At 42.5% G+C, this 217,500-nt stretch overlaps 3 protein-coding genes, 2 long non-coding RNA genes and 2 pseudogenes across 7 annotated transcripts; all 7 read right to left on the bottom strand.

Moving 5' to 3' along the window:
- Positions 1-23,056: 23,056 nt before the first annotated feature.
- LOC306938697 (protein NLRC3-like) lies at positions 23,057-113,118 on the bottom strand (the record flags this gene model as incomplete). Its single annotated transcript, XM_079522963.1, has 7 exons — positions 23,057-23,189; positions 24,782-24,958; positions 26,112-27,918; positions 28,136-28,407; positions 30,787-30,900; positions 112,676-112,789; positions 113,054-113,118. 7 exons carry the CDS (start codon positions 113,116-113,118, stop codon positions 23,057-23,059), a joined length of 2,682 nt encoding a protein of 893 aa, XP_079379089.1.
- LOC306938623 (NACHT, LRR and PYD domains-containing protein 3-like) lies at positions 45,104-58,420 on the bottom strand (annotated as a pseudogene). Its single transcript, XR_013792564.1, has 10 exons — positions 58,416-58,420; positions 56,794-56,990; positions 53,671-55,546; positions 51,265-51,433; positions 50,972-51,006; positions 50,333-50,431; positions 48,861-49,037; positions 47,506-47,625; positions 46,923-46,972; positions 45,104-45,666 (listed from the first exon to the last, which is right to left on the bottom strand). The product of XR_013792564.1 is annotated as an NACHT, LRR and PYD domains-containing protein 3-like (transcript).
- LOC306938158 lies at positions 95,113-96,125 on the bottom strand. Its single transcript, XR_013791677.1, has 2 exons — positions 96,039-96,125; positions 95,113-95,637 (listed from the first exon to the last, which is right to left on the bottom strand). It is a non-coding gene; the product is annotated as an uncharacterized lncRNA (long non-coding RNA).
- On the bottom strand, positions 99,806-103,032 carry LOC306938159. Its single transcript, XR_013791678.1, has 3 exons — positions 102,905-103,032; positions 102,254-102,303; positions 99,806-100,054 (listed from the first exon to the last, which is right to left on the bottom strand). It is a non-coding gene; the product is annotated as an uncharacterized lncRNA (long non-coding RNA).
- On the bottom strand, positions 107,655-111,875 carry LOC306938622 (protein NLRC3-like; annotated as a pseudogene). Its single transcript has 3 exons — positions 111,847-111,875; positions 110,823-111,088; positions 107,655-109,591 (listed from the first exon to the last, which is right to left on the bottom strand). The product of its transcript is annotated as a protein NLRC3-like (transcript).
- A 3,807-nt stretch (positions 113,119-116,925) lies between the features above and the next one.
- Positions 116,926-122,675, bottom strand: LOC306938696 (uncharacterized protein; the record flags this gene model as incomplete). The annotated part of the gene is made up of 7 exons (XM_079522962.1): positions 116,926-116,939; positions 118,108-118,193; positions 118,591-118,704; positions 120,023-120,136; positions 120,548-120,661; positions 122,031-122,144; positions 122,542-122,675. 7 exons carry the CDS (start codon positions 122,673-122,675, stop codon positions 116,926-116,928), a joined length of 690 nt encoding a protein of 229 aa, XP_079379088.1.
- Positions 122,676-129,893: 7,218 nt separating this feature from the next.
- On the bottom strand, positions 129,894-152,650 carry LOC306938695 (uncharacterized protein). Its single transcript, XM_079522961.1, has 8 exons — positions 152,586-152,650; positions 151,763-151,935; positions 150,546-150,662; positions 135,737-135,835; positions 133,667-133,843; positions 133,083-133,211; positions 131,033-131,082; positions 129,894-130,536 (listed from the first exon to the last, which is right to left on the bottom strand). The coding sequence occupies exons 2-8, from the start codon at positions 151,915-151,917 to the stop codon at positions 129,974-129,976; spliced, it is 1,290 nt and encodes a 429-aa protein (XP_079379087.1). The 5' UTR covers positions 151,918-151,935; positions 152,586-152,650; the 3' UTR covers positions 129,894-129,973.
- Between the last annotated feature and the right edge of the window lie 64,850 nt (positions 152,651-217,500).

The following is a 217,500-nucleotide window of genomic DNA, read 5'->3' as shown; positions in this document are numbered from 1 at the left end:
CCCATTTTTTACTATATCTTTAATTTGTCCCTCTCCTTGCAGAAGGTGCCTTCTCTCTGGAAACAGTCCATAGTGGTACCTGTTGCCAAAATAAAGAAACCAATGGAACTAAACGATTTCCGACCTGTTGCCCTGACCTCTCTGGTTATGAAACAGTTTGAAAAGTTGGTGAAAACTGAGCTCCTGGTTAAAACTGAGTCTATGTTAGACCCCTTTCAGTTTGCCTACAGAACCAGGAGAGGTGTGCAAGACGCCTCATCGACCTTATTGAACCTTCTATATAAGCATTTAGAAGGCAGTAAGAAGCACGCCAGGCTGCTCTTTGTAGATTTCTCTTCAGCCTTTAACACAATACAGCCTCATGTGTTGGCGGAAAAACTTATACATCTATTTTGTCTAGATGCAGGTCTTGTAGGCTGGATCCTAGACTTTCTCACAAATAGATCTCAACAGGTAAAAGTCAATGGAATCTTATCCAGCCTACTAACATCCTCGACCGGCTCACCACAGGGTTGTGTACTGTCTGCCTTCTTGTACATCTTATACACAAATGATTGTGTGAGTCGCCACGCCAACAGATTTATTATCAAGTACGCTGACGACTCAATTATAGTCAGCTTGCTTGATGATGATGAAGTTGGCCACGGCCAAATACTTGATGACTTCCTCTCTTGGTGTGGGGATGCTTTTCTCCAACTAAATGTCTCAAAAACCAAAGAGATGTGTGTTGATTTCAGAAGATCCCCCCCAGTACCACAGAGCAGTGTTGTCCATGGTGAGCAGGTTGACCTGGTGACCACCTACAAATACTTGGGCACCACATTTGACAGCAAGCTGAAATTCAATGTCAACTGTGATCTGCTGTGTAAGAAAGGCCAACAACGCCTCTTTTGTTTGAGGAGGCTCGCCAAATTTCAGGTGGATAAATCTCTAATGAAACTGTTCTACAGTGCTTTTATTGAGTCAATTATATCCTTCTCCATTATTTGCTGGTACGGAAACCTGAACTTAAAGGACAAAAACCAGCTTGGTAGGATTGTGAGAACGGCCTCAAAAATAGCAGGAGTAAATTTCAGTAGCCTGGATCATATCTTTAAAAACCAGGTGCTTAAGAAAGCCAAGTCCATCTCTTCGGACAACTCCCATCCCCTCAGCTCTGAGTACAGGCTGCTTCCTTCCGGCCTTCGCCTAAAGGTTCCAGGGGCAAAAAGTAACAGGTATAAATTATCCTTCGTGCCTGTGTCTATCCAGGCCTTAAATGACGATAGGAGGAGGAGGTAACTTTGTCGCCGTTATGAATTTCCTTTGCTACACTGAAACCTTGAACTGTTTATTTTATTTCTATGTGTACCATGCTCTTTTTACTGTGTTTTATGTGATTCATGTGTCTGCCTGTTATGCCTTGTTGTAAACCAAATCGCCCTTCGGGGACAAACAAATAAATGAACCTGAACCTGAACCTGTGTGTGTGTGTGTGTGTGTGTGTGTGTGTGTGTGTGTGTGTGTGTGTGTGTGTGTGTGTGTGTGTGTGTGTGTGTGTGTGTGTGTGTGTGTGTGTGTGTGTGTGTGTGTGTGTGTGTGTGTGTGTGTGTGTGTGTGTGTGTGTGTGTGTGTGTGTGTGTGTGTGTGTGTGTGTGTGTGTCGCGGTATCTAGCGAGATTGTTGCCTTGCTGACTCCTATTCTCTGTATCTAGCGAGATTGTTGCCTTGCTGACTCCTATTCTCTGTCTGTGTGTGTGTGTGTGTGTGTGTGTGTGTGTGTCGCGGTATCTAGCGAGATTGTTGCCTTGCTGACTCCTATTCTCGGTATCTAGCGAGATTGTTGCCTTGCTGACTCCTATTCTCTGTCTGTGTGTGTGTGTGTGTGTGTGTGTGTGTGTCGCGGTATCTAGCGAGATTGTTGCCTTGCTGACTCCTATTCTCTGTATCTAGCGAGATTGTTGCCTTGCTGACTCCTAGTGTGTGTGTGTGTGTGTGTGTGTGTGTGTGTGTGTGTGTGTGTGTGTGTGTGTGTGTGTGTGTGTGTGTGTGTGTGTGTGTGTGTGTGTGTGTGTGTGTGTGTGTGTGTGTCGCGGTATCTAGCGAGATTGTTGCCTTGCTGACTCCTATTCTCGGTATCTAGCGAGATTGTTGCCTTGCTGACTCCTATTCTCGGTATCTAGCGAGATTGTTGCCTTGCTGACTCCTATTCTCTGTCTGTGTGTGTGTGTGTGTGTGTGTGTGTGTGTGTGTGTCGCGGTATCTAGCGAGATTGTTGCCTTGCTGACTCCTATTCTCTGTGTGTGTGTGTGTGTGTGTGTGTGTGTGTGTGTGTGTGTGTGTGTGTGTGTGTGTGTGTGTGTGTGTGTGTGTGTGTGTGTGTGTGTGTGTGTGTGTGTGTGTGTGTGTGTGTGTGTGTGTGTGTGTGTGTGTGTGTGTGTGTGTGTGTGTGTGTCGCGGTATCTAGCATCTAAAGGAAGTCAGATATTGTATTAGGACACAATGGAAACAGCTCCTAGTCCAGCATTCCACTCTGTCTACCCATTCTTCTCCATTGAAGTTATATATTGCTTGCCTCGTCACCGTAAGTCACTCACTGCACCTTTTCTATCACTCAGGGTGTAACAACAACAAGATGCCATGCCTCTGTCCACCACTCCATGGACAAATCACCAAGTACAGCGGTGGAAAGTAATGGATACTGTAGGCCTACTACAGTGGTTCTCAAACCCTTTCATGGTAAGGACTTATAGGAGCCCAACATTGGCAGAATGTCTTTGTTCCAGGGACCCCCAGAAGAAAAGATTAGTGTTAAAAATGTTCACTTACGAGTGGACTTTAATCGTCGTGACAGTGTGATTGGAGATATCCTAAAAATTGTAAACAGCTCTCTACAATCAGGCGTCTTTCCAGACTCACTGAAGACGGCTGTAGTTGGCCCTTACTCAAGAAACACAATCTTGATCCCTCTGTGTTGGTCTGAGTCAAACTCAGCTAGATTGACAAAATAACTTCTGTTTGATAGGTAGGAGGAAAACCAGGACAGGGCCGTACCAGACAAGCCTATCCAGTGCTCCAGACGCTGTATTAAAATTGAATGATCAATCGTGTCGAATGCAGCCGGTAGATCTAGAAGTAAGAGAACGGATACATTTTTCAAAAAAGTCACAAAGTGATGAAAGTGACAGTCATAAAGTGATGAAAGTGACAAAGTGACAAAAAGTGATAAAGTGACAAAAAGTGACAAAGTGATGAAGGTGACGAAAAGTGACGAACCTTTGTGACTTTTTGTGACTTTGTGACTGACTTTTTTGACTTTGTGACTTAGTGACTTTTTTGTGACTATGTGGCTTTTTGTGACCTTGTCACTTTGTGACGTGTCAAAAAGTGACACATCACAAAAGCTTTCATAGTGGTATGCCGCTTTTCAAAGTGGTATGCCGCTTTTCAAAGTGGTATGCCGCTTTTCAAAGTGGTATGCCACTTTTCAAAGTGGTATGCCGCTTTTCAAAGTGGTATGCCGCTTTTCAAAGTGGTATGCCGCTTTCAAAGTGGTATATGCCGCTTTTCAAAGTGGTATGCCACTTTTCAAAGTGGTATGCCACTTTCCAAAGTGGTATGCCACTTTTCAAAGTGGTATGCCGCTTTCCAAAGTGGTATATGCCGCTTTTCAAAGTGGTATGCCGCTTTCAAAGTGGTATGCCGCTTTCAAAGTGGTATGCCGCTTTTCAAAGTGGTATATGCCACTTTTCAAAGAGGTATGCCGCTTTTCAAAGTGGTATATGCCACTTTTCAAAGAGGTATGCCGCTTTTCAAAGTGGTATGCCACTTTTAAAAGTGGAATGCCACTTTCAAAGTGGTATGCCGCTTTCAAAGTGGTATGCCGCTTTCAAAGTGGTATGCCACTTTTAAAAGTGGAATGCCGCTTTCAAAGTGGTATGCCGCTTTTCAAAGAGGTATGCAACTTTCAAAGTGGTATGCCGCTTTTCAAAGTGGTATGCCGCTTTGAAAAGTGGTATATGCCGCTTTTCAAAGTGGTATATGCCACTTTTCAAAGAGGTATGCCGCTTTTCAAAGTGGTATATGCCACTTTTCAAAGAGGTATGCCGCTTTTCAAAGTGGTATATGCCACTTTTCAAAGTGGTATGCCGCTTTTCAAAGTGGTATATGCCACTTTTCAAAGTGGTATGCCGCTTTTCAAAGTGGTATGCCGCTTTCAAAGTGGTATGCCGCTTTCAAAGTGGTATGCCACTTTTCAAAGTGGTATGCCGCTTTCAAAGTGGTATGCCGCTTTCAAAGTGGTATGCCGCTTTCAAAGTGGTATGCCGCTTTCAAAGTGGTATGCCGCTTTCAAAGTGGTATGCCGCTTTTCAAAGAGGTATGCCGCTTTCAAAGTGGTATGCCGCTTTCAAAGTGGTATGCCGCTTTCAAAGTGGTATGCCGCTTTCAAAGTGGTATGCCGCTTTTCAAAGAGGTATGCAACTTTCAAAGTGGTATATGCCACTTTTCAAAGTGGTATGCCGCTTTAAAAGTGGTATGCCGCTTTCAAAGTGCTATATGCCACTTTTCATAGTGGTATGCCGCTTTTCAAAGAGGTATGCAACTTTCAAAGTGGTATATGCCACTTTTCAAAGTGGTATGCCGCTTTCAAAGTGGTATGCCGCTTTTCAAAGTGGTATGCCGCTTTTCAAAGTGGTATATGCCACTTTTCAAAGAGGTATGCTGCTTTCAAAGAGGTATGCCGCTTTTCAAAGTGGTATATGCCACTTTTCAAAGAGGTATGCCGCTTTTCAAAGAGGTATGCTGCTTTCAAAGTGGTATGCCGCTTTTCAAAGTGGTATGCCGCTTTTCAAAGTGGTATATACCACTTTTTGTAGAGTAGCATGCCAAAGACCACTTTTTGTAGAGTAGCATGCCAAAGACCACTTTTGGAGCTCGCCCTCCCTCCAAAAGAGTCTAGCAACAGAATATATTGTTGAGCTCTTGTCTCCCTATGAGCCTCCCTGCAGCCTGAGGTCCTCTCCTAAAGGTCCCAAGATCACGGCAAGCAACTCAAAGGGTGATCGATTGAGCTTTCGTTGTAAAGCCCCTAGACTCTGGAATGCCCTACACACCTGAGGCTATTATAGACCAGCTGATTCTGTGTCGTCTTGAAATGCACTTCTAAAAACACACTGTCTGTTCAAGAAAGCCTTCCTGTAAATCACTGTATAGATGCTGCATTATCTCTTGAATTTCTCTCGTTTAACATTCTACAAATGCTTCACACTTGTGACACCCTGCAGGCATGTTGGGGATAAACACAAAGTTGCAGGGCACACCTGATAATGATTTGTCATTAACTTTACAATTTAATGTGCTACTCGGGGGGGCTTTCACGTAGGGCCAAACCCCCAACGTTTTCCTTTTCTTCTTCTTCTTATTATAGATTTTAAAAGTAAAGTTTTGTAAAGTGTCAGTGTGAGAGATTGAGAGACGGAGGGAGGGTGCCAGGCCAGGGTGAAGAGTGAAAGAGTGTGAGCAGACTTCTAATTCCTGTCAGCGTGCCCTCTCTCATCCTCCCTCACACCCCGTACCAGAATGAGTGTGTGTGTGTGTGTGTGTGTGTGTGTGTGTGTGTGTGTGTGTGTGTGTGTGTGTGTGTGTGTGTGTGTGTGTGTGTGTGTGTGTGTGTGTGTGTGTGTGTGTGTGTGTGTGTGTGTGTGTGTGTGTGTGTGTGTGTGTGTGTGTGTGTGTGTGTGTGTGTGTGTGTGTGTGTGTGTGTGTGTGAGTCTGTCTTCTGCATGTCTATGCATGTGTCACACCTCTGTTATCGTCATGCATTAAACTCATGAGAAGGACGATAACATACCTTTCCTTAAATGAACACACACACACACACACACACACACTGCTGGAAAGCAAGCACTATTTATAGGATGTGCTCCTTTGGTGTTACAGCACACACCAGGAGGGTGGGATTATCTGACCTCAGCACTTCTTCTGACATAAGCTTTTCAATCACACCAACACAGCTGAGAGAGAGGAAGACAATGAGGAAGAGGAAAGGCGGGTGGGACGAGAGAGAGAGAGAGAGAGAGAGACAGAGAGAGAGATGAACAGGGAAAGGGTGGAGAAAATTAGAGAAGTGAGCGGATGGAGGAATTGGAGACAGAGGAAAGGGAGAATAAGAATGTATAGGAGAGGAAGAAACTGAAAGACGTGGTGGAGAAATGCTGGACAGAGAGAGAGGGAGTAAGGCAGGGTTCCCCAATTAATTTTCCTCAAGGGCCATATTTTGACTAGGGAACCAGGCTGGGGGCAGAGTCCGCACGCGCGAAAAATTGGGTTTTTTATTTTTTCATTAATTAATTAAAAATAGTTCTCAACCAGTGGTCCAGGGACCACCAGTGGTCCTTGAGGGGGTGCCCAGTTTGACATGCATAGGCTACTGACCCCCATTTAATGCCATTTATATCTGGGACACCCCCCAAAACAAAACATTTTTTTTGGGGGGGGAAATTCTTCCAGGGGCCACAAGGGGGCGCTCCGCGGGCCGCAAATGGGCCCATGTGAAAAGGGTGGGATATATTCCTCAGCCTAGTAAGAAAATGTGTGAAAGATTTCACGTAAATTGCATGCTGCGTTCATGAACGGGACAATCTTGCAAACTGTGAAAGCCAATTATAGCCAATTAGGATGGAATATCAAATATCGGACAGATCCGACTTGAGCACATGACCATAGAGATACTGTGTAACGATTTGTGAGATTTTTGGACAGAATCTGGAGGAGTAATATCAAAAAATACGTTTTACAAAAGTCGGCCTCCTGGTGGCGCTATAAAAGGCAGCTGCGGAAAATGCAGGTCAAATGTTTGTCCTTGGCCTCTAGGGAGTGTGCATGCAACGTTTCACGCAGATCGGTGCAGTTTTAGGTAAAGAATGTGAAAAGCTGCCTCATGGTGGCGCTATAACAGGCCGTTCTGGAAAATGTGGGGCAGAGGTTCATCGTTGGCATCCTGGGAGTGTGTGTGCAAAGTTTGGCATCGACCGGGTTAACGGTGCCGGAGATTAGCTGGTAACGGACCGACGGAAGGACGGACACACACACACACGGACGGAGTGCAAAACATACTATATCCACATGCCTTCGGCCTGGTGGAGACAACTACAAAGACTGTGAGTGGACGACCCAATTAAGCATTACACTTGCCCCTGTTCCCATACATTCTGACACGCTAGTAGTTGTCATTTTTGACCATGCACCATAGGGACAAGCATATGTGAACATTGTGGAATGTGTGTGTGTATAGCGTTTTGTATTTCTGGTGACAGACATTTTTTGTCATGCTGATTGACAGTTTGAGGTCCGATCGCTATATAATGAGTGTGTATAGGCTACGTCATAGTGATCAGACCCTTATGAAGGCCGCTTGTGCCAAAACACATTGGTCACCTACGTTTTTAATCTTTGCCAAGCCATAGACCAATTAAGGCTTTTGAACTTCACTGAACGGAGTGCCTTGGATTCTTTTTAAGTTCACCGCCGGATTCTCTCACTCTAGATGCCATACTAGAAAGAACTTAAAAGCCTTGACCTACAATTGTTTGGTTTTGGTTGCTTTGGTTTGTTTCTGAGTTCCTTTTTGCTCTTGCACATAGCTACATTTTCACACACTAGCTTGGGTAAACCCACTCCCCCTGCTGGACAACATTTCATTCTGCCAGAAATCTGGCGAGGGGGGAGGGATTTACCCAGGCTAGATATGTGCACCATACTGATATCACTGACTATTCACATCACATCACCTTGGCTTGTATATTATGTAGACTGCAGAGTTTCTGTCTATTTTAGTTGAAATTCTATAACTTCAGTTACTCCTGTGTGTCCACTGTTCTCTGCCTCTTTTGTCATGATTAAGCAAAGTGACAGCAGGCACCCAGACCAATGGTTTGGGAGTGGTCAGAGAATGGCCTTTCCTATAATCCCTACTGGTTTCCCATTCGTCAACACTGTTGGGTTCTTTGACCCTATAGTCTCCAACTGGTAAGCAGGTAGGCAGTGGTGGAAAAAAACGAAGTACAAATACTTCGTTACTTTACTTAAGTACAAGTTTGGAGAATTTGTACTTTTATTGACTACTTTTCTTTTGCTGTATTTTTACTTTTACTTCGTTACATTTACAAGGAAAAAATCGTACTTTTAATCCGCTATATTTAAAATCTGACACCTCGTTACTCGCTACAAATTAAATAATGCGCAGTTGAGAACAGAACAACAGGGCTGCGCTCCACTCTCAGATAATAGGGGGGCGGAGTTGTGTTCTGCTGCCTGGCCTGCTTGAAGACGGCAAGACGCACACACACGTTGTCACACGCATTCAACATGGATGAACGCAGGGCTGCCAAGTCTCACGCTTTGAGAGTGATTGTCACGCAATTTGACCTTTTACCACGCACCACGCCACACCTCATTTCTCACGCACGCACAATACGCACGCCGAGGGGGGCATAAAATGTGCCAAAAAAGCCAAGCCGGCTATCATAATAACAATTTTATAACAACGCGCGCCCATGTGTGCGTCCTCACAAACGGCAAAATAGCCGATCTGCAGGAGATCATGCAGCGCTGTTATATGCAGTAGAAAGGGTAACCAGGCAGTGGACCACCAAATCGTCAGCCGGGTCCCTGACTGTGACGCATGGAAATGAGCCATGCAGAGTTTAACATCGCATCGAAATATTTTTCATGGAAGACAATATAGCCTCCACAAGTTACAACATTAAGTGAGTAAGTCACAAGTGACTATCTCTCTTCTATACTGGTGTGTGGCGTGACTGGCGTCTCTTGCGTGATATGAGGAACGGTGCCAGTAGCCTACGCACATTATAGGGTGTGTGTGTGTATGTGTGTGTGTGTGTGTGTGTGTGTGTGTGTGAAGGGGGAGGGGCCGCATCGCAACTTGTCGTTATAGTTCTGTTCAGAGAGGGGGGGGGGGGGGGAGAGAGGCATTTTCCCAAATTCCAGTTTTCTGACTTTTTATTTCACAACATATTCCCCAATTTCCACTGAGATTATGGGGTGAATGAATGTGGCCAGACCCATCTTCTCTTTCTGTCATAGTGACATTGTCCTGCATCAGATCATGTCCAAATCAGGTTCTCCAATCTCCAGTAGCCTCTTCAGTTTTTTGAAGATTTTTTGAGTGGTGCAACCACTCCCTTACGGAGCTATGTGTGTGGCTGGCTGGGTCTGAGCACTATGTGTGTGGATTGCTGGCTGGCTGGGTCTGAGCACTATGTGTGTGGCTTGCTGGCTGGCTGGCTGGGTCTGAGCACTATGTGTGTGTGGATTGCTGGCTGGCTGGCTGGGTCTGAGCACTATTAGTCCATGAGCCAGACCCCCCTAATTTGCGCGTTAATTACGAAATGGGTGGGCAAATTCTTGTTTGAATTTTTGATTCACGGATTCACGGCTCGTGATTATAGTACAGCAGTGTTTCTCAAAGTGATGTCTGGAGACATCACTTTGTCCAGAGACATGTTCCATTCAAACCCAAATGCATTAAAGTTGCACATTTCATAAACAAGAATGCAGAGGTTCAACTAGCACTGGGGAACTGGGCATCGTCTGTTTTGCAACGCAACATGGAGCTCTTGTGTTAATTAATTATGCATGTTGGTCCTGTATGTTATTGATGTATGCTGTTGGGGGTTCTGTATTTTAATTATTTGTATGCCATTTCATTTTTTGGAATAAAGCCACTTTTGACAGGACAATTTTAGGACTTCATTTATTTGTATTCATTTTGAAAATAATTTTGTATTTTGTACTTTGTAATTTTTACTTTTATACTTAAGTACATTTTTACACCGGGTACTTTTTATTTTGTACTTTGTAATTTTTACTTTTATACTTAAGTACATTGTTACACCGGGTACTTTGTATTTTGTACTTTGTACTTTTACTTTGTAATTTTACTTTTATACTTAAGTACATTTTTACACCGGGTACTTTGTATTTTGTACTTTGTACTTGTACTTTGTAATTTTTACTTTTATACTTAAGTACATTTTTACACCGGGTACTTTTTGTACTTAAGTACATTTAATTTGAGGTACTTTTTTACTTTTACTTAAGTAACTTTCTTAATGGGTACTTTGTACTTTTACTTAAGTAATTGTCAAGTAGAGAATCAGTACTTCTACTTAAGTAAAATATTTTTGTACTTTTTCCACCACTGCAGGTAGGTAGGTTAGTTCAACACCACCTGAGGTGATGATACTACTAGTGTTAACTTAGCTCTGGTCCATAGCCTTCTACTGCTTCTACGATTTTGCCGCAGGGCAGAATCGTAGAAGCAGTAGAAGGCTATGGACCAGAGCTAGTGTTAACTTATGTTATTGCTATAGTACTGTTTTTCTTATTGGTGTAATGTCAGTGAGCTGAACAACAATATTACTCTCTTACTTGCATAGGAAAAACATGAATGTATTGTTGAACATGTGTGTCCGTCCAGCATTATCGAAATGGCTACTCTGCCATCTGCTGGTATAAGCAGCCCACTGCAGGGCAGCAGCCTTTGGAGCTTCTGGTTTGTTCCTCTGCCTGTAGGCTAGACTGGCTGACTGGGTGTAGCTGGGAAGGAATTAATTGTCTCCACCAGGCCGAAGGCATGGGGAGAGAGTATGTTTTGTTGTCTCCACCAGGCCGAAGGCATGGGGAGAGAGTATGTTTTGTTGTCTCCACCAGGCCGAAGGCATGGGGAGAGAGTATGTTTTGCACTCCGTCCGTGTGTGCGTCCGTCCGTCCTTCCTTCCTTCCGTCCGTCTGTTACCAGCTAATCTCCGGCACCGTTGGCCCGATCCATGCCAAACTTTGCACACACACTCTCTGGATGCCAACGACGAACCTCTGCCCCAAATATTCCTCAACGGCCTGTTATAGCGCCACCATGAGGCCCATTTAGGCAAAACACATTTCTGTAGATTACTCGTACACATTTTATCCATACATCACACAATTCGGTATACACTATCTCCATAGTCATGTGATCAACACGGATCTGCAGCATTTCCCATCTTCCTTCCTGATTGGCTAAGATTCGCTTCCAAAGCTGGTCCGTTTCGAACAAAATGCCACAAATCACAAACACGGTGTGCAATTTCCGTGAAATTATACACTCACTTTTCCACTAGGCTGAGGACGACATGACACAATTTATTTTCCAAACCAGCCTCATGGTGGCGCTATAACAGGGCAATTCCTGTTTTTACCTATAACTGCATCGATCTGTGTACAACTTTGTATGCGCACTCCCTAGAGGCCATGGAAAAACATTTTCCCTGCATCCCTCCACATCTGCCGGTTATAGCGCCACCATGAGGCCGATTTCTGCAAAACACATTGTTTATATTAGTCGCAAAGATTTCATCCAAATCTCATGCAAATCGGTATACATGATCTCTGTAGTCATGTGATCAAGACGAGTCTGTTTGATTTCTCAGATTCTACACTGATTGGCTAAGATTGCCTTCCAAAGTCTTCAGGAGTGGCCCGTTTTGTACAAAATGCTGCACATGTCCTGCTCATCCAGAATTCTATCCTCAGAGATGCTATGAGTGATCTGGCTCTGCATTTCCTCAACAAAATGAAGAAAATTGTTGCAAAAAACAAACAAACATGTTTATATCACTCCTAAACATTTTGCCAAACATCACACACACTCCTATCCTCCTGGTGGAGACCTGTGCCCAGAAGGGCACTTTTTCTAGTTTGACCTGAGATCAGATTCTAAAAATGTCTTCTACATCCTGACAGTTTTCTGAAAAAGCTGTTTCTATGTCAGTGGTTCTTCGATTTTTCTAAAATAGCAGACCTACAAGCGAGTGGCGCGCTATGAGCTTGTAGATCTGCTATTTTTCAATAGCTTAAAACATAACATAATGCTAACACCAAAAGGGGTTCCCGCCCAAAATGGGTTAATCCAAAATCATTAAGATTGTGCACTTGGTGACAATTATGTTTTTTGATATGATTTTTGGTATGGTGATCACAAATGACACACAAATTCTAGCACTAAAAATACATCTTTTTATTTAATAATAATTGTCCATTTTCATTTTCAGCCATACTAGGGAGAAAGTAGGGCCGTAATGATGTGTTTTTTGTTTTCCTTTTACTACCACTTTCTTTATTCCACCTTTTCTTATTTCTTTCTTCCTTTGTGATTTGTTTGTTAAATGGTGCAGGATGAATTAAGCAAAGACAACTTTATAAAGTAAAGAAAACTTTATTTGTGTATGGATGAAATGGATCATCACGTGTAATAGAGTCTAATACATGTGATGATCCATTTCATCCATATATTTAAAAAAAAATCACACCCGTGTGAACTGAGTGGTGTAAGGTTTTATATAGCATGATCAGCTGTGGTCTGACGTAATGTCTAACGTAATGAAATAAGGTAAGGTATTATGTAGCCTGATCAGCTCTGATCTGACGTAATGAAATCACACCCGGATGTGATTTCACAACTGGCTTTTTCTGTGCAGAGAAAATGACCATGGTTGCTACGGTCATCCAGTTCACCCGGGTGTGATTTAATTACGTCAGAAATTATTTTGAACATAGCAACCATGCTCATTTTTTTCTGCACACAAAAGCCAGTTGTAGGAGTGGTTTACACCACTCAAAAAAAAGGTTTGTCTAATAATTTGACAAACCTTAAATACATTTTATATATATATAATATATATATATATATATATATATATATATATAGACACTTCTATATGGACAATATCGTGCTGCACTGCTGCATGCGTTTTTCTATTTTGGATACTTCTGTGTGACTGTAGACAGTATATTATCTCAAGTATGGCGTTAACTCACAAACAAAACTAAATATGGAGATAAGAGGTTTTCTGCCCGACTAAAGCAACGACATGTGTTGTGTGCAAACCTTTGTGTTTCCGTCTGTGAGTGAAGTGCATAATATTATGTATGTTATTGGTGTGTTGGGCAGGTGGGGAGGGGGGGCTGCTTCTCTCTGAACAGCTGCTCTTCTCTCATCCCTCCTCCTTTCATCCCACTCTAACCCCCTCCCCTCTCTCTCTCTCTCTCTCTCTCTCTCCCTCCCTCTCTCTCTCTCTCTCTCTCTCTCTCTCTCATCATGTCCAGCAGTAGATCAGATTCAGAGCAGACTGCGCTGCTGGAGGACCGACTGACTGAGACAGGATTTATGCTTTTCTCATTAAAAACGTCTGACTTCCCACACTCACTGTGGTGGAAGTGACTGGTCGGATGTATACTTCTATGTCTGCTCCCCTCTAGACGGATGTGCTGAGCCCACTGACTGACCAACTGGTCCCAGAGACAGTCTGTTTTCAAGCCTGGGTGTGTTGTTGAGACTGGTATGGCTTTACTTTGCCTTTTCTTCTTATATAACTGTTAGTGATGTTGTTTGTTTTCGAGCTGTGTTATTCTTGCAGTGGATTGTGGAAAATGGTAAACATAAGTTTGGTAATTTGTAATTTCTCTTCGCCTCTCTTCTCTTCTCTTCTCTTCTCTTCTCTTCTCTTCTCTTCTCTTCTCTTCTCTTCTCTTCTCTTCTCTTCCCTTCCCTTCTCTTCTCCAGGAGGATGACTGCTAACATGCTGTGGTTACTACTACTCCTCTCCCCTCTTGTCTCCTCCTCTCCTCTCAACAAGGTAAGCCCAGAACCTACATTTTACTCAATTAATATTAATGAACAATAGAATGCAGTAGGCCTATACTACATAGTAGTACTGTACATACACCATTTACTGGTGGTCAGTCATACTTCTAGACGGACAGACAGACAGAAATCTGCTCCATCACTATACCTGAAAACTTTGGGACCTCGATGGTTGTCAATTTCATTTATGCTTTTTTTTGTGACTCTGCGGTAGAAGAAATTGTGTTGTTATAAAACTGATCATTATATTATATTATTATAATATTATTATTTTATGTTTTGATACAAATCCTGCTGCATTTACATACATTCCTCACTCTAGACCAATTACCCGTTTGGCCTTATAGTGAACCACTGTAAAAGGGCTAACTGTTTGTGACAGGTAAAAAAAACAAAAATGATGAAACTCATTTCATTGCTTAAACGTGTCGAGTCATTCTGTCCGGGGCATAAATCTGTCAAAGGGAGTGACAGAGTCGAGACAAATGTCGACTTCTGACACGAGGAAGACCTGCAGCGCATGCTCAATATCGCTGAGGTGAGAGGGGTCTGCACGAGGCATGTGTGTACGCGCGCACATGCCTGCAAGCAGTCTTGTGTGTGCGTGTGTTAAGATGTAGCCTATTTCGCTCAAGGAGCTGACAGTCTGACTTTTAGTTATTATCCATGGAGGAAGATCATTATTGAAATCTACAGGCACACAGACGCGCACACACACACACACACACACACACATACACATACACATACACATACACATACACACGCGCACGCACAGTAGCCCACATGCCTTGAGGTGTGTAGTGTACTGCAGTGTACAGTATGTGATTAAGGTTTGTTTGATTAATGGCTACAGAGGCGCCTCCGCTCTGTAATAACACAGCCTGCCCTCCCCTCCAGCTGTCGACCTGCAGCATGTTGAGTGTCTTCATCATACTGTACCACACTGTAAAATCCTCAGTGTTATAGAACACTAGTGTACAAGTGGAACCACATGGACCCGTGGTGGGACCATTTGGTTTTACACGCCGCTTAAATTTAAGGATATTTCTGTGCACAATTCTCTTTAACCACTGCGCGCGCATGACAAATTATTCATCACTGTAGGGCAGAAACTAGCTATCTCTATTTTTCAACGGAGAAAAATATATAATATATAATATATATATATATATATATATATATATATATATATATATATAATGAGTAGTTAAGAAGTATTAAGAAGTGATTTCTGACTAAATCTCTTAACTCCATTTGATCCTCAAACTGTCGGTCAAACCATCTAACAACTCCAACTTCGGCGATAGTTGTTTTTTCCATCATTGATAGATTGAAACATCTACATATTAATGGTCAAAAACCTTTGATGAGGAAGTATTGTGTTGTTAAAACATGTTTTTTTCCCCCCCATTTCCTGAAAAGTATATATTTTGGACAAGATGTTATGTTAACTTGGCATCCTTCAAAAATACTTAAGATGCTAAACCCCTTATCCCTAAACTACTTTGCCTTTTTTACCCTTTTGGAGAAAAAAAATAATTTTAAAAATAGCCAATCTACAAGTTCATAACACGTCGATCAGCTAGTTGAGCTATTCAAAAATGTTTTTCAAAATAGTAAAAAGTTAGTTTACGGATAGGGTTTTTTAGCACGGATGAAAATAGAGCCCCTAGAGTCATCAGGATAAAGTCTTTAAATACTGCATAACAACTTTAGGATACGCTGAGTTAGTAGTTTGACACTAGTAAAACTAGTAGTAAAAACATCAAACCTAATATTAGTACAGGAAACACTGGCTTCCACAGTGTTTTGTGTGTGTGTGTGTGTGTGTGTGTGTGTGTGTGTGTGTGTGTGTGGAGCGCAGTTTCAGCAAGTTAAAACTAATAAAGAACTATTTGCGCACCACAATGTCCCAGGAGCGCCTGTGTGGACTTTCCATCATAGCAATAGAGCAGGACGTTGTCGCTACATTAGAATTTAAAGATATTATTTCAGAATTCGCGGCAAGGAAAGCGAGGAGGAAAATCCTCACATAATTCTCTTCTCCTTTTTTTGTGTGGAATGGCAATGGCTGATTATTGCGTGTGAACGATGTTGTATAATAAACAAGGATACAAACTCATCATGTCATGTTAAGGCTTCATTATTGATCAAACATGATGTATAAACTAACAGTGTAAAACGTGCAGTATATATTTTTTTCTTCACATTAAGCCTTTTTTATTTTTTATAACTATAGCTTCCTTACAACAAATAAAATAACATAATGTGGACCGCAATCTCTGCTAAATTGGGCAGTGCATGTCAATTTCTTACTCATTGGAGATGAGAACCTGGCTATATGTGTAGGAAAGTGAAGGCAAAAGTAAGTATTAATTAATTAATTAAGTCAAAAAAATCGCGCGCGCGCTAATGCGCGCGCGCATTGTTCCCCCCTACATATCGCACAGGGCCTCGCATTTCTCCCAGACGCCTCTGCCTGGATGCCAACGATGAACCTCTGCCCCACATTTTCCAGAACGGCCTGTTATAGCGCCACCATGAGGCAGCTTTTCACATTTCTTACCTAAAACTGCACCGATCTGCGTGAAACGTTGCATGCACACTCCCTAGAGGCCAAGGACAAACCTTTGACCTGCATTTTCCGCATCTGCCTTTTATAGCGCCACCAGGAGGCCGACTTTTGTAAAACACATTTTTTGATATTACTCCTCCAGATTCTGTCCAAAAATCTCACAAATCGTTACACAGTATCTCTATGGTCATGTGCTCAAGTTGGATCTGTCCGATATTTCATATTCCATCCTGATTGGCTATAATTGGCTTTCACAGTTTGCAAGATTGCCCCATTTTGAACAAAAGCCTCAAATCATGAACGCAGCATGCAATTTACGTGAAATCTTTCACACATTTTCTTACTAGGCTGAGGAATATATCCCACCCTTTTCACATTGGCCTGTTATAGCGCCACCAACAGGTTGATTTTTGCACATTTTTGGAACAAAATGCCTCAAATCATCCAATTGCCATCAAAGGCAAGAAATGGCAATCGGTACACATGATCTCTGTAGTCATGTGATCAAGACGAGTCTGTTGGATTTCTCAGATTGTACACTGATTGGCTAAGTTTTCAGGAGTGGCCCGTTTTGTACAAAATGCTGCACATGTCGTGCTCATCCAGAATTCTATCCTCAGAGATGCTATGAGTGATCTGGCTCTGCATTTCCTCAACAAAATGAAGAGAATTGTTGCAAAAACAAATTAAAAAAAACATCCTCCTAAACATTTTGCCAAACATCACACACACTCCTATCCTCCTGGTGGAGACCTGTGCCCGGAAGGGCACTTTTTCTAGTTTGTATTTATTTTTGACAAGGAAGGCAGGCCAATAGGTGGCAGGCCACTGTATCTGTATCAGTGAGTGACAAATAAAACATCTTCTATCTTGAATCCTTTTGCCAGCATCATTCTTGTGAGAGCAACAAAGGGTTGTGTAGTTGTCTGTTTGTTTGTGTGTGCCTCGACGGAGCGGGCGGTATAGTTTCTGCTATCTGCTCACTTGTTTGTTTTGGGCTGGTCTGGGCCAAATCCACGTGAAAATGACCAGGCCGAATTTTTGTCCCAGTCCAGCCCTGAGTTGGCCCTAGTGTGTTTTGATATTTTATAATATGCCCCACTTTGAGAAAAGTTTGGAGGGCCATACCCTAGAGCTGACAATGAGGTTATATCTTCCCTTCTTCTCTGGAGTCCTGCCTCAAAGCAGACCAGAGGTAGAAAACTGTCGTTCCCTGATGTCATCGCTAGGGACACATGCATCAGTAAGCAGGAACTGGGGATGGCAATGAAGGACCGGGAAGTCTGGCGTGGCATTGTGAAATCCATGATCACGACCGCGGTCGAAAAATGAAGATGATGATAGCTGCTATATTGCATTTCGGGGGCCTCGTGTTCTGTAACGAGTCTGGTTCTGGTATGTCACGTTTCCATACGGGTTGGGTACTATTGGATTTCTAATAGTTTGGCTGCGGGTAATTGTACCCGCATAGTCGGGTCGGGTCGACACTGTACACCAGCAAGCGCAGAAAGGTGGGGGGGGGGAGGGGTGTGTCACAGCAGACTGCTGGACGAGCGCTGGCGCTTTGGCATGCTGGGGGGTCAGATCAACATATGGAATGAATTCTGTACTGGCCATATATGGAGCGTTTCTTGAGTGTACAGGGTTTGATGAGGTCAGATCCACATATGGAATGTCAGAACAGGTCAGCTCCATATATGGAGATCTAAGGGTTTGAGGTCAGATGTAGAGTTGCTGGCCGGTTCCATATATGCAGATCTAGGTGATGATCCAGTCTTCTCCATGTATGGTTATCCAGGGTTAGATGTGGTCAGTGTCGTGATCTTCATATATGGAGATGGCCATATATGGTGGCATGACGTGTCACGAGGCGTGATGTCACAAGGCGTGACCATATATGGTTCTGTGATGTCACGAGGCGTGACCATAATGGAGGCGTGACTAACACACAGAGATTCAGGTTTTCATAGTATTTGAGCCCCAGCATTAGATTAGAGCATATATGTGGTCTATGGCTTAAACGCTATAGGCCAGCAGCAGTACACGCCCCCTTTATAGAGCGTCGCAGTCCCGCCTCCTACCCTGGACCAGGAAATGAAACCCAATGCATTTTTCCCATAGACATTTCTTAAAGTATTTATTTAAAGACGGTTACGCCGCGGACAAAGCCAACTCGAGTCGTGACAACTCATGACAACACAAACAATATTTTGGACCAAACAAATAATTACAAAGAAGAAAAACAACAAAAAAAGTGTTGTAACCTGCCGTTTTTTTCTTCTTTCTAATTATTCTTTCTATAGAGCTCTTGAAGGAAAGTCACACTTTTTGATGGAATCTATCTACCAATTCAGTATTTAAGTCCGACGTCATTTTGTAGTGCTACGTTACGTCCGGGTCCAAGTGGCACCAGCTCCCGTCCGCAGCTCATTGTAAATAGAATATCTATTAAACGCGTGAATCTTTTTACAATGACGTTATTTTTCAGAAAGGAAGCCATTGAGGGTTAAAATGGGTCTTAATGCTTCCAACTCCAGTAGAATTATTCATGTTTTGTACTATTATCCATGACAAAACAAATATATGATGTGGAGACAATAAAGACTATTATTATCATTATTATTGAAGGTGGTAACAGTCCATTTGCTCAGTAAAATATTTCGGGGGCATATTTAGAATGTTTGCAGGCTTGAGTATGTTGAATCTAGTTTGCATTAATGAGGATTTAGTTGACAGAATGAAATAAAATGGCGATAGTATTCCGTGTGGGGCAGACAGCCTGTCACAGCCAGATTTGGGAGAGCAGCAGTTTTGTTGTTGCGAGGAAAGTGTTAAAATTAGACTTTCGTGGTTGTTTTCGTCTCAGATTTAGTCCGACGGAGCGTCACAGTATAACTCTATGGGGACACAAAAGCGACACAAAAGTAGGACCCGGAAGTATCTCAGGAGGGGGCGCTCACGTCACAGCTAAAATACTGAATAGAGACTGGCATCTGTCTGATTATCCATGCTTTTGGCTCCTCAAGGCTGGATTATTGCAACTCACTCTTCACTTGCCTAAACAAAACCACCATGGAACGCCTCCTATTTCAGAATGCTGCCAGATTATTAACCAGGCCCAGCAGATGGCGCCACATCACTCCAGTCCTGGCCTCCTTACACTTGCTTCCTGAAAAATGTCAGGGTCCAGTTTAAAGTTTTAGTGCTCACTTTTAGAGCTCTGCACGGTCAGGCCCCAGGTTTACCTGACTGACTTGGTCCCTTGGCATGGGGGCAGAAGGGCCCTTAGGTCTGCCGAACAAGGTCTGTTAGACCCACCCTCTACTAAATTAAATTAAAAACCAAAGTGTGATAGATCATTTCAGGCGGTTGCTGCTAATCTCTGGAATGCACTTCCACTTGCTCTGAGATTTGCACCCTCAGCTGACATTTTTAAGAAAAGTCTTAAAACTGTTCTATTTGAACAAGCTTTTGTTGATGGTTCATGCTTTTATTTTTCGATGTGTGTATTGTTGTTTTGTTGAGTCGAATTGTACAGTATTCTTTCTGTTTTATCCCGTTTTGCTCTTTCTCACTGTATGTAAAGCACTTTGTGAGATCTCTCTGTGAGGGGTGCTATATAAATAAAATGTACTTACTTATAGAGACTTATATCCGTGTTTGTCCAAATCCAAAACAGTTACTTTTCATGAAATTATAACCTGTGTTGCGATGGACCCAACATAGTTATTATACGACCAATGGGCTGTGGCCATGTTGTCATGACAACACTATGAATATTAATATACAGGAACAACGACAGACTGTTAAGAATCAATTTATTAAACAATTCTGACTTCTACACATGATCATACAATAACGTGAAGAATGAGAATGATATCAAATGAATATTCAATGAAAGCAACATAATGAGATGAGTGAGGAAATAGTGATCTAATAATGAATCAATGAATAAACATATTTTAGTTAATTAACACATTTAGTAGATGTGTGAATCCAGAGTGATTGACAAAGTCTAAGATGAGAGTCAGTGACATGAAGTCTAGTCAACCAACATGTTCACAGCAGTAGGAGAGCAGAGAGAGTGAATGACATGAAGTCTAGTCAACATGTTCACAGCAGTAGGAGAGCAGAGAGAGTGAATGACATGAAGTCTAGTCAACATGTTCACAGCAGTAGGAGAGCAGAGAGAGTCTACAATCCGATCTACAAGCTCACAGCGCATCACACATACATGTTAGCTTGTAGATCTGCTATTTTAGTCACACAGCTGAGTATAAATCGGGCACAACGACGCCTTCAAGGCCCTCCAAAATACATTTTAGTCGACTAAATCAACTGTAGATTTGGTACACTAAAGTCTAGACTAAAACACCAATCACAGAACCCGAGGGACTCCAGTACATATATAGTATATGGTGTTCAAGTGGTTCAGTATAATGGTTTATATACAAGAAACAATATCGATACTGTGAGAATTTACATGATCAAATATATTGTGAAAAATAAAAATGAATAAAATATACATAACATGAGTTTGTATCTACATGAGAGATACAAGTATGACACTGATATTTACATCATCATCATCATCATCAGTGTTGATGGACAGTATTTATGATACATTCATAAATGTATGGAGTGGATGTTTGTGCCGTTTTATCGAATCTAATCTAAGATCTAAAACAACCTGTGGTGATGACTCATTTATTTTATACCATAGTTGACATTAATATGAATTTGACCAGGGACCCCTATTTTAACATATTTGTGCCAGGGACCCCTATTTTAACATAATGATTTGTACCAGGGACCCCCATTTGAACATATTTGTGCCAGGGACCCCCCTCACATGATTTGTGTTACAATTTTCAAAGCTATATTTACAAAATAAATTAACTTTATTTTTTTAATATGCATCGTGATGTTGTGAGCTTGTAGATCTGCTGTCGTCTATATAGGGGTTAAAGTGTTTAGACTGATTTTGAGACCACTGATTGAGGGGGTTCCAGGGGGTCCTATAAGGTAAATGATCAAATATTAACCATGTATTACTTTGTTATTCAAAAATAGCTAACAATGCATCACATACAAAAAATAATATTGTATATAGTTTGTAACATTTTTAACAACACAAATCTTATCTTATGGGGGTCAAAGGTCAAATGCATGGGGGGTCTTGACATGACAATGTTCAGGAGCTGTAATGTGTGACTGTCACTGTGCTGCTTATTATATCATCGTGATGTCACTGTGATGTCATGATGAGTCACTCATGCCCAGATATGGAGTTCATGATGTCAGACTCGGCTAGTGTCAAAGTACCCCGTGGCAATGGTGGTTACCATGACCATAGATATATATAAACTCTAGATAGCTCACCCGCGCTGTTGGCCAATGGAGAGCGACGTCGTTACGTGGCGGCCATCTTACCTCGGGACACATAACATTGTGTCTATGGGGCATGTACTCTTAAATGACCATAACTTGCTCAATTTTCAACCGATTTTCAAACGGTTTGGTTTGTTATAAACGTCAGAGATGTCCGCATACTTATATGCTTTTATACGACGTTCATATATTTAAAAAAAAATTAAGCAGATAAGCGTCCTGAATCATAGCCACGTTGGGACGAGACGAGACGTTTTTTTAAGGTAAACCACACCAATCCTGACCCGACCCTTTGGTGTGGTTTGGGCTTCACACAAGGCCTCCACTAGCTGACAGTGTTTCACTCAGGAAGTAGAACATGAATGTCTTAACTGTCTAACACAGTGATTCTCAAGCTGTGGTACGCGTACCTTCTCCGGTATGAGACAACCCCTCTAGTGGTACGAGAAACATTCCCGGAAATGAAAAAGGTGTGCGGTGGGGTGTGGGGGTGGGGACAAGTTTTGTTGTTGGCTTTGTGCCGAGCACTGCCACGGATGCGTTCACGGACACCCGATCCCCAAGAGTCGTTCAATGTTAAGATATGTGCTGTGCTGCGTCACGTGACCTAAAATGGCCGACATTATTTTGTATTTATGATGATAAATGATAAATGATAGATGATAAATATATGATAGCCTAGATACATCTTAACATTGAATCACCCAAAGAAAAGGCTGATTTCCCCCAACCCACCCAACTGGTTGGGGCGATTGGATCCAACTATCACCATTCGTATGGAATGGATGCTTGCTGATTGGAGCCCATACTATGGCTTGATTTCTTGGGGATCGGGTGTCACGGATCACAACAAACTAAACGGTGGCAACGCAAGGTACTAATAAACAGCATAGATACAATGGTGCAATCGTGGCTTAAAATGTAACTATAAAAGTGTGGGAGACGAGGAGCATATTTTGACCAGCAGCAACTGCATGTAGAAACTGAAGTTGGACTCTAGTCTAGCACAACGTCTCCACTAGCTGACACTACAGTGTTTCTCCTATCATTGTCTTGGCCCTGCAGCTCATCCAGGCATACTCACTGCTGCCCAGTTTGGATCTCATCACCTCTTCAGACTCCACCTTAACCCCTATAGCACTCCATTATCCTTGTATAACTTCTTATGCAACTTTACTATGCACATATATCTTGGATATGTCTCATTTCTCAACTGCAAATACAGAATGTTATTTAGATAAAATGTTGTTTAGACAGATGACGGGTTCTTTGTTTACGTCTGATATCCTAGAGTTTCTTCGAGGCACTGCATTGTTCTCTCTGCATGCTTTGTGACGTCGTGTCAGAGTGAATTCACTGTTAAGGGAAACACTGCACTGTCCAACATGGACACAGCCCAAGTCTACTCACTTGCAGTTCTCCAGGACTGAATCATTCACCACGTTGAGGCTCAGGTCCAACTCTCTTAGGGAGGGATTTGAGCGTACAGCTGAGGCCAGAGCTTCACAGCATCTCTCCGACAAGAAGGAGTCAGCCAGTCTGAAACATCAAATGAATAATAATAATAACTAGAAAAAAATCGCTGCAGGCAGCGATAACGCAGTTCCAAGCAGGAAGGCAATAAGAAATCAGAATAATATACACAATAAGCCATAGAAACATGACCGTGTAATTGTGACAGGGTCAGTTTTGTGTGAGTGTGAGTGAGATTCGAACTCAGACCTCCCACGTGAAAGTCCAACATCTTAACCACTAGACCAAAGGGATATCCCTCTGGACTGGGGGAGATATTACTTTTGAGGCCATCAGACAGAGGCTCTGAGCCACTCTGCTACAATATAGCACCACCATCAGGCTCTGAGCCACTCTGCTACACTATAGCGCCACCATCAGGCTGAGGCTCTGAGCCACTCTGCTACACTATAGCGCCACCATCAGGCAGAGGCTCTAAGCCACTCTGCTACACTATAGCGCCACCATCAGGCAGAGGCTCTGAGCCACTCTGCTACACTATAGCGCCACCATCAGGCTGAGGCTCTGAGCCACTCTGCTACACTATAGCGCCACCATCAGGCAGAGGCTCTGAGCCACTCTGCTACACTATAGCGCCACCATCAGACAGAGGCTCTGAGCCACTCTGCTACACTATAGCGCCACCATCAGACAGAGGCTCTGAGCCACTCTGCTACACTATAGCGCCACCATCAGGCAGAGGCTCTGAGCCACTCTGCTACACTATAGCGCCACCATCAGGCAGAGGCTCTGAGCCACTCTGCTACACTATAGCGCCACCATCAGGCAGAGGCTCTGAGCCACTCTGCTACACTATAGTGCCACCATCAGGCAGAGGCTCTGAGCCACTCTGCTACACTATAGCGCCACCATCAGGCAGAGGCTCTGAGCCACTCTGCTACACTATAGCGCCACCATCAGGCAGAGGCTCTGAGCCACTGCTACACATGCTCATAACACGTCACATCACCGATCAGCTTTGTCAAACGGTTCATGAGCTGTGCACGTTCAAAGTTTGCATTTTCAATTGAGTGCTATATGGCCACCCTTTGGCCAATGGTTGTGGGCTTCGCATCCTCACCGTTTGGCATGGCCCTCTACCATGTTGCCAAGTTTCGCGAAAACCCACTGCACGGTTCAGCCAGAACTGCTATTCTCGGAAGGAGAAGAAGAAAAAAACGAACTAACAATAAAGGACCTAGTTCTTTCAGGACTGCTTGGTCCTTTTAATAATAATAATACAATTATTGAATGAAAATTGCCATACAACAACCTCTCTACAACGCCTCGCAGTGAGCTTGTAGATTGGCTATAGTTTCCTTTTTTTGCCTCTTCTGTAATATGACAATTTGGCCAATTCCGATTTGAAAAGGTCTTAATAGTCATTACATTGTAACTTCAGAAATGTGCAGATACTTATACTGTATGTATAAGTCTGTGTTTGTTGAGTGAAAAAATGGGGCCCCCCGAAATAATTTGGGAATCCCTGTTAGGGTTCCGACCCTCATTATGGGAACCACAGGCCTACGTTACCGTACATTCTCACCACAGTATTCACATAATACAGTACATAATAAAACATAAATGATAAAAAAATACATGTGGTAAATGTATCTTACTTTATAACTTCCAGTCTACAGTGTGGGCTCTTCAGTGAAGCACAGAGCAGCTCCTCTAGTCCCGGGTCCTGCAGGTCATTTTTACTGAGGTCCAGTTCTCTCAAATGGGAAGGATTGGAGCTGAGAGCTGAAGACACAACTTCAACGTCTGTCTCTCTGAGATTACAGCCAACAAGTCTGTAAATGCAGATCAAATAAGACATTATAAAAACAAATGATACATAGTTAACTAAAATATCTCCTATCTAGTTATCCAGACATAAACAGTATTATAGACAACACCACTTGACAGAACAGAATGACTGTATGGAGGAAGATATACATTTTGATATCAAAGATTTCAACCAGCAGTTGAAGGTGTGAAATGAAGACTGAACATTAATTTGAATCTCTCACACTATTTATATACAATAAGGAGGTTATGTGAAGAGAAGAGAGGAAGAATCAGGAAATGCTAGTGATTTTAGTGACTAGTGAGTTATAAGAATGATGAAACCACTCCTCATCGATAAATTGCAGCAAACATATGCACAGATATAAGAGGTGTCTTATGTTATTGTATTGTTTCACAAGCAACAACTATATTGTTACTGCATCGGTATCGGTTAACATAAAAATATGGTTTAGGGTGTTATGCTCCTTTAACGGAGTAAGGAAGCTGAACTGGTGAACTGCGCAGTTAAAATAACATTATTTTATCTGGGGCTTGGACAAATATATACTGTTAATAACTTATATTGTCCATGGCTAAGTATTCACCCATTCTACAGCATTGGTAATGGTTTTATTCAACTGCCAACACTTTGGACCCAAACAACATTTTCTTTAAATGCAGCCCTGGTTAATAAGCCAAGTATGCCTCATAAATAATTGCCCACTATAACTAAAATGCAAACTTCAAAACACCTTAAATATTGTATTTATTTTAGAAATAGTTCATCTTTTACTCAAGAGGGACAATGCAATGTAATTTGTCCATGTCCAACTTAATGCTTAATGCTTAATGCGTAGGCCTACAGTTAATATGAAAAAACAATGTTTTAAATTATGCATTATGTGTTTGCATTCCACACACACAAAGACAACTGTCATCAACAGGCATTCTCCCTCTTAAGTAAAAGATGCACTATTTATAAAATTAATACAATATTTAAGGTGTTTTAATTGGGGATAATATTAAAACTGTATCCAGGCAACGTGTTGTGCACCTTCATGCTACCATGCTGCCCTATCACACACATGATCCCTGGAGAATGAACCCTACAGATCATTTCTAATTATAGTGTTAACAGATTGACTCTAGGATGTTTATTCACTTGTGACTACTAACCGAGCCTTTCTGCAGTTCCTCATAGCTGGGATCAGTCTCCTTTGCCCCTCCTCTGATGCATTGTATTCGTCCAGGTCAAACTCTTCCAAAACCTCTTCTGACATCTGCAGCATGACGGCCAGAGCTGAACACTGGGTGTCAGACAGTTTCTCTGTTCTGTTCTCTGACTTCAAGTACTGTTGGATCTCCTGATGTAATGAGTGGTCATTCATCTCCATCAAGCAGTGGAAGATGTTGATACATCTGTCAGGAGAGGCATAAGATAACAAGTCCTTCAGGTTCTGGATGGATTTCTGGATCTCCTCTGGACTGTCCTTTGTCTGACCCAGCAGACCTCCTAACAGACTCTGGTTGGACTCCAGTGAGAGGCCATGAAGGAACCGAACAAGTAGGTCCAGGTGGCCATTTTTACTCTTCAGGGATTTTTCCATGGCAGCTTCCAGGAAGTTGGAGAGGGAGCTGTTATTGTTGTAATTATCATTTTGCAGGAATGTCTTCAGTACCTCCATGTTCTTCTCTGTGAAACAGTGGAACAGGTAGACTGCAGCCAGAAACTCCTGGATGATCAGATGAACAAAGCTGTAGGCCGTTCTCTGGAAGAGCACACTCTTTCTTGTGAAGATCTGAGTGCACACTCCTGAGTACAGTGAGGCGTCTTTCACATCAAGACCACACTCTTCCAGGTCTTCTTCGTAGAACATGATGCTACCTTTCTTCAGGTGTTCAAATGCCAGCCTTCCCAGCTTCAGAAGAACATCCCTGTCAGTCTTCATGAGCTGCTGTTGAGTCCCCTTTCCTTTCTTTTTCACATCATGAGTTTCATCATACTTCTGCTTCTTCATCTTTGTCTGAACCAACAGGAAGTGGCAGCACATCTCAGTCAGGGTCTTGGGCAGCTGTCCTATCGTGGTGTGTGTCCTCAACATGTCCAGCAGAACGGTAGCAATGATCCAACAGAAGAGTGGGATGTAACACATGATGTGGAGGCTCCTCCATGTCTTCAAGTGTGAGAGGACTCTGTCGGCCAGCTTCTCTTCACTGAATCTCTTCCTGAAGTACTTCTCCTTCTGGGGGTCTGTGAACCCTCGCACTTCTGTCACCATGTCAACACATGCAGGAGGGATCTGATTGGCTGCTGCAGGTCTGGTGGTTATCCAGAGGAGGGCCGAGGGGAGCAGATTCCCCTTGATGAGGTTTGTCAACAGAGCATCCACCGATGATGTCACTGTGACATCAGAGATGATTTCATTTTTGTCGAAGACGTCAGAATCAATGTCAATGTTCTGGAATTTCAGCGGAAACCTGCTTTCATCGAGACCATCAAAGATGAAGCAAACTTTCCAGGCAGCGAGCTGCTCTGCTGTGACCTTCTTTAACGTTGGGTGGAAATCATGGATCAGGTTGAGAAGACTGTACTGCTTATCTCTGACCAAGTTCAGCTCCTGGAATGAAAAGGGAACCAGGAGATCTATATCTTGATTCTCCAAACCTCTTGCCCAGTCCAGAGCAAACTTGCGCGCGGAGAATGTTTTTCCGATCCCAGCGATGCCATTGGTCAGAACTGTTCTGCCAGGGAGGAGGATCTTAAGGATTTTACAGCAGTGGATTGGTTCGTCGTGGAAGGTCTTCATGTTGGAAGTTCTCTCAAGCTGTATCATCTCATATTGGCTATTAACCCCTTCACTCTGTCCCGCTGAGATGTAGAGCTCTGAGTAGGTGCTGGTGAGGGAGGTTCCAGACTCTTCCGTCATGTCGTCTTTCACTTCATCAAGACTGTCCAAACTGACCTTATAATCGTTCAAATCATCTGAAATGAGAAGAAAAGTTATGTTTTAACTTAAGCATTCTGGTTGATTTATAACTTTACACCTTTACGGCACAATTTGTTAAGAAATACAGCCAAAAATAACAACACAATATCAGTTGATTTTGTCCAGAGTTTAGTTGTTTAGCTTCATTATTTGCACTTGGATATAATTGATACAGACAATAGTTAGAACATCCAATTTATTAGCACATTTTACCTTGTCCAGGTGTGGTTTGACTGGGTGTCTTCAGTCCAGGTGTGGTTTGACTGGGTGTCTTCAGTCCAGGTGTGGTTTGACTGGGTGTCTTCAGTCCAGGTGTGGTTTGACTGGGTGTCTTCAGTCCAGGTGTGGTTTGACTGGGTGTCTTCAGTCCAGGTGTGGTTTGACTGGGTGTCTTCAGTCCAGGTGTGGTTTGACTGGGTGTCTTCAGTCCAGGTGTGGTTTGACTGGGTGTCTTCAGTCCAGGGTTCTGCTCTTCAGTCAGGGTTCTGTGGACATGAATACAATAGTTATTCTAGTAATATGTACCTACATGTAGCCCAGTGGCAAATATGCCTGCAGTTCTATATCAATCCACCAGGTGGCACCAGTACCATTTTCTGGGGGTCAAGGGTTGCACTGTGTTTGTGGGGATTCTTTGAAGAGATCCTGATGGTAAAAATGCTATACTTTCATTGTAGATTTTCAAATACACATGTAAGCACATTGTTGATGCAGTATATATTCTTTCATGAGTTTATGTCAAGATGATAAAGAATACATGTTGATGGTTGCAGATTGTAAACAAGAGGTGGAAGCTGTGAATAGTCGTGCTTAGAACTTGACTGTGTTTCTTAAATCCTGCTTCTTTTTGGTATTGTGTCAACATCTCATGCATCGTTTATTTTATTATGATGTAAGGAAATTGCAAGTTTGTTGCTAATGTTGCTAATGTGTTTCTCAGTGGAAAGGGGTGAAGCTTTGGAGAGCAGTGTTTGCTCAGTGTGTGGGTTGGCCATTCCTCATACACTGTTTGTGGTGAGTTTTGGTTTGAACTCACAATTAATGTAATTGACTTTTGATTTATCATAAGGGGTTCTCTTTGTTGTTTTCCCTAGAAAGAGTATGTTGTGGGTATTGATTGATTGATATAAACGCATTCATAAAGTGTACTGCATAGTGTATGCAGATTATACTGCCAATGATGTCTAGACGGACCCAGAACGAGATAACAAATCTCACCTCTCCAGTTAGTTCTGTCATAGTGCAATGACTCCTCTCTTTCCAATACGGAAACAAACAAGGAAGAGGTGGAGGTGTGGCAGGGCATTTATACGGTGGCATAAGGAGGAGACTTTAAGGAGCTGTGACCACCAATGCACTCTGTATTCTTATACACATGAACCATGGAGAATTAAGTCAGGTAGAAGCACTTATTTGTATCATATTCTGTGTAATTATATAACACTGTTACATATATATAAACCCCACTATTTTATGATGTTTTGGCCATTATCCCTGGAACGGATCGTCCAATCTTCTCAGTTCCAAGCTTGTTGGATGCGTGACTTTGAGGAGTATATACTCTGCAGCCTGCGGACCACATTATTGAATTATTAGGTCCCTCAGCGTGTTTGCAAGTGTCGGCCGACTCAGTCAAAGTTTCACGTAATGATGCAAATATCTATCATGCCTTAATGTCGCTGGGCACAGATGCGCCTCCATGGTGTCATGGTATTAATTTATTATAATGTAGGCTACTGTATATTGATCAGAAGAATAGCCGAATAAGTCTTACCATTTGATGAGGAAACAGCACGAAATCTACCTTTTACGACATAGAACAATGATTAATCCAAAAGACGGATTACCTCTCAGTAACCAATAAAGGCAAACTGGTCTGGTATGGATGAACATTTGTCATGTCACTTACTCCATTTACAATCCGATGGGTAGTGGGACAGTAGAGGGAATCACCCCAGTAATCAATAAAGCGTTTTAACTCTGCAAAGATGAGTATAATATCCTTGCCAAGTTTTATTAGCCTTTGGTCGTGAACTTGAACTGTAGAAATTAACTTATTTCTCACTATGAGATTTGCTTTATTAACGTTCAGTGGATCCATAGCAACGAGCGAGGGACTCGCGTGTCCAAATAAGCTGATCTGAAAGTTGTCGCAACCTGGTGCTGACGCGTTGTTAGCTTGTTAGATCTGTCATGTTAGTAACGGGAGACCATAAACGTTCATCACGCTAGAGTTCACGGTTACCTCTTGTGGTGTTAAAATGGCCGTGGATAATCTAATCTACACGAGGCGAAACGCCTGGGAAAGAGGGAGTCCCTGTGACTGTCAGGCAAAAAATGATCTAAAGCTGCAATACACACAAATGAAGGCAGTATGCAGCATTGGTGAATGGCACGTGAGATTGGGCGTACCGAGAATACACCCTCCTTTAGTCCCTTGCTTTACACCTGGGTATAAATGTCCTGAATCGGCCCATAGTAACTTTATATTTAAGAAAACATATTTAGCCTGGGCCATGGCTCAGCGGTCCAGGCACCTTGGCTGGCAATCCAGTCTGGCAGTGTGCCGCGGGTTCGTCTCCCGGTCCCGACGGCCTTTACTGCATGTCTTCCCCCCCCATCTCTCTCCCCACTTCCTGTCAGCCTACTGTCTGTCCCTCCATAAAAAAATAAAAATAAAGGCGAAAGCCACAAAAAAATAAAACAAAAAAAACATATTTAAGATTGGGCAGGGAGGCAATCCTGTTACGCTCAAAATATGTGCATAAATTGCTTAATGAATCAGGCCCATAGTGTGTGTATATTGTATAGTGTGTATATTGTATAGAGTACATATATTGTAGGCTACAGGAGGATTGACATACAGTGTGTGTGAAGGTCCAGGTTCATTGCTGAAGTTAAGGGGATCTCCTTTAGACCAGTCACTCTTCATAGACACACAGCTGGGTGTTGGAGACTCTGGTCTGTGGTACAGACTTCTGGAATCATAGAAATTATTCTACAATTATCATGTGAATGAAAACATCAGTCTGTTCAAGATTCCTTATTGTTACATCCAGTTATACAAGAGATAATATATATATATAAGAGAGTCTAATATTTGGGTTTCACGGTTTCACCTCATAACACATGCACAAAAAAAACACTGGTGTGAAGTGAGGGTGATCTGTGGCTGATCATTGCCGATCATTTCCACTATCATACGGTCTAAAAAGTCAATATCCTTCTCACATGACGTAACTAAAATGTCCTAAAAATATAACTAAAAAAACATAGCATGGATGCACCTGGGACGTATCCTCAGTGATGTATCCTGAGGTCAAAGGGGTTTCGGGTCTCTCAACATCATACCCCTCACTCAGGCGACCCAGCCGGGAGTGATCAAGTCCCGACTTACGTCCCAGTAGCTACCCTCAATCAGTCCCACTAGGGAAAAACCAGGGGCACACAATCCGTTGGAACTACTCCAGAACTACTCTGCCAGGGCTGGGAGGTACACTTCTGGCGCATGGAGGGACTAGGCTCTGTGGGTTGACTCCTGTCCGGGCCCCTCCTACGTCTCACCAGGTCCACTCCTGCTCTCACCAGGAGTAGAGCGAGGACCTGTGGGTTGCACCAGAGTCCCAGCACCAGACAGTTCAAATACAGTAGGCTACAACAGTTGCATAGATTTACAGAACCCTTTTCTACAGCAGCCTTCTTAGGGCTCGCAATTATACTTTTTTTACTTGGTTTACTTTCAAATGTAGAAGCGGAACAATATCAGGAGCATGCACCCACCAACGTTTCAGGAGCATCGATTTGTATATTTTCTTTGTTAGTAAAAAATCACACCCGTGTGAACTGAGTGGTGCAAGGTCTTATATACCCTGATCAGCTGTGGTCTGACGTAATGTCAGTGACCATAGTAACCATGCTCATTTTTTTGGGTCCCACGTACAGGTACACACACGTACAGGTACACACATACATAGACACATACAGACAAAGCTGGTTCTTGGAGTGGTTTGCACCACTCAAAAATAATAATAGTGTAACAGTGCAGTTTATAAGTAAAATAAAATGTATAGGAGCCGGAGTAACATACGTTGTATCTGGAGACTCTGGTCTGTGGATGTGATGTTTGTCAGCTCCCCCCTCCTCTCTCTCCTCACGCCGACTCATCTTTGTGAAACCTGTCGATTAGTCAAAATGGACCAGAAAACAGTGTTTACTACAGTATACAGTGTGCATGCACACACACACACACACACGCGCGCGCGTGCGCACACCAATGTTATTATAGTTAACGAAAACTAACAAAATCACGAAGAAAAATCATTTAACTGAACTAAAAAAAAACTATAAATCCCCCTCTTCTTTTTTTTACACTGTACATGTAGTGTTTTATATTTTGTGATTATATTGAAATTTGTAGGACCCGAATGGAAACAAGACCAAGGACATTCTTTTGGTGCTATCCTTAGTTTATAGTATGTGGACTAAGTGTGTGGACTGTACTCTGTTCAATCAATCCATCAATCAATCAAAATCAGGGACAGAGGGAGAGAGACAGACAGACAGAGGGATTGATAGACTAGAGAGACAGACAGACAGACAGAGGGATTGATAGACTAGAGAGAGACAGACAGAGAGACAGACAGAGACAGACAGACAGAGGGATTGATAGACTAGAGAGACAGAGAGACAGACAGAGGGATTGATAGACTAGAGAGAGACAGAGAGACAGACAGAGACAGACAGACAGAGGGATTGATAGACTAGAGAGAGACAGAGAGACAGACAGAGACAGACAGACAGAGGGATTGATAGACTCACTAGAGAGACAGAGAGACAGCCCAAGGAGAGAGAGGGAAGGAATACTCAAAGCAGAAAATAACAATCTTCCTCTACTATGGTTTACAGATTTTTTTCTTCCTGGAAATAAGAAAACGTCTGGGTTTCCGAGGCTAGGTTTACAGTAAACTGATGTGGTCACATGCAGGTTTACATCAGGGGTGCTATAGTAAAATACGCACATCACTTACAGGTTTACAGGTATACAGGTTTACATCAGGGGTGCTATAGTAAAATACGCACATCACTTACAGGTTTACAGGTATACAGGTTTACATCAGGGGTGCTATAGTAAAATACGCACATCACTTACAGGTTTACAGGTATACAGGTTTACATCAGGGGTGCTATAGTAAAATACGCACATCACTTCGTGGAGGTGCTGGGTTCAAAAAGTGACATAGGAAAAGAGAAGGGAACCCGCACACTCATATGCTCTCAAGGCTCTTCATCTGGTCAAAGAGAAGGGAACCCACACACTCATATGCTCTCAAGGCTCTTCATCTGGTCAAAGAGAAGGGAACCCACACACTCATATGCTCTCAAGGCTCTTCATCTGGTCAAACCAGACGAAGAGCCACTCATATGCTCTCAAGGCTCTTCATCTGGTCAAACCAGACGAAGAGCCTTGGCTCCAAACGTCGTCAATAAATGTATCTTTTGGAGCATATGAGTGTGCGGGTTCCCTTCTCTTTTCTTACATCAGGGGTGCCCACACTTTTTTTTTGCTCATTTCAAAATGACCAGCTCAACAAGATATTATCCCATTGCTGAAAGTAGTTTAAAATGTGCCTGATGGGGCTTTGGAATAGCGGTGATGGTGTTACATATACATAAGACAAACAGACGTATACTTGGAGTGGGAAACAGAGGGGGACATTTTGAATTGGTAGGGTTTTCTTGTAGCCTATATAACTTTGTAATGCTACTGATGTTTGTGCGCAACACTGTTGAAAACAAAGACTTACATTGTGGGTTTGAGCTGACGGGCCCTTTTTGATGTCAATTAAGTCACCTTCATTTGTATTTAAATTGTACATTTTAGGGGCATGTCATGTGGTCTACCTGCATAGCCTCTGTGTTGTACTTGTAGATCACAATCTACCTTTTGGGCACCCATGTTGCAGTAAACTGCATGCTGTCGAGACTCTGAGTGACTCACTGTAATCTTAATAAATCTCATCGTTTTTACAAGGCCCTATTATGTTCACACGCACACACGCACGTTAACCATTTATTTATGTCACACAAAGGAGAGCATACAAGGACACAAGTATTATAGGAGCAGTAAAGGCCTATTGTACTCCAGTTTTAGGTGATAAGGTCACCACCGTTCTATACAACTGGAGTATGAATAGCCTTTTGTGGCCTGTTGTGGCTGTTTACCTTGAGGGGAGGAGGGGTGCCGTAGCAATCGGCAGGTTGATAAGGGCAGGTGCAACAAGCCACATTTTAATAAATGGGAAACCCACCCAACAGCAGTTTGAAGTCTGGACAGTTGATTATTTGAAACGTGTCAAAACGGTTTCCATTTGCCCAGCCAAGTGGCGAAAAGTTGGTGTGAGACTGCCACTACAGTTATACATTCACAAATTATAGCAGAGACAGCACAAGACTTTGCCAGCCTTTTTGCCTGGTTTTGGGGCATCCCACATTGTTGAAACCCTCTAACTGTTAGACCAGTCTGTGGGTATAATGTCCTAGGCTGCCAAATTTAAAAACAAATAGTCTGCACACTATTACCCCAGGTGGTATGTAGGAGTGGTTGGTATTTAATGACCATATTATCATAAAAGCTTCCTCTAGGCTGGGGTCAAAGGTGCAGGCTATATCTAATACAGACACTTCTCTGGACTCTTCATCAACGGCAACAACATCTGGTGTATTAGCTGTCAGACTCTTCATCAACCACAACAACAGCTGGTGTATTAGCTGTCAAAGATGTGCACGCACACGGTATTGTTGGTATTGGACATTTATTAGCATCCAGTCAGTCACTCTGACCTCAGTAAAATAGCAGAGACATGACCCGCCCTATTCCACCTCTGATTGGTTCAGGTTAATAGATGAGAGGAGTGATGATTGGTTAATGTATAGGGTCAGATATCGGTAAGCCAATCTGAGGAAGAGCTGGGCGGGTCTTGCCACTGTCTCCCTGGTGCAAACACATGCAGGTGTGTACACACACACACACACACACACACTGAGGAGTTCAAGCATGATATCTCCCGTCTATACAGGTATATTCCAAGCAGAACTAATAAACAGATAGTGATTAATTCATTATTGAAGATATGCTTCCTAGTCCTACATCAACAGTACAGCTTGTATTTAATACTTTTCATCATTCAGATTCAGCCAAACGTTTAGATATTAAATATTCTAGTATATGGTATAACACTTTATTCACATCTCTGTTCTTAGTAAAACACACCTGGTTCTGTACTTAGGCCACCGCTTGTTTCCCTCTACACCAAGTCTCTTTGAAGAAATAGCAGATCTACAAGCTCACAATGGCCCCATTTACATGCAGAAATTCATTCGGAATGAATGGATTCATTCCAGTCATCACCCGTGTGAACTGAGTGGTGCAAATCCCCCCCCCCCCCCCCCTCTCTGTCTCTCTCTCTCTCTCTCTCTCTCTCATTAGCAGGCAACATGCAGCACTATCTCTCTCTCTCTCCGTTTCTGGCACAACAGCGCCACTTTTGGTACTCATTGGTACTGGTCACACACATAGTCACACACAAACGGACATTGCTGTTCGTTGGAGTGGTTGCACCACTCAAAAATGCTCATGTAAACACCTCAATTGGAATAGAATATCCGGATTTTGGGGTGGTGGTGGTATGTACCGTTTGAATCGGTATAGATCACCATATAAACACTTTATTCCGAATGCTACTGGGAGTTTGGAATACATGTATTATTTATTTTACACATGTCTGCCCTTAGTAGACTATAGTGCTTTATGCCCATGTCCAAGCAGGGATGGCCATTTGGAGACATTTTATGTGCGCAGAGATGCGCTATTTTACCCATTCGAAAAATACAAATACACCAGTTTTTTTTACCCCATAATAAAATGCGCTATTTACAAACCCATCGAACAATTACAGTGTATGGATGGTGTGTTTTGTAGTTCTGGGTTGTTTTGGGTGGAGGTCGCGTGCAGGGACTGCGTTTCAAAATGTATTATTTATTATTTATTTTATCAGATAATAGCTGTTAGTGTTTGTCGGTTATTCATTTCTTAAAGGACCACTTCACCACTTTTCAACATCTCTTCATATAATTGGTCCTCACTAATGTTCATGATAAAACACCACAATTTTTTCCTACTCATAGTAAGAGAAATCTATGAAAAAACACTCCTTGGGAGGAAAACGGCCACACAAACGTGATGAGGTCAGCACATTTGGTCAACTGGATATGGCCTAATTTAGCCCAAGGAGTGTTTTTTGTGCAAAACTAATGCTTGGAATGGATTCAGAATCATGAAATCACCCTAGTTTCATATGTCACATGCTACTTAAAGAATGATGAAATTTGGACTTTTTTGCCTTAAATAGGATGTTATGGGTATGGTCACATATTATGCTAATAACTCAATTTTCCCACGGGAGTTGAATTTCAAACTTTTAGTACATGTTATTAGACACCTTTAGAAACACATTGGTTAAGAAATTTCTTGGTAACGATTTAGTTCCCAGATTGGTCAAATACCTGATAAAATGCCCTTACTATCAGTCTGTCTCATAGGAGGGCTTTGGGCAGTTCGGACACCCGTCCACCAGTGACATCATAATTAGGCAGATTTTTTTTAAAACAAGATTTGTTTTAAAATATATTTAGATTATTATTATCGTGATAACGATGGCTTCAACTTTTGCATTGCAACTTTTCAGGAAAAGAAAGCCTGCCGTTTCTATTAGCTTGGATTCACCATCGATGATGTCACTGGTGGACGGGTTTCTGAACTGCCAACAGCCCTCCTATGAGACACAGACTGAGTAGGAAAAAATGGCGGTATTTTATCATGAACATTAGTTAGGACCAATTATAGGAAGAGAAGTTGAAAAGTGGTGAAGTGGTCCTTTAAGGGATAACGGTTATGGGTTGGCCATCTCTATAGTCATCTCTAGCACCCGATCCCCAAGAAATCAAGCCATAGTATGGGCTCCAATCAGCAAGCATCCATTCCATACGAATGGTGATAGTTGGATCCAATCGTCCCAACCAGTTGGGTGGGTTGGGGGAAATCAGCCTTTTCTTTGGGTGATTCAATGTTAAGATGTATCTAGGCTATCATATATTTATCATCATAAATACAAAATAATGTCGTTCAATGTTAAGACATGTGCTGTGTCTTAACATTGAACGACATTATTTTGTATTTATGATGATAAATGATAAATGATAGATGATAAATATATGATAGCCTAGATACATCTTAACATTGAATCACCCAAAGAAAAGGCTGATTTCCCCCAACCCACCCAACTGGTTGGGGCGATTGGATCCAACTATCACCATTCGTATGGAATGGATGCTTGCTGATTGGAGCCCATACTATGGCTTGATTTCTTGGGGATCGGGTGTCTCTATAGTCCAAAAAAAGAAAATAAAAAGATTGTTTTTTTTGTACACTTTTGCAATATTGAAGCAATGATTTGTATGGTGTGTCCTATAAGTCCATGTGGGCGGGGCACCTTGGGTGCATGACACATAAATAAAGAATCTATCCATCTAGTCCAAAGTTATATCTCGAATCAATGGTCATGTAAACAATTGTGACTAAAAAAAAGAAAAAAACTTTTTCTCCTCTGGTGAAAAGCTGGAATGTGCGCGATGGCAGTCTCTCAGTCAAATCTGGTCACATTATTGAGGGAATAGGAATACTTAATAATAATAATAATAATATCTGGGATTTATATAGCGCTTTTCTTGACACTCAAAGATGCTTTACATGTGTTGGGGCCATGTAAACAGTTGGGTATGAATCTCTGTGCGGAATGAATTCATTCATTCATTCATTCACGATTTTGTAACCCATTTTTCACCCCTGTGTCTGAATGAATTAGTACATTCTGAATACATTCTGTGCATGTAACTGCAAGGCCATTGTGTCACAACAACGCCACACGTTCCCCCCCCCCCCCCCCCCCCCCCCCAGAGCTCTCTGAGGTTCAAGTGGTTATAACATTCTTAAAGGGATAGTTCAACCCCCAAAATGACTTTTTGATGCATGGCTTACTGAAATTACGTCATGTGGCAGCCGCCACGTCTATTGACTTTTCATGTTTGTTTAGAGCACTTTTAACACACACAAAAAATCGTTTGCCAGCCAGTCTATGGACTATAAAGTTTGTTTAGTGCACTAAATAACGTGAGTCGTCATATGGTCGATAAAAATTCAACTCGTAAGTAATTTAGTTTCACACATTTTGGGCGGGAACCCATTTTGGTGTTTTAACTAAGCATTATGTTATGCTTTAGCTATTGAAAAATAGCAGATCTACAAGCTCGTAGCGCGCCACCGAGTGGCGTGCTACGAGCTTGTAGGTCTGCTATTTTTGAAAAATCGTAAAAATGCGGCACAAATCTTTGAATATATATTCTTTCAGAGCGAACGTTTTTTTTATTTTCGACATCAGGCCTAAATGGGTTAACACTAGAGTTCTCATCGGGCCTGAAAATTAAGGCCCGGCCCTACCCTACCCTAACTGGGTCGGCCCGAGGCCCGGCCCGACCCTAACAATTACCATAATGTCAGGCCCGAAAACCCGAAAAAGCCCGAGTGAAAAAAAAGAGAAAAAAAGGAAAAAGAAAAATGCCACTATATGGCCGCGGCGCCGTGGATTATTGAGACGACCGTGTCAGAGAACGCACTAATAGTCTAGTCGCCGAAATAAAGGATTTATGTAACTCACGTTAATTGGCTGATAATGTTCCATTTCCAACATTCTAATGGTTTCCAGCAATTTCTAGGGGTGAGTAAACATCTTCTGAATCAAAGTAGCAGCGATCCTCTGAAGTGGCGGTTAATTATGTCCAATAGGCTACTGTCCCGTTAACAAAGTGCAACTTTTTCATCATTCACCGTTGTGCAACAGTCCCGAACAGAGCTATACAATATTATGACAATTGTCAACTTGGCCATAATCTACTAGGTTACTGTATAGTTTACATTAATCATTGCCTCTCAAACCCACATACCACGCGTAATGTGCGTTGCCTAACCAAAAGAACAGACATACCGACATCAACATGCCGCTCGATGTCGTGTCGAGTCTGTCGACAGCTTGCAGATCTTTTATTTTGGGCAGTGGGCACACAACGAGGCGCGCTGCGCTACGATAGGGAAATTAAATAGCTGTACAGCGTGCTGCGATACGATTTGTAAACCAAATAGCTGTAGCCTACAGTGTGACTGTAACATTGCTTGGTCATCATGTAACTACATTACGCAGGCGCTTTCATATATGGAGCATTTACCGTGGTGACGTTGATTAGGTAGCCTAATTTAGCTTATTCACCCAGCTGGGTTCAACGAGACAGCAGTGTCTCGTTAAGCCCCGACGTTTCCAAAACGAGCTATTGCGGATGAATCGATGGTCTTATAAAACATTTAAGCATATGGCAAGTTAACTTAAGTTATATAGTTGATGCTGAGCAGTAAGCAGCTCATTTGGTTGGCAAACCAGAGGCCAGCCAGCGGTAGCAAGTTCAACAACCACCGTTCTATTCTGTCACTTTGGTGCGCTGCTGCCTGCTGCTGATCATGCCTCCTCCTCCTTCAGTCACATATAGTATAATAGCCTAAACTGTAAAAGTTAATCGCCAACATTCACCAGCTCAGCCCTCTTCATATTAAATAATTACATTACACAAACAGAATTGTTATTTTATTTATAATAAAATTATTTAAAAAAAAAAAAAATCACGGAAAATCACAGAGCCCGAGGCTCGGCCCGGCCCGACTAATTATCGTGCATTTTGGGCCCTACCCTACCCGAAAATGTCGGGCCGGGCCGGGTTCGGGCAGAGATTGAGAACTCTAGTTAACACATGTCTGGTGTCAGACTGTCAGCAACACCTTATGACAGTGGAAATGATCGGCGACGATCAGCCACAGTGGCCGCCCCTCACTTCACACCAGTGTGACCTTTTTCTATCGACTATCTCACCCCATGGAGACTTCATGTTTCTTTTCTTTTCTCAAGCCAGTCATTTGATGAGAAGCAGTAGTTCCGGTAGGAGACACAAAGAGTCTCCTTTGTGTCTCCATAAGTTATTTTATGGGTGAACTTCCCCTTTAACAACAGACTAGAGAGAATATTGCTATAGTGTGTGGTTTAAAATCACTTACCCTGCAATATTCTTTATGCTTTGATCCGACGTGGCAAAAACAAAATGTCCAGTCCAGATGCTTCAGTTGACTGTGAATCAACACACTTACAGTTCTGTAGTGTAGGCTACTGGAGGTGTGTTGTTGAAACAAGAACTATATGAATTATCACACCATGTGGTACATTGACCTGCAATCAGCACGCACGCACGCACGCACGCACCCTTTAGCGCCACTGTGCAGGTCAATGTTTAACTAAGTTGTAAATTCAGATATGACACCATGCTAACTTGTTCCTCTCCCCTCACCTCACCTGACCGACCTTATATTTCTGGGGTGTCCAAAGTGTGGCCTGGGGACCTATTTTATACGGCCCGTGACTTCATACCTGAACTCAGGCGGCCCAGCCGTGGTGATCAAGTCCCGACTTACGTTCCAGTATAGCTACCCTCAATCAGTCCCACTATAGGGCAAAACCAGGGCCACACAATCCGTTGGAACTACTCCAGAACTACTCTGCCAGGGCTGGGAGGTACGCTTCTGGCGCATGGAAGGACTAGGCTCTGTGGGTTGACTCCTGTCCGGGCCCCTCCTAGCTCATAGTGCGCCACCTGAGTGGGGCGCTACGAGCTTGTAGGTCTGCTATTTTTGACAAATCGTAGAACGACTGACATAGAAACATAGCTTTTTCAGAAAACTTTCATTTTCAAACAGACATTTTTTGAATCTGATCTCAGGTCAAAATGGGATGAATAGAAGAACATTGACGTTTTATTATTAACCTGGGCCGTAGTGAACCGTATCTACGTCTTTAAATGTTCTGTATGAATTGAAAATGGAGGACCCTGATGTAAACAAGTCTTAGTGCTTTTCCTGGTTTCATCCTTTTTTTAATGTTTTTTTTTTTTTGTGGCTTTCGCATTTATTTTATACTTTTTATGGAGGGACAGACCGTAGGCTGACAAGAAATGGGGAGAGAGATGGGGGGGGAAGACATGCAGTAAGGGCCGTCGGGATCTGGAGTCGAACCCGCAGCACACCGCCAGACTGGATTACCAGCCAAGGTGCCTGGACCGCTGAGCCACGGCCCAGGCCCCTGGTTTCTAGCCTGGCTAATAAGCCAGACCGAATCAGCCGTTGGCAAAAAAAAATTACCTGCCGGCGGATTACGGTCTGGAAAGGCTCAATTGTACGCCCATTTCCTACACCAGAGAACTGGTGTGGCCAATCGGGACACGGTATGCAATATGGGCGGGCTTTGGTACAGTGACGTTCAATGCTCGAGACCTTTGACTGACAGTAGCTCTGACCAATTGCGTCAAAGAGAAAATGTTTGAACCCGCCCCCCGGGAAACAAGATCCATACACAGCATCTCCAGACTCAAATACCACACGACAGTGTGATTTGAGTCTGGCTTATTAGCCAGGCTACCTGGTTTCATCCTTGTAGCAGTTTTTGTATTGACTTTTGTGCTTTCATTTGAAATGTACTTTTGTACTGTGAATACAAAAATGTTCAATCAATCAATCAATTTCCCAGGGTATAATTTGTCAGGACTCCTTGTTCCTTGTTGTCTCATTCTGAATGGGTCAAAGATATTTGGTTATGTGAAATAAATAAATGAGTTGTTTGTTTTGTTTACAGCACACACTTGACAAAATAGCATTGATATTAAATATTGATTATGATAGTTTAAATAAAGTGGTTTAAATGCGTTCCATATGTATGTGACTTTGTTAAGGCCCGAAGGTACATTATGTCATGAGATGCACTTGGCCCTAGTGTGTTTTAATATTTTATAATATGCCCCCCTTTGCAAAAGGGAGGGCCCTAGAGCTGCTATATTGCATTTTGGAGGCCTCTTGTTTTGTAACAGGTCTGGTTCTGGTATTGTACGGTTCTGTACGGGTTGGGTACTCGGATTTCTAATAGTTCGGCTGCGGTTACAATAGGTCGGGTTCAGATACAATTTCCACGGGTCCATTTGGGTTCAGATCTGTCAAATTGGACCCGTGAAGACCTCTAGTTGATACTGTACCTCTAGGGTTGATACAGCCCTGTGTGTGTGTGTGTGTGTGTGTGTGTGTGTGTGTGTGTGTGTGTGTGTGTGTGTGTGTGTGTGTGTGTGTGTGTGTGTGTGTGTGTGTGTGTGTGTGTGTGTGTGTGTGTGTGTGTGAACATAATAGGGCACTGTAAAAACAATGTGATAAGAATGAAGGATAAGATATGACTGACATTTATTAGGAAACCATGTGACCACAGCGGTTTACTGTAAACCATGTGACCACAGTGGTTTACTGTAAACCATGTGACCACAGTGGTTTACTGTAAACCATGTGACCACAGCGGTTTACTGTAAACCATGTGACCACAGTGGTTTACTGTAAACCATGTGACCACAGCGGTTTACTGTAAACCATGTGACCACAGCGGTTTACTGTAAACCATGTGACCACAGTGGTAAACCATGTGACCACAGCGGTAAACCATGTGACCACCACAGAGGGTGTTCCTTCCTTCCTTTCCTTGGGCTGTCTCTCTCTCTAGTTCATCAACAAGCTCACAGCGACACCTTGTGAAGTATTACATCTGTTATTAAAAAAAAAGCATATGAATTGAAATATTTTTAATATTATTTAAATATTTCTTGTATGGGGGTCCCTGGCACTCGTACAAGTGCCAGGGACCCCCTGTGCCAGTAAAATGGTTCCACATTTTACTGGCAAAAATGGTTCCACATTTTACTGGCATAGGAGCGAAATTAATATAATCCCTTGTTTGAGCCGAATCTGGGTTGCACATATGGTTTGTTGAACTCCCTCTGGTGTTGTGAGTGTGGACTTCTTTGACCCACTTGAACCCCAGCATTAGAGCATGTGTGTGATGTATGACTTAACCGCTAGGCCAGCAGTTCCCCCCTTTATGACGCTTTTGAAGGAAAGTTACACTTTTTGATGTTATCTGAGACTTGTATATCCTGGTATCTATCTACCTATAGAGACTGGTATCTATCTACCTATAGAGACTGGTATCTATCTACCTATAGAGACTGGTATCTGTCTGTCTATAGAGAATGGCATCTGTATACCTAGAGAGACTGGTGTCTGTCTATACTATAGAGACTTATATCAAAACTGTTACTTTTCATGAAATTATAACCTGTGTTGCGATGGACCCAACATAGTTATTATACGACCAATGGGCTGTGGCCATGTTGTCATGACAACACTATGAATATTAATATACAGGAACAACGACAGACTGTTAAGAATCAATTTATTAAACAATTCTGACTTTCATACATGATCATACAATAACATGTGAAGAATGATAATGATATCAAATGAATATTCAATGGAAGCAAAATAATGAGATGAGTGAGGAAACGGTGATCTAATGAATCAACGAATAAACTGAGTTCAGTTAATTTAGTGAATCCAGAGTGATTGACAAAGTCCAAGATGAGTCAGTGACATGAAGTCTAGTCAACAACATGTTCACAGCAGCAGGAGAGCAGAGAGAGTGAATGACATGAAGTCTAGTCCAGGGGTTCTCAACGTTTTTGGCCGGGGACCCCCGGAAATGCTTTGGCAACGTCTCGGGACCCCCGCCCCGCCCCCTCCCGACCCCCAATATAAATTGACTGCTACAATAACCTTAATAATAGAGACAATACACCATAAATAAACCAGATATAATAATTAGGGAAGGTGTATGCATGTACTATGTGTACTATATGTAAACTCTTCATTTTCATTCAGTTGGGAAAAAAAAGAAAAGAAAAAAAAAACTTTTTCTTTTTTTGAAAATTATTTGGGGACCCCCCCAACATAATTTGGCGACCCCCTGAGGGGTCGCGACCCACGGGTTGAGAACCCCTGGTTCTAGTCAAGAAACAACATGTTCACAGCAGTAGGAGAGCAGAGAGAGTGAACACATCAACCCTACAGTCACTATTCTGGACATGATGTCATCATAGATGAGAATACACCCAAAATAGCAGATGTACAAGCTCACAATCAGTATTAATTATGTCGACTAAAACGGACAAAAAAATGTCCGTCAACTATTTTTTTCACTGACGAAAACTAAATAAAAAAAACTAAATAAAAACTATGATTATATGACTATAATTGTCAATATAATTATGATTAAATATATTGACAATTTTGTCAACAAATAAAAACTGGAGTAAAACATTTGGGTGGAGAAGAGATCCAGTAGAACTAAAAGACGAGTCATTTTATGTTTGTGCACGGGTGTTGTTGCGGTCCGACAATAGCCGATCTACAAGCTCACCACATCACACAGACACGTTGTGAGCTTGTAGATCGGCTATTTTAGGCACACAGCTGAGTATAGATTAAGTATACCAATGCCTTCACAGCTTTTCAAACAACATTTTTGTTGACAAAATCAACTGTAGACTGTAGAGTCCACTAAAATCTAGACGGAAACTAAGACTAGACTAAAAACATTTTCAGATGATTAAAATATGACAACAATTTGCTGTCAAAAGTAGCACTGCTCACATGTTTTCACAGAAGAGATTCTTGGTGGACCAATCACAGAGCCCTGGGGGACCAATCACAGAGCCCTGGGGGACCCCAGTCAACAAAGTATGTTGTTCAAGTGGTTAAAGAGGTTTATATACAAGATAATATTGATACTGTGAGAATTACATGATCAAATATATTTTCATATATAATATGAAAAATCAAATATACATAAAATTAGTTTGTATCTACATGAGAGACACAAGTATGACACTGATATTTACATCATCATCATCATCAGTGTTGATGGACAGTATTTATGATACGGTACATACATTTATAAATGTATACATGTATAAGTGAGTAATACCCACCACAACCACAATACTAGAGGGAGCGTGGACAACTATCTGGTACCACCCACTTATTTTTTTAAATATTTTTTATCCCAAGATTTTGTAACCATGTCGACCTGATGTCACTTTCACATAGAGACTCTATCTCTGCTCACACAGACATACTGAGGAGGGGAAGCAGGACCAGAACGTGAACCCAGCATACAGCGGTTCAGTGAACGTGGTCTGGAAGGTGTACAGGTGTGTCAGAGAGTCAGAGCACACTGTATAGAAGGACAGAGTCCCAGCGGGACAGTCCACATACACTGCTACCCTGTTGGAGCCTCTAGAGGCTCTGACAGGGAGGACAGTCCTCTTACTATTGTGTGTGACATGGTAACTTGAACTTCTTGAACCATCACAGTCCAGTCTCCAGGACGTGGCGTTCCATCCAAGCCCATGGTCACCACCACGTCCTTTCCTTCTTCTCTGTTCTCTGTACGTCACTCCTGTATGAACCCCTCCACTCCACTCTACCTCCCAGGAAGAACGGCGTCCAGTCAGACTCTGTGTACACAGAACCTGTGTCAGGTTATCAAACCTGTCGGGGTGATCAGGAGGATGCTGATCCTTCTTCTCTCTTCTATTTGTGACCTTCCTGTCGTTCTCAGACAGAGAGAGGGATCTGTGTGCTGTGTTTGTGTCCAGTGTGAGACGATGGAAATCTGATGAGAAAACAATACATCAAACATCAGCCTAAATACATCATTCATTGACTGACTGACTGACTGACTGACTGACACACACGCACGCACGCACACACACACACACACACATACACACATGTACACGCACTAGGGCTTTAAGCAACTAGTCGACTATTCAACTAGTCGACTAGTAAATCCACTAGTTGACCCTGTTGGGACTAGTTGATAAGAAAAGAAGAAAAAAAAGCACGGCTCTGCTCCACCTTTCATGCATCACATGTCAGAATTGAACTTATGCCAATATAGACGAAATGCATGTTATTTACGGCCAGGTTAGTGAATGAGGCCCATTGTTTCTGTCAAACCGCATGACCTCATCTTCATGGTATTAAGGACCAGGCCAAAAGCAGAGGGCAGAGAGCAGTAGAGAACAGATCTCAGGACAGCATCAACCCGAGTATACAACGGTGTATAAAATGTTAAAGATGGAGTGCCATGATCTTTGTAACATTACTCTAATAGACCCCCAGGTGCATGTTGTTAGAATATTGAAATACGTCTTCCCTCCCTGTGTATTTTTGGTTTCTTCCTGAAAGCTGAAAGCCTTTGAGTCAAAAGGCCCAATCAAAATGACAGTGATATAGTGGCATCACAATATATCATCGCCTCCCCTAACCCCTCCCCCTTTATCACACAGCTGTGGGTGCGGCTTCAGTTCAGGTGGATCACCACCCACCAGGCATACTTAATGAACTGGTCGGTGTGGCCACATAAAAACATAATTTTAACACTTTTTGTACACTTAAAGGTATATTCAGTGATTTCACTTAATTCAAATATCACTTCTTTTTTTGTTTTGTTGTGATAATCCTCCCTACTATAGAGTGTGCTGACCATATAAGGAGTTCCTCCCTGTCCCCAGTGAGCCCCTGAAGTCAAAAAACCCTAGTTTCGGTTTGGGCTTTGGGTGGCAAAGCTTTCATCCAATCAGGATGAGAGGGGCCTTCCTCCAATCATGATCGAGTGGGGCGGGCCTTGGTGCATGTGCTGTTGGTCTGTTGTACTTCCCCCACTGTAGAGCGTGCATGTGCACATCTTGTTACCAGGGCGGACCAGGGTTTTTTCCAAATCACCCAAATCACTGAATGCTCCTTTAAAAAAAAAATCGTTCTCCTAGTATAATCACATTACCCGATGATCAAGATTTAGGGGGTGGGGCATCACGGCATTCTATCTTTAATGTGTGATATTGACACCAACAGACAGATACTCACATTTTCTAACAAGTGTAGAATTAAGCCTATCTTCTCCTCCATGTTTCACACTGTAGGAAGTAGAACAACAAGCATCAATAGGTGCGTTTCCATCAAGCCTTTTCGAAAATAGGAAGCAAATTTCCAGAAATTCGATAAAAGAAAACTGCATTTTGCCCCGTTTTCATCCACTGTTTAGCTCATGAAATAAGCAATATTTTGCCAGTCAAGCGAGACGCATTTGGGAATGCACTTCCCATTGCAATCAGAACTGCAGACTCACTCCTTATCTTCCACTGTAGTCTGAAAACCCACCTCTTCAGACTCCATCTTATTACCCTAGCCTTGACGACCTTGCAGGCATGTGCAAAGGCTCAACTTATGTAACTTAGATAGCATTTTATGTAGACATAGCACTCTATAGTGTATATTCATTTTTCATTATATTGCTATTCCACTGTTAGGTTGTTAGGTTAGCTTACGTATGAGTCTTGATGACTATTTGTATGTATTTGATGTATTACCATGTTTTTGTTCTTGCTTACTGTAAATCGCTCTGGATTAAGAGCGTCTGCTAAATGGCTAAATTGTAAATTGTACCCACTTGCAGTTCTCCAGGACTGAATCGTTCACCATGTTGAGGCTCACGTCCAACACTAGATTAGAGTCTACAGCTGAGGCCAGAGCTTCACAGCATCTCTCTGACAAGCAGCTGTCGGCCAGTCTGAAGGATGAATGAAACACCAGATGAAAACATGAATGAATGAATGAATGAATGAATGAATGAATGAATGAAATATGCATTATTCCTGGATTTAGAACCTGCTTACAGCCACCTATTATAGGCTCTTGTCCCACCTGGATGCTTTAGTTCGATTAAAAGTTAACAAATCCTGATCCCCAAAATAATTTAACTGGGGAACCCTCAAAATAATATTTTAACTGGGGAACCCGCAAAATAATATTTGAACTTGGGAACCCCCAAAATAATCATATTTGAACTGGGCACCCCCCAAAATAATTATATTTGAACTTGGGACGCCCAAAATGATCATATTTTAACTGGGGACCCCCCACCCTGACAAGAACTTCATAATAACAATATTACCAAACACCTCACAGTGAGCTTGCATCGGCTATTTTCACGATGTTTGCCTCTTTCTTCCGTAATATTATGAATTATTATAATATTCGCACGGGTCGCACGGAATTAGCTGATCTACAAGCTCCTCAACGCGTCGAGAGGAACTCTGTTGCATGAGGATCTAAGTAGCCTAAAGATTCGCCATGAAGAGATGTTATTACACTTTCAAACGCGTGCGTTAGTCTGACATCCCAATAATCCGATATCCTACTCCAAACCCTAACCGCACATGGTCTTAACCGGCAACATATGTCGGACTAACGTCCCCTCTTTCAAACATGTTTGGGCGTAATTTTAACGTCTACTCAGGCACACAGGCTTGAGTTACCATAACATCAAGCAGTGTGGTTTTTGGCAGCAAATTTAGATTTGTGTTTTAGTCATAGTCTAGTGTTAGTTTAAGTTGACTAAATATCATAAGATTTTAGTCGACTAAATCTACAGTTGATTCAGTCGACTAAAATGTATTTTGGTGGGCCTTGATGCCGTCGTAATGGCTGTTTTTACACTTGCTGAAAATAGCCAATCTAGATCAGCTATTTTCAGCATTCAACCAAGTGTAAAATTACTTATACTGGATCTCTTGTCTACTAGTCATTTTAGTCTAGTTTTTATTTGTTGATGAAATTAGTCATCATAGCTTAGTTTTCATTTAGTTTTCCTCAGTGAAAAAAGGTAGTTGACGAACATTTTTTAATCAACACTGATATCAAGCTTATTAATACATTCTCACCACAGCATTCTTATACATATTCACATAATACAGTATAATAAAACAGAAGTGATCAAAAATAAATGTGGTAAATGTATCTTACTTTAGAACCTCCAGTCTACAGTGTGGGCTCTTCAGTGAAGCACAGAGCAGCTCCACTAGTCCTGAGTCCTGCAGGTCGTTTTCACTGAGGTCCAGTTCTCTCAAATGGGAAGGATCAGAGCTGAGAGCTGAAGCCACAACTTCAACGCCTGTCTTTCTGAGTTTACAGCCAACAAGTCTGTAAATAAAATGATACGTAGCTTGCGGAGTTAGTTCAGTCATGGTCGTGCTCAAGGGTGCATACATATACTCAAGGGGTTAATATGCTGCATTACTATGTAGGCGTATTCAGTGACCCACATGTCATTCGCTGATTCGCAGTCAGCTGACCATTGGGCAGGCTACTTATAGGCCCAGGCTACACGTACATGGATCTTTTGCAAAACGGATATGTTTGTGTACGTTTGGGCCTTTCAGCCACACACAAACGACGGTTTTTGAACATATCCGGATCAGTGGATCTGTGTACTGTAGTCATGTGATCAGTGGATCTGTGTACTGTAGTCATGTGATCAGTGGATCTGTGTACTGTAGTCATGTGACACGGAGCTTTTGAGAAACGATGTCACCGCTCATTCAGCAGAGCCGAACGCCAAGATAATATATTATATGCACACTTACATTCTATAATAAATATTGGTTAAATCTATTCGTGGGTTGTCTGATTTAAATGCAGATTAAATAAGAGATTATACAAACAAATTATTCCCAAGTAATCATTTGAACTAGGACTACTACTGAATTGTAGGCATGTATTTAGTTTGGCTGCACAGATAAATATTAGCCAAACTACAAGCTCCTAAAATGCCTCGCAGTGAGTTTGTAGATCGGATATTTTCACAATGTTTGCCTCTTTCTTCCGTAATATTTGCCAATTTGGTTTTTAAAATGTTTTAAAAGTGATTAAATTGTACCTTTTAGAAATGTGCAGATAATCTGTATACACTTTTTGTTTACTGTAGAATGAGAAAACACACTTGTTGCACATTAAGCTAAATCATATGCGGACCGCCTTGGGGGTCCAGACCCTCAGTTTGGGAACCACAGGCTTAGGCTAATTGAACGATAATTGATTGGTACAGTAGGTAGATGCAGGCTATTGATTAGGTGTTGATCTGTTGCGTACGCTGGTAAAGCTTGATAACTGTGGCGTATAGCTACAACGTGTCGCATGTTGAAAATAGCCGATCTACAAGCTCACAAGTGTTGCCGTCCTCGACGCATTGTGAGCTTGTAGATTGGCTATTTCCGGTGCGCTGTATGGCATTGTGTATATATGTAAGTAGCCTTAAAAGGGATATTACACTTTCAAACATGTTTGGGGTCATTTTAACGTCTACTCACGCACATAATAGGCTTGGCTTACGATGATATCAAGCTTACATTCTCACCACAGCATTCATATTATATTCACATAATACAGTGCATATTAAAACTGAGCTGATCAAAATAAACCAGGTAAATGTATCTTACTTTAGAACTTCCAGTCTACAGTGTGGGCTCTTCAGTGAAGCACAGAGCAGCTCCACTAGTCCTGGGTCCTGCAGGTCATTTTTACTGAGGTCCAGTTCTCTCAAATGGGAAGGATTAGAGCTGAGAGCTGAAGCCACAACTTCAACCTCTGTTTTACTGAGTTTACAGCCAACAAGTCTGTAAATGCAGATTAAATAAGAGATTATGAAAACAAATTATTATTCAAAAGTAATCATTTGAACTGAGGACCTCCTACCCTGACACGCACTTGGAATTGTAGGAATTAGCCTACATTTAAATGTTGTGAAAATATCCAAACTACAAGCTCACAAAGCCTCACAGTGAGCTTGTAGATTGGCTATTTTCACAATGTTTGCCTCTTTCTTCCGTAACATTTGCCAATTTAGTTAAAAATTGTCTTAAAAGTCATTAAATTGTACCTTTAGAAACGTGCAGATACTCTGTATACACGTACAGGTATACTGTATGTTGGTGTGTTTAGTGTGAGAAAACACACTTGTTGCACATTAGCTAATCACCTTGGGGGTCCCGACCCTCAGTTTGGGAACCACAGGCCTAGGCTACAGTAGGTAGCTAGGTATGTAATCCATTCTCTCAGAATAAGATAATATAACGCACATCCTCCGGTCTTGGTGCTGAGCCAAACTGTTCAACTGACAGATAACATAGACAAAAGCAGGGGCTCGCAACTCAATTTGTAATGCTCCAGATAACACTTATTCACGAACACAGCAGGCGGGACATACAACGTTTCCACCAGTAGCCTATAGGCCTTTATACTTGAGTTGCGAGCCCCTGCTTGTAATTCATTCTCACCACAGCATTCATATCATAATTCACTTAAATTCATATAATACAGTACATAATAAAATAGAAGTGATAAATGTGGTAAATGTATCTTACTTTAGAACTTCCAGTCTACAGTGTGGGCTCTTCAGTGAAGCACAGAGCAGCTCCACTAGTCCTGAGTCCTGCAGGTCGTTTTCACTGAGGTCCAGTTCTCTCAAATGGGAAGGATTGGAGCTGAGAGCTGAAGCCACAACTTCAACGTCTTTCTTACTGAGTTTACAGCCAACAAGTCTGTAAATGCAGATTAAATAAGAGATTATGAAAACAAATTATACCTAAGTAATAATTTGAACCGAGGACCTCCTACCCTGACACGCACTTCAGAACTTCCCCGCCCCCTTTCCACGCCCCATTTTGGAGCTAGTGGTGTTATTTCTTTTGCGGTCCATAGGCTTCCATGTTAAAAGAGGTATTTTCACAAGCCACAAACTACCGTTTTGTAAAGGTAAGGTTTATTCTACTTATTTGAGTTGTTATACCATTGTGTTTTCTTCATATTATTATCGGTCTTTGACATTTTAACATTAGGAAATGTACTTATGCCTAATGTTAAATGACACCACTATCTACCGGAAGTGGGCGTGGAAAGGGGGCTGTGAGATAGGCCTATTGTAGGAATTAGCCTACATTTAGTTTGACTCGGCTGCACAGATAAATGTTGTGAAAATATCCAAACTACAAGCTCACAAAGCCTCACAGTGAGCTCTCAAATGGGAAGGATTAGAGCTGAGAGCTGAAGTCACAACTTCTACGTCTGTCTTTCTGAGTTTACAGCCAACAAGTCTATGAATGCAGATGAAATAAGAAGTCTTTCTGAGCGTACAGCCAACAAGTCTATGAATGCAGATGAAATAAGAAGTCTTTCTGAGCGTACAGCCAACAAGTCTATGAATGCAGATGAAATAAGAAGTCTTTCTGAGCGTACAGCCAACAAGTCTATGAATGCAGATGAAATAAGAAGTCTTTCTGAGCGTACAGCCAACAAGTCTATGAATGCAGATGAAATAAGAAGTCTTTCTGAGTTTACAGCCAACAAGTCTATGAATGCAGATGAAATAAGAAGTCTTTCTGAGCTTACAGCCAACAAGTCTATGAATGCAGATGAAATAAGAAGTCTTTCTGAGCGTACAGCCAACAAGTCTATGAATGCAGATGAAATAAGAAGTCTTTCTGAGCTTACAGCCAACAAGTCTATGAATGCAGATGAAATAAGAGGTCATGGAAGTTAACTAAAATATATCCTATCTAGTTCATCCATACATAAACAGTATTGTGGAATAGACAACACCACTTTTCATAACCTACAGTATTATAACATTTCTAATGTACAATATAACATTTCATACATTTCAACATCTACAGCATGCAATGGTAATTTTATTCAGCTGCCAGCTACAAAACTTTGGACACAAACAGACAATCTTTAAAATATTGCCAGGACATGTGTTGTGCACCTTCACACTACCCATATGATGACACTTAAGACTTTGATGACCAAATTAAATAGCCTTTCCTCTGCCTTATCACACACATGGTCCCTGGGGAATGAAACCTACAGATTGAGTGGCCCCGGCCATTTTCCTCTTGCTCAATCTTTGTACCACTTAGCCCCTCCTATGCCCAGCTTTGTGTTTGTGTGAATCATAGCGATCACCCCATATCGATGATTTGATTGGCTGAGCAAAGTACATATTGAGGATATAAAGTGAGGACGGAAAAGTGAGGATGGAAAAGTGAGGACGCAAATTGTGATTGGCCTATTTTCTAAAATGTTGCTAAATATCGTCACATCACAAAGCTTTGGCTGTTGTTTACATTACATCACATGAGGGACTCACTTTCCAATTAAACCAGACCTACAAAGCTGTCTGTCAAGGTGTTGCTTATAGATATTTTAGTTTTGACGAGTGATGCCTTTGAACTTGAAGGCCTACTACAGAGTGCAGAGTGTTTTCACCACAGTGAAGTGGGTGTAACGTTGGGTATTTTGGTTGTCTTTTATACCGGTGTTAAAAGGGGCGTGGAACAATACAGCTGATTAACGCACATTTGATTTGTTGGAATTCAGCCTTCAGCCTTTCATGAATCAGACGTTGCTCTTCATTTTGAAGCAAACCTACACTAAAGAATATAGGGGACATTTGATTTGAAGAGCCTAGTGGATCGCCCATTGAAAATAATACGTTATAATACTGAGAGGAGCTCAAACCACCGGTCGGGTGGGGGTAACCAGCAGGGATTTTAGACTTAATTTTGTTTTTACCCTGGTTTATTGTTATTATGTTATGTTATTTATTGTTATGATATTATGGACTGGTCTTTATCTGGACATATACACACAATACCACTAGGCACTATTTGAGACACGTCCAGTATTATTGGAACTTTTTTGTCAACCTTCATTTCTAATTATGTTAACTGTAATGACAGATTGACTCCAGGATGTTTCTATTCCCTTGACCACTAACCGAGCCTTTCTGCAGTTCCTCACAGCTGGGATCAGTCTCCTTAGTCCCCCCTCGGATGTGTTGTATTTGTCCAGGTCAAACTCTTCCATAACCTCCTCTGACATCTGGAGCATGACAGCCAGAGCTGAACACTGGGTCTCAGACAGTCTCTCTGCTCTGTTCTCTGACTTCAGGTACTGTTGGATCTCCTGATGTAACGAGTGGTCATTCATCTCCATCAAACAGTGGAAGATGTTGATACATCTGTCAGGAGACGGATCAAGAGTGTACATTCTTTTCAGGTTCCGGATGGCTTTCTGGATCTGCTCTGGACTGTTCTCTGGGCTGCTCTCTTTCTGGCCCAGTAGGCGTCCTACCAGACTCCATTGACTGTTCTTTATCTGGCCCAGCAGGCCTCCTAACAGACTCTGGTTGGACTCCAGTGAGAGGCCATGAAGGAATCGAACAAGTAGGTCGAGGTGGCCATTTTTACTCTTCAGGGATTTTTCCATGGCAGCTTCCAGGAAGTCGGAGAGGGAGTTGTTACTGTTGTATTGATCATTCAGGAATGTCTTCAGTACCTCCATGTTCTTCTCTGTGAAACAGTGTAACAGGTAGACTGCAGCCATAAACTCCTGGATGCTCAGATGAACAAAGCTGTAGACCGTTTTCTGAAACAGCACACTCTCTCTTTTGAAGATCTGAGTGCACACTCCCGAGTACATTGAGGCGTCTTTCACATCAAGGCCACACTCTTCCAGGTCTTCTTGGTAGAACATGATGCTACCTTTCTCCAGGTGTTTAAACGCCAGCATGCCCAGCTTCAGAAGAAAATCCCTGTCAGTCTTCATGAGCTGCTGTTGAGTCCCCTTTCCTTTCTTTTTCACATCATGAGTTTCATCATACTTCTGCTTCTTCATCTTTGTCTGAACCAACAGGAAATGGCAGCACATCTCAGTCAGGGTCTTGGGCAGCTGTCCTATCGTGGTGTGTGTCCTCAACATGTCCAGCAGAACGGTAGCAATGATCCAACAGAAGAGTGGGATGTAACACATGATGTGGAGGGTCCTTGATGTCTTCAAGTGTGAGAGGACTCTGTCGGCCAGCTTCTCTTCACTGAATCTCTTCCTGAAGTACTTCTCCTTCTGGGGGTCTGTGAACCCTCGCACTTCTGTCACCATGTCAACACATTCAGGAGGGATCTGATTGGCTGCTGCAGGTCTGGTGGTTATCCAGAGGAGGGCTGAGGGGAGCAGATTCCCCTTAATGAGGTTTGTCAACAGAGCATCCACCGATGATGTCACTGTGACATCAGAGATGATTTAATTTTTGTCGAAGTGCAACGGAGACCTGCTTTCATCGAGGCCATCGAAGATGAAGCAAACTTTCCAGGCAGCGAGCTGCTCTGCTGTGACCTTCTTTAACGTTGGGTGGAACTCATGGATCAGGTTGAGAAGACTGTACTGCTCATCTCTGACCAAGTTCAGCTCCCGGAATGAAAAGAGAACCAGGAGATCTATATCTTGATTCTCCAAACCTCTTGCCCAGTCCAGAGCAAACTTGCGCGCAGAGAATGTTTTTCCGATGCCAGCGATGCCATTGGTCAGAACTGTTCTGCCAGGAAACAGGATCTTAAGGATTTTACAGCAGTTGATTGGTTCGTCATGGAAGGTCTTCATGTTGGAAGTTCTCTCAAGCTGTATCACCTCATGTTGGCTATTAACCCCTTCACTCTGTCCCGCTGAGATGTAGAGCTCTGAGTAGGTGCTGGTGAGGGAGGTTCCAGACTCTTCCGTGAGGGAGGTTCCAGACTCTTCCGTCATGTGGTTTTTCACTTCATCAAGACTGTCCTTTAAACTGACCTTATAATCGTTCAAATCATCCTGCAGACTGACGTCTGAAATGAGAAGAACATTTATGTTTAAAATATTCAGGTTAATTTGTTTACAGCACACATTACTAATTTAATGCCCTACAGAAAATATGCACTTTGTCAACACCATGAATGCGCCAGAATGTTTAAAAAATAATGGTGCTTTAGTGCCAAGCAGATCGGGCAGATTTTACTCTGAAACATCTTCCATTACCCCCCAACACCAGGAGGCATAATCTTCCGTTACTTCCTTGCGCTGAGAAGTGCGAGGAAGAGAAGCGTCTCTCTCCATAAGCGTTTATATTCCAAACGAGATGATTGGTTAAGTCAGAAATGATGACGGAACATTGCCGTTGTGATCAAACCCATGGAGAGTGCCATAGATGTAGTTATTTGTGTTTTATATCATTAAAAAGGACCTACAGACGTGTATACACGTCCAATGCACCCCGCACGCAGATTTAATAACAATACATCTAAAAACTGCCAAAAGTAACACAAGATCAGTTGTTTTTGTCTAGTTGTTGAGTGATAGTTGTTTAGCTTCATTATTTGCAGATATAATTGATACAGACCAAAAAAACACATTTAGTCTGACTATGATTTCTGCAATTTTCAATGAGTGCACATTCTTACTGCTGCCCCGTGGGAGGTTAGGGTGAGGGTTTGAGATATCGGACCAATGGTATGTCTAACCAAAAGCATGTACCCACTAGGCTTGGGCAATATACCGATATTACCGTTTACCGCGATATTTTAAACCAATACCGGTAATATCGCGGAGTATATAAATAATACCGAATACCGGTAATATCGCGGAGTATATAAATAATACCGAATACCGTCATAATACTAATATCGTCATTTTACCGCACAGTACAGTACAGTACAGCGGAGTACAGTACAGTGGAGTACAGTACAGTGGAGTACAGTACCGTACAGTGGAATACAGCACAGTACAGTACAGTACAGCGGAGTACAGTACAGTACAGTACAGTGGAATACAGCACAGTACAGTACAGTACAGCGGAGTACAGTACAGTACAGCGGAGTACAGTACAGTACAGTGGCATACAGTACAGTACAGTACAGTACAGTACAGTACAGTACAGTGGCCAAAACAAGAAATAGCACTCTATGGGGAAATTCAGCCCGTCAGTGTGATATATTAATGTTTTATTAATAAAACCGATAATACCGATTATCGCGGTATTATTCACGTCATCAATACCGATATCAAAAAATCAATATCGCCCAAGCCTAGTACCCACTTTGTCCAGGTGTGGTTTGACTGGGTGTCTTCAGTCCAGGTGTGGTTCTGGATGTATTTCCACACTGGGGACAGCCACGGTGTCCTGTGGGAGCGGACTGGTGTCCACAGCGGATAGAGACTGGATCTGTCAGAACCTCCTCACACACTGAACACCTGGACGCCTGCTCTGCCACAACACGACTCCTCTTCCTCTCCCTGTGGAGATGAAGACAATGTATTAATAATAGTCTTTAATACGGACATATAATAATATAGTATGACATATTACATCATTGATATGTCCACGCTGAATTGTGTTACAATAATAATCTCCATGTCATGAAACTATATGGTATATTCATGAATCTTTCAATCAAACATTATTATTTAAGATATAAATTAATCAATTTGTTTGACTGATTAAGACACGTCCACGTGCAAAGTTTTTGCTTTGATAAACAACTACATTTGTACTATTGGCAGTGCTGCGTTCTATTATCTTCTTGACTTCACCAGTTCAAATCCTAGCTGCTGTTTTGTCAACAAGATGGAGATCATGAGAGTGATTTGTGACAGGCAGGATAAACTGTTACCACAACAAGATGACATAAAAGCAGGGATATTATTATAAGATCCTTGATCATCTTTCAAACATCTATTGACACAAAGTCTATCTATCAAATTACCAGATTATTTTAGTCTTCTATTTTCTACAACCAACGTAAAACTACTTTATAGTTAATGATGTCTTTGTGGATTCATTATGTTAAAATCCAAGATAAGAAGCCATATTTGTTTTGGATGTTTTTGTTTTTAGGAAAGTTCATAGAGAAGGCGTGGCAGTTACGTTGGAGAACAATGTATCCATAACTGTTTATGTATTGTGTTTGTGGTGTGTTGGTGTTTGTACATTTAGTGATTGTCTTGTAAGCGTTGTGCGGGCTGGGCATCTTATGATGCAGGACACATAAAAAACTGTTTCTTAGAAGTGGTCAAACTATAGAATACATGTTCAGAAGCATCTTCCATAAAACCATGATTGTTTATCTAGATATTCGATAAAAGTAAAGGTTAAAGCCACCGTCTGTGATTTCTTCAACTGGTTGTCTGTGTTGGTTTAGAATAATAATGTCTAACAATCATGCTTCTGTATATTATGTGCTAATTGTTTAGGAACAGCTAGTGAACTGTGGGCTCTCCTTTCATGGTGTTATAATTGTTTAGGAACAGTGCTAGTGAACTGTGGGCTCTCCTTTCATGATGTTATAATTGTTTAGGAACAGCTAGTGAACTGTGGGCTCTCCTTTCATGATGTTATAATTGTTTAGGAACAGCTAGTGAACTGTGGGCTCTCCTTTCATGATGTTATAATTGTTTAGGAACAGCTAGTGAACTGTGGGCTCTCCTTTCATGATGTTATAATTGTTTAGGAACAGCTAGTGAACTGTGGGCTCTCCTTTCATGATGTTATAATTGTTTAGGAACAGCTAGTGAACTGTGGAGTCTCCTTTCATGATGTTTAATTGTTTAGTTTTCATATTGCATGTGCATTATATGGCATGCATGCATTGCACAAGTGTGCAAATGCACGTGCATTACTGTAGGTGCACCCCCCACTTCAGAAAATATCAATGGTCATACGTCATCGATATGTCATCGATATGTCATCGATGACTGAAGTCACAAGCTGGTCACCTGAAAGAAAGAGTGCTTTTTCACACACAACAGGGTCAATGTTCTTCCAGTCACAGTCAGACTACTGTTGTTATGATATTCTGTATTTGTCATTCATGTAATTCACATTGTAATGCTATCCAGAATGTGTGTAGCAGGCTAATGTAATGTTTTCATATTCGGAAAGGTGTGCTGTCACAATAATCAACCAGATGATCACACCAGCAAAACGATATGTTATTCCCATCCCTAGTTGTATAGTGTAAAAGGGTAACATCTTTTAGTTTCCTCTCACAACATTGCAGCAAAAAGAAAACTGAATAAAATAGCAACAAAACATAATATAAATTGTTAAGTTGTGGTTGTACTAGGCATGTAAAAAAGTGTAGTAGTTACAGGGCCTGGCCAAGAGGGGGCACCAGTACACCAGACTAGGACTAGGCTGTCAGTAGGAGGAAGTGACTTTATTATGTGGCGATAGAGCTTCCAGTCTGTTTCTCACTTGGGAAATAAACAACAAGCATAATATTGTACTGTAACCTTGTGTGGCGTCTTTAAGTTACCACAGAAATATAACATCTTGCTAAATATACAATAGGCCTACACTAACAGGTGATAGTTTAAATGTATATGTGGCATACTGTACACTACTGTACTCATACTGTACACTACTGTACTCATACTGTACTCATAATGTACACATACTGTACTCACACTGTACACATACTGTACACTACTGTACTCATACTGTACACTAGTGTACTCATACTGTACTCATACTGTACTCACACTGTACTCCTACTGTACACTACTGTACTCATACTGTACTCATACTGTACTCATACTGTACACATACTGTACTCACACTGTACTCCTACTGTACACTACTGTACTCATACTGTACACATACTGTACTCATACTGTACTCACACTGTACACATACTGTACACTACTGTACTCATACTGTACACTACTGTACTCATACTGTACACATACTGTACTCACACTGTACTCATACTGTACACTACTGTACTCATACTGTACTCATACTGTACTCATACTGTAATCATACTGTACTCATACTGTACACTAGTGTACTCATACTGTACACATACTGTACTCATACTGTACTCATACTGTACACATACTGTACTCACACTGTACTCATACTGTACACATACTGTACTCATACTGTACTCATACTGTACACATACTGTACACATACTGTACACTACTGTACTCATACTGTACACATACTGTACTACTACTGTACACTACTGTACTCATACTGTACACATACTGTACACATACTGTACTCATACTGTACTCATACTGTACACATACTGTACACATACTGTACTCATACTGTACACATACTGTACACATACTGTACTCATACTGTACACATACTGTACACATACTGTACTCATACTGTACACATACTGTACACATACTGTACTCATACTGTACACATACTGTACACATACTGTACACATACTGTACTCATACTGTACACATACTGTACACATACTGTACACATACTGTACACATACTGTACACTACTGTACTCATACTGTACTCATACTGTACACATACTGCACACAAGCAGCCAGCCTGTCTACTGAACACCACACTGTGATTTGTACCACTTCATTCACAAACTGCTCACACAGTAACTTACAATCTGTAGATGAACTTTGAACAGGGTTGACACAACATTATTAGATGTTATGTCTTGTTTTTGTCATTCATGTAACTTAGCATGAGATCACATTGTTGTGTTATAGTGTTGTGTATATAATGCTGCTGCATTGTCTGAAGGAAGCCAAGCCAAAATAAGTTTTACGCTTAGTATGTACCTGTAATGTACACAAGATGGAACAATAAAGTTTTATTCTTATGTACCTGTAGTGTACACAAGATGGAACAATAAAGTTTTATTCTTATGTACCTGTAGTGTACACAAGCTGGAACAATAAAGTTGTATTCTTATGTACCTGTAGTGTACACAAGCTGGAACAATAAAGTTGTATTCTTATGAACCTGTAGTGTACACAAGCTGGAACAATAAAGTTGTATTCTTATGTACCTGTAGTGTACACAAGCTGGAACAATAAAGTTGTATTCTTATGAACCTGTAGTGTACACAAGCTGGAACAATAAAGTTGTATTCTTATGAACCTGTAGTGTACACAAGCTGGAACAATAAAGTTGTATTCTTATGAACCTGTAATGTACACAAGATGGAACAATAAAGTACAACATTGAACCTTGAACTGTAGGCTATTGGAGGATTGACATACTGTGTATCTGGAGGTCCAGGTTCATTACTGAAGTTAAGAGGTTTTCCCATAGACGTGTCGCTCTTCACAGACAGAAGGCTGGGTGTTAGAGACTCTGCTCTGTGGTACAGACTTCTGGAATCATAGAAATGTTTCTATAATTATAATGTAGATTCCAATTAATTCATTGTTTATTGTTATTAGTCCCATTTTACATCTTAAAGCTCTCAGTCGACAAAACTGATTTCAGTTATTTGGAAGCACGTCACACACCAAAAGTAGCTGATCTACAAGCTCAACAACACGTCACTGTGCAATGTATTGTGAGCCTATAGATCAGCTATTTTCAGTTATTTAAACAGTATTAGATTAGAATGTGTTTCATTTCAGTTGTTTTCCACTGTCCACTGTAACCATGATGTAAGAAATGCAGTTGTTCAGAAACATCTTCCATAAAACCATAATTGTTTCAGACATTCTGTTTCCCAGCACAGATCCAGAGCAAATGTTGGCCATAATTATCCTCTAGTGTGAGCGGTTAGTTAGGTAAAGTTAGCTTAAGTTGTCAAAGGTGCTTCCTGGACACTCAATATACGACAGTGTGCTGTCACAATAATTAACCAGATGATCACACCAGCAAAACGATATGTTATTCATCCCTAGTTGTATAGTGTAAAAGGGTAACATCTTTTAGTTTCCTCTCACAACATTAAGGAAAACTGAATAAAATAGCAACAAAACATAATATAAATTGTTATGTTGTGGTTGTACTAGGCATGTAAAAAAGTGTAGTAGTTACAGGGCCTGGCCAAGAGGGGGCACCAGTACACCAGACTAGGACTAGGCTGTCAGTAGGAGGAAGTGACTTTATTATGTGGCGATAGAGCTTCCAGTCTGTTTCTCACTTGGGAAATAAACAACAAGCATAATATTGTACTGTAACCTTGTGTGGCGTCTTTAAGTTACCACAGAAATATAACATCTTACTAAATATACAATAGGCCTACACTAACAGGTGATAGTTGAAATGTATATGTGGCATACTATACACTACTGTACTCATACTGTACTCACACTACTCATACTGTACACATACTGTACACTACTGTACTCATACTGTACTCATACTGTACTCATACTGTACACATACTGTACTCATACTGTACACATACTGTACTCATACTGTACACATACTGTACTCATACTGTACTCATACTGTACACATACTGTACTCATACTGTACTCATACTGTACACATACTGTACTCATACTGTACACATACTGTACTCATACTGTACACATACTGTACTCATACTGTACACATACTGTACTCATACTGTACACATACTGTACTCATACTGTACACATACTGCACACTACTGTACTCATACTGTACACATACTGTACTCACACTACTCATACTGTACACTACTGTACTCATACTGTACACTACTGTACTCATACTGTACTCATACTGTACACATACTGTACTCACACTGTACTCATACTGTACACTACTGTACTCATACTGTACTCATACTGTACTCATACTGTACACATACTGTACTCACACTGTACTCATACTGTACACTACTGTACTCATACTGTACTCATACTGTACACTACTGTACTCATACTGTACTCATACTGTACATGCACCCACAACACCACACTGTGATTTGTACCACTTCATTCACAAACTGCTCACACAGTAACTTACAATCTGTAGATGAACTTTGAACAGGGTTGACACAACATTATTAGATGTTATTGTACCTGTAGTATACCTGTAGTGCATTTCTGTAGACAGACTTATACCATGTTATGTAGACAGCACTATAATTGCATTGTATGTAGTCATAGCACATCATAGTACATATGTATATAGTATAGTATAGTATAGTATAGTATAGTATAGTATATGTATAGTTTATATGTATAGTTTCATTATATAGATATTCCACTGTTACGTTCTTAGCTTACGGTACGCATGTTTCATGATAAATGCTTTTTTATGTGATGTATTCCCAATGCTTTTTTGTTATTGCTTAATGTAAATCGCTCTGGATTAAGAGCGTCTGCTAAATGCCTAAATTGTAAATTGTAATGTACACAAGCTGGAACAATAAAGTTGTATTCTTATGAACCTGTAGTGTACACAAGATGGAACAATAAAGTTGTATTCTTATGAACCTGTAGTGTACACAAGATGGAACAATAAAGTTCTATTCTTATGAACCTGCAGTGTACACAAGATGGAACAATAAAGTACAACATTGAACCTTGAATTGTAGGCTATTGGAGGATTGACATACTGTGTATCTGGAGGTCCTGGTTCATCACTGAAGTCAGGAGGTTTTCCCATAGACGTGTCACTCTTCACAGACAGAAGGCTGGCTGTTGGAGACTCTGCTCTGTGGATGAGATGTTTGTCAGCTCCCTCCTCCTCTCTCTGCTCACACTGACTCCTCTCTGCTCTGTGGATGAGATGTTTGTCAGCTCCCTCCTCCTCTCTCTGCTCACACTGACTCCTCTCTGCTCTGTGGATGAGATGTTTGTCAGCTCCCTCCTCCTCTCTCTGCTCACACTGACTCCTCTCTGCTCTGTGGATGAGATGTTTGTCAGCTCCCTCCTCCTCTCTCTGCTCACACTGACTCCTCTCTGCTCTGTGGATGAGATGTTTGTCAGCTCCCTCCTCCTCTCTCTGCTCACACTGACTCCTCTCTGCTCTGTGGATGAGATGTTCGTCAGCTCCCTCCTCCTCTCTCTGCTCACACTGACTCCTCTCTGCTCTGTGGATGAGATGTTTGTATATTTGTATATGGGAACTTTTGGTGCAATTAGCCGATCTACAAACTCACGACGCATGGCAGTGTGTTGTGACGTAAGCTAAAGACCAAAGACGATTGGCTATTTTTGTGGCTATTTTCACAGCAGATGATTGGTCCTGAACTAGGGACGAAACGGAGGAGTTTCACAGCGACTTTTTCCTCCTAAACGGCTCGGAATGTAAACACATTTATTTTGGGTCGGCAGCGATTCACGCCTTGTTAACAGCAAACCCGAATCGCAAGAACAAACCCCCGACTGGCAAAATGGATCAGAACTGTGATTATTCTTTGCCTGCTGTTAACTTTAGAGAGAGAGAGAGAGAGAGAGAGAGAGAGAGAGAGAGAGAGAGAGAGACTAAGCAGGAAACAGCCTCCTCCCTCCTCTGATCACATGGTTTACAGTAAACTGCTGTGGAGACATGGCCTGGTTCCAGCAGAAGCTCTGTCTGTCTGTCTGTCTGTCTGTCTGTCCCTCCCTCTCCATATCCCTCTCTCTCTCTCTCTCTCTCTCTCTCTCAGCTCCAAACCATAGACCAAAGTTCAGATGTTCAGATGTACTTTTTTCCCCCAGTAAATGGTGATTAATTAAAAACACTTACCCGATATATTAACCTTTAGACTTTAATCCAACGCGTCATAAAGGGGTCCAGAGTGATCAGTTCTCTGTGGTGTTGTTGTCAAAATGGTGGACTGTGTTTTAACATAGAGTTGAATGTAGGAAGGGAGAGTCTGGTGGGAGGAGTCAGTTATCATACAGCAGGTACAGTGTGGGAGGAGTCAGTGCTGAGCATTCTACTGTGATGACTCAACACTGTAAGTGGCCACACTTTTTTTTACTTGAGAGCAGTTTTGTTTTCGTTGACTAAAACTAAGACGAAAAATGTTCGTCGACTACCTTTTTTCACTGACGAAAACTAAATGGGCAGGCGGTGGCTCAGGGGTAGAGTGCCTGGATGGAAACCGTAAGGTTGCCAGTTGGAACCCGGGCTCCCCCAGTGTCACTGTCGAAGTGTCCTTGAGCAAGACACTGAACCCCTAATTATAATTGTAATTGTAATTCGTCTTACAAATTATTTGATCAGCGAAAAACATTGTGTTTATTGTCATGATGTGTCACGACTCCAGTTGGCTTTTGGCGTAATCGTCTTTAAATAAATACTTTTTGAAAAGTCTCAGAGGAAAATGACAGAGGAATTCACTTCTGGTTCTAGCGTCGTCAAGAAAGGGGGCGGGACTGGGCCTGGCGTCGTCATGAAAGGGGGCGGGACTGGGCCTGGCGTCGTCATGAAAGGGGGCAGGACTGGGCCTGGCGTCGTCATGAAAGGGGGCGGGACTGGGCCTGGCGTCGTCATGAAAGGGGGCGGGACTGGGCCTGGCGTCGTCATGAAAGGGGGCGGGACTGGGCCTGGCGTCGTCATGAAAGGGGGCGGGACTGGGCCTGGCGTCGTCATGAAAGGGGGCAGGACTGGGCCTGGCGTCGTCATGAAAGGGGGCGGGCCTGGGCCTGGCGTCGTCATGAAAGGGGGCGGGACTGGGCCTGGCGTCGTCATGAAAGGGGGCGGGACTGGGCCTGGCGTCGTCATGAAAGGGGGCGGGACTGGGCCTGGCGTCGTCATGAAAGGGGGCGGGACTGGGCCTGGCGTCGTCATGAAAGGGGGCGGGACTGGGCCTGGCGTCGTCATGAAAGGGGGCGGGACTGGGCCTGGCGTCGTCATGAAAGGGGGCGGTACTGCGACGCTCTATAGCCTATAACCAGAAAACATCACACCTGTGTGAAGTGAGCGGCGCTCTTATCATCGTACATTATCATCTCATTCTGGCCAATCACAATTTGCGTCCTCACTTTTCTGCCCTCACTTTTTAGTTAGTGTAAAAACCAGAAATGATCCACTGACTGCATTGAGTCTTCTGTTGTAAAAACCAGAAATGATCCACTGACTGCATTGAGTCTTCTGTTGTAAAAACCAGAAATGATCCACTGACTGCATTGAGTCTTCTGTTGTAAAAACCAGAAATGATCCACTGACTGCATTGAGTCTTCTGTTGTAAAAACCAGAAATGATCCACTGACTGCATTGAGTCTTCTGTTGTAAAAACCAGAAATGATCCACTGACTGCATTGAGTCTTCTGTTGTAAAAACCAGAAATGATCCACTGACTGCATTGAGTCTTCTGTTGTAAAAACCAGAAATGATCCACTGACTGCATTGAGTCTTCTGTTGTAAAAACCAGAAATGATCCACTGACTGCATTGAGTCTTCTGTTGTAAAAACCAGAAATGATCCACTGACTGCATTGAGTCTTCTGTTGTAAAAACCAGAAATGATCCACTGACTGCATTGAGTCTTCTGTTGTAAAAACCAGAAATGATCCACTGACTGCATTGAGTCTTCTGTTGTAAAAACCAGAAATGATCCACTGACTGCATTGAGTCTTCTGTTGTAAAAACCAGAAATGATCCACTGACTGCATTGAGTCTTCTGTTGTAAAAACCAGAAATGATCCACTGACTGCATTGAGTCTTCTGTTGTAAAAACCAGAAATGATCCACTGACTGCATTGAGTCTTCTGTTGTAAAAACCAGAAATGATCCACTGACTGCATTGAGTCTTCTGTTGTAAAAACCAGAAATGATCCACTGACTGCATTGAGTCTTCTGTTGTAAAAACCAGAAATGATCCACTGACTGCATTGAGTCTTCTGTTGTAAAAACCAGAAATGATCCACTGACTGCATTGAGTCTTCTGTTGTAAAAACCAGAAATGATCAACTGACTGCATTGAGTCTTCTGTTGTAAAAACCAGAAATGATCCACTGACTGCATTGAGTCTTCTGTTGTAAAAACCAGAAATGATCCACTGACTGCATTGAGTCTTCTGTTGTAAAAACCAGAAATGATCCACTGACTGCATTGAGTCTTCTGTTGTAAAAACCAGAAATGATCCACTGACTGCATTGAGTCTTCTGTTGTAAAAACCAGAAATGATCCACTGACTGCATTGAGTCTTCTGTTGTAAAAACCAGAAATGATCCACTGACTGCATTGAGTCTTCTGTTGTAAAAACCAGAAATGATCCACTGACTGCATTGAGTCTTCTGTTGTAAAAACCAGAAATGATCCACTGACTGCATTGAGTCTTCTGTTGTAAAAACCAGAAATGATCCACTGACTGCATTGAGTCTTCTGTTGTAAAAACCAGAAATGATCCACTGACTGCATTGAGTCTTCTGTTGTAAAAACCAGAAATGATCCACTGACTGCATTGAGTCTTCTGTTGTAAAAACCAGAAATGATCCACTGACTGCATTGAGTCTTCTGTTGTAAAAACCAGAAATGATCCACTGACTGCATTGAGTCTTCTGTTGTAAAAACCAGAAATGATCCACTGACTGCATTGAGTCTTCTGTTGTAAAAACCAGAAATGATCCACTGACTGCATTGAGTCTTCTGTTGTAAAAACCAGAAATGATCCACTGACTGCATTGAGTCTTCTGTTGTAAAAACCAGAAATGATCCACTGACTGCATTGAGTCTTCTGTTGTAAAAACCAGAAATGATCCACTGACTGCATTGAGTCTTCTGTTGTAAAAACCAGAAATGATCCACTGACTGCATTGAGTCTTCTGTTGTAAAAAACAGAAATGATCCACTGACTGCATTGAGTCTTCTGTTGTAAAAACCAGAAATGATCCACTGACTGCATTGAGTCTTCTGTTGTAAAAACCAGAAATGATCCACTGACTGCATTGAGTCTTCTGTTGTAAAAACCAGAAATGATCCACTGACTGCATTGAGTCTTCTGTTGTAAAAACCAGAAATGATCCACTGACTGCATTGAGTCTTCTGTTGTAAAAACCAGAAATGATCCACTGACTGCATTGAGTCTTCTGCTCACTTTGAATGAACTGTTGCTTCTTGTCTAGTCTCTCGAGACAGACTGTTGACTAACGTCACATTCACAGGAAAAGAGGGCGCTGTTTCTCCTTTATTCTTTGACGATTGGTTCTCAGATTGCTACAGAATTGAACATGGTGGACCCTCTTGTAAATGAGTGTAATGCTTAATTGGGTTGTCCACTCACAGTTAACAGTCTTTGTATTGAGTTTGTGCTCGAAATGTACTGTAATTCCGCAAACTGTTAATAAATATTTCAATCAATCAATCAATCAATCAATGCTCCTTGTCTGAATGGGGTCGAGAATATGTGACACCAAATGTGTGAGTCTGTCGCCCTCTGCTGGACAAACATCGGACATAACATTACAATAATAAACATCCACTTCTGCCGGTTGAGAGAGACAGACACAACATTTGTCACACCATAAACACAGTTTGCCGCCACCTCCAATCCCAGATATATCATTTTAGGTATATAATTTTACCCAATATAATAAATTTCATACCACACGACAGTGTGATTTGAGTCTGGCTTATTAGCCAGGCTAGTGCAGCAGCAGAGCTGGGAGAGAACTCCAACTCCCAGAGGGCCGTGCAGCAGCAGAGCTGGGAGAGAACTCCACCTCCCAGAGGGCCGTGCAGCAGCAGAGCTGGGAGAGAACTCCAACTCCCAGAGGGCCGTGCAGCAGCAGAGCTGGGAGAGAACTCCAACTCCCAGAGGGCCGTGCAGCAGCAGAGCTGGGAGAGAACCCCAACTGCCAGTACTCTCGAACTGTGGAGGGCAGTAATACGCCTCGCGGCGTCCACACTGCCGGAAATCAACAAGAAGAAGAAGAAGAAGCAGCAGAGCTGGGAGAGAACTCCAACTCCCAGAGGGCCATGCAGCAGCAGAGCTGGGAGAGCACATGGCAGAGCAAACAAACAGTCCAAGGAAGGACAGAGAGCTGAGGGCTGGACGGAGCTGGACCCCAAGGACTGACCGGAGACAAGTTAGTCACTGTTTGGACATTATTCTCCCTTTGGGACGTTTGGTGTTGTCTTTGCAAACTGCCTCATGTTGGCCTAAATACACCTGAGTTCATGAAATACACCTGAGTTAATTAAATACACCTGAGTTAATTAAATACACCTGAGTTCATTACATACACCTGAGTTCATTACATACACCTGAGTTCATTACATACACCTGAGTTCATTAAATACACCTGAGTTCATTACATACACCTGAGTTCATTAAATACACCTGAGTTCATTACATACACCTGAGTTCATTACATACACCTGAGTTCATTAAATACACCTGAGTTCATTAAATACACCTGAGTTCATTAAATACACCTGAGTTCATTACATACACCTGAGTTCATTACATACACCTGAGTTCATTACATACACCTGAGTTCATTAAATACACCTGAGTTCATTACATACACCTGCGTTCATTAAATACACCTGAGTTCATTAAATACACCTGAGTTCATTAAATACACCTGAGTTCATTAAATACACCTGAGTTCATTACATACACCTGAGTTCATTACATACACCTGAGTTCATTACATACACCTGAGTTCATTAAATACACCTGAGTTCATTAAATACACCTGAGTTCATTAAATACACCTGAGTTCATTACATACACCTGAGTTCATTAAATACACCTGAGTTCATTACATACACCTGAGTTCATTACATACACCTGAGTTCATTAAATACACCTGAGTTCATTAAATACACCTGAGTTCATTACATACACCTGAGTTCATTAAATACACCTGAGTTCATTAAATACACCTGAGTTCATTAAATACACCTGAGTTCATTACATACACCTGAGTTCATTACATACACCTGAGTTCATTACATACACCTGAGTTCATTAGATACACCTGAGTTCATTAAATACACCTGAGTTCATTACATACACCTGAGTTCATTACATACACCTGAGTTCATTACATACACCTGAGTTCATTACATACACCTGAGTTCATTAAATACACCTGAGTTCATTAAATACACCTGAGTTCATTAAATACACCTGAGTTCATTAAATACACCTGAGTTCATTACATACACCTGAGTTCATTAAATACACCTGAGTTCATTAAATACACCTGAGTTCATTAAATACACCTGAGTTCATTACATACACCTGAGTTCATTAAATACACCTGAGTTCATTAAATACACCTGAGTTAATTAAATACACCTGAGTTCATTAAATACACCTGAGTTCATTAAATACACCTGAGTTCATTACATACACCTGAGTTCATTACATACACCTGAGTTCATTAAATACACCTGAGTTCATTAAATACACCTGAGTTCATTAAATACACCTGAGTTCATTAAATACACCTGAGTTCATTACATACACCTGAGTTCATTAAATACACCTGAGTTCATTAAATACACCTGAGTTCATTAAATACACCTGAGTTCATTACATACACCTGAGTTCATTAAATACACCTGAGTTCATTACATACACCTGAGTTCATTAAATACACCTGAGTTCATTACATACACCTGAGTTCATTAAATACACCTGAGTTCATTAAATACACCTGAGTTCATTACATACACCTGAGTTCATTAAATACACCTGAGTTCATTACATACACCTGAGTTCATTACATACACCTGAGTTCATTACATACACCTGAGTTCATTACATACACCTGAGTTCATTAAATACACCTGAGTTCATTAAATACACCTGAGTTCATTACATACACCTGAGTTCATTACATACACCTGAGTTCATTACATACACCTGAGTTCATTAAATACACCTGAGTTCATTAAATACACCTGAGTTCATTACATACACCTGAGTTCATTAAATACACCTGAGTTCATTACATACACCTGAGTTCATTAAATACACCTGAGTTCATTACATACACCTGAGTTCATTAAATACACATGAGTTCATTAAATACACCTGAGTTCATTACATACACCTGAGTTCATTAAATACACCTGAGTTCATTAAATACACCTGAGTTCATTAAATACACCTGAGTTCATTAAATACACCTGAGTTCATTACATACACCTGAGTTCATTAAATACACCTGAGTTCATTAAATACACCTGAGTTCATTAAATACACCTGAGTTCATTAAATACACCTGAGTTCATTACATACACCTGAGTTCATTACATACACCTGAGTTCATTAAATACACCTGAGTTCATTAAATACACCTGAGTTCATTAAATACACCTGAGTTCATTAAATACACCTGAGTTCATTACATACACCTGAGTTCATTAAATACACCTGAGTTCATTAAATACACCTGAGTTCATTAAATACACCTGAGTTCATTACATACACCTGAGTTCATTAAATACACCTGAGTTCATTACATACACCTGAGTTCATTAAATACACCTGAGTTCATTACATACACCTGAGTTCATTACATACACCTGAGTTCATTACATACACCTGAGTTCATTAAATACACCTGAGTTCATTACATACACCTGAGTTCATTAAATACACCTGAGTTCATTAAATACACCTGAGTTCATTACATACACCTGAGTTCATTAAATACACCTGAGTTCATTAAATACACCTGCGTTCATTAAATACACCTGAGTTCATTAAATACACCTGAGTTAATTAAATACACCTGAGTTCATTACATACACCTGAGTTCATTAAATACACCTGAGTTCATTAAATACACCTGAGTTCATTAAATACACCTGAGTTCATTAAATACACCTGAGTTCATTACATACACCTGAGTTCATTGAATACACCTGAGTTCATTAAATACACCTGAGTTCATTACATACACCTGAGTTCATTAAATACTCCTGAGTTCATTACATACACCTGAGTTCATTAAATACACCTGAGTTCATTATCTGTGTGAAAGTTGAACCTCATTTCATTTGTAACCCTGGATTTATCCTGTTTGTTCTGCCCTGCCTCGCACTAGCCTGCTGTAGCTCTCATGATGACATCACAATATGTTGTTCCACTAGCCTGCTGTAGCTCTCATGATGACATCACAATATGTTGTTCCACTAGCCTGCTCTGTAGCTCTCATGATGACATCACAATATGTTGTTTCACTAGCCTGCTCTGTAGCTCTCATGATGACATCACAATGTGTTGTTTCACTAGCCTGCTCTGTAGCTCTCATGATGACATCACAATATGTTGTTTCACTAGCCTGCTCTGTAGCTCTCATGATGACATCACAATGTGTTGTTTCTGTGTATTATATTAACCATCTGAACCCCAGCAGTTGTTTAACGTTGTTTAATGCAATCAGATAGGACTTTAATGTTTGGATGCATGGGCTGTCAATCAGACAGGACTTTTCTGATTGGATGTATGGGCTGTCAATCAGATAGGACTTTTCTGATTGGATGTATGGGCTGTCAATCAGATAGGACTTTTCTGATTGGATGTATGGGCTGTCAATCAGGCCAGAAAGTAGTTTTTTGCCACTCAGTAGGCGTTCCCACATAACTTCTGGGTATGATGATGATGTCATACGCATACCCTCTATTCTGGGGGGAACCTTCAGCCAGAAATAGCAGATCTACAAGCTGTAGGACGAGGATTTCTGCCAACATTTGGTGTAGACAGAAAAAAAGTACAGAGACGACTCAGGTCCAGTTTAGAGGCTTTAAGAGGTTAAATAACAAGCTGTATTATAGTTTTTATGAATGTATTTTAACAAGCTGTATTCTACTATATGTTTATATGAATGTATTTTAACAAGCTGTATTCTACTATATGTTTATATGAAGTATTTTAACAAGCTGTATTCTACTATATGTTTATATGAATGTATTTTAACAAGCTGTATTCTACTATATGTTTATATGTATATTAGCTGTTTGAACTGTGTTTGAAAGATGTGGCATTGATTGATTCCATCAATTCCATCCATTGGTTCAATAATGGACATGTCTTTAGTTTACAAATAAGGAACACAGTGTCTCTTATCAGTTCAATAAGGGACATGTCTTTAGTTTACAAATAAGGAACACAGTGTCTCTTATCAGTTCAATAAGGGACATGTGTAGCACCTACAAGGATTGTGCTTGGCTATACCTGTGTATAATGTCATCATACCCGTTTAATTCTACCTGAAAAGTTAATGTCATGTCTGTAAAAGAAAGTAATATTAAGTCTTGTGTTCACTATTAAGTCTTGTGTTCACAGTATACCTGGCTGTGCTATACTAGTCACATAGGTGTTTACATTCATGGTTTCCACCACCTGCCAATAGGTGGCAGTGCTAGTTCACAGTGCAATGCCTGGTGTGGGGTCATGACTCAGCCGGAAAGAGAGAGTTTAGAGGGAACCACGTTGTGATTTGTTTGTTGCCGTGTACCTGTATGTCTCTCCTGCTGTGGAATAATAAAACGTGAACCATCATTTTATACACAAAGATCGTGTGCAAGACTGCAATTGGATCCGAGTGTAATATCTGGAGGTCCCACCGAGATGAAACGTTTTATCACGGAGGAGGACGACTTTTAATGCACGGAACTAACACTAAAACTGCGGTGATCAAGACGGTTTATGGAAGAGCAGTGAAGCGAGGAAGCCACTGGCTTGTCAGAGCCTGAGACACGTTGTTTGCCAAGTGTTGAGTGAGTGTAAAGAGACAAAATGTCGGAGCAGAGAGAAGAATTATTGTTTGAAATAGAACAAAAACTTTTTGGATTCACTTTGGAAGATTTGCATAATATTTGTAAGTACTGCAGTATCACAGGCGAAAATAATGCGGCCATACAACACAAGAGCCGTCGAGCCTTAGTGAAGCATGTAATGCAGTTTTGTGAACGTGACGAATGGCTTGCATTAGAGGATGAAGGCATGTCTATGCTGTTGGCTCTGAATGACGCTGTGGTTGCCGTGCGGGACGGAGACACACGCGACGAACTGTCTAGCGACCCACCCGCGATGGATTTGTCCGTCGGGGGACCACCACAGAGCGGGGGGGATCCCACAGTCATCGACGCCGCACAGCACCGCCGTGAGAGACAGAAACGTCGCATCTCAGCATCACCAGACAGCCAGACAGACAGCCAACGCAGGAGATGACGGCGCACCCCAGCAGCCAGACAGACAGACAGCCAACGCAGGAGATGACGGCGCACCCCAGCAGCCAGACAGACAGACAGCCAACGCAGGAGATGACGGCGCACCCCAGCAGCCAGACAGACAGACAGCCAACGCAGGAGATGACGGCGCACCCCAGCAGCCAGACAGACAGACAGCCAACGCAGGAGATGACGGCGCACCCCAGCAGCCAGACAGACAGACAGCCAACGCAGGAGATGACGTCGCACCCCAGCATCACCAGCCAGGAGCAGCGCGGGAACGCAACTGTAGGAGGAGTGACGATTTTGGAGCGCAGCATGGAGGGAGAGAATCGATGGGGAGCAACAGCTGCTGCCTTTCTACTAATGCTGCGTACCGTCGTGAATTCAGGATTAACGGCCACATTGGTGAGTTAAATCAAAGGGATAACCTGAGTTTCAGTAGCCTTGAACACCAAGTTGAAAGTGGGCTTAGGAAAGGATATCCAGAGATGGAAATTGTGGAGGCAGTGATTCGTGCAGTGAGCCCTAGTGCAAAGCTGAGGAGCTATTTAGAGGGGAAAATGGACCTCACCCTGAACACCCTTCGACACATTCTGAGAGCTCACTATGCAGAAAAAGATGCTACTGACTTGTACCAGCAGCTAACTAAAGCTGTACAGGCACCAGGAGAAACATCACTTGACTTCCTTATCAGAGTACTTGATTTGCGACAGAAAGTTATTTTTGCATCGGAACGCACCCAGTCTGGCCTGAAATACAACAGAGAGTTAGTGCAGAGCCAATGTTTTCAGTCCATCCTCACAGGTCTGTCAAATGACAACATTAGGGCAGAAATTAGGTTTTTCTTGCAAAATGTGGACAGTAGTGATGAACTCTTGCTGGAGAAAATGCAAATTGCACAATACAATGAGAATGAGCGGAACCAAAAGATTAAAGTGATGAACAGAACCTCTCATAGAACCAACATTAATGTGATAGAGAGAGATGATGATGACACTCCCCAGGCAGATCCAGTTTCTGTTAAACCCACTAAACAAACCAAAGATAATTCACTGTATGCGAAGATGGAGGAGAGCAGTGTCGCTATCAAAGAACTCACATGTCAAATTGCATCTTTAGTGCAAACTGTTCAACGCGAGAGAGCCACCGTGACTAACCCCCAAACAACGCCAGCCAATTCTGAATACAGGAGACCAAACAGACGCTGTCAAACGTGTCAGCAGCAGGACGTGCCCAATTGCAATCATTGTTTCAAATGTGGCAGTGACACCCATTTTGCCTTGGGATGTAGAGTAGGGAATGCACAGAGAGGGTCGGGAAACGGGCGGAGGTTGTGACTGGGGGGCAGGCCATAACCTTAACAAAACCAAAGTCCCAGATAAATACAGTAGTGCAGCAAATTTCATCAACAGGAAAACCTGAGAGAAATCCAAACAATACAGCTCCCATGTCGTTCAATCCCTTCACCAAGCGAAGGAATGTTGCACAACTCATTGGTAGGAAGTGCCTTGTGTGGTGTTCAATGAATAGAATGAAAACTCAAGCGCTGTGGGATACAGGGGCACAAGTGTCCATAATGAGTGATGAATGGAAACAAACAAACTTACCTGATGTCAGGGTAAATCCAATCAGTGACCTGCTAAGTGCAGATGAACTACTTGATTTGAGAGCCGCAAATGGCTCAGAAATACCATTCGAAGGGTGGGTTGAGGTTAAACTCAGCTTGTTTGATCCAAAGGCCAAAACAGCAGGGTCAACTGAACTACTGGTACCCATGCTAGTGAGCAAAGACTTGGTGGAGAGGCCCATCATTGGTTTTAATGCGATTGAGGAAATATTCAACAATGATAATGGCACCCATGGAGACAATGTGGCCATGCTGAGGAATGCATTGAGGATGGGGGCAGGCAAGGCAGAGACATTACTAAACCTAATCCAAAATACAGCCGATGAAAGTGATACTTTCCTTGTGAAGACTGGATGGAATACCACGGTTGTCCCGAGTGGACAGTTAAAGCGGATCAGCTGCGCTGTCACAACAGACCTCACAGTGCCTACTGAAATGTTATTTGAGCCAGATGAAAGTCTGTCATGGGACGAAGGGTTGAAAGTAAACTGTCAGTTTGTGCATGTCCCACGTTCAGCACGCAGAGTAAATATTTATGTGAGAAACAGTACTAAACATGATATCTTCCTACCCAGTAAAACTGTCATAGGCAGTGTACAAAGAGTGACAGACCATTATCCAGTCCACCCAGAGGAAAATCCCCTACTGATTCCTGAACCTGAACTGCCCACTGATGAAAATCAAGCCCAATGCACAGGTACTATAGACCCACCAGTGAAACTGGACCACCTGACAACAGAACAACAGACAATTGTAAAGAGAATGATCAGAGAGGAATCCGGTGTGTTTGGAAAAAAAGATGAGGTGGGCTATATTGATAATCTGAAAATGGACATTAAACTAACAGACAATGTCCCTGTTGCCAAAACGTACAATGCAATACCACGCCCCTTATATGAAGAAGTAAAGAAACACATTTCTGACCTGTTAAACAGAGGCTTCATTCGCAAATCCATTTCTCCATACGCATCACCAGTGGTGTGCGTGAGAAAAAAAGACGGAAGTCTCAGACTATGCATTGATTTTAGGGAGCTCAACAAGAAGACCATCGCAGACAGACATCCTATACCGCGCATGCAGGAAATCCTGGATGGGCTTGGGGGACATGCCTGGTTCACAGTGCTGGACCAAGGCAAAGCGTACCATCAAGGTACTATCAGTGAGGACTCCAGACAGTTCACAGCCTTTACAACTCCGTGGGGGCTATACGAATGGAACAGGATTCCTTTCGGCTTGACCAATGCGCCAGCTGCCTTCCAGCGCAGCATGGAGGAAAGTCTAGAGTAGCCTGGTTAATAAACCAGACCGAATCAGCCGTTGGCAAAAAAAAGTTGCCTACCAGCGGATTACGGTCTGGCGAGGCTCAGTAGCACGCCTCTTTCCTACAGCAGAGAACAGGTCGGACCAATCGGGACACGGTATGCAATATAGGCGGGCTTGAGACTTTTGACTGACAGTAGCTCTGACCAATTGCGTCAAAGAGAAAATGTTCCCCGGGAAATGAAATCCAAGTGGAGCCAGCCCAGACTGATATACCGCGACAGTGTTGTGTGATATTAGTCTGGCTTATTAGCCAGGCTAAGTCTAGAGGGCCTCAGAGACAAAATATGTGTACCATATCTAGATGATGTTTTGATTTACAGCAAGACGTTTGAACAACATGTGGAGGATGTAAGACGTGTCCTCAAACGCCAACAACAGCACGGTATCAAACTGAGACCTGACAAGTGTGACATGTTTAAAAATGAGGTTCGATATATTGGAAAAGTAATCTCAGCTGAAGGTTATAGAATGGATGAGAAGGAAACTGAAGTGGTGAAATCCCTGAAGACAAATACACCCACTAATGTCAAAGAATTGAGAAAGCTGTTAGGTTTTTTGGGGTATTATAGAGGGTATGTCCGTGACTTTTCTCGCCATGCAAAGTGCCTGTATGACTTACTAGCCGGGGATGCCTCATCTGAGCGTAACAACAAGGACAGAAAGGGCAAAACAAAAAGAGCAGGACAGTTACCACCACACACCAAAGTTATATGGACTGACAATCACCAGAAGGCACTAGACTACCTCGTGGATGTGTTAACAAACCCTCCTGTCATAGCCTACCCCAAATTCGAAGACCCATTCATTCTGCACATTGATGCCTCGGAAGAAGGGCTTGGAGCCGTGCTATATCAAAGACAGGAAGGCAAACTCAGGGTTATAGGTTATGGCTCACGTACGCTCACACCTGCTGAAAAGAACTACAGGTTACATTCAGGAAAGCTTGAGTTCTTAGCTTTGAAATGGGCAGTTACAGACAGATTTAGAGACTACCTATTTTATGCCCCAACAGTGACAATCTATAGTGACAACAATCCCCTTACTTATGTCCTGACATCAGCTAAGTTAAATGCAAGTGGACACCGGTGGGTATCTGAACTGGCAGATTATAACATAACCCTGAAATACCGCCCTGGAAGGGTGAACATTGATGCAGACTTCCTGTCTCGCACACCCCGAAACATGGAGGACTACATGGGTGAGTGTGTGGAACAGTGCTCACCTGAAGTGGTAGCTGCAGTCGTTACCGCAGTCACGACACAAGAGCAACAGGATGTGAACTGGATCTCAGCCATCACTTGTAATCCAGCTATTCAAGAGATCATAACTACACAGGAACAGTCAGGGATACGAGTGACACGGCAGGAACTGTTACAAGCTCAGCTTCAGGACCCAGTCATATCTACAGTACTGCATATGAAAAGTAAATTGGAAAAACCAGACCGACAAGCACTGAGTAAAGAATCAACCAAAGTGAAATGCCTGTTACGTGAATGGAATAAGCTACTTGTCTCAAAAGAAGGCCTACTGATCCGTAAAACTGTGTCCCGTACTCAAGTGGTGCTTCCAGAAAAGTACAAAGATTTAGTTTACCAACAGTTACATGCTGAGATGGGCCATTTGGGTTCAGAGCGGGTTGTGAACTTGGCCAGAGATTTATTGGCCCGGAATGCAAGGTGACATTGAGTATTTTGTAACCAAAGTATGTAAGTGCATTAAACAAAAAAAACCTACTGTTCAAAGCAGAGCTCCCATGTGTCACATACCTGCTACCGCACCATTTGAATTGGTATCTATAGATTATCTTCACCTTGAAAAAAGCAGGGGAGGGTATGAGTATATTTTAGTGATCATTGACAATTTCACCAAATTTGCACAGGCATATGCAACCAGAAACAAGTCAGGCAAGACGGCTGCAGACAAAATCTTTAATGACTTTTCCCTGAAATTCAATTTTCCCACGAAAATCCACCACGATCAGGGTCGAGAATTTGAGAACCAGCTGTTCAAAAGACTACAGAAATATACAGGAATGACTAATTCAAAAACGACCCCCTACCACCCACAAGGAAATCCTACGGAGAGAATGAATCGCACCTTGTTGTCCATGCTGAGGACCTTGGATGAAGACAAAAAGCCCAACTGGAGTGAGTATCTGAATAAAGTAATCCATGCTTATAACTGCACAACGAGTGAGGCCACAGGTTATTCACCTTTTTACTTACTGTTTGGGAGAAAGCCCCGTTTGCCAATTGACCTAATCTTTGGGCTAAGTGAGGAAGAGGAAGGGAAGTCATATCAAGAATATGCACAGAAATGGCAGCAGCAAATGAAGGAAGCATATGATATTGCATCTAGAACAATCACAAACACTACAGCCAGAGGGAAAAGGTACTATGATCAAAAGAGACAGAGCTCAGTCCTTACAGCAGGGGACAGGGTTCTTGTAAGAAACATGTCTGAGCGGGGAGGACCTGGAAAACTACGCTCCCATTGGGAAGAGCAGATACATGTTGTAGTCTCCAGGAAAGGAGAGGACAGTCCGGTGTATGAAGTGAAACCAGAGCGTGGGCCAGGTAGAAGCAGAATACTCCACCGCAATATGTTGATGTCTTGCAATGCTCTGCCACTGGAAGAATCAGTCCCTGTTTCTGTAAGAAAAGAATCTCATGTTCAACAGAGAAGCCGTCACAAACAGTTGGAAACGAGAGAGATATCAGAGGACTCTGAGAGCTCTGAGGAGGAGGAAAACCATTGGGCAAACAGGCTCAGACACTCTCAGCACCGACAACCACAGAAAGAACCTGACACTGTTGTCACTCCTGAAACTAGAACACAATTCTCACTCAATCCTGGGGTGGAGGAGTTCACATTCACAATGGAGAATCCGGTGCAGGAGCCTGTGGAAGAGGAAAGTGTAACGGAGACTGTGCAGCTGACAGGGACAGCGGAACTGGAGATGACAGCTGTAATCAGGGACCAGCTCAGCCTGAAATGCAACGGCTGACAGGGACAGTAGAACTGGAAGGTGATAACTGTAACCAGGAACCGGCTCAGCCTGAAACACAACAACGGAGATCTCAAAGAGAGCGGCGGCCCAAAGAGACACTGACCTATGATACGTTAGGTCAACCTACTCACCGTGTTGTAGAACTGCACAATAGTCCAGTGTATGTAGATGCACCAAGACTAGCCAGTGGACAATATGGAGTACCCTGGGCAGTCCCATACTGGTGGGGTCCTCAGATGATACACCCCATATCGGTGCCTGTTGGATATTATTGAAATCCACTTACGGTGTGTGACCGGCAAAGGACTGTCTTACACACCCATGGCTTACACAGCATATTCTATGTTACACATGCACACACAGCCTACATGGCTGCGGAGACTGTTACATACACAGTACAATCAGACATGCAGACTAATATGAGGCTTGCATGGCCTTTCGAACTGCTCTGCATACAGTTGTATATGGAATAATGAGAACAGTAAAGTGTGGCACTGTGATGTGAATAGAAAAAGGAAAAAAAAGAATTTGTTACTCACCTGTTATTGCAATGGTATGATACTATTTTGGAGCAATGGGAAGGGCTGTGGTGCTTGCTTAGTGACGCAAATATTTGACGGTTGAAACTGTAATTGAGTATTGTTGATTGTGATTGACAAATTGACATGGACATGGCAATTGAAAGAAAGAAACGACAACAGAATGTATATTGCTTTATTGCTTTAGAATACACATTGTCACTGATCTAAGGTCATTTGGCAGCTCTTATGCAGAGAATGCGTTCATGTTGTGGACAACATTTATTTTGCAGGGGAGGAATGTAGCACCTACAAGGATTGTGCTTGGCTATACCTGTGTATAATGTCATCATACCCGTTTAATTCTACCTGAAAAGTTAATGTCATGTCTGTAAAAGAAAGTAATATTAAGTCTTGTGTTCACTATTAAGTCTTGTGTTCACAGTATACCTGGCTGTGCTATACTAGTCACATAGGTGTTTACATTCATGGTTTCCACCACCTGCCAATAGGTGGCAGTGCTAGTTCACAGTGCAATGCCTGGTGTGGGGTCATGACTCAGCCGGAAAGAGAGAGTTTAGAGGGAACCACGTTGTGATTTGTTTGTTGCCGTGTACCTGTATGTCTCTCCTGCTGTGGAATAATAAAACGTGAACCATCATTTTATACACAAAGATCGTGTGCAAGACTGCAATTGGATCCGAGTGTAATACATGTCTTTAGTTTACAAATAAGGAACACAGTGTCTCTTATCAGTTCAATAAGGGACATGTCTTTAGTTTACAAATAAGGAACACAGTGTCTCTTATCAGTTCAATAAGGGACATGTCTTTAGTTTACAAATAAGGGACACAGTGTCTCTTATCAGTTCAATAAGGGACATGTCTTAGTTTACAAATAAGGAACACAGTGTCTCTTATCAGTTCAATAAGGGACATGTCTTAGTTTACAAATAAGGAACACAGTGTCTCTTATCAGTTCAATAAGGGACATGTCTTTAGTTTACAAATAAGGGATGATTCCTTATTTCAACAGTTGTCAACCCAATATACCACCGTTTGGCTTTATCCACCATTACACAGATAAATGGTAAATGGTGCATTTATATAGCGCCTTTATCCAAGGCGCTTTACATAGATTGTGCATTACATTCACCCATTCATACACCGATTGCGGCGGAAGCCATGCAAGGTACCAACCAGCACATCGGGAGCAATTTGGGGTTCAGTGTCTTGCCCAAGGACACTTCGACATGAAGACAGGAGGAGCCGGGATTCGAACCGCCGACCCATGGATCATTGGACGACCTGCTCTACCTCTTGAGCCACAGTCGCCCCGGATACTTATGTATAAATAAAGTGCAGTTTTACGCAAAGTTCACAGATAAAGAGTATAAGGCGTAAAGACACAATAGACTGTTTAATACATATTTGTGGTCCAACGTGTTTGGGTGTGGATTTGCAGGCATCCAGAGGCTGTCCAGTACAACCACAGTCCATACAGCAGACCAGCACAGCTCCACAGCAGGCGGACGGACACCTGTGTGAGTCAAATGCTAAAACATAAACAGGCAAATCTGGCTCTCTTTCCTTGCCATATAGACCTCTATACCCACATAAAAATGGTAAATGGTGCATTTATATAGCGCCTTTATCCAAGGTGCTTTACATAGATTGTGCATTACATTCACCCATTCACACACACATTCACACACCTTTACATAGATTGTGCATTACATTCACCCATTCACACACCTTTACATAGAGTGTGCATTACATTCACCCATTCATACACACATTCACACACCTTTACATAGATTGTGCATTACATTCACCCATTCACACACCTTTACATATATTGTGCATTACATTCACCCATTCATACACACATTCACACACCTTTACATAGATTGTGCATTACATTCACCCATTCACACACCTTTACATAGATTGTGCATTACATTCACCCATTCACACACACATTCGCACACCGATGGCGGAATAAACCATGCAAGGCACCAACCTGCACATCAGGAGCAATTAGGGGTTCAGTGTCTTGCTCAAGGACACTTCGGTACTAACTCTGGGGGAGCCCACAGGGTTCGAACTGGCAACCTTGCGGTTACCATCCAGCCACTCTACCCCTGAGCCACCGCCGCTAAACATATATTACAAATAATTAACACATAAAATCAATATATTACTCTCTCAATAATACACAAACAGTTATTAAGGTGTTTGCATGTCACCTTCAAGTGCTTAAAGTCTTTCAATGAAAGAATATGCCAGTTTCTCTGTGGGGGAAAAAACGGTTATGTTGTCTTTTTGACCGGACCACTGGTTGAAAACCACTGCTCTACACACTAACGAAAATAGAAGCTCTACAAGCTCTCGGCGTGTTGCATTTGCATTGTGACAGACACGTTGTGAGCTTGTAGATCTGCTTCCTTGCTTCAATGTGGATTCATGTGGTTAAAATGCACAGTTACACATCGACTTTGCATTGCGATGGTTTACTAACTGTGAGAATGTGAATATTTTAGGTAATGATTTATGTTACACTGTTGAATTGATCAAAATAATAAATATGGTCTGATCATTTATGGCTCGTTGTACACACAATGGAAGAAATCTTTGAAAACATTATCTGTAATCTGTAAATGAAAACAAAACAACACAAAAGTAGAGACTCCAGCCTCTTGTGATTGGCCAAATATAATTAAAAGAAAATAAATCCTTGCAGTGCAACTCTGTTTAACAACGTTCAGTCAGTCAGTCAGCAGGCCTTCCCCCGCCCTCGCTGCTGCTTGGAAGTTCTGGGTTCTGTTTAACAGTTTCAGGGCCTTAAATTGATTGATCAAACGATAAGCCCTGCTTATTACGCGTTTCCCGCTATTTGTTGTCTAAATCGCATCGCATCAATAATAATAAAAAAAGTCCGCCTCTGCCGCGGAGCAGGGAGAGAGAGGATCATGTTATGACGAAGAAACCGGAAATCGATACTTATGCTGGGCTGCTAGGGCTTCTGGGAAATTGAGTCCAATGCAAGCGGACGGAGGTTTTGTATGACTACAACAGCCTCCCAGCCCCCTCCTTTCTGCTTTGCAAGATGGCGGGTGGTGCGATCGTCCAAAAACAAACTAAGGTACGGATATGGACCGGATTTTCACAGATCAAACGCCCAAATACTTCAGCGTATGATCTAAAGGTAATAAAACAATCCAGGCAGCGTAGGAATTTTGATTATAATGCGGGAAACACGGAATAAGCAGTAGAACTGTTAACAACGTCCAGTCAGTCAGTCAGCAGGCCTTCCCCCGCCCTCACCGCTGCTTGGGAGTTCTGGGTACCAGTTTGCCATTTGTCTGATTTTAATTCATCCATATACAGTATCCCAACCAGAGCCCTGAGATCGGCTAACCAGTCACTCCTCATTATGCCTGATACTCAGTACAGAACCAGAGGAGACCGGGCCTCATTATGCCTGATACTCAGACAGTACAGAACCAGAGGAGACCGAGCCTCATTATGCCTGATACTCAGACAGTACAGAACCAGAGGAGACCGAGCCGGTCTCTGGAACGTCCTGCCACTCGCTCCATATTCACTCTGCTCGGTCATTTGGTGGTTTTCTAAATGTTCTGGCTCCCTTTCGACGTGTAATTAGTTTATCCCAGGCCCCTCACAGCCTACCTTTGATGTACTGCTCATTGATATGTTGCTTTGACATGTTTTATTTCCTCTCTGTCTTCTTATATCTTTTTCTTCGTAAGTTATGCTCTGTGATGTGAAGCACTTTGGTTCCACCTTGGTCGTTGGAAATGTGCCGTACATCAACAAATAAAGTTTGATTTGATTTGATATCCAGCCTGGCCCCTTCCCTTTGGCACAGTAGTTCAGGACGGGTACCACCAGGACTGCCCTTGCTGATTGGCTGAGACGCTTGTCAATCGACTCGCGCTCTGAAGCCAATCAGAAGACGGCGTAGTTGTAGGCCTCCCCGTAGCCCGCCTCCCTCAGGTACTTCTCCATGTCCAGCGGTTCGGGCACCCGGAGAACTGTCCTGTCATTGGCCGACCGCTCTCCCGATCGGAGCTTCCCGATGAGCTCGGGCCTGGCGAGTCGTTGGCGTGGGTTCCACTGGCAGCACGACTTGATGATGGAGAACCTGGACCAAGTACAACGGATTTATTAGTATATTATATTGTATAGTGATTCATTACAAGTAGGGATGCATCGATGTATCACATATCTGTATCGGACGATATTCGCTTAGCGGTCAATATCGGTAATCGGTCAATTGTCAGTACGGGAACCCCTTTTGGTGTTTTAAGCATTACGTTATACTTTAGCTGTTGAAAAATAGCAGATCTACAAGCTCATAGCGCGGCACCGAGTGCTGCGCTACGAGCTTGTAGATCTGCTATTTTTGAAAAATCGTGAAAATGTGGTGGGTATCTTTGAATATATATTCTTTCAGAGCGAACATTTTTAACTCAAATCTTTGCTTCTGGGAGGGTTCCTGGAACAAGATACTTTGAGATTGCAGGTCCACGGCCAAATACAGATAATTCTGGGGCTCCTTGACATGAAATAGTTTGAGAACGACTGTCATAGAAACATACGGTTTTTCAGAAAACTGTTAGGATTTAGAAGACATTTGTAGAATCGTCCTCAGGTCTAAATGGGTTAACCAATCAGATGGCAGTATTGATCTGTTGTTGATAAGCATACATTTTGCGTCGGCCATGTTTGGTGTTTTGGTTATCTGTACCAAGCTGTAGATTCTGAACAGTTATTTATTGCAGGGGTCTGCGACCTTTTTTAAATGAAGTGCCATTTCTAGATTGTCAGTGTGCCATATCAACATTAATTCATTTTAATGACACCACGTGAAAAATTCCAACATATTTTGATTGTCCACAAATATAAACTTTTTCCTTCTTTTTAAATATTTTCTTTCATGTTGTTATAATGATCATTAGACTCAGGGCAAAACAGAGTTCAGTTTTAAAGAATGTAGAATGCAGGATGTAATTTACACACAAATGTGAGGGACTTCATTTATTTGACTGCATTTTTTTAATAGTTTATTTAAATCTGACTCCGCCAGATGGGGCAGCAGAGAGTACACTGGGTTCCCCCCTCCTGCTCCCATCTGGGAACTCTCAGGCAGACTTGATGCCTGGCCACAAAACGGCCAATCAGCAGCAGCTAGAGGCGGGATAGCTGCTGCTGATTGGCCAGGCCGTTTTGTGTTTTTAGGTATTGTATCATGTTTTTTTAAGATCATGTCTTTTTTATGATCATCATCATTATTATCATTTATTTTATTGGAGCTTCTGAGCATATACGTTTCTTCAGTACGTACCTCTAAGTCAGGGGTTCTCAATGTTTTTGTCCGGGGACCCCCGGAAATGCTTTGGCCATGTGTCGCAACCCCCGCCCCGCCCCCCCTCCCCACCACCACCAATACAAACTGACTGCAAAAATAACCTTAATAATAGAGAAAATATATCATCAATGAATACTGAAACCAGATATAATCATTAAGGAAGGTTTATGCATGTACTATGTGTACTATGTAAACTCTTCATTTCCATTTGCCAGCCATTCAGTTGCAAAAAAATAAATAAATTGGGGACCCCCCAAAATAACGTGGTGACCCACTGAGGGGTCGTGACCCATGGGTTGAGAACCCCTGCTCTAGGTGACGATGAAGTGAATCTGAATCTGAAATCCTACAAATCAACAGATCTGCAGATCTGGGTATTTCCAAAGTGAACATGCATCTTTCAGATTAGGATTTGGTGACCCTTTAGAAGTTCACACCCTTAAAATGTGCCTCAGCATCACAGCACATGATTTAAAACGGAGATTTTGATGCAGGGGAGAACATAAATCTGTATTTAATCTGTATTTCCTACTTGTATTAGACCTTGTTTCTATTATAGTAACCGTGTTTGGACATTGTAATGTTAGCACAGTCCGACAAAGTCTGTAGGCTACTTGTATCATGAGCATCAGGTGACAAATAAAACCTTCATTCTTTAAACTATCAAAGTCTGTAGGCTACTTGTATCATGAGCATCAGGTGACAAATAAAACCTGAATTCTTTAAACTATCAAAGTCTGTAGGCTACTTGTATCATGAGCATCAGGTGACAAATCAAACCTTAATTCTTTAAACTATCAAAGTCTGTAGGCTACTTGTATCATGAGCATCAGGTGACAAATAAAACCTTCATTCTATCAAAGCAAAAACGAAATTACTTTGTCCAAAAGTCACTCCTTTTCTTCAACAATATTGTTGTCTCCACCAGGCCGAAGGCATGGGGAGAGAGTATGTTTTGCGTCCGTGTGTGTGTGTGTGTGTGTGTCCTTCCTTCCTTCCGTCCGTCCTTCCGTCCGTCCGTTATCAGCTAATCTCCGGTACCGTTGGCCCGATCCATGCCAAACTGTGCACACACACTCCATGGATGCCAACGATGAACCTCTGCCCCAAATATTCCTCAACGGCCTGTTATAGCGCCACCATGAGGCCGATTTAGGCAAAACACATTTCTGTAGATTACCCGTACACATTTTATCCATACATCACACAATTCGGTATACACTATCTACATCATGTGATCAACACGGATTTGCACCATTTCCCATCTTCCATCCTGATTGGCTAATATTGGCTTCCAAAGCTCACATGAATGGTCCGTTTCGAACAAAATGCCACAAATCACAAAAACAGTGTGCAATTTCCGTGAAATTATACACGCACATTTCCACTAGGCCGAGGACGACATGCCACTCATTATTTTCCAAATCAGCCTCATGGTGGCGCTATAACAGGCCAATTCCTGTTTTTAGCTATAACTGCATCAATCTGTATACAACTTATGTATGCGCACTCCCTAGAGGCCATGGGAAAACATTTTCCCTTCATCCCTCCACATCTGCCGGTTATAGCGCCACCATGAGGCCGATTTCTGCTAAACACATTGCTTATGTTAGTTGCACAGATTTCATCCAAATCTCACGCAAATCGGTACACACGATCTCTGTAGTCATGTGATCAAGACGAGTCTGTTGGATTTCTCAGATTCTACACTGATTGGCTAACATTGTCTTCCAAAGTTTTCAGGAGTGGCCTGTTTCGTTCAAAATGCTGCACATGTCCTGCTCATCCAGAAATCTATCCTCAGAGATGCTATGAGTGATCTGGCTCTGCATTTCCTCAACAAAATGAAGAAAATTGTTGCAAAAAACAAACAAAAACATGTTTATATTACTCCTAAACATTTTGCCAAACATCACACACAGTCCTATCCTCCTGGTGGAGACCTGTGCCCAGAAGGGCACTTTTTCTAGTTTCATGTCTGTTCCTCTTGGGCTAGGCAACAACATAACGGGTGGGAACCCCTTTTGGTGTTTTAAACATTAGCCTATGTTATAATTTAGCAGATCTACAAGGCAGCGCTACGAGCTTGTAGGTCTGCTATTTTTGAAAAATCGGGAAAATGTGGTGAAAATGTGGCTGCAGAATATATATTCTTTAAGAGTGAACATTTTTAACTCAAATCTTTGCTACTGGGGGGGGGGGGGGGGGGGGGGGTCCCTGGAACAACATATTTCCAGATGGGGGGGCGGAGGCCAATGAAATATTGAGAACCACTGATAGACACATGAGGTTTTTCAGAAAAAAATACATTTTAAAAAGGCATTTTTTTAAATGTCGACGTCAGGCCTAAATGGGTTAAGAAACATTGTATGACCAAATCTTAACAACCATCTGTAGGTCTACAGAATGTCCACTGGGTGTCGCTCTTAACCCTCTTTCAGTGATGCTTTAGCGTTTAGCCAATAGAGAGTTGACTGCATTGAGAACATGACTTCTGAAGGAACTATTCAATGAAACAGCAGCGAGTTGTGAGTAATATTATGTTCTTGTTCTCATATGCTTTCTTCTTTAGCATTGTGACATTATGAAGCATTCATTATGTATTCTTAGATGACATGTAAGGGCTATAGCCTATAGGTCCTACTGTTCTACTGAAACTATAACTCAATACACTCTTTATTTTTATTGTTTTGGTAGCAGACATGGATTTCCTATAAATGTTCCGTGCGAAGATATATAGTGCACTGTAGTGTGACGTCATGGTGACAACAAGCCATAGAAAACAAAACAGAGTTGGTTACAATTAATGTATTATTGACAGCTGGCGCATTAGAAGCTGCAACAACAACAACAAAGACACCTTATGGCTTATGTACTGTTCTCGTTCATTTCCAACAGTTTTCTTCTTATCTCTGACGTTTCACTTTATAGTGTAGCTTATTTTCATTTCAGGTTATTGTAATTATAATAAGGTCCATATATTATGTTCTTGTTGAATAGACACGTGTTGTTGGCGGAAAGAAGTTATTTGATTTATTTTGGATAAATAAGTCACCATGCGGTCTGTCTGCCAGGCCAAACATTACGTCTGTCAGACTGTCACCATAACCATACCGTGAGTACAGGCTAGGCTTTCAGAATAAGAACATATAGGCTATAAAAGTATCTCTGGTCCATAGCCTAATGCACTTTGCTGACTGGTCCCCGTAAAACCTTTCCCTTTTTACCTCCTTTTATGAGGAATTCCTGTTCTGTTCTTTGTCTATAGGCTATAGAAGTGTCTAGGCTATTTGTACGTCTCTAAATGTTTTGATGAATTGAACAAGGTGGACCCTCTTGTAAACAAGTGTAATGCTTTATGGGGTCGTCCACTCACAGTTAACAGTCTGTGTATTGAGTTGTGCTTGAAATGTACTGAAATTCTGGAAACTGTTAATAAATACTTTCAATCAATCAATCAAACCAGAGCTAGGCTAGAAGTAAGCTGAGATTGTTTTAGTATCATATTCTGCTTTCTTATTCAGTTCCGAATCAGAATGTAAACACACTGACACTGGGTTATATATCCTGGTGGTTATCATGATGCTACAGAGGCTACTTGTATTTTTTTGTTGTGAAATAATTATCCCCTTTCAGGACCCCTGTTTGTTTGTCCCAAATATAAAACAAGGGTCCAGAAAGGGGCTATCCTATAGGCCTACCGGTGGTTCAAGGGTCCAGAAAGGGGCTATCCTATAGGCCTACCGGTGGTTCAAGGGTCCAGAAAGGGGCTATCCTATAGGCCTACCGGTGGTTCAAGGGTCCTGAAAGGGGCTATCCTATAGGCCTACCGGTGGTTCAAGGGTCCAGAAAGGGGCTATCCTATAGGCCTACCGGTGGTTCAAGGGTCCTGAAAGGGGCTATCCTATAGGCCTACCGGTGGTTCTATCCTATAGGCCTACCGGTGGTTCAAGGGTCCAGAAAGGGGCTATCCTATAGGCCTACCGGTGGTTCAAGGGTCCAGAAAGGGGCTATCCTATAGGCCTACCGGTGGTTCAAGGGTCCAGAAAGGGGCTATCCTATAGGCCTACCGGTGGTTCAAGGGTCCAGAAAGGGGCTATCCTATAGGCCTACCGGTGGTTCAAGGGTCCAGAAAGGGGCTATCCTATAGGCCTACCGGTGGTTCAAGGGTCCAGAAAGGGGCTATCCTATAGGCCTACCGGTGGTTCCCCAAACTGTTTCACACCAAGGACCCCCAAATAGACACTAATTAGCCCCGCGGACCCCCATTTGAAAAGACATACCAGGGACCCCCATAAGAGAAGATTCGTACGGCTCTAACAGTGATTCTCAACCATTTTAATTTCAAGGACCCCCAGTTTGACATGCATTAGTCTACGGACCCCCCATTTAATGGCATTTCTATCTCTGGGACCCCCAATTTATTTAGTAAAATCAATGTTAATTTAACTCTGACGGGTCCATTTGGTTCCATTTGTACACTCTCTGAGTTACAGACCCCATACGGTGGTTCCAAACTATCATTTAGCTGGGGACCCCCTGGAACTCCCTCAGGTACCCCTGGGGGTCCCCGGACCCCACTTTGGGAACCACTGGCCTATACCATGTGATGATAGATCTAGCCATCTTGATATTATAAATACAATCAAAGTATTTGCCCAAGGCAGGCGCAGTACCCTACACCAGTGGTTCCCAAAGTGGGGTGTTTTTTAACCTTTATTTAACCAGTAAAAACCACATTGAGACTGAAGTCTCTTTTAAAAGTGTGAACTGGCCAAGACAAGAGGCAAAATAAGTGACACAGCTCTGCCAATAACAAAAAAAATACACAACAAAAAACAGGACAGACATACAACGCTCATAAATACAGAACCCACTACCGAAGCTCAAAGGGAGAACAGGAACGCCTATTAACGCGGCCAGGACTAATAAAATAAAAACTAAGCAACGGAAAATTGCTAGTAGACTAAAAAGCAAGCAGACATTTGCTATACGTCAAAGCAGGAGCAGTGTATGGGAAGTGTGCCCATGATGGCAATCCTTTTAAAGCTCACTAGGGGAATCACAGCAGCCAGTTTGAGTCTGGTCTGTAGGTCATTCCAAGACCAGGGTCCAGTTTGAGTCTGGTCTGTAGGTCATTAAGACCAGGGTCCAGTTTGAGTCTGGTCTGTAGGTCATTAAGACCAGGGTCCAGTTTGAGTCTGGTCTGCAGGTCATTAAGACCAGGGTCCAGTTTGAGTCTGGTCTGTAGGTCATTAAGACCAGGGTCCAGTTTGAGTCTGGTCTGTAGGTCATTAAGACCAGGGTCCAGTTTGAGTCTGGTCTGTAGCTCATTAAGACCAGGGTCCAGTTTGAGTCTGGTCTGCAGGTCATTAAGACCAGGGTCCAGTTTGAGTCTGGTCTGTAGGTCATTAAGACCAGGGTCCAGTTTGAGTCTGGTCTGTAGGTCATTAAGACCAGGGTCCAGTTTGAGTCTGGTCTGTAGGTCATTAAGACCAGGGTCCAGTTTGAGTCTGGTCTGTAGGTCATTAAGACCAGGGTCCAGTTTGAGTCTGGTCTGTAGGTCATTAAGACCAGGGTCCAGTTTGAGTCTGGTCTGTAGGTCATTCCAAGACCTCTATAGTATTCTACTATATGTTTATATGTATATGAATGTATTTTAACAAGCTGAATCATATGTTTGATTTGTCCTTTTCAATGTCACATAGGCTACCTGCCATCTCAATATACAACCCACAATGTACTATAATATACTCCATCAGTTTGTGAAAAGTGCTAGCATTAAATTTGTAAATCTCAAAGTCAAAGTGGGCGCACGGTATATACGTCACGGTCGCATCCCTTGAGGTTTTCAATACCCAGATATATTTGTTGTGTTTCGTTTTATATATGTATTTGAAAGTTGAAAATGATCTAAACGGCATCGTGCAAGACTAATTATTAATAGAATTCACTAGTTGTAAATGTCAGGATGTCACTCCTCCATTTAGCTGGGTTATTTTCCCAACTATTCAGCCAAGTTAATTAAACAAGTTGACAGCGGTAAAACACACCGTCGGAGCTCCGTGGTAGGTAGAACATATTAGTAAGCCTGTGACATGTTCCAAATATAGACATGAATGAACAAAGTCAGTCAGGATCGGGATTCATTATTGAGAATTCCACTCTTCAAAGTCGGCGCTCGTAGCCTCGTAAAGGCAGTGACGTCCCTTAAAAGCGACAGGTTCTCTGTCTGCCGTCTCCCCTCTGCTCCGTTAACATTATGGGTAACTCATTCAAGTGGTAAATTAAATGTGAAATACATCCTGTATTGAGAAAACAACAATATATGTTGACAAAGACACTTCATACATTTGGAAACATATTTTTATTTAAATCAATATAGTCTTCAGTTCATTTTGTTACATTTTAAAAGTAGGCTAACTACTGTTGAATTTCAATGGACTCCTATGGGCTGGCCTGCAGTACACCGTTCTAACGGACCAGAAGTGGGGACGCTGTCTCATTTGGGGGCGTGAAATGTGTAGTCCCCGTGTGGCTCTATGGGCTGTCAATCAGACAGGACTTTTCTGATTGGATGTATGGGCTGTCAATCAGGACTTTTCTGTTTGGATGTATGGGCTGTCAATCAGATAGGACTTTTTTGTGTGGATGTATGGGCTGTCAATCAGATAGGACTTTTCTGATTGGATGTATGGGCTGTCAATCAGGCCAGAAAGTAGTTTTTGCCACTCAGTAGGCGTTCCCACATAACTTCTGGGTATGATGATGATGTCATACGCATACCCTCTATTCTGGGGGGAACCTTCAGCCAGAAATAGCAGATCTACAAGCTGTAGGACGAGGATTTCTGCCAACATTTGGTGTAGACAGAAAAAAAAGTACAGAGACAACTCAGGTCCAGTTTAGACGCTTTAAGAGGTTAAATAACAAGCTGTATTATAGTTTTTATGAATGTATTTTAACAAGCTGTATTCTACTATATGTTTATATGTATATGAATGTATTTTAACAAGCTGAATTCTACTATATGTTTATAGTATATGAATGTATTTTAACAAGCTGAATTCTACTATATGTTTATAGTATATGAATGTATTTTAACAAGCTGAATTCTACTATATGTTTATAGTATATGAATGTATTTTAACAAGCTGAATTCTACTATATGTTTATATGTATATGAATGTATTTTAACAAGCTGAATTCTACTATATGTTTATAGTATATGAATGTATTTTAACAAGCTGAATTCTACTATATGTTTATATGTATATGAATGTATATTTTAACAAGCTGAATTCTACTATATGTTTATATGTATATGAATGTATTTTAACAAGCTGTATTCTACTATATGTTTATATGTATATGAATGTATTTTAACAAGCTGTATTCTACTATATGTTTATATGTATATGAATGTATTTTAACAAGCTGTATTCTACTATATGTTTATATGTATATGAATGTATTTTAGGTATTATTTTCTGTCATTGATAAGAACTATCAATGACAGAGAAAACCACCTAACTCCACCTGTATTCGGGTAAAGTGGTGATAATATAATGACACATGCAAGTTTCTGATAATATACAAAGTCACAATACCAACTTTGATGGACCCTCTTCTCGGAAACGAGATATTGTATCTCACGGGGTTCCAAATAAAGAATTCCAATCATGAGGCAGTATTGCTTTGTTTCAAAAATATAAGGTTTTCTTCAATTTCTGAAAAAAACGTAACATTTGTTTTTCCATTTCCTGAAAAATGAAGGTTTTGGAGTTGAGAGGTTTTGGAGTTGAGAGGTTTCCTCCTGACAGCAGAGATATGGAGTTGAGAGGTTTCCTCCTGACAGCAGAGATATGGAGTTGAGAGGTTTCCTCCTGACAGCAGAGATATGGAGTTGAGAGGTTTCCTCCTGACAGCAGAGATATGGAGTTGAGAGGTTTCCTCCTGACAGCAGAGATATGGAGTTAAGAGGTTTCCTCCTGACAGCAGAGATATGGAGTTGAGAGGTTTCCTCCTGACAGCAGATATATGGAGTTGAGAGGTTTCCTCCTGACAGCAGAGATATGGAGTTAAGAGGTTTCCTCCTGACAGCAGAGATATGGAGTTGAGAGGTTTCCTCCTGACAGCAGAGATATGGAGTTAAGAGGTTTCCTCCTGACAGCAGAGATATGGAGTTGAGAGGTTTCCTCCTGACAGCAGAGATATGGAGTTAAGAGGTTTCCTCCTGACAGCAGAGATATGGAGTTGAGAGGTTTCCTCCTGACAGCAGAGATATGGAGTTGAGAGGTTTCCTCCTGACAGCAGAGATATGGAGTTGAGAGGTTTCCTCCTGACAGCAGAGATATTGTATCCAATGTTTATTCCAGACTCGGGGTCCAGATCACATACAAGATGACAATACACAATAAATAGATATTATATTTATATTTATACATTAAGTTTCTTAGAAGGCCTTGACAGGTAGGAAGCCCCAAGTTCACCATCAGCTGGCTGGCACTGTGCCATCTTGGTACCCTCAGCAGCAACCTCAATGCATCATTATATGCTGCAACTTTTACTTTGTGCTGCTAGCCTTGTAGTTGTAATGTAAAGACACTGTGGGTTTATATATCAAATAATAGACCCAACACAGTTATTATACATGACCAATGAGCTGTGGCCATGTTGTTGTCATGACAACACTATGAATATTAATACACAGGAACAACGACAGACTGTCAACAATCACTTTATTAAACAATTATGACTTCTACACATGATCATACAATAACATTATGACTTCTACACATGATCATACAATAACATTATGACTTCTACACATGATCATACAATAACATTATGACTTCTACACATGATCATACAATAACATTATGACTTCTACACATGATCATACAATAACATTATGACTTCTACACATGATCATACAATAACATTATGACTTCTACACATGATCATACAATAACATTATGACTTCTACACCGATATCAAATGGATATTCAATGAAAACACAATAATGGAACGAGTTAGGAAATAATTATCTAATAATGAATCGATATATAAACAATGATTGATTTGAGTTAATTAACAACACATTTAGTAGATGTGTGAATCCAGAGTGATTGACATGAAGTCTAGTCAACAACATGTTCACAGCAGTAGGAGAGCAGACATGAAGTCTAGTCAACAACATGTTCACAGCAGTAGGAGAGCAGACATGAAGTCTAGTCAACAACATGTTCACAGCAGTAGGAGAGCAGACATGAAGTCTAGTCAACAACATGTTCACAGCAGTAGGAGAGCAGACATGAAGTCTAGTCAACAACATGTTCACAGCAGTAGGAGAGCAGACATGAAGTCTAGTCAACAACATGTTCACAGCAGTAGGAGAGCAGACATGAAGTCTAGTCAACAACATGTTCACAGCAGTAGGAGAGCAGACATGAAGTCTAGTCAACAACATGTTCACAGCAGTAGGAGAGCAGACATGAAGTCTAGTCAACAACATGTTCACAGCAGTAGGAGAGCAGACATGAAGTCTAGTCAACAACATGTTCACAGCAGTAGGAGAGCAGACATGAAGTCTAGTCAACAACATGTTCACAGCAGTAGGAGAGCAGACATGAAGTCTAGTCAACCTTTTCTCATGATTCTGAAATCATTGCAATAATTTGTTTTACACGTTAGTTTGTTACTAGACACCTTTACAAACACATTGAAATCATTGCAAGAATTTGTTTTAGAAAACGTTCTTGTGATCACCGTGCTCTGACTTATGGTGCGTTGCCAGCTTAAATCAACATCATAAAAAGTAGAGAGGTCTCACACACCAAGAAACACATTCAAGCAGGTTTATTTCTCTATTTCATGGGGACAAACGTTTGGGCGAACAGCCTTCTTCAGTGTGAGGAGTTGTGGGAGTCAAGTCTCTTTTGAAGGAGTGGTGACGTTGTGCAGGTGCACACCATCACTAATCATCACCTCACAGTCACACCCAAGGTGTGATTACAGACTGGATAGATAAAAGATATCAGTATCTATTAACAATGTCAATACATTTGGCCAATATATAAAAATATCAAATATACAAATATACAAATATTATACAAAGATTGAACACTAATGAAAGTGTCTGAGGACATCGGGCATTACTGCCGTTCATAAATCAGTTACAGTCATTAGAGGAAAACCATTACTTTTCTACAGTCAATATTAACCCAAATGACGAAGCTTTTGTTTTACACGTTTGTTTGTTACTAGACACCTTTACAAACACATTGGTGAAATGTATTGTAAGGAATGGATTCCAGATTGTACATTGTTGTGATAAAATGATATACATTTAATATAGGAGAGCAGAGAGAGTGAACAGGGACATGTTGCATGGATCTATGAATCTATTGAGGGTGTTGCCAGGGACCTGTTGCATGGATCTATGAATCTATTGAGGGTGGTGCCAGGGACCTGTTGGTTGGATCTATGTATATATTGAGGGTGGTGCCAGGGTCCTGTTGGTTGGATCTATGAATCTATTGAGGGTGGTGCCAGGGACCTGTTGCATGGATCTATGAATCTATTGGGGGTGGTGCCAGGGACCTGTTGGTTGGATCTATGAATCTATTGAGGGTGGAGCCAGGGTCCTGTTGGTTGGATCTATGAATCTATTGAGGGTGGTGCCAGGGTCCTGTTGGTTGGGGTCTGACACCAGCCCCCTTTCTGAAACCAGCTCCTCGCCACTCGCTCTACACACTTGCCCTCGCGAGGCTGCGCCATATTAAGTGTCGTCCGAAACCAAGCAGCCTTGAGTGGAAGTGGCTTATAAAGCCCTCAAGAACGAGTCTGTGCCGATCTAGACTCCATTGCCTTGTGCAGCCCTGCTCTGTGTCCGCATGGAAACCAAGACCTACAAATGTAAGAACCACCACAAATAAATGATAAATAAACTCCTCCTAAACAATCGTCATCTGATGCAGAATAGACAATGCTCCAACTGATGTTCACAAGGGCTCTTTATTTACCCCACCGTGAAAAAACTATAAATGAAAGTTATGAAACCACACAACAATTTTTAACACAATGATTTATAAACACCATGGATGTATATGACATGTCATTTTTGACAGTCACGCTGTATTTCCTTTTTCCATATTAATGAAATCCACATGTCACAAACATACACGATGCAATGCAATATAACTGTACAAACAAAATAACAGGTAACACAATTGCGTGATGATTGGTAACCATGGCAACGAATGGTGTCTGTTTCCTGTTTCTGCACAAGGAGGGCGAGTGTATTTCCAAACAGTTTTGTATACCCAGCACCCTAATCAAGGGAACTTGTTTCAGCTGGAGGGGCACTTTCTGACGAGGGAACCTCCTGAGAGCACTTCAAGTCAAGGGACTGGTTTCAGAAAGGGCCCAGGTGTTTGTTTGGGACCTCCTTGGACTCCCATTCCTTTCTCCAGGCTGGTTGGACGGTGAAGTCAGCTGGAGGGAGTTGGTCTAGATGGCAGTGGAGCTGTGTGTGTGTGTGTGTGTGTGTGTGTGTGTGTGTGTGGGGGGGGGGGGGGGGGGGGTGTCATATCTGTCTATGATACCGTCTGGTACAAAGACCTCATAGTGAAACTCACAAAGACCTCATAGTGAAACAAAGGACGCTCCCTGCTGGACAATGGCAGTAATTCAAGCTCTGCTGACCAACCGGAGGTTCAGAGTTCACCTCGGACAGAACACGAGCGCACGGAGAACACAGATAAATGGAGTCCCGCAGGGCTCAGTTCTAGAGCTCCAACCCTGTTCAACCTCTACACAAAACGACCCACCATCCACCAAATCCTGCAACATTCCTCTATGCAGACGACATCTGTCTGGCATTCCAAACCACCAGACCTTGACCAACCGGAACAGGTGCTCACCAAAGACCTTTACAAGACTGGACCAGTTCTGCAAAACCTGGCGCCTAAAACCAAGCCCAACAAAACCAGTTTCCAACGTATTCCATCTCCACAACGCTAAAGCTGCCAGAGAACTGAACATCATCTGAGTGGACTCAAGATAAAGCTGCCTCTAATCCAACCCACCTCGGTGTGACCCTCGACAGAACCCTGTCCTTCAAGGAACACCTAAGAGGGAACGGCAGCGAAGGTGAAGTCCAGAAACAACCTGCTCTGCTGCAGCCTCCACACTGAGCTCTGCTGCAGCCTCCACACTGAGCTCTGCTGCAGCCTCCACACTGAGCTCTGCTGCAGCCTCCACACTGAGCTCTGCTGCAGCCTCCACACTGAGCTCTGCTGCAGCCTCCACACTGCTGCAGCCTCCACACTGAGCTCTGCTGCAGCCTCCACACTGAGCTCTGCTGCAGCCTCCACACTGAGCTCTGCTGCAGCCTCCACACTGAGCTTTGCTGCAGCCTCCACACTGAGCTCTGCTGCAGCCTCCACACTGAGCTCTGCTGCAGCCTCCACACTGAGCTCTGCTGCAGCCTCCACACTGAGCTCTGCTGCAGCCTCCACACTGAGCTCTGCTGCAGCCTCCACACTGAGACCCAGCAGTTACAGTCAAAGACTCTCCCCGTCTACCAGGTCAAAGGTCAAAGACTCTCCCCGTCTACCAGGTCAAAGGTCAAAGACTCCCCGTCTACCAGGTCAAAGGTCAAAGACTCTCCCCGTCTACCAGGTCAAAGGTCAAAGACTCTCCCCGTCTACCAGGTCAAAGGTCAAAGACTCTCCCCGTCTACCAGGTCAAAGGTCAAAGACTCTCCCCGTCTACCAGGTCAAAGGTCAAAGACTCTCCCCGTCTACCAGGTCAAAGGTCAAAGACTCTCCCCGTCTACCAGGTCAATGGTCAAAGACTCTCCCCGTCTACCAGGTCAATGGTCAAATACTCTCCCCGTCTACCAGGTCAAAGGTCAAAGAATATCCCCGTCTACCAGGTCAAAGGTCATTTGAACATAGTTGTGCCAGTGACCCCCACAGGTACCCCCACACAAGATTTGTGTTACCATTTTCTGAAATATATATAAAAAAAATATATATGCATGGCAACGCATTGTGAACTTGTAGATCTGCTGTTTTCAAATAGCCAGTGTGTATATAAAGGGTTAACGTGTTTAAACTGGTTCTTTTGTTTTATTTTGACAGCAAATTTAGATTTTTTTTTTGTCATTTTAGTCTTTGGAATGAAGCTTCATTTAGTTTTAGTCATTATTCTAGTCATCTGAAATGTTTTAGTGTTAGTCTAGTTTAAGTCGACTAATGATATGATTGTAGTCGACTAAAATGTATTTCGGTGGGCCTTGGTGGCGTCGTAATGGTTGATTTGCTGAATGTAGCCGATCTACACTGCACTTGTAGATCTGCTATTTTCAGCATGCAACCAAGCATAGAATGACTTGTCTTTTAGTTCTACTGGATCTCTTCTCCACCCTAACATTTAGTCTAGGTTTTATTTGTTGACATTGTCAGTATTTTAGTCTTAGTTTTAGTCATGTTAGTCTTCCTCAGTGGAAAAAAAGTAGTCCACAAACATTTTCCGTCAATGTTTTAGTCGACTAAATCAACACTAACTGGTTCTTCAAAGTGTGGTCCAGGGTCCCCCGGGGGTCCTTGAGGGGGTTCCAGGGGGTCCTAGAAGCTAAATGATCAAATATTAACCATGTATTTCTTTGATATTTGAAAATAGCAGATCTACAAGCTCACAATGCATTATTGTACAGTTTGTAACATTTTTAACGACACAAATCTGATCTAACGGGGGTCCGGGGTCAAAGGTCAAATGCTTGGGGGGTGTTGACATGACAACGTCCAGGAGCTGTAATGGTGATGTCCCTGCTCTGATTATTACATCATCACAATGATGTCACTGTGCTGCTTATTACATCATCACGATGATGTCACCGTGATGTCATGGCGAGTCACTCATGCCCAAATATGGAGTCCATGATGTAACACTAGGCCGGTGGCCGGTACCCCGTGGCGACGGTGGTAACCATGACAACCTGCACTCACTCAAACATGTTGAGTAACCATGGCGACCTGATGATGTCACCCTCACATAGAGACTCTATCTCTGCTCACACAGACACACTGAGGAGGAGGGGGAGTCTAACCTGAACCCAGCATAGAGAGGTCCAGTGGGTGTGGTCTGGAAGGTGTACAGGTGTCTCAGTGAGTCAGAGCACACTGTGTAGAAGGACAGAGTCCCAGCGGGACGGTCCACATACACTGATACTCTGTTGGAGCCTGTAGAGGGTCTGACAGGGAGGTCAGTCCTCTGTCCGTTGTGTCTGACATAGTACCTGAAACCACTATAACAGGACAGACTCCAGGACTTCTCATTCTCTCCAAACCAACAGTCACCATCTCCTTTCCTGCTGATTGTTCCGTCAGCCACTGCTATATAAACCAATCCACTGCACTCTACCTCCCAGGAACAGCATCCAGTCACACTCTGTGAACTCAGAACCTGTTCACGGACATCAAACCTGTCTGGATGATCAGGAGGACGCTGACCCCCTGACCTCTGTGACCCCCGTGTGACCTTCCTGTTGTCCTCAGACAGAGAGAGGTCACAGTGTGCTGTGTTTGTGTCCAGTGTGAGACGCTGGAAATCTGATGAGAAAACAACACAGTACACATTAAATACATCATTCACTGACTGACACACACACACACACACACACACACACACACACACACACACACACACACACACACACACACACACACACACACACACACACACACACACACACACACACACACACACACACACACACACACACACACACACTGATCTACAAACTAATGCAGTGTTAATTTTGACAACACATTCTGATTTAGTCTTTTGAATAACATACCATTTAGTTTTAGTCCTATTTTAGTCAGTTGTACATTATTTAGTCTAATTAGTCGACTAAATTAAGTCTCGATACATTTAAAATGTAATAGAGAAGATCGTCACTGTCGGGTGAAGTGTTAGAGTCCAACCACCAGGGGGCAGAATGTCTTAAAGTCTCCACACAGTGTGATTTTATTTGAACTGAGGACCCCCGAAAATAATCATATTTCAACTGGGGACCCCCTAAAATAGTCATGTTTGAACTGGGGAACCCCCAAAATAGTCATATTTGAACTGGGGACCCCCCAGAATAATAATTTGAACTGGGGACCCCCAAAATAATCATATTTGAACTGGAGACCCCCAAAATAATCATATTTGAACTGGGGACCCCCATAATAATTGAACCCCCACATTGACAAGCCCTTGGAATTGTATAGGCATTACATTTAGTTTGAGGCATTGTGAGCTTGTAGATCTGCTATTTTCACAATATTTTCCACTTTATTACACACGCGTTGAAATCTCAGAGCTGTAGTTTTATGAGCGGTGCCTCCTCTCCATTACACAGCTATGTACCTGTCTGTCTCTCTGTGTACGTGTCTGTCTCTCTGTGTACCTGTCTGTCTCTCTGTGTACCTGTCTGTCTCTCTGTGTACCTGTCTGTCTCTCTGTGTACCTGTCTGTCTCTATGTGTACCTGTCTGTCTCTCGGTGTACCTGTCTGTCTCTCTGTGTACCTGTCTGTCTCTCTGTGTACCTGTCTGTCTCTATGTGTACCTGTCTGTCTCTCTGTGTACCTGTCTGTCTCTCTGTGTACCTGTCTGTCTCTCTGTGTACCTGTCTGTCTCTCTGTGTACCTGTCTGTCTCTCTGTATACCTGTCTTTCTCTCTGTGTACCTGTCTGTCTCTCTGTGTACCTTTCTGTCTCTCTGTGTACCTGTCTGTCTCTATGTGTACCTGTCTGTCTCTATGTGTACCTGTCTGTCTCTCTGTGTACCTGTCTGTCTCTCTGTGTACCTGTCTGTCTCTCTGTATACCTGTCTGTCTCTCTGTGTACCTGTCTGTCTCTCTGTGTACCTGTCTGTCTCTCTGTGTACCTGTCTGTCTCTCTGTGTACCTGTCTGTCTCTCTGTATACCTGTCTGTCTCTCTGTGTACCTGTCTGTCTCTCTGTGTACCTGTCTGTCTCTCTGTGTACCTGTCTGTCTCTCTGTGTACCTGTCTGTCTCTCTGTATACCTGTCTGTCTCTCTGTGTACCTGTCTGTCTCTCTGTGTACCTGTCTGTCTCTCTGTGTACCTGTCTATCTGTCCGAGCACGGAAAGCTGCAACACGGTAACTCTCTCATTTCTCGACCGTTTCAGACGTGGGAAGGCTCGCCAGAACTGAGCCGGCCCCCTGGGTGCGTTCCTGGAGGTCTGGTTGTTCTGGGGACCCCCCAGGGACCCCCGCATAGTAACACACGGTAACTATTTACTAAGTACAGCATAGAGCACAGTACACTACAATACAGTACAGAGCACAGTGCAGTACAGTAACTGTAACAATACATGTATAGTTGCACCGCTCAGTTCACACACGTGTGATTTATATTTCTGGTTGTCTTGTATGTTGTTAAATGGAGCGTGGAACGATGCCAATGATCGACACGGGAGATCACTTGTGACTTTCAAACAAAAACGAGATCCACCTGTGATCTGCACACATCACGGCTCTGCACCACCTTTCATGCATCGCACGTCAGAACTGAACTTATGCCAATATAGACGAAATACATGTTGTTTACGACCAGGTTAGTGAATGAGGCCCATTGTTTCTGTCAAACCACATGACCTTATCTTGATGGTGTTAAGGACCAGGCCAAGAGCAGAGAGTAGAGAGCACAAGAGTTTTCAGGACAACATCAACCAAGTATACAACAGTGTATAAATGTTAATGTGTGATATTGACACAAACAGACAGATACTCACGTTTTGAAATGAGTGTAGAATTAAGCCAATCTTCTCCTCCATGTTTCACTCTGTAGGAAGTAGAACAACAATGCATCAATGTCTAACTGTCTAACACAACGTCTCCACTAGCTGACACTACAGTGTTTCACTCTGTAGGAAGTAGAACAACAATGCATCAATGTTCTTTTTTTTTTATCCAAAATGAGTTAAAAGAGGCAGACTGTCACTATTCACATACTAGAGCATGTCTGAAATAAATGTCAGAGCTGAAATATGTAGCTATAGGTGTAATGTTAGTCCACAGAAGTGAACATTTCAAGCATGTTTTCTCAACTCGTTTTCTGCAAGACATTACTCTATAAGCCATATCTCCAAAACTGGTGGGTCAACTCAAACTGAACAACCAATATATACATTTGAAGATATGATTCCCAGCTTTCATATGACTTAGCCTCGGTCAGAAACTATCACATATTGGATATGTCTTGTTATTAGATTTAGTTTTTTGTTGTTGTTTAGTTTTGAGTACAAATGCTAGGTTAATATTTCCAGTTTCTTTGAGGCACTGCATTGTTCTCTCTGCATGCTTTGTGACGTCGTGTCAGAGTGAATACACTGTTAAGGGAAACACTGCACTGTCCAACATGGACACAGCCCAAGTCTACTCACTTGCAGTTCTCCAGGACTGAATCATTCACCACGTTGAGGCTCAGGTCCAACTCTCTTAGGGAGGGATTAGAGCTGACAGCTGAGGCCAGAGCTTCACAGCATCTCTCTGACAGGAAGCAGTGAGCCAGGCTGAAACACCAGATGGAAACATACATGAATAAATGAATTAATAAATAACACATGGGTTTAAATATGCATTATTCCTGGATTTAGAACCTGCTTCCAGCATCTATTAAAGGACTCTCTTGTCCCACTTAGGGTGCCTTCACACCTGGATGCTTTAGTTCAATTAAAACAAACCCTGGCCCCCAACATACCGTAATCATATTTGAACTGGGGACCCCCCCCCCCCCCCTCCTCCCCTTAGAAGCAATCGGAATTGTAGGCATTAGATGAATGCGAAAATATTACAAATCTACAAGCTCACAACGCTGCTCGGCTCCACAGATACATTTTGTGAAACTAGCCAAACTACAAGCTCACAAAGCCTTGCAGTGAGCTTGTAGATCGGCTATTGTCACAATGTTTGCCTCTTTCTTCCGTACTTTTTATTTATTTTATCAACCACAATGAGTTGCACACCAAGTTGCATTGGTGTGGTTTATCTTAAAAACACTTTGTCCCGACCCAACCCTTTGGTGTGGGTGCTTTAGAAATGTGCAGATAGTCTGTATACTGTATACTGTATACTGTAACTTATACTGACGGTTTGTCTACTGTTCAGTGAGAAAACAATGCTGCACATTATGCTAATCCTCTGGGGACCCCCTTGGGGGTCCAGACCCTCAGTTTGAGAACCACAGACCTAGACTAATAGAATGATAATTGATTGGTACAGTAGGTAGATGCAGACTATTGATTATGTATTCATGGGTAGCACGGTAAAGCTCGATAACTGTGGCGTAGCTACAAGGGATTGAACGTCGAAAATAGCCGATCTACAAGCTCACAAGTGCTGCGTCTCCGACGCTCTGTGATTCAATTCAGTTAAATTGTATTAAAGTGTCAACTCACAACAAGTTGTGTCAAGACACTTTACATGTAGAGCAGAGAACCAACATAGATCCCACCCTGAGCATTAAGACATTTGGAGACAGTGAGCTTGTAGATCAGCTATTTTCGGTGTGCAACTATGTATGTCAAAGTAGCCTGTACATTTGCCTTAAAGGGATATTAATTATTCAATATCAAGCTTATTAACCCTGAGGCCGATTCTACAAAATGTCTTCTAAATCTGAACATTTCTGAAAAACCTATATTTCTATGTCAGTGGTTCTCAAACTACAGTATTTCACGTCAAGGACCCAAAAAATGATATGTAATAGGCCGCCGACCCCCATCTGAAAACATGCCCCCCCAGAAGCAAAGATTTGAGTTAAAAATGTTCGCCCTGAGAATATATATTCAAAGATTTGTGCCACATGTTCACGATTTTTCAAAAATAGCAGACCTACAAGCTCATAGCGTGGCACTCCGTGCCGCGCTATGAACTTGTAGATCTGCTATTTTTCAATAGCTAAAGTATAAAACACCAAAAGGGGTTCCCACCAAGAATGGATTAATACATTCTCACCACAGCATTCATATTATATTCACATAATACAGTACATAATAAAACAGAAGTGATCATAATAAATGTGATAAATGTATCTTACTTTAGAACTTCCAGTCTACAGTGTGGGCTCTTCAGTGAAGCACAGAGCAGCTCCACTAGTCCTGAGTCCTGCAGGTCGTTTTCACTGAGGTCCAATTCTCTCAAATGGGAAGGATTAGAGCTGAGAGCTGAAGACACCACTTCAACACCTGTCTTACTGAGCTCACAGCCAACAAGTCTGTAAATGCAGATTAAATAAGAGATGATCAAAACAAAAGCTACCTAGTTCACTGTCATGGAAGTTAACTAAAACATCTCCTATCTATAGTTATCCAGACATAAACAGTATTGTGGAATAGACCAGGGGTTCTCAACCTTTTTGGCTGGGGACCCCCAGGGATGCTTTGGCCATGTCTCGCGACCCCCGCCCCGCCCCGCTTCCCCACCCCCAATACAAACTGCAAAAATAACCTTAATAATAGAGAAAATATATCATAAATGAATACTGAAACCAGATATAATCATTAAGGAAAGTTTATGCATGTACTATGTGTACTATGTAAACACTTCATTTCCATTTCCCAGCCATTCAGTTGTAATAAATAATTTGGGGACCCCCCAAAATAATTTGGCGACCCCCCGAGGGGTCGTGACCCTCGGGTCAACACCACTAGAATAACAGGAAGATCGACATTTAGATATCATAGATTTCAACCATCAGTAGAAGGTGTGAAATGAAGACTAGTTTGATTTTCCCCAATATTATAAAAGAAATGTCATAACCTACAGTATGCTCTCAGATGTTTTATTTCTTAGCGGCCAAGAACATCTAAGTGACGGGTTGAAACGAGCGTTTAAATTGCTTATGAAGTCAGCCATGTGTTGGGAAAGTTCATCTCTTTTATGAACTAGTTCAGTTCACAGTTCAAACATTTAAAAATGAACTAGTTCAGTTCATAGTTCATCATTCAACATTTTGAACTAAAGTTCATGGTTCCACAAAATGAACTATTTTAGTTATTTTCGCTTTTCTTTTCTTTTCTTTTAGTTTTTCTAAATTATTGCCGCAGCCCATAGCCATAGAACCGCAGACTTTATTCCTATTGGGAATAACTTTGGGATTAATAAAGTTACAACTTTTACAATTTCTCCATTACCCAAAATAATTCCTTCTTTTTTTACATTTTGGAAAAAATAGCTCTTTTGCAAAAGTGCCACAGAATTCTTATGGGCCAACTTGTGAAAGCTGCATGCTTTTATTGTGAAGGCTCTCAGTTCAGTTCTCACAGCCTGCATATCTCCGCGTGCTGAAAATTGCTGATCTACAAGCTCACAACGTGTCGCGGACGCAACACGTTGTGAGCTTGTAGATCAGCCATTTTCATTGCGTGCTGCGCGCTCCAGTGAAATTGTACGGTTGAGAACGATTAGTTAAATTGTGTCGCATAAGGACTTATTGATGGTTTTCTGTTAGATATTAAGGCCTGTTTAGGGTGTGTCTTAGTGGGGATTTCGCCTGGAAGGCTCTATGGAAACACTCACTCTTGAACGAAGTTGAACGTGAGAAAGTGACGTTCACACACGGCAGAAATGAACGCGTTCACAATGACGTTCATCAAACAGAAATACAGTACATTCACGTTCACCCAAAATATGAACATGTTCGTGAACGATCGTTCATTGAACGCGTTCAGGGACAACACTGAAGTCAGCATGTTTTCCCAATGCAATCTTACGGAAGCAGTCCTGTGCATGCAGACAGGGTTGACATTGAAGCAGTCCTGTGCATGCAGACAGGGTTGACATTGAAGCAGTCCTGTGCATGCAGACAGGGTTGACATTGAAGCAGTCCTGTGCATGCAGACAGGGTTGACATTGAAGCAGTCCTGTGCATGCAGACAGGGTTGACATTGAAGCAGTCCTGTGCATGCATACAGGGTTGACATTGAAGCAGTACTGACTGCGCATGCAGACAGGGTTGACATTGAAGCAGTACTGTGCAGCAGACAGGGTTGACATTGAAGCAGTACTGACTGCGCATGCAGACAGGGTTGACATTGAAGCAGTACTGACTGCGCATGCAGACAGGGTTGACATTGAAGCAGTCCTGTGCATGCAGACAGGGTTGACATTGAAGCAGTACTGCGCATGCAGACAGGGTTGACATTGAAGCAGTCCTGTGCATGCAGACAGGGTTGACATTGAAGCAGTCCTGTGCATGCAGACAGGGTTGACATTGAAGCAGTCCTGTGCATGCAGACAGGGTTGACATTGAAGCAGTACTGTGCATGTAGACAGGGTTGACATTGAAGCAGTACTGTGCATGCAGACAGGGTTGACATTGAAGCAGTACTGTGCATACAGACAGGGCTGACATTGAAGCAGTCCTGTGCATGCAGACAGGGTTGACATTGAAGCAGTACTGACTGCGCATGCAGACAGGGTTGACATTGAAGCAGTACTGTGCATACAGACAGGGTTGACATTGAAGCAGTCCTGTGCATGCAGACAGGGTTGACATTGAAGCAGTACTGTGCATGCAGACAGGGTTGACATTGAAGCAGTACTGCGCATGCAGACAGGGTTGACATTGAAGCAGTCCTGTGCATGCAGACAGGGTTGACATTGAAGCAGTCCTGTGCATGCAGACAGGGTTGACATTGAAGCAGTCCTGTGCATGCAGACAGGGTTGACATTGAAGCAGTCCTGTGAATGCAGACAGGGTTGACATTGTAGCAGTCCTGTGCATGCAGACAGGGTTGACATTGAAGCAGTCCTGTGCATGCAGACAGGGTTGACATTGAAGCAGTCCTGTGCATGCAGACAGGGTTGACATTGAAGCAGTCCTGTGCATGCAGACAGGGTTGACATTGAAGCAGTCCTGTGCATGCAGACAGGGTTGACATTGAAGCAGTACTGTGCATGCAGACAGGGTTGAGATCGGGAAAACATGGAACCGGCTGTATAAAATGCTGCGTCATTGTAAATGGTGCATTTATGTATCACTTTTATCCAAAGCACATTTCTGTTTAAATTGAGGCGGACGGGAGGCAGACTTTCACTTCTGGTTCATTTCTGGTTTTATCTGTTGCCTAGCAACCTAGCATCATTCATACAGTACGTTGATGAAGAGCGCCATCTATACTAATCCACTGAAAAGACCATAGGACACAATACTGCGTGCTTGGCAGTCAAGTGATGGATTCGATGCGACGTAACATGACGTGATTGGCAGTCAAGTCAATGTGTTAACTACTAACCGAGCCTTTCTGCAGTTCCTCACAGCTGGGACCAGTCTCCTTCGCCCCTCCTTTGATGTGTTGTATTTGTCCAGGTCCAACTCTTCCAGAACCTCCTCTGACATCTGCAGCATGACGGCCAGAGCTGAACACTGGGTCTCAGACAGTTTCTCTGTTCTGTTCTCTGACTTCAGGAACTGTTGGATCTCCTGATGTAATGAGTGGTCGTTCATCTCCATCAGACAGTGGAAGATGTTGATACATCTGTCAGGAGAGACATCATCACGAGTTAACATCCACTTCAGGTTCTGGATGGCTTTCTGGATCTCCTCTGGGCTGTTCTCTGTCTGACCCAGCATACCTCCTAACAGACTCTGGTTGGACTGCAGTGAGAGGCCATGAAGGAAGCGGACTAATAGGTCCAGGTGGCCATTTTTACTCTCCAGGGATTTTTCCATAGCAGCTTTCAGGAAGTCTGAGAGGGAGCTGTTACTGTTGTATTTATCTCCCAGGAATGTGTTCAGTACCGCCATGTTCTTCTGTGTGAAACAGTGGAACAGGTAGACTGCAGCCAGAAACTCCTGGATGCTCAGATGTAGACCGTTTTCTGGAACAGCACACTCTCTGTTTTGAAGATCTGCGTGCACACTCCTGAGTACAGCGCGGCGTCTTTCACATCAAGACCACACTCTTCCAGGTCTTCTTGGTAGAACATGATGCTACTTTTCTTCAGGTGTTTAAACGCCAGCTTGCCCAGATTCAGAAGAACATCCCTGTCAGACTTCATGAGCTGCTGTCGATTATCTTTCTTTTTTTTGTTTCTTTTCTTTTTTCTCTTTTCCCCCTCATGAGTCTCATCATACTTCTGCTTCTTCGTGTTTGTCTGAACCAACAGGAAGTGGCAGCACATCTCAGTCAGGGTCTTGGGCAGCTGTCCTATCGTGGTGAGTGTCCTCAACATGTCCAGCAGAACGGTAGCAATGATCCAACAGAAGAGTGGGATGTAACACATGATGTGGAGGCTCCTCCATGTCTTCAAGTGTGAGAGGACTCTGTCGGCCAGCTTCTCTTCACTGAATCTCTTCCTGAAGTACTTCTCCTTCTGGGGGTCTGTGAACCCCCGCACTTCTGTCACCATGTCAACACATGCAGGAGGGATCCGATTGGCTGCTGCAGGTCTGGTGGTTATCCAGAGGAGGGCCGAGGGGAGCAGATTCCCCTTGATGAGGTTTGTCAACAGAGCATCCACCGATGATGTCACTGTGACATCAGAGATGATTTCATTTTTGTCGAAGTGCAACGGAGACCTGCTTTCATCGAGGCCATCGAAGATGAAGCAAACTTTCCAGGCAGCGAGCTGCTCTGCTGTGACCTTCTTTAACGTTGGGTGGAACTCATGGATCAGGTTGAGAAGACTGTACTGCTCATCTCTGACCAAGTTCAGCTCCCGGAATGAAAAGAGAACCAGGAGATCTATATCTTGATTCTCCAAACCTCTTGCCCAGTCCAGAGCAAACTTGCGCGCAGAGAATGTTTTTCCGATGCCAGCGATGCCATTGGTCAGAACTGTTCTGCCAGGGAACAGGATCTTAAGGATTTTACAGCAGTTGATTGGTTCGTCATGGAAGGTCTTCATGTTGGAAGTTCTCTCAAGCTGTATCACCTCATGTTGGCTATTAACCCCTTCACTCTGTCCCGCTGAGATGTAGAGCTCTGAGTAGGTGCTGGTGAGGGAGGTTCCAGACTCTTCCGTGAGGGAGGTTCCAGACTCTTCCGTCATGTGGTTTTTCACTTCATCAAGACTGTCCTGCAAACTGACCTTATAATCGTTCAAATCATCCTGCAGACTGACGTCTGAAATGAGAAGAACATTTATGTTTAAAATATTCAGGTTAATTTGTTTACAGCACACATTACTAATTTAATGCCCTACAGAAAATATGCACTTTGTCAACACCATGAATGCGCCAGAATGTTTCAAAAATAATGGTGCTTTAGTGCCAAGCAGATCGGGCAGATTTTACTCTGAAACGTCTTCCATTACCCCCCAACACCAGGAGGCATAATCTTCCGTTACTTTCTTGCGCTGAGAAGTGCGAGGAAGAGAAGCGTCTCTCTCCATAAGCGTTTATATTCCAAACGAGATGATTGGTTAAGTCAGAAATGATGACGGAACATTGCCGTTGTGATCAAACCCATGGAGAGTGCCATAGATGTAGTTATTTGTGTTTTATATCATTAAAAAGGACCTACAGACGTGTATACACGTCCAATGCACCCCGCACGCAGATTTAATACAAATACATCTAAAAACTGCCAAAAGTAACACAAGATCAGTTGTTTTTGTCTAGTTGTTGAGTGATAGTTGTTTAGCTTCATTATTTGCACTAAGATATAATTGATACAGACCAAAAAAACACATGATTATGATTTCCGCAATTTCCAATGAGTGCACATTCTTACTGCTGCCCCGTGGGAGGTTAGGGTGAGGGTTTGAGATATCGGACCAATGGTATGTCTAACCAAAAGCATGTACCCACTAGGCTTGGGCAATATACCGATATTACCGTTTACCGCGATATTTTAAATCAATACCGGTAATATCGCGGAGTATATAAATAATACCGAATACCGGTAATATCGCGGAGTATATAAATAATACCGAATACCGTCATAATACTAATATCGTCATTTTACCGCACAGTACAGTACAGTACAGCGGAGTACAGTACAGTGGAGTACAGTACAGTGGAGTACAGTACCGTACAGTGGAATACAGCACAGTACAGTACAGTACAGCGGAGTACAGTACAGTACAGTACAGTGGAATACAGCACAGTACAGTACAGTACAGCGGAGTACAGTACAGTACAGCGGAGTACAGTACAGTACAGTGGCATACAGTACAGTACAGTACAGTACAGTACAGTACAGTACAGTACAGTGGCCAAAACAAGAAATAGCACTCTATGGGGAAATTCAGCCCGTCAGTGTGATATATTAATGTTTTATTAATAAAACCGATAATACCGATTATCGCGGTACCGATATCAAAAAATCAATATCGCCCATGCCTAGTACCCACTTTGTCCAGGTGTGGTTTGACTGGGTGTCTTCAGTCCAGGTGTGGTTCTGGATGTCTTTCCACACTGGGGACAGCCACGGTGTCCTGTGGGAGCGGACTGGTCCCAGTATGAGGTGATGCACTGTCTGCAGAACCAGTGTCCACAGCGGATAGAGACTGGATCTGTCAGAACCTCCTCACACACTGAACACCTGGACGCCTGCTCTGCCACAACACGACTCCTCTTCCTCTCCCTGTGGAGATGAAGACAATGTATTAATAATAGTCTTTAATACGGACATATAATAATATAGTATGACATATTACATCATTGATATGTCCACGCTGAATTGTGTTACAATAATAATCTCCATGTCATGAAACTATATGGTATATTCATGAATCTTTCAATCATACATTATTATTTAAGATATAAATTAATCAATTTGTTTGACTGATTAAGACACGTCCACGTGCAAAGTTTTTGCTTTGATAAACAACTACATTTGTACTATTGGCAGTGCTGCGTTCTATTATCTTCTTGACTTCACCAGTTCAAATCCTAGCTGCTGTTTTGTCAACAAGATGGAGATCATGAGAGTGTTTGTGACAGGCAGGATAAACTGTTACCACAACAAGATGACATAAAAGCAGGGATATTATTATAAGATCCTTGATCATCTTTCAAACATCTATTGACACAAAGTCTATCTATCAAATTACCAGATTATTTTAATCTTCTATTTTCTACAACCAACGTAAAACTACTTTATAGTTAATGATGTCTTTGTGGATTAATTATGTTAAAATCCAAGATAAGAAGCCAGATTTGTTTTGGATGTTTTTGTTTTTAGGAAAGTTCATAGAGAAGGCGTGGCAGTTACGTTGGAGAACAATGTATCCATAACTGTTTATGTATTGTGTTTGTGGTGTGTTGGTGTTTGTACATTTAGTGATTGTCTTGTAAGCGTTGTGCGGGCTGGGCATCTAATGATGCAGGACACATAAAAAACTGTTTCTTAGAAGTGGTCAAACTATAGAATACATGTTCAGAAGCATCTTCCATAAAACCATGATTGTTTATCTAGATATTCGATAAAAGTAAAGGTTAAAGCCACCGTCTGTGATTTCTTCAACTGGTTGTCTGTGTTGGTTTAGAATAATAATGTCTAACCATCATGCTTCTGTATATTATGTGCTAATTGTTTAGGAACAGGTAGTGAACTGTGGGCTCTCCTTTCATGATGTTATAATTGTTTAGGAACAGCTAGTGAACTGTGGGCTCTCCTTTCATGATGTTATAATTGTTTAGGAACAGCTAGTGAACTGTGGGCTCTCCTTTCATGATGTTATAATTGTTTAGGAACAGCTAGTGAACTGTGGGCTCTCCTTTCATGATGTTATAATTGTTAAGAAACAGTGCTAGACTAGTGAACTGTGGGCTCTCCTTTCATGGTGTTATAATTGTTTAGGAACAGCTAGTGAACTGTGGGCTCTTCTTTCATGATGTTATAATTGTTAGGAACAGCTAGTGAACTGTGGGCTCTCCTTTCATGATGTTATAATTGTTAGGAACAGTGCTAGACTAGTGAACTGTGGGCTCTCCTTTCATGGTGTTATAATTGTTTAGGAACAGCTAGTGAACTGTGGGCTCTCCTTTCATGATGTTTCACAAACTGCAGATTGGGACATGGCCTGAAAACGTCCGTACCCCAGCCTAGATTCAGAGTGAATATTGGGCGTGATTATCCTCTAGTGTGAGCGGTTTAAAGATCCAATCTTAAGCATAGGATGATTGACATACAGTGTGTGTTGAGGTCCGTAGTTGTGTCATAGTGTTGTGTACAGTATATTGTACAGGAGGATTGACATACTGTGTATCTGGAGGTCCAGGTTCATTACTGAAGTTAATAGGTTCTCCCATAGACGTGTCACTCTTCATAGACATGTAGCTGGGTGTTGGAGACTCTGCTCTGTGGTACAGACCTCTGGAATAACATAAATGTTTTCATAATTATCATCTACATGGATTACAGTTCTCAGTCACCACAACTGGTTGCTGTCAGACAGTCGATGCAGTCACAACAATGTTTCATTAATCTGGATTGTTACTGTCCGAGTGTCCGTTATGCTTTATATTGTACAGGAGGATTGTTACTGTCCGAGTGTCCGTTATGCTTTATATTGTACAGGAGGATTGTTACTGTCCGAGTGTCCGTTATGCTTTATATTGTACAGGAGGATTGACATACTGTGTATCTGGAGGTCCAGGTTCATTACTGAAGTTAATAGGTTCTCCCATAGACCAGTCACTCATTCATGTCCCATTATATTATTATTGACCATTATATAAAGCTCTTCAAAGTTACAGTACAATAACAGGTTCATATTCCATAGTTTACACACACACACACACACACACACACACACACACACACACACACACACACACACACACACACACACACACAGTGTTGTGTATTGTAGTGTTTAGTGTGTATTATTGTATAGTGTTATAGTATAAATATTGTATAGTGTAAATATTGTATAGGGAGATTCACATACTGAGGTCCAGGTTCATTACTGAAGTTAAGAGGATGTCCTTCACCCTCACAACATACAATTAAATAATAGATATATTTAACATAGTGTGTTACATAGACATCATGTACACAAGCAGTCAGTCTGTATAGTGCAGCTTCACCTCTGAACTCCACATTGTGTAACTTATAATCTATAGTTAAGATTGGACAGGGAGGATACACCTTTATGAAATGTTGTCTGTTGCTTTAGTAATTAGCATGTACTTAGCATGATATTATGAGGTCGTATCATAGTGTTGTGTTTATTGTTTTTTCTGTTCTTCCCAGCTAAGTCCTGCCCTATGCGGGAGCTAACTATCTCCGTAGACAACGCCCTGGTAAAGTCTGTCCCGACAGCCAGGAACCTTGGTGTTGTCCTGGACAGTCAGCTCTCGTTCAAAACACACATCACAGCTGTCACTCGATCCTGTAGGTATACACTCTATAACATAAGACGAATTAGACCGTTCCTCACCCAGGAGTCAGCCCAGCTCCTAATCCAGACAACAGTCTTATCAAAACTTGACTATTGTAACTCCCTCCTTACTGGCCTACCGGCATGTGCACTTAAGCCCCTCCAACTGATCCAAAATGCCGCCGCTCGCTTGGTCTTCAACCAGCCAAAATTGTCACACGTCTCCCCCCTGCTCCGCTCCCTCCATTGGCTCCCGGTCGCTGCCCGCACAGAATACAAAACTCTGATGCTGGCATTCAAAGCAACCAAAGGTATGGCTCCCCCATATCATATCTAAAGTATGATCGTACCCTACAAACCCTTCCGCGGACTCAGATCAGCCAACGCAGGGAAGCTGGAAGTACCTTCACTAAAAACGCCGGGACAGCGCTCCACACGTCCCAAACTCTTCTCCCTTCTGGCTCCAAAACTATGGAATGCACTCCCCATCACAATCAGAACTGCAGCCTCACTCCCAATCTTCCGCCGTAGTCTGAAAGCCCACCTGTTCAGACTCCACCATGGCCCGTAGCACTAGCCCCTTAGATAGCACTTTATGTAGACTTAGATAGTATTTTAAATATAGCACGTTATGTAGACTTAGATAGTATTTTAAACAGACTTATAGCATGTTACGTAGACAGCACTAGAATTGCATTTTTATGTAGTCATATCACTTTATAGTACACATGTATAATATATAATATAGTATAGTATGTATAGTTTACATAGATACTCCACTGTTACGTTCTTAGCTTACGCATGTTTCATGATAACTACTTTTGATGTATTGCCATGCTTTTTGTTTTTGTTATTGCTTAATGTAAATCGCTCTGGATTAAGAGCGTCTGCTAAATGCTTAAATTGTAATTGTAATTGTATTGTACAGGAGGATTCACATACTTGTCTGGAGGTCCAGGTTCATTACTGAAGTTAGGAGGTTTTCCCTTAGACTTGTCACTCTTCACAGACAGAAGGCTGGGTGTTGGAGACTCTGCTCTGTGGTACAGACTTCTGGAATCATAGAAATGTTTCTAGAATTATCATGTAAATTCACTTGGTTCAATATTTGTTGTTGTAAAGTACCATTTTACATCTACATGGATTAACGTGTTCAGTCACCACAACTGATTTCAGTTATTTGGAAGCACATCACTCACCGAAAATAGCTGATCTACAAGCTTACTGTCCACTGTAGCATGATGTAAGATCTACAAGCTTACTGTCCACTGTAGCATGATGTATAGATCTACAAGCTTACTGTCCCCTGTACCATGATGTAAGATCTACAAGCTTACTGTCCACTGTAGCATGATGTAAGATCTACAAGCTTACTGTCCTCTGTACCATGATGTAAGATCTACAAGCTTACTGTCCACTGTACCATGATGTAAGATCTACAAGCTTACTGTCCACAGTACCATGATGTAAGATCTACAAGCTTACTGTCCACAGTACCATGATGTAAGATCTACAAGCTTACTGTCCTCTGTACCATGATGTAAGATCTACAAGCTTACTGTCCACAGTACCATGATGTAAGATCTACAAGCTTACTGTCCTCTGTACCATGATGTAGGCTCCCAGTTTGATCACAGACATTTGAGGCCGTCACGACAATTAATTATTCATCTGGATCGCTATACTGTCCGTTATGCTTTATATTGTACAGGAGGATTGACATACTGTGTGTGTGGAGGACCAGGTTCATTACTGAAGCTAGGAGGTTCACATTTAGAGCCGTCACTCTTCATAGACACACAGCTGGGTGTTGGAGACTCTGGTCTGTGGTACAGGCTTCTGGAATCATAGAAATGTGTCTATAATTATCATGTGAATGAAGAAGTCAATATATTTGTTGTTTAGGGAGGTCTTAAGTTTAGTTTTTAGTGACATTGAGATGTTGGAGAACCAATTAAGAGGTGCAAGCATAGTCAAAGGGGCATTGCATGAATGAGGGCTCTATAGCAAGAGTTTGAGAGCACTTTTGTTGAAAGAAATTCTGCCCAAAAATCTTTGTTGATAAGGTTTTTATCACACATTGAAAAAGAAAGGAATGTGTGCTTTTCACAAATTGCACCCATGTTCTACCAGTCATAGGCTACCATTGTTATCACATTCTGTAGTTGTCATTCATGAAATTCACATTGTAATGCTATTCAGAAAGTGTGTAGTAAACCAATCATAATAATTATGTTTTCATATTTGTCAACGTGCATGTGCTGTGACAATGTTTTCTCAAATTAAAATGTGATTAGTTTTTTTCAGAATGAGCACACCTGGAGATGAAATGTAAATGTTATTGCATTATATGTTATATCTTATTTAATTTTAATTTTCAAAATTGCATTTTCATTTTAATACAGTATTGTCCACTAATTAGCGGGGCATTTTTTGAAAATTTAAAATCAAATGATATTTTATTTATGGTTTTAATTCCGTCATAGAATGAGCACATCTGTAGATGAAATGTACATGCTATTGCATTTTAGATTTATTTTTGCGTCAAAAAATGCATTCATGACCTGAAGATTAAGAAGCATTTCTCTTATCACCTGAAGTCTGAGATCCACTGGGTTTCCACGTGGATCCCAAAATCCATGATTTATTTATTTATTTTTATTCCATTTTGGGTTGGATATGTGTTTTTTTTAACTCACATCAGCAAAACTATCTGATATACCCATCCCTAGTTGTGTACAGTACTGTGGTGTTGTGTATATTGTAGGAGGATTGACATACTGTGTGTGTGGAGGTCCAGGTTCATTACTGAATTTAGGAGGTTCACATTTAGAGCCGTCACTCTTCATAGACACACAGCTGGGTGTTGGAGACTCTGGTCTGTGGGGAACACTTCTGGAATAACATAAATAGTTCTATTATTATCATTGTGTGAATTCAATTTGTTCAATATTTGTAAGTTCTCAGTCGCCACAACTGATTTCAGTCATTTGACATTGCGCACCGAAATTAGCAGATCTCCAGGCTCAACAGAGATGTGTTGTGAGCCTGTAGATCAGTACGTCACAGATTACTATGAAAACCTGTCTGTCCGTCCGTCCGTCTGTCACGCCACCATATATGGCCATCAGCCCGTTATTCCTTGTGACACATCACACCACCATATATGGTTGACGCTCCATATATGAAGATCACGACACTGGCCTCATCAAAACCTGGATAGCCATACATGGAGAAGGCTGGATCATCACCCAGATCTGCATATATGGAGCCGACCAGCAACTCTACATCTGACCTCAAACCCTTGGGTCTCCATACAGTATGTGGAGCTGACCTGTTCTGACGTTCCATATGTTGATTCTCCCCCACCTGTCCTTCCTCTTCGATGTCTCCCTTTTGACGGATATACAGTAGACTGATACCTGTCTATTCAACAGGCCCGAGAATTTAGGTCCAGCCCTACCTATGGGCCCTCACACACTTCCCCCGCTGCCACCCTTAGATCTCCATATATGGAGCTGACCTGTTCAGACATTCCATATGTTGATCTGACCTCATCAAACCCTGTACACTCAAGACACGCTCCATATATGGCCAGACCTCATCAGTTCTGCTCCCCAGCCTAGATCCAGAGCGAATGTCATTAGCCTCTAGTGGTAGCGGTTTAAATATCCACTCTTAACCGTTTCCGTCCATCCGACGTGTCAGCACGTCCTAGGGGTCCCAATCGACGCGTCCTAAAGACGTGTGAGGACGTCCTAGCGCATCCTCAAGTATACGGGGTGAGATAAGAATATTCTGAATTTTTCCCTTTTTATTTTTTTGTCAGTTCACCTCTCGGCTACTGTATGCTCCGCTCTGTCCCCATGTTAGCTTATCATTGAGTTAGCCGTTAGCGCGGCGGAAAGAATGACTCGTCTCTCCTAATCCAGGGCGCTTTCCGTGGTGTTGAACGGATCGATATACTGGTGCTTAATTTCTGCTCCTCATCCGTCTCTCCCGCAAAATATGAACGCTTTTTGGATCATATATCGTATAAACTAAAACGATCGCAATGTAAGCCAGCTATGTAAAGTTAACTTTTTTTAGTAGATTGTTTCCGGGTCATGGCTTTCCGAGTAAAAGCGGCCATGTTGTTCCGGCACCCCAGAGCTCCTATTTGGAAGGACTTCCGGCACTGATTGTGTTAAGGCTCACAGTTTGCTCACAGACATTCTGCATCGCTATGCTGTCCGTTATGCTTTATATTGTTGTGTATATTGTACGGGAGGATTGACATACTGTGTGTGTGGAGGACCAGGTTCATTACTGAAGCTAGGAGGTTCACATTTAGAGCCGTCACTCTTCATAGACACACAGCTGGGTGTTGGAGACTCTGGTCTGTGGTGAACACTTCTGGAATCATAGAAATGTTAGTGTGAATGAAAAAAGTTAATGGTTTTAAAGATTTTATTTTATTTGTTACATCCACATTTATGTCTAAGGGTAACATGTTTTAGTTTCTTCTCAAGACATATTCAGTACACAATAACGGGTGATAGTTTAAACATGTTGTTGCATACTGTACACATACTGTAAATGCACAGTCAGCTTCTCTACTGAACGTCACACTGATTTGTACAAATTCATTCACAAAAACTGCACACATAGTAACTTACAATATATAGATAAACATTTAATAGGGTTGATAACAACATTATTAGATGCTATGTCTTGTTTTGTAATTCATGTAACATGAGATCATGGGGTTGTGTTATAGTGTTGTATATATTGTACAGGAGGATTGACATACTGTGTGTGTGGAGGTCCAGGTTCATTACTGAAGCTAGGAGGTTCACATTTAGAGCCGTCACTCTTCATAGACACACAGCTGGGTGTTGGAGACTCTGGTCTGTAGTGAACACTTCTGGAATAACATAAATGGTTCTATTATTATCATCGTGTGAATTCAATTTGTTCAATATGTGTAAGTTCTCAGTCGCCACAACTGATTTCAGTCATTTGACATTGCGCACCGAAATTAGCAGATCTCCAGGCTCAACAGAGATGTGTTGTGAGCCTGTAGATCAGTAGGTCACAGATTACTATGAAAACCTGTCTGTCCGTCCGTCTGTCCGTCTGTCACGCCACCATATATGGCCATCAGCCCGTTATTCCTTGTGACACATCACACCACCATAATGACCATATATGGTTGACGCTCCATATATGAAGATCACGACACTGGCCTCATCAAAACCTGGATAGCCATACATGGAGAAGGCTGGATCATCACCTAGATCTGCATATATGGAGCTGACCAGCAACTCTACATCTAACCTCAAACCCTTGGGTCTCCATACAGTATGTGGAGCTGACCTGTTCTGACATTCCATATGTTGATTCTCCCCCACCTGTCCTTCCTCTTCGATGTCTCCCTGTTGACGGATATACAGTAGACTGATACCTGTCTATTCAACAGGCCCGAAAATTTAGGTCCAGCCCTACCTATGGGCCCTCACACACTGTTCCGACATTCCATATGTTGATCTGACCTCATCAAACCCTGTACACTCAAAGACACGCTCCATATATGGCCAGACCTCATCAGTTCTGCTCCCCAGCCTAGATCCAGAGCGAATGTCATTAGCCTCTAGTGGTAGCGGTTTAAATATCCACTCTTAACCGTTTCCGTCCATCCGACGTGTCAGCACGTCCTAGGGGTCCCAATCGACGCGTCCTAAAGACGTGTGAAGATGTCCTAGCGCATCCTCAATGATACAGGGCGAGATAAGAATATTCTGAATTTTTCTCTTTTTTTTATTTGTCAGTTCACCTCTCGGCTACCGTATGCTCCGCTCTGTCCCCATGTTAGCTTATCATTGAGTTAGCCGTTAGCGCGGCGGAAAGAATGACTCGTCTCTCCTAATCCAGGGCGCTTTCCGTGGTGTTGAACGGATCAATATACTGGCGCTTCATTTCTACGCTTTTTGGATCGTATAAACTAAAACGGTCGCAATGTAAGCCAGCTATGTAAAGTTAACTTTTTTTAGTGGATTGTTTCCGGTTCATGGCTTTCCGAGTAAAAGCGGCCATGTTGTTCCGGCACCCCAGAGCTCCTATTTTGAAGGACTTCCGGCACTGATTGTGTTAAGGCTCACAGTTTGCTCACAGACATTCTGCATCGCTATGCTGTCCGTTATGCTTTATATTGTTGTGTATATTGTACGGGAGGATTGACATACTGTGTGTGTGGAGGTCCAGGTTCATTACTGAAGCTAGGAGGTTCACATTTAGAGCCGTCACTCTTCATAGACACACAGCTGGGTGTTGGAGACTCTGGTCTGTGGTGAACACTTCTGGAATCATAGCAATGTTAGTGTGAATGAAAAAGTTAATTGTTTTAAAGATTTTATTTTATTTTATTTATTACGTCCACATTTATGTCTAAGGGTAACATTAGTTAACAGTTTCTTCTCAAGACATACAGTACACAATAACGGGCGATAGTTTAAACATATTGTTGCATACTATACTGTAAATGCACACTGTAAATGCACAGTCAGCTTCTCTACTGAACATCACACTGATTTGTACAAATTCATTCACAAAAACTGCACACAGTAACTTACAATATATAGATAAACATTTAATAGGGTTGATAACAACATTATTAGATGCTATGTCTTGTTTTGTAATTCATGTAACATACATGAGATCATGAGGTTGTGTTATAGTGTTGTATATATTGTATAGGATGATTGACATACTGTGTGTGTGGAGGTCCAGGTTCATTACTGAAGCTAGGAGGTTCACATTTAGAGCCGTCACTCTTCATTGACACACAGCTGGGTGTTGGAGACTCTGGTCTGTAGTGAACACTTCTGGAATAACATAAATGGTTCTATTATTATCATCGTGTGAATTCAATTGGTTCAATATGTGTAAGTTCTCAGTCGCCACAACTGATTTCAGTCATTTGACATTGCGTACCGAAATTAGCAGATCTCCAGGCTCAACAGAGATGTGTTGTGAGCCTGTAGATCAGTACGTCACAGATTACTATGAAAACCTGTCTGTCCGTCCGTCTGTCACGCCACCATATATGGCCATCAGCCCGTTATTCCTTGTGACACATCACACCACCATATATGGTTGACGCTCCATATATGAAGATCACGACACTGGCCTCATCAAAACCTGGATAGCCATACATGGAGAAGGCTGGATCATCACCTAGATCTGCATATATGGAGCCGACCAGCAACTCTACATCTAACCTCAAACCCTTGGGTCTCCATACAGTATGTGGAGCTGACCTGTTCTGACATTCCATATGTTGATTCTCCCCCACCTGTCCTTCCTCTTCGATGTCTCCCTTTTGACGGATATACAGTAGACTGATACCTGTCTATTCAACAGGCCCGAGAATTTAGGTCCAGCCCTACCTATGGGCCCTCACACACTTCCCCCGTTGCCACCCTTAGATCTCCATATATGGAGCTGACCTGTTCAGACATTCCATATGTTGATCTGACCTCATCAAACCCTGTACACTCAAGACACGCTCCATATATGGCCAGACCTCATCAGTTCTGCTCCCCAGCCTAGATCCAGAGCGAATGTCATTAGCCTCTAGTGGTAGCGGTTTAAATATCCACTCTTAACCGTTTCCGTCCATCCGACGTGTCAGCACGTCCTAGGGGTCCCAATCGACGCGTCCTAAAGACGTGTGAGGACGTCCTAGCGCATCCTCAAGTATACGGGGTGAGATAAGAATATTCTGAATTTTTCCCTTTTTATTTTTTTGTCAGTTCACCTCTCGGCTACTGTATGCTCCGCTCTGTCCCCATGTTAGCTTATCATTGAGTTAGCCGTTAGCGCGGCGGAAAGAATGTCTCTCCTAATCCAGGGCGCTTTCCGTGGTGTTGAACGGATCGATATACTGGCGCTTCATTTCTGCTCCTCATCCGTCTCTCCCGCAAAATATGAACGCTTTTTGGATCATATATCGTATAAACTAAAACGGTCGCAATGTAAGCTAGCTATGTAAAGTGAACTTTTTTTAGTAGATTGTTTCCGGGTCATGGCTTTCCGAGTAAAAGCGGCCATGTTGTTCCGGCACCCCAGAGCTCCTATTTTGAAGGACTTCCGGCACTGATTGTGTTAAGGCTCACAGACATTCATCTGCATCGCTATGCTGTCCGTTATGCTTTATATTGTTGTGTATAATGTACGGGAGGATTGACATACTGTGTGTGTGGAGGTCCAGGTTCATTACTGAAGCTAGGAGGTTCACATTTAGAGCCGTCACTCTTCATAGACACACAGCTGGGTGTTGGAGACTCTGGTCTGTGGTGAACACTTCTGGAATCATAGCAATGTTAGTGTGAATTAAAAAGTTAATTGTTTTAAAGATTTTATTTTATTTGTTACATCCACATTTATGTCTAAGGGTAACATGTTTTAGTTTCTTCTCAAGACATATTCAGTACACAATAACGGGTGATAGTTTAAACATATTGTTGCATACTGTACACATACTGTAAATGCACACTGTAAATGCACAGAGTCAGCTTCTCTACTGAACGTCACACTGATTTGTACAAATTCATTCACAAAAACTGCACACATAGTAACTTACAATATATAGATAAACATTGAATAGGGTTGATAACAACATTATTAGATGCTATGTCTTGTTTTTGTAATTCATGATGTTGTGTTATAGTGTTGTATATATTGTATAGGATGATTCACATACTGTGTGTGTGGAGGTCCAGGTTCATTAGTGACGTCAGGAGGTTCATGACTCTTCATAGACACAGATGGAGAGACTGGGCTGTGGATGTGATGTTTGTCAGCTCCCTCCTCCTCTCTCGCCTCACGCTGACTCATCTTTGGATGAAACCTGTCAAGATTACAGTCAAAATAGACAACAATAGTCAATGTTTGCCATATGTGCACGTGTGCACACACACACACACACACACACACACACACACACACACACACACACACACACACACACACACACACACACACAGCCTCAAGCCCTACTGTGCAAACTGTTCGTACAAACTACTGTACGTCACATACAGTATAACTTCCACCCAGCAGCTTGCAGACATAAAGGTCTATCTGGCCTGATAAGAGGAAAAAATAGAGTCCGCAACACTGGTATGAAAAACACAGCTCCACTGGTTTATTGATTCAACGTTTCGATCACTGGGATCTTCTTCAGAGAGATAACACGTTCCTGGAATTAATCTGATTCTGTCATTCACAGCGACTCACAGTTACTCAACAGGTTCTTTCTAGAGGGAATGCGTGACATCATCGTCATACCTTGAAGTGATGCGGGAACGCCTAGTCGCCTACTGAGTGGCAAAATACTCCTTTCTGGCCTTGACAGCCCATACGTCCAAACAGAAAAGTCCTATCTGATTACAGTAGACGCCATTAAACTCACTTTGCCACGTGATTCATTCGGATCCCCATTAGCTGCCACCAAAGTAGCAGCTGCTCTTCCTCGGGTCCACAACAGACATAACAATGCTTATATCACAATACACACACACACACACACACACACACACACACACACTTCAATTTCTTTATTTGAGTCCACATTTATAAAATACATTATCAAGGGCACAAATATTTTCAGTTGCTTCTGATATCCCACGCACTCGAAACATCATGTGCTTTGAGTCCAAACAAGCCCTAAATGTACAGAATATAGGCAACACATGAACTTAATCACAGCCGACATTGGTCACTTCACTGCTTATATCACACACACACACACACACACACACACACACACACACACACACACACACACACACACACACACACACACACACACAGAGAGAGAATGCAGGAACAGACAGAGCAGGTGTGGTGTTATGTTACAACCGGTATCCAAGTTCAATGTAGTCACATTGAACACAAACATCCATACCAGGTGGTACTACAGTACTGAAGAAACTGTTCATTTGAGGGGGGACAGGGGGGGACAGGGGGGACAGGGGGGGACAGGGCCAAATCAGCCATTGGGCCAGGGGCCCTTGGCTCTCAGGGGCACTTCAAGGAAACTGGACCACGCAGTACTGGGTTTGAGGCACTGAAATTGCATGGCCATTGTTTTTGTTAAATTTAGGTCAAAAAGATGATAGAAAGATGAAAGTTTACGCGCACGCGCGCTGTGGGGGCCCACAAAAACATTACCGGCCCAGGGGCCCTCATGGGGGTTAATCCGTCCTTACGACGGGACGGGTTTAGCACCTTATTACTTAACCCATTTTGGGCGGGAACCCCTTTTGGTGTTCTAAACATGTTATAATTTAGCTATTGAAAAATAGCAGCTCATAGCGCGCCACCGAGTGGCACGCTACGTGCTTGTAGGTCTGCTATTTTTGAAAAATCATGAAAATATTTATTTCAGAAAACTGGAGGATTTAGAAGAATTTTTAAAATTTTGAGGTCGGGCCTAAATGGGTGAAATGCCTTGATGTCATATTCCACCATAGGCCTAATATTGCCTATCATTTTGTTATTAAACCCCTCTGGCGTCTCACATTTTGGCCATGGGTGATACAGGCCGACTTGGCATTGTAGCCTAGGCCCCAAGGGGATATTTATCATGTTATTTTAACAGGCTTAAAGGAGCATTCAGTGATTTGGGTGATTTGGAAAACCACCCAGTCCTCCCCGGTAACAAAATGTGCACATGCACGCTCTACATAGGGGGGAAGTGCAACAGGCCAACAGCATGTGCACCAAGGCTCGATCATGATTGGAGGAAGGCCCCTCTCATCCTGATTGGATGAAGGCTTTGCCACCCGCCACCAAAACTGAAACTAGGGTTTTTTGACCCCAGGGGCTCATTGGGGACAGGGAGAAACTCCTTATATGGTCAGCACACTCTATAGTAGGGAGGATTATCCAAAAAAAAAAAGGAAAAAAAAGTGGTATTTGAATGAAGTGAAATCACTGAATATACCTTTAATTAATAACACATCTTGCAGGAAAAGAGACAATGAGAGCTTTACAAGAGAAAGCCAACTATTAGGGTATTTGAACACTGATGCCTGCCAGTCCCAATGTGGGACATGGTCCCAATTTGTGGGGCGCCTGAAAAGTCTTGGAAATGAGGGACTGTCCCACACAAAGACAACTATGGTGAATATAGGTCTGAGACAGACGGCAGCATAAGCTTAGCATCCCGGAATTACAACCATTCCTCCGGATAAAGAACTCAAATATCGTGCTCAAATCTGGTCAAATATTTTTTTCGATTTTGACATTTGTATCTAGATTCGAAAGTTAAAGTTAGACCCGATAAAATACATCTATCATAGTCTTGATCCTATAGTACAGGACAGAAAACGTCCAGCCGTCTAGTAAAAAAATCACACCTGTGTGAACTGAGTGGTGTAAGGTCTTATATAGCCTGATCAGCTGTGGTCTGACGTAATGTCACTGGGTGACCGTATAGCAACCATGCTCATTTTTGGTACGAATAGACAGACAGACAGACAGACAGACAGACAGACAGACAGACAGACAGACATGTAAACTAACAAAGCCAGTCGTAGGAGTGGTTTACACCACTCAAAAACAATGCTATTCTCCTGACGCATCTGCCATAAGTATAGATTACATGAGTGGTTCTCAAACTTTTTCATGACAAGGACCACCAAAATTATCTGAATTTGGCCACGGACCCCCATCTCCAAATACTTTGTTCCAGGGACCCCCAGAAGCAATGTGTGTCCCAAAGTGTGTCCCACTCCCAAACTATTCTCCCTTCTGGCTCCAAAACTATGGAACTATGATTTGATTCATGACCACTATGTATTTGATTCCCATGTTTTGTTCTTGCTTACTGTAAATCACTCTGGATTAAGTGTCTGCTAAATGCCTAAATTGTAAAGAGTGTGTGTGTGTGTGTGTGTGTGTGTGTGTGTGTGTGTGTGTGTGTGTGTGTGTGTGTGCTGAATGCAAAGTGATTAAAAACACTTACCCGATATTAATCTTTAGACTTTAATCCAACGTGGCAAAATGGAGTCCAGAGTGTTCACCTCTCTGTGTTGTTGAGTCAAAATGGTCAACTATGTTTTAACACTCATACAGGAGTAGGGAGTGTAAGAGATAAGAGAGCGGAAACAAGTTTTTCCAGTGTATGCACGCACGCACGCACGCACGCACGCACGCACACACACATGCACGCACACTTAGCATGAGATCAGATCTCGTCGTTGTGTTGTGTAATGTGTAGCCTATATTGTAGGAGTATTGACATACTTTGTATCTGGGAGAGAACTCCAACTCCCAGAGGGCCCTGCAGCGCAGCACACAGTCAGGTGTAGGTGTTTGAGGCAGAGCTGGGAGAGCAACATGGCAGAGCAAACAAATTGATTGATTGAATACTGTATTGGCAGACATGTAAACAGTACAGGGCTGGACCCCAAGGACTGAACGGCAACAAGTAAGACATTATTCTCCCTTTTGGACGTTTTATGTTGCCTCATGTTGCCCTAAACCTAAATACACCTGAGTTCATTATCTGTGGGAAAGTCAAACCTCATTTCATGTGTAACCCTGGATTCAGCCTACTGGTTCTGCACTGCCTCACACTAGCCCGATCTATAGCTCCCATGATGACATTACAATATGTTGTTTCTGTGCATTATATTGATTGATTGACGTTTTTATTTCACAGTATGCAGAATGGGTACATTTCAAACGAAAGCTCAGTCAAAAACAAACTTTGTGGACAATCCATGATAAAGCATTACACTTATTTACAACAGGGCCCACCATTTTCAATTCATCAGAACATTTAGAGACGTACAAATATACACTTCTATTAAAAAAAATCACACCTGTGTGAACTGAGTGGTGCAACTACACATTTATTGTTATAGTTACTGTACATTAGAACCAGGAAAGCATCTGTGTCATAAGTACTCTCCGCATGAGTTGCTATGGTTGCTAACCATAGCAACCATGCTCGTTTTTTTGGTACGAACAAACACGGGTACATGGGTACAAAGCCAGTTGTTGGAGTGGTTTGCACCACTCAAAAATAAAAACAGGAAATCATAAAGTAACAAAGGAAAAGATATGTACAGTATATGGGGAGAAAGGGGTGGGCAGAGTGCTCTTTGAGAGCGGTTTTGAAGGGATTCACATTACACCATACACAACATGTCTGTTGGTAGGGCGTTCCACATTTTACTGGCATAGGAGCGAAATTAATATAATCCCTTGTTTGAGCCGAATTTGGGTGAGGAAATAGTGATCTAATAATGAATCAATGAATAAACATATTTTAGTTAATTAACACATTTAGTAGATGTGTGAATCCAGAGTGATTGACAAAGTCCAAGATGAGAGTCAGTGACATGAAGTCTAGTCAACCAACATGTTCACAGCAGTAGGAGAGCAGAGAGAGTGAATGACATGAAGTCTAGTCAACATGTTCACAGCAGTAGAGCAGAGAGAGTGAATGACATGAAGTCTAGTCAACATGTTCACAGCAGCAGGAGAGCAGAGAGAGTGAATGACATGAAGTCTAGTCAACATGTTCACAGCAGTAGGAGAGCAGAGAGAGTGAATGACATGAAGTCTAGTCAACATGTTCACAGCAGTAGGAGAGCAGAGAGAGTGAATGACATGAAGTCTAGTCAACCAACATGTTCACAGCAGTAGGAGAGCAGAGAGAGTGAATGACATGAAGTCTAGTCAACATGTTCACAGCAGTAGGAGAGCAGAGAGAGTGAATGACATGAAGTCTAGTCAACATGTTCACAGCAGTAGGAGAGCAGAGAGAGTGAATGACATGAAGTCTAGTCAACATGTTGTTCACAGCAGTAGGAGAGCAGAGAGAGTGAATGACATGAAGTCTAGTCAACATGTTCACAGCAGTAGAGCAGAGAGAGTGAATGACATATTTCTAGTCAACATGTTCACAGCAGTAGGAGAGCAGAGAGAGTGAATGACATGAAGTCTAGTCAACAACATGTTCACAGCAGTAGGAGAGCAGAGAGAGTGAATTACATGAAGTCTAGTCAACAACATGTTCACAGCAGTAGGAGAGCAGAGAGAGTGAATTACATGAAGTCTAGTCAACAACATGTTCACAGCAGTAGGAGAGCAGAGAGAGTGAATGACATGAAGTCTAGTCAACATGTTCACAGCAGTAGGAGAGCAGAGAGTGAATGACATGAAGTCTAGTCAACATGTTGTTCACAGCAGTAGGAGAGCAGAGAGAGTGAACACATCAACCCTACATGCAGTCACTATTCTGGACATGATGTCATCATAGATGACATGACAATACACACTAAATAGCAGATCTACAAGCTCACAATCACTGCTCATTTTGTCGACTGAAAGTATGACAGAAGAAATGTCCGTCAAATAATATATTTTTTTCACTGACGAAAACTAAATAAAAACTAAGCTATGCTGACTGGAATTATGATTAAAGATATTGACAATTTCGTCAACAAATAAAAAGTAAAATGTTAGGGTGGAGAAGAGATCCAGTAGAACAAAAAAACAAGTAATTTTTTATGCTCGTTTGTGCACGGGTGCTGTGCTCCGAAAATAGCCGATCTACAAGCTCACAAGGTGTCGCACTGCGACGCGTTGTGAGCTTGTAGATCAGCTATTTTAGGCACACAGCTGAGTATAAATCAGGTATAATGACGCCTTCACGGCCTTCCAAAATGCATTTCAGTCGGAATGCATCTAGACTAAAATCTAGACTAAAACCAAAACATTTCAGAGTGACTAAAACATGACAACAATTTGCTGTCAAAGTGTACACTGCTCACAGTGTGTCGCTATGTGTCAAAGTGTACACTGCTCACAGTGTGTCGCTATGTGTCAAAGTGTACACTGCTCACAGTGTGTCGCTATGTGTCAAAGTGTACACTGCTCACAGTGTGTCGCTATGTGTCAAAGTGTACACTGCTCACAGTGTGTCGCTATGTGTCAAAGTGTACACTGCTCACAGTGTGTCCACTGTGTGTACACTGCTCACAGTGTGTCGCTATGTGTCCTAGATCTTAGCTATTAGATAGGCTAGCTTGTAGATCTGCTATTTTCCCCCCAAGAGATTCTTGGGGGGGACCGATCACAGAACCCTGAGGGACTCCAGTACATATATAGTATATGGTGTTCAAGAGGTTCAGTATAAAGGTTTATACAAGAAACATATTGATACTGTGAGAATTTACATGATCAAATATATTGTGTAAAAAGAAATATCAAAAAAATCAAATATAAATAATTATTTAGTTTGTATCTACATGAGAGACACAAGTATGACATCATCATCATCATCATCAGTGTTGATGGACAGTATTTATGATACATATTTATAAATGTGGAGGTTTGTGCACTTCTATCTAATCTAATGTAAGCTCCCTGTAGTGACGACACATTTATACCATAGACTTTGACATTAATATGGATCTGACCATGGACCCCCATTTGAACACATTTGTACCAGGGACCCCCATTTGAACATATTTGTGCCAGGGTCCCCCATTTGAACACATTTGTGCCAGGGACCCCTATTTGAACATATTTGTACCAGAGACCCCCATTTGAACACATTTGTGCCAGGGACCCCCATTTGAACACATTTGTGCCAGGGACCCCCATTTGAACACATTTGTGCCAGGGACCCCCATTTGAACACATTTGTGCCAGGGACCCCCATTTGAACATATTTGTCCAGGGTCCCCCGGGGTTCCTTGAGGGGGTTCCAGGGGGTCCTAGAAGCTAAATGATCAAAATATTAAGCATATATTACTTTGCTATTCCAAAAATAGCAGATCTACAAGCTAACAATGCATCACAATGTGACGCGTTAAAATGGTGAAATTATAGTTTTTAACGACATAAGTCTTATCTTATCAAAGGTCAAATGCATGAGGGGGGGGGGGGGGGGGGCTGTTGACATGACAATGTCCAGGAGCTGTGTGATGTCACTGTGCTGCTTATTACATAATCACGATGATGTCACCATGGACTCCAAATATGGAGTCCATGCATAATGTCACGCTCGGCTAGTGTCAAAGTGGCGACGGTGGTAACCATGACAACCTGCACTCACTCAAACATGTTGAGTAACCATGGCGACCTGATGATGTCACCCTCACATAGAGACTCTATCTCTGCTCACACAGACACACTGAGGAGGAGGAGAGGTAGCCTAACCAGAACCCAGCATAGAGAGGTCCAGTGGGCGTGGTCTGGAAGGTGTACAGGTGTCTCAGTGAGTCGGAGCACACTGTGTAGAAGGACAGAGTCCCAGCGGGACAGTCCACATACACTGCTACTCTGCTACCGCCTCTAGAGGGTCTGACAGGGAGGACAGTCGCCTGTCTGTCGTGTCTGACAGAGTAATTGAAACGATAACGACCATCACAGAACAGACTCCAGGACTTGTCATTGTATCCAAACCTACAGTCAGCACCACTTCCTTTCCTGCTGATTGTTCCGTCAGTCACTGCTATCTTAACCTCTCCTGCACTGCACTCTACCTCCCAGGAACAGCGTCCAGTCACACTCTGTGTACTCAGAACCTGATACAGATTCCATCCATGAAACCTTTCGGGATGATCAGGAGGATCCTGACCCCCTGACCTCCTATGTGTGGCCTTCCTGTTGTCCTCGGACAGAGAGAGGTCTCTGTGTGCTGTGTTTGTGTCCAGTGTGAGACGATGGAAATCTGATGAGAAAACAACACAGTCAACATTAAATGCATCATTCACTGACTGACACACGCACACATGCACGCACACACACACGCATGCACGCACACATGCGCACGCACAAATGCAGTGTTAATTTTAACAACACATTCTGATTTAGTCTTTTGAATAACACACCATTTAGTTTTAGTCCTATTTAGTCATTTGTACATTATTTAGTCTTAGTCTAGTCTGCACACATCACGGCTCTGCTCCACCTTTCATGCATCGCACATCAGAACTGAACTTATGCCAATATAGACGAAATACATGTTGTTTACGACCAGGTTAGTGAATGAGGACCATTGTTTCTGTCAAACCACATGACCTCATCTTGATGGTGTTAAGGACCAGGCCAAGAGCAGAGAGTAGAGAGCACAAGAGTTTTCAGGACAACATCAACCAAGTAGGCCTATATACAACAGTGTATAAAATGTTAATGTGTGATATTGACACAGACAGACAGATACTCACGTTTTGAAATTAGTGTAGAATTAAACCTATCTTCCCCTCCATGTTTCACTCTGTAGGAAGTAGAACAACAATGCATCAATGTCTAACCGTCTAACACAACGTCTCCACTAGCTGACACTACATTGTTAATTTGTTTCACTCTGTAGGAAGTAGAACAACAATGCATCAATGTCTAACTGTCTAACACAACGTCTCCACTAGCTGACACTACATTGTTAATTTGTTTCACTCTGTAGGAAGTAGAACAACAATGCATCAATGTCTAACTGTCTAACACAACGTCTCCACTAGCTGACACTACAGTGTTTCACTCTGTAGGAAGTAGAACAACAATGCATCACTGTCTAACACAACGTCTCAGCTAGCTGACACTACATTGTTTCTCCTATCATTGTCTTGGCCCTGCAGCTCATCCAGACATACTCACTGCTGCCCAGTTTGGATCTCATCACCTCCTCAGACTCCACCTTAAAGGACCACTTCACCACTTTTCAACCTATCTTCATATAATAGGTCCTCACTAATAATCATGATAAAATGGCACGATTTTTTTCTACTCTAGTCTGTGTCTCATAGGAGGGCTGTGGGCAGTTTAGAAACCGTCCTCCAGTGACATCATCATTAGGCAGATTTTGTTTAAACAAGATTTTTTTTACAAAAATATTCATTTCAGATTTTCATTATCGTGAGAACGATGGCTTCCATTTTCATGAGGACATATTATATGAAGATAAGTTGAAAAGTGGTGAAGTGGTCCTTTAACCCCTATAGCACTCCACTATCTTTTTATACCTTCATTGATGCAACTTTACTATATTATTATATACCAGGGGTTCTCAACCTGTGGGTTGTGGCCCCTAGGGGGGCCGCCAAATTATTTTGGGGGGCCGCCAAATTATTTTGGGGGGGGGTCCCCAAATTATTTAATTATTATTTTTTGCCACTGAATGGCTGAAAAATGGAAATTTGTTTGCATAGTACACATATCACATAGTACATGCATACAATTTCCTTAATTAATCTGGTTTCAGTATTCATTTATGATATATTTTCTCTATTATTAAGGTTATTTTTGCAGTCAGTTTGTATTGGGGGGTGGGGAGGGGTGGCGGGGCGGGACATGGCCAAAGCATTTCCGGGGGTCCCCAGCCCAAAACGTTGAGGACCCCTAGCTGACTATATATTGGATATCGTTGCTGTCGGACTCCATTTTTAAGGTTTTTGATTTAAATCATAAATCAGTGCTATTGATTGAACACCCTTTACGTGTGTGTGTGTGTGTGTGTGTGTGTGTGTGTGTGTGTGTGTGTGTGTGTGTGTGTGTGTGTGTGTGTGTGTGTGTGTGTGTGTTTTCTTTTGAAAATATTGAACCAATGGAAAGTAGTAAACGCTTCAGACAAAACCTCTTAACTCCATTGGAGTTAAGAGACAGTCAAACTGTCTGCTAAAGCAACTATAGCTCCACCACCTCTTCCCCTCTCAAACTGTCTGCTAAAGCAGCTAACTCCACCACCTCTCTCCCTCTCAAACTGTCTACTAAAGCAGCTAACTCCACCACCTCTCTCCCTCTCAAACTGTCTACTAAAGCAGCTAACTCCAGCACCTCTTCCCCTCTCAAACTGTCTACTAAAGCAGCTAACTCCACCACCTCTCTCCCTCTCAAACTGTCTACTAAAGCAGCTAACTCCACCACCTCTCCCCCTCTCATGCAAGTCATTGACAATATATAAAGTCACAACACCAACTTTGATGAGGCAGTATTACTTTTTTTCAAAAGGTTTTCTTAATTTACTTATTATTATATATATTATATATTTTATTATTTCCCGACAGCAACAATATGTCTTGTTATTTCTTAACCGCAAATGTACATAATGTTATTTAGATAAATTAGATGGCATGTTGATTAGACAGATTTTCTTTGTTTACGTCTGATATCCTAGAGTTTCTTTGAGGCACTGCATTGTTCTCTCTGCATGCTTTGTGACGTCGTGTCAGAGTGAATGAAACACTGCACTGTCCAACATGGACACAGCCCAAGTCTACTCACTTGCAGTTCTCCAGGACTGAATCATTCACCACGTTGAGGCTCAGGTCCAACTCTCTTAGGGAGGGATTAGAGCTTACAGCTGAGGCCAGAGCTTCACAGCATCTCTCTGACAAGAAGCAGTGAGCCAGTCTGAAACACCAGATGGAAACATACATAAGTAAATGAATTAATGAATTAATAAATAACAGGACTCTCTTGTCCCACTTAGGATGTCTTTGCTTTAGTTCAATTAAAACAAACCCTGGCCCCCAAAATTATTATATTTGAATGTGGACCCCCCCCCCCCCACCCTTAGAAGCTCTTGGAATTGTAGACAATACATTAATGTGAAAATATTACCAAACTACAAGCTCACAACGCCTCACAGTGAGCTTGCAGATCTATACCGCTAGCTGTTAGCATAAACCCCGGTTCCAGGTGCCAGCATATGCGTTCACTTTAAAAGTCGGAGTTTGACCGGGTTACCATGATGACCATGATACCATGATTACCATGATTCTCACCACAGCATTCATTATTATTCACAAAATACAGTACATAATAAAACAGAAGTGATCATAATAAATGTGGTAAATGTATCTTACTTTAGAACTTCCAGTCTACAGTGTGGGCTCTTCAGTGAAGCACAGAGCAGCTCCACTAGTCCCGGGTCCTGCAGGTCGTTTTCACTGAGGTCCAGTTCTCTCAAATGGGAAGGATTAGAGCTGAGAGCTGAAGACACAACTTCAACGTCTGTCTTTCTGAGTTTACAGCTAACAAGTCTGTAAATGCAGATTAAATGAGAGATTATAAAACAAATTATACCTAAGTAATCACATTTGAACAGAGGACCCCCTACCCTGACAAGCAAGTATTGTAGGCATTTCATTTAGTTTGACTCGGCTGCACAGATAAATATTGTGTTTCCGTCTTCCGTAATATTTGCCAATTTGCCAATACCTTTAGAAATGTGCAGATATACTCTGTATACACTTATACTGTATGTTGGTTTGTTTACTGTTGAGTGAGAAAACACTTGTTTGATTTGATTTAATTTTGATTTGATCTTTATTTATCTTGAACATAAAAAGTACAAATAACAGTACATCAACACAATATCAATCACACCATTTTTTGTTCAAGAAGGGACAGAGAGAAGCAATGCTTATATTGTCCAGCCCCCTTCTTACCTTTACATATATTGTAAAACAATACATTATAATACAAAACAATGTATATAATAATGATAATACAAAATAAATAAAACCATTTTATTACATACAGTAATTGTAAATCCATCTTATTGAAAGTAATAATTTAACTAAGTAATAATCTATAGTAAAGAATAATAAAAATCACACCCGTGTGAACTGAGTGGTGTAAGGTCTTGTATAGCCTGTCTGACGTAATGAAATCATGTCTGACGTAATGAAATCACACCCGGGTGAACAGGGTGAACATAGCAACCATGCTCATTTTTTCTGCACTAACAAAGCCAGTTGTAGGAGTGGTTTACACCACTCAAACAAAGCCAGTTGTAGGAGTGGTTTACACCACTCAAACAAAGCCAGTTGTAGGAGTGGTTTACACCACTCAAAAAGACATCACAGAGTAAAACTAATCCTAGTCAATCAGCTGTTCATAGTTTTGCAGGAGTGACTGCTTATAGCAGTGCTTGAACTGTTTAATATTTTTACACAGTTTAATGTCTATATCAATATTATTCCAGAGTGTAACACCATATATTGAAGTGCACTTTTTTTTCAGTGTTGAATGAATAATTGTCTGTTTAAAATTGTGTTTGTTTCTTAAGTCATAATTACCATCTCTCTCCTTAAAAGGTGTTTGAATATTCACAGGTAAACATTTATTCCAGGCTTTAAACATGATTTGTGCAGTTTTAAATTTCACCAAGTCTGGGAACTTTAGAATATAAGATTTTAAAAACAGGTTATTGCACATTAGGCTAATCCTATGGGGACCCGCTTGGGGGTCCAGACCCTCAGTTTTTGGAACCACATACCTAGACTAATAATGATAATTGATTAGATGCAGGATATGTATTATGTGTTGATCCGTTGCGTACTCTGGTAAAGCTTGATAACTGTAGCATAGCTACAACGGGTCGCACGTCTAAAATAGCCGATCTACAAGCTCACAAGCGTTGCGTCTTCGACGCGGTGTGAGCTTGTAGATCGGCTATCTTTTGGTGTGTAATCCCGTTGTATGACGAAGTAGCCTATATAGATTTGCCTTAAAGGGTTATTACACTTTCAAACTTGGGTGATTTTAACGTCTACTCAGGCACATACAGTAGGCTGGGTTGCCATGACGTCAAGCTTATTAACACATTTTGACCTGAGATCAGATTCTAAAAATGTCTTCTACATCCTGACAGTTTTCTGAAAAAGCTATGTTTCTATGTCAGTGGTTCTTCGAGTTTTCAAAAATAGCAGACCTACAAGCTCATAGCGCGCCACTCGGTGGCGCGCTATTAGATTGTAGATCTGCTGTTTTTCAATAGCTAAAGCATAACATAATGCTAACACCAAAAGGGGTTCCCGCCCAAAATGGGTTTTTAATACATTCTCACCACAGCATTCATATTATATTCACATAATACAGTACATAATAAAACAGAAGTGATCATAATAAATGTGGTAAATGTATCTTACTTTAGAACTTCCAGTCTACAGTGTGGGCTCTTCAGTGAAGCACAGAGCAGCTCCACTAGTCCCGGGTCCTGCAGGTCGTTTTCACTGAGGTCCAGTTCTCTCAAATGGGAAGGATTAGAGCTGAGAGCTGAAGCCACAACTTCAACGTCTGTCTTTCTGATTTTACAGCTAACAAGTCTGTAAATGCAGATTAAACTAGAAAGGTCGCAATTTTAAAAAATTGCAAAGTGTGGTTGCCGCAGTGGCTTACATATACCCCTCCCACTGATATTGCCAGCCAATTGCAATGTCGCATCACCCCTGCGATCATGCGTAAGTAATTCGGAGGGGATTTATCCCCCCAAAAATCATGTTTTTGCGACAAACGGTTACATTTCTCGCATTTGCGGCGCCCCCTATGGATGAAAATAGAATTGCTTGTGGTACTTGGTTGATTGAACCACCCGCGACATGTGATTCAAATTTGGGATGGATTGGACATTTCGTTCGTGATTTATGGCATTTTTTTGTGATATAGGCCCCTCCTACTAACTTCGGACGACGATTACGGCCGAACGATACGCACTACCAAAATTCTGCAGTTGGTGTTTTAATCGGATGGGTCCCGAGATCATGTGTGCCGATTTTTGTGAGATTTGGACAACATATGTAGGAGGAGGAGCCAAAAGTGTGTTTTGGATAAAATTCAAAATGGCAGAAAATCTATCATGACGCAAATGGGCGTGGCCTATATGAGGAGATGCGTCATGACCCAAGGAAATCAGGGAAAAAATAATTTGATTTTACGACCTACGGTTCAAGAGTTATAAGCCAAAACGTAAAGTGGGCTGTTATAGCGCCACCATGAGGCCGACCGATAACATTATAAGTTGATTAATTTTAGTAATTATTATGAACCTACCCTCCAAGTTTTGTAACTATAGTGCTTACAGTCTCTGAGGAAAAAATACTTGAATGTGAGAAAATGCGAAAAATCGCATTTTCCCATTCATGTCAATGGGGAAATTCTATTCACTAATAAATTCATATCAATTAAACTATACAACATTTCTCTTAAAAAAATACAAGCACTACCTTCCCGATGCAGCCGGTCAATTTGAGATATGGCTCAAGTGCGTACAGTCAAAACAGTGGGTGGAGTAGTGCATCAAACAAAAGACTAATCCAGGTAAATAAAGAACTAGAAAGCAGTTCCTGTAGAAACTGCGTGGGCTCGCTAAAAACGCAATGTATAAAGTTATAGCTGTGTCTGTGGGACCACCCACCAAGTCTGAACACTGGTTTTTCATTTTTAAGTTTTCTTTTAAGTTTTTTTTTTAAGTTTAAAAAAAAAAAAGTTTAAAAAAAAAAAAGGTAAAAAAAAAAAAGGTAAAAAAAAAAAAAAGTTTAGAAAAAAAAGAAGTTTAAAAAAAAAAAGTTTAAAAAAATAAAGTTTAAAAAAAAAAAAGTTTAAAAAAAAAAAGTTTAAAAAAAAAAAAGTTTAAAAAAAAAAGATAAAAAAAAAAAAAGTTTAAAAAAAAAAAGTTTAAAAAAAAAAAGTAAAAAAAAAAAAAGTTTAAAAAAAATATATTTTTTAAGTTTATATTAGTGTTCCTATTGGTGGTGTAAGTCCATAAACAAATTTTCAGGACTGTATCATGCTGCAAACAAAAGTTAGAGCTGTGTAAAGGCCAGCCAATGGGAAGACAGAAGGGCGGGGCTTAAGCAATTAATTAAGTACAGCGTGCTCCTATTGGTGGTCTAAGCCCATGGAGCAAATTGCAAGACTGTAGCATGCTGCAAGCAAAAGACAGGGTTTTTGTGTGTGTGTGTGTGTGTGTGCGTGTGTGCGTGTGTGTGCGTGCGCGTGCACGTGCGTGCGTGTGCATGCATGCGTGTGTCTGTGACTCTGTGCGTATGTGTAGAGCCTAATTGCACAAATAGCAGACCTACAAGCTGTGTGCGTGCCTGCGTGCGTGCGTGCGTGCTTGCGTATGCATGCGTGTGTCTGTGACTGCACAAATAGCAGACCTACAAGCTCACAAGGTTTCGCAGAGCAACTCATTGAGATCTTGTAACTCTAATGTCAGCCCTGTAATTAAGCCCTTATATGTCTCAGCTGTGGGAGAGTAAAACAGTGCTTCACTATGACTGGGAGATTTCAATGGGCCTGAATAGGGAAAAACCTATGCCCGAACAAATTGCTCTATCGCAAAAAGTAAAAGTCGAATGCAAATATTTCTTTCACTTTGAGTGGCCTGAGACATTGAGGTACAACATGTGCGATGGTGGTGTTGGTACGATCGAAAATGTGGTTATAAGAGCGAGTTAAGAATTGTCTTCACGATACTTTCCTCGTAAGAATTATACAATGGAGGTCAATGGGCAGCTTGACTGTATTTGTGTCACTTAAAAGGCCGTAGTTCACATTCTGTATGTATCTGTGCTTTGGTGGTTACATTGTGTGAAAGAGGACATGTGTGGCTACAAAATGACCAAAGAACATCCATGTAAAGTGAATATTTTGGCCGGGACGACAATTTGTTTGGTAAATTTCCAAGGAAAGAATTTCAGTTTCCACACTCTACTCAAGGAGGCCCCACACTCTAAGGGGACACTGATTACGTGAAACGGCCTGCGATTGAACTGCGATTTCGGAAAAACCGTGTAACATATTCGAATACGGTTTGAACCACGAAAAAGTCCACAGTCGTGTGAGCTAGCTAAAGTTTAAATCACGTTTCTACGACAAAGTATGCCAGAGTAATGAGGCTGCAAAAGTGAGGTTGATTTAGAGATAAAATCCCATACATTGTCTATGAGAGAAACATTTTATAAATAAAGTTAAATATTTTAAAAAGTATAAACTTTTTCAAAAAAACTTTTTCACCAATGAAAATTCAAAGATTGATGAACATTTTAAAGTTTGAATGGAGTTTCAAAGTGAAAGTATGACAGAGTAATAAGAGCACAAAAAAGTCAACTGTGAAAAATGGGACGTTTCTCCCATCGACTCTCATTATAAAGAATGTAAAAAAAAGTTTAAAAGTTTAAAAGTTAAAAAAGTATAAACAATTGTAAAAATAAAAATGCAAGCATAAATAACTGCAGAGAGCTGAACAGTTTGAAGTTTGAACTAAATTTCTAGCATAAAGTGTGTGAAAGTAGTAGGAGGACGAAAAAAGGGCGGAAATTGGAATAAAGAAGAAGTATAAATATAAACTGGCAATAACTAGTGTGTGCTCGCTGTTGCGAGCCCACAAATATAAACTGGCAATAACTAGTGTGTGCTCGCTGTTGCGAGCCCACAACTAGAAAGCAGTTCCTGTAGAAACTGCGTGGGCTCGCTAAAAACGCAATGTATAAAGTTATAGCTGTGTCTGTGGGACCACCCACCAAGTCTGAACACTGGTTTTTCATTTTTAAGTTTTCTTTTTTAAGTTTTTTTTTAAGTTTAAAAAAAAAGTTTAAAAAAAAAAAAGTTTAGAAAAAAAAGAAGTTTAAAAAAAAAAGTTTAAAAAAAAAAAAGTTTAAAAAAAAAGAAGTTTAAAAAAAAAAAGTTAAAAAAAAAAAAAGTTTAAAAAAAAAAAAGTTTTTAAAAAAAAAGTTTAAAAAAAAAAGTTTAAAAAAAAAAAAGTTTTTAAAGTTTAAAAAAAAAAGTTTAAAAAAAAAAGGGAAAAAAAAATTTTTTTTTAAAAAATATATTTTTTAAGTTTATATTAGTGTTCCTATTGGTGGTGTAAGTCCATAAACAAATTTTCAGGACTGTATCATGCTGCAAACAAAAGTTAGAGCTGTGTAAAGGCCAGCCAATGGGAAGACAGAAGGGCGGGGCTTAAGCAATTAATTAAGTACAGCGTGCTCCTATTGGTGGTCTAAGCCCATGGAGCAAATTGCAAGACTGTAGCATGCTGCAAGCAAAAGACAGGGTTTTTGTGTGTGTGTGTGTGTGTGCGTGTGTGCGTGTGTGTGCGTGCGCGTGCACGTGCGTGTGCACGTGCGTGCGTGTGCATGCATGCGTGTGTCTGTGACTCTGTGTGTAGAGCCTAATTGCACAAATAGCAGACCTACAAGCTGTGTGCGAGCGTGCGTGCGTGCGTGCTTGCGTATGCATGCGTGTGTCTGTGACTGCACAAATAGCAGACCTACAAGCTCACAAGGTTTCGCAGAGCAACTCATTGAGATCTTGTAACTCTAATGTCAGCCCTGTAATTAAGCCCTTATATGTCTCAGCTGTGGGAGAGTAAAACAGTGCTTCACTATGACTGGGAGATTTCAATGGGCCTGAATAGGGAAAAACCTATGCCCGAACAAATTGCTCTCTCGCAAAAAGTAAAAGTCGAATGCAAATATTGTTTTCACTTTGAGTGGCCTGAGCCATTGAGGTACAACATGTGCGATGGTGGTGTTGGTACGATCGAAAATGTGGTTATAAGAGCGAGTTAAGAATTGTCTTCACGATACTTTCCTCGTAAGAATTATACAATGGAGGTCAATGGGCAGCTTGACTGTATTTGTGTCACTTAAAAGGCTGTAGTTCACATTCTGTATGTATCTGTGCTTTGGTGGTTACATTGTGTGAAAGAGGACATGTGTGGCTACAAAATGACCAAAGAACATCTGTGTAAAGTGAATATTTTGGCCGGGACGACAATTTGTTTGGTACATTTCCAAGGAAAGAATTTCAGTTTCCACACTCTACTCAAGGAGGCCCCACACTCTAAGGGGACACTGATTACGCGAAACGGCCTGCGATTGAACTGCGATATCGGAAAAACCGTGTAACATATTCGAATACGGTTTGAACCACGAAAAAGTCCACAGTCGTGTGAGCTAGCTAAAGTTTAAATCACGTTTCTACGACAAAGTATGCCAGAGTAATGAGGCTGCAAAAGTGAGGTCGATTTAGAGATAAAATCCAATACATTGTCTATGAGAGAAAGATTTTATAAATAAAGTTAAATATTTTAAAAAGTATAAACTTTTTCAAAAAAACTTTTTCACCAATGAAAATTCAAAGATTGATGAACATTTTAAAGTTTGAATGGAGTTTCAAAGTGAAAGTATGACAGAGTAATAAGAGCACAAAAAAGTCAACTGTGAAAAATGGGACGTTTCTCCCATCGACTCTCATTATAAAGAATGTAAAAAAAAAGTTAAAAAGTTAAACAGTTAAAAAAGTATAAACAATTGTAAAAATAAAAATACAAGCACACATAACTGCAAAGAGCTGAACAGTTTGAAGTTTGAACTAAATTTCTAGCATAAAGTGTGTGAAAGTAGTAGGAGTGCGAAAAAAGTGGCGGAATAAATAGGAATAATAACTAGAAAGCAGTTCCTGTAGAAACTGCGTGGGCTCGCTAAAAACGCAATGTATAAAGTTATAGCTGTGTCTGTGGGACCAACCACCAAGTTTGAAACCTGGGGACCGGAGTACAAAAAGTTGTATAACAATTTGTAAAAAAAATAATATACCGTAAGCAGTAAAGTATGTGGAAGTAGTATGATGCCCAAAATGTGGCAGAATAAAGTAAGTAAAGTTATAACTGTGTCTACTAATGATTTGTAATGTATGAATAATGCTTTACAATGTATTATTGATTAATTAAGAAAAGGTAAAAAGAAAAAAATACAACATCAATGGATATGAAAGCATTAATGAGCAGAAATTGTATTAAATAGCATACGTTTACATGTAAAAAAAGGGTCAAATAGCATATAGGCCTATCTTTAAAAGCATAAACACAATGATTATTGACAATGGTCTAAGACTTTTCTTTCATTTTTGTGTTTTTAAGTTTTTTTAAGTTTTTGTTTTAAGTTTATTTTTTTTAAGTTTATTTTTTAAGTTCATTTGTTTTAAGTTTTTTTTAAGTTTTTCTTTAAATGTTTTTTTTAAGTTCTTTTTTAAAAGTTTTTTTTTCTTTTAAGTTTTTTTTAAGTTTTTCATTTTTAAGTTTTCTTTTTTAAGTTTTTTATTTTTAAGTTTTTAAAAAAAGTTTTTAAAAAAAAAAAGTTTTTAAAAAAAAAAGTTAAAAAAAAAAAAAAGTTAAAAAAAAAAAAGTTTAAAAAAAAAAAAAGTTTAAAAAAAAAAAGTTTAAAAAAAAAAAAGTTAAAAAAAAAAAAAAGTTTTTAATTAAAAAAAAAAAAATATTATAGTGTTCCTATTGGTGGTGTAAGTCCATAAACAAATTTTCAGGACTGTATCATGCTGCAAACAAAAGTTAGAGCTGTGTAAAGGCCAGCCAATGGGAAGACAGAAGGGCGGGGCTTAAGCAATTAATTAAGTACAGCGTGCTCCTATTGGTGGTCTAAGCCCATGGAGCAAATTGCAAGACTGTAGCATGCTGCAAGCAAAAGACAGGGTTTTGTGTGTGTGTGTGTGTGTGTGTGTGTGTGTGTGTGTGTGTGTGTGTGTGTGTGTGTGTGTGTGTGTGTGTGTGTGTGTGTGTGTGTGTGTGTGTGTGTGTGTGTGTGTGTGTGCGTGTGTGTGTGTGTGTGCGTGCGTGTGCACGTGCGTGCGTGTGCGTGTGCATGCATGCGTGTGTCTGTGACTCTGTGTGTAGAGCCTAATTGCACAAATAGCAAATCTACAAGCTGCGTGCGTGCGTGCGTGCGTGCGTGCGTATGCATGCGTGTGTCTGTGACTGCACAAATAGCAGACTTACAAGCTCACAAGGTTTCGCAGAGCAACTCATTGAGATCTTGTAACTCTAATGTCAGCCCTGTAATTAAGCCCTTATATGTCTCAGCTGTGGGAGAGTAAAACAGTGCTTCACTATGACTGGGAGATTTCAATGGGCCTGAATAGGGAAAAACCTATGCCCGAACAAATTGCTCTATCGCAAAAAGTAAAAGTCGAATGCAAATATTGTTTTCACTTTGAGTGGCCTGAGCCATTGAGGTACAACATGTGCGATGGTGGTGTTGGTACGATCGAAAATGTGGTTATAAGAGCGAGTTAAGAATTGTCTTCACGATACTTTCCTCGTAAGAATTATACAATGGAGGTCAATGGGCAGCTTGACTGTATTTGTGTCACTTAAAAGGCCGTAGTTCACATTCTGTATGTATCTGTGCTTTGGTGGTTACATTGTGTGAAAGAGGACATGTGTGGCTACAAAATGACCAAAGAACATCCATGTAAAGTGAATATTTTGGCCGGGACGACAATTTGTTTGGTAAATTTCCAAGGAAAGAATTTCAGTTTCCACACTCTACTCAAGGAGGCCCCACACTCTAAGGGGACACTGATTACGCGAAACGGCCTGCGATTGAACTGCGATTTCGGAAAAACCGTGTAACATATTCGAATACGGTTTGAACCACGAAAAAGTCCACAGTCGTGTGAGCTAGCTAAAGTTTAAATCACGTTTCTACGACAAAGTATGCCAGAGTAATGAGGCTGCAAAAGTGAGGTTGATTTAGAGATAAAATCCCATACATTGTCTATGAGAGAAACATTTTATAAATAAAGTTAAATATTTTAAAAAGTATAAACTTTTTCAAAAAAACTTTTTCACCAATGAAAATTCAAAGATTGATGAACATTTTAAAGTTTGAATGGAGTTTCAAAGTGAAAGTATGACAGAGTAATAAGAGCACAAAAAAGTCAACTGTGAAAAATGGGACGTTTCTCCCATCGACTCTCATTATAAAGAATGTAAAAAAAAGTTTAAAAGTTTAAAAGTTAAAAAAGTATAAACAATTGTAAAAATAAAAATGCAAGCATAAATAACTGCAGAGAGCTGAACAGTTTGAAGTTTGAACTAAATTTCTAGCATAAAGTGTGTGAAAGTAGTAGGAGGACGAAAAAAGGGCGGAAATTGGAATAAAGAAGAAGTATAACTAGAAAGCAGTTCCTGTAGAAACTGCGTGGGCTCGCTAAAAACGCAATGTATAAAGTTATAGCTGTGTCTGTGGGACCACCCACCAAATCTGAACACTGGTTTTTCATTTTTAAGTTTTCTTTTAAGTTTTTTTTTTAAGTTTTAAAAAAAAAAAGTTAAAAAAAAAAAAAGCTAAAAAAAAAAAAAAAGTTTAGAAAAAAAAGAAGTTTAAAAAAAAAAGTTTTTAAAAAAAAAAGTTTAAAAAAAAAAGTTTTTAAAAAAAAAAGTTTAAAAAAAAAAAGTTTTTAAAAAAAAGTTTAAAAAAAAAAGATAAAAAAAAAAAAGTTTAAAAAAAAAAAGTTTTAAAAAAAAAAGTTAAAAAAAAAAAAAGTTAAACAAAAAAAAAAGTTTAAAAAATATATATTTTTTAAGTTTATATTAGTGTTCCTATTGGTGGTGTAAGTCCATAAACAAATTTTCAGGACTGTATCATGCTGCAAACAAAAGTTAGAGCTGTGTAAAGGCCAGCCAATGGGAAGACAGAAGGGCGGGGCTTAAGCAATTAATTAAGTACAGCGTGCTCCTATTGGTGGTCTAAGCCCATGGAGCAAATTGCAAGACTGTAGCATGCTGCAAGCAAAAGACAGGGTTTTTGTGTGTGTGTGTGTGTGTGTGCGTGTGTGCTTGTGTGTGCGTGCGCGTGCACGTGCGTGTGCACGTGCGTGCGTGTGCATGCATGCGTGTGTCTGTGACTCTGTGTGTATGTGTAGAGCCTAATTGCACAAATAGCAGACCTACAAGCTGTGTGCGTGCGTGCGTGCGTGCGTGCGTGCTTGCGTATGCATGCGTGTGTCTGTGACTGCACAAATAGCAGACCTACAAGCTCACAAGGTTTCGCAGAGCAACTCATTGAGATCTTGTAACTCTAATGTCAGCCCTGTAATTAAGCCATTATATGTCTCAGCTGTGGGGGAGTAAAACAGTGCTTCACTATGACTGGGAGATTTCAATGGGCCTGAATAGGGAAAAACCTATGCCCGAACAAATTGCTCTATCGCAAAAAGTAAAAGTCGAATGCAAATATTGTTTTCACTTTGAGTGGCCTGAGCCATTGAGGTACAACATGTGCGATGGTGGTGTTGGTACGATCGAAAATGTGGTTATAAGAGCGAGTTAAGAATTGTCTTCACGATACTTTCCTCGTAAGAATTATACAATGGAGGTCAATGGGCAGCTTGACTGTATTTGTGTCACTTAAAAGGCCGTAGTTCACATTCTGTATGTATCTGTGCTTTGGTGGTTACATTGTGTGAAAGAGGACATGTGTGGCTACAAAATGACCAAAGAACATCCATGTAAAGTGAATATTTTGGCCGGGACGACAATTTGTTTGGTAAATTTCCAAGGAAAGAATTTCAGTTTCCACACTCTACTCAAGGAGGCCCCACACTCTAAGGGGACACTGATTACGCGAAACGGCCTGCGATTGAACTGCGATTTCGGAAAAACCGTGTAACATATTCGAATACGGTTTGAACCACGAAAAAGTCCACAGTCGTGTGAGCTAGCTAAAGTTTAAATCACGTTTCTACGACAAAGTATGCCAGAGTAATGAGGCTGCAAAAGTGAGGTTGATTTAGAGATAAAATCCCATACATTGTCTATGAGAGAAACATTTTATAAATAAAGTTAAATATTTTAAAAAGTATAAACTTTTTCAAAAAACCTTTTTCACCAATGAAAATTCAAAGATTGATGAACATTTTAAAGTTTGAATGGAGTTTCAAAGTGAAAGTATGACAGAGTAATAAGAGCACAAAAAAGTCAACTGTGAAAAATGGGACGTTTCTCCCATCGACTCTCATTATAAAGAATGTAAAAAAAAGTTTAAAAGTTTAAAAGTTAAAAAAGTATAAACAATTGTAAAAATAAAAATACAAGCATAAATAACTGCAGAGAGCTGAACAGTTTGAAGTTTGAACTAAATTTCTAGCATAAAGTGTGTGAAAGTAGTAGGAGGACGAAAAAAGGGCGGAAATTGGAATAAAGAAGTATAACTAGAAAGCAGTTCCTGTAGAAACTGCGTGGGCTCGCTAAAAACGCAATGTATAAAGTTATAGCTGTGTCTGTGGGACCAACCACCAAGTTTGAAACCTGGGGACCGGAGTACAAAAAGTTGTATAACAATTTGTAAAAAAAATAATATACCGTAAGCAGTAAAGTATGTGGAAGTAGTATGATGCCCAAAATGTGGCAGAATAAAGTAAGTAAAGTTATAACTGTGTCTACTAATGATTTGTAATGTATGAATAATGCTTTACAATGTATTATTGATTAATTAAGAAAAGGTAAAAAGAAAAAAATACAACATCAATGGATATGAAAGCATTAATGAGCAGAAATTGTATTAAATAGCATACGTTTACATGTAAAAAAAGGGTCAAATAGCATATAGGCCTATCTTTAAAAGCATAAACACAATGATTATTGACAATGGTCTAAGACTTTTCTTTCATTTTTGTGTTTTTAAGTTTTTTTAAGTTTTTGTTTTAAGTTTATTTTTTTTAAGTTTATTTTTTAAGTTCATTTGTTTTAAGTTTTTTTTAAGTATTTAAGTTTTTTTTAAGTTTTTCTTTAAATGTTTTTTTTAAGTTCTTTTTTAAAAGTTTTTTTTTCTTTTAAGTTTTTTTTAAGTTTTTCATTTTTAAGTTTTCTTTTTTAAGTTTTTTATTTTTAAGTTTTTAAAAAAAGTTTTTAAAAAAAAAAAGTTTTTAAAAAAAAAAGTTAAAAAAAAAAAAAAGTTAAAAAAAAAAAAGTTAAAAAAAAAAAAAGTTTAAAAAAAAAAAGTTTAAAAAAAAAAAGTTAAAAAAAAAAAAAAAGTTTTTAATTAAAAAAAAAAAAATATTATAGTGTTCCTATTGGTGGTGTAAGTCCATAAACAAATTTTCAGGACTGTATCATGCTGCAAACAAAAGTTAGAGCTGTGTAAAGGCCAGCCAATGGGAAGACAGAAGGGCGGGGCTTAAGCAATTAATTAAGTACAGCGTGCTCCTATTGGTGGTCTAAGCCCATGGAGCAAATTGCAAGACTGTAGCATGCTGCAAGCAAAAGACAGGGTTTTTGTGTGTGTGTGTGTGTGTGTGTGTGTGTGAGTGTGTGTGTGTGTGTGTGTGTGTGTGTGTGTGTGTGTGTGTGTGTGTGTGTGTGTGTGTGTGTGTGTGTGTGTGTGTGTGTGTGTGTGTGTGTGTGTGTGTGTGTGTGTGTGTGTGTGTGTGTGCGTGCGTGCGTGTGTGTGTGTGTGTGCGTGCGTGTGCACGTGCGTGCGTGTGCGTGTGCATGCATGCGTGTGTCTGTGACTCTGTGTGTAGAGCCTAATTGCACAAATAGCAAATCTACAAGCTGCGTGCGTGCGTGCGTGCGTGCGTGCGTATGCATGCGTGTGTCTGTGACTGCACAAATAGCAGACTTACAAGCTCACAAGGTTTCGCAGAGCAACTCATTGAGATCTTGTAACTCTAATGTCAGCCCTGTAATTAAGCCCTTATATGTCTCAGCTGTGGGAGAGTAAAACAGTGCTTCACTATGACTGGGAGATTTCAATGGGCCTGAATAGGGAAAAACCTATGCCCGAACAAATTGCTCTATCGCAAAAAGTAAAAGTCGAATGCAAATATTGTTTTCACTTTGAGTGGCCTGAGCCATTGAGGTACAACATGTGCGATGGTGGTGTTGGTACGATCGAAAATGTGGTTATAAGAGCGAGTTAAGAATTGTCTTCACGATACTTTCCTCGTAAGAATTATACAATGGAGGTCAATGGGCAGCTTGACTGTATTTGTGTCACTTAAAAGGCCGTAGTTCACATTCTGTATGTATCTGTGCTTTGGTGGTTACATTGTGTGAAAGAGGACATGTGTGGCTACAAAATGACCAAAGAACATCCATGTAAAGTGAATATTTTGGCCGGGACGACAATTTGTTTGGTAAATTTCCAAGGAAAGAATTTCAGTTTCCACACTCTACTCAAGGAGGCCCCACACTCTAAGGGGACACTGATTACGCGAAACGGCCTGCGATTGAACTGCGATTTCGGAAAAACCGTGTAACATATTCGAATACGGTTTGAACCACGAAAAAGTCCACAGTCGTGTGAGCTAGCTAAAGTTTAAATCACGTTTCTACGACAAAGTATGCCAGAGTAATGAGGCTGCAAAAGTGAGGTTGATTTAGAGATAAAATCCCATACATTGTCTATGAGAGAAACATTTTATAAATAAAGTTAAATATTTTAAAAAGTATAAACTTTTTCAAAAAAACTTTTTCACCAATGAAAATTCAAAGATTGATGAACATTTTAAAGTTTGAATGGAGTTTCAAAGTGAAAGTATGACAGAGTAATAAGAGCACAAAAAAGTCAACTGTGAAAAATGGGACGTTTCTCCCATCGACTCTCATTATAAAGAATGTAAAAAAAAGTTTAAAAGTTTAAAAGTTAAAAAAGTATAAACAATTGTAAAAATAAAAATGCAAGCATAAATAACTGCAGAGAGCTGAACAGTTTGAAGTTTGAACTAAATTTCTAGCATAAAGTGTGTGAAAGTAGTAGGAGGACGAAAAAAGGGCGGAAATTGGAATAAAGAAGAAGTATAAATATAAACTGGCAATAACTAGTGTGTGCTCGCTGTTGCGAGCCCACAAATATAAACTGGCAATAACTAGTGTGTGCTCGCTGTTGCGAGCCCACAAATATAAACTGGCAATAACTAGTGTGTGCTCGCTGTTGCGAGCCCACAAATATAAACTGGCAATAACTAGTGTGTGCTCGCTGTTGCGAGCCCACAATAAAGTGTTACAATTACAATAGTCTGGTTGCCCTTTAGGGCAACCACACTAATAAGAGATTATAAAACAAATTATACCTAGTTCACTGTCATGGAAGTTAACGGCCTGGTAACTGTAATAGCCCCATATGGAAATCTGAAAATACATGCAGCACATTTACAATATGCATTGTAATTGTATAAATGCATAAATCATATTTGAACTGGGGACCCCCCAAAATAATCATATTTGAGCTGGGGACCCCCCAAAATAATATTTGAACTGGGGACCCTCAAATAATCATATTTGAACTGGGGACCCCCCCAAATAATCATATTTGAACCGGGGACCCCCCCAAATAATCATATTTGAACCGGGGACCCCCCCAAATAATCATATTTGAGCTGGGCACCCCCCACCCTTAGAAGCACTTGGAATTGTAGGCATTACATTAATGGGAATATATTACCAAACTACAAGCTCACAGTGAGCTTGCAGATCGGCTATATTCACGATGTTTGCCTCTTTCCTCCGTAATATTATTTATTATAATATTATGAAGAAGCTTGATAGCTGTGACATAGCTACAACGGGTCGCAAGTCGAAAATAGCCGATCTACAAGCTCCTCAACGCGTTGTGATAAACTCCGTTATATGATGAAGTAGCCGATACATTCGCCTTAAAGGGATATTACACTTTGATGGTAATCTTAACGTCTACTCAGACTCATTAATACATTCTCACCACATCATTCATATTATATTCACATAATACAGTACATAATAAAACAGAAGTGATCAAAATAAATGTGGTAAATGTATCTTACTTTAGAACTTCCAGTCTACAGTGTGGGCTCTTCAGTGAAGCACAGAGCAGCTCCACTAGTCCTGAGTCCTGCAGGTCGTTTTCACTGAGGTCCAGTTCTCTCAAATGGGAAGGATTAGAGCTGAGAGCTGAAGACACAACTTCAACGTCTGTCTTTCTGATCTTACAGCCAACAAGTCTGTAAATGCAGATTAAATAAGAGATAAAACAAATTATACCTAGTTCACTGTCATGGAAGTTAACGGCCTGCTAACTGTAATAGCCCCATATGGAAATTTGAAAATACATGCAACACATTTACAATATGCATTGTAATTTTATAAATGCATAAATCATATTTGAACTGGGGACCCCCCAAAATAATCATATTTGAGCTGGGGACCCCCCAAAATAATATTTGAACTGGGGACCCTCAAATAATCATATTTGAACTGGGGACCCCCCCAAATAATCATATTTGAACCGGGGACCCCCCCAAATAATCATATTTGAGCTGGGCACCCCCCACCCTTAGAAGCACTTGGAATTGTAGGCATTACATTAATGGGAAAATATTACCAAACTACAAGCTCACAGTGAGCTTGCAGATCGGCTATATTCACGATGTTTGCCTCTTTCCTCCGTAATATTATTTATTATAATATTATTAAGAAGCTTGATAGCTGTGACATAGCTACAACGGGTCGCAAGTCGAAAATAGCCGATCTACAAGCTCCTCAACGCGTTGTGATAAACTCCGTTATATGATGAAGTAGCCGATACATTCGCCTTAAAGGGATATTACACTTTGATGGTAATCTTAACGTCTACTCAGACTCATTAATACATTCTCACCACAGCATTCATATTATATTCACGTGCCTAATACAGTGCATATTAAAACTGAGGTGATCAAAATAAACCAGGTAAATGTATCTTACTTTAGAACTTCCAGTCTACAGTGTGGGCTCTTCAGTGAAGCACAGAGCAGCTCCACTAGTCCCGGGTCCTGCAGGTCGTTTTCACTGAGGTCCAGTTCTCTCAAATGGGAAGGATTAGAGCTGAGAGCTGAAGACACAACTTCAACCTCTGTCTTTCTGAGTTTACAGCCAACAAGTCTGTAAATCAGTACAAATTATACAGTTCACTGTCATGGAAGTTAACTGAAAATATCTGTCTAGTTATCTAGATATAGACAATACAACACCACTTGTGTAGTGTTATAGCGTATATTGTATAGTGTTATAGTGTATATTGTGTAGTTTGTGTACAGTGTTATAGTGTGTATATTTCATAGTGTTATAGTGTGTATATTTCATAGTGTTATAGTGTGTATATTGTATAGTGTGTCTATTGTACAGGTGGATTGACATACTGTTTATCAGGAGGTCCAGGTTCATTACTGAAGTTAGGAGGAGGTTCTCCTTTAGAGGTGTCACTCTTCATAGACAGAAGGCTGGGTGTTGGAGACTCTGCTCTGTGGTACAGACTTCTGGAACAATAGAAATTGTTTGTGTGAATGACATGGTCAATTCGTTTTTTATTTTGTATTGTCACATTCCATTTTACTTCCAAAAGGGTAACATATTTTACTAGCATTGCAGCAACAAGTAAACCCAATAAAATAGCAAAAAAACATAATAGAAATTGTTATGTTGTGGTTGTAGGCTACTAGTCATGCAACAATTGTAGTTACAGGGCCTGGCCAAGAGGAGGCACAAGTACACCAGACTAGGACTAGTAGGCAGTCAGTAGGAGGAATGTGATGAGCTTTCAGTCTGTTTCTCACTTGGGAAATAAACAACAAGCATTGTGTACTGTAACCTTGTGTGGCGTCTTTATAAGTTAAAGAGTTTAAGTCTTAAAAAGACAAAAAGAGTGGCTGCACACACTGATAGCCAAAGAGCCGATTATTTATTAGGATGCAGAGTAAAACCAACGTTTCGGCAGCACAACTGCCTTCTTCAGGGTATGGTACTCTGCATCCTAATAAATAATCGGCTCTTTGGCTATCAGTGTGTGCAGCCACTCTTTTTGTCTTTTTAAGACTTAAACTCTTTAGATGTTTCTGCCGTGAGCTGGCACCACTACTAAGACTGGTGTGCGTTTAGCATCCTCCTGCACAGCGTCTTTATAAGTTACCACAGAAATATAAAATCTTACTAAATATACAATAGGCCTACAATAACAGGAGATGGTTTAAATTTATAATATGTGGCATACTGTACACATACTGTACACATACTGTACGTGCACACAAGCAGCCAGCCTGTCTGCTGAACAACACACTGTGACATGTACCACTTCATTCACAAACTGCACACACAGTAACTTACAATCTGTAGAACTTTGAACAGAGTTGATACAACATTATTAGATGTTAGGTCTTGTTTTTGTCATTCATGTAACTTAGCATGAGATCACATCGTTGTGTTATAGTGTATATAATGCTGCTGCATTGTCTGAAGGAAGCCAAAAAAGCCAAAATAAGTTTTACTCTTATGTACCTGTAGTGTACACGAGATGGAACAATAAAGTACAACATTGAACCATGACTTGTAGGCTATAGGAGGATTGATCAATTTGACATACTGTGTATCTGGAGGTCCAGGTTCATTACTGAAGTTGGGAGGTTGTCCCATAGACGTGTTGCTCTTCATAGACAGAAGGCTGGCTGTTGGAGACTCTGCTCTGTGGATGAGATGTTTGTCAGCTCCCTCCTCCTCTCTCGCCGCACACTGACTCATCTTTGGTCTGTGTTAAACCTGTCGAGATTACAGTCACAATACACCAGAAAACTGTCAATGTTTGCTGTATATGAACACACCCACCGACGCACGCACGCACGCACGCACGCACGCACGCACGCACGCACGCACGCACACACAGCTACAGGGAAGTGCTGTGAACGTTAGGGGCAGACACTGACATTTCTATATGGGTAACTTTGACGAAAATAGCCGATCTACAAGCTCACAATGCATGGCAGTGCGTTGTGAGCTAAAAAGACCAAAGTTGATTGGCTATTTGTGTGGCTATTTTCACAGCAGCTGATCCTGAACACACACTCACAGTATACTGATCGTTTTGATTGGTCGAATACTTCAACAGTTTGATTGGTTGAATACTTTATGAACAGTTTGATTGGTCAGAGAGAGAGAGAGAGAGAGAGAGAGGGGGGGGGGGGGGGGGGGGGGGACTAGGCAGGAAACGGCCACTCCTCTGCTGTGGTCACATGGTTTACAGTAAACTGCTGTGGAGACTTGGCCTGGTTCCAGCAGAAGCTCTGTCTCTGCTCTGTAATTTCCATTGATTCACTGATGATACATTAACGTATTATGTTGCAGTACAGGGTTCACTATCAGTGTGTCTTACATTGTGTTGCAGTACAGGGTTCACTATCAGTGTGTCTTACATTGTGTTGCAGTACAGGGTTCAGTATCAGTGTGGCAGCTGGCCCGTGGGTCCCTCCAGCTGGCCGGCCCGTGGGTCCCTCCAGCTGGCCCGTGGGTCCCTCCAGCTGGCCCGTGGGTCCCTCCAGCTGGCCCGTGGGTCCCTCCAGCTGGCCCGTGGGGCTGCAGCGTTTAGCCACGCTTGTCAACGCTGTGTGCGTCAACTATACTGTCCTCAACCAAGTTGGCCTGTTGGGCTTCAGCTGGGTTGTGCATCAGTGCTGCTACAGTCATTCTTTCTGGAGTGTTTCTCCCTGGAGTTTCCTACTACCAGCTGGTTCCTGCCACTGAGGGCATCGAACTATAGAGGGTATGCGCGTGACATCATCATCAAACCCGGAAGTTATGCAGGAATGCCTACTGAGTGGCAAAAAACTACTTTCTAACCTTGACAGCCCATGCATCCAAACAGATTGCATTAAATAACGTTAAACAATGTTAAACTCACTTTGCATGTTGCTTTGCCACTCGATTTGCCACTCAATGTGCCATTCACTTTAAGCATGCGCATACCCTCTATACGTGCTGCCCTAGCAAATGTGGGCCAGTTGATTTGCCTGGATCAAATTCACCAGTATCACCACCACTGAACAACCGCCCTTGTTTTAATGGGCTATTTTAAGGATCAAGTTTATTATGTTGCGTGAAGCGGGAACCACTGTTCAAGCCTCAAACTGAATGTGTTTTAATCTTGAATGTGATTTCTCTACTAAAATGTATACTGTTCTCCTTTTCAGGCCTGCAGTGCTGGGGATCCATGTTGGACCAGTGGTTGTGGTAATCTCCCCCTCCCCTCTTGTGTTTGCTATTGTTTTAATTGTTTTTTGTTTATTTGGCTTTAGCTTGCTGTGAGTTTTTGGGGTTACCACTACCCTGGGTCAGTCAGCCTGCCCATGCCCCCCCCCCCTCTGATTAAAAACACTTACCCGATATTAATCTTTAGACTTTAATCCGACGCGGCATCAAGGGTTCCAGAGTGTTCAGTTCTCTGTGTTGTTGTGGCAAAATGATCGACTCGTGTGTTTAAACAGTTGAATGTAGGAGAGGAGAGTCTAGTGGGAGGAGTCACATATACAGTTATCACACAGCAGCTACAGTATGGGAGGAGTCTCATACAGCAAGGAAACATGTTTTTTAAACTTTAGGTTATGGAGGACAGAGGAAAGGAAACAATGTTTTTAACGGGCCATTCACACTGAGCACTATAGTCTATATATAACTATAACTATAAAAAAATCACACCCGTGTGAAGTGAGGGGCGCTCTTGTCATCGTAAATCATCCAATAAAAATGAATATACTTCCTCATGAATTAATTTGTCAACTTGTGTTGTTATCCTTTAACCATGATACAGTACTGTTGACACAAAAAGCCGACACATATGGCGTCTGGGGAGGCACTGGGGGACACTGGGGGGGCACTGTCTGGGGAGGCACTGTCTGGGGAGGCAATTGGGGGGGCACTGTATGGGGAGGCAATTGGGGGGGCACTTGGGGGGCACTGTCTGGGGAGTTAGTTCAGATTTTTAGACATGAAGCTGTATGAAATACTTGCCATTATTAATATAGTGGTTGTGAAGGTATTAATTGATTGCCTTAGTGTTAGTCTTTCTGCTTGGGGAATATATGGTTCCGAGGGTCACTGGGGGGGGGGGGCACACATTAAAAATAGATGAATCTACAAAACTAGCGTCATTTGAGTGCTTCGCCCCATAGAATGCAGCACTCTGTGGCTATGGAGAGTATCCTGCAGCAGCACTCTGTGCTGCTCTATGGGGTGTAATGATACTGAACACACCAACAAAAAGTAGTACCACGTGACATAGGGGTAAAATTTGAACGAAAGTAGCTCTATATTGTAGAAATAGGTCAACAATACAAATGGCACTAGTTTTGTAGATTAATTTATTTTTAATGCGTGGCCCGGCCCCAGTGACCCGGCCTCGGAACTATACTTGATATTACCCAAAACTCCCAACATGCTCGCACGGGACTCAGGCAATCAATTAATACCTTCACAACCACTATATTAATAATGGCAAGTATTTCATAGGACTTTAAATCCAAAAATCTGAACTAACCCTTCAGGGCAGAAATCAATGCAGTGGATATGTATGTAGGCCTACTGTATGTATTTCAGTGTCCTGTTTTCACGTCCCTGGGATATGTTATAGCTATCCATATGACTTATCCACAAACACACATTATCTTTCTTGTACGTTTGTCTTTTCATCAGGTCGTTATTGTTTTTTTGTATGTATGTTTGTTTGTTTGTTTGTTTGTTGTTGTTTTTTTCACCCCAGATTTAAGCTACTGTATATACGTCTTGCTCAGACATCCATCCATTGGACCGTGCTGGCCTTGGTGCTGCAGTCACAGTGTCAGTGGTCAGACATCCATCCATTGGACCCAAGGGGGCAGGCAGGCTTTCCAACGTTGAAGCTCTGGGTCCTAGTGGTAGGAGGAGGGACTACAGGCGGACCCGTGGATTCATGACCGGGAAACCCCGTGCAGCTGGGCTTTAACATTGAGCGCTCGGTTGCACTTCCGCATTTGACCACCAAAATTTGGTGGTCAAATGCGGAAGTAGACGTTCTGAGACGGTACTTCCGGCAGTCTTCCGGGTGCTTCAAAACGCCACTGAGCAACTTCCACTGACATGAATAGCTGGGGGGGGCGGAGCTTCGCGCCAGTTCAGTCTCTATTATATATATACTCTATGATTGGACCGTGCTGGCCTTGGTGCTGCAGTCACAGTGTACATCAGTGGTTCCCAAAGTGGGGTCCGGGGACCCCCAGGGGTCCTTGAGGCAGTTCCAGGGGGTCCCCAGCTAAAGGATGGTTTGGAACCAAATGGACCCTTATGGGCCTGTAACTCTGCGAGTGTACAAATGGTTCCATGTGTACACTCTCAGAGTTAAATTAACATTGATTTTACAATACAAATTGGGGGTCCCAGAGATAGAAATGCCATTAAATGGGGGTCCGTAGAAATGGTAAATGGTGCATTTATATAGCGCCTTTATCCAAGGCGCTGTACATAGATACACACACACATTCATACACCGATGGCGGCGGAAACCATGCAAGGCACCAACTAGCACATCGGGAGCAATTAGGGGTTCAGTGTCTTGCTCAAGGACACTTTGACAGTTATTCTGGGGGAGCCCGGGTTCGAACTGGCAACCTTGCGGTTCCCATCCAGGCACTCTACCCCTGAGCCACCGCCGCCCAGACCTGCATAGACTAATGCAGGTCAAACTGGGGGGTCCTTGAAATTAAAGGGGTTGAGAATCACTGCTTGAGCCGTAAAAATCTTCTCTTATGGGGGTCCCTGGCATATCTCTTCAAAGGGGGGGGGGGGTGTCTGCGGGGCTAATTAGTGTCAATTTGGGGGTCCTTGCATGAAAACGTTTGGGAACCGCTGATGTACAGTATAAGGGCCTGTATGTGTGTTTGAGTAGAAGGCCAAACGATGCACATAATCAATGATAATCAAACGGCTATGCGTGTGTCTGTGTGACTTTGTACTGGGAGGTTTCTCTACATTTGCATCAGTGGAGAAGTGGATATTTTTGGGGGTTCTATGTAAGTATGTAGAACTAGTAGCATGCCAAAGCTTGTGCTATTGCCATTTGAGAATTCATTGGGTGTTTAAGTTAAATAACTCAAACTACAAAACATTTCAAATAGCTGGGGACCCCCTGGGACCTCCCCAAGGGCCCCTGCTGCTAGGGACCCCCTGGAACCTCCCCAAGGACCCCTGCTGCTGGGGACCCCCTGGAACCTCCCCAAGGACCCCCTGGAACCTCCCCAAGGACCCCTGCTGCTGGGGACCCCCTGGAACCTCCCCAAGGACCCCTTGAACCTCCCCAAGGACCCCTGGAACCTCCCCAAGGACCCCCTGGAACCTCCCCAAGTACCCCCTGGAACCTCCCCAAGGACCCCCTGGAACCCCCCCAAGGACCCCCTGGAACCCCCCCAAGGACCCCCTGGAACCTCCCCAAGGACCCCTGGAACCCCCCCAAGGACCCCCTGGAACCCCCCCAAGGACCCCCTGGAACCTCCCCAAGGACCCCTGGAACCCCCCCAAGGACCCCCTGGAACCCCCCCAAGGACCCCCTGGAACCCCCCCAAGGACCCCTGGAACCCCCCCAAGGACCCCCTGGAACCTCCCCAAGGACCCCTGGAACCTCCCCAAGGACCCCCTGGAACCCCCCCAAGGACCCCCTGGAACCTCCCCAAGGACCCCTGGAACCTCCCCAAGGACCCCTGGAACCTCCCCAAGGACCCCCTGGAACCCCCCCAAGGACCCCTGGAACCCCCCCAAGGACCCCTGGAACCCCCCCAAGGACCCCCTGGAACCCCCCCAAGGACCCCTGGAACCTCCCCAAGGACCCCTGGAACCCCCCCAAGGACCCCCTGGAACCCCCCCAAGGACCCCCTGGAACCCCCCCAAGGACCCCCTGGAACCCCCCCAAGGACCCCTGGAACCCCCCCAAGGACCCCCTGGAACCTCCCCAAGGACCCCTGGAACCTCCCCAAGGATCCCCTGGAACCCCCCCAAGGACCCCCTGGAACCTCCCCAAGGACCCCTGGAACCTCCCCAAGGACCCCTGGAACCCCCCCAAGGACCCCCTGGAACCCCCCCAAGGACCCCTGGAACCCCCCCAAGGACCCCCTGGAACCCCCCCAAGGACCCCTGGAACCTCCCCAAGGACCCCTGGAACCCCCCCAAGGACCCCCTGGAACCCCCCGAAGGACCCCTGGAACCCCCCCAAGGACCCCCTGGAACCTCCCCAAGGACCCCTGGAACCCCCCCAAGGACCCCTGGAACCTCCCCAAGGACCCCCTGGAACCCCCCCAAGGACCCCCTGGAACCCCCCCAAGGACCCCTGGAACCTCCCCAAGGACCCCCTGGAACCCCCCCAAGGACCCCCTGGAACCCCCCCAAGGACCCCCTGGAACCCCCCCAAGGACCCCTGGAACCTCCCCAAGGACCCCTGCTGCTTCATAGTGACTCCATCATGTGTTCATTGTTTTTACTAAGTGTAATAATATTTATTCAAATTATTATAACCTACAAAAATTCATGAAACATAAAATTGCTATAAGAAGAATCACTTATAATGTCTGTCTGTCTGTCTGTCTGTCTGTCTGTCTGTCTGTCTGTCTGTCTGTCTGTCTGTCTGTCTGTCTGTCTGTCTGTCTGTCTGGTGTGGCAGCGGTGGCCGAACGGATAGCGGCGCGGTCTAGATACCGGAAGGTTCCCAGTTCGAACCAGCCGTCCGACACGTTAAAATTACCACCGCTGAAATGCCCTTGAACAAGGCATCAACCACTACGATGAAATGTGTTCTATGAGCAGGGCCTGGCTGGAAACAAGTTCTTGAGCTTAGCCCAGATACCCTGGGTAAATATAGATTTCATTTCATTTCATTTCATTTCATTTCATTTCTATATTATTTATTATTAAAGCTAAATGAGAATAGATGGTCTTCCTATTGTAACAGAGTATAATATAGGCTGTGTTTATTATCTGTTAGTTTTGGTTTCTTGAATCAATAAAGCTGAATCAATAAAACGTTTATAATTTATTCATGCATAATTCAATTTAATATAAAACGTTGCTACTCGCCTGCGTGCGTGCGTGCGTGCGTGCGTGTGTGTGTGTGTGCGTGCGATGATCCATTCACTCGGATGTGACGTAGTAATTGAACAGGCCAAATCCAGTGGGCGGGGCTTTAGATTTAAGTAGCGTGCGCGCACAGCTTCTGTTTGTGTTTGGGGCAACTTGCTGTTCAAGGTATGTTTGTTTGAGCACGGTTTTATCGACTATTAACACTGTTATTGTTTAAACATTAGTGGTTTTACCTTCCATTAACACTGCTATTGTTTAAACAGGTGTGTTTTTATGGGACTGTTTGTTTATAGTGGGATAAATGGACAACAATATGTCCTTTTTTGAGAAGGAAGCAAACACACTAAACATTGTTCTAAACCACGGGTGCCCATGCTTTTGTTTTGGACTTTGAGAGCTACTTTAAACAAACAAGATCACCATTGCTGAAAATAGTCTAGAAATGTCATGGAATAGATAGAGTTTTGTTTTTGTACTTAATTTGTAATGCTACCGACGTTTGTGCACAGCAACACTCTTAACTATAAGACTATAAGATTGCATTGTGGGTTTGAGCTGAAAGGCCCTTTTTTTTATGGCAGATGCAACAAATATATATTTTATATTTAAATTAAATATTCTTTAGGGGTGTGTCATGTGATCTACCTGCACAGCCTTTGATCTACCTTTTGGGCGCCCCTGTTCTAAACGGTAGAAAGTAAAACAAATATTGAATGAAGTAGGCCCTACTGTGGAAAGTATTGTACTTTTATACTCCACTACAGTCATTTGGAAACTTGACTACTAGTTAAATTTGTAGATTTGGATTATTACAAAACATACTAGCCTCCATTGTAATTTACCACTACAGCCATATTTTGGCCATTTAAAAATTGGCTGATCTACAAGCTCACAATGCGTTGTGAGCTTATTTGCAAAAAAAAATTAAACATTTCAACATTCTGCATACTTTTGATTTTGAAGTACATTTTCATGCCAATACCTTTTTTTTTTTTTTTTTTTTTATAAACTTTTACTCAAGTTGTATAATGTAGATTTTGGAAGTAAAAAAAAAAAAACCTTTAACATCTTAATATTATATGAATTCTACAATGTATAAAATCTGGGGGAAAAGAGTGTAATGTTGGTTTATGTCTGTCTTACAGGTTAATCATGTGACCTTGGTGTCATGCGGTGACCTTGGCTGCAGTCATCAGGAGATAGCTGGTAATAGAGTGTCTACTCGGCTGGGCTGAAACGTATAACGGTGTCAACGAACGCTCTTCCTGAGACTACGAGGTGTACGGTGCTCGGGACGTTTGTGCCATACAACCTACACGGCTCTATTAATACCGGCTATCTTCAACCCGAGCGGCGGAAGGCCCCCCACGGTACGTACCTGGTTTACATGTGGCTGTAGTAGAAACTAGGGCTGTGTCACCGTTACATGTTAAGTTGACCCTTCATTGTCATACATAGGATTGCGATTAACAATTTCGTGTTTGACGTTGAACATATGAATGCAAAGTTTAACATTCTTTATGGCTTTTAGGCTTAGGCAGATATGACTAATTGTATGCATTAATTACATTTCTATTTTGCCAAAAATGCACTTCACCCATTTTGCAACCAGATCTTATTTTAATGATGTTTGGGAGCCAAACACTTTACTGGGGTTTTTATGTGGGTAATATGTGTTTCAATAATATTTCATTTCAAAGTGTCCATGATGTCATGGACACTTCCTTCCCAGACTACAATTCCCATAATGCTTTGGTTCACTGATCCTTGTGGATAGGGGAGGGCTGCCTTACTGAGACAACATGTGCTATTAGGACTATTAAAAGAGGACAGTAAGTGGAGACTGTATGGTGGACTCCATGTTGCTCCCTGGAAGGAAAGAAACATGCGCAATGGGCTAAAATACAGCCAACACTTCCGCGTTCAGCTTCCTTGGTCTCAATTGCGCATGTCTTGCAATTCCTTGGTCTCCCTTCCAGGGAGCAACATGGTGTCCACCGTTTGCTTCCTGTCCACTTTTAATAGTCCTGGAAGGAAGTGAGCCCAGTGTCCATGACACCATGGACACCATTGACACTTTGAAATATCTAAAAACATATATATTACCCACATAAAAACCCCAGGAAAGTGTTCCTTGTCTCCCAAACATCATTACAATAAGGTGGTTGCATCTGGTTGCAAAAGACGTGAAGTGTCCCAATTGACTTTATTCAGACCGCAGCCATCTTGCCAGCAAGGTACGAGCTAGGTGCAACTTCCCATTGACGGTCCATACATCAAACAGAAAAGTCCTATCTGATTGTATTCGTTGTAACGTCAAACTCCAACATTGCAGCTGTACGAAAAGCTTGAATTATCTTTACTTTGTTTCATAAAAATCCACCGTAGACATGTTATGAGCCACTTGCTGTCAAGAAATTCCTTGCATGTGATTTCTTTTCTCTCCAAGTGTTGGAGTTTGGAAGCGCTCGTTGAATATCACTCAACGGCCCATGCGTACCACCTGTTTTGAATGTGCACATCATGCAGGATGCAGCAGGAGGTTGCTTTACTGATAACGAGTGCTTCCAAACTCTGATACTTAAGAAATTCCTTGCAGATTATTTTCTGACATTCCTTGCAGATTATTTTCTGACAGGAAGTCGCTCATAACATGAGTCTATGGTGGATTTTTATGAAACGAACACTTTGCCGCACAGCTGCAATGTTGCTGAGTTTGACATTGTTTAATACAATTAGATAGGACTTATGTACAAGCTAAAAACTTGAGCGGGTATTTTTTAATGTTTGAGAATACCTTGCCTTTTTAAAGGCTTGTAATTCGGAGTATACAAATTGAACCACGGGTCTGTAACTCTTAGTGTACAAAGGGTTAGACTGCAGTTTCTTCCAGCGGTGATTAGTATTTTTAGCAGATAATCGTAGCACAATTTGAAATTTGCACACTATGGCCAGAGTGTCTGACTTGATTGCTGAATTCCTACACTGCCCATAATGCTTTAGTGCCCCCCTCTCTTTGTGGAGAGGGGGGAGGCTGCATGGAGGTGTGACTTTGTAGTCCAGGAAGGAAGTGAGACCACATTTTCATGACATGTTTTTGGTCATGAACATGGCATCATGAAAAAGAAGAAAAAACGTATTGCACACATAAAAACCCCAGGAAAGTGTTTCTTGTGTCCTAAAATTAAAATAAGTTTGGTTGCAAAAGGGGTGAATCGTTAATCACAATTTTAATAAAGTAAAATAATGGTGACAGCCCTGTCAGTGACTTATGACTTCCAAAATGTCATCGTGTAGGCCGACAACTAAATTTGTTCTTTTTTCCCCTGTCATTTCAGAACGTGAAGCTGACAGAGTTTGTACCTAATACCGATGTCTTCCGCTGCTGCTGCTGCTTGCTGTTGGCAGTGAAGGTTAGTAATTTAACCTTTTGATTCCTGCTGCTTGTGTAAGTGGGCTACATGCTACCATACCGTATGTTGTCATTCACGCCATGTATATAATGCCAGTCCGATTCTTGTCTCTTCACTTTTCTCTGCTATTCTTTGCTTTTAATAAAGTTATTTATTTTTGTTGTCTTGAGTTTTTAATCGCATTTTGCTTTATTTATTTAAGTAATTTCTTATTTCTTTCTTCTTGCCTATCTATTGCCCTAGTTCTTCACTAGTGGACTTTGTGTGTGCAAATGTGATGTGGAGGTATGTGATTTATGTCTGGTATCATTATGGTAGCATGTAGCCTGCTTAACACTGTTTACTAGGGGTGTAACGATATAGTAACTGCATCGAAAAATCAATTTTAACTTCAAGAATCGAAACATATCGAAATGAAAACGGCAACATTGACTATGTTTCGTTTTGCTATGCAATTCATCGATTGTATCAATACTAAATTTTTGTGTGGTATTTAGCAATTTTTAGAAGAGAAATTAAAGGTTTAATTACTTTACTTAAAAAAATGTCAATGTATTTTAAATTGTTACTGTATCGATTTCAAATCATTGTATCATCAACCATTTATCGTGATGCGTATCGTATCGCTGTTAAAATGTATCGTTACACCCCTACTGTTTACAGCCTTCTATGCTGTAGATCTGTGCAAACTAACAGGAAGAAAATGATGGCCAGAGTTCATTTTCATGATTCAGCCATCATTTTCTTCCTTGGTTAATGTGTGTTGAGTTTACTGGCTGATATTGAAGGTAAGTGAGCGTAGTTTATTATCTTTGGCTGTCGGGCAGAAACCTTGTATCTCCATAGTTCAACCTTTTTGTAAATTAATGTCCTTACTTGGTCATGCTACAGTGTCACACACTAAAGTAGCAAAAATAGCCGATCTACAAGCTCACAATGCAAAGATGATCCATTATTGATTTTCTTTTTTTTTAAAATATCATGTTGCATTTTTTTAATATATTGAACCGGTTACGTATCAACGAGCTTGTAACTAAATATTAACATTGAAACACAACAGATTATTATATAAATATCATTGGATCACAGTTTCCATTCTTTTTTTTTTGTCCAGAATAGTAACTGTTTTGGATGTACAAGGTTTCTACCCGACCTTCATCTTTTCTCCTCTATTCTTTGCTTTAATAAAGTTATTTGTTTTTGTGGTCTTGAGTTTTTAATCGCATTTTATTTTTTTAAATTTCTTTCCTATCTATCACACTAGTTCTTCACTAGTGTCTGTGGTGCGTGATTCGGGTCGCGTTTCTCATAAATTGATTGAAACTATCGTTTTACGTTTCGTCATTTTAATTGCCGTTAAAGCGTCATCCCATCAGTTCACATCACATATGAATACAGGCCCGGTATGTGATGTGCATTTATGTGATTTCTTTTGTGACTATTTCACAGCAATTGCGGATAGCTCGCCATTCACGTCGGTCGGCCTCATTTTATTTAGGCGCGGTACACACTGTTACGTTCAGAACAGGAAGTGATGTAGGCGCATCGTTCAAGCCATACAAATTTTGTTTATTGCAGTTGTGTTCTGATGTCATCCATAGTGTTGTATGTTGTGTACTAATGTTCATAGTGTTGCTGTATTGCTGACAAATACAGGGGCATGAAGCAAATAAGAATGCTGCTGCCATTGCATAATTTATGTCAATCATCCACAAATGGCATAAATTATACAGTCTTTCTCTCCTTTTCTCATTCACTTATTTCTGTGACTGTTTTTATTTTAAAATTGAGATGTAAAACATTCCAGGACAACTGGCTGGAAAAAAATACTCGCGCCACGAAAACCTAATGACGACTACTTGGGCAGAGACCAAGAAAATCTATTTATTTTATTCATGTTCATAAAGTGCTCGAAGTGCTCAAAGTCAACAGTGCAGCAGAAAACCTCTAGGTCATAAGACCATTGTCTGTGCTATATCATCAGATCTAATTTGTGTAAAGCTGCTTCATGTCATCCCCACATCACATAATGAACGCAGGGTTAGGTTAGGGTTAGGTATGTGATGTGGATTGATGTGATGTATGTCTATAATGTGCGGGTGAAGCGCCATCGCGTCTGTACACATACCATATGAACACAGGCCCGGTATGTGATGTGTATTGATGTGATTTATTTATGCTTCTATTTGCAGTTAAAACGTCACCATTCACGCCGGTCAGTAGGCGAGGCACTGACACTGGGCCTATGACCCAAACGTTTTCTGCTGCACTTTTCACTTTTAGCACTTTCCCGCACTTTATGAGCATGAAAAAATTAATATTTTCTTAGTTTAAGTCTAGGCGTTTTCCTTAAGGTATTTATGGAGTGAGTCTTCCACTTTTCAATTGTATAAAGAGTACTTTCATAGTCTTATGGTCATTATAATAAATAAAAAAACACAAAACGAGGCACAGGCATGGCGCTTCTGGTTTACTGGAATGGGGTTCGATTCCCTGCTGCGCTCTAATCATTGTGTTTTGGCATTTACAAACTGTCAAATGAATTACATCTCATGAACGGGCGTAATGGAGACTTATCAGCTGTAATAATGACCTCATACAGGCGTAATGGAGACTGTATCAGCTGTATAATTGTCAGCCGGTGACTCCCGTTACGTTGTGCTCATGTCATAACTTAACCTAATGAAGAATCTGTTGTTCACACTTTTAGAACATGCATGCGGTCATTATGAGGATTATATCTATCATTGGATGCCCCAAAAATTACCTTTTGTAGATCTGCTATTTTATTTACTATTATGCTGGTGAATGATACAATTTAGGCATTTATCAGACGCTCTTAATCCAGAGCGATTTACATTAAGCAATAACAAAGCATGGCAATACATCACACACATAAAAAGTAGTCATCATGAAACATGCGTAAACTAAGAACATACAAATTAAACGATACATACTGTGCTAGGACTACATAAAATGCAATTCTAGTGCTGTCTACGTAACATACTATAAGTCTGTATAAAATGCTATCTAAGTCTACATAAGGGTCTATGATTGAATTATTTTAGTGTCATGCCACCTCGTGGCCCATCCCTCACGGGATTATCTGACACCTTTTTCAACCATGGAAATTTGCGTTTTTGACGCCTAACCCACAATCCCTGTCACTCTGACGTCGCCTAACTCAAATCCCTGTCGCTCACCCCAGGCAAGATCAGCCCCCTGGTCACCCCAGGCAAGACCCTGGTCATCGTGACATCAGCCCCCTGGTCATCGTGACATCAGCCCCCTGGTCACCCCAGGCAAGACCCTGGTCACCCCAGGCAAGACCCTGGTCATCGTGACATCAGCCGCCATATATGGTGTCCAGGTCATTGTGATTTATTGGTCAAAGTTCATCCCATGCCAAAGCGTCGGCACTCACCCAACAGTCTGCCGTCACCCAGGAGGATGTGTGCACTCACCCAACAGTCTGCTGTCACCCAGGAGGATGTGTGCACTCACCCAGCAGTCTGCTGTCACCCAGGAGGATGTGTGCACTCACCCAACAGTCTGCCGTCACCCAGGAGGATGTGTGCACTCACCCAACAGTCTGCCGTCACCCAGGAGGATGTGTGCACTCACCCAACAGTCTGCCATCAGTCACCCAGGAGGATGTGTGCACTCACCCAACAGTCTGCCGTCACCCAGGTGGATGTGTGCACTCACCCAGCAGTCTGCCGTCACCCAGGAGGATGTGTGCACTCACCCAACAGTCTGCCGTCACCCAGGCGGATGTGTGCACTCACCCAGCAGTCTGCCATCAGTCACCCAGGCGGATGTGTGCACTCACCCAGCAGTCTGCCGTCACCCAGGTGGATGTGTGCACTCACCCAGCAGTCTGCCATCTCCCAGGCGGATGTGTGCACTCACCCAGCAGTCTGCCGTCACCCAGGTGGGTAGAGGGGGAATAGGAAGAAAGAATAGAAGAGAGCTAGACAGGGTGGGTTCCGTGGAGGGGCCTGGTCCACATCTGGTCCAGGTTGTGCTCTGTGAGGCCGGGTCCATGGTCACACTTCTGATGGGCTCCATGAAGGGGCCTGGTCCACGGACACACTCGGCAGTCAGTTGGTGGTTAATATTAGAGGTCCACGGAACTGCGAAGTGGAGGACGGAAAGAGACTCCGGGGAGGGATTCCCCGGATGTTGGGTTAGTGGCAGGCCTTACTGGAGCCTATACAGTGTATATTACAAGCACTGCTGGGAGACAAACCCACACAAACAATGTACAATTATGGTATTTAGCAATTAGCAGACACAAAACACAGGTGCGTTTTGGCGGGAGGTTCCCCATGCAGGCTTACTCAGTTCTCACCCTTGACTTTGTCGGGTGAGCGAGTACTGGAGACAAGTCTAGCTACGGCTTTGTCGTAGAGAGGTTTTTAACCTAGTCTTGACTGTGCAGAGCGTGTCAGCCCCACGGACCGAAGCCGGGAGAAGGTTCCACAGCTGAGGTGCCTGGGACCTATGCCCTGCCTCCTATTGTACCTTTTGATATTTTTGGGACGGTAAGCATTTTTGCATACTGTAAACGCACTGGTATTCTATTTGGTTTGTAGGGATCGATGAGTTCTTTGAGATATTGTGGTGCCTGACCATTGAGAGCTTTGTAGGTGAGGAGAATAGTTTTTAACCCTATTCTGTATTTAGCAGTCTTTCAAAAAGGTCTTGTACTCACGGAAAAGTGAACGGCTATAGTCCATGGTCTCGGACCGCATACCATCTGTCTTTTTTTTCTTCACTATTTCCCAAGTGCCTCCCCAGTGTCCCCCCCCCAGACCCCATGGTCTCGGACAGCATACTATAGCATGCCATGGATTTGAGAAAAAAAGACAAATCACTCTGACCATGGACTATAGCCCATGGTCTTGGAGTGATTTTCATGCCGGTGTCCCCACAGTGGTGTCCCCCCCCAGTGTTCCCCCCCCCAGTGTCCTCTCCCCAGTGTCCCAAATCATTTTAACTTTGTGCTTTATTTTTCTATATACGGTTATTGCCTACAGTGTAAATTTTGAAATTACTTTACTGTTGAAAGAAATGTAAATGAATGATCGCTGTTGGACCTGTAAATCACAACAAAACAAACTAAGGCACTGGTTGTGGTACTTCCTGGTTTACCAGAACGGGGTTCAACTCCCTGCGGTGCTCTGCTCAATTTGTTGTATTTATGGTTTATTTTCTGCTCAATTTGTTGTATTTACATGGTTTATTTTCTGCTCAATTTGTTGTATTTACATGGTTTATTTTCTGCTCATTGTGTTTCCTTTTCATAGATGATAACCCCCAGGTTCTTTTTTTGATTTATTAGATCCCCATTAGCGTACTGTGAATCACAGCAGCTACTCCTCCTGGGGTCTTTACTGTGTTTGTACTCTCTACGATTAGGTTACCAAGTATTTAAGAGACCAAGCCCGATTTCGGAGGATTTAAAAAAGGGGAAAATCGCCGAAAAGCGAAAGGCTATAGTCCATTTTCTCGCACCGAATACTACAGTGTGCCATTTTATCTCGATTTCGGTGGATTTAAAAAAAAAATGAAAATCACGGAAAAGCTAAAGGCTATATTCCAGGGTGTCAGAGGGCATACTATATATAGTATGTCGTTTTTCACAATTTCTGAGGATTTTAAAAGAATCGTGTTCTTTATTATTTGGTTTGGTTTACTTGGTTTAGTTGTGACTTTGAGGCTCACAGGTCGACACTAGCTGTGTTGTTAGCACAGCACTGGATCGCCCATCTTAGATCGTCGTCGCCATAAGAATCCATTCTATCCATTTCTTTCAATCGCCTGTATCTCCTATTCCTTGTCCCAGATGGCATTTTTGGTCAAAACAGCGTTTCTTTGACGGCACAGAGCTGATGATCTAGAGCTCTCCGGAGCTCCGGCCTGGATTCACATTGTAAATAAGGCCCGCCTGGCTGTGTGAAAACTCCTAATTTAGGACTACTGTTTGTGGAGCGGAAATGGCGGCTTTTCAAAATAAGAGCTCAAATTAAAAAATTGCTGGCGTGAATTAGATCCTAATTTTTCAATAAATGCTAGCGGCCTAAGTGTTAATATCATCCTTGATGGTATTTATTGTGTGCCATAATTGCTGCTGAGTCCTCATTGATTAAATTAATAAACCTTTTGTAATTTTGGTACATATGTCTCTGCCTGCCTTTATAATTGTTAACGAATCTGTGTTTTCGTCTTTGTTTCAAATCCTCAAAAATGATGAAAAACGGCGTGCTATATTATGACGTCCGATAGGGGCTATAGCCCATGGTCAAAAATGATGAAAAACGAGGATTTGAAAAAAGACTCCGAGACCATGGGCTATAGTCCATCGTCTCAGAGTGATTTTCGTCTTTTTTTCAAATCCTCAAAAATGATGAAAAACGGCATGCTATAGCATGCCCTCCGAGACCATGGGCTATATATAGCCTTTCGCTTTTCCGCGATTTTCACCTTTCTTCAAATCCTCCGAAATCGTCTAAAACGACATGCTATAGCATGTGCTCCGAGACCATGGACTATAGCCTGTCGCTTTTCAGTGATTTTCACCTTTTTTTCAAATCCTCCGAAACCGTGAAAAATGCCACCCTGTAGCATGTGCTCCGAGACCATGGACTATAGCCTGTCGCTTTTCAGTGATTTTCACCTTTTTTTCAAATCCTCCGAAAACCGTGAAAAATGCCACCCTGTAGCATGTGCTCCGAGACCATGGACTAAAGCCTGTCGCTTTTCAGTGATTTTCACCTTTTTTCAAATCTTCCGAAACTGTGAAAAATGCCACCCTGTAGCATGTGCTCTGAGACCATGGACTATAGCCTGTCGCTTTTCAGTGATTTTCACCTTTTTTTCAAATCCTCCGAAACCGTGAAAAATGCCACCCTGTAGCATGTGCTCCGAGGCCATGGACTATAGCCTGTCGCTTTTCAGTGATTTTCACCTTTTTTTCAAATCCTCCGAAACCGTGAAAAATGCCACCCTGTAGCATGTGCTCCGAGACCATGGACTATAGCCTGTCGCTTTTCAGTGATTTTCACATTTTTTTCAAATCCTCCGAAACCGTGAAAAATGCCACCCTGTAGCATGTGCTCCGAGACCATGGACTATAGCCTGTCTCTTTTCACCTTTTTTTCAAATCCTCCGAAACCGTGAAAAATGCCACCCTGTAGCATCTGCTCCGAGGCCATGGACTATAGCCTGTCGCTTTTCAGTGATTTTCACCTTTTTTTCAAATCCTCCGAAAACCGTGAAAAATGCCACCCTGTAGCATGTGCTCCGAGACCATGGACTATAGCCTGTCGCTGTTCAATGATTTTCACCTTTTTTTCAAATCCTCCAAAACCGTGAAAAATGCCACCCTGTAGCATGTGCTCCGAGACCATGGACTATAGCCTGTCGCTTTTCAGTGATTTTCACCTTTTTTCAAATCCTCCGAACCGTGAAAAATGCCACCCTGTAGCATGTGCTCTGAGACCATGGACTAAAGCCTGTCGCTTTTCAGTGATTTTCACCTTTTTTTCAAATCCTCCGAAACTGTGAAAAATGCCACCCTGTAGCATGTGCTCTGAGACCATGGACTATAGCCTGTCGCTTTTCAGTGATTTTCACCTTTTTTTCAAATCCTCCGAAACCGTGAAAAATGCCACCCTGTAGCATGTGCTCCGAGACCATGGACTATAGCCTGTCGCTTTTCAGTGATTTTCACCTTTTTTTCAAATCCTCCGAAACCGTGAAAAATGCCACCCTGTAGCATGTGCTCCGAGACCATGGACTATAGCCTGTCGCTTTTCAGTGATTTTCACCTTTTTTTCAAATCCTCCGAAAACCGTGAAAAATGCCACCCTGTAGCATGTGCTCCGAGACCATGGACTATATAGCCTGTCGCTTTTCAGTAATTTTCACCTTTTTTTCAATTCCTCCAAAACCGTGAAAAATGCCACCCTGTAGCATGTGCTCCGAGACCATGGACTATAGCCTGTCGCTTTTAATGATTTTCACCTTTTTTTCAAATCCTCCGAAACCGTGAAAAATGCCACCCTGTAGCATGTGCTCCGAGACCATGGAATATAGCCTGTCGCTTTTCAGTGATTTTCACCTTTTTTTCAAATCCTCCGAAACTGTGAAAAATGCCACCCTGTAGCATGTGCTCCGAGACTATGGACTATAGTCTGTCGCTTTTCAGTGATTTTCACCTTTTTTTCAAATCCTCCGAAACAGTGAAAAATGCCACCCTGTAGCATGTGCTCCGAGACCATGGACTATAGCCTGTCGCTGTTCAATGATTTTCACCTTTTTTTCAAATCCTCCGAAACCGTGAAAAATGCCACCCTGTAGCATGTGCTCCGAGACCATGGACTATAGCCTGTCGCTGTTCAATGATTTTCACCTTTTTTTCAAATCCTCCGAAACCGTGAAAAATGCCACCCTGTAGCATGTGCTCCGAGACCATGGACTATAGCCTGTCGCTGTTCAATGATTTTCACCTTTTTTTCAAATCCTCCGAAACCGTGAAAAATACCACCCTGGCCTGTAGCATGTGCTCCGAGACCATGGACTATAGCCTGTCGCTTTTCACCTTTTTTAAAAAAATCCTCAAACCGTGAAAAATGCCACCCTGTAGCATGTGCTCCGAGACCATGGACTATAGCCTGTCGCTTTTCAGTGATTTTCACCTTTTTTTCAAATCCTCCGAAACCGTGAAAAATGCCACCCTGTAGCATGTGCTCCGAGACCATGGACTATAGCCTGTCGCTTTTCAGTGATTTTCACCTTTTTTTCAAATCCTCCGAAACTGTGAAAAATGCCACCCTGTAGCATGTGCTCCGAGACTATGGACTATAGTCTGTCGCTTTTCAGTGATTTTCACCTTTTTTTCAAATCCTCCGAAACCGTGAAAAATGCCACCCTGTAGCATGTGCTCCGAGGCCATGGACTATAGCCTGTCGCTTTTCAGTGATTTTCACCTTTTTTTCAAATCCTCCGAAACCGTGAAAAATGCCACCCTGTAGCATGTGCTCCGAGACCATGGACTATAGCCTGTCGCTTTTCAGTGATTTTCACATTTTTTTCAAATCCTCCGAAACCGTGAAAAATGCCACCCTGTAGCATGTGCTCCGAGACCATGGACTATAGCCTGTCTCTTTTCACCTTTTTTTCAAATCCTCCGAAACCGTGAAAAATGCCACCCTGTAGCATCTGCTCCGAGGCCATGGACTATAGCCTGTCGCTTTTCAGTGATTTTCACCTTTTTTTCAAATCCTCCGAAACTGTGAAAAATGCCACCCTGTAGCATGTGCTCCGAGACTATGGACTATAGTCTGTCGCTTTTCAGTGATTTTCACCTTTTTTTCAAATCCTCCGAAACCGTGAAAAATGCCACCCTGTAGCATGTGCTCCGAGGCCATGGACTATAGCCTGTCGCTTTTCAGTGATTTTCACCTTTTTTTCAAATCCTCCGAAACCGTGAAAAATGCCACCCTGTAGCATGTGCTCCGAGACCATGGACTATAGCCTGTCGCTTTTCAGTGATTTTCACATTTTTTTCAAATCCTCCGAAACCGTGAAAAATGCCACCCTGTAGCATGTGCTCCGAGACCATGGACTATAGCCTGTCTCTTTTCACCTTTTTTTCAAATCCTCCGAAACCGTGAAAAATGCCACCCTGTAGCATCTGCTCCGAGGCCATGGACTATAGCCTGTCGCTTTTCAGTGATTTTCACCTTTTTTTCAAATCCTCCGAAACCGTGAAAAATGCCACCCTGTAGCATGTGCTCCGAGACCATGGACTATAGCCTGTCGCTTTTCAGTGATTTTCACCTTTTTTTCAAATCCTCCGAAACCGTGAAAAATGCCACCCTGTAGCATGTGCTCCGAGACCATGGACTATAGCCTGTCGCTTTTCAGTGATTTTCACCTTTTTTCAAATCCTCCGAACCGTGAAAAATGCCACCCTGTAGCATGTGCTCTGAGACCATGGACTAAAGCCTGTCGCTTTTCAGTGATTTTCACCTCTTTTTCAAATCCTCCGAAACTGTGAAAAATGCCACCCTGTAGCATGTGCTCTGAGACCATGGACTATAGCCTGTCGCTTTTCAGTGATTTTCACCTTTTTTTCAAATCCTCCGAAACCGTGAAAAATGCCACCCTGTAGCATGTGCTCCGAGACCATGGACTATAGCCTGTCGCTTTTCAGTGATTTTCACCTTTTTTTCAAATCCTCCGAAAACCGTGAAAAATGCCACCCTGTAGCATGTGCTCCGAGACCATGGACTATAGCCTGTCTCTTTTCACCTTTTTTTCAAATCCTCCGAAACCGTGAAAAATGCCACCCTGTAGCATCTGCTCCGAGGCCATGGACTATAGCCTGTCGCTTTTCAGTGATTTTCACCTTTTTTTCAAATCCTCCGAAACCGTGAAAAATGCCACCCTGTAGCATGTGCTCCGAGACCATGGACTATAGCCTGTCGCTTTTCAGTGATTATCACCTTTTTTTCAAATCCTCCGAAACCGTGAAAAATGCCACCCTGTAGCATGTGCTCCGAGACCATGGACTATAGCCTGTCGCTTTTCAGTGATTTTCACCTTTTTTCAAATCCTCCGAACCGTGAAAAATGCCACCCTGTAGCATGTGCTCTGAGACCATGGACTAAAGCCTGTCGCTTTTCAGTGATTTTCACCTTTTTTTTTAAATCCTCCGAAACTGTGAAAAATGCCACCCTGTAGCATGTGCTCTGAGACCATGGACTATAGCCTGTCGCTTTTCAGTGATTTTCACCTTTTTTTCAAATCCTCCGAAACCGTGAAAAATGCCACCCTGTAGCATGTGCTCCGAGACCATGGACTATAGCCTGTCGCTTTTCAGTGATTTTCACCTTTTTTTCAAATCCTCCGAAACTGTGAAAAATGCCACCCTGTAGCATGTGCTCCGAGACTATGGACTATAGTCTGTCGCTTTTCAGTGATTTTCACCTTTTTTTCAAATCCTCCGAAACCGTGAAAAATGCCACCCTGTAGCATGTGCTCCGAGACCATGGACTATAGCCTGTCGCTTTTCAGTGATTTTCACCTTTTTTCAAATCCTCCGAACCGTGAAAAATGCCACCCTGTAGCATGTGCTCTGAGACCATGGACTAAAGCCTGTCGCTTTTCAGTGATTTTCACCTTTTTTTCAAATCCTCCGAAACTGTGAAAAATGCCACCCTGTAGCATGTGCTCTGAGACCATGGACTATAGCCTGTCGCTTTTCAGTGATTTTCACCTTTTTTTCAAATCCTCCGAAACCGTGAAAAATGCCACCCTGTAGCATGTGCTCCGAGACCATGGACTATAGCCTGTCGCTTTTCAGTGATTTTCACCTTTTTTTCAAATCCTCCGAAAACCGTGAAAAATGCCACCCTGTAGCATGTGCTCCGAGACCATGGACTATAGCCTGTCTCTTTTCACCTTTTTTTCAAATCCTCCGAAACCGTGAAAAATGCCACCCTGTAGCATCTGCTCCGAGACCATGGAATATAGCCTGTCGCTTTTCAGTGATTTTCACCTTTTTTTCAAATCCTCCGAAACTGTGAAAAATGCCACCCTGTAGCATGTGCTCCGAGACTATGGACTATAGTCTGTCGCTTTTCAGTGATTTTCACCTTTTTTTCAAATCCTCCGAAACAGTGAAAAATGCCACCCTGTAGCATGTGCTCCGAGACCATGGACTATAGCCTGTCGCTGTTCAATGATTTTCACCTTTTTTTCAAATCCTCCGAAACCGTGAAAAATGCCACCCTGTAGCATGTGCTCCGAGACCATGGACTATAGCCTGTCGCTGTTCAATGATTTTCACCTTTTTTTCAAATCCTCCGAAACCGTGAAAAATGCCACCCTGTAGCATGTGCTCCGAGACCATGGACTATAGCCTGTCGCTGTTCAATGATTTTCACCTTTTTTTCAAATCCTCCGAAACCGTGAAAAATACCACCCTGGCCTGTAGCATGTGCTCCGAGACCATGGACTATAGCCTGTCGCTTTTCACCTTTTTTAAAAAAATCCTCAAACCGTGAAAAATACCACCCTGTAGCATGTGCTCCGAGACCATGGACTATAGCCTGTCGCTTTTCAGTGATTTTCACCTTTTTTTCAAATCCTCCGAAACCGTGAAAAATGCCACCCTGTAGCATGTGCTCCGAGACCATGGACTATAGCCTGTCGCTTTTCAGTGATTTTCACCTTTTTTTCAAATCCTCCGAAACTGTGAAAAATGCCACCCTGTAGCATGTGCTCCGAGACTATGGACTATAGCCTGTCTCTTTTCACCTTTTTTTCAAATCCTCCGAAACCGTGAAAAATGCCACCCTGTAGCATCTGCTCCGAGGCCATGGACTATAGCCTGTCGCTTTTCAGTGATTTTCACCTTTTTTTCAAATCCTCCGAAACCGTGAAAAATGCCACCCTGTAGCATGTGCTCCGAGACCATGGACTATAGCCTGTCGCTTTTCAGTGATTATCACCTTTTTTTCAAATCCTCCGAAACCGTGAAAAATGCCACCCTGTAGCATGTGCTCCGAGACCATGGACTATAGCCTGTCGCTTTTCAGTGATTTTCACCTTTTTTCAAATCCTCCGAACCGTGAAAAATGCCACCCTGTAGCATGTGCTCTGAGACCATGGACTAAAGCCTGTCGCTTTTCAGTGATTTTCACCTTTTTTTTTAAATCCTCCGAAACTGTGAAAAATGCCACCCTGTAGCATGTGCTCTGAGACCATGGACTATAGCCTGTCGCTTTTCAGTGATTTTCACCTTTTTTTCAAATCCTCCGAAACCGTGAAAAATGCCACCCTGTAGCATGTGCTCCGAGACCATGGACTATAGCCTGTCGCTTTTCAGTGATTTTCACCTTTTTTTCAAATCCTCCGAAACTGTGAAAAATGCCACCCTGTAGCATGTGCTCCGAGACTATGGACTATAGTCTGTCGCTTTTCAGTGATTTTCACCTTTTTTTCAAATCCTCCGAAACCGTGAAAAATGCCACCCTGTAGCATGTGCTCCGAGACCATGGACTATAGCCTGTCGCTTTTCAGTGATTTTCACCTTTTTTCAAATCCTCCGAACCGTGAAAAATGCCACCCTGTAGCATGTGCTCTGAGACCATGGACTAAAGCCTGTCGCTTTTCAGTGATTTTCACCTTTTTTTCAAATCCTCCGAAACTGTGAAAAATGCCACCCTGTAGCATGTGCTCTGAGACCATGGACTATAGCCTGTCGCTTTTCAGTGATTTTCACCTTTTTTTCAAATCCTCCGAAACCGTGAAAAATGCCACCCTGTAGCATGTGCTCCGAGACCATGGACTATAGCCTGTCGCTTTTCAGTGATTTTCACCTTTTTTTCAAATCCTCCGAAAACCGTGAAAAATGCCACCCTGTAGCATGTGCTCCGAGACCATGGACTATAGCCTGTCTCTTTTCACCTTTTTTTCAAATCCTCCGAAACCGTGAAAAATGCCACCCTGTAGCATCTGCTCCGAGGCCATGGACTATAGCCTGTCGCTTTTCAGTGATTTTCACCTTTTTTTCAAATCCTCCGAAACCGTGAAAAATGCCACCCTGTAGCATGTGCTCCGAGACCATGGACTATAGCCTGTCGCTTTTCAGTGATTTTCACCTTTTTTTCAAATCCTCCGAAACCGTGAAAAATGCCACCCTGTAGCATGTGCTCCGAGACCATGGACTATAGCCTGTCGCTTTTCAGTGATTTTCACCTTTTTTCAAATCCTCCGAACCGTGAAAAATGCCACCCTGTAGCATGTGCTCTGAGACCATGGACTAAAGCCTGTCGCTTTTCAGTGATTTTCACCTTTTTTTCAAATCCTCCGAAACTGTGAAAAATGCCACCCTGTAGCATGTGCTCTGAGACCATGGACTATAGCCTGTCGCTTTTCAGTGATTTTCACCTTTTTTTCAAATCCTCCGAAAACCGTGAAAAATGCCACCCTGTAGCATGTGCTCCGAGACCATGGACTATATAGCCTGTCGCTTTTCAGTAATTTTCACCTTTTTTTCAATTCCTCCGAAACCGTGAAAAATGCCACCCTGTAGCATGTGCTCCGAGACCATGGACTATAGCCTGTCGCTTTTCAGTGATTTTCACCTTTTTTCAAATCCTCCGAACCGTGAAAAATGCCACCCTGTAGCATGTGCTCTGAGACCATGGACTAAAGCCTGTCGCTTTTCAGTGATTTTCACCTTTTTTTCAAATCCTCCGAAACTGTGAAAAATGCCACCCTGTAGCATGTGCTCTGAGACCATGGACTATAGCCTGTCGCTTTTCAGTGATTTTCACCTTTTTTTCAAATCCTCCGAAACCGTGAAAAATGCCACCCTGTAGCATGTGCTCCGAGACCATGGACTATAGCCTGTCGCTTTTCAGTGATTTTCACCTTTTTTTCAAATCCTCCGAAACCGTGAAAAATGCCACCCTGTAGCATGTGCTCCGAGACCATGGACTATAGCCTGTCGCTTTTCAGTGATTTTCACCTTTTTTCAAATCCTCCGAACCGTGAAAAATGCCACCCTGTAGCATGTGCTCTGAGACCATGGACTAAAGCCTGTCGCTTTTCAGTGATTTTCACCTTTTTTTCAAATCCTCCGAAACTGTGAAAAATGCCACCCTGTAGCATGTGCTCTGAGACCATGGACTATAGCCTGTCGCTTTTCAGTGATTTTCACCTTTTTTTCAAATCCTCCGAAACCGTGAAAAATGCCACCCTGTAGCATGTGCTCCAAGACCATGGACTATAGCCTGTCGCTTTTCAGTGATTTTCACCTTTTTTTCAAATCCTCCGAAAACCGTGAAAAATGCCACCCTGTAGCATGTGCTCCGAGACCATGGACTATATAGCCTGTCGCTTTTCAGTAATTTTCACCTTTTTTTCAATTCCTCCGAAACCGTGAAAAATGCCACCCTGTAGCATGTGCTCCGAGACCATGGACTATAGCCTGTCGCTTTTAATGATTTTCACCTTTTTTTCAAATCCTCCGAAACCGTGAAAAATGCCACCCTGTAGCATGTGCTCCGAGACCATGGACTATAGCCTGTCGCTTTTCAGTGATTTTCACCTTTTTTTCAAATCCTCCGAAACTGTGAAAAATGCCACCCTGTAGCATGTGCTCCGAGACTATGGACTATAGTCTGTCGCTTTTCAGTGATTTTCACCTTTTTTTCAAATCCTCCGAAACAGTGAAAAATGCCACCCTGTAGCATGTGCTCCGAGACCATGGACTATAGCCTGTCGCTGTTCAATGATTTTCACCTTTTTTTCAAATCCTCCGAAACCGTGAAAAATGCCACCCTGTAGCATGTGCTCCGAGACCATGGACTATAGCCTGTCGCTGTTCAATGATTTTCACCTTTTTTTCAAATCCTCCGAAACCGTGAAAAATACCACCCTGTAGCATGTGCTCCGAGACCATGGACTATAGCCTGTCGCTTTTCACCTTTTTTTTTAAAAATCCTCCGAAACCGTGAAAAATGCCACCCTGTAGCATGTGCTCCGAGACCATGGACTATAGCCTGTCGCTTTTCAGTGATTTTCACCTTTTTTTCAAATCCTCCGAAACCGTGAAAAATGCCACCCTGTAGCATGTGCTCCGAGACCATGGACTATAGCCTGTCGCTTTTCAGTGATTTTCACCTTTTTTTCAAATCCTCCGAAACTGTGAAAAATGCCACCCTGTAGCATGTGCTCCGAGACTATGGACTATAGTCTGTCGCTTTTCAGTGATTTTCACCTTTTTTTCAAATCCTCCGAAACAGTGAAAAATGCCACCCTGTAGCATGTGCTCCGAGACCATGGACTATAGCCTGTCGCTTTTCAGTGATTTTCACCTTTTTTTCAAATCCTCCGAAAACCGTGAAAAATGCCACCCTGTAGCATGTGCTCCGAGACCATGGACTATAGCCTGTCGCTTCTCACCTTTTTTTCAAATCCTCCGAAACCGTGAAAAATGCCACCCTGTAGCATGTGCTCCGAGACCATGGACTATAGCCTGTCGCTTTTCAGTGATTTTCACCTTTTTTTCACCTTTTTTTCAAATCCTCCGAAACCGTGAAAAATGCCACCCTGTAGCATGTGCTCCGAGACCATGGACTATAGCCTGTCGCTTTTCAGTGATTTTCACCTTTTTTTCAAATCCTCCGAAACCGTGAAAAATGCCACCCTGTAGCATGTGCTCCGAGACCATGGACTATAGCCTGTCGCTTTTCAGTGATTTTCACCTTTTTTTTTCAAATCCTCCGAAACTGTGAAAAATGCCACCCTGTAGCATGTGCTCCGAGACCATGGACTATAGCCTGTCGCTTTTCAGTGATTTTCACCTTTTTTTCAAATCCTCCGAAACAGTGAAAAATGCCACCCTGTAGCATGTGCTCCGAGACCATGGACTATATATAGCCTGTCGCTTTTCAGTGATTTTCACCTTTTTTTCAAATCCTCCGAAACCGTGAAAAATGCCACCCTGTAGCATGTGCTCCGAGACCATGGACTATAGCCTGTCGCTTTTCACCTTTTTTTCAAATCCTCCGAAACCGTGAAAAATGCCACCCTGTAGCATGTGCTCCGAGACCATGGGCTATAGCCTGTCGCTTTTCAGTGATTTTCACCTTTTTTTCAAATCCTCCGAAACCGTGAAAACTCCGAGACCATGGACTATAGCCTGTCGCTTTTCAGTGATTTTCACCTTTTTTTCAAATCCTCCGAAAACCGTGAAAAATGCCACCCTGTAGCATGTGCTCCGAGACCATGGACTATAGCCTGTCGCTTTTCAGTGATTTTCACCTTTTTTTCAAATCCTCCGAAACAGTGAAAAATGCCGCCCTGTAGCATGTGCTCCGAGACCATGGACTATAGCCTGTCGCTTTTCAGTGGTTTTCACCTTTTTTTCAAATCCTCCGTGAAAAATGCCACCCTGTAGCATGTGCTCCGAGACCATGGACTATAGCCTGTCGCTTTTCAGTGATTTTCACCTTTTTTTCAAATCCTCCGAAACCGTGAAAAATGCCACCCTGTAGCATGTGCTCCGAGACCATGGACTATAGCCTGTCGCTTTTCAGTGATTTTCACCTTTTTTTCAAATCCTTCGAAACTGTGAAAAATGCCAACCTGTAGCATGTGCTCCGAGACCATGGGCTATAGCCTGTCGCTTTTCAGTGATTTTCACCTTTTTTTCAAATCCTCCGAAACAGTGAAAAATGCCACCCTGTAGCATGTGCTCCGAGACCATGGACTATAGCCTGTCGCTTTTCAGTGAATTTCACCTTTTTTTCAAATCCTCCAGAACCGTGAAAAATGCCACCCTGTAGCATGTGCTCCGAGACCATGGACTATAGCCTGTCGCTTTTCAGTGATTTTCACCTTTTTTTCAAATCCTCCGAAACAGTGAAAAATGCCACCCTGTAGCATGTGCTCCGAGACCATGGACTAGCCTGTCGATTTTCAGTGATTTTCACCTTTTTTTCAAATCCTCCGAAAACCGTGAAAAATGCCACCCTGTAGCATGTGCTCCGAGACCATGGACTATAGCCTGTCGCTTTTCAGTGATTTTCACCTTTTTTTCAAATCCTCCGAAACCGTGAAAAATGCCACCCTGTAGCATGTGCTCCGAGACCATGGATTATAGCCTGTCGCTTTTCAGTGACTTTCACCTTTTTTTCAAATCCTTCGAAACCGTGAAAAATGCCACCCTGTAGCATGTGCTCCGAGACCATGGACTATAGCCTGTCGCTTTTCAGTGAATTTCACCTTTTTTTCAAATCCTCCGAAACCATGAAAAATGCCACCCTGTAGCATGTGCTCCGAGACCATGGACTATAGCCTGTCGCTTTTCAGTGATTTTCACCTTTTTTTTTAAATCCTCCGAAACAGTGAAAAATGCCACCCTGTAGCATGTGCTCCGAGACCATGGACTATAGCCTGTCGCTTTTCAGTGATTTTCACCTTTTTTTCAAATCCTCCGAAAACCGTGAAAAATGCCACCCTGTAGCATGTGCTCCGAGAGCATGGACTATAGCCTGTCGCTTTTCAGTGATTTTCACCTTTTTTTAAAATCCTCCGAAACCGTGAAAAATGCCACCCTGTAGCATGTGCTCCGAGACCATGGACTATAGCCTGTCGCTTTTCAGTGATTTTCACCTTTTTTTCAAATCCTCCGAAACCGTGAAAAATGCCACCTTGCAGCATGTGCTCCGAGACCATGGACTATAGCCTGTCGCTTTTCAGTGATTTTCACCTTTTTTTCAAATCCTCCGAAACCGTGAAAAATGCAACCCTGTAGCATGTGCTCCGAGACCATGGACTATAGCCTGTCGCTTTTCAGTGATTTTCACCTTTTTTTTAAAATCCTCCGAAAACCGTGAAAAATGCCACCCTGTAGCATGTGCTCCGAGACCATGGACTATAGCCTGTCGCTTTTCAGTGATTTTCACCTTTTTTTCAAATCCTCCGAAACCGTGAAAAATGGCACCCTGTAGCATGTGCTCCGAGACCATGGACTATAGCCTGTCGCTTTTCAGTGATTTTCACCTTTTTTTCAAATCCTCCGAAACCGTGAAAAATTCCACCCTGTAGCATGTGCTCCGAGACCATGGACTATAGCCTGTCGCTTTTCAATGATTTTCACCTTTTTTTCAAATCCTCCGAAACCGTGAAAAATGCCACCCTGTAGCATGTGCTCCGAGACCATGGACTATAGCCTGTCGCTTTTCAGTGATTTTCACCTTTTTTTTCAAATCCTCCGAAACCGTGAAAAATGCCACCCTGTAGCATGTGCTCCGAGACCATGGACTATAGCCTGTCGCTTTTCAGTGATTTTCACCTTTTTTTCAAATCCTCCGAAACTGTGAAAAATGCCACCCTGTAGCATGTGCTCCGAGACTATGGACTATAGTCTGTCGCTTTTCAGTGATTTTCACCTTTTTTTCAAATCCTCCGAAACAGTGAAAAATGCCACCCTGTAGCATGTGCTCCGAGACCATGGACTATAGCCTGTCGCTTTTCAGTGATTTTCACCTTTTTTTCAAATCCTCCGAAAACCGTGAAAAATGCCACCCTGTAGAATGTGCTCCGAGACCATGGACTATAGCCTGTCGCTTCTCACCTTTTTTTCAAATCCTCCGAAACCGTGAAAAATGCCACCCTGTAGCATGTGCTCCGAGACCATGGACTATAGCCTGTCGCTTTTCAGTGATTTTCACCTTTTTTTCACCTTTTTTTCAAATCCTCCGAAACCGTGAAAAATGCCACCCTGTAGCATGTGCTCCGAGACCATGGACTATAGCCTGTCGCTTTTCAGTGATTTTCACCTTTTTTTCAAATCCTCCGAAACCATGAAAAATGCCACCCTGTAGCATGTGCTCCGAGACCATGGACTATATATAGTCTGTCGCTTTTCAGTGATTTTCACCTTTTTTTCAAATCCTCCGAAACCGTGAAAAATGCCACCCTGTAGCATGTGCTCCGAGACCATGGACTATAGCCTGTCGCTTTTCAGTGATTTTCACCTTTTTTTTTCAAATCCTCCGAAACTGTGAAAAATGCCACCCTGTAGCATGTGCTCCGAGACCATGGACTATAGCCTGTCGCTTTTCAGTGATTTTCACCTTTTTTTCAAATCCTCCGAAACAGTGAAAAATGCCACCCTGTAGCATGTGCTCCGAGACCATGGACTATATATAGCCTGTCGCTTTTCAGTGATTTTCACCTTTTTTTCAAATCCTCCGAAACCGTGAAAAATGCCACCCTGTAGCATGTGCTCCGAGACCATGGACTATAGCCTGTCGCTTTTCACCTTTTTTTCAAATCCTCCGAAACCGTGAAAAATGCCACCCTGTAGCATGTGCTCCGAGACCATGGGCTATAGCCTGTCGCTTTTCAGTGATTTTCACCTTTTTTTCAAATCCTCCGAAACCGTGAAAACTCCGAGACCATGGACTATAGCCTGTCGCTTTTCAGTGATTTTCACCTTTTTTTCAAATCCTCCGAAAACCGTGAAAAATGCCACCCTGTAGCATGTGCTCCGAGACCATGGACTATAGCCTGTCGCTTTTCAGTGATTTTCACCTTTTTTTCAAATCCTCCGAAAACCGTGAAAAATGCCACCCTGTAGCATGTGCTCTGAGACCATGGACTATAGCCTGTCGCTTTTCAGTGATTTTCACCTTTTTTTCAAATCCTCCGAAACCGTGAAAAATGCCACCCTGTAGCATGTGCTCCGAGACCATGGACTATAGCCTGTCGCTTTTCAGTGATTTTCACCTTTTTTTCAAATCCTCCGAAACAGTGAAAAATGCCTCCCTGTAGCATGTGCTCCGAGACCATGGACTATAGCCTGTCGCTTTTCAGTGGTTTTCACCTTTTTTTCAAATCCTCCGTGAAAAATGCCACCCTGTAGCATGTGCTCCGAGACCATGGACTATAGCCTGTCGCTTTTCAGTGATTTTCACCTTTTTTTCAAATCCTCCGAAACCGTGAAAAATGCCACCCTGTAGCATGTGCTCTGAGACCATGGACTATAGCCTGTCGCTTTTCAGTGATTTTCACCTTTTTTTCAAATCCTTCGAAACTGTGAAAAATGCCAACCTGTAGCATGTGCTCCGAGACCATGGGCTATAGCCTGTCGCTTTTCAGTGATTTTCACCTTTTTTTCAAATCCTCCGAAACAGTGAAAAATGCCACCCTGTAGCATGTGCTCCGAGACCATGGACTATAGCCTGTCGCTTTTCAGTGAATTTCACCTTTTTTTCAAATCCTCCAGAACCGTGAAAAATGCCACCCTGTAGCATGTGCTCCGAGACCATGGACTATAGCCTGTCGCTTTTCAGTGATTTTCACCTTTTTTTCAAATCCTCCGAAACTGTGAAAAATGCCACCCTGTAGCATGTGCTCCGAGACTATGGACTATAGTCTGTCGCTTTTCAGTGATTTTCACCTTTTTTTCAAATCCTCCGAAACAGTGAAAAATGCCACCCTGTAGCATGTGCTCCGAGACCATGGACTATAGCCTGTCGCTTTTCAGTGATTTTCACCTTTTTTTCAAATCCTCCGAAAACCGTGAAAAATGCCACCCTGTAGAATGTGCTCCGAGACCATGGACTATAGCCTGTCGCTTCTCACCTTTTTTTCAAATCCTCCGAAACCGTGAAAAATGCCACCCTGTAGCATGTGCTCCGAGACCATGGACTATAGCCTGTCGCTTTTCAGTGATTTTCACCTTTTTTTCACCTTTTTTTCAAATCCTCCGAAACCGTGAAAAATGCCACCCTGTAGCATGTGCTCCGAGACCATGGACTATAGCCTGTCGCTTTTCAGTGATTTTCACCTTTTTTTCAAATCCTCCGAAACCGTGAAAAATGGCACCCTGTAGCATGTGCTCCGAGACCATGGACTATAGCCTGTCGCTTTTCAGTGATTTTCACCTTTTTTTCAAATCCTCCGAAACCGTGAAAAATGCCACCCTGTAGCATGTGCTCCGAGACCATGGACTATAGCCTGTCGCTTTTCAGTGATTTTCACCTTTTTTTCAAATCCTCCGAAACCATGAAAAATGCCACCCTGTAGCATGTGCTCCGAGACCATGGACTATATATAGTCTGTCGCTTTTCAGTGATTTTCACCTTTTTTTCAAATCCTCCGAAACCGTGAAAAATGCCACCCTGTAGCATGTGCTCCGAGACCATGGACTATAGCCTGTCGCTTTTCAGTGATTTTCACCTTTTTTTTTCAAATCCTCCGAAACTGTGAAAAATGCCACCCTGTAGCATGTGCTCCGAGACCATGGACTATAGCCTGTCGCTTTTCAGTGATTTTCACCTTTTTTTCAAATCCTCCGAAACAGTGAAAAATGCCACCCTGTAGCATGTGCTCCGAGACCATGGACTATATATAGCCTGTCGCTTTTCAGTGATTTTCACCTTTTTTTCAAATCCTCCGAAACCGTGAAAAATGCCACCCTGTAGCATGTGCTCCGAGACCATGGACTATAGCCTGTCGCTTTTCACCTTTTTTTCAAATCCTCCGAAACCGTGAAAAATGCCACCCTGTAGCATGTGCTCCGAGACCATGGGCTATAGCCTGTCGCTTTTCAGTGATTTTCACCTTTTTTTCAAATCCTCCGAAACCGTGAAAACTCCGAGACCATGGACTATAGCCTGTCGCTTTTCAGTGATTTTCACCTTTTTTTCAAATCCTCCGAAAACCGTGAAAAATGCCACCCTGTAGCATGTGCTCCGAGACCATGGACTATAGCCTGTCGCTTTTCAGTGATTTTCACCTTTTTTTCAAATCCTCCGAAAACCGTGAAAAATGCCACCCTGTAGCATGTGCTCTGAGACCATGGACTATAGCCTGTCGCTTTTCAGTGATTTTCACCTTTTTTTCAAATCCTCCGAAACCGTGAAAAATGCCACCCTGTAGCATGTGCTCCGAGACCATGGACTATAGCCTGTCGCTTTTCAGTGATTTTCACCTTTTTTTCAAATCCTCCGAAACAGTGAAAAATGCCGCCCTGTAGCATGTGCTCCGAGACCATGGACTATAGCCTGTCGCTTTTCAGTGGTTTTCACCTTTTTTTCAAATCCTCCGTGAAAAATGCCACCCTGTAGCATGTGCTCCGAGACCATGGACTATAGCCTGTCGCTTTTCAGTGATTTTCACCTTTTTTTCAAATCCTCCGAAACCGTGAAAAATGCCACCCTGTAGCATGTGCTCCGAGACCATGGACTATAGCCTGTCGCTTTTCAGTGATTTTCACCTTTTTTTCAAATCCTCCGAAAACCGTGAAAAATGCCACCCTGTAGCATGTGCTCCGAGACCATGGACTATAGCCTGTCGCTTTTCAGTGATTTTCACCTTTTTTTCAAATCCTCCGAAAACCGTGAAAAATGCCACCCTGTAGCATGTGCTCTGAGACCATGGACTATAGCCTGTCGCTTTTCAGTGATTTTCACCTTTTTTTCAAATCCTCCGAAACCGTGAAAAATGCCACCCTGTAGCATGTGCTCCGAGACCATGGACTATAGCCTGTCGCTTTTCAGTGATTTTCACCTTTTTTTCAAATCCTCCGAAACAGTGAAAAATGCCGCCCTGTAGCATGTGCTCCGAGACCATGGACTATAGCCTGTCGCTTTTCAGTGGTTTTCACCTTTTTTTCAAATCCTCCGTGAAAAATGCCACCCTGTAGCATGTGCTCCGAGACCATGGACTATAGCCTGTCGCTTTTCAGTGATTTTCACCTTTTTTTCAAATCCTCCGAAACCGTGAAAAATGCCACCCTGTAGCATGTGCTCCGAGACCATGGACTATAGCCTGTCGCTTTTCAGTGATTTTCACCTTTTTTTCAAATCCTTCGAAACTGTGAAAAATGCCAACCTGTAGCATGTGCTCCGAGACCATGGGCTATAGCCTGTCGCTTTTCAGTGATTTTCACCTTTTTTTCAAATCCTCCGAAACAGTGAAAAATGCCACCCTGTAGCATGTGCTCCGAGACCATGGACTATAGCCTGTCGCTTTTCAGTGAATTTCACCTTTTTTTCAAATCCTCCAGAACCGTGAAAAATGCCACCCTGTAGCATGTGCTCCGAGACCATGGACTATAGCCTGTCGCTTTTCAGTGATTTTCACCTTTTTTTCAAATCCTCCGAAACAGTGAAAAATGCCACCCTGTAGCATGTGCTCCGAGACCATGGACTAGCCTGTCGATTTTCAGTGATTTTCACCTTTTTTTCAAATCCTCCGAAAACCGTGAAAAATGCCACCCTGTAGCATGTGCTCCGAGACCATGGACTATAGCCTGTCGCTTTTCAGTGATTTTCACCTTTTTTTCAAATCCTCCGAAACCGTGAAAAATGCCACCCTGTAGCATGTGCTCCGAGACCATGGATTATAGCCTGTCGCTTTACAGTGACTTTCACCTTTTTTTCAAATCCTTCGAAACCGTGAAAAATGCCACCCTGTAGCATGTGCTCCGAGACCATGGACTATAGCCTGTCGCTTTTCAGTGATTTTCACCTTTTTTTAAAATCCTCCGAAACCGTGAAAAATGCCACCCTGTAGCATGTGCTCCGAGACCATGGACTATATCCTGTCGCTTTTCAGTGAATTTCACCTTTTTTTCAAATCCTCCGAAACCATGAAAAATGCCACCCTGTAGCATGTGCTCCGAGACCATGGACTATAGCCTGTCGCTTTTCAGTGATTTTCACCTTTTTTTTAAATCCTCTGAAACAGTGAAAAATGCCACCCTGTAGCATGTGCTCCGAGACCATGGACTATAGCCTGTCGCTTTTCAGTGATTTTAACCTTTTTTTCAAATCCTCCGAAAACCGTGAAAAATGCCACCCTGTAGCATGTGCTCCGAGAGCATGGACTATAGCCTGTCGCTTTTCAGTGATTTTCACCTTTTTTTTAAATCCTCCGAAACCGTGAAAAATGCCACCCTGTAGCATGTGCTCCGAGACCATGGACTATATATAGCCTGTCGCTTTTCAGTGATTTTCACCTTTTTTTCAAATCCTCCGAAACCGTGAAAAATGCCACCCTGTAGCATGTGCTCCGAGACCATGGACTATAGCCTGTCGCTTTTCAGTGATTTTCACCTTTTTTTCAAATCCTCCGAAACCGTGAAAAATGCCACCTTGCAGCATGTGCTCCGAGACCATGGACTATAGCCTGTCGCTTTTCAGTGATTTTCACCTTTTTTTCAAATCCTCCGAAACCGTGAAAAATGCCACCCTGTAGCATGTGCTCCGAGACCATGGACTATAGCCTGTCGCTTTTCAGTGATTTTCACCTTTTTTTCAAATCCTTCGAAACTGTGAAAAATGCCAACCTGTAGCATGTGCTCCGAGACCATGGGCTATAGCCTGTCGCTTTTCAGTGATTTTCACCTTTTTTTCAAATCCTCCGAAACAGTGAAAAATGCCACCCTGTAGCATGTGCTCCGAGACCATGGACTATAGCCTGTCGCTTTTCAGTGAATTTCACCTTTTTTTCAAATCCTCCAGAACCGTGAAAAATGCCACCCTGTAGCATGTGCTCCGAGACCATGGACTATAGCCTGTCGCTTTTCAGTGATTTTCACCTTTTTTTCAAATCCTCCGAAACAGTGAAAAATGCCACCCTGTAGCATGTGCTCCGAGACCATGGACTAGCCTGTCGATTTTCAGTGATTTTCACCTTTTTTTCAAATCCTCCGAAAACCGTGAAAAATGCCACCCTGTAGCATGTGCTCCGAGACCATGGACTATAGCCTGTCGCTTTTCAGTGATTTTCACCTTTTTTTCAAATCCTCCGAAACCGTGAAAAATGCCACCCTGTAGCATGTGCTCCGAGACCATGGATTATAGCCTGTCGCTTTTCAGTGACTTTCACCTTTTTTTCAAATCCTTCGAAACCGTGAAAAATGCCACCCTGTAGCATGTGCTCCGAGACCATGGACTATAGCCTGTCGCTTTTCAGTGATTTTCACCTTTTTTTAAAATCCTCCGAAACCGTGAAAAATGCCACCCTGTAGCATGTGCTCCGAGACCATGGACTATATCCTGTCGCTTTTCAGTGAATTTCACCTTTTTTTCAAATCCTCCGAAACCATGAAAAATGCCACCCTGTAGCATGTGCTCCGAGACCATGGACTATAGCCTGTCGCTTTTCAGTGATTTTCACCTTTTTTTTAAATCCTCTGAAACAGTGAAAAATGCCACCCTGTAGCATGTGCTCCGAGACCATGGACTATAGCCTGTCGCTTTTCAGTGATTTTAACCTTTTTTTCAAATCCTCCGAAAACCGTGAAAAATGCCACCCTGTAGCATGTGCTCCGAGAGCATGGACTATATATAGCCTGTCGCTTTTCAGTGATTTTCACCTTTTTTTAAAATCCTCCGAAACCGTGAAAAATGCCACCCTGTAGCATGTGCTCCGAGACCATGGACTATATATAGCCTGTCGCTTTTCAGTGATTTTCACCTTTTTTTCAAATCCTCCGAAACCGTGAAAAATGCCACCCTGTAGCATGTGCTCCGAGACCATGGACTATAGCCTGTCGCTTTTCAGTGATTTTCACCTTTTTTTCAAATCCTCCGAAACCGTGAAAAATGCCACCTTGCAGCATGTGCTCCGAGACCATGGACTATAGCCTGTCGCTTTTCAGTGATTTTCACCTTTTTTTCAAATCCTCCGAAACCGTGAAAAATGCCACCCTGTAGCATGTGCTCCGAGACCATGGACTATAGCCTGTCGCTTTTCAGTGATTTTCACCTTTTTTTCAAATCCTCCGAAACCGTGAAAAATGTAACCCTGTAGCATGTGCTCCGAGACCATGGACTATAGCCTGTCGCTTTTCAGTGATTTTCACCTTTTTTTTTAAATCCTCCGAAAACCGTGAAAAATGCCACCCTGTAGCATGTGCTCCGAGACCATGGACTATAGCCTGTCGCTTTTCAGTGATTTTCACCTTTTTTTCAAATCCTCCGAAACCGTGAAAAATGGCACCCTGTAGCATGTGCTCTGAGACCATGGACTATAGCCTGTCGCTTTTCAGTGATTTTCACCTTTTTTTCAAATCCTCCGAAACCGTGAAAAATTCCACCCTGTAGCATGTGCTCCGAGACCATGGACTATAGCCTGTCGCTTTTCAATGATTTTCACCTTTTTTTCAAATCCTCCGAAACCGTGAAAAATGCCACCCTGCAGCATGTGCTCCGAGACCATGGACTATAGCCTGTCGCTTTTCAGTGATTTTCACCTTTTTTTCAAATCCTCCGAAACCGTGAAAAATGCCACCCTGTAGCATGTGCTTCGAGACCATGGACTATATAGCCTGTCGCTTTTCAGTGATTTTCACCTTTTTTTCAAATCCTCCGAAAACCGTGAAAAATGCCACCCTGTAGCATGTGCTCCGAGACCATGGACTATAGCCTGTCGCTTTTCAGTGATTTTCACCTTTTTTCAAATCCTCCGAAACCGTGAAAAATGCCACCCTGTAGCATGTGCTCCGAGACCATGGACTATAGCCTGTCGCTTTTCAGTGATTTTCACCTTTTTTTCAATTCCTCCGAAACCGTGAAAAATGCCACCCTGTAGCATGTGCTCCGAGACCATGGACTATAGCCTGTCGCTTTTCAGTGATTTTCACCTTTTTTTCAAATCCTTCGAAACCGTGAAAAATGCCAACCTGTAGCATGTGCTCCGAGACCATGGGCTATAGCCTGTCGCTTTTCAGTGATTTTCACCTTTTTTTCAAATCTTCCGAAACCGTGAAAAATGCCACCCTGTAGCATGTGCTCCGAGACCATGGACTATAGCCTGTCGCTTTTCAGTGATTTTCACCTTTTTTTCAAATCCTCCGAAACCGTGAAAAATGCAACCCTGTAGCATGTGCTCCGAGACCATGGATTATAGCCTGTCGCTTTTCAGTGATTTTCACGTTTTTTTAAAAAATCCTCCGAAAACCATGAAAAATGCCACCCTGTAGCATGTGCTCCGAGACCATGGACTATAGCCTGTCGCTTTTCAGTGATTTTCACCTTTTTTTCAAATCCTCCGAAAACCGTGAAAAATGCCACCCTGTAGCATGTGCTCCGAGACCATGGACTATAGCCTGTCGCTTTTCAGTGATTTTCACCTTTTTTTCAAATCCTCCGAAACCGTGAAAAATGCCACCCTGTAGCATGTGCTCCGAGACCATGGACTATAGCCTGTCGCTTTTCAGTGATTTTCACCTTTTTTTCAAATCCTCCGAAACCGTGAAAAATGCCACCCTGTAGCATGTGCTCCGAGACCATGGACTATAGCCTGTCGCTTTTCAGTGATTTTCACCTTTTTTTCAAATCCTCCGAAACCGTGAAAAATGCCACCCTGCAGCATGTGCTCCGAGACCATGGACTATAGCCTGTCGCTTCTCACCTTTTTTTCAAATCCTCCGAAACCGTGAAAAATGCCACCCTGTAGCATGTGCTCCGAGACCATGGACTATAGCCTGTCGCTTTTCAGTGATTTTCACCTTTTTTTCAAATCTTCCGAAACCGTGAAAAATGCCACCCTGTAGCATGTGCTCTGAGACCATGGACTATAGCCTGTCGCTTTTCAGTGATTTTCACCTTTTTTTCAAATCCTCCGAAAACCGTGAAAAATGCCACCCTGTAGCATGTGCTTCGAGACCATGGACTATAGCCTGTCGCTTTTCAGTGATTTTCACCTTTTTTTCAAATCCTCCGAAACCGTGAAAAATGCCACCCTGTAGCATGTGCTCCGAGACCATGGACTATAGTCTGTCGCTTTTCAGTGATTTTCACCTTTTTTTCAAATCCTCCGAAACCGTGAAAAATGCCACCCTGTAGCATGTGCTCCGAGACCATGGACTATAGCCTGTCGCTTTTCAGTGATTTTCACCTTTTTTTCAAATCCTCCGAAACCGTGAAAAATGCCACCCTGCAGCATGTGCTCCGAGACCATGGACTATAGCCTGTCGCTTCTCACCTTTTTTTCAAATCCTCCGAAACCGTGAAAAATGCCACCCTGTAGCATGTGCTCCGAGACCATGGACTATATATAGCCTGTCGCTTTTCAGTGATTTTCACCTTTTTTTCAAATCCTCCGAAACCGTGAAAAATGCCACCCTGTAGCATGTGCTCCGAGACCATGGACTATAGCCTGTCGCTTTTCAGTGATTTTCACATTTTTTTCAAATCCTCCGAAACCGTGAAAAATGCCACCTTGCAGCATGTGCTCCGAGACCATGGACTATAGCCTGTCGCTTTTCAGTGATTTTCACCTTTTTTTCAAATCCTCCGAAACCGTGAAAAATGCCACCCTGTAGCATGTGCTCCGAGACCATGGACTATAGCCTGTCGCTTTTCAGTGATTTTCACCTTTTTTTCAAATCCTCCGAAACCGTGAAAAATGCAACCCTGTAGCATGTGCTCCGAGACCATGGACTATAGCCTGTCGCTTTTCAGTGATTTTCACCTTTTTTTTTAAATCCTCCGAAAACCGTGAAAAATGCCACCCTGTAGCATGTGCTCCGAGACCATGGACTATAGCCTGTCGCTTTTCAGTGATTTTCACCTTTTTTTCAAATCCTCCGAAACCGTGAAAAATGGCACCCTGTAGCATGTGCTCCGAGACCATGGACTATAGCCTGTCGCTTTTCAGTGATTTTCACCTTTTTTTCAAATCCTCCGAAACCGTGAAAAATTCCACCCTGTAGCATGTGCTCCGAGACCATGGACTATAGCCTGTCGCTTTTCAATGATTTTCACCTTTTTTTCAAATCCTCCGAAACCGTGAAAAATGCCACCCTGCAGCATGTGCTCCGAGACCATGGACTATAGCCTGTCGCTTTTCAGTGATTTTCACCTTTTTTTCAAATCCTCCGAAACCGTGAAAAATGCCACCCTGTAGCATGTGCTTCGAGACCATGGACTATAGCCTGTCGCTTTTCAGTGATTTTCACCTTTTTTTCAAATCCTCCGAAAACCGTGAAAAATGCCACCCTGTAGCATGTGCTCCGAGACCATGGACTATAGCCTGTCGCTTTTCAGTGATTTTCACCTTTTTTTCAAATCCTCCGAAAACCATGAAAAATGCCACCCTGTAGCATGTGCTCCGAGACCATGGACTATAGCCTGTCGCTTTTCAGTGATTTTCACCTTTTTTTCAAATCCTCCGAAACCGTGAAAAATGCCACCCTGTAGCATGTGCTCCGAGACCATGGACTATAGCCTGTCGCTTTTCAGTGATTTTCACCTTTTTTTCAAATCCTTCGAAACCGTGAAAAATGCCAACCTGTAGCATGTGCTCCGAGACCATGGGCTATAGCCTGTCGCTTTTCAGTGATTTTCACCTTTTTTTCAAATCTTCCGAAACCGTGAAAAATGCCACCCTGTAGCATGTGCTACGAGACCATGGACTATAGCCTGTCGCTTTTCAGTGATTTTCACCTTTTTTTCAAATCCTCCGAAACAGTGAAAAATGCCACCCTGTAGCATGTGTTCCGAGACCATGGACTATAGCCTGTCGCTTTTCAGTGATTTTCACCTTTTTTTCAAATCCTCCGAAACCGTGAAAAATGCCACCTTGCAGCATGTGCTCCGAGACCATGGACTATAGCCTGTCGCTTTTCAGTGATTTTCACCTTTTTTTCAAATCCTCCGAAACCGTGAAAAATGCCACCCTGTAGCATGTGCTCCGAGACCATGGACTATAGCCTGTCGCTTTTCAGTGATTTTCACCTTTTTTTCAAATCCTCCGAAACCGTGAAAAATGTAACCCTGTAGCATGTGCTCCGAGACCATGGACTATAGCCTGTCGCTTTTCAGTGATTTTCACCTTTTTTTTTAAATCCTCCGAAAACCGTGAAAAATGCCACCCTGTAGCATGTGCTCCGAGACCATGGACTATAGCCTGTCGCTTTTCAGTGATTTTCACCTTTTTTTCAAATCCTCCGAAACCGTGAAAAATGGCACCCTGTAGCATGTGCTCTGAGACCATGGACTATAGCCTGTCGCTTTTCAGTGATTTTCACCTTTTTTTCAAATCCTCCGAAACCGTGAAAAATTCCACCCTGTAGCATGTGCTCCGAGACCATGGACTATAGCCTGTCGCTTTTCAATGATTTTCACCTTTTTTTCAAATCCTCCGAAACCGTGAAAAATGCCACCCTGCAGCATGTGCTCCGAGACCATGGACTATAGCCTGTCGCTTTTCAGTGATTTTCACCTTTTTTTCAAATCCTCCGAAAACCGTGAAAAATGCCACCCTGTAGCATGTGCTCCGAGACCATGGACTATAGCCTGTCGCTTTTCAGTGATTTTCACCTTTTTTTCAAATCCTCCGAAACCGTGAAAAATGGCACCCTGTAGCATGTGCTCTGAGACCATGGACTATAGCCTGTCGCTTTTCAGTGATTTTCACCTTTTTTTCAAATCCTCCGAAACCGTGAAAAATTCCACCCTGTAGCATGTGCTCCGAGACCATGGACTATAGCCTGTCGCTTTTCAATGATTTTCACCTTTTTTTCAAATCCTCCGAAACCGTGAAAAATGCCACCCTGCAGCATGTGCTCCGAGACCATGGACTATAGCCTGTCGCTTTTCAGTGATTTTCACCTTTTTTTCAAATCCTCCGAAACCGTGAAAAATGCCACCCTGTAGCATGTGCTTCGAGACCATGGACTATAGCCTGTCGCTTTTCAGTGATTTTCACCTTTTTTTCAAATCCTCCGAAAACCGTGAAAAATGCCACCCTGTAGCATGTGCTCCGAGACCATGGACTATAGCCTGTCGCTTTTCAGTGATTTTCACCTTTTTTCAAATCCTCCGAAACCGTGAAAAATGCCACCCTGTAGCATGTGCTCCGAGACCATGGACTATAGCCTGTCGCTTTTCAGTGATTTTCACCTTTTTTTCAAATCCTCCGAAACCGTGAAAAATGCCACCCTGTAGCATGTGCTCCGAGACCATGGACTATAGCCTGTCGCTTTTCAGTGATTTTCACCTTTTTTTCAAATCCTCCGAAACCGTGAAAAATGCCACCCTGCAGCATGTGCTCCGAGACCATGGACTATAGCCTGTCGCTTCTCACCTTTTTTTCAAATCCTCCGAAACCGTGAAAAATGCCACCCTGTAGCATGTGCTCCGAGACCATGGACTATAGCCTGTCGCTTTTCAGTGATTTTCACCTTTTTTTCAAATCTTCCGAAACCGTGAAAAATGCCACCCTGTAGCATGTGCTCTGAGACCATGGACTATAGCCTGTCGCTTTTCAGTGATTTTCACCTTTTTTTCAAATCCTCCGAAAACCGTGAAAAATGCCACCCTGTAGCATGTGCTTCGAGACCATGGACTATAGCCTGTCGCTTTTCAGTGATTTTCACCTTTTTTTCAAATCCTCCGAAACCGTGAAAAATGCCACCCTGTAGCATGTGCTCCGAGACCATGGACTATAGTCTGTCGCTTTTCAGTGATTTTCACCTTTTTTTCAAATCCTCCGAAACCGTGAAAAATGCCACCCTGTAGCATGTGCTCCGAGACCATGGACTATAGCCTGTCGCTTTTCAGTGATTTTCACCTTTTTTTCAAATCCTCCGAAACCGTGAAAAATGCCACCCTGCAGCATGTGCTCCGAGACCATGGACTATAGCCTGTCGCTTCTCACCTTTTTTTCAAATCCTCCGAAACCGTGAAAAATGCCACCCTGTAGCATGTGCTCCGAGACCATGGACTATATATAGCCTGTCGCTTTTCAGTGATTTTCACCTTTTTTTCAAATCCTCCGAAACCGTGAAAAATGCCACCCTGTAGCATGTGCTCCGAGACCATGGACTATAGCCTGTCGCTTTTCAGTGATTTTCACATTTTTTTCAAATCCTCCGAAACCGTGAAAAATGCCACCTTGCAGCATGTGCTCCGAGACCATGGACTATAGCCTGTCGCTTTTCAGTGATTTTCACCTTTTTTTCAAATCCTCCGAAACCGTGAAAAATGCCACCCTGTAGCATGTGCTCCGAGACCATGGACTATAGCCTGTCGCTTTTCAGTGATTTTCACCTTTTTTTCAAATCCTCCGAAACCGTGAAAAATGCAACCCTGTAGCATGTGCTCCGAGACCATGGACTATAGCCTGTCGCTTTTCAGTGATTTTCACCTTTTTTTTTTAAATCCTCCGAAAACCGTGAAAAATGCCACCCTGTAGCATGTGCTCCGAGACCATGGACTATAGCCTGTCGCTTTTCAGTGATTTTCACCTTTTTTTCAAATCCTCCGAAACCGTGAAAAATGGCACCCTGTAGCATGTGCTCCGAGACCATGGACTATAGCCTGTCGCTTTTCAGTGATTTTCACCTTTTTTTCAAATCCTCCGAAACCGTGAAAAATTCCACCCTGTAGCATGTGCTCCGAGACCATGGACTATAGCCTGTCGCTTTTCAATGATTTTCACCTTTTTTTCAAATCCTCCGAAACCGTGAAAAATGCCACCCTGCAGCATGTGCTCCGAGACCATGGACTATAGCCTGTCGCTTTTCAGTGATTTTCACCTTTTTTTCAAATCCTCCGAAACCGTGAAAAATGCCACCCTGTAGCATGTGCTTCGAGACCATGGACTATAGCCTGTCGCTTTTCAGTGATTTTCACCTTTTTTTCAAATCCTCCGAAAACCGTGAAAAATGCCACCCTGTAGCATGTGCTCCGAGACCATGGACTATAGCCTGTCGCTTTTCAGTGATTTTCACCTTTTTTTCAAATCCTCCGAAAACCATGAAAAATGCCACCCTGTAGCATGTGCTCCGAGACCATGGACTATAGCCTGTCGCTTTTCAGTGATTTTCACCTTTTTTTCAAATCCTCCGAAACCGTGAAAAATGCCACCCTGTAGCATGTGCTCCGAGACCATGGACTATAGCCTGTCGCTTTTCAGTGATTTTCACCTTTTTTTCAAATCCTTCGAAACCGTGAAAAATGCCAACCTGTAGCATGTGCTCCGAGACCATGGGCTATAGCCTGTCGCTTTTCAGTGATTTTCACCTTTTTTTCAAATCTTCCGAAACCGTGAAAAATGCCACCCTGTAGCATGTGCTACGAGACCATGGACTATAGCCTGTCGCTTTTCAGTGATTTTCACCTTTTTTTCAAATCCTCCGAAACAGTGAAAAATGCCACCCTGTAGCATGTGTTCCGAGACCATGGACTATAGCCTGTCGCTTTTCAGTGATTTTCACCTTTTTTTCAAATCCTCCGAAACCGTGAAAAATGCCACCTTGCAGCATGTGCTCCGAGACCATGGACTATAGCCTGTCGCTTTTCAGTGATTTTCACCTTTTTTTCAAATCCTCCGAAACCGTGAAAAATGCCACCCTGTAGCATGTGCTCCGAGACCATGGACTATAGCCTGTCGCTTTTCAGTGATTTTCACCTTTTTTTCAAATCCTCCGAAACCGTGAAAAATGTAACCCTGTAGCATGTGCTCCGAGACCATGGACTATAGCCTGTCGCTTTTCAGTGATTTTCACCTTTTTTTTTAAATCCTCCGAAAACCGTGAAAAATGCCACCCTGTAGCATGTGCTCCGAGACCATGGACTATAGCCTGTCGCTTTTCAGTGATTTTCACCTTTTTTTCAAATCCTCCGAAACCGTGAAAAATGGCACCCTGTAGCATGTGCTCTGAGACCATGGACTATAGCCTGTCGCTTTTCAGTGATTTTCACCTTTTTTTCAAATCCTCCGAAACCGTGAAAAATTCCACCCTGTAGCATGTGCTCCGAGACCATGGACTATAGCCTGTCGCTTTTCAATGATTTTCACCTTTTTTTCAAATCCTCCGAAACCGTGAAAAATGCCACCCTGCAGCATGTGCTCCGAGACCATGGACTATAGCCTGTCGCTTTTCAGTGATTTTCACCTTTTTTTCAAATCCTCCGAAAACCGTGAAAAATGCCACCCTGTAGCATGTGCTCCGAGACCATGGACTATAGCCTGTCGCTTTTCAGTGATTTTCACCTTTTTTCAAATCCTCCGAAACCGTGAAAAATGCCACCCTGTAGCATGTGCTCCGAGACCATGGACTATAGCCTGTCGCTTTTCAGTGATTTTCACCTTTTTTTCAATTCCTCCGAAACCGTGAAAAATGCCACCCTGTAGCATGTGCTCCGAGACCATGGACTATAGCCTGTCGCTTTTCAGTGATTTTCACCTTTTTTTCAAATCCTTCGAAACCGTGAAAAATGCCAACCTGTAGCATGTGCTCCGAGACCATGGGCTATAGCCTGTCGCTTTTCAGTGATTTTCACCTTTTTTTCAAATCTTCCGAAACCGTGAAAAATGCCACCCTGTAGCATGTGCTCCGAGACCATGGACTATAGCCTGTCGCTTTTCAGTGATTTTCACCTTTTTTTCAAATCCTCCGAAACAGTGAAAAATGCCACCCTGTAGCATGTGTTCCGAGACCATGGACTATAGCCTGTCGCTTTTCAGTGATTTTCACCTTTTTTTCAAATCCTCCGAAACCGTGAAAAATGCCACCCTGTAGCATGTGCTCCGAGACCATGGACTATAGCCTGTCGCTTTTCAGTGATTTTCACCTTTTTTTCAAATCCTCCGAAACCGTGAAAAATGCAACCCTGTAGCATGTGCTCCGAGACCATGGATTATAGCCTGTCGCTTTTCAGTGATTTTCACGTTTTTTAAAAAAATCCTCCGAAAACCATGAAAAATGCCACCCTGTAGCATGTGCTCCGAGACCATGGACTATAGCCTGTCGCTTTTCAGTGATTTTCACCTTTTTTTCAAATCCTCCGAAAACCGTGAAAAATGCCACCCTGTAGCATGTGCTCCGAGACCATGGACTATAGCCTGTCGCTTTTCAGTGATTTTCACCTTTTTTTCAAATCCTCCGAAACCGTGAAAAATGCCACCCTGTAGCATGTGCTCCGAGACCATGGACTATAGCCTGTCGCTTTTCAGTGATTTTCACCTTTTTTTCAAATCCTCCGAAACCGTGAAAAATGCCACCCTGTAGCATGTGCTCCGAGACCATGGACTATAGCCTGTCGCTTTTCAGTGATTTTCACCTTTTTTTCAAATCCTCCGAAACCGTGAAAAATGCCACCCTGCAGCATGTGCTCCGAGACCATGGACTATAGCCTGTCGCTTCTCACCTTTTTTTCAAATCCTCCGAAACCGTGAAAAATGCCACCCTGTAGCATGTGCTCCGAGACCATGGACTATAGCCTGTCGCTTTTCAGTGATTTTCACCTTTTTTTCAAATCTTCCGAAACCGTGAAAAATGCCACCCTGTAGCATGTGCTCTGAGACCATGGACTATAGCCTGTCGCTTTTCAGTGATTTTCACCTTTTTTTCAAATCCTCCGAAAACCGTGAAAAATGCCACCCTGTAGCATGTGCTTCGAGACCATGGACTATAGCCTGTCGCTTTTCAGTGATTTTCACCTTTTTTTCAAATCCTCCGAAACCGTGAAAAATGCCACCCTGTAGCATGTGCTCCGAGACCATGGACTATAGTCTGTCGCTTTTCAGTGATTTTCACCTTTTTTTCAAATCCTCCGAAAACCGTGAAAAATGCCACCCTGTAGCATGTGCTCCGAGACCATGGACTATATCCTGTCGCTTTTCAGTGAATTTCACCTTTTTTTCAAATCCTCCGAAACCATGAAAAATGCCACCCTGTAGCATGTGCTCCGAGACCATGGACTATAGCCTGTCGCTTTTCAGTGATTTTCACCTTTTTTTTAAATCCTCTGAAACAGTGAAAAATGCCACCCTGTAGCATGTGCTCCGAGACCATGGACTATAGCCTGTCGCTTTTCAGTGATTTTAACCTTTTTTTCAAATCCTCCGAAAACCGTGAAAAATGCCACCCTGTAGCATGTGCTCCGAGAGCATGGACTATATATAGCCTGTCGCTTTTCAGTGATTTTCACCTTTTTTTAAAATCCTCCGAAACCGTGAAAAATGCCACCCTGTAGCATGTGCTCCGAGACCATGGACTATATATAGCCTGTCGCTTTTCAGTGATTTTCACCTTTTTTTCAAATCCTCCGAAACCGTGAAAAATGCCACCCTGTAGCATGTGCTCCGAGACCATGGACTATAGCCTGTCGCTTTTCAGTGATTTTCACCTTTTTTTCAAATCCTCCGAAACCGTGAAAAATGCCACCTTGCAGCATGTGCTCCGAGACCATGGACTATAGCCTGTCGCTTTTCAGTGATTTTCACCTTTTTTTCAAATCCTCCGAAACCGTGAAAAATGCCACCCTGTAGCATGTGCTCCGAGACCATGGACTATAGCCTGTCGCTTTTCAGTGATTTTCACCTTTTTTTCAAATCCTCCGAAACCGTGAAAAATGTAACCCTGTAGCATGTGCTCCGAGACCATGGACTATAGCCTGTCGCTTTTCAGTGATTTTCACCTTTTTTTTTAAATCCTCCGAAAACCGTGAAAAATGCCACCCTGTAGGATGTGCTCCGAGACCATGGACTATAGCCTGTCGCTTTTCAGTGATTTTCACCTTTTTTTCAAATCCTCCGAAACCGTGAAAAATGGCACCCTGTAGCATGTGCTCTGAGACCATGGACTATAGCCTGTCGCTTTTCAGTGATTTTCACCTTTTTTTCAAATCCTCCGAAACCGTGAAAAATTCCACCCTGTAGCATGTGCTCCGAGACCATGGACTATAGCCTGTCGCTTTTCAATGATTTTCACCTTTTTTTCAAATCCTCCGAAACCGTGAAAAATGCCACCCTGCAGCATGTGCTCCGAGACCATGGACTATAGCCTGTCGCTTTTCAGTGATTTTCACCTTTTTTTCAAATCCTCCGAAACCGTGAAAAATGCCACCCTGTAGCATGTGCTCCGAGACCATGGACTATAGCCTGTCGCTTTTCAGTGATTTTCACCTTTTTTTCAAATCCTCCGAAACCATGAAAAATGCCACCCTGCAGCATGTGCTCCGAGACCATGGACTATAGCCTGTCGCTTCTCACCTTTTTTTCAAATCCTCCGAAACCGTGAAAAATGCCACCCTGTAGCATGTGCTCCGAGACCATGGACTATATATAGCCTGTCGCTTTTCAGTGATTTTCACCTTTTTTTCAAATCCTCCGAAACCGTGAAAAATGCCACCCTGTAGCATGTGCTCCGAGACCATGGACTATAGCCTGTCGCTTTTCAGTGATTTTCACATTTTTTTCAAATCCTCCGAAACCGTGAAAAATGCCACCTTGCAGCATGTGCTCCGAGACCATGGACTATAGCCTGTCGCTTTTCAGTGATTTTCACCTTTTTTTCAAATCCTCCGAAACCGTGAAAAATGCCACCCTGTAGCATGTGCTCCGAGACCATGGACTATAGCCTGTCGCTTTTCAGTGATTTTCACCTTTTTTTCAAATCCTCCGAAACCGTGAAAAATGCAACCCTGTAGCATGTGCTCCGAGACCATGGACTATAGCCTGTCGCTTTTCAGTGATTTTCACCTTTTTTTTTTAAATCCTCCGAAAACCGTGAAAAATGCCACCCTGTAGCATGTGCTCCGAGACCATGGACTATAGCCTGTCGCTTTTCAGTGATTTTCACCTTTTTTTCAAATCCTCCGAAACCGTGAAAAATGGCACCCTGTAGCATGTGCTCCGAGACCATGGATTATAGCCTGTCGCTTTTCAGTGATTTTCACCTTTTTTTCAAATCCTCCGAAACCGTGAAAAATTCCACCCTGTAGCATGTGCTCCGAGACCATGGACTATAGCCTGTCGCTTTTCAATGATTTTCACCTTTTTTTCAAATCCTCCGAAACCGTGAAAAATGCCACCCTGCAGCATGTGCTCCGAGACCATGGACTATAGCCTGTCGCTTCTCACCTTTTTTTCAAATCCTCCGAAACCGTGAAAAATGCCACCCTGTAGCATGTGCTCCGAGACCATGGACTATAGCCTGTCGCTTTTCAGTGATTTTCACCTTTTTTTCAAATCCTTCGAAACTGTGAAAAATGCCAACCTGTAGCATGTGCTCCGAGACCATGGGCTATAGCCTGTCGCTTTTCAGTGATTTTCACCTTTTTTTCAAATCCTCCGAAACAGTGAAAAATGCCACCCTGTAGCATGTGCTCCGAGACCATGGACTATAGCCTGTCGCTTTTCAGTGATTTTCACCTTTTTTTCAAATCCTCCGAAACCGTGAAAAATGCCACCCTGCAGCATGTGCTCCGAGACCATGGACTATAGCCTGTCGCTTCTCACCTTTTTTTCAAATCCTCCGAAACCGTGAAAAATGCCACCCTGTAGCATGTGCTCCGAGACCATGGACTATATATAGCCTGTCGCTTTTCAGTGATTTTCACCTTTTTTTCAAATCCTCCGAAACCGTGAAAAATGCCACCCTGTAGCATGTGCTCCGAGACCATGGACTATAGCCTGTCGCTTTTCAGTGATTTTCACATTTTTTTCAAATCCTCCGAAACCGTGAAAAATGCCACCTTGCAGCATGTGCTCCGAGACCATGGACTATAGCCTGTCGCTTTTCAGTGATTTTCACCTTTTTTTCAAATCCTCCGAAACCGTGAAAAATGCCACCCTGTAGCATGTGCTCCGAGACCATGGACTATAGCCTGTCGCTTTTCAGTGATTTTCACCTTTTTTTCAAATCCTCCGAAACCGTGAAAAATGCAACCCTGTAGCATGTGCTCCGAGACCATGGACTATAGCCTGTCGCTTTTCAGTGATTTTCACCTTTTTTTTTTAAATCCTCCGAAAACCGTGAAAAATGCCACCCTGTAGCATGTGCTCCGAGACCATGGACTATAGCCTGTCGCTTTTCAGTGATTTTCACCTTTTTTTCAAATCCTCCGAAACCGTGAAAAATGGCACCCTGTAGCATGTGCTCCGAGACCATGGATTATAGCCTGTCGCTTTTCAGTGATTTTCACCTTTTTTTCAAATCCTCCGAAACCGTGAAAAATTCCACCCTGTAGCATGTGCTCCGAGACCATGGACTATAGCCTGTCGCTTTTCAATGATTTTCACCTTTTTTTCAAATCCTCCGAAACCGTGAAAAATGCCACCCTGCAGCATGTGCTCCGAGACCATGGACTATAGCCTGTCGCTTCTCACCTTTTTTTCAAATCCTCCGAAACCGTGAAAAATGCCACCCTGTAGCATGTGCTCCGAGACCATGGACTATAGCCTGTCGCTTTTCAGTGATTTTCACCTTTTTTTCAAATCCTTCGAAACTGTGAAAAATGCCAACCTGTAGCATGTGCTCCGAGACCATGGGCTATAGCCTGTCGCTTTTCAGTGATTTTCACCTTTTTTTCAAATCCTCCGAAACAGTGAAAAATGCCACCCTGTAGCATGTGCTCCGAGACCATGGACTATAGCCTGTCGCTTTTCAGTGAATTTCACCTTTTTTTCAAATCCTCCAGAACCGTGAAAAATGCCACCCTGTAGCATGTGCTCCGAGACCATGGACTATAGCCTGTCGCTTTTCAGTGATTTTCACCTTTTTTTCAAATCCTCCGAAACAGTGAAAAATGCCACCCTGTAGCATGTGCTCCGAGACCATGGACTAGCCTGTCGATTTTCAGTGATTTTCACCTTTTTTTCAAATCCTCCGAAAACCGTGAAAAATGCCACCCTGTAGCATGTGCTCCGAGACCATGGACTATAGCCTGTCGCTTTTCAGTGATTTTCACCTTTTTTTCAAATCCTCCGAAACCGTGAAAAATGCCACCCTGTAGCATGTGCTCCGAGACCATGGATTATAGCCTGTCGCTTTTCAGTGACTTTCACCTTTTTTTCAAATCCTTCGAAACCGTGAAAAATGCCACCCTGTAGCATGTGCTCCGAGACCATGGACTATAGCCTGTCGCTTTTCAGTGATTTTCACCTTTTTTTTAAATCCTCCGAAACCGTGAAAAATGCCACCCTGTAGCATGTGCTCCGAGACCATGGACTATATCCTGTCGCTTTTCAGTGAATTTCACCTTTTTTTCAAATCCTCCGAAACCATGAAAAATGCCACCCTGTAGCATGTGCTCCGAGACCATGGACTATAGCCTGTCGCTTTTCAGTGATTTTCACCTTTTTTTTAAATCCTCTGAAACAGTGAAAAATGCCACCCTGTAGCATGTGCTCCGAGACCATGGACTATAGCCTGTCGCTTTTCAGTGATTTTAACCTTTTTTTCAAATCCTCCGAAAACCGTGAAAAATGCCACCCTGTAGCATGTGCTCCGAGAGCATGGACTATATATAGCCTGTCGCTTTTCAGTGATTTTCACCTTTTTTTAAAATCCTCCGAAACCGTGAAAAATGCCACCCTGTAGCATGTGCTCCGAGACCATGGACTATATATAGCCTGTCGCTTTTCAGTGATTTTCACCTTTTTTTCAAATCCTCCGAAACCGTGAAAAATGCCACCCTGTAGCATGTGCTCCGAGACCATGGACTATAGCCTGTCGCTTTTCAGTGATTTTCACCTTTTTTTCAAATCCTCCGAAACCGTGAAAAATGCCACCTTGCAGCATGTGCTCCGAGACCATGGACTATAGCCTGTCGCTTTTCAGTGATTTTCACCTTTTTTTCAAATCCTCCGAAACCGTGAAAAATGCCACCCTGTAGCATGTGCTCCGAGACCATGGACTATAGCCTGTCGCTTTTCAGTGATTTTCACCTTTTTTTCAAATCCTCCGAAACCGTGAAAAATGTAACCCTGTAGCATGTGCTCCGAGACCATGGACTATAGCCTGTCGCTTTTCAGTGATTTTCACCTTTTTTTTTAAATCCTCCGAAAACCGTGAAAAATGCCACCCTGTAGCATGTGCTCCGAGACCATGGACTATAGCCTGTCGCTTTTCAGTGATTTTCACCTTTTTTTCAAATCCTCCGAAACCGTGAAAAATGGCACCCTGTAGCATGTGCTCTGAGACCATGGACTATAGCCTGTCGCTTTTCAGTGATTTTCACCTTTTTTTCAAATCCTCCGAAACCGTGAAAAATTCCACCCTGTAGCATGTGCTCCGAGACCATGGACTATAGCCTGTCGCTTTTCAATGATTTTCACCTTTTTTTCAAATCCTCCGAAACCGTGAAAAATGACACCCTGCAGCATGTGCTCCGAGACCATGGACTATAGCCTGTCGATTTTCAGTGATTTTCACCTTTTTTTCAAATCCTCCGAAACCGTGAAAAATGCCACCCTGTAGCATGTGCTTCGAGACCATGGACTATAGCCTGTCGCTTTTCAGTGATTTTCACCTTTTTTTCAAATCCTCCGAAAACCGTGAAAAATGCCACCCTGTAGCATGTGCTCCGAGACCATGGACTATAGCCTGTCGCTTTTCAGTGATTTTCACCTTTTTTCAAATCCTCCGAAACCGTGAAAAATGCCACCCTGTAGCATGTGCTCCGAGACCATGGACTATAGCCTGTCGCTTTTCAGTGATTTTCACCTTTTTTTCACCTTTTTTTCAATTCCTCCGAAACCGTGAAAAATGCCACCCTGTAGCATGTGCTCCGAGACCATGGACTATAACCTGTCGCTTTTCAGTGATTTTCACCTTTTTTTCAAATCCTTCGAAACCGTGAAAAATGCCAACCTGTAGCATGTGCTCCGAGACCATGGGCTATAGCCTGTCGCTTTTCAGTGATTTTCACCTTTTTTTCAAATCTTCCGAAACCGTGAAAAATGCCACCCTGTAGCATGTGCTCCGAGACCATGGACTATAGCCTGTCGCTTTTCAGTGATTTTCACCTTTTTTTCAAATCCTCCGAAACCGTGAAAAATGCAACCCTGTAGCATGTGCTCCGAGACCATGGATTATAGCCTGTCGCTTTTCAGTGATTTTCACGTTTTTTTAAAAAATCCTCCGAAAACCATGAAAAATGCCACCCTGTAGCATGTGCTCCGAGACCATGGACTATAGCCTGTCGCTTTTCAGTGATTTTCACCTTTTTTTCAAATCCTCCGAAAACCGTGAAAAATGCCACCCTGTAGCATGTGCTCCGAGACCATGGACTATAGCCTGTCGCTTTTCAGTGATTTTCACCTTTTTTTCAAATCCTCCGAAACCGTGAAAAATGCCACCCTGTAGCATGTGCTCCGAGACCATGGACTATAGCCTGTCGCTTTTCAGTGATTTTCACCTTTTTTTCAAATCCTCCGAAACCGTGAAAAATGCCACCCTGTAGCATGTGCTCCGAGACCATGGACTATAGCCTGTCGCTTTTCAGTGATTTTCACCTTTTTTTCAAATCCTCCGAAACCGTGAAAAATGCCACCCTGCAGCATGTGCTCCGAGACCATGGACTATAGCCTGTCGCTTCTCACCTTTTTTTCAAATCCTCCGAAACCGTGAAAAATGCCACCCTGTAGCATGTGCTCCGAGACCATGGACTATAGCCTGTCGCTTTTCAGTGATTTTCACCTTTTTTTCAAATCTTCCGAAACCGTGAAAAATGCCACCCTGTAGCATGTGCTCTGAGACCATGGACTATAGCCTGTCGCTTTTCAGTGATTTTCACCTTTTTTTCAAATCCTCCGAAAACCGTGAAAAATGCCACCCTGTAGCATGTGCTTCGAGACCATGGACTATAGCCTGTCGCTTTTCAGTGATTTTCACCTTTTTTTCAAATCCTCCGAAACCGTGAAAAATGCCACCCTGTAGCATGTGCTCCGAGACCATGGACTATAGTCTGTCGCTTTTCAGTGATTTTCACCTTTTTTTCAAATCCTCCGAAACCGTGAAAAATGCCACCCTGTAGCATGTGCTCCGAGACCATGGACTATAGCCTGTCGCTTTTCAGTGATTTTCACCTTTTTTTCAAATCCTCCGAAACCGTGAAAAATGCCACCCTGCAGCATGTGCTCCGAGACCATGGACTATAGCCTGTCGCTTCTCACCTTTTTTTCAAATCCTCCGAAACCGTGAAAAATGCCACCCTGTAGCATGTGCTCCGAGACCATGGACTATATATAGCCTGTCGCTTTTCAGTGATTTTCACCTTTTTTTCAAATCCTCCGAAACCGTGAAAAATGCCACCCTGTAGCATGTGCTCCGAGACCATGGACTATAGCCTGTCGCTTTTCAGTGATTTTCACATTTTTTTCAAATCCTCCGAAACCGTGAAAAATGCCACCTTGCAGCATGTGCTCCGAGACCATGGACTATAGCCTGTCGCTTTTCAGTGATTTTCACCTTTTTTTCAAATCCTCCGAAACCGTGAAAAATGCCACCCTGTAGCATGTGCTCCGAGACCATGGACTATAGCCTGTCGCTTTTCAGTGATTTTCACCTTTTTTTCAAATCCTCCGAAACCGTGAAAAATGCAACCCTGTAGCATGTGCTCCGAGACCATGGACTATAGCCTGTCGCTTTTCAGTGATTTTCACCTTTTTTTTTAAATCCTCCGAAAACCGTGAAAAATGCCACCCTGTAGCATGTGCTCCGAGACCATGGACTATAGCCTGTCGCTTTTCAGTGATTTTCACCTTTTTTTCAAATCCTCCGAAACCGTGAAAAATGGCACCCTGTAGCATGTGCTCCGAGACCATGGACTATAGCCTGTCGCTTTTCAGTGATTTTCACCTTTTTTTCAAATCCTCCGAAACCGTGAAAAATTCCACCCTGTAGCATGTGCTCCGAGACCATGGACTATAGCCTGTCGCTTTTCAATGATTTTCACCTTTTTTTCAAATCCTCCGAAACCGTGAAAAATGCCACCCTGCAGCATGTGCTCCGAGACCATGGACTATAGCCTGTCGCTTTTCAGTGATTTTCACCTTTTTTTCAAATCCTCCGAAACCGTGAAAAATGCCACCCTGTAGCATGTGCTTCGAGACCATGGACTATAGCCTGTCGCTTTTCAGTGATTTTCACCTTTTTTTCAAATCCTCCGAAACCGTGAAAAATGCCACCTTGCAGCATGTGCTCCGAGACCATGGACTATAGCCTGTCGCTTTTCAGTGATTTTCACCTTTTTTTCAAATCCTCCGAAACCGTGAAAAATGCCACCCTGTAGCATGTGCTCCGAGACCATGGACTATAGCCTGTCGCTTTTCAGTGATTTTCACCTTTTTTTCAAATCCTCCGAAACCGTGAAAAATGTAACCCTGTAGCATGTGCTCCGAGACCATGGACTATAGCCTGTCGCTTTTCAGTGATTTTCACCTTTTTTTTTAAATCCTCCGAAAACCGTGAAAAATGCCACCCTGTAGCATGTGCTCCGAGACCATGGACTATAGCCTGTCGCTTTTCAGTGATTTTCACCTTTTTTTCAAATCCTCCGAAACCGTGAAAAATGGCACCCTGTAGCATGTGCTCTGAGACCATGGACTATAGCCTGTCGCTTTTCAGTGATTTTCACCTTTTTTTCAAATCCTCCGAAACCGTGAAAAATTCCACCCTGTAGCATGTGCTCCGAGACCATGGACTATAGCCTGTCGCTTTTCAATGATTTTCACCTTTTTTTCAAATCCTCCGAAACCGTGAAAAATGCCACCCTGCAGCATGTGCTCCGAGACCATGGACTATAGCCTGTCGCTTTTCAGTGATTTTCACCTTTTTTTCAAATCCTCCGAAAACCGTGAAAAATGCCACCCTGTAGCATGTGCTCCGAGACCATGGACTATAGCCTGTCGCTTTTCAGTGATTTTCACCTTTTTTCAAATCCTCCGAAACCGTGAAAAATGCCACCCTGTAGCATGTGCTCCGAGACCATGGACTATAGCCTGTCGCTTTTCAGTGATTTTCACCTTTTTTTCAATTCCTCCGAAACCGTGAAAAATGCCACCCTGTAGCATGTGCTCCGAGACCATGGACTATAGCCTGTCGCTTTTCAGTGATTTTCACCTTTTTTTCAAATCCTTCGAAACCGTGAAAAATGCCAACCTGTAGCATGTGCTCCGAGACCATGGGCTATAGCCTGTCGCTTTTCAGTGATTTTCACCTTTTTTTCAAATCTTCCGAAACCGTGAAAAATGCCACCCTGTAGCATGTGCTCCGAGACCATGGACTATAGCCTGTCGCTTTTCAGTGATTTTCACCTTTTTTTCAAATCCTCCGAAACAGTGAAAAATGCCACCCTGTAGCATGTGTTCCGAGACCATGGACTATAGCCTGTCGCTTTTCAGTGATTTTCACCTTTTTTTCAAATCCTCCGAAACCGTGAAAAATGCCACCCTGTAGCATGTGCTCCGAGACCATGGACTATAGCCTGTCGCTTTTCAGTGATTTTCACCTTTTTTTCAAATCCTCCGAAACCGTGAAAAATGCAACCCTGTAGCATGTGCTCCGAGACCATGGACTATAGCCTGTCGCCTTTCAATGATTTTCACCTTTTTTTCAAATCCTCCGAAACCGTGAAAAATGCCACCCTGCAGCATGTGCTCCGAGACCATGGACTATAGCCTGTCGCTTTTTAGTGATTTTCACCTTTTTTTCAAATCCTCCGAAACCGTGAAAAATGCCACCCTGTAGCATGTGCTTCGAGACCATGGACTATAGCCTGTCGCTTTTCAGTGATTTTCACCTTTTTTTCAAATCCTCCGAAAACCGTGAAAAATGCCACCCTGTAGCATGTGCTCCGAGACCATGGACTATAGCCTGTCGCTTTTCAGTGATTTTCACCTTTTTTCAAATCCTCCGAAACCGTGAAAAATGCCACCCTGTAGCATGTGCTCCGAGACCATGGACTATAGCCTGTCGCTTTTCAGTGATTTTCACCTTTTTTTCAATTCCTCCGAAACCGTGAAAAATGCCACCCTGTAGCATGTGCTCCGAGACCATGGACTATAGCCTGTCGCTTTTCAGTGATTTTCACCTTTTTTTCAAATCCTTCGAAACCGTGAAAAATGCCAACCTGTAGCATGTGCTCCGAGACCATGGGCTATAGCCTGTCGCTTTTCAGTGATTTTCACCTTTTTTTCAAATCTTCCGAAACCGTGAAAAATGCCACCCTGTAGCATGTGCTCCGAGACCATGGACTATAGCCTGTCGCTTTTCAGTGATTTTCACCTTTTTTTCAAATCCTCCGAAACAGTGAAAAATGCCACCCTGTAGCATGTGTTCCGAGACCATGGACTATAGCCTGTCGCTTTTCAGTGATTTTCACCTTTTTTTCAAATCCTCCGAAACCGTGAAAAATGCCACCCTGTAGCATGTGCTCCGAGACCATGGACTATAGCCTGTCGCTTTTCAGTGATTTTCACCTTTTTTTCAAATCCTCCGAAACCGTGAAAAATGCAACCCTGTAGCATGTGCTCCGAGACCATGGATTATAGCCTGTCGCTTTTCAGTGATTTTCACGTTTTTAAAAAAAATCCTCCGAAAACCATGAAAAATGCCACCCTGTAGCATGTGCTCCGAGACCATGGACTATAGCCTGTCGCTTTTCAGTGATTTTCACCTTTTTTTCAAATCCTCCGAAAACCGTGAAAAATGCCACCCTGTAGCATGTGCTCCGAGACCATGGACTATAGCCTGTCGCTTTTCAGTGATTTTCACCTTTTTTTCAAATCCTCCGAAACCGTGAAAAATGCCACCCTGTAGCATGTGCTCCGAGACCATGGACTATAGCCTGTCGCTTTTCAGTGATTTTCACCTTTTTTTCAAATCCTCCGAAACCGTGAAAAATGCCACCCTGTAGCATGTGCTCCGAGACCATGGACTATAGCCTGTCGCTTTTCAGTGATTTTCACCTTTTTTTCAAATCCTCCGAAACCGTGAAAAATGCCACCCTGCAGCATGTGCTCCGAGACCATGGACTATAGCCTGTCGCTTCTCACCTTTTTTTCAAATCCTCCGAAACCGTGAAAAATGCCACCCTGTAGCATGTGCTCCGAGACCATGGACTATAGCCTGTCGCTTTTCAGTGATTTTCACCTTTTTTTCAAATTTTCCGAAACCGTGAAAAATGCCACCCTGTAGCATGTGCTCTGAGACCATGGACTATAGCCTGTCGCTTTTCAGTGATTTTCACCTTTTTTTCAAATCCTCCGAAAACCGTGAAAAATGCCACCCTGTAGCATGTGCTTCGAGACCATGGACTATAGCCTGTCGCTTTTCAGTGATTTTCACCTTTTTTTCAAATCCTCCGAAACCGTGAAAAATGCCACCCTGTAGCATGTGCTCCGAGACCATGGACTATAGTCTGTCGCTTTTCAGTGATTTTCACCTTTTTTTCAAATCCTCCAAAACCGTGAAAAATGCCACCCTGTAGCATGTGCTCCGAGACCATGGACTATAGCCTGTCGCTTTTCAGTGATTTTCACCTTTTTTTCAAATCCTCCGAAACCGTGAAAAATGCCACCCTGCAGCATGTGCTCCGAGACCATGGACTATAGCCTGTCGCTTCTCACCTTTTTTTCAAATCCTCCGAAACCGTGAAAAATGCCACCCTGTAGCATGTGCTCCGAGACCATGGACTATATATAGCCTGTCGCTTTTCAGTGATTTTCACCTTTTTTTCAAATCCTCCGAAACCGTGAAAAATGCCACCCTGTAGCATGTGCTCCGAGACCATGGACTATAGCCTGTCGCTTTTCAGTGATTTTCACCTTTTTTTCAAATCCTCCGAAACCGTGAAAAATGCCACCCTGCAGCATGTGCTCCGAGACCATGGACTATAGCCTGTCGCTTCTCACCTTTTTTTCAAATCCTCCGAAACCGTGAAAAATGCCACCCTGTAGCATGTGCTCCGAGACCATGGACTATAGCCTGTCGCTTTTCAGTGATTTTCACCTTTTTTTCAAATCTTCCGAAACCGTGAAAAATGCCACCCTGTAGCATGTGCTCTGAGACCATGGACTATAGCCTGTCGCTTTTCAGTGATTTTCACCTTTTTTTCAAATCCTCCGAAAACCGTGAAAAATGCCACCCTGTAGCATGTGCTTCGAGACCATGGACTATAGCCTGTCGCTTTTCAGTGATTTTCACCTTTTTTTCAAATCCTCCGAAACCGTGAAAAATGCCACCCTGTAGCATGTGCTCCGAGACCATGGACTATAGTCTGTCGCTTTTCAGTGATTTTCACCTTTTTTTCAAATCCTCCAAAACCGTGAAAAATGCCACCCTGTAGCATGTGCTCCGAGACCATGGACTATAGCCTGTCGCTTTTCAGTGATTTTCACCTTTTTTTCAAATCCTCCGAAACCGTGAAAAATGCCACCCTGCAGCATGTGCTCCGAGACCATGGACTATAGCCTGTCGCTTCTCACCTTTTTTTCAAATCCTCCGAAACCGTGAAAAATGCCACCCTGTAGCATGTGCTCCGAGACCATGGACTATAGCCTGTCGCTTTTCAGTGATTTTCACCTTTTTTTCAAATCTTCCGAAACCGTGAAAAATGCCACCCTGTAGCATGTGCTCTGAGACCATGGACTATAGCCTGTCGCTTTTCAGTGATTTTCACCTTTTTTTCAAATCCTCCGAAAACCGTGAAAAATGCCACCCTGTAGCATGTGCTTCGAGACCATGGACTATAGCCTGTCGCTTTTCAGTGATTTTCACCTTTTTTTCAAATCCTCCGAAACCGTGAAAAATGCCACCCTGTAGCATGTGCTCCGAGACCATGGACTATAGTCTGTCGCTTTTCAGTGATTTTCACCTTTTTTTCAAATCCTCCAAAACCGTGAAAAATGCCACCCTGTAGCATGTGCTCCGAGACCATGGACTATAGCCTGTCGCTTTTCAGTGATTTTCACCTTTTTTTCAAATCCTCCGAAACCGTGAAAAATGCCACCCTGCAGCATGTGCTCCGAGACCATGGACTATAGCCTGTCGCTTCTCACCTTTTTTTCAAATCCTCCGAAACCGTGAAAAATGCCACCCTGTAGCATGTGCTCCGAGACCATGGACTATATATAGCCTGTCGCTTTTCAGTGATTTTCACCTTTTTTTCAAATCCTCCGAAACCGTGAAAAATGCCACCCTGTAGCATGTGCTCCGAGACCATGGACTATAGCCTGTCGCTTTTCAGTGATTTTCACCTTTTTTTCAAATCCTCCGAAACCGTGAAAAATGCCACCCTGCAGCATGTGCTCCGAGACCATGGACTATAGCCTGTCGCTTCTCACCTTTTTTTCAAATCCTCCGAAACCGTGAAAAATGCCACCCTGTAGCATGTGCTCCGAGACCATGGACTATAGCCTGTCGCTTTTCAGTGATTTTCACCTTTTTTTCAAATCTTCCGAAACCGTGAAAAATGCCACCCTGTAGCATGTGCTCTGAGACCATGGACTATAGCCTGTCGCTTTTCAGTGATTTTCACCTTTTTTTCAAATCCTCCGAAAACCGTGAAAAATGCCACCCTGTAGCATGTGCTTCGAGACCATGGACTATAGCCTGTCGCTTTTCAGTGATTTTCACCTTTTTTTCAAATCCTCCGAAACCGTGAAAAATGCCACCCTGTAGCATGTGCTCCGAGACCATGGACTATAGTCTGTCGCTTTTCAGTGATTTTCACCTTTTTTTCAAATCCTCCAAAACCGTGAAAAATGCCACCCTGTAGCATGTGCTCCGAGACCATGGACTATAGCCTGTCGCTTTTCAGTGATTTTCACCTTTTTTTCAAATCCTCCGAAACCGTGAAAAATGCCACCCTGCAGCATGTGCTCCGAGACCATGGACTATAGCCTGTCGCTTCTCACCTTTTTTTCAAATCCTCCGAAACCGTGAAAAATGCCACCCTGTAGCATGTGCTCCGAGACCATGGACTATATATAGCCTGTCGCTTTTCAGTGATTTTCACCTTTTTTTCAAATCCTCCGAAACCGTGAAAAATGCCACCCTGTAGCATGTGCTCCGAGACCATGGACTATAGCCTGTCGCTTTTCAGTGATTTTCACCTTTTTTTCAAATCCTCCGAAACCGTGAAAAATGCCACCCTGCAGCATGTGCTCCGAGACCATGGACTATAGCCTGTCGCTTCTCACCTTTTTTTCAAATCCTCCGAAACCGTGAAAAATGCCACCCTGTAGCATGTGCTCCGAGACCATGGACTATAGCCTGTCGCTTTTCAGTGATTTTCACCTTTTTTTCAAATCTTCCGAAACCGTGAAAAATGCCACCCTGTAGCATGTGCTCTGAGACCATGGACTATAGCCTGTCGCTTTTCAGTGATTTTCACCTTTTTTTCAAATCCTCCGAAAACCGTGAAAAATGCCACCCTGTAGCATGTGCTTCGAGACCATGGACTATAGCCTGTCGCTTTTCAGTGATTTTCACCTTTTTTTCAAATCCTCCGAAACCGTGAAAAATGCCACCCTGTAGCATGTGCTCCGAGACCATGGACTATAGTCTGTCGCTTTTCAGTGATTTTCACCTTTTTTTCAAATCCTCCAAAACCGTGAAAAATGCCACCCTGTAGCATGTGCTCCGAGACCATGGACTATAGCCTGTCGCTTTTCAGTGATTTTCACCTTTTTTTCAAATCCTCCGAAACCGTGAAAAATGCCACCCTGCAGCATGTGCTCCGAGACCATGGACTATAGCCTGTCGCTTCTCACCTTTTTTTCAAATCCTCCGAAACCGTGAAAAATGCCACCCTGTAGCATGTGCTCCGAGACCATGGACTATATATAGCCTGTCGCTTTTCAGTGATTTTCACCTTTTTTTCAAATCCTCCGAAACCGTGAAAAATGCCACCCTGTAGCATGTGCTCCGAGACCATGGACTATAGCCTGTCGCTTTTCAGTGATTTTCACATTTTTTTCAAATCCTCCGAAACCGTGAAAAATGCCACCTTGCAGCATGTGCTCCGAGACCATGGACTATAGCCTGTCGCTTTTCAGTGATTTTCACCTTTTTTTCAAATCCTCCGAAACCGTGAAAAATGCCACCCTGTAGCATGTGCTCCGAGACCATGGACTATAGCCTGTCGCTTTTCAGTGATTTTCACCTTTTTTTTTTAATCCTCCGAAAACCGTGAAAAATGCCACCCTGTAGCATGTGCTCCGAGACCATGGACTATAGCCTGTCGCTTTTCAGTGATTTTCACCTTTTTTTCAAATCCTCCGAAACCGTGAAAAATGGCACCCTGTAGCATGTGCTCCGAGACCATGGACTATAGCCTGTCGCTTTTCAGTGATTTTCACCTTTTTTTCAAATCCTCCGAAACCGTGAAAAATTCCACCCTGTAGCATGTGCTCCGAGACCATGGACTATAGCCTGTCGCTTTTCAATGATTTTCACCTTTTTTTCAAATCCTCCGAAACCGTGAAAAATGCCACCCTGCAGCATGTGCTCCGAGACCATGGACTATAGCCTGTCGCTTTTCAGTGATTTTCACCTTTTTTTCAAATCCTCCGAAACCGTGAAAAATGCCACCCTGTAGCATGTGCTTCGAGACCATGGACTATAGCCTGTCGCTTTTCAGTGATTTTCACCTTTTTTTCAAATCCTCCGAAAACCGTGAAAAATGCCACCCTGTAGCATGTGCTCCGAGACCATGGACTATAGCCTGTCGCTTTTCAGTGATTTTCACCTTTTTTTCAAATCCTCCGAAACCGTGAAAAATGCCACCCTGTAGCATGTGCTCCGAGACCATGGACTATAGCCTGTCGCTTTTCAGTGATTTTCACCTTTTTTTCAAATCCTTCGAAACAGTGAAAAATGCCACCCTGTAGCATGTGCTCCGAGACCATGGACTATAGCCTGTCGCTTTTCAGTGATTTTCACCTTTTTTTCAAATCCTCCGAAAACCATGAAAAATGCCACCCTGTAGCATGTGCTCCGAGACCATGGACTATAGCCTGTCGCTTTTCAGTGATTTTCACCTTTTTTTCAAATCCTCCGAAACCGTGAAAAATGCCACCCTGTAGCATGTGCTCCGAGACCATGGACTATAGCCTGTCGCTTTTCAGTGATTTTCACCTTTTTTTCAAATCCTTCGAAACCGTGAAAAATGCCAACCTGTAGCATGTGCTCCGAGACCATGGGCTATAGCCTGTCGCTTTTCAGTGATTTTCACCTTTTTTTCAAATCTTCCGAAACCGTGAAAAATGCCACCCTGTAGCATGTGCTACGAGACCATGGACTATAGCCTGTCGCTTTTCAGTGATTTTCACCTTTTTTTCAAATCCTCCGAAACAGTGAAAAATGCCACCCTGTAGCATGTGTTCCGAGACCATGGACTATAGCCTGTCGCTTTTCAGTGATTTTCACCTTTTTTTCAAATCCTCCGAAACCGTGAAAAATGCCACCTTGCAGCATGTGCTCCGAGACCATGGACTATAGCCTGTCGCTTTTCAGTGATTTTCACCTTTTTTTCAAATCCTCCGAAACCGTGAAAAATGCCACCCTGTAGCATGTGCTCCGAGACCATGGACTATAGCCTGTCGCTTTTCAGTGATTTTCACCTTTTTTTCAAATCCTCCGAAACCGTGAAAAATGTAACCCTGTAGCATGTGCTCCGAGACCATGGACTATAGCCTGTCGCTTTTCAGTGATTTTCACCTTTTTTTTTAAATCCTCCGAAAACCGTGAAAAATGCCACCCTGTAGCATGTGCTCCGAGACCATGGACTATAGCCTGTCGCTTTTCAGTGATTTTCACCTTTTTTTCAAATCCTCCGAAACCGTGAAAAATGGCACCCTGTAGCATGTGCTCTGAGACCATGGACTATAGCCTGTCGCTTTTCAGTGATTTTCACCTTTTTTTCAAATCCTCCGAAACCGTGAAAAATTCCACCCTGTAGCATGTGCTCCGAGACCATGGACTATAGCCTGTCGCTTTTCAATGATTTTCACCTTTTTTTCAAATCCTCCGAAACCGTGAAAAATGCCACCCTGCAGCATGTGCTCCGAGACCATGGACTATAGCCTGTCGCTTTTCAGTGATTTTCACCTTTTTTTCAAATCCTCCGAAACCGTGAAAAATGCCACCCTGTAGCATGTGCTTCGAGACCATGGACTATAGCCTGTCGCTTTTCAGTGATTTTCACCTTTTTTTCAAATCCTCCGAAAACCGTGAAAAATGCCACCCTGTAGCATGTGCTCCGAGACCATGGACTATAGCCTGTCGCTTTTCAGTGATTTTCACCTTTTTTCAAATCCTCCGAAACCGTGAAAAATGCCACCCTGTAGCATGTGCTCCGAGACCATGGACTATAGCCTGTCGCTTTTCAGTGATTTTCACCTTTTTTTCAATTCCTCCGAAACCGTGAAAAATGCCACCCTGTAGCATGTGCTCCGAGACCATGGACTATAGCCTGTCGCTTTTCAGTGATTTTCACCTTTTTTTCAAATCCTTCGAAACCGTGAAAAATGCCAACCTGTAGCATGTGCTCCGAGACCATGGGCTATAGCCTGTCGCTTTTCAGTGATTTTCACCTTTTTTTCAAATCTTCCGAAACCGTGAAAAATGACACCCTGTAGCATGTGCTCCGAGACCATGGACTATAGCCTGTCGCTTTTCAGTGATTTTCACCTTTTTTTCAAATCCTCCGAAACAGTGAAAAATGCCACCCTGTAGCATGTGTTCCGAGACCATGGACTATAGCCTGTCGCTTTTCAGTGATTTTCACCTTTTTTTCAAATCCTCCGAAACCGTGAAAAATGCCACCCTGTAGCATGTGCTCCGAGACCATGGACTATAGCCTGTCGCTTTTCAGTGATTTTCACCTTTTTTTCAAATCCTCCGAAACCGTGAAAAATGCAACCCTGTAGCATGTGCTCCGAGACCATGGATTATAGCCTGTCGCTTTTCAGTGATTTTCACGTTTTTTTAAAAAATCCTCCGAAAACCATGAAAAATGCCACCCTGTAGCATGTGCTCCGAGACCATGGACTATAGCCTGTCGCTTTTCAGTGATTTTCACCTTTTTTTCAAATCCTCCGAAAACCGTGAAAAATGCCACCCTGTAGCATGTGCTCCGAGACCATGGACTATAGCCTGTCGCTTTTCAGTGATTTTCACCTTTTTTTCAAATCCTCCGAAACCGTGAAAAATGCCACCCTGTAGCATGTGCTCCGAGACCATGGACTATAGCCTGTCGCTTTTCAGTGATTTTCACCTTTTTTTCAAATCCTCCGAAACCGTGAAAAATGCCACCCTGTAGCATGTGCTCCGAGACCATGGACTATAGCCTGTCGCTTTTCAGTGATTTTCACCTTTTTTTCAAATCCTCCGAAACCGTGAAAAATGCCACCCTGCAGCATGTGCTCCGAGACCATGGACTATAGCCTGTCGCTTCTCACCTTTTTTTCAAATCCTCCGAAACCGTGAAAAATGCCACCCTGTAGCATGTGCTCCGAGACCATGGACTATAGCCTGTCGCTTTTCAGTGATTTTCACCTTTTTTTCAAATCTTCCGAAACCGTGAAAAATGCCACCCTGTAGCATGTGCTCTGAGACCATGGACTATAGCCTGTCGCTTTTCAGTGATTTTCACCTTTTTTTCAAATCCTCCGAAAACCGTGAAAAATGCCACCCTGTAGCATGTGCTTCGAGACCATGGACTATAGCCTGTCGCTTTTCAGTGATTTTCACCTTTTTTTCAAATCCTCCGAAACCGTGAAAAATGCCACCCTGTAGCATGTGCTCCGAGACCATGGACTATAGTCTGTCGCTTTTCAGTGATTTTCACCTTTTTTTCAAATCCTCCGAAACCGTGAAAAATGCCACCCTGTAGCATGTGCTCCGAGACCATGGACTATAGCCTGTCGCTTTTCAGTGATTTTCACCTTTTTTTCAAATCCTCCGAAACCGTGAAAAATGCCACCCTGCAGCATGTGCTCCGAGACCATGGACTATAGCCTGTCGCTTCTCACCTTTTTTTCAAATCCTCCGAAACCGTGAAAAATGCCACCCTGTAGCATGTGCTCCGAGACCATGGACTATATATAGCCTGTCGCTTTTCAGTGATTTTCACCTTTTTTTCAAATCCTCCGAAACCGTGAAAAATGCCACCCTGTAGCATGTGCTCCGAGACCATGGACTATAGCCTGTCGCTTTTCAGTGATTTTCACATTTTTTTCAAATCCTCCGAAACCGTGAAAAATGCCACCTTGCAGCATGTGCTCCGAGACCATGGACTATAGCCTGTCGCTTTTCAGTGATTTTCACCTTTTTTTCAAATCCTCCGAAACCGTGAAAAATGCCACCCTGTAGCATGTGCTCCGAGACCATGGACTATAGCCTGTCGCTTTTCAGTGATTTTCACCTTTTTTTTAAATCCTCCGAAACCGTGAAAAATGCAACCCTGTAGCATGTGCTCCGAGACCATGGACTATAGCCTGTCGCTTTTCAGTGATTTTCACCTTT

The sequence above is a fragment of the Electrona antarctica genome, assembly GCF_951216825.1.
Source record: "Electrona antarctica genome assembly, chromosome: 15".
Lineage (NCBI taxonomy): Eukaryota > Metazoa > Chordata > Actinopteri > Myctophiformes > Myctophidae > Electrona > Electrona antarctica.
The sequence above is the reverse complement of the archived record's forward strand: the minus strand, read 5'-3'. Positions and strand labels throughout refer to the sequence as shown.

What these genes read in the sequence shown, in the direction of transcription:
- LOC306938695 (XM_079522961.1), bottom strand. Translation starts at nt 151,917, where the DNA reads ATGAGTCAGTGTGCGGCGAGAGAGGAGGAGGGAGCTGACAAACATCTC. An exon ending in CCTGGACCTCCTGATAAACA is followed by an intron (nt 135,836 to 150,545) that starts GTATGTCAATCC and finishes TTCCCATTTGAG; the next exon opens with AGAACTGGACCTCAGTGAAA. An exon ending in TGTAGACTGGAAGTTCTAAA is followed by an intron (nt 133,844 to 135,736) that starts GTAAGATACATT and finishes CTGCATTTACAG; the next exon opens with ACTTGTTAGCTGTAAACTCA.